At 41.3% G+C, this 246918-nt stretch overlaps 1 protein-coding gene across 1 annotated transcript; it reads left to right on the top strand.

The window, feature by feature from the left end:
* The first annotated feature begins 4930 nt into the window (after window positions 1-4930).
* Window positions 4931-155591, top strand: LHFPL3 (LHFPL tetraspan subfamily member 3). Its single transcript, XM_030468826.1, has 4 exons — window positions 4931-5399; window positions 155108-155170; window positions 155294-155344; window positions 155578-155591. Exons 1-4 carry the CDS (start codon window positions 4931-4933, stop codon window positions 155589-155591), a joined length of 597 nt encoding a protein of 198 aa, XP_030324686.1.
* The last annotated feature ends 91327 nt before the right edge of the window (window positions 155592-246918 follow it).

Genomic DNA, 246918 nt, shown 5'->3' on the forward strand with positions numbered 1-246918 from the left:
GGATGATCTTAAAGACATTTTCCAATCAGAACAGTTCTGTGATTATGTTTAAATAGGCTCAGAGTGAAATTGTCAGTTGTTGATAGGCACCGAGTGAACATAATAGCCAGTGAGAGACAACACAGAAAGCCTGGAAGGAAGTCCCAGAAAAGTGAAGTTCATGTACACTTACATGCAAATACAGATATGAAAAGCTACCTGGCAGCCAGACTCCTCTGTAAAGTGAGGGACAAAAAGCCTCTGAGGCAGAGCTGCAAATTAAGAGGACTGGATGCAGGAAACTGCTTGGAGGGGTAGGCAAGATGCAATTGTGTTCCTGAAATAGGACATCTCACTTTCATGGAAATTCACTTGTATCTGTGTGAGCATGCACTCAACAGTTTTTCCCAGTTCCATTGACTGTCAGCCTAGCAGAATCCAGCCTCACAAAATTGATCATTCATTATCAGACACCTCTATTGCTGTTTACTAATTAACACGTAACTTCCTACTACCCTCTTTCCTCCTCACAGGTTCTTTCATTTCCATGTGAGTTTTCTCTCTTGGCAACTCTTCTCTAACCATGCATTCACTCCTCCCCTTTATCTTTCTCCTAGTCTCACACCATGAATATCAGTGAACTCCCAGATGGGCATTTCTTGCCAGACAGGCCCAGCAGCTGCATTCATCTCTTGCACCTACCCACTGTGTGTAAGGGTTTCTCCAGAACAACATGCAGTCCTTCTACACAGAGCTCCAAACAAAATGTTCAAGTAGTTCACCACTGCTGCTCCACCACTGCAAATAATTGATTAATTCCAAAGAGAGGAGCTGTAATGATTAGAAACACAAACCAAATAACAAAGGGTTTTTTGTGTTTCATATAACGATCTATAAATTAAAAAAATGAGCACATTTGGGGCTACATAAAATGATCAATAGTATGGTCCAGGCCAAAGGAGATCTGAAGAGATACTTCACTTGAGACACTTGAGATCTGATGCATAGTTTTACAGATTTTCTTTAGACTTGCCTATTTTATAACCACACATGCACACAAAAATGTTTTAAAAGACAATAATACAGTTGTAAAATCCAGTACTCAGCAGGATGTGCAAAAAAAAAAAAAAAAAAAAAAGAGCTGTCAGAACCACTTGATTTACATCCCCTTTGTTCCGTGTTTTGTGCTCACATGCTAATTGGTAAACAGGATCATGCCTTATCAGATTCATGAGACATCTGCTGTCCAGAAAGATCAGGATGATAAGAATCCTGTTTCACCTGTTGAAGAAGCTTTTGGTGAAAAACCAACCTAACCCGGTACTCTGACTTTTTTAGATGAGTCTAGATGGAAACCACAGGGCTGGGACCCAGTTAATTCCCGGGGAGAAAAAAAGTGCAAGAGCAACAAGCTGCTGGACAGAAAGGATAAACTTCTGAGGATAACGGTGATGAAAGCTGTCCTGACAGCTGGAGACTCCCCTTGCTTCAGCAACAGAACTCTTCTGTGATGCCAGGCAAGGTGCTTAAGAATTGTTATACAAGAGTTCAGTATGTCTCCTTCTGGTGCCTCATTTGCAGAACTGCTGCAACAAAATTCACAGGAGCTCTGCTTAGAGAGTCAAGGTCCCAGCTGCCTTTTTACTGTTCCGTCCAGGAACCTCTGCCTTCTACCTAAAGACATGGTATTTTCTAAGACTCTGAAGCACACATACTCGTGGTAATTACCATAAAAACCTCCCCCAAACTTGTTTTCAGGTATGCTGAAGTAATCTGTGATACCAGAGTGAGACTAGGAGGATTCAAAGGTCTAGAGACAGACACAACCAAAATGTTTCAGGTGCTCCAAAAACCAGACATCTAGTACCACTTTCCCATTTTCCATGCATTTAACTGAAGGACTAGTAGGCATCACTTAGAATCCACATGAAATCTTACAGTGTTGGAAAGACATCTTAGGACAATCAAACCACTTGCTGCCTAAACACAGGCAAACATGTCTCCATTACAATATTCTTTTACTCAGCTTACCAGGAAAATCATAGAATCATAGAATCATAGAATTGGCTGGGTTGGAAGGGACCTCAGAGATCATCGAGTCCAACCCTTTTACCACCGTTACGGTTGCTAGACCATGGCACTGAGTGCCACATCCAGTCTCTTTTTAAATATCTCCAGGGATGGAGAATCCGCTACTTCCCTGGGCAGCCCATTCCAATGCCGGATCACTCTCTCCGTAAAGAAATTCTTTCTAATATCTAACCTAAATTTCCCCTGGCACAACTTAAGACCATGCCCTCTTGTCTTGTTGAAAGTCGTCTGGCAAAAGAGACCAACGTCCACCCGGTTACAACCTCCTTTCAGGTAGTTGTAGACAGCGATGAGGTCTCCCCTGAGCCTCCTCTTCTCCAGGCTGAACAGCCCCAGCTCCCTCAGCCTCTCCTCATAGGGTCTGTGCTCGAGTCCCTTCACCAGCCTGGTTGCCCTCCTTTGGACTTGCTCCAGGACCTCGATATCCTTCCTGAACTGGGGGGAAAATCCTACTTTCTTCACTGCTTCTGACCTTTTCCATTCTTGCCCAGACTATCTACCATGTTGCCTTACCCCAGTCTGACTTTCTTCCCTGCATCTCATCCTCCATCTCAGTATTTCTGGCCCCCCTGTTCCCTTGATCCATCTCTTCTGCTGAGTACCATTTCTCCTCTCCTGGATCTTTCCCAAGTCCAAACCTCTTCCTCCTGCCATACTGATTCCAGGTTTCATCTTCTTTGTGTACACATTTCCATGCTCATTATCCTTAAACCTCTCCACTTTCCAGAAGTCCAAACCCTTTTTACACTTTCTTTTTGAGCTCCCAGAACTTTTGGCCCAACCCTCACTCCAGCCTCTGTCCCTAAATTGTTTGTCCTGGCCTAATTCAGGTCTCCTCCTTATGCCTTCTAGCTCTGGCTCACATTGTCTTCACCTCTATACCCAATGGCCCCTTAAAGCACAGCAAGCAGGTGAGACAGCACTGAGCCCTGAGCACTGAAGGGAAAGACCACCACTCCTCCTGTCCCTTGAGACTGCAACAAGTTCAGTTACTCTCTGAAGGCAGCATATGAGCAGTCTGGTCACATGCAGCAACTGCAGTAGGAGCAAGATGAGGCAGTGGAGCAAAGCACACTTGGTAGGAACTGAATCTCCAGGAAATTTAACTGTAGTTTGTATGCTTGGACCCACATTCCTAAAAAAAATGAGGCAAGTGTGTGTATTTGGGTTCCACACTGCCCACATTGCCTGTGTCTGAGCGAGCCCATGCAACGTGTGCCACCCCACTGACCTCCAAGAGGGGAGTGAAGCCATGTGCAGGGTAGTAACAGCACAACAGCACTGAGGTGGCTCCTCTTGAGCTTCCACCCTGTGGCAACAGCTTTTAAAACTCTGAATCTGACCCTGACATGAGCACAGGGGCCTGGAAACCTGTTAGCAAGTGCTGCCCCTTTTGAGCCCCTCTGCAGCAAATTTGGGAAGAGCTGGCACGCTCTCTCCATTGCGCTGCACCTGTTCTTTGGCACTCACCAGGCAGGAACCAAACCTTGTCTGAAGCGAATGAAATTTTTTTAATGCATGCCAGGAGTAATTTCCACACGAGCCTCCCTCCTCCCGGGCGCCGATGAGCACTAATACTTAATTGAGTGCGGCCCTCTGCCGGCACCGAGTGACAGCCTGTGAAGCTACTCGAGCATCCGAGCGTCCCTCCGCTCCAGCAGAGAGCACGTCCCGGGAGACGACAGCCCCCGAAGCGCTTAATGTACGTGCCATCAATTGCTGTTATTAACTCAGGCTCAATGCATAGGTCAGAGACTGCAAATCCAAGTGTCACTGTCATAGGAATGATTATTGCCAGATGCTAATTGCTCCTTAATATATGCTAATCATTGCTGCACACCAACATGCTCAGCGTACGGACTGCCAGGCCATAGGCATTCGGCTGGAGCGGAGATGCTCTTCATCACTGGTGCCACCTCACACACCCACACAGAAAGCAGCCGCCACCGTGGCCCCATGGCTGCTCTATGTTCCACAGCCACCATCCCACCTCCTGAGGTGAGAAGCAGCCCCACATCCCCGCGTAGCCCAGACCCAAGACCTCGCCTCGGGGGAGACTCGATTCGAACAGGAGACATGCGTCGGGGGGGCTCCACCTGCGTCCGGGCAGGAGGCTGCTGCTCACCCCACCACAGGGGATTTCGCAGTTATGGCCCCGGGCTGGAGACGGACTGATGTTTTGTGAGGGAACGGATCACAGAGGCTTTCAAAAGAAACCCTCCCCCAGCTTTTAAACTTTAAAATCCCGTGCCTGGACACATCAGCACATCACCCAGCACGGGCAGCATGAGCGGAGCCGGGAGCAGCCCAACCAGCCATTGCCCCGGACGAGAGAGACGTCCCGGGAGCCGCTGGCGCAGGGGCTGAGCGGAGGCCGCGGCTGCAGCGGCCCATGAGCGGGGCTCGCCCTTCCCGCACGGCTAAAGGGCGCCCGCAGCCCCTCGCCCCCCTCCCCCGCCGCCGCCTCTTCTCAGAGACGGCGCCTCAGCCGTGTCCCCCTCTTCCCCAGAGCAGCAGGCGGCGCTGGCGTGGGGCGGCCCCGGCCCCACGGCGGGCGCTGTGGCGATCGGTCCCGGCGCAGCGAGGAGCCGCGGGCGGCGGCGGGAGGGCGTGCTGCGGGGCGGGCGGTGCCCGGCGGCCGGCAGCACCGAGCCCCGATAGGCGGCGGTGGGCCATGTTGGTGCTGCCGCCGCTGCTGCTGCTGCTGTCGCGGAGCCGCTGAAGCCCGGCGGAGGGGCTCGTCGGCTCTCGCACGCAGCGGCGGCGGCGAAGCGCGTCGCGTCGAGCCAAAGCGAGCAGGGAGGAGGAGAAGAGGCGAGGAGGAGGAGGAGGAAGGGGAGGGGGGATCTTGTCGGCGAGGATGCCCGGAGCGGCTGCAGGGACGGCGGCGACAGGAGCAGGCTCGTCAGGAGCGGCAGCAGCGGGGATGCTCCCAGCTCAGGAGGCGGCCAAGATCTATCACACCAACTACGTGCGGAACTCGCGGGCCATCGGCGTGCTCTGGGCCATCTTTACCATCTGCTTTGCCATCGTCAACGTGGTGTGTTTCATCCAGCCCTACTGGATCGGGGACGGCGTGGACACCCCGCAGGCGGGCTACTTCGGGCTCTTCCACTACTGCATCGGCAACGGCTTCAGCCGGGAACTCACCTGCCGGGGCAGCTTCACGGACTTCTCCAGCCTGCCCTCGGGAGCCTTCAAAGCTGCTTCCTTCTTCATCGGGCTCTCGATGATGCTCATCATCGCTTGTATCGTCTGCTTCATCCTCTTCTTCTTCTGCAACACAGCTACCGTCTACAAGATCTGTGCCTGGATGCAGCTGACCTCGGGTGAGTGTGGGCAGCTGCCCGGCCCTGGGGTGGGGGGTGCTCCGCGCCACTCGGCTCCCCTCAGGCCAGCGGGGGTGGCACGGAGAAACTTGTGGCGCCGGCAGCCGCCCGGACCGGGAGGAGATATGGGGAGCGGCGGGGGCGAGCGGCGCGGGCCCGGGGAGCCCGGCGGGGCAGGTGGTGCTCGGGAGGCCGGGAAGCGTTCACAGCGCTGCGGAGCAGTGCCGGTGTCAGCGCTGGGCCACCCCGCCGCCCACCGGGGTCTTGGCCGTGGCCCGAGGTCAGGCTCAGTTCGCAGCCCCTCGCACCCCTCCGAGGAGCAGAGCTGCCGCGGCAGCTGTCCGGTTTCGCCCTGTGAGCTGACCCGTGAGCATCAAACAAGCCCAGGGAGGACTGGCGGGCAGCGGCAGACCCAGGCTGTCCTCCCGCGCGTGGTCTGTCGCTAAAGGTCAGGAGAAAATGGCAGTGGTGGCCGTGGGGACGTCTCGAGCAGGCGAGAATGGGTGAAGGCAATTGCCAGCCTGTTGAGGGTTAGTCCTGAGCCCAGGTATCCACCTGGTCAGGGCAGAGCCCGCTTCAGTTCCGCGGGAAGGGGTGAGGATGTCTTCTGCTGGCCATCTGGAAGGGCAGCTGAGGTCATTGGATGTTACATGCATGTGTTTTGGTTGGGGTCAGTGCCTTCTGTTAGCAAGGTTTATTTTCCTCTGTATGTTAGGAGTGTGAAAAAAAAAAACCAAAAATCGTTCCAGTTGCTGGGTTTGACTCAGAAGATCTCCTGACTTCATTTGACTTTCCCCATCACATCCAGTGTCTCCCTGGGGGAAGCGCGTGATAAGAAAGAGGGAGAACACCAGGACATCCCTTTTTGTATTTCCAACACAGCTTTCCCTCTAAGCTAGCAGGGAACTGGTGATTTGTGTGCAGCTGGGAGGCAGAGGAGGAGAAAAGAATGGTCTGTAGAGTTGAGATAGCAATAAAACCAGTTTTAGCAAAACAGAAAAGGTAGAAAAGGTAGATTCTTCAATAATTTGGAAAAAATAATAAATCTAAAATCAAAGCATACCTTCTACTTGTCCTCCCAATAAAACCCCCAAATTGAGAAGTTTTCGCTTTACAGGGATAAGCTATTAGGTAAGCAAAGCAGAATATCTCCAAAATAGGCTCATGATCACTTTTTCAGTCCCTTTAATTGACCTATATTCCTTTTCCGAGCAATAATTCTACTGGGTTGTTTACTGAGCAGCTTCAGCATTATTCAGTTCACCGCCTAGTCCATGAGGCTTCGTGGAAATTTCTGGTTTGTCATGAAACTGCTTTAACCATTTATCTCTGTGATGATGTTTTTATGTGAGTTAGGTATCTTTTTATGCTGTTACTGGCACTTCAGTTTCTGTGTGGGTTTTTTTTGTTATCACTTGGGAATTGATCTGCAGTCACCTGAGCCTGGTGGGGTTTTCCCTGATTCCAGTAAAACTATGTTTTGGTTCATTATCTCTGCATTAGGAATCCTCTTTGACGGTGGTGTCTACTTTGTCTGTTCACTGACACACATTCTGATATGGTCTTATTAATTGTACACAGTCATGTCACTTGTCTCCAAGCAAAGCAAACTCTTTCATCTTTGCACCACAGAGGTCTCCTCTGCTCCATTAAGGACTTTTGCTTTCAGATTTCTCCTCTCTGCTGGTAAAAGGTAGCATGAATATTCACTGGCTTGGTGCACCCTCAGCCTCTTTTGTTCATGTCTGGTATGCAGTAGGAAAGCAGAATTTCCAAATCCCTAGCACTTTGCATCATCAGAGATAGTGGTGCTTTATTTATATGGTTCCACTTCTTCATGCCAGCAGAAGCTAGTGCAAGGTAGATAAAAATTAATCTAATTTCTTTACTGCATTTCTGCACAGGTGAATAATAACGTTTAGAAACCACTGATGTCCAGGAGCCCAGGCAGTCTATACCATGCTATATGTTTGCAGGTGTGACACTGAAGATACGCTTTCAAACAAAACAACACAGAATTTTTGTCATCTCCAAAGCTGGTAGATAAACTGTTCGGCATTAAAAGTCAACACCATTAGTTTTGCATCAGCAGTAGACTGACTTTACAGCCTGCCTACCACCTTCAAAATTAAAATACTAGAAATTATAGGGGAGTACATATATAGCCAAGTGGTTATTTGCCATCTTTCCTGGTTTGTATGTGAATGCCCTGGAATAACTGGAACAATGTTGGTGTTGGGAGGGCCTGACTTTGTTGTTTGCTAAATGTTATGCCTCAATTCAGCTTTTACCTGAATAATTCCTGTATTACCTCAAGTCGTCCCAAATCTGAACATCCATATTGGTTTGGGTTGCATCCTTTGAAGAAGCATGCAATGGTGATGGGACAGAAAGCTGACTTAGAATAAAATGTGCAGGACAAGAGAGTTATAATTAGTTCTGATAGGTTTTCTATGAGATATATAGCCTACTTCTGTTACTATTTTACTGTTTTGAGATTATAAGTAATAGGCAAAAATAAGCTTAAGGTGCTGTTCTTGCAAGTAACAATATAGCAAAGTCATCTACATATGCATTACATTTCTCTGTAGTACAGGAACAAAATTGAAACTGAAGGAGTAAACTGAACAAGTATGTGAGTATACCTTTGATTTTGCTTGCTGTTACATACCTTAGTAGTGTTAGCATTCAGTCAGATAATATAATTATAAAACTGATATAATTAATGTAATAATTAAAACAGATATAATTTAAAACTCTGTAGAAGCAGTTTTTCAGCATGGGATCATACTTGATTTAGGACTGCAAATAAAATTAGGAACTAATTTCTTTAAAAGAAGGATTTTTATTACATTCTGTCCTGCATGAGTCATTAGAAATTGTCAGCATGATTTAGCTCTTATTTTCGAGAGGTGGTTTTTAAATAAGAAAACGATAAACAATGTCTTTGGACTTGCACATTTTCAATCCTTGTTGCTGTTTACTCATGTCTGTGACATGATTAACCAAAAAATCCTAGGAAAAGCTATTCCCTTTGTGTACACGAAACACCATACTTTAGACTCCCTTATGAGTTTGCCATGGCTTAGACTGTTCCTTTTGTTCATGTGCATAATGCTGTCAGGGTACACTTGATATCTTGAGAGCCTGTGTTGGCAGACTCATTCTCCAGCCTCTAGCCTCCTCCTCTGCAATTTCAAAATTATATGTACAAGCTCTTGCCTGTACCCTTACATGATTTGAGCAGCTGCATGAACACAAACAGTGAAAGTGTTAGAAATGAGGTATTATTTACTACTCTGCATCTAAAATTTTCAAGCAACCTCACAAATAAAGACACTTCTTGAGATTTATTCCCTTATAAGTTAAATATGTCAAACACTTCAGTTCTGGCGTGATTTTCTTCATGATAATAGGCATTTGTAATTTTGTTTTTTCTTTATTAGGATGTGGCAAGTTATAGGTAAGAGAGAAGTACAGAAAGCAAAAGAAAGGCATAGAAATGTCCCCTGGAAAAGCAGGATGAAACAAATCTATGTGTTTTTCAGGAGAAACCCCATGCCAACAATAAGAGGACAATTGAACAAAATAACATAAAACCTCTGTACTTTGTCAGACTGTGGGCCAATCTGGTCCAGTGGTCTCCAACAGTGGTCTGTAACATGAACCCACAGAAGCATCAGAAACCATTTTGCCCTCAAATACTCATTTTGCCCTCATACTCTGTCCTCCAGCACTTGTGTGCCAGGATTTCCTGAGATAAGGGTTGGCATTTAAAAGCTTTTGCTAGAAATTCTTCTTTATGACTTTAGTAACTTTTTGAGCCTGTGTAAACTTTTAGTGTTTAGAGTACCCACGAGCAAGGAGTTCCACCGCTTCATATGTGTTGTGTGAAGATTCAGTAGGAGTTTTTTATGTTTTATAGCTGCATCTCCTAATTTCATTTGATCCCCCTAGTTTATGTATTGGAATAGGCTGTGAAAAAGGGACTCCCAGACACCTTTCCTGTGCTGCTCCTGTTTACACCATTGCTGTATCCTCCCCATTACCTGTTTCTGAGACTTGATGAGTCTTTGCCTTCTTCATCATTCCATAGTCCTGAGGTTGTACCATGCCTGTGGTGATCCCTGCTGCCCCACCCACAGACATTTCTGGTCTTCTTTATCTTTTCAGAGACAGTGGGACCAGGATTATGCACAATATTCAAGTCAGACAAACCAGCCACGTATGTAGTAGAAAAATAATCTCTCTTTCATTCTTTTTTCCATTCCTAGTAATTCCTAATACATTTTCAGTGTTAATGAGCAGTGGGCTAATGTGTTCACAGAAGTGCCTATTATAACCCTAAGATCTCAGTCCTCAGCAATAAGTCACCTTGGATCATGTAATTGTGTGTAGTTATGTTCTCTCCCCTCAGAGAAACAGCTTCATATTTGTTTATCTACACTGACTTTAGTTTGCCTTTGTATTGCCCAGCCACTCAGTAGTGTAAAATCTTTCATTGTAGTCAGCTCTTACCTACCCTGGATAAATATCAGCAGCAAACTTTGTCACCTCACCAATTACCCTGTTTTCCAGCTCATTTATAAATAAACGAGCAGATCTCAAGTTCCAGCACAGATCCCTGCAGGACTCCACCATTGACCTCTCTCTGCTTGGAAAATTGACAGTATCCTCCTACCATCTGTTTCTAATTATTTATCCTTGCAAGGACATTTATTTTTATCCTCCGGGAGTTTAGATTTTTTTAAGACTTCTGAATGACAGATTTATCACATGTATTTCGGAAATCCAAGTGGACTTTCTTAAACAAGGTACACATTTTTTACTCCATTGGAGAATTCTAGTAGTTTTGTGAAAGATGACTTAAGATAGGTGTGTTGGTCCCACCTCACTCACTTCCTTTCATTGAACAAATATGCCATGGTGTTGCATGGGCTGACTTCTGTGTTGTCTTTCATAGTTCTTACCAATTCACATGGTGCAGACATCAGTGGTTCCCCAGGTCCCTGGATGCTTTTTAAACCAGTTTTAAAAACTGGTTTCATGTTACTCAATTGACACTTCTTTGGAGCCAAAGCAACCCTAAGAGAGAAGTTATCACATGCCCCAGTTAAAAGATCACTTAAACCAGGGAATTGTTTCAGAATTAAAAGGTGTAATTCTTGATTGCAACTATGTTTGCCTTTATACTTCAGATCAAGTCTGCGGGACCAGGTGACTTTTATATAAGAGTCTTAAAAGGCTTGACCTTGATGCTCTTGGAACATTCGTTACTGCTGTTTGTCACATCTTGATATAGGGGTGAATTCCAGAAGGCTAAAAACAAGGAAAGGAAGGAAAAAAGAAGTCTTTCCTTTTCCTTCCTTTTCCAGAAGGAAAAAAAACAAGTCTTGCTCCACTGTTGATCAGAGTGCCTGGTGGAGTCAGACAAGGATCTTGTTTGTAGTCTCAGTATCCTTAACAATCAGTTGGGAAAGCACTATACTTTTATGGCTACTGAAATTTGCAATTGGCATGAAAATTATTTGTTTAATACATTATAGTAAGGATAGCTAATTCCATAGAATGATTTCGGTGTTGTAATAGCCTGGGCTTGCTTTGACAAACTGTATTTTAATACATCAAATGCAGTGAAGACTTCTGGGGATAAAAATGTAGCAGGATCAAAATGTCACCATCCTACTGATGGGAGAATCGTGGAAATAATGTATTATGGAAAAAGTTATCTAGAAGGAAAAACAGAGGCTGTGTAGATGGGCATCTGCATGTGAATTCTCACTGCAGTGCTGCACTTAGGAAGTCCAATGTGGTCCCTAAATGTGTATGCCAAAAACTGCATTGCTGCCCTTGCCTACTGTGGTTCCCCTGCCTGCTCTATCAAGGTCAAACATCTGTCAAGTCTCCCTTTCAGGTGTGAAGTAGAAAGGATTTCAGAAGTGACTTAAATAAGTGCAAGAGTAAGAGCTAAAAGGATGGATTTTCTTGCTACTCAAAAGAAGATTAAAAATTGATAGATTGTGGTATATGATGACCTACAGAGGGAGATTTCAAGTTGTGCAGTGCTCCTTAGCTTGACAAATTCTGTGTTTGGAAGCTGAAGTTACACAAATTTACATTAGCCAGGAGGTATATACATTTGTAACTTGTTAAGTTTAATTAATTAATTATCTTTACAGAGGTTTCTTCTTCATTAAAAGTCTTTACATAAAGATTGGGTGCCTCTTTCTAAGAGGCATGGCCTAACTCACCAGAAGGAAAGGACCTTAACCAACACTTCTGCCAGCTTTTTGTCCCACCATGTACCCCAGTTGTAACATAAGAGGCACATGAGAAGCCAAAGGCAGAGCAAGGCAAGCCCAGGAACACCAAGTATGTTTTTAAGCTGAGTTTCAGTATTGATGCTGACTTCAGTAAGAGCATTAACACCCTGCACTCTATCTGCAGGATTAAGTGACTGAAGTTATTTAGTGGTCTGTGGATGCTGGATCTTCATAGAAAAATCAGGGTTACTGAAGGCTCTGTTCATGGTAAAATGAGTCTTGCCTCTGCTCCTTGGGGAAATAGGGTGTGGAAGCTGTGTGGGCAGGCCAGGAGAAGGGAAAGAGCTGAGTACCCTGCTTTCCAACAAGTAGACTGTCTACTCAAGCCTATAAGGGCATCTCCTAAGTGAGCCTGGTGCATGTGCTTCTTTTTCCCAGAAGGGAGATCAAGCTGCCAATATGATTTTCTGTCCATTCAGCTCCAGAGGAAGGGTTTCCATAAGGTTTACTAGAGATCTCAGTACCTCCCTCATCCCTGGACAGGGAGTACCCTATGGAAGCCCTTGCTCTGCTGCTGTCACACAGGCTGTGGTGAGTATTGCCATACTGGTTTGGCAGGTGCTTGTGTCCCACTGTGAGATGGAAACCTGGGCAGGTTTTGGAAAGGAAAGTAAAACTGAATGTTTTACTGAGAAGGTCTGAGTGAAATGAATGATGGGGCTGTGCAGCCTTTTGAAGTGAATGTTTTCACTTATTTCATGCCTTGGCTATTAAAGGGAGGGTAAAAAGTATATCCTGTGAACAGTGGAAATGAGGGAAGAATGCTGTGCCTCAATGTCCCCTCTCCAAGTAATTTCTTTCCCCAAATACCCTGTGTCCATCAAATCACAAGATTTTTCCTGTATCTTATCATCCCTTGCCTTCAATAGCTGAACTCTGATCTCTCACAGGCTCTAAATCTGTGTTATTGTTAAGGACACAGCATGTGTTATAGCTGGCAGAAAGCTTTTTGTATGGTGGAATCTTCAAGTCTCAATATCCAAGTCTTTCCACTGGTGGGAATTTGGAATCTCTTCTGCTCTTCCCAGGAACTAGCTTTTCCACAAAACTTCTGTAAGTTTTGTATCTTGGAGGCTTGTCATATCAGTCAAATTTGGTTGAAATTGTTCATCAAACTCAAAATCACACAGCCACATCAGTTGTGATCCCAGAGGGAGCCTGGCTAAAAAGTATTGTGTAACAAGTGTATATCATTTATTTGTATGAGTGACTTGAGATTTGATATCAGAACTTGTTTTTGAAGGATAAAGGTGTTTTGGGAATGGAAAAGAGAGATTTTCTTTTGGCTTAGAGTGTAATAAAATTTTCAGCATCTTAATAACTCCCAATTGCCTTTTATGAACATCCAGGGGGCCATGGTCCACTGTTTAAGGAGCACTAAGATAACAGAATAGTAATATCTAAAAGGACATGCATGAAGTTATTCAGGCAATTTTTCAAAAAATTGTATGAGGGGGATAGAAAAGAAGTGAGGAAGAAACTGTGAGAGAATTTAAAAGAGGAGAATATCACTTACTGAAATGTGGGCAACTGTGAACTTGAATACAAGTTGGGAAAGAAATGGGAGTGAGGCAGCTGTGGGGCTTCACTGGCATAGGATACAGCTACTGCTGAGTTATTTAAAAAATTTCTTCTGAAAAATTAATGAAGAAAATTGCTACATGGAAAAATGAAGCCACGAGGAGGAGAACAACATGGAGATTATCAGCAGTAGAAGGTACAGAATAGAAGAAACCTATATTTCAAACACTAAGGTTATTTTACGTTTTGAGAAAGGAACCTTTTTAGCACTGTGGTATAAACTAGTGCTTTGATCTTGCAAACATAAAGACAGCAAACATATCAGAACAGAAAATCTATGGTGTGATCAGACAATGTGGACTCAGTATTTGAAAACTAACAAGATCCAGCTGTGAGGAATGGCAGGGTTACAGTAGCAAGGCATCTCAAAGATAAAAATAAAAACATTTTTGCTCAGAAATGGTGAAATGAAAAGAAGACACGAGCAAGCCTAGAGCCTGAAAAGTCTGCAGGACTGGATACTGTCAGTTGCTATCAGCATTGTTAAAAATGCAGTGGTAGCACAACTGAGTGAATAGCTAGAGTAGGCATTACTGTGTGGAACAGTGTGCAAATCCCAATTACGAAGAGAGGATTATAGGCAGAATCCTTAAGAAGGGGAATATAACAGACTTCTAGATCTATCTGTTCGAAGAAAGATATTATCCATTTTCACGTTTCCATTCAGAGATGCAAAAGACTTGAAACAAGCTTGCCTTAGAATGAGAAAGTCAAATGTACCAAGGAAAAAAAGGTTCCTTTATTTTCTCCTTGAGAAGCCAGATGCAAATTTATGAATTTCATTGATTTTAAAAGGTAGCTGATGGCCTCTGTGGAGAGCCTCTTTGACACAAGCACATCATGTGCTATTTCAGAGAATATTATTCAATCAAGTAATTGAGACTGCATCAGAAGGAGAGAGTTACCAAATAAATGGTTTGAAATAAATTATTACAAGCAGCTGATGAGTTGTTACATATTCCACTTTCTTTATTTTTTTGGTTACCTTTCAGAGAGGAAAATTTTATAGAGAAGACAGCTAGACATATTGTAGTTGCAAGGTGAAAGAAAGGCAAATATGAGTTGAAAGGTTTAGAAAACACTACTTGTAGAGCCTTGGGAGTTTCTTTTGTTTACTGCTAAAAGTCAAAAGTGGTGGGTCTTGCTTGTAGAAGTTCACTGAATAAGGTGAGTGATGTCATGAAATGAACATGGCCAGAATGAGTTTTGTATTGCTGTGCTACACCCTACCTCTGCAGCCTCCTCCCTACACTACTGTATTTGTTATGAACTTCGTGTGGAGCAAAATAGTGAATAAAGTAGGAGAAAATCTCTTAAGATCAGGGAAAATTTTAGCAGGGAAGAGAGGAGGACAGTCTAGCAGAAACATTTTTTCCTCTTGTCCAACTTCCTTCTGTAGTGAAATAAGGCAACCAGGTGCCACTAATTGCCAGGGAGTGGGCATGAGCTTGTGCTTCATGTCTCACCTTTTATTGGCCCCCTAATCCTGCTCATGCGCAGTTAGGACCCACCTTAATCAGGCACAGGTGGGCTTAACACAAGCTCATGCTCACTCCCTGGCAATTAGTGGCACCTGGTTGCCTCATTTCACTACATCCTTCCTCCTCCTCTGCAATACTTCTGGAGTGGCTGCAGAAAAGCAGCCTCAGCTCTTTGTAGCATGGAGTCTCTTGGAGTGGGCAACAGAAGACCTGGAGAGGGTTGTTTTCCAGCAGCACAGACAGCATGTAAGTGTGAAGTACCACATAAATAACCCTTTGCTTTTCAGAGCTTAACAGTCTTTGAGGATAGGTTCAGACATTTCTGTCTCTGGTCATCTCCTCAGCTTGACAGGACCCAAGAGAAGGGTGCAGTGGCTGTGCCTCTAGCTGCAAATCAAGCATATCCAGAAGCACCTTCTGGTGCAGTCAGCTGGCACACTATCAATGTCCATACTATTACATTTTTTTACCTTCTAAAAGTGGGTCAGCAGGCTCATATTGCTTGTTGGGAATCATTCCTGGCATGTCCGCACTTTTAAACTGTGCCCTGGCAGTACTGTGGAAAACTGTTAGTTGGAACAGACTAAAAGCACTCCTGTGACACATGCTGTGGGACAATTCTAACAATTTAATAGCATAAACAGTTGAGTTTCAATGCCTGGGAATGCTCCCTGGAACTGTTTGATTTATCTATGCATATATAACCACTACATAGCAAAGTCTCAAAATGAGGAGGTCAGGAATTACCTGTGCCCAGAAGTTAGGTGGCATGGGATTTTGTGTTTTAATTTAAACCTCATTATAACCACAACTCAGTGCCATAGTATTAATTTCTGATTTTCTTTGTTTAAATTAACAATTTAAAAAAAAAAAACCTGTGGATGAAAGATTTTTATGAAGTGTAGTTAACTTTGAAGCTAGACTTAGTAGTGACCTTGAAAAGGAAAGATGTTTGTAAGCTTTGGCAAAAGAAAGCTGCAATAAAAAATATAGAATCATCCATAGTGAAGTTTTTAACCTAGAGATAGTCAGAGAATGTTACCCATTCTGTCTGTGATGAAGACTGTATGTTTCAAAATCAGATTTTCCCCAGGTATATTCAGCTTTGCTAATACACCATTGAACACTACAACACCATTATACATTCAGTCTTTGCTTGAGAGACATCCAGTTCAACTTCACAAAGAGTTAATTCAGAGTTTCAAGATTAATTCCATAAGACAAGTATTAGACTTGCCATGTGAATAAAATTATTCATCCTTGTAGCTTTATGGTCATCTAAAGAAAGTTAATTATTACTTAGTTGCTGTGTCTTAGTATTTAGCCTTTCTATTATTGGTGCAGTTATATTAGAACATCAGTAAAATAAAAAGCTTGAAATTAGAATTCATAGTCACTATACTAGAAGAATATAGTCCAAAATAGTCCAAACATGCTGATGGCTTACCAGCCACAATCACTTGCATTTAGTTCATGTCAGGCATTTGTGTTTGTTTGGGTTCATCAGTTAGTGTGGCATCATCAGCTGGGTCACCAGCAGTCATTTCCAGGCTGACACTTCACCATTTGTACACCTTGAGCCAGGTGTAGTGGTGTTATGGACTCAGTGTTGCAGAATGGAAGGCTGTGCAGCTCAGGATGTCTGACAGTGAGTGAAGCCCCGAGTGTATCTGTTCACCAAACGATGGCAATGAGATGTCAACATAATGCAGCTGTGAAGAGGGCATACCAGATCCTGGCATATATTTAGTGAAGTATTTCCAGATGATTAAGGGCAATTGTGACATCATTACATAATGCACTATGATATTTAATGTGGAATTCTGGACACTGATGCCCTAATATGACTGAGATTAGCTGCAAAAAGGAAACTGACTGACCAGTGATATTTCTTGCATGGAGAAAACTAGGAAAGCTTGGCTGGTTTAATGCACAAATAAGAAAGTAGAACAGAGTTCCATGTCTGCTATCCAAAAACACATGTAAGGACCAGAAATGAACTGTTTAAGCCAGTGATTTTCACTTTGATTTGATTTCCTAAATTTTTTCCAAAGGTGATGCTTCATGCCCTGTAGCATTGTTAGAGGAAATTACAGCCTGTTAGGCCTGCTTCACTTCATGCCAATTTAAAAATCTCAGTAGTTTATGAACCCCTCCTGAGACCTCGGACCACAGAGTGAAACTTAACAATTTCAAACTTGGACTAATGGTGGAACAAGAACAAATGGCTATTATCTGGATATAAATCACTTCAGTCTGAAAATTAAAATAAAGTTTCTGACTATTAAAACAGCAAGGTCCTGGAACAACTTTCTAAAGGGAGAAATTTTGGCAAAATACTGAGCTGCACACTGGAAACAGATGACTGTCTAAAAGACTACAGAATATGATGTTTTTAACAGCATGCCATGTTCCTCTGCTCTTTCTCAGAATTGATTCATCTAGGTGAATGCTTTTTTCTATTCTATTTGTTCTGTCTTTTAAACGGTATCAGTCCTATTTTGGTGCCTTCTAGGATTAAAAATAGGAACTAAGATCTGTAGATCTGTTGAGTGATGATTCTTCCTGACATTCTGACCAAACTAGCCAGAATTTTCCTTAAAATCCCAGGAAAACTGTAAAACACTGTCAACAACAGCTGCAATAATGTGTTTCATTTTTTTCCTTTGCATTCAGCATTTTCATGTTTAGTTTCCTTTAAGAAAATAGAATTTTTTTCATCTAGATATTGATGTTTAAAACTGTAGGTAGTTCAAAAACAGCTATTTAAACTATTCTAAAATACCAAGTTTTCAGGAAAAACAATTTAAAAATTATCAGTTCTATAACTAATATGAGGTCTGGTTTTGCTAAGGATGTTTCCTTAAGAAGTTGTCCATTGTTATCTCTCCGTGCATGTAATTATTTTGTGATGGCGTGATGCAATTGCAATTTTCTTAAATGGCTAAGAAACATGTAAAATCTCTTAATCTTTTTGGTATGCTTCTGAATCATTATTTTTTTGTGTGAATTGATTTTTGTCAGGTGCATTGGATGTTGTAGAAAGAATGGGCTGATTAAGTTGTCTGTGCTCATGAAGGATGGGAAGCAGAGCAATGTGGAGTTCCCTGTGCCATCCTTGCTGACTCCTTTTCTGCCTCCTATGGCCATTTGAGATGGAGGGAGAACTTAGTTAATGGGATAAACAAATGCTCAGTGCATCAAACATCTGTGTATAAGGCACATACTGAGCTTCAATGAAACCTTTTCAGCCCTGTATGTTTCTATGAAGGCTATGGCATGCAGTATGCATACTTAAAAATGTCTCTTTGGGATTTTACGCCCTCATGGACAGATTTACAGATACAAGTATCTGGATTTAAATTTAGCCTCACTGAATTCAGGGAGTTTCTATGTGAACCTGAGATGGTGCATTTAATACCTGTATGTTAAACATACAACACAAAATTTAAATGTAAGATATTTTGGAGGAATTGTGCCAAGGCAAAAGTGAGGTCATCTGGGAAATTCCAACTCCATTTTTTTCTCTTCTTGAGGATCATAATATCTTTTTATTCATTGGGGCTGCTTTTTCTCAAATCATATCTGAACCAATTGCAAAGCACACTTCTACAAACAGCTCTTTATTACTTTGTTGTACATCTGTTGATGGGTGAGCATAGATGCAAGAGCAGGGATGTGCCAGAAAAGGTGCAGTGAGGTACCTGACTGCACACATCTGGCTTAGCCTGTCAGACTGCAGCAGAGTGGCATCACCTTCAGCCTTGGCAGACCTAACCTGGCTCTGGCAAGGCCAGTCATAGGTTTCTGCAGGGAAACCTGGAGTGCTCAGGGTCTTAGGATATGAAGCTAAGCCATCAGGTGGTTGCCTACATCCAGGCATTAATGAATTAAATATGCAATAGAATGCATTAATACTTCTAACACTGATGTTTGTATCATCCACAGGACCAGACTAGGGCTGGTCCAAAGCAAAACCCTGGAGCACACACAGTGTGAATATTAGGTCCTAAGCACTCTTTTGCTCTTTAGATCTGCTCTGTTGCAATACTCAGTGCTAATGTCGACATTGGCTATGCTTTCATACATTGGATTTTATTAAATTAGGCTTGTAAGTGACTTGGATTTATAATGTTGAGTTTAGGGATGATTAAACAAGTATTTAGTCTGAATTAGCAACATACTTTCAATCATATTTCCTTTTTAATGTGTCATTGCCTGGGATTAAAACAAAGCCATGATGGCATAGATGCAGGGATCAGAAATATGATAAAGGAACTTGAATTACCTGATGCTGAAGGAGATTAGTGGTAGTGTATGAAGAGCTGCAAAATAGGTATTGACAGTTGCTAAACAAAGTTGTTGTTATTTATTGCTTCCATTTGTCATGGTACTAAAGTCATGTTCTGATCATTTAAGTAAATACCTCAGCTCTGCTGAGCTTCAGTGGTACCTGCAGAGAAGAAAAAATGTGGATAGTAATTCATACAAAACATCATTTTTCCAAAAAGTTTTAGTAATCTAAAATGAAATGGCATTAATATTTTAAATGTAATTTCTGCAATGCCTTCATTTTTGAAGCTACATCCTCAGCACACATTGTGATAGGTCATTAACTTGTATGTGGATTTAGCCACTTGAGAACAGGAATAAGGAAAGTTACTGTAAATGAATGTTCATTCCTTTCTTCTGTGTATTTAAATTGTGATTTCTCAAGCTCTTCTATAGTACATTATGGCATTGTACTGATCTAGAATTTGTTAGTGTCAGTGAAAAGCTGCTTGTTTGTTTCAGCAGTCTCCATCATCTGGGCAAAGGATTCAAGCATATGCTTTGAGGTATTAGAAACATATTTTAAATGCTTGGTTTAATTGAAATCCAGAAAAAAATACCCACCCATATGAGGTTATGGATGGTGATCAAGTATTTCCTGTATATCCTTTTTCATTTTTTTTACTAATACATGCATCATAATAAATAATGGTAGCAGATCCATATAAGAAAACTAAGGACTTAACTTCTAAGAACCATTGAGCAATCCTGACTTGGTACTAAGTAACCTTGCTCTTGCAAGTAATGCCATTATGTCTGTGACATTCAATATTAGAGGAGCTATTAATTCCTATATTGTATGACATTATGTTGAAATCTCACTGCACACTTTTAATGTTCAGTGCCCCGCTGTACCATCAGATGAAACACAGTGTGACTCCACAAGAAGAGAGAATTTGTCTTTATGATGTAAACATAAAGTGAGCCTTGCACAATCAATTTTATACCCAGTTAAGTCTTCTAAAGAGGAATGACTGTGGTCATTTGGTATGTAACATACGGCTAGCACAGAGCCCCATCAGGGTGCAGTGACAGATGGTAAAGTGGGAGTTAATATATATTAAACTACTGCAGAGCTTAGTAGAAGGTAACATGAGTCGAATTGTTTCATTAATTTATAGCTAGTATACCAGATTGTCATGTGCTGTAAAATGTATAAGCACATATTGTATAAAAGGTATACAGCAAGAATTGCCCCAGCAGAAGATTAGAGAGAGAGATGTAAAATGTGCTTTTTAGAAAGTACAGCGTAGTGCAAGTGTGGAGTTAGTGCAGTGTGAGTCAGTCCCCCAAAGAACAAATAGCAGGATCCAGTTACTCTCTGGCAATGTAGTCAAAGAGCATAGGCGTGACAGTGTTTGTGCAATTAAGATTATGGAGATAAAGTGCTCCTAAGTAACTAGCAGGTGGCTGTCAGTAACTTGCTTGTATTTCTTACCCAGTAAAATAATTTAAGTAATAATAAGCTTCCAAACTTCACAGTTACCCAAAACAATACAAAACGTTACCTTCACGTTACTGCCTTCTGTCTCTCCCCCTTTCCTTCCCTCTTTCCATCGTGCTTTTTGTCCCCCCTGGAGCAGGGACTGGGATTGGTTTGATGTATGAACAGAGCCCAGCGTAAGCTGAATCCTAACTGGGGCCTCCAGCTTTTACTGCCATGCAAACTGCTGTAAAAATAATTATTGTTTGAATATTATTCGAGTGGTGTTAGTAGCGTGAGTTTGATGAGCTGCCTGATTTGCAACAATAGTAACTATGCACTGAACAGACCCTGCTGTGCAACCTTGAGCGAGTCATTTCACCTCTCTGAGTTTTGCCAGCTGTAAAATGAGAGTCAGATAACTCCTTCAGAAATGCTCTATGGGCATGGGCTGCTGTTACTGCAAAATACTGATTGCGTGCAGATTCTGAATCTGCTTTGTGCAGCATGACCCCTCACCCTTAGAAAAATTCTTTAGGTTGTCTTGGTTGTAGTCAGTGAAAACAAGGAAAAAGGGTAATTATGTAGAATAGAAAAAAGCAAAATTAAATGTATTTGTGGATATACATCACTGTGAGAAACCATCTGTAGATGATAAATAGTGGCATACATGTAAAAACATGCTGGGTTGTCATTCCAAACAACATACTCTGTGTGTTTATCTCTGCATTAATGAGGTACTCTGCTTGGTTTTGACTTCTGTCACTTTGCAGTCATGGCAGTGGAGTTCTGAATTTGAGAACAGAAGTAATGGGGATTATTTTAACCTTTCAGCACTTGAAGTACGTGTGGCCAGCAGATTTGGCCAAACCATTTTTTCCCCTTTGATGACAAGACCATAATGGCTGGATAAAGTAAGCAGATGGCATAGTTTGAAATGCATAGGTTCAGGAACCCAAGAAAGTACTGAGGCTGTGATCATCATGGATAGGCTTGAGAAGAATGCTTTGATACAGGGAGGAATGACTGTCAGATAAGCAAGGTGTAGCTGATCGTATTTATTTGGTGACTTCAGCTTTCAGCAGAGTGTTACAATTTGGTTTTTCTTTCAGAAAAGATCTTCAGCATATCCAGATATATAGCTCACAGCTCATTTACTCACAGTGGCTGTGAGTGCCACCACAGTGATTCTCTTTTGAACTTACATGAGTGACAGATTGTTCACACCACTGGTTTTCAGCATCCCCAGCATACTGGCATGCAGTTGGGGTTTCTGTTGGCAAGAATTGCTGCAGGGAACAGAAGTACAGTTGAAACCCAAGGAATTATCAAAGATATTCAAGCCACATCCTGGGGCCATGCAGATGACTGCACTTGCTTTCAGTTCCCACAAGATTTAGCATTTCACTTTCTCTTCCTCCTATACGTGTTCTGTTTTTTCAAGGATAACTGCTTTGAGGGGATAGATGGTACGATGCAGGAAAGATGGCATACATAGAGAAGAGCATCTGTTTACAGAGTGACTTAGAGGAACAGCATCCAGCAATGATTTTTTGCAGCTGGGTGGGGAGGGCAACCTCACCTTGATCAGAAGGACCAAATACTGGAGACTTGTAGTGCTTTCCACTGTAAAGTGGAATTTAGTTTAAGGCTCTGTAAAGAAAGAGGACTTTCTCCTTCTTCACTGTTGGCTTTGCTTACTGAAGTACTTTTCTTAGAAATACGTTTGTCTTTTTTTTAAATAGTCTATGCAACTGAGCTAATTCTCACATAGGGCATGAACATGAGAAAATGCAGGCAGTACAGAAGTACAGGAATGGGTAATTAAGCAGCCATGGTTGATGGCTGCCTAAGTGGGTTCCACTGTAACATTTTAAAAGCAAATGAGTAGTCATTTATGGTGCATGGCTGCATGCTAGATTCCTGGTGTCTGAAGAATAGAGAGAAGCCTGAAAATTGTCACTTGGAAATTCCCAAAGGCTGTTCATTGGATGTATGTTCTGGTTGTCACTTTATTTGTGGTTCTGACAGAAAAACTAATGTGAGTCTATAAGTAAAGGATAATAATGAAACTCCAAGTAAATATACTTTTCTGTTGTGCTACAGGTATATCTATTTCTTCTCTAATGCTAACACCCACCTGGGAAGAGCTTCCTTCCAAAAAGCATGAAAGTGCTAAGAAGGTAGAAGTTTTCATCCAAGGGTAGTAATTTGACAAAGATCTGGTTACTATTCCTAAGCTGTAGTTTTGGGGTTACCTGCAGAGATGGTGCCTGGTTAATTTCAATGACAAACACTTAAAAAAATCTGAGGTTGGGCACCATTCCAGGAAAGCAGTGCCAAGAAGGATAATCGCATTCTTCAATGAGTTTTTGGGTGGTACTTACCTTATACACTGAGAACCCTTTGTAGGATATTTCTTGAGCCACATTTTGCTGATGAAACTTCTGTTCTGCAGCCGGCGAATGCTTCTGGCTAGGGGGAAAAAAATCTATAGTGTTGGCAGCAAATTTTATGACATATTGGGTGATGTCATTAAGGGAGCTGTTAGCAATCTGTCATTTAAGGAACAGCTTCCACAAGTCCAACATAAGGGAGGTGATTTAATTCCATGTCTGCTTGGATTTCTCCTATATAATCAGTGGAGGCCCAGGAGAATTATGAGGCACAGCATGACATTCTCCTGATTACTTTGCTGTCATCTCCAATTTATGGCCTAAAATGCATGAAAATAAAGTGTTCATGCCCAGAGGAGCTCATGAGCATTTGTTACAGGATACTCCCCTGATGCATGTGGCTTTGGTGGCCATACAGGGTAAGCACACTTGTGCAAGGAGTAAGCAGGTTGACTGTAGCATCTAGCTCAGGTTATGCAGTCATTGTGGCTGAGAAATGGTGGGGGGAAGACAATGCTGCAGAAGTGTCCACAAAGAGATGCATGAGCAAGTGCTTTGCTTGGTGGAGGGCTGCACATTAACCCAGCCTGTACCCATCCCCTGAAGTTGATTGTAATTGTTAGAGGTTTCTATCAACCTGCATGTCACCTCCAGCTGACTGTCTCATCTTTTGAGTTTTTCTATGAGACAGGGAGGTGAAGGTATAGATGTCACACAGGACATCTTACTAGAAATGGAAGGAAGGCATGTTCTTATGTTGTCCCTTGGAAAGCTCCTCAGCTCTTTAGTGCAACGGTCTGTTTCTGTTGGTTATTTGTGTCAGAACAGAACAGCAGAACAGCAGAAAATTGTTCCAAATTGTGGTTTGGACATGGTTCATAGCAATTTCAGTCTCTTGTGCTTTTACAGAAAGCTGTTTTGGGAGACCACCATTGGGAAGTGACCTGGTCTTTCTCCCCATCTCTGCAGGGTGCAGAGCACTAAGCCGTGATTCTGATGTGGGGGTACAGGCTGCTACCTCCAGTTTGTTGCTAAAGGATGTTGAAAGCAGAAGCACTGGTTATTTCAAAAAAAGATGAGACAATTAAAAGAGAAGAGATCCAGTGATGGCTCTTGAAGTTACTGGTCTGCATGTTATTCACTGATTTACCTTCTGGGGAGCAGACTGGTGGAAGTAAGGACAGTGATTGGGGAAGAATGTGTCATGTTTGTCTTGCTTCTAAGTGTCTGATAACATCTGCTGTCAGGAATGTCATTCCAGGCTAGACAAACTTCTAGCCCACCAAGTATAACCATTGCGTATTAATTGCTTCTTTACTGGTAGGTTTTAAGAGATTATTTGTTATATCTGTGAGCCAGGACATATTCCTAAATAAAGTCTGAGGATTGCCAGACCATCAACAGCCTGGTTTGAATCTTAGAAGCACTTTGATAGACTTTTTCTCTTCATAAAATTAATTCACAGAGCTGCAGACTTTAAGGCTGGACAGGTCCATTAGTCAGCTCTATCAGATGACACACGCCATAGAGTTTTACCAAGCTTTTGCTGTCCAGAGCCCAAGTATGCTAATATTTGTTCCTTGCTCCTGCTGGAACCTGTAATGAGGTGCAGTGAGTGTTTGCTGCCAGAGTTCAGATCATTCTTTTCCGTGCCCCAGAGATGGCTCCTGAGTTTATCTTCTCCAGATATCCTATGATTTTAAAAATACAGCTATGTCTGATTTAGTAAATGGTTTGTGCATAACATCTGTGAATGAAAAGTACCCTAAAGTAGGTGCAGTATCTAATATTCCATACTTGGCATTTATATAGTGGCTTTTAACCAACTGTTTCAAAATATTTTGACGTAAGAGTAGGCATTGCTATCACTCTCCCACTTTTTTGAGTCTCAGCAAAGAATGAGCCAAGGACAAAATGCTTTGTGTTCTGCCCATTCTTGTGTTGTACATTAGTACAGAGCCAGAATACAAGCTAGCCTCTTCCTCTGCTCTGATTTAATTTGGGTCTAATTAAAGTGGTATGATTCAGACACAGGCTTTTATGGGGCCAGTGGTTCTGCAAGTGGTGGAGCTTGAAAGGAGTGGAGGACCACATCCACAGTCACTCTGCTTCTGAAATGCAGCTGTTGTCCTCCCAGTCCCTAGGAGGTCCTGGCAATGATGTGGTGAGGATGAGAAGTCAGAGGTGGGAGTGGAGCATGCGGCTGCTGTGGGAACTGAAGATGTATAACATAGTGAGAAGCAGAGTTGGCAACAGTGTGAACTCAGATGCAACCATTGGTGATAGTCAAATTCTTAAATATTACTGTAAACTAACAAGGAGTCACCTAACCATTAGTAGTCATGAGTCAAGACCCTATAGAATCAACAGTCTGCATAAAAATACAATATCACAACATGCAAATATACTTGGTAAGGACTAATTGCCATTTAGAGTCATGTCCTTTCAGATTCTCATTTCCAGAGTTAGGTCTGCAGCTCCGAACGTTATCATGACATCCTTGTATACTCAGAGATCTCCAAGAACCAGCTCTTTGATATACCCCAAGATATCTGGGATACTTGGTGAAATTACAAGGGTGATCAACCAGGGGGGCAAGATGATAGTTACCCTAGAAACTGCAGCCTGAGCTTCAGTGGTAAACAATTCCAAATGTATTTTTTTAGAGGAGAAGAGTAGTTTTCAACCTAAGCAGGAGTACAAGTTAGTGGGAGAAAAGTTTGGAAATCTAGGTAAAATGACAAGGCTGGATGATGATCCTATTAAAAAAAAATTCTGTGGGAGACAGAAAAATGGCAGAAAGAGTATGTCTACAAGAAAATTTATGATAACCAAGTGCTGGCCTGTAGGGGCTGTTAGAAATCAGAAAAATACCCGCCTAAGAGATTAAATTGGCTATGCAATGCTTGTCTGTAAAAGCAAGGTTTAATATAAAAAAACCCAACTCTTGTAGGTTTTAAAAAGAAGTCCTAATTGTATAATTTCTAATAAGCTACAGGTCTTACATCCTTATCATAAAATTCCTCTAAGCAGGAATTTAAAAAAAAAGACAAAATGAGTTTTTTTGTTTCTGGAAATAGTTTGCCAAGAGTGGAGGTTTTTTCCTACCCCTGATTGCAAGAGAGACCACTCAGCAGTGTTTTATTGAAGAACAAGTGGTATTGAGTAAAAGAATAATTGATAAGTGATTTTGCTCCCTTTCTGTTCTCTATGATGGATTTTGTTGTGCTGTCTAGATAAAATATTCACAATGGCACTGACCCCTTTCTTGTGCAGTTTGTCCAATATTTGCTTGGAGATGTTCAGAGGTAGTGGAGCAGAAAATCCCTTGCTACACCCAGCATTTGCTGAGGATTACTCCTCACATTGGTATATGTCGAAGGAGACTCACTGGATGAAGTGGTGAAACAGCTTTATGGTTCAAGACTAGAAATCTGTTGTGAGCGTGATCCAGCCAAACACCCTGCTCAAAGGTGGAAAGATGTGTTCTATTTTTATGAAAGGGGTAAAAATACAGATGGTGTTGAGGAGTTCTTTAAAGCATGCATGTTTCAGCTTCAGGTTTACGAGGTGAAGATAGTGCTAGTGCTTTCTTTTTGATTCTTTTTGATTCCTAGGAAGAGTATTTTTTACGTCAATGGGGCTTCCTATTTCCCGAAGCAGTCCCAAGCATTTGCAGATGCATTGTTTTTGACTGTACTGCCTTTGCTGCATTGCCACTGTGAAGGGCATTCTTAAGCATGGGGCTTAAGTCTCAGTTAATTGAACTATCAAGATAATACATAGAAATACTTACGTCTTGCAGAGACGCCAAGGGATTCGTGTTCTTTCTTTTGGTAATTGGCCTATTTTGCTAGAACTTGGATGTGGGAGCTCCTCAGAGCAGTGACAACTCCTGGTTTCTGAGAAGCACATGCTTCTCTTTGTGTGCTCTGTCATACTGCAAGGGACACTGCAATCAGAATGCTTAATTACTTATTAACTTCTCCTACCTCCATAGCCTCTCTCCATTATTGTATTGTCACCTTTTGCTCATTACAAACTGCTAACGATGTCTGACAGCAGAGCAGGTGCAACCTGCAGCAGGTTTGAGCCAAGCTGCTCCGTTCTGTCTGATGTGTTGCAGTGGCCACCTGGCTCCAGAAGTAGCATTTTGGGAGCAGGAAACAGCAGTGTTATCCCACCCAGCCTAAGCAGCTGTGTCAGAGAGGACAGCATCTCAAGTCCTGCTTTTTCCATGACCTTCTCTTGTCTTCCCTTGATCTCTCATGCAATTTTTATTTCTCTGTACAATCCTATGCAAAAAGTCTCCTCTCTCTTTTGACTCCGCTCTGCCAATTGGCCAAAAGGATTTGTGGTAAATGCCTGAGAGAGCACCACTTACAGGGACTTTCTGCTTGTCAGGATAAAGAATATTTCCTGAGAGGAAGGGTTCCCCCTGGTAGTGGTGGAGGTCATGGAAGCTTTCAGTCATAGGCTTGCATCTGCCATGTGATCCTCCTAGGACTGTAGACAAGTAATGTTCTGAATTTTATTTCTTACAGTTAGCTGAGCAGAAGAGGATATTATTCTGTCAAACTGTCGGTTGTGCTAGGTAGTGGGGAAGTTGTTGAGATACCCTGCATGAAGCAGAAATACAAATGATATCATACATGCAGATAAAGCAGGCCTGTGATGTTGGTTGCATGGTGGAGCAGTCTCCAGGTGATCTTGGGGTAAGTGGTGCTGTGTGAACACAGCTGTGCTGTTCCCTGTGTGGAACACCCATAGTGTGCAGCACAGGTGTCCAGCTGGGATCCCAGCCCTGTTGTGCTGAGCCCTGCCCAGAAGGAGGTACAAAGAGACCACTGTATCCCAAAAGTTGCACGTTCGGAACAGGAAAAGCAGAAAGGGAAATAGTGACAGAGAGAAGAGAGGCAGCTTCAGCGTGGTGTCCCAGAGAGCCAGGAGCGCAGTCTTCATTTCTTGACTTGTGGCCTGGTTCTGGCCAAGCTCTACTGCCCAAAAGCAGTCATGGGAGGGCTTTTTGGCCTAAAGTCTGTAGACTAAGCTGGGGTGTTTTTAAAGAATGTTGTATCAAACTTGGCTGAGAAATATTAGTGGTGATTACATATAATCTTACTTTGCTGTCATCATGTCTAATTGCTTGGTCTCTTTCTTTCTGTCACTCTAGCAGTTTGGCTCTGCATCCAGTCCATCTCTGCTCCACTGCGCTTATGCCCACTAGAATTTTTTATACAGAGAATAGCTGCTGTAAGTGTACAGTATCAGCTTTCCTGACCTAGTTAACTCAGTATTTTTTTCATTATTTGCTTACTATAATATCAAAATGTCTGGATGCCTTTGTGGACAGATGTCTCAAGAACATATTTTTGTGAGAAAAAAAAAATCTCTTTTTTATTTTAGTTAGGAAGCAATTCTAAAAATGCCTGAAAAATCCGTAATGATATTTATTCTACTCATCTGACCTAGAAATAGCTGGAGGAATTTGAGTAGGAATGAAAAATTGCTTGCTCATGGAGTTTCAGCTCTAAATGAAAGGCAACCTGCTCTCAGATCAAACAGTGAGGTAAAAGTCAGGATTTCCCAGTTTAGAATCACAATTTTGATACTTTGCGAAAGTACACGTTGCTGCTTTGAGCACATCATACAGGTTGTCCTTCTTTAAGTCAGCTATGCTGATTACTTACTACCTAGGTCTGCTGTAGAAATGTGGTAGTTAACATTTCTAAAAGTGCTTAGTAAATCATGTCATGGTACTTTGTAGTTGGGATGCATTTGGCTATAACCCATAGCTTCACCTCATGTAAATCATGCCATGCTGGTTGGATTTCCTTAGGAATTATTGTTGGAGAACAAGAGGTTATTATTTAGTGTACTAAAAGTCTGTTTGGGCCTTAGGACGAAAAACTTTTCTCATCTCTGCTTTGCTCTCTGTTCTGAGAGTGTTGGAGCACTTTGCAAGCATCCATGAGCTGAGCCTCTTAACTCCAGGAGAAGGGCAGCTCTGCTGCTACTCAGTGAGGAGAAAATTACATCAACAGTTTAGGTTCAAGAGTCTAAGTCTGAAGATGCTGGGTTTTTTGAGGTCAAGGTTGGTTGGGAAAGATGTGACATGTCCAAGTCTGTAGCCTATAGCTCTAGTCTCCAAATAACCAGATTACCCCTGCTATGACTGACCAACATTCCTCTAACAGGAGGATTTATAACTGCTTGAACTCCAGAAGATTGACACTGTATTAGCTAGCACACAGCCAGTTACCCTGATATGAAAATATGGCCTAGATTAACAAAAAATCCACTGCTGTATTTTCAACGAGATATTACTTATGACCTTTTCTATAACTTTCTTTCCATGACTTGTAAGTGGAGATGAATCCAGTTTTGTCTAAGGTCACAGGGCAGCTGACGATAACCTTGCAGTAAAACTTCATAACGAAAAATCCTGTTACTGTGAAATCTCTCAAGTGACAGTCCCCTCGTGTGCATGCAGGAAGTCAGGGACCTCAGTGTGGTGTGGTCTGTAGGAATGTGATGCATGGGGTTAACAAAGCAGTGCACTGTCTATCTGCAGTGCCAGAAGGACCTCACCTTGTAGTGAAATGAGGCAACCAGGTGCCACTAATTGCCAGGGAGTGAGCATGAGCTTGTGTCAAGCCCACCTGTGCCTAATTAGGGTGGGCCCCCACTGCGCATGAGCAGGACCAGGGGGCCAATAAAAGGTAAGGCCTAAGACACAAACTCATGCTCACTCCCTGGCAATTAGTGGCACCTGGTTGCCTCATTTCACTACATCACCTTAGCTCAGTGTAAGAGCGTGAATAGTGCAAGATTGCAGTAAGAAGGGAAAAGTGCCTTTTTTGTGGCTAAGATACACTGGGCACCAGTGTACTGGTCTGTGTACTAGAATCTGGTCCAGAGAATGACATTCCTTTCATCAGGGAATTGATTTTCACAGAGTATCAGGACAAAGGGAACTGCTTTGAACACCTAGTCTGACCTTTTGGTTAATGTGGCTCACATGTAGTCTGATTTATTCAGGTTTGAATTAAAGGGAAAAAACAAAACAAAAGCAAACAAACAACGAAAAAATCAAAGAGAAACAAAGAAAACAAAAAACAAACCAACCAAAAAAACCCAACTCAGACCAAAACAGAACAAAAAAAACAACCCCAAAACAGAAATCTGAGAAATCTGGATTCTCCTGCCAGTCCATCAGATTCCTAACCAACTTGTATTTCAAATCTTTTAGTTATATTGCAGTTACTGTTTCTTTCTAGTTCAGATACAGATGGGAGAACACTGTGAGTGTGTGGTTTTCCATTACCTATGAAAGGTTTTGTGTAGGCAGGGAGCTGTAATGAATAAGTTGTTGCAGAAACACCAGAGGATTGATTGAGTGGATGACAGGATGAATGGAGTTCACTTTTCTTCCTTGTAAACTAAGAGGGTGAAAAGGGAGCAAAGACATCCTGCACAACAGCCTGGGAGCAAAGGGCTATGAGGAAACAGAGGGGAGGTGTGCTTACAAAGATGCACTGTAGCTCCCATCTCTAAGACCTGGAGGTGAAGAAGGAAGCTATGTAAGCAGCTTGTTGGTTTAATATTATTTTGATAAGCTTTGAAGCTAGTCAACAGATGAGCTGTGTTAGGAAAAAGATGTACCTAGCACTTGCTAGGCTTCTGAGCAGAACCCAAAGCTCATGGATCTCGGAACCTACCTATGGGTTCTGCACTCTCACTTTGTAGGAAGAATGAGCCAACAGCAGCTGGCTGTCTGCAAAGTCTGAATTCTGTTTCCCATTTCTGCACTTCTCCAGCCCTTCTTAGCAGAGCAGGACTTGGCAACCCCTTAGGGACACAGCTGCACTCAAGCCTGAAGGTTGAAGTCAAGATGTCTGGATTAGCTTGGCTTGGCTGCTGAAAGCAGTACATTCCTCTTGACAAGAAGCAGCAAAGATCAGGCTGCACAAAAATCAGTGTAGTCCAGGCACGGGTAAGCATCTCAATATCTGACTGTTGTTTGCAGTATGAACCTACTTTAACTGATGTATGTAGGATGGTTTTTTTCCACTGATGTGTGATTCCCAGCAGAAAAGGGGAATGCAAATCAAAATTTTCATAGATGGAAGGATGCTGGGAGCTCTTGTTCTGCCATATCAATTGTAAAAAACTTTCTTCCTCTTATAGTTCAACATAGCTTGAAAACACAGCCCTTTTCTGCAGCTTATTTGGATACCAAAATTTTCCAGTCATCACCCTGGTGCTAAGCCAGTCACTCATCCTGCCCATGTATCTGATTCACCCAGCTGTCAGCAATGATGATCATGTCCTCAGTCCTCTGTCCACCGTGGTCAGTGAGCTACCTGGCTGTCAGGTCAAGTCTGTCTAAGCTAAGATATCAAAGAATGAGTCCAGCATTAGTTTCTGGTATTTTCTAAAAATATCTTGCTGTTTAGTGAGTAAGAGCTTTTCTGAAGTTAACAGCGTTTAAAAGCAGTGCAGAAAATGCTGGCTTCTAAGGAAGACTTGATGTCCAAACCAAAAATTGATTGTTTTTCCTGGTGATGCTTCCAATATACTAATTTCTTACAAATCCCTAAAGTGATGAAAGGTCATGTAAAAAAGTCTACAGAATATTTACACAATTATTTACACTGGGACATGCAAATGATTTTCTTACTCTTAAATTTTACGAGTCTGTTTAAAGAAAAAGACAACTTTATTTAAAAAACCACAGAGGCTCATGGTTTCCCAACTTCACTGCAGCAGATAATAGAGCACTTCTAATGGTGCTGACTCCTCAGAGCAGGTTGATGGGGGCTAGAAGTGTTTTGACAAAGCCCATCTCACCTCAGAACTGACTATGCTCTGGAGTCTCCAGTCCTCCTAATTACCATGTAGCACAACTAAATAACCTATGCTGCATTCCTCTATATGCATAAATAGGCAAGTGTTACACAGTAATACAGATCTTCCCATTAATGGTGCTCTTTAGTGTCCTATCTGCTTGAGCAGACAATTTCTTAGGGCATCTGTCCTGCTGCTTGGTGAGGGACTCAGTAAGAGTTGATGCTTTTCAGCTTTTCTGCATTTTCAAGATGCTTGCTAGTAATTCAGTGTCTCACATCCCTAATCCATAATGATATGGCTGGGAGCTGTTGATTTACATGAATCACTCACATTGTGGCTTTGGCCACTATCAGTTTGCATTGTAAAATGTTTGCAATTGCTTTATTCAGTGATGAACAGCAATAAGGAGACTTTTCCAGTGTCTCTTCATAGGACTTAGTGCCAAGATTGGTTCAGAAGTAATGTATGCAAAGGCATTTCTAACTCCATCAGAGGAAACATTCTGGGAAAAAGTGGTTGTTTTCTGAGATAACCTCATGGTATAATTCCAAGAAAATCCATATAGCTGCTTGGAAACGTTAACAAAAATATTTTTCATTAGCAAATACTGATTTGCTATAATCAAAGCTACATGCAGTGTTGTGCCAGGTCCAGCAAAAGTGAAGGTAAGGGGAAAGGTGTCTTCTGTCTAGGGCAGGAATTACTAAGGGGGACACTTTGGTGCAGCCCATTTTCTGAGGTGCTAAACACCCAATATCAAATCTTTCCCTTTACTCAGAAAGCCTAAATGCTTGAATCTCAGAAATTCCTCCCTGCCCAGGAGTGTGCCCTGACAGTCACCCTGTTGGCTGCTCTTGGATGTCTCTCCCTTTTACAGGCAACCTCAGTAAGGTTTTGGTGGCATTGCAATGAGGAGTGGGTGGTTTAGGTTTTGCAGGAAAGCCACCCCCTCTCTGGGGTAACAATACGCACCCAGGACCATCCTGTGGTACTAAAATCCAGCACAGACCATTGCTTCCCCCTTCACCTGCAAAACAGAGTCACTCGTGGTAGTGCACAGGAGACTCTGAGATGTCCTTTGCTGAGCTCTCTCATGTGCCATGCCCCTGGGGTGGCTGAGCCTGGGTAGGTCCCTGCCCCTTGGTTGAGTAATGTCCAGCTCTGCTGCTGCCCCTGCACTGCAGGGACCAGTCCTGCCTGGCATTAGCTCCTAACTTGGACAAAGATGTTCTTGAATGCACTTCCCTGCAGTGCAGCTCAACAGAACCAGATCTTAAGGCTATTGTTGAGTTTCTCCCTTATGGAGGGAATAAATAGGCCAAATAAATAAATGAAAAAGGCCAAAGGCTTTTTGTCAATAGTTGTTCTTTAACTGTGTTTGAATCCTTCTCCTTCCTGCCTTGGAATTTAGAGGAAGTCCTTTAGTACCATTCTCATCAATAAATGAACAAGCCCTTATTAAAGACCATGCATTCCCATGTGCTTTTCCCAAATTTAATATCTGTCCTCAGAGTCTCTGTAAGAATAGAAAATATTTCTTGGGGTGTTACTATGTTGTATTTCACTGCTTTTTTTTCTTTATGAGAATAATAACGAAAGCCTGCTATAACCCATATTTTGTCTGTCTAAAATCTCATTACTGTTGCCTTCTGAAGGAAAAAAAAATTGTAATGTAGGTGCTTTCCTCAGTGAAAATTAATTTCCTTGATCATGGAGAGAGAGTAACGTTACCTGTAATTTTATGACTAAGAGTGGTGGCCTTTAGCCATTTTGGGAAGCTCTTCCCTTTCATAGCATAGATGGCAATGTAGTCTGAGTAACTGCACAGAGGAAGGCTTTCTTCTTTATCTTTCTGTAGCTGTGGATGTGTCATAAGGTCACATTTGGTCTGCGTTTCTCAGTAATTAATTCAGTCCTAACTTGTTGAGATAGTATTTTTGGTTTCAGTCTGTGCTTTTCCATTTATATCAGTAGCAGTTATATTCCAGATAAAAATACTATGATGAGTTTGCTGATACAATAAATGCATTAAGGGACTCCAAAATGACAGCTACCCATTGGTGCATGAGTGATTATGTTTGCTTTTAGGAATTATTTTAATTTGTTTATTTGTTATTACTGCATATGCTTGATAAATAGACCAGATGGAAAGCTTTAAAAGATGCACAGGAGCCTAACAGACTTAGCAGTTCAGACCAGTCTGTTTGGCTGAATACTAATATAGGAAATGTAATTGGAACACTCTTCCATTTCCCAGGCCATTTGGAAATGTGATGAATTTGGTATTCCTATGAATGCTATCCTGGTTATGTGGCCTGCATATCAAGCTGACTTTGATGCCACTGAACTTGTAACAGCAGCACATCATCTTCTGTCTTTTGATGGCAGGTCCTGAAGTTCTTGATGCAGTTCATAAATTCATCTGACCAGTGACCAGCCTGTGGGGTTGGACCCTGCAGACCTGGCAAAGTTTGACCCGATGCAGTGTTATAAAACCCAGCCTGGCTGGCAAATTTCTTCTGTTTCAGTAATGCCAACTGTATTGGCAGTACCTATCCCAAATAGTTTGATTTCTTCTGTCAGCACATGACAGATAAGGGAGAGGGACAGAATATATTTTCAAGGTAGTCTCCTTTAGAAGTATTTTAATAGTTTCTTTATTTCATCATCATCAGTTGACTACATTTCTTGTATGTGCCAGTGTAGAAATGAGTCTAAAAGGGGTTTCAAAGAGGAGATTGTACCTTGACAAAGCAGGTAGATAATCTGCTATATAGGCAAAGGATGGAGGTTTAATCACAGACATTATGCATAGGATTATTTTTAACTTTCTGTGAAAGCTTACAGCAGCAGACTTCAAAGCCATTTGTACTGACTAAAAGGGCTAAGTGCAACAGCAATAATGTAATGCAGAAATGAATCACTAAAGTTTGCCTTTGCAAGTTTCTTCACTGTGGCTGATCTAGATCTAACAATCTGTCTGTGGGCCTCTGTGAGCAGGATGGAATTCTCTTTGCAAGTTAGGCAAGTTTATGAAGTGTGTCCTCAGGGATGCCTGGGCTGATGTCCTCTTTATCTCACTCCTATTCAACGTTTATCAAGGGAAATAGTGATTGCAGTGGAAAGCCATGAGATCTGACTTGTTCAGTGTGTAAGGAACCCTAAATCCATTGTGAATCTTGGATTTGTGAGAGAATTATCACATTGAAAAGACCTCACTGACTGCAAAACTGCTAATGCTTAACTTAGCTCAGCTTTCTTGTGTCCTGCATTTACTCTTGGCCACAGTCTGTTGCAAAACTTTTACCATTGGGTTGAAATCTTTGACCAGTGGTGGATCTGCCTGTCTTAGAGACTGTTTCTGGCTTGAGCCTGCAGTGTCTCTGCTTCAGTGGGCTGTTGAGAGCATGCAGATGAAGGTGCTTGTCCTGGCTTTACTCATCAGCAGCTGCTGATGGCTGATAAGGAGTGCTGCCTCCCCAAGCCTTCTCTCTTGCCCTTTTCTCTCTTTTCCAGACTGTGTATCCATTTGCTCTTTGGCTAAGTGACATCTGAGTCTATGAGGCTGAAGTCTGAACAGGGACTTTAGAGTGTCACATATGTGACCATAAAAAAACCAAAATACAACAGTTTATTAATGTATACATTTCTGTTGTAAATGCCACAACTTTGAGCTTCCTTTCTTGTAACTGTTCTTTTTTCCTTTTAATTATTTGTATCTTTTTATATCAAAACAATTTGAATCTATTTCTGTTGCAGGATGGTGTAGGGTAATGATAGGCATTTGTGGTTTCCTTTGTTGAGCTGCAGAAAGTGTTTTAAATGCCTTGTAGCTTTATTTTTCTCTTGGAATGTCATGCTACTTACAAACTAACATCTTCATCAAGGCTCACTTATGAAAGGACAATACAACTTCCTCTGCTCATTGGCAGCCCTTGGAGCTTATTTCACTCTCTGTTTTTTTTCCAGAGACTGCATTTGAAGTAGGTAAGATCACTGAAACCATGGTGAGATGTGAGAAGCTCCAGATAAATTAGATGACTAAAATAACAATGATTGCTTTTAACTTGATTTCTCTTTTCTCTGTTTGCAGGCAGATGGGAAAAGAGGTCTGTACTGAAGTAATTTACATGATTGCCTACTTTATCCCTTGATAACATAACTTGTGATAACATCCTGCCTGATCCCTGATAACATAAGTAGTTGTAGGTAACATGAGTTCTAGTAAGGCAATGAGAGGCCAAAGTTAACAAGATGCTTCTTTGTTTGACCCTTCCCTATTGCATTTACCAAATACAGCTAATTTCTGTTACTTCCCTACAAAGACATTTTTAAATTGAATAGTGGTTAGAGGACATTGAAGTCTATCCAGCTTTCTGTGTGTGAAAGATCTTCATTAACAGTTGATTTTATTAACAATTCAAATGTAACTGATGAGTTTTCTATATGATTTGTCAATCTCTGGCAAATGAATGTTTCTGTAAACACTAAAGAGCTCAGAAGGTATATGTGGTCTATGTTTATTATTCATCTGAATTCATAATTTCTACATGTAAATGGAGGTGGGTGGGAATCTTAGAATTGAAAACAAAAGTATTTACCAAACATAGAGTCACAGAATCATCACAACTGGAAAAGGTCTCTAAGATCCCTGAGTTCAACCATCAACCCAGAAAAAAACACCATGCCCACTATAGGATGACCTAAAGTGCCCTGTCTACACATTTTTTTAATACCTCCAGAGATGGTGCCTCTACCACCTCCCTGGGTAGCCCATTCCAGTGCCTGACTACTATTTCAGTAAAAAACATTGTTCCTAATATCTAGTCTAAACCTCCCATGGCACAGCTTCAGGATATTTCCTCTAGTCCTATCATTGTTTACTTGGGAGGGGAGGCCAACACCCATCTTACTACAACCACATCTCAGGTAGTTTTAGAAAGCAATAAGGTCTCCTTTCAGTCTTCTCTTCTCCAAACAGAATGATCCCCATTCCCTCAGCCTCTCCTCATATGACTTGTTCTCTGGACCCTTCACCAGGTTGGTTGCTCTTCTCTGAACACATTCCAGTAACTCAATGTCCTCCTTGTAGTGAGGGCCCCAAAACTGAACATGGTATTTGAGGTACCAGTGCTGAGTAGATGGGCACGATCACAATCACTGCCCTGCTCCTGCTGGTCACACTATTTCTGATACAGACCAGGATTCTGTTAGCCTTCTTGGCCACCTGGGCCAACAAGATACACTTGAGATAACAACAGCAAATTAAAAAAAAAAAAAAAAAAGAGAGAGATACAGAAGCAGAAAAAAAAACAGTGAAGAAAACTTGGAACAGACTGTTCAGGAGCAAGGAAGCTGGAAGGGAATTGCACAGGAAATTATTCACCAGTTATTTTGCACAGGTGAGGAAGTTACTTGTGCAAACAGGTATGTTTGATTTTATACCTAATGCATATACAGAGCAAGAAATGATGGAAGCAGTGCTGTTCAAAGCTGCTGATGACTACAGAGATCAAGCCAATGGAACAAGGAGGCTGCTGGTGGGAAGGGAGCCCTCCTGAAGGTAGTCACACAGACATACAGGCCATGGAGGGAGAAGTGCACTGACTTATTTGTATAAACCATAATCTTGTTACAATCTTTTCAGAGTTCAGGTAAAGGTATGAATCTTTGCTTTCATATCCAAGTAATGTGTAACAATTTTTTGGTAACTTGTAGAGATCTTAAGTATTTTTCTTAGATACAATTTTCTGAAAGCACATAAAAGGCATTCAGAATTTACCACCTCTGAATGCACAAACACTCTGATACGTGAGCAGAGCATTTGGAAGCTTATGTTAAGAGCTCTTAAAGCTTATGTTATTTTGCTTATCAGAGTGGTCCATGAAGACATTGTGCAGTTTGCCCCATTGCTAATTCCATTTATACAGCTGTCAAACACAATTTATTTCTAAAGATTTTGAAATACCCTGCAACTGAACATTCTTTTGCTGTAGATCTGAAGCCTGGAGGAGCAGAATTTATACAATGGGTGAAGTAAGTAAAACAAGAGTCAGCCACCCACCAGCAAACACCAGACATGTCCATGTTGAGGAGTCAGCTTCAGTGTCAGGCAAGGAAGTTTGTGAGCGAGGGCTGGCAGAGCACATGGCCAGGCACTTCCATCCCTATGGTATAGCCCAGCAAGGGCCAAGAGGAGAGGTCTAAATCCAAACAGCTCCTTCTTCTCAGCTTCTTGACATGCCCCTTCTCCACAGTGAATATGTTTTCACAGGAGTCATACACAGGGCCACGTTGCTGGGTTGTGCCAGAGTCAGCCTCAAACAGAGCAGCTGAACCCCTGGAGCAGGAAGCTCTCCTGGCAGGTGGCATCCAGTCTTGGGAGCCTCCAGGGTTATGGTGGGGTGCTAGGATCAGGTTATTCTGCTTTCCTGTCTCCAAACATGCACCAGTTTCCCTCTTGCCCCCAGTAGAGAAGAGCAGAAGCTCTACCACCTGTTCTGCTATTTAAAAAAAAAAAAAAAAAAAAAAAAAGGCAATTGATGTTTGCCATCACTGCTGTTTTCCATTGACAAGACTTCTGTAACCTTCAAATTCTTGATGGTGTTTTCTGGGAAACTGTAATAATTTCCAAAGTGTTCTGTGTGCTGGTTATTATTCATACCAAATCACCATCTGGAGAGCTTTTAGTTGCTTCCTCTCTGGAGCACATTCACTGAAATTCATCTGAGCTGATGCCTATCTCAAGGTACATGCTGGTCAGGGAGATAAAACTGCTCGCTTTGTGGATACGTATTTCACAGTGGATTTGATAATGATTGTGAACACAGTTTCCATCCTTTTAGTAAAAAGATCTAGTGGTCTGAGTAGGCAGAAACTAGAAATGCTAACCCAAAAACTATATCCTCAGAAAATAACCTTGAATGTTGTGGCTGGAAACTTACCTTTAGGGAGCTGATGAATTCAATTGATGAGGACTTCTTTAAAGAGTGTCTACGCAGAACAGGGATTTTGTTCATTTCATTCCGGAGCATTGCAGTGGTAAAAGGGGAACTTTCTCAAAAAATTACAGACCAACTCAGGTTTCAGCAGAGCCAAGTGAATAAGCAGAAATAATTCCTTCCCACTGCTTTTATATGATGCTCTTTATTAATATGAAGGGAATCCAGGAACAAGGCCTGAACACAGATATGCCAAGGAAAGACCAGATCCTTGTATTTTTCTGAAGTTTAACCTTTTTTCTTTCTTTTTTCCCCCAAACAGACATTTTGTTTAAAAAATAATATTTAAAATATTAATACATTTTAAAATATAAATAAAAATAAATTGCTTTGACTTTTAACAAGTCTTGGTTTAATAGGGCAAGATGTAATGAGATTTGAACATTGTAAAAATAACAGAACAAAATTTTGTGTCCTGCAGCAGTTCTTGTGAACTGGGAAAGAATACTAAGGAAATTACTGATATAAAACACCCTTCATATCTGAGTACACTGGAAAAATCCATGATCCGTGAGGTAATATTCTGCAGTCTGGGATGTCTCACTCTTTCTCCACCTGAGCTCTCACCTTCTTATACCCTTATCTCACACATCCCAGTACAGAGCAGTGTTCAGCTTTTCTGCCCAGATCACCCAAATCCCTGTGTGCACCACATCTGGACCAGTGGCAGCCAATCTCTGCCCTCTGAAAGGCAGAACAGTGGCTAATGCTGCCACTTTCTGCAATGTTTAATTCAGATGTTGAAATTAAGACTCTTCCTTTACATTCCACTCTTGCCCATTGGGACTGCAAGTGTGATACCATGCACAATTGTGGAACAGAAAACAGAGAAATAGTTCAAAACCCAAACAGCCCAAATCACTAAAACCTCTGTAGGTACTTTCACTCACTGCTTATTTCTCTTCCAACATCCAGAGAAGTGAAAGGGTTTTTTTCTGGGTCTGCCTGCAAGGCCAGGGGACAGTATGGTTGTCACACAGACCATGGTACTTCACTGTAAAAACTGAATCTAGACAATACAGGTAATGGTGGGCATGGAGACGAAGAGTTGGTTTCATCTTAGGGGCTTTGTCCTTTGCAAAACCCTCTTGAAACACCATCTGAGGGACAGTTATTTGGCTTAGTTCATCAGAGGCTGTCCTCTCATAAAATTCCACATGGAAATCCACAAATTTTCAGTGGGTTTAAAATTGTGAAATATGTTCACAGTTTTGTGAGAAGAGAGGAAGGGGTTGCACTTGTGTATTTTCTACTTCATATGCACTCCTGAAATTGAAACCTGTATGCATAAGAAGCATCTAGCTGCTCTCACATCTGTTCTTGCAGTCACACTTCATCACCAGTGGATAAATAAGCAACATTTCCCTTTCTGCAGGCTACAGGATGAAAGAAGACAGTAATTTTTTTACTGAGTATGCTTGCTCCTTTGAGAAATCAGGTTTTGGCTTTCTACTTAGGGCAGCGTTTGCAATCTATCACTTCAACAAGGATATCTTGACAAGGCATCAACATGGCTTGCTGGTGCCTGTGTGAGGCTGCCCAATCAAAGGAGTATAATTTAATCTCTTTCAGGCATTGTTGAGGTGGATGCTCTATCTTGGTCAAAAACTGACTTGTCTACAGGTCAAGCTGCAAACAGTCTGTAACTATCACCACCCTCAGGAGTTTGTTGCAGGTTGTGCAGTGATTTTCCCCCATAGAATTACTTGTTTGCTGTAATCAGTTGCCATCCATTTCAACTCAGCATGTTCCTGGGTCAATACTTTTCCGAATTGTTGCTAGTTTCCAAACTAATGATAGTTTATTCTATGCAGTGTGTGAAGAATAGGAAGTATATGTAAGCCACAACAGGGACAATCACAGGAGTTTTTGTAACTCTGAAAGTGACAAATTGCAGTCTTCTGATGCAGAATCTGTTTCTCACCCAAGCCACAGAGAGTTTCACAATAATGACTATTTATTTTACAAAAAAAAAAACCCCAAACCTATAATAAGAAGAAAGTTCTATAAAACTCTACATATCTGTGAATGTTTGGAGAGCTGGGCAGCTCAGTGCACAGCTTCCTTCCTTTACATCGGTGGAAATTTTTGTTTTTCTGATAACATTCCTCCAATCAAATTCCAGGCTTTAGAACAACTCTCGGACCTTTGGCTTTGGGTTCAGATTATTTTGATTCTTGCAGAAACCATTTTTAGCTGGCCTTAGGATATCATATGCAGATGTGAGCTGAGAGAGGTAGGCTATGTAACACTCCCTCTGTAGGACTGCCTGATGTGGCAGGTATCCTGCCTAAGCCAGGAGTTCAGCTGTGGTCAGCTGTGGCTGTGAAAATACTCTTTGCTTCCTCCTTTCTCCCCACTTCACCTTACCAAGACCCACTTTTATATTTCACTGGGCTGAACCTGCTATGGAGTTAGGTTATCATCTATCTGTAATAATGGATAAGAATAATTTCAAATTACTTCAGTTTTTGTAGACTTATAGAATAACCCATGTTGGAAGGGACCTTGAAAAATCATCTGTCCAACCTTCTGTAAAGTATTTTTTATCCAATTCTGATCTGATTTTTCCATAATTTTTCTTAACCAAACTCTAGATGAGCCCAGAGGTGATTAAACTCAGTTACACATTGCCTCACTTACTAGCACTGCTTTTCCCTCTTGGATATTGCTGTATAGGGAAGGGAGATGGGTTGATGTCCTCTGGTGTCATACCCTTTTTGTCCCCCTGCAGCCAAACTGAATGCAATTGGGTGAATGATTCCTGCTTATTAACCATAGGCATCTTAGACCTCTGTACTGGAAGAAGCCCTGTAGATGATGTCTGAAATTACATGGAGAAGGAGCTCTTAGCTCTATCCTGCATATCCTGTCTAGTTTTTAAATTTTATCAGTTGCATTTGAAATGTAGCAAAACACAGAATACTAGTGATTGTACCTTGGGCATCCAGGAAAACAGGAAGTTACTTAGACATTGTGTAGTTACTAAGTAGAAAATGTAAATAAAATAGATTTTGAATGTCAACAAAATAATAATACATTGGATGGCTCATACATTGTTACTGTGCATGCTTCTTATGATGTAATGACTAGAGCAGCAAAGAACCCTTAGATGATTGAATATCTTGCAAATGTGCTATTTTCCTTGTAAGGTGGTACGTACTGCATCCACAGATAGTCAAGAATATTGTGCGTACAGCCAAGAGAAGATAAACCTAGAGAATTAATAAAATTACCTAATGGAGTTTGTTGGCATTTATAGTAGACCTTTCACTGCTGAAGCTTTACCAGAAGCAGGATAAAATTTCTGTTCAAAGCAAGGAGAAATAAAAAAAAAAGAGAAATAAAGAAAATAAGCTTACATTTTGCTTTCTTTTCATCAATGGAGATCAATAAAATGCTTCGCTGGATGAATTTACACTCTCCCTCTCCCTTTCCTTCCATAATTGCAGAAAATAAGGCAAATTTTATTTTGATTGTTCTTAATTCTCCTTAATTCTATAGCACAATAGAAACCAGAAATGTTTATAAACCATCTGGATCCTTCCTGGACAAAAGGCTGCGTGTTGTTTGAATTGGTAATAGTCATATCCCAGGATACCTTTTATCTTTCTAGAGCACAAACATCTATAAGGAAAGTAATAATAGTACTTCATTGTATTATATTGATGTTGACTTTTTTGCAAGTCACAAGGGAAAAAAAATCAAGAAAATAGTAGATTTTTAATGGTGCTATACTTCTGAAAACAGAAATTCTCAAGAGAAGGGTCCAAAGGAGTAATTTAAGGTAACTACCTCACGATACCTTTGATAATCTAGGAATGAGGAAAAATCACATGGAAATAATTATTTGCCTTTAAAAAGACAGATAAAGGTAGAATTCTTCACAAGAATACAGGAATCAGAATCAGTTCAAGTCACATAAAATGTAAAGATAAAACTTCCTATATGCTGACTGAAAAGTGCAGCAAATAAAATTAGCTGAACTGCATTTTTTGAAGAGAGTATCCAGGCTAATAAAATTCTAGCTTATCTACTGGGAAGGAAAAACCATGAGGAAGAAATTTGTTAAATTATAACTGAAAGGAATGTGATAAGACATGCTACACCTCCTTAAATCTGCCTTTCAGGGTTTCTCACAAATGTCTATGTATCATGAAGCAAAAAATCTGCTGGAGGATTTTAAAAGTAAAAGTTTTGAGTCCTTTTAACCTCAAGAAAGTTGCAGTTGCATTAGAGAAGTCAGTAGCTTGAACAGAGGCTGAAATTGCTATAAAGAATTTGAAACTGAAAGGCCCAGGACAGTACTTCTATGCAGTAGCAGTCTATACAATTACAGACACCCCATCTTCGTAAAGGTTCTGACAAAGATGCTCATGGAGAAGTCATACACTGACTTTCTACCAAATGTTTAACAGGAAAATAACATAATGGATAGGAATGCTTTTTTTATTACCAATGTCTGAAAAGAACAATAATTAAAAAAGAATAATAATTATGCTGTATACCAGAGAGAATGGCCACTGGCCTTGTGACCACAATGAGGCAACCTGGGTCTTAAGACATCTACACCTGATGCTTTCTTTATAGCAAAGTCTGAGAGAGAAGTTGCTTTGTCCTTTTTTTTGGGGGTAAGTATCGACTCAGGTATCTCAGAAGTGTCTTCTTTCCATTTCCTCCTTTTGTTCTTGCCTTTAAACAAAGTCTAAACAGCAAATTCAGATGTACCTATTCACTACCTTGAAGTCTACATTTGAGCAGGTAAATGTTCCAAATGCTTTGGACTCTAAACACACTGATTTCTTGGAGCTACTTTTCAGATAACATATAGTACATATCGACCTTTATAACCAGATCAGAAGAAAACAGATCAGACTTTGCTTTATTCTCCTGATACAATGTGGGCCTCAACTTAGCTGAGAGGGAGATTTTAAATATTTCTGTCTGTGGCCCCTGGTGTAACAGTAACTAAATGTTTTATACTCCATCTGAGATTATTTTCCATCAAAAGGCTGCTAAAGGGAGAGAGAGTAAAGGTGATCTTTTAAAAACGTTTATTTGCCTAGTTAATAGAACAGCTAGTGGAGAAAAAAGAGATCTTGTGTTTCTGCTAAATGATCTGAAACCGAAGTGTAACACAAAATGACCTTATACCTAGATGACATTTTAATTCATTTTACCTAAGTTGTATCTTCTATATCATCTCCTTTCTGGGACAATTTTAGTTTTATACAAGTATTGAGCTGTAATAGTTAGAACTGTTACTGCTTATACTGATTAAATATAAAAAATTAAAGTTCAGAAGTTTTATCTTATACTACATAAATCACTGCAAAAAATATTTTTAAAGTATATATATATATAATTTTAAAACTATTTACTGAATATTCGTTATTTTCTGAAGTGATCACAGCAGGGAAACCTGCTGTCTAGAGCAAACCATGTGTTTGCATTGGTTAGGCAGATAACATGCTTTACATATGAATTATTTGCCTCATGTCTTACACTTTTCCATGGGGTTTTGACAGGTCTAAGGTTTCCACCTGGAAAGTAGAACAGGAGATTGTGGGAAGACTTCAAACTGAATTTAGGATGACTGCCTTCTGTTTCAAGAGTCATATTTTTTGAAGCAGAGTTTGAAGAATATTTGTCTGTTTCCAAGAAAATAGTTCTCCTTTGGAAAGCATTTAATCAGTATTAAGTCAGATAATTATTTAAGGATAGAGAAAATGCTGTACCTGGGGAGGAGGGAGCAGGCAGTTATGTGGTGAAACATCTCCAGTCTCCTCACTGTGTCACCTCAGTTTTCATAAAGCATCTTTCTGAGTCCATGTGTTTCTACAATAATTGGCTTGCAAAATTACTAGATAGATGGCAGGATGATAGGTGTAATTTACATGCCAGAGCCTTAGTTAGAAGTAAATGGACATATAAATTATGGCATCTGTATTCATCTCAGGTTAAAGGAGATAATGGTGCTGTTTGTTGAGCTCATTATATTTTCTGTGTTGCTTTAATACAGGCATATGCTACAACAATCTGCTTAGACACTGCTTCTGAGTAGGCAGGAGCCCAAGTAGAGCTTTTTCTGTATTAAGAGCCAAAATGGATGTGCTTATGCAGAGGCTTGAGATAGTTGGGTGCAGGAGCTGAAGGGAAGCTGAGGTGCTCTCTGTTACTGAGTTAATAAAGCCACTCAATGCTGTGTGAGGTTTCCAGTTCTGCTCTGCTGTTGCCAGCTTCCTGTGCATAATTTTGGTCAAAATCCAGAAAAAGTGGGATTTATTTGTAATTAAGCTTGAAATTTTATCCTGAAATAAATAAAAGAATCCCCCTCACAAAGCTTCTTCACTGAGTTTTCTCCTGGTGTTTCTTCTGCATTGGTGTTTGTTCACACCTTGGAGCACGGGTTTAACAGAGGAGCCTTGGGGTTTCACACAACTGCATGGTTTATTCCCAGATAGGTCCTTCCAAGTTTCTAAATGTGTTTGTTACAGCCATTACAGCTGCTTAAGCACTCTGCTAAAAACATCAGCTTGGTTACCGATGAGAAACATCCAGCCATGAAGTGTGGTGTGAGCACTTCCTTTCAGTATTTTTTCCCACACCTGAGATTGGCCACAGAGAAAAAAAAAAAAAAAAAAAAAAGCAAAGAATTCAGGTTCTTTCTACAACTGCAAATAGTTCTCCTGTTCTGATTAACACAGTACAACATTTAGGCCTGTACTCAGCTTAGTAAAACTTGCTATATACTTTTGATTATGTCTCTGAAGCTTCTGGATGAAGATACTCAGACCCTCAGACCACTGATTTCACTCTTCAAGGACTGATATTTGTAATGAGTTGAGCTGAGTTAGTCCCTCTTGACTTCTGCAGGAACGGAGGGTGCTGGGTTCTCCCCAGCTTCCATTCTCTGTTCAGGGCTGGGCACCCCCCAGCAGGCAGCAGGCAGGGTGAGGCTCTGGGGACTTCAGAGGCAAGGCTGTGAACAGCAAATTTAGGTGAGAGTAATTACTGTCTTCATAAGGAATACACAGTAGCATCCTAATCAGTACAACTAGATGCAGGACTGTTGCTGAATATATTCTACTGTTGCTGGATGTTTAATATATCATTATGTTTAAAGGCTGCCCTTAATTGTGCCAAGAAGCTCAAACTGGGCACTAATGCCCAACATAGTTTTGGCATTTCCTAGTTATGGTATGCTTGACTTTGCAAATCTAAACTTCTTATAACTTGGTATAAATAGCATTAAACTTCATAAGCAAATATGCTAGAATAAAGGATTCAACAGAAGCTATTATCTTTAATTAAAATAATAATTTAACTAATTGATACTTTTTCTGTATCTCTGCACTAATAACACTGGCAGGCATGGTTAAAAACATAATAATACATGCATTGAAAATGCTAAACAAAAATAGATGCGTAAGTTTCAGTTAATTCTAGTAAAATAATTAGCATTTGTTGAAGGAAAAAAAGGGCAAAAATCAATATGGAAGAAAAATATTTACACCACCCAGAGGGCTTTGAAAAATGAAAGAAAAAAAAAGTCGTTTAAAAAAATGCACTTTCAAGTGTCTTTGAGAAATGAATAAGAAACAAACAGCCATCGAATGTTTAGAAATTCAATGTAGTGAAAGTGAAAATCTTTAGGAATAATTAAACTGGATAAAATCTCCTTGCATTGCAAACAATAGAAACAAAACCTTATTCACAGTAGGAGTCAAGATTGGTAAGACAAAGACATCACTAATGATGTCACAAATAAATTATTACTGGTCTGTGATCTTAGTGTTATACCATAAAACAAATTCTTAATTTTTTTTGCTGGAAAATCTGTTTGCAGGGGGATTGCCCAGTTCTTCTGAATCTCTTTTGAGTGTTTTTACTCATGCAGAGAAAGGAACATCTTGGAACCTGGATGTAAAATAAAACCAATGTAAATTACAGTGGCATAAATGAAAATAGATATTCATCAGCTATACCTTAATAGGAATTTACTTTCATCCTCACAATGAACATTTTGATAAATTTTGATATGCTGAGCCTTAGGGATGGTCTTGAAAAAATTATCTAAAAATTTTGTGAGTTCATTGGGTTTTTTTAAGATAATATCTTGGGAAAGAAATATTTCATAGCAAATGTAATGCATACAGCTCAGGGAATATGTTCCAAAGAAAATCTATTCAAGTGAGAAGCATCAAAGCATTCAAGCAAGACCTTGAATGAGTTATTAAAGAGTAAATAGTCTGGGAATGAAGGTAGAAAAATAGTTACGAAAGGGAAGGCAGTGGATGTGATGAGCCTTCTGCAGAAGCTGTTTTTTCCCCTGGCCCATAATTTAGATGTGAATTTATTCTGCACTACACATGTTATTTATATCTTTTCTCACCACTTTTTTATCTCATAGTTTTGAGTTTGGAGTGATTTTAATGGGAGCAAGGAGCAAGACTAAGCATAAAATAAAGATGTGATCCTGAGAGTCAGACGAGGGTTTGACCCCTGTGAGGAGCAAGTCCTGAAATGTTAAGAGTCATAACAGTTGCTGATTACCTGTTGGATTTTCCTTTAACTTATTGTCTTAAAATACTCCAAGTTGAAATGGGAAGTGTAATTTTCCCCCAAGTAAGCTCTTTCTCTTTAGCTATTAATTGGAGAAAGAATACTGTGAGCCATCTGTTATTCTACTCAATTTCTGCCTGTTACATAGCAGATTTTCCTGGTTTGTTTTTTTGTCTAGTGATACAATGTTTTGGGGTAATTATTTCAGCTGCTAAAGATCATTCAAAGCATAGGTTTGCTATAGCAATAAACAAAAAGCAAAAAAATATACACATAAACAAAAAGAATAGCTTGCTTAAAGGGTAAGTAGAAGGATAAAACACATTTCATCCTGAGTTATCACTATCAATCCAGCCAACCCCTGTAATAACTCAAAGCTTTAAGATGGGCATTTATCAGCCCATCCACCCTAGTTTAGGAAAACAGTCTATTTTTTCAAAAACCTGGGAGCAGGCATCAGTACTGAGGTATCTTGTGCACAGCATCCCTTTCTGTCCTTTATGAATCTTGCAGGTTTTGTTCCTGGTAGCCCATGTGCATCAAGACTTTTCAGTCTTGTGGATGCTGGGATTCACAATCATTTGTCTACCACTGGTATCTCAAAGGAGGTGAAAAAGAAGGGAAATCCATTTCAACCAGAAAAAGAAATTTTCCAGAAGGAAAACAAAAGAAAATGATTCTTTCTAAAAGAAAATTTGTATAACTATTAACATTTTTGCCTGTTAAATACACATTTGTAGAGTGGTAATTTTCATGTTCCAAGAACAGCCAGTCTAAACCCCTGGATAACACAGGCAGTGTGTTTTTCTGCAATGAGGTTAGGTTGAAACAGTGAATTGATCTGAAGTGAAAAGCTATTCCAGTGGTAAATAATCCTTCCTACGTAAATAGTCCACCCTATATCTGAACGAATGGTGCTGAGTCTATTTCCAGTTCTTGGGTCTACTTGCCAGACAGAGGAATCCCCTATATCCAATTTGTGTTCAACGTGATGCATTGGGCTGTGATCAGATACTTCTTGTTCCTAAGTATTTTGAATACCTTGAACCTTTTCACATGAACCAGATTTTCTACCTCTTTCATAATTCTTTTGGCTCTTTTCTGAGCTTCCTATAACTGACTACTTCACATCTGTCTTGAACAGGGCATCAAAGCTGGATACACTATTTCAGAATTAAACACTAACATAAAGCTTGTTACCCCATTCAGCATTTTCACATACAAGGATCACATTTATTCCTTTAGCAGAACTTCTTATTAAAACACCTGTTCAGCTGGAAACCCCTCAGTACCACCCAGCTCTTCAGATTTGGTTTTTGTTTTGCTGTTTTTCTCTGATAGCCTCCTGTGTTAGCAGCATGGTCTCTGTCTGGCTCTGCTGGAGTTCATGTTGGTTGTTCATGCTGGTTCCCAAAGCAGTTCAATCCCTCTGTACCACTGGTTCTGTCACCTCCAAATTCAGCCACTCCTCAATCTCTGTCCCAACCGCCAGCTTTATTAGTAAGGATTTTATGTTTTCTTGGAGATCAGTAATAAAACATTAAGAGGAGTATGGCTAAAAACAGCTTTAGGATCCCACTGGAAACACATGTTCAAGAGCAATTCCCTAATGAATGATCAATTAGGCAGACTTTAATCCTTTCAATGTATGTCATGTTGATTTTTCTCTCATGCAGGTTAGTCAAAACACCACGTAGCAAGCACCATCTAAAGCAGCTTTACAAGTCTATTATACCATCATGGTTATTTTTAGCAACTTGAAACACTATGAAAAATCAAATTAGTTTGACAAAATCTGCTTGCTATAAGCTCCTGTTGATTTGCAGTAATTATATTAGCCATCGTTATTTCCTTATTATTCAAGTCCCACGCAGCCATTTCATTGTTTTCCCTGGGATCACTGTCAGGCTCACAAGCCTTTAATTACCTGGGCTGCCAGAATACTGCCTACTGAAAATAGTGGTGCAACACAAGTTTTCCTCTAGTTTTCTGAAACCTCACGTCCCCATGTATGAAGAACAGTAATAATGGCACAAACGCTTTTTAAAAAATTCTTGTTCATGTGTGGAGCATTTTATTTAAAATGTTGAAAAAATATGGAGAACATACAGCCTTGCTGCTTACAAGGTATATCCAACAAATAACAAGAAAGTATCAAAAGTTCATATTGGATGAGCAAGCAAAAATAATTAATAGATGTTAGCAATCAGGGCATGGTACAGGCAGGAAGAAAGACAGCATGTGTTTTATAAGGAAAACAATTTTCTGATTGCAGAGAGCTTTAACATTCCCTCATTTCTTTGGAAATATGAGAGTCTTGGTAAGTGGGAAAATGTTACATGAAAGTAGCATTTGTAAGTTATTACTTTCTAGGCACTTCTTCATGTATCTTGGGCATGTCTATCAATATTTTTTTCTCAGCCAGTCATCAAAAATATAAACAAATTGGAAAATCACTGAAGTTTTCTGCCAGAGAAACTCTGCTAGAAGTCCTTTTTATATACTCAGTTTTCCAAATGTCAAAGTCTGGATCCAGAACAGAAGCTCTTTTTGCTCTCTGATAGAAGTAAAAGACTTTTATCAACATCCCACTGGATGGCCCATCTTTGTGCTGGTTACCTCTGGCAGGGGTGTTGGGCAGGAGGCAGGTCCCAGACCAGCACTGAGTGGCAGCTGGTTCCTCTGAATGGGTGCAAATGCCAGCTCAAAGCAAGGAGCTGTCCTGCTTTGCTGGGAGTTTCAAGCCTGGAGGGAAAGGAGATGAATAAGCTCCTAACTTCAGGGAATGAGTGTAGGTCTTTGTGCAGACCCACAGTAATAATGTTAGAAAGATTAAAAGCTCTGCTGTTCTTCCCTCTAGCTGTCTAGCTCTTTGCTGAGGACCTTCAGCATGGAATTTCTCCTGCTGGAGCTGTTGTCACCTGGTTGCCCAGTGCCCCAGCCAGAGACAGGACTGCAGCTGTCTTCTATCTGCAGGCATAGTACAAAGGTGAGGCTGGAGCAGAGCCAAAGTAGGAAAGTGAGGGGTTTTTTGATAGTCTTCATTGCATTGTGTCCACTTGTGAGATGTGTGTGCAGCCGTGAGACAGGAGAGCAAACCCTGCTCCTCTGCTGATAGGGAGGAGATGCAGAAGCAAACTCCTGTGAGGGTATCATTTCTGCTTTTGGTGTGCTTTGCAGATAGAGGGATTTATCTTGGTCTTGATTAATTTCCAAACCTGGTTCCATTTTACATGGCCAGGGAGACACCACTGTTGCTGCTGCATCTGGAAGCCCCTCTCCTGCCAGAAGACATCAGTGCAGCTGAATTGTGTGACCCCACAGTGCCCTGGGAGTGCCCAGCATTTGGAAACAGGTGGTGGAAAGGAAACTGGTTTTCTGAGGCTGCTCCAGCTTTTGCAATAGTAACTGCTGCAATTAATGGAGTGTTTTCAGAGCAATTCTCATGAAGTTCTAGGATGTTTGAGCTGGAGGAAGGTTCTGATGTTGCACCTCTGGTTGTTGTTTTCCTTAACTAATAGTAGTTTTTTTCTTGTGCACTGATCTACTGAGCCACATTTTAATTCATGGAATATCAGAACAGAATCATAGCATGGTTTAGGGTGGAAAGCACCTTAGAGGTTGTCTACTCCAACCTCTTTTCCATGGACAGGGATGCCTCTCAACTAAACTAAGTTGCTCAAAGCTTCAAGTACTTAGAGATTCATTGGGCCATTCTCTTCCATGGTTAGACTGCGATCTCCCAGCAGAATAAAAAATTACTCAGCCAACACATGGGAGCAAACTAGACTTAATTCTAATCAATTATAATCTATACAATAAACGTGCCTCAATACTCTGGCCCTTATAAATGTGAAACTATTCATAAAGACAGTGATTTTTAAAAATCAAAAACAAAGTAGCTTTTTTTACTCTCAGGTTACTAAAGTTGTAGTTTTATAGTAGCCTTACTATGTAATTTTAATACTTCAGTTCTTGATTTTAACCTTACAGGTGATGTAAGCGGACTGCTGTGAGCCCCTGGAATATCACCCTGCCCTGTGCTGGCTATTGTGGGATCAGTTGATCAAAACCAGAAGGGAAAAATCATATATTGAAAGTCATATCTTGGCATCAGGATATGGTGTTATCTTTTTGGTGGGGCTCTTACTGCTGCTTCCTGGGCTGTGCTATTGACTTGCAGCAGCTATGACTAAACCATGACATTGAAGAATCCTTCTTGCTTCAGAAAGGGATTTTGTCTTGATTTACAGTGCAACATTGTTGTTCTTTTCCTTGTACTAAACACAGATGTATGTGTATTTTTAGATGCTTTTATTTTAAAATGTTAATTCCTGTATACAACCAAGTTTTAATCTCTATTTCTTAGGTTTCATGCCCATTATTTTCATCTTATAAATAAACTGTGCTCAGGCACAGACGTTTGCACAGATGGTATATCTTAATGGGCTTTGTACCAACTTGGTATTAGATGCTATTGCTCATAATAGTTAACTTTCAGCTTTGAAATTCAGAGGTAGAAGCATTTTACCATGACTGGTCAGCTACAGTGACATTGGAATCCTTTAAATTTTATTATTCTTCTCACTGCTCTTTAGATTAATTGGTTATGTCATTCAGGGTTTTAGGTTACCTGCTTGACATTTCTTTGTGTATGGCACAAAATGTGGTAATTTTTGTTTTCGTAAAGTAAAATGTGCTGAAAAGGTGCCAGGTTCTGTTCAGGTACCTGAACATGGCATTTTTCTTTGCGTTTCAAGCGAAGACAGTGCTCATGCAAAACATTATGTTAAGATCCCAGTCCAACAGTGTTTGAAATCCATCTTGGTTTGAATTTCTAGCACTGTTCCATGTATCCTCTGTTCTCCTCTGGCTCACAGGATGATACAGCTGGAGGAGCATGTCCTGCACATCTAGAGTTTGTCCAAGACTAAAGGAAGAGGTAAAGATGCTGCTGCATTCATATTCTGATTCCCTGTTAAGTGTCAAGCAAGTATTTCTTCCACTCCATAAATATTCAAAAGCAGAGGGAAATTCCTTATCTTTGAAATTATCTGTCAAGCTATCAAAATTAAAGTGCGTATGAAGGATTCTTAACAGAAATTGTCTTCGGCATAATTCACACAATAATAATTTCATATTGAATCAGTCTTACCAGATCCTTCTCCTGACTGACTCTGTGGTTATTGTGTAATCCTATGTAATCCTATGTGGTTTATAAAACCCACAGTTTCAGTTTGTTGCAGGGAAACATACAGAGTATATTATGTTTGATACAGAGATGGATCACTGTTTTAATAAAAGGAAATAAGATGTTGACTGCTTTGTCTTAAATGCCTATGGAAATGGTTTATCTGGTTTGATCAACTAATCTCTGGAAACAAATCCAGCCCAATTCTACTGAGTGCTGATTGCAAACAACTCCGTTGAGGTTACCTATGTAAATGATAGGACAGGAAGGACTTGGCTCTAGTTACAAGGAAGACCCAGTGTAATCCAGTAGCTCTGGGTCATTTCCATCTGCCTCTTCCTTTTTATTTCTTATACTCTAGGGCAAATGTACCTGCTTGTGTTTTGTGCTGATGGGCACACAAGCTATCCCTTCTTGGCCACACATGGCAGCGTTTGCTGTGTTTGGGCAGTGGTTGGCTCTGTGTGGAGAGCTTCCAGGAGGCCATGGAATTGCCTCTTTGGCAGGTCCTGACAGCAGCCTTCAGGGACACAAGGCCAGGATGTGATTTCTCCTGTTCATGTATGCGGTGAAGTCAAACCAATTACTCCAGTATCCTCACATTCACTGGTGTGGAAATTACAGCTGTCTCCGAATGACAATTCTCCAAGAGCCCTGCTATTTTACCCAGATAGCCAATAAAGTGAGATCAAATTGTAATAATTTTTGCTTTCTTATTAGTATCTGTGGGAACCAGTAAAATATTGTCTTGCAGGCCACATCTTGAAAAGCTGTCTTTGATTTTATTAGGAAAGGTTTTGGAGTTTAGAGACTGCAAATGAGCATATTTCTAATGGTGTTGTACTGGATAATTGCGTCTAGGAAAAGAAAAGGCTACAAAAGGAAGCAGGGTAGTGTTAGGTCTATCAGGACCATGAACCTTCTCACATGAGGAAGAATGGTACAGTTGGAAAAATATATTTGACTGCAAAGGCTTCTTCAGAAAATAGAAAAAGTAAAGTGAGAAAATGAACACCCTCTTATTACCGTAGTGCAGTGTAGCACCACACCAGGCTTTTTAAGTTTATGCCACTTAATTATTTTGGGAAAATAGGCTTTCACAGACTGGAATTACTGTGGCCAGCATCTGCAGGTGCAAACTTCTCTCTCTCTCCCCATCATCACTGCAGAGCAGGCATCTGCTGGTGATGACTTGCCTAGGGCAGTACACCAGTACCGTGAGGGACCGGGTGTGCAAGTGGAGGCACATGGCAGGTGCTGTTCCCACTTCTGTTTGTCAGTGCACTAATGGAATGTGCAACATTATGGCTGGCAGAGCAAATACTGTGATATGTATTTTCAGTGGAATATATGTATGAGAAATTATGGCAAAAATTTGTCACCTCTTGTTGTGGCATTTCTCAGGCATAGTTCAGGCTGTCACTGATGATGAGTTTGTGTCCAGTCTGAGTTTTGTTACTGCTTTGGATGTAGGATAGGGGGAGTCTGCATTTGTATTTTTAAGTATTTGGAGGGGTTTGGCCAGAGGGTAAAGTCCTGTTAGTTTTCTCAGCTGGTAAAATTCAGACTGATGGGCTGCATGAGGATGAGCAGCAGGGTTTCACTGAGAGCTTGCATTTTGTATCAGAAATAACAAGAGTCCATCAGAGAAATGAGTCATACATTCTGGAAAACACCATTTAAAATTCAGGGACACCCTTGCTCAAATCATGTGAATACAGCCTCATGCTGCAGCATCTATCTACATTTGGATTGGTTTATGACAGCAAGAAGCCCAATATGATGAGTCCTGGTTGCATTAAGGAGAACCTAGTCTGTCATTTGAAAAACTGTTGTCAATCCATTGTGTGGAGAAGGCATTTCTATAGTGAACCTTGTATTCCCAGCAAAGAAAAACTTTTGTGCTACAGAGGTGGTTACCACATTTCAGATCCTGAGGCCTCAAAGAGCATGGAAAAGAGGAGACTTGCAGACAGATCATTCTTCCCTCCAAGTCCTGGCAGTAAATAACCCTGCATGTTGGTTGCTTTAATTTATTAAGAAGTTTTATTTCTGTGGTTGCCTGTCACGGTTTAACACTGGCCCGGCAATTAAACCGAATAACAGACGCTCTCTATTAATGTCTCTGTCCTCCTTGATAAAGAAAGGAGAGAGTAAGGGAGAGAGACTTATGGGTTGGAAACTAAACTACACAACTTTAATGAAACAGTAATGATAAATAGGAAAAACTACTAAATATAGACAAATATACAGGAAAATGGATACCACATTCCTCCCCCCTTTTCCCAGTAACTCTCACGTCACCACCGAGGCTGCAGGGCAGCCCTGGGAAAATCCAGGCTGGACTCCTGGAGTCGGCAGCAGTCGGGAACTGGAGGCAGGAACACACAGATATGGGCTGGCACGGATCAGGACCACAGGCAGACGAACGGACGGAATCCTTCCAGATGCCGGGTGAAGGAAGGGAAGCAGGAAATCAGGAAATCTGGAAATCCGGCTGGGCCCTCGTGATGCCTCAAATTTATACTGAGTATGACATGTATGGGATGGAATACTCTGTTTGGTCAATTCTGGCATCTATCTTGTCTGTTCCTCCCCAAAGGAGGGCTCAGGTGGGACCTCTTTACCCTCCTGGACGGTAAAATCAGAGCTGAGCAGTGTCCTTGGCTCTGTATACCAGTCTCTAGCAGTAACTATAAACATCGAGTGTTATCAGTTCTAGCAGCACACACTGTCTGAGAAACTTGCTGTTAATTTCAGCAAGTGCAGCTACTTAAAGAGACTTAGCTAAAAGCAAAAGTACAAGACAGAAAATCACCTTTATCCTGGCCCAAACCAGGACATTGCCATTACAAATCAGAGGATGCAGGTGTTCCTGTGGACTGCTCTGGGGGAGATTGGAGGAGAAAGGGATGGATCTCAGCTTTGTGACCAGAGTCCTCAGACATCTTCAGGTAGGCTGGTGGCACTTCACATCAGCTTCACTTCATGACAGACCCTAGAAGACAGAGCAGCCCACCTCATGGCATTTTGTATTGATGACAGCGTGGCACACTGGAGTGATTCCTACCTTTGCTGCTGCTCATGGTATCGGCCAGAGTTGCATCTGAACTATTTATAAAAGTAATAAAGGACTGGTTTATTAAAACTGTCTGTTTTATTAACGTTTTATGGGAGATGGGTGTAGATGTGTCAGTTCTGAAAACACTGCACAGGCAATTAGCTTTTTTTTTTTTAACCTCTGGTTCACCTTCATCCTTCTTAGCATTTAAGTCTTGCTGCCAATAGATTTAATTGAATAGAAACCTGGGATGGAAATTAAACATTCAAAACACATGCTGGTCACAGCAAAATAACCATTATCCTTAATGGGAATTGTGTGTGCATATTGAGTGAGGGATTCGCTGCTCTGCTTTTAATTCCATGTCATTTAGAATTACCGAATGGATAGGATTGTGTGTAACTTGGCTTGTTTTCATCCCCCTAACGTACAAAAGATCAAATCCTAATTAAGGAGAAATAATTATCAATGCATCATCTTGCAGTACTACTTTCTGTGTTCCACTGATATGGTTCTGAGTATGTAGAGATGGAGTCAAAGATTAGCAGTGGATTATTGCTAAATTCTTATTTTTAGTCTTGCAGCAGGTCTGTCTTGTTCATGTTTCTGTCAGGGTCATAAACCAGTAAATATGATGGCTCCATAATTAGTCTGATTTGTGAACAAGTACTACTATTTAGCTGAGAGAGCAAAATGCTCTTCAGCAGTGTTTATCAAATAAACACTTTTTTAGGAATATCTTTTCAAAAATATGGATTATTTATCTAGTAATCTAAGATTTCTCATCAGACCACAGATAGAGCTATTTTGCTGTCATCCAGTTAGCTCAGGCTTTCAAACCACTGCTGGTGGTGAGGAGAAAATAAGGGGCCTGAGGGACACCAGTTTGTTGAAGGGTGCACCTGCAAGTACCACATCCTCCTTAGGACACCTCATTTGCACAGAGCAATGCTCTTGCCCATCCTGGAGCTTATCAGGCTGTCTGTTCTACAGTCTTTCCATCTTCCAGTCCTCTTGCTTCTTGTCACCATATGCTAGTGCCAGATTGAACCAAAGCTAAGACGTGTGCCTCTCTCTCCTTCAGGCACCTACTTGCCCGGTGGCAATCATGAAAGCAGCCATGGCATCTCATCCTGCCCTTGTCTGTGTCTGCACTGTGGCACTGACATCAGCTGTACCACAGTGAGTGCTGGAAATAACAATGATTTACAGCAACTGCTCCATCTCACAGCTTGGGGAAGACCATAACACCAGCTACAGAGCATGAAGTGTCTCTTGTCACGTAGTCATTGTACTGGAAGAGTACAAATTGTTCTGAAAAATAGCGTTAAAAATTGGATCCTCTCTGACAATCATATATGGCAGTTCTAAAAAAAGTTGCTAGAGAGCTGGAAAGGATTTGGAAGGAGAGGTGTGCAGCATGGGCACATTGAAAGCAACATCAGCAGGAGTGCAGATGCCCCCTGATGCAGTCAGGATGACCATGATTTTTTCTAGCTTGGACTGTGGCAGTGGCATTTCTTTTACAAGGTTCAAGTCATTTATTGCTTTAAAAGAAAGGATTGGGTCAGTTTGCCTGGAGGAAGAGAGAAGTCAGAGCCATGGAGATGTTCTCACAGAGTACTGGCAATTCAATGTTTCAGACATGCTCTTTCAAGCATATTTAGCACTGATTGAGACTGTACTGTAGAAAAAGAGGGAGCCCACAGTGACCTGAAACGAGGCAAATCTAAGAGAGGCATAGGGAGAGAAAAGTTCTCCTAGCCCCTTAGAATGTTGTAAATGGCAGTTCATGAAACAGAGGTCCCAGCTCTGTTCTCAGGTTGCAGTGAGAGGTGACGGATTATGAAGGGAAGTTTGCTTTTGTACTTTATGAACTAAGCATATTTAAAATGTAAAGAATAACCCGAAATGCCACAGACCATGAAATTAAAATTTCAAATTGTATTTCAGGACAGAATTATGTGTCAGCTGCTGTGCCATCTGAGGATGGTGCTGCAGTCCAAGGTCCCCCAGCTGGATACCTAGGGGGGTTGCAGGCATTTCTGGGCCTCCCCAGCTAGCAAAGACATTTCTGCTTCTGACCAAGCCAAAGAAATCTATGAATGTATCACCATGAAAGCAGGGGATCATTACAATGCTTTTGAGTTGTGATTATTTAGGAAACACTGAGCAGGCTGTAAATATGACAGTTGTGGGCACGGAAGGGCAGGGTTTGGAGTCAGCAGGTTAATGTGGGGCTGTCCAGGGCACTGGCTGACATGGAGAGGTGAGCAGTGTGGGTCCCAGCAGGATTTTGGTCCTCATACCTACTGACAGGTGTCTCTAGCTGTAGGTACATGGTTTAGTGTTCAGTTAGCTAACTAGGGTGAAGAGAGCATTTTACACCCAATGAACTTCAGCTGCCTTTAACTCATCTGCTGTTGGAATGAGAGCAACTAAACAAGGTTTTAATAAAAAAGGACTGTTGTCTGAAGGTTATTCTCTTCTTGTGGGATCCTTTCAGCTGGAGTTATATTGTGCATTGTAATTAAAAGAGCCCTCTGCAAAAATTAGAAAGAGGTGAGATCAAAATCTCTCCTAGAGCACATTGAAAGCAAGTGCATTTATTTCCAGTAAGAGTCATGCAAAGACCAACCCATAATGTCACAGAGCAGAGTATACATTTGCCACTGTGCTGAAAACTATTGCTGAAACTTTTTTTAATAGATTAATTTCCATAGTATACAACTTCCTCAAGATCTTCACCCCCAGTTACTGAAGAACAGAGCAGAACAGAGTCTGAGTAGACACACAGAAAGACATAGAAATCTAGAAGGCAACTGTAGACCAAATGTAGATTGCTGCAGGTGTCAAAGTACAACATTTTCTTTGGCCTAAGAGACCTCTCTTAGGTCTCCTGAGATGAATGGGCCACAGCAGGGACTCAAATTCAGGTGCACTTGAGTCCTCAGTTAATGCCTGGATAATCATGCTGCCAAAGCAAGGCAGTTTAGAATGCACAGATGAACAGATGCCTGTGTGATCCTTATCCCAGTTTGATACACTGCGTTCAGAAAATATGGAATTTGGGTGCAGTCTTTGATTTCATAATTTTGTGATCAGCATATGCTTCTGATCCATGCTGGTAACACAGGAGTAGTATTCCAGAGATGGGGAATGGCAGGCATTTTCTTACTTTCAAACTATGTTTTATTCTTAATCAAAGCAAGGACAGATAGTCCATCAGTATTCCTGCCTTGCATCATTTGAGCAGAGAAACTGGAGTGAATGATATGCCAATGATGAATAGGCCCATTACCTTGTAAATTGTACTGTATAGTGCCTCTCATAACAACCTAAGATGCTGATGCATTTTTTTATTTGATGATTTAGTGCTTATTATGTTATTTTAGTTCTCATTCTGAAGGCAATATGGACAGGAAGAAATGGATCTAATATATATCATAGTTAAAGTTGAAAAGTTTGTTTCATGTAACCATGTGAAAAAGAATCATGCTTTATATTAATAATAATACAACAACGGCAAGAGTAAGAATAAGAATGTACAGTCTGTAAGTTACACTTTCCTGGTACCAAGTTTGGAAAATTTAAAATAAAGATACTTGCCTTTGTCACTGTGGGATAGTGCCTCATTATAGATAGTGGAGAAGCTTCAGCAGAATGAAGTCAGAAGAACAATCTACACTAAAGTTTTGATTATCCCTATGATGTTTGCATACCCTCAGTTTTGAGTTTCCATTGTTTCAAATAATGGAATGTTGCAGAAAGGAATGCTAAATAATCCTTTCTGTAGATAAATGAGTGACATTTCAGTCTACTTAGGTCATCTAGGTGGATGGTGGAACCAGCTGATTTTCTCCATTTGGCACAGGGAAGAAATTAGACAGTTGGCTCAAACAACAAAATCTTTATAATGCTGGAGTCTCTGCTCCTACAGGAGAAAAAAGAACCACAAAAATAACTTGTTTACATGATGGTTGCAGGCATCTTCCATATCTATATCACCTTCTGCCATAGGAGTCACCTTAGTAGCCTCACTGCTTGGTTCTTAGGTTGATTAGAAATGCAATTCTCCTTTTGGTATAAAAATGTTAGCAATACACCTATACCTGTTTGCTTTCTTAGTGTCTTTTAGCTTTATCATCTCTTTTTCCACCCTGATAATAAATAGTCAAATTCTTACCCCACTACTGTATTTACATTGAATGATCATAATCTGCTCTGCACTGCACTTAGCTATCCAAACTGTGTTCTTCTCCCACTTTAAGATCCCCTTAGTTAAACATATAAGCATGTTTTCATATACAGTACTGTGGGGGAGGTCTCACCATTTCCTTGTGCAGTGCTGTTAATGCTTTCCCATCTCTCTGTGGAAATACTTCTGATACTTTCTAGGATCCTTATTTGCCATTTTTGCCTCACATCAGTGGTTTGCAGAAATTCTGTGATCAGCCAGTGCTTCAGAATATCTAGAAGTGTCTATCTAGACACTAGGTTTCTGTGCTGCCGTTTCCAGATGATGAGCTCTCTGCTTATACCAGGAATGCTCATTATTAGTCCCTAGGTGTATGGCCTTGCACTTTGCACAATTGATTTCCATCAGTTTATATTAGTTCAGACCTCAAGGTCATCTGGTTATTACTGTGTGCAATCTCAGTTCTCTTCTGAATTGACAGAACTCCTCCTAACTAGGTATCATCAGCAAATTATTACCGCCCTCTTGCTTTTGGTTACAGATTTAATGAGATTGATTCCCAAAATGAATCTTTGAGGAAATCCCGTGGTAACCTAGAGGTTTGCTCTCAGGTCTCATTGTGAAGGCACAACTGGTATCTACCACAAATTATCTGCATCTTTTCAGGTGTTGGTTTGTGGTAGTGTCTGCTGAGTTCCCCTGCTCAGCTCCCCTCTCCTCTGTGCTGGCAGTACACAAAGCAATTTGTGAGGAGGCAATAGGTTGCTCCACCCCAACCTGTCCATCCCCGCCAGGGTTTGGAGGCATTTCCTTCCCTCTTTTCCTCTGGAAACAATTTGTCCTTAGCATAAATACTTACACTCTATGGTAACTTTTAATTCACTGTAAATATCAAGTCAACACATTTTGCCATAAATAGAGTGCATTTCATGACAAGTACATAATTAACTTTTTATAATTAGTCATTGGCTGCTTTCCAAATTAATTCAGTCACTATATGTATTATTATTTAGGATGATACCAAGCAAATTACTAGTGTGTCAACTAATTGAAAACACTCAAATGTCAAAACTTCATCTGCCTGCAGTTTCCATTTGGAGGCAGTTTAGAGTGGTGCTGCAGTCAATTTATACAGTTTTTTTCCATAGCTTTTATGGAAGCACCATTTATTTGCTAGGATTGATGCCATCCTCAGAAGTTGGGACCTAAGTTTGTTACTGGGTAAAGCTGGATGCTGGAGTGGCTGGTTTAGATGAAGTTAGCAAGCAGAAGAGTTTAGCCTTCTGCTTACGTACGTAGGGTGCTTCCAACATGACCTGGTAAGCCACCTGCCTTTGTGCTGGGATGAATGCTGTTACCAGGTGACAAACAACTGACTTTTAGTTAATAAAAAATGTAAATCAAATTGGCATATCATAATTTCATTATTTGAAAATGTTAGATTAGGCTTGGAACAAGCTCCATTCCTTTTCCCAGGCTTTTCTTTCCCTGGTTTGCTCCTGTGCTTTGAACTCTGGCCCTGGCATTCCTGGCTCATGGCACCATTCCACAAGGGAAGTGAGGACACTGATGAGGCATCCAGCAGCACTGTCTTGTGTTGAGTGACTGGTGACCTTCAGCTACTGGAGGGATCCCACCCTGCTGAGTTTTCCAGGCACTCACATCAGCATCAAGGTGGGTGCCTGGTACCCTGCAGGTTCCCTCTGCAGCAAGACTCAGTGCTGTCTCTCATGATGCTCAGGCAGGGAAATGTGAACTTGGAGAAAAGGTTTGTTTCTATGAACCCTTGGACTCAGGATCTGCTGGCACCATGCTGCCCCACCACAACCTGCTTTCAGTGCAGTGCCAGCAATGATTTCACTTTTTAATGCTTAGACCTTTCTGTGGGGCTTGCAGTAATCACTGTCCTTTAGTGCTTTTCCCATCATTCTGGAGCATTTAAAAGAAAGAGAAAGATGAAAAAGGAGTAGTGTAGGTAACACCCTGTTGATGTTGATGGGGCAGTTATGGTGATTTTTTTTTTTTTTTTTTTACTTTTGCAACAGACAAGAATTGCAGTGCACCAGGTGCAGACCTCTATATTCTTCCATGTCCCTCCTTTGCACTTCACCAGCCTGGGCTGTGTTGACATGGCCACAGTAAGATCCAGTAGATGAAACACCTTTTCTTCTCTTTCAGGTTCTGATTCCTAGTTCTCTGTGTGCAGAGCACCTGTAGCACCTGGTCTGTCTTCATGCGGGCTCACTCCATGCAGGCTGAGCACTCTGACAACCACATCTCTACTGGGCTGGAAGGGAAAAAGGTGCTCTAGGCCATAAAACAAATAAATGTCCCACTGTCCCCTAGCCCAGCTGCTACCTGCCTGGGAGCTGAAGGAAGTCAAGATGGTAGACAGCCATTAAGTCCAGCAGGAAGCAAGAAATTCAGGTTCACAGATACAACTTACCTAATTTGCCAGTATTTGTCATTTGAGTGAGCACCAGTGAATCAGCCAGAGAGCTCATGTCGTTTTCTTAGGAGCTTTACTGTGTAGTGAGGAAGTTAGTAATGGCAGGAGGTAGCAGAAATAGTCTGAAAGATCTTAGAAAATGGGCAAAACCCAGGCGGGAGGAGTCTTAATAGAGTTATGTTGAGTTTAATGTGACTTACAAACCCACACATTTAATTTCCAATTAACGTAAAAGGGTGGTAAAATCTGAGGAAAGATATGGCACCACAAGGTATCTAGATGAATCAGAAATTGTTTAGAAACAGTAATCTGAGCCTGAGAGGGAGACTGTCTCCCTGCAGTGCAGGAGATGTCCCTGCAGGTGTCAGCTGGCTCTGGAGTAGAGGACCTGGCATGCACTGGGGCTTGAGTTTTTCCTTGATCAGGAGGTGTTTTCATGTGACATACTGTCTAATTTTGTATTTTAGTTGTAAAACCACATAGGCATTTTTTTGGTTGAGTTAATCTAAATCTGAATAAACAGTCTAAGCCACTGAGACCATTATTTGTCTGCAGTAATCTTTGCATGCAGAAGCCACTCATCAGAGTTGAGGTGTTGAACCTGGAGGCTTTGTGCTATTCTGTAAGTAGATCTATTGCAAAGATGAATATCACATCAGTCTAGATGAAGCAAAAGGGCATCTCAGAGGGCTGGATTCTGGTCTCTGTTGCCTCAGTGTGATTTCACGTTGACTCACTGCTAAACATTCCTGATGTGTCTCTGGGCTCTGGTTTTCACCCCAGAGGGAACCCATTGATTTCCACTGTCACCAATGAGACCCATGTCTGTCTGAGGAGAGCAACCACGGTTGTGAGCAGAGCCTGTGCACTTGGAAGACAACATTCACCTCACCTTGCACACACTCCCCTGCATGGTGGGTTGTGCACCTCTGGGAAGACAGGAGGTCTGGCTGTTAGGGTTGACAAAGTAGGGGACTTAGTATTGTCTACTAATGAAGATGGTTTTCTGCAAAATGGAGATCAGATGAACTGCATCCTTATGGCCTATTTCTCTTTGTTGTCTGTATGGAGCCCCAGTGTGATTTGATGGAGAGGTAAGGTGAAAATATCCTTGTTTGATATGACATTGTGGCTAATGATAGAAACACCGTATCTGTCTTATGTCTCTCTTTTAAAGTATAGATTACTGGCTTTTCAGGATAGGGTCAATCTCTCAGGCCCCCATGTACAGCACCTCGCACAGCGGGTCACTGAGCTTATCTGAGGTATCAAAAGGTCAGTGTACTGCATAGCATCACCTATTCTATCACTTCTCTAGGAAGACTGGTGTTACTGTGCTATGATTAGTAGAAGAAGTGATAGATTACACAATTGCATTCTGTGAATGAATGTGGCAGGTTTTAGTCATAAGGAGATTAGGTTTAAAATATTTAGCAACTGCTTCTTAAGCTTATGTACTGCAGTGGTCCCTTTTAAACTACCCACCACAACATACATTAAATGTCAAAGTGCTCTGGACTGAGCAAAACAATATGTCAACATTATGCAGCAGCTGAATGCTAGATGCATTTTAGATGCCCAGCTGAATGCTAGATGCATTTTTGATCCCCAGTGAAGGAAGAGAGATGCTACATCACTGGGAATTCTTCTTGACTTTCAATCAAATAGCTGATCTGAAATGCCAAACACAAACTGCATTTCATTTAAAAATGCTGCTAGGTAGTCCTTGATTGAACACTTTGAACCTGATCAGAATCTAATTTGTTTTTGTGTTACAAAAGACACTTACATTAGCACCTCTAGGAGATCAATAACAGTTTTTAATGCATACTAATAAAAAAGGTCCTAATTCCAAATACAGTTTTAAGTTTCACAAAAGCAACATAGTTCTTGCTAATCAAATATCTTTGTTGAACAGGAAGCAGTGAAATGGAGTACCGTTTTCAGACAAATGGCTCAGAATTATGCTAACAAATGCTGCAAAAGGAAACCACAATAATCTATTTTTCACAGCTGTGAGTGCAAGTAAATGGTGCATTTTAGGGAGAAATGCTTCCTCATGGGGGAATCCTGACTTCTTCCTGATGGTTTGTGTTGCTGCTCAGTGCATGCTGCAGTAACAAGTTTCTCTTTGTGACAATAAAAACTGTCATCATCTGTAGAGTTAAGCAAATGTGTAAGATATTATGTCCACAAATGATTGTTCATACTTAGCAAGTAGGGTATTGAGGCAGAATAATTTTGCTCAAAAGATTTGTGATGGTTGTATAAACTCCATATTTAACTAATTGCTAATGAAAACAACCCTTCATCTTTCTCTTCTGTCATACCCCAGCCAATGTTTCCTTAGCAGACTGGAGCCCTAGGAGTGCTGCTGCAATAGTAACTGTATGTCAGTTCTAATATGTTCATTCAAAATTCTATATAGGTAGGATGCAATTTGATTTTTTTTTGATTTTTTCTTATTTTCTCCATTCCTCAGTTAATTACATTAGTAGACTTGGTGGGCAACAATGCAGTGTGTCTTCCAGGTTTCAGCAACTGATACAAAAGTTAAGAAATTGATCTTGGCAGGGTTGTGCAGCACTGCAGGCAATTCACTGTGAAGGAGGTGGAGGAAGATTTTATTGATCCTGTAATGTTATTCCCCATACTTCTCCCTCAGAACTGACCATTCCCTCTCTGCTGCAATCATCCATGTATTGCAGAGCCAGTGCTTTGGCACGCTCCTCCCTCTGGTGTAGCATCAGCCTCCCAAAGAAGGATGCTCGTGACCCCCCCTCTGCTTTACTGACACACATCTATTCCGTGGAACTTTTGCTCTGACTCCATGTTGTGGCTGGTTGAGGTTTGGAGGAAATTTTTTGTGTGCGTATGGTAATACCCATTCCAAATATCTGAGATAATTTTGCTGGGCCTGCAGGAAAAATTAGACCTATGTAACATGTCATTAAAAAAATCAGACATGCAAATCTGTATCTGTTCACCAAAGCAAACAAAATATCCTGAATATCCAGGAGTCATAATATTACAAGGAGGAGGCATACTGTGTGAATATAAATCAGTATTTATACGGCAGAGCTCCTACTTATATAGTTTGGGCTTTTTCATTCCAGAGGAAGCTATTGTGATTTTCAATTAACAAGGCAAAATTATTTCTGCAGTTACATGATGGAAGCTCAGAGCATGGATGTGTTTCCACAGACAGGGACCATGGTGAGTGAAGCTTTTGTCTGAGTTCTGCTGAGGCCCTGCGGAGGGGTGGTCTAGAACTTTTCTCCCAAGACACTGTCCTACCACACAAAAGCTGCTTCTGTGAACAAGGAAATGTGGTGTGGTGTGGAGTGCAGGGGGTTTAAAATACCCAACCTTTTCGAATCAGAAGTGCAATCGGAATGCAAAATGCCCTTCCTAATGTTGTACCCAGAAAGCAGGTGTCTAGCACTGTCCTAACATAGTGCTTCTGTGAGCACTCTCCTAACTAGACAATAGCTTTCCCCCCTCAGCTGGCAGTGGAGGAAGTAGTGCTAGCACCATTTTGGGAGGAAAAGTTTCTCTTAGCAAGCTTTTGCATGCCAGCATCATCAGCTGGCCTGGACTGCACAGGAGGTGATGGCCCTGATACTGCCAGCAATGGTCTTTGCAGCTGATGGTGCCAAAATCAGCTTCCCAAGGGCCTTAGGCAAGGAAGCTGCTACAACTTGAAAAGAGAAAGAAAGGGTTCCTGGAGAGCTTGCTTCTCAGGTCTGCTTTGGTTTCTTTCCCTTCCACCTCTCTGTGTCCCTGATGGAGTGATATGTTACTCTATGGCCATATTTGCTTTGATTTCATAGTTGTGGATTTCTCAACAATTATTTAATTATTTTCAATTTAATTTATTATTATTTAATATTATTTTCCTGCTAATTTTTTTGTGGCTGTTCAGAAATGCAGTGTCTTTTTTGCATTCATAGGTCATAGGAATGGAGATTTATCACTGATACTTTTTTTTCTTTACTGCTATTTACTATACTAGAAACTCTCTTCTTTCAGAAAAATAGATTTTGGTTATTGTTTATTCTGTAATAGCAGGATTGCTAATGCAGAAAGAAATTTAGATACAGTCGTGAAGGTTTTTCTAACATTTTATTTGCTGATGACTTAAATATAGAAAGGTTATATCAAGTTTAAACTACATTAGCATTTGTATTGAGTGCTAACTATTCCCTAATGACTTTAGAATTACAGTTTACTGCTGTGAATACTTAATCTTGCTTACTAGCTTTTGAATTAGTAGAATAAATGCTGCTAAAAAGAAAAAAAATCAAGTTATGCATATGGTGGAGGTTGCAAAACTACTTTATGATTAAATCTGCCATAGTATTTGAAGCTGATTTAGCACTCCATGGGACATACTTATTTTTCCTGGGGAACTATACATGGGACATAAATAATTCTAAATACAACTCAGCCAAATATAAATCAGTAAGACAGAGAAGAGGGGGGACATAAACTACATCTCATTGCTTTTTGCTGCCTTCTATATATAAAAATAAGCACAAAATCCTTAGTTTTTATTATTAAAGGCAACTGTGTAGGCTTAGTGCCCTGATACTTGTGCTGTCCATGCCTGTCTGCTGCTTGGGAGCCCGAATTAATGGAACACAATGCTTAATTTCCTTGAGAGAGCAGAGTTGTGGGGTTAGAGGTGCATGTTTCATTCTGCTAGCAGAGTATCCTGAGGACAACTGTTACCAGTGTGCTGCATCCAGGATACAGGGTAAGTTGCTTAAAATCCTGTCAGCTGGTAAAACTCAAAAACATGCTAGGTGCAAAAGGAACCCACAGCGGATGTAAAGCCAGAACTTTAGTCTAATGAAAGTGTGAAGAGCCCAATGAAAGAATTATTATTACTCCAGTTACAATGATGACAATGAGCACAGACTTTAAAATTACATACACACAAAACTTTCCAGTAGCCATCTGTTTCTCTGGTGCTATGCTCATCCCTCCACTGCTCTGCTGGGTCCCACTGTTGGTGACATCAGTCTTGCAGTACTGAGCATCATCAGCATCCTGAGTCTCATGATGTTGATGATTTCCTGGGAGGATCCTCGTGGGGTCATTTTTGTCTTTGCTAAAATAGGCTTCAACTTGTTCTTTCTTCACTGACTTTCAAACCCATGCTACACCCAAATTAACTTTGTCTCCCCCATAAGGTCAATGTGTGGCCTTTCTTCTTGTTACTCCTAAAGTTGGTTTTACTCAGCTGCTTGATTTGCAATCTGTTGATGACCAGTCATGTTCCACTGGTGAGCTGCTTACAGCCCTGGGGCTACTGGTATCATTGCTGTTACAAATTTGTGACCATGTAGAGGGAATGTTAAAGAGTGTTGCTACTTGTAAGTAATCTTTCTGAGGGGCTGCTGAGAAAACTGATGGACTCCATAGTTAGGCTCAGAGGGAGAAGTCCTAGAACCTGGAAAATTTTGAAACTTATAGTTTCAAGGAACTGGTTTTGCAATGCTTATTAGGTGAATTGTACAGATTACATAATGCAAAAGACTGCTCTAATCATAATCTCACCTGGCTATTATGCAAAGCCTTTTTCCATGGTAGGTGTCAAAATGCCCTAAGGTCACAGCGGGGAAACACTGGGGTGCATTTTGACACTTCCCTCACATTTCACACCATCCCATACCAATCATTTGTTAATGAAGAAAACTGACAATTAATCTGAAACACCTGGAATGTTCTTTGTCATCATTTGTTCTTGAAATTGTACTTTACCTCTGAAGTAGGCACTGAAGGCACAGATGTTGCTCTACTTTCAATCAACCTTTGTAGATCAGATACAAAAAGAAGGTGACAGTGAAATGCAATGACCTTCCTGGTGCTGCAATCTTAAATCAACATACAGAGAAGAAAATAATTAGGAACTCTTTTTCAGTACCATCATGCTGTAGCATTCAGTTTATATATTTCCCAGAGAAGATATTGATGGCTATGACACAATGATGCTCACCCAGAAAAAAACAAGAGTAAGAAAGTGCAGGACTATAACACCATTGCCTCCTGTGACTAAAGTGGTGTCTAGGCTTCACAGAAATTGGATTATTCCACGGCACTGTCAGTCTAAGTGAACTGTCACCCTGAACCAGAAAGCTCCATCATGCTGGTGTGCAGTGAAACCCAGCACTGGTCACTATAGCCAGGCTGCCACCCAGGACAATGCAGGTTCTGCTTTCAGTTGCCTCCTGGTACCCAGGAAGGCACCAATTTTTGTCCTCCACTCTCAGTTACAGGCATTTTGTCTCTGGTTACCTCATGCCAAGTAACGTTGTTTTCCATGAGGCAGAGCAGGTCCTGCCTATGGTCAGAGCAGCCCACTGGTGAGGGAAGAGCTGAGGACTTGGTTGCCATCTCTAACACAGGTGGGTCTTCCAGATCCTCTGGCTCTCACCATAACCCCTGAGGTTCCACTAACCCCTGTGAGAAGGCAGGCTGCCCAGGCTGGCATTAGGAACCTGAATACTGCTGTGGTTTGTGTACCCTACTGGTAAAACAGCCCCAGTTGTCTTCCCCTTTCTAGGCATGTGCTCACACTGGTTGATTTCTGGATCATAAGGATCCATCTTCCTAATTGTAGGTAGGGAAAAAAATCTGCTCAAACATTTAAAGCCTAAGTAAGCAAGTTTACCAGCAAGACCGTGGGCATGTCTCTCTTCCTTTCTCATAATGGAAAATGTCTTTTAGGTTCCTCAATTCATACTTGGTATTTTTTAGTAGGTCAGGATTCTCCTTTTGTTTTAATGTGGACATTTATTGCTCTGTTTCGTTAGCTGTGCATGGAGGGATGCTGTGGGATGGTAACCATAGTAACTGCAGAGCATGGCAGACGTAATTTCACCCCCAAAATGCATATTACTAGGTTTGTGCTTGCTGGAAATGAATTGAGTCGTTCCCTGAACAATAGGGAGAAGTGAAAAAAACTTGTTTATTTCACAGTGATTACAGAAGAAACTCAGCAGGTTTGCATACGGTGAGAGAAATATGCACTGGGCTCTGCTATGTCCAAGAAACCAGTATAGACGGGTCAGAAATCTAAGTGCTATTTTCATTCAATATTTAGTAACAACGAAATAATGTCATTTGAGGCTCTCTTATCCACATTGGGCATTTTCTCTTTTTTGTGGATGTTGTCAGGAGATCTCAGGGGTCTGGTGCAGGGGATTGCACTGACATAATGACAAAACCATGGGTCTGTGTTACAGATAATGTGCAGCTCGCCCCATAGTCCAAAGCAGTGCACCAAATACAGCAAATAATGCAGTGTGGGACTCAGCCCCTCATCTTCAGTGTCCAGCTTCGAATGGTCACCTACAGCAGGAGAGCAGGGGTCTCCCAGGGATTGCCCCCAGGTGACAGAGCTGGGCATCTCAGGAAATCATCACCCTGAGCACTGAGGCCTCGGGAAGGGGAAGTTGAGGAGTTAGAGCTGCAGCTTGTTTCATGTGATTTAAAAGTGCTTGGGAAGACATAAAAGTATGAAATAACACTGGAAAAGCCAAGAAGTGTTTCTGCTGTAATGAAATCTGCAGCCTGATGTAATTGCCCTGTTTGACGGGTCAGAAATGTTTTTCTGTGCACAACCAAAACCTTTTTTACTTATTTGACCCAAAATGTTACATGATATTGCTGCAGAATGCTTTTTGCAAGAAGTCTAGTGCTTTTGCTACAAGTCTAGACATTAAGAAAAGAGGGCATGGTCTTAAGCTCTGCTGGGGAAGGTTTAGGTTAGATATTAAGAAGAAATTCTTTACAGAGAGCATAATCAGGCATTGGAATGGGCTGCCCAGGGAGGTGGTGGATTCTCCATCCCTGGAGGTTTTTAAGAAGAGGCTGAATGTGGCACTCAGTGCCATGGTCTGGTAACCACAACAGTAGTGGATCAAGGGTTGGACTTGATGATCTCAGAGGTCCTTTCCAACCTGGCTGATTCTATATTCTATACCCTGTATTCTCTCCCAACCCCTTTCTCCTTATAAATAATCCTATTTCCCTTGTGCATGAGTGTCCCAGAAGAGGCAATACAGGCCCTATAACTGCAGTGGCTTCTGCTTCCAGTTACACAACACACGTGTATTTTAGGGACCAACCCCAAATCATAAAAGGATGTAGTAAGGTGAGTTGTTGCCTTCTGTCTTCCCCTTGATAGCACTTAGACAGAAAGCTGTATTTCTCATTGAAGAAAATCACTTATTATAAACAAACTTCACTACTGAATAGTTCTAGGGACTTATTTTTTATGTGCATTTGAGAAATTAATGCCTTGATGAATCACAGACCAATAAATAGTTGCTTTTCCTAGAGATACCTTTTTCAGGGGATTGCTAAGCCCAACCCCAAACAACTTAAAAAGTTACTACACTGCTTAGAATAATGAGATCATATTTAGAATAGCAAGTTTGTAATAACTTAAACAACACATTAACCTTTGCTTTTGAACTGATATTTACTTTCTTTCCTCTCAGATGGAAACAAAATTTAAAATGAGAGAAGCTGAGTTTTACAGAATAATGGGAGTCCACAAGTCAGATATTAATGAAAACAATAGTGGTGAAAACAGCTGGCTGAATAAGAAAAGAAAAATGAGGCAACTTAGCTGGTCTGATGCTGAAACTGGATTCACATTTTTATCTTTTTAGGAACCTCCTCTCATTATGACTTTCCACAGACTTGACTTTGGTATTTTCATCATGTGCAAAGGCTTGTTTCACTTCATTATGACCAAAAAATGTTACTTCAGGACAAAATAGCATTTTTGCAACCATGGAGAAGAACAAGCAAAGCAACAGACATGTAACAGTAGGCACCTTTCATGGCCATACATTTTTATGCTTCCACATGGATAAGCAAGAGCACCTACATCTCCCCAGTGGATGTTTCAGGGGTTTGCGTGCTGCATTTCTTCCCTGTGTAGATATCTGGTACACATTACTCATGAAAATGTTGGTATTTCCCTGGGTTTTGCTCATGAAAACAATGAGATAATTCTGTTAATCCACAGAGAAAGTGGGAGGATACTGCAACAGCTGCTGCAGAGTCACTACTACCACTGACAACAAGAACAATAATATGAATGGTTATTCGTTTTATAAAACAACTACAATGAAAGTGCTAAAACAAACCTTTTGTCTTAAAGAAAAAAGAAACCATCCCTTGGAAGACTTCCAGTGTACAGTAGAGAGTGAACAATGCAACAAACATACTTAAGAAACACAGCAATAGTTAATGAATAAATGGATTACAAGAAAAAAATACTTTAAAGATTCATTAATAAATGCAGTTAACTGAATCACTCACCATCACAATTAGAAAACTATGTCTGCATGGAAAATGTATTGACAATTAATGTTTTGCAAGTAAAACCAAGAAAGGAGGCTGGTTTTTGTACAATTAGGGAAGAAGATTAATTGGTTTTTTAACTGAATTGAAGAATATACTTTCCAAGAATCTGATTTCCTACTTTAAGCTTCCGAGCTGTTCCCTTTCAAAAGATTGTGAAAATATTTTTTCCCAACATTCAAAGGCTGTGTTTCCATGACCCTTTCTCAAAGTTAAAAAATAACAAAACAATCTAAGGTTTAGGTGTTTAGAAAAATATTGCCTCAAGGTCTGAAAACAAATACAAGAAATTTCCTGCTGAAAGCATTTATTCTTGCAAGATAGAGGTAGTGACAGGTGTGTTTGTTTTAAAGGGAAGGTGCCCTAGCTTGTTTGCAACACAGCTTGGAAGAAAACTCTGGTAAATCCAACATGAGTATCTGTGGAGAGGGAGACTTGTCAGTTAAAGTGGTTTCTGTGAAGAAAGTAGTATCACACGAGTAACATCACAGGAACCAGCCCTGTGTGGACCAGCAGGAGTGGAGCAGATTGGATGTCAGATCTACTGCTGGATTATTTGCTCCTCTTTCTCAGTGTCTGGCAGTGAGGAAGCAGGACCAAACCTGGCTTTGAAATCTGCAAGGAATCTACTAAATAACCTGCTAATCCACCTGATGAGGAATTAGTTTCTAAGGCGTTTGTCTCTTCATAGATGGCATTGACCCAGCAGGACAAAAATGGGAGCTGGCAGCTAGTCTGTATTTTTGTTGAGTACCTTGACTGCCTACCATAAGCACCTGCTGAGAACAGTCTGAAGTATGGATGAGCTCCTAACATGTAATTTCTCATATATATTAAAAATATCCCAAAAGCTCCTTGGATTTTGTGAGTTCTCCAAGCTCACTCTCCTTGTTGGTTTAAGACTTGGTGTCCAATTTATTTTGGTTTGCAGTGTATCATTCCTGCTGACATGGTTTGACTTGGTTTTGACACTGTATTGTCTTCCCAGTCTTGCAGTGCTGTCTTTATGAGTGTCTGATGATCCTCAGTGGCATGCAAATAAACAGACAATTGCAGTTGGTATAAACATCCATTGTGTTTCACAATGTGCAGACTCTGTAGTTGATTTTCAAACCCAAACATGCATTTCAATAAGCTCTTTTTTGAAAATACTCATTACTGTCAATCCAGGCTATCCCACAGAACATTTCCTTTTTAAATGTCTATGTTCTGTAGTTAGTGCTTGATTGGCCCAAAGAAGAGTCCTGCTTACCTGCTGAGGTGTTACATTGCTCTTTTGTCATCTTTCTTGTTTGAGTGCTTGCTCACAGCTCTATCTCCCATCCCAACAGATGGAAAGCTCAAACGCCTCTCCATGTTATGGTTCATTTACATTAGAAAGCTTACAACACTTCAGTGTGTTTCAACCCACTTATACTGGAAGAATAATCCCAGGTATCACTCCTCATATGTCCAAACTCTGTATTAAATGATAAGGAATGGAGTTTTTTCAGAGTTTCAATATTCAGACCAACATTCCAACATGCTTTTGTGTTTTATTGACTCTGAAGATGTGATTCATGCCATGATAATCTCCATACTAAACAGCTGATGGATTGGTTGTCAGGATCTATTTCTCTGTGTCTTCAGGCTTAATGAAGGCTCTCCAGAAAAGGCTAATCTAGCCCAAACATTAGCCAGGAAACCTTATTCTACATGCTACTTTTAGTTCATCCAAGAATCTTTAATTTGTTTGGGGATTTCCAATACAATGTTGAAAAAAAAGCAAGCAGTGATAGCAGAGCTAAGAGCAGTGGGGAGTCAAGCCTGAGTGACCACCAACACCAGTGAGCTTCCTCTGCCCACTGCATGTAGTTCTCACTCCCACAGCTACTTTCATCCATGCTAAAGTATGTTGTGTAGATCAAAGGAGAGTCACTTTATTTCACTTTATTTCGTCTGTGTCATTGGGTCAGATTGTCACCTGTTTATAAATTACAGGCATCTCAAAACAGGAGACTTCAGTGCTTTCCAGTCCCTCTTAGAATGGCCAGGTTCTCAGTTACATCCAAAGAGGGGCACCTTTGCAGCCTCAGTACAAGCTGGATTTAAGTGAAAGGAACTGTGAAAGCACAGTGCAATGCTGATAAAATGAAGGATAGTTATGTACCAGCACACCATGGTCTTTCCCACATCATTTGTGTTTCTTTGATATTGACCTCAGCTGCAAAGAGGAGAGGTAGGATTCACCTCCACCAGCTGTTTGTGTGGTCTTCAGTGCAGGTTGTCAGAGGATGCTGGCAGGATCATATCTTGGGATATGAAACAATATGCTGTATTGGTGTTGTTTTCTGGTAAATCCCAGGACTTTTTCCCAGGCAAAAAAAGTGTAGAGGAGAATCTGACTCTTCTCTGTGGAGGTTCAAGTTGTTTTAGAGAGCATGGACAGAAAATTGTAGTGTTTGGTGGTAAGATTCAGGAAGAAACCTGTATGAAATGTTTGTGCTATCCACCAAAGCTAGATGGTACAAGCCATATTTACAGCAGTTTTATTCCTGGGCCTAGTGGCATTCAGTCAAATCTGCTGATAAAACTTGATGGATCAAATTATCTATTCCACATTAAAAAGCTATACATGCTCAGAGAGCTAAAACTCAGCAGCTGAAAAAGACAGTTGACTGAAACGTGGAGTCAAGTGACTAAAGCACTTTACAAACACTGAAGTTTCATTTTTCCGGAACACATCGTGACACAGCTCATCATACTGGCCCTCTGCCCTGCACATCCTGCTGCACTCCCTCTTCTCTATTCTGAGTATCTTTTTCATCATCTATAAGTAGGATTTTGGCCCATGAAGCTCAGTGTATTAAACAATTTCTCCCCTATCTATCCGTCCCACCCTGCTTAAGTACAGGAGCTGATCTGCTGAGCAGTGATCAGTACAAAGGAAATGAGGCAGCAGACTGAGATGTGTGGCACTGATCAGCTACCAATGTTCTGTCATCCAGTAAACCAAGGTGGGGAGAATATATGGAGATGGGACAAAGATTTTATATAGAGGCAAAATTCACCTTGAGGAATCAGTGGAAGAAAACTGAAAAAGACTGAGGTGCAGTTAGAGAGAAAGTAGTCAACTCAGAGAAGAACAGTCACAAGGAAAAATGAAAGCTGGCAGGGGCAACTGAAAGAATGATGAAAAATGGAATTGAAGTTTTGAATCTAGAGATGGTAGTGGGAAGAAAAAAAAAAAAAAAAAGCAGAACCACTGCCAGGTAGGCAAAGTCACAGTGGAGGACAGAAACAGAAAAAAACAATTCTGGTTGCACTGAAGAAAACTGTAGCCTGGTTGAAAGCCTAAGCTACACTTAATTGATGTCCTAAATTGCTTCATATGTCAAATACACCGATAAGAATCAGGATAACAAAGCCCAATACAGGAATTTGCATCAGTTTGAGTGAACTAATTTAAATATACCTCCAGTTAGGTTGTCTGAACAATTCAAGCATTGAAGAGTCCCAAGAGACAAGGGAGCAACAGATGAAATTATTGTTAAACCTTCCTCACAGTTCTGGACATGATAATGAATCCACTTGTAGTGTCCAGAATTACAGTGGGACTGACAGCTTGTAGTGTGAAATACTGCAGAAGTGTCTTTCACCAAACTAGTTAATTTTAATATTTGTGGTTTGAAGTAATATGTTAAAATCTCCACTGTGCTTCATTTTAAATTTCCATCTGTCTGACAGAGTAACAGAAAAGGAGAAAACTGTTCAGCAGAAATCCACAGGAGCTGAATTCAAGCACAATATTTCCATGTTCCTGCAGTCTATTCTCTCCCCTTCCTGGTTTTCCAACCCCTAGGAGAAAATTCCGATAGTAATGACTGTCCCTTTACCACCCATTAACCATATCAAAGAAATAAGGTTTAATAATCATCAGAGAAATACAGTTTAATACTAAATAGGTGTTAGTCATAGAAAGGTCAACTTGAATAATGAGATCCCAAGCACAGTGGTAGTAATGATGATCTTTGTTTTGCAAATACTCCCCAAGGCCTTTTATCAGGAAGGAGCTAAATGCTCTCCTGCAAACATTGGGTCTTTTTAAATTTGTTTCTTCATCTTCCCTTCTGTTTCTATAGCCACTATCTTTTTCTTTTGTTTTCCCCCCAACTATGTGCTTAATCTAGTGGTGTTGGTTTGAAGTCTTTCTGGTGGGCTTGCATGGTTGAATTAGCAACCCCAGTATCTATTTGGCTATGTGAGTGTACATTTATGTTTCTTTATGCTGAAAAGGTTAATTTTTAAGGAAGGAACATCACTGATAGCCCAGCAGCTCATTGATTCACTGAGAAACAAAAATCATCTGATTTGTCCATCTGTGGTTTCAACTCTGGCCCTGCTTCTTGGGGAGGTGTTCAGCAGGGATCTTGGACGAAGCAGGATCATATCCCCATCTCATTCCCCATCCCATTCCCAACCTGGGACAATATCCAAAGCTTAAAATCCTTTTGAATACATTCATAGTCAGGAGCAATATAAAAAATGTAATATGAGGTTGCAGCGTCTGTTGATAGCTCGGTTTTAAATCCTGTAATCTCAAAAAGTAGGCATAATGATTTTGGTATTTCAATTAGTATTCATATTGGATGGACGTCCTTACTCAATTATAAATTCACAAATCAAAGCTTATCCATAGTTGCCTTTTGGGATATTGATCCATGTCCATGCAGGCAGCCTGGCAAAGCTTCTGTTAAAATAATTCAGCTCTCAAGAGTGATTGTGCAAAGGATTAATGTAGAAGACTGTTAATCAAATTAAGTGTTTCCTACAATTCTGTAATACATTTTATGCACAAAAGAAACTTTAGTAAGAACTCATTATTACAACAGAAATTATTTATTCTATTGTATTTCATAATACCAAATGGAAATTTGTTCTCCAATGAAATCTGGTAGTCAAACATTGTGGCATGAAACCTTGAAAGAAACACCTGTAGAATAATGATTTCCACCAAGAAAAGAGGAAATGATATGGAAAAAAATATGTAAAAAAGGTTCATACTTTTTAGTCACTTGTATGTCAAAGGGAGAAATTTATGGGCATGTGTCTTTCATCTTGTAAAAAATCTTATAAATATGTCTTTCATCTGAATTTCCCAGCATGTTGAACAATTTTGGTGGTTGCTTTGTGCAAGGCAAGCAGGTTCTGGGCCACAAAACTGTAGACTCTGGTACATTTGAGAGTTTGTCCATGGACCACAGGTTCAGCTGCCACCAAGCCCTACTAGTGGTCTGCTATCTCCTGCTTGTGCATCATTGGGGTGCCCTTGTGACATCAGTGACAGCAGTCCTGTCCTGTGTTAATATAAGCAAAAGGATCTCATTGTTATCCTATATTCAGCATTCATGACTCCTTAGCTGTTACGCTAAGGTGGCCAAGGTGGAGATCTGCAGTGTAAGAAAGAGACATTGGAGTTTGCAAATTGGAGTAAGTTTGGTGAAGGGCTGGCAAGGTGGTTATAGGGCTGGAGCACATGAGATGTGAGGAGCTATGTTTGTTGAGACTGGAGAAGAAAAGGCTAAAGGTTGTTATAATTCCTGTCTTCAGCTGCCTTCAGGAGGTTGTACACTGGGACTGATTTTTCTGAGGCACACAGAAACGATGAACAGCAGTGGACACAAGGGAAAATCCAAGAAGATGTAAGGAAATAATTCCTGACAGTCAGAGACATTGGAGCAGGAGACCAGAATAGTTATGGATTCTCCATCTAGGGAGATGTGTAAGATTTGTCTGTTCAGGGCCCTGAAGAGTTAAACTTCCAACTGATGCTGCTTTGAAAAGGTGACCACAGCAGATGACTTCCTGAGGTCCACCCCAACCTAAATCAGTCTGGGATTCTACATTCCTGTTCCTGTTAAACTTTCCTGCCAGTCTAGATGGAGAGCTCTGTTGAACAGAGGCATGGGCCAGCTTCTGTCTTTTCTGCTGCCTAAAAAAATTATTTTGTATATTCACAAAGGGCTGCATTTTCCACCTAATTTGTAGGGTTGTGGAACAGAGGCAGAGGTCCCTGTTGGTAGCATTTATCTCTAAGTGAGTAACAATGTTATTGGCCACTGTTCTCCTCAAGTCTTCTGCCAAAAATACACTCTTTCTGAACCCAAGGTATTGGCAAATAGTATCTTTTTAAGCCACTGGTCAACATTAAAAGGGCAAACTACTTCTCATGTAAACTGAACTTAATTGTGTCGTCTTAAGACACACTTAGAAATCCTTTCTGTGATAGAGGCAAGGTATGGTGACACTGCCCTGTGGGCAAGGCGTGATCCATGGGGAGATTTACATCTGTTTTTTACAGCAGACACACACCTGCTTCCCACTGTCATGCCCACCTCACACCCATCCTGAATGCAGACTGCCAAGGGCTTTGGCACCATCCCATCTCTTGCTGACAGCAGAGTCACCCTCAACCTGAAACATAGCTCTCCAGAGTTGCCCTCTGGCAATCTGACACCCTTACACATTCTTGAAAGCACTCAGGATCACCTGGATCTGAATGAGATTTTCCAGTTCTGCCTCTCACCTCTTCTATACTGTTAATGGACTATTGCTGATAATTACATCCGGATTAACAGAGCTAATAATGGTCATCTGGTCTGGTGGGTGGATTAATGAAGTAGTGCACGTAAATAAACACAAACATGAAAATACTCATCAAGTTCAAAATAGCTGTTTCTGTGTTAGCAAAACCCCAGGAGTAGTGCAGTGTTGCAGTATGTCTGTGTGGGCAGCACAACCTGTGCTGGCCAAAGGGTTGACTCAGATTTATCACCACTTCTGACTTCACTGGGAGTTCTGGGTGTTCCCTGAATACATGAGTGAGCTTTGAGTGAGCTTTTCATGTGTGGCTTGATGTGTCACAACAAGTTCATCTGTTTCTTTTCTTTCTTCCCTCCTAATTTACATCATTACTACAAGTCCTGTTTAGATAACTCGTGTTCCTAGACTGTATGAAAATGTGTTTGTATTCCCTGCATATAGGAAACCACTTATTAACTTTAAAAAGAAAGCTAATTGATATATGAAGAGTTTATAATATACATGAAGTTTACATAATTTAACAATTTCATGTATCTGTGTCTGTGGTCAACAAGCCTGACTTACTTGGTTTGATGAATTACAGGCTGCATTAAGTAATTGGAATGATTTAAGACTATTCTGCAGAAATGCAGCTGAGGGACATTATAGTGAATCTTTTTCTTTTCAAAGAGTATAGTTTAAGAGCTTAAATTGCTATCATAAAAATTGTTTCAAACTTTAACCATACAAGGAGATCCATTTTCAGAGAGGGTCATTTATTTGTCTAGCAATAAACAATTTATGATACTCTGTGCTGGTTTTCATTGACTCCCTAGCTCTTTGGTTGTGATATAATCATCTTTAGTTGCTTTTACTAAAAGGACTTCATTGTTGTAATTTGTTTTGTTATGTGAGACAGAAATACTTCCTCTGTTTAAGAAAATATTTCTTTGGAAACAAGCCTGGGATTTATTTTAGTTTGAAAGCCCATGTCCATGGCAGAAGCTGGGAGGCTTTCCCCTTCCTACGGGCTCTCAGTGGTGATGTGGAGAGGTGGGGAATGGATCCTCCTGCTCTACGGAGGATCTCTGGGGATCTCAGCTCTTGGGCCAGGTCTTCTGCTGTCCCACACAAGGGCCATCCAGGGAGCAGTGTATGTCTGGATGTGGTTTCTGAGCACTATTTTAATGTCTGAGTTCTATCATGAGATTTTTTTCTTTCATACATAAACCACTTAATAAATTGCATCTTGAATGTTTGCAGTATTTATTAAGGTCAAGTTATGCCACTCCCTAATAAAATACAATCAATAACCATTGCAAGAAGCCTGTAGGGTAGGGTATCATTTATCATGAAACCTTCTGCTCTGAATGAGAATTCTGACTTCACTTTTCAATATAAATCATGGTATCTCCAAGCTTCTGCCAGGAATAACATAAAATATGTCATTATATTAATCAAAGTCTCATCATCCAAGCATCCAAACTATGAATTGTTGGTGTAGCACAAATGCTCAGGAGTGACTACTGCATCTTATCTTAGCCTTGCTGAGTGGTGCCACATTTACAATGTGATAGCAGAGAGGGCAAACAGCAGACTTTGTAGAAATTACAATTAAACCCTCTTTTTGGAGATTAGATTGATTTGATAAATACACTTTAACACTTATTTGTCTTTTATTACATGCCCATAAACTACCTGTGACCCTTTTTAGTGCTTTAGAAATAAATTAATGGATTAATTAAATATTTCCTATGAACTTTCCAAACAGACTCATGAAACTCTTGGAAGTTCACTAGGAAGATTTATACACCTTGCTGCACAATGCAGTACTTCATGTTATTATTAAAAAACAATAATAATTCAACATTTGAATCTCTTTTCAAAGGATCTTTTTGGAGACAAAGCCTCTTCAGCCTTTGGAAAAGACTGCTCCAGGGTTTTTTGCAAGTGTCTGGCCTCACAAATTGAATCTGAGATTTTTACTTCACATGTGGGGAATTATCATATTTTATTTGTGCAAGGAGCAGCTATGTTAAACATTTACATGGAAATGGTTAAGAAAAACACATTAATGTGTCTCTGAATAGACATTTTTATGAACTGTGCATAGACTGCATTGAAGATTAGGTAGAAAATATTTGGTTAGTTCATTTATGTATTTATAAAGTTCTTTTATGTGTTTGGACTGGATTATAGAAGGGTAATACAGTGTCAGGAAAAAGCTGGAATCAATTTGTCTAGAACAAATTACGTCTAAACAAAATAATTCCTTCCTAAGAGAGAAACATTGTGGACAGAGGGCAAGCAGAGGATGACATGTAAGGCTTTCAGTGCCATCTAACATGGGGATCAGAAGCAGGCCAGAGAAGGAATTCTTATCAAGGTGAAACTGTGGTAGGGAAGGTGAGCACCTTCATAGCCTTGTTCACAGAATGAAGCCCGGGGTTTAATTTCCAAGGAGCTCCACATGTCTGTCCTGAGCCTAAAATTGCCCAGTGCTTACATCAATTATAAATGAACTAAGGAGGGTTCTTATTAAATCTACATGTGACAAAGACTAAGTGAACCTGCAGGGGAAGTTTAAAAGTGAAAACTGTCTTCCAGATTAGGAAAAAAAAATTAAATACATAGCCTGTAACTGGCTAAGTTTTGGTTACTTGTTTCCAAACCTCCCTCTCCCTCTGGCCACCAGGTCTGACACTCACCATTGGCACATTGTCCACCCTCCAGGCACCTCCTGGTGCCTCTTCCAGTTTCTCTTTCTAATTCAGTTCTTCCAGGTAGGGAACCTGTCTGCTCAGAAAAAACCTGACTTGGCACTGGACCTGTCTCTTGGCTTTTTGCGTTCAGACAGCATGGCAAGTGGTAAGCTTGACTTTCTACAGGAGACTGACCAGAACATGCTGAGCCCAAATGTTCAGCAGTCTGAAAGAAAGCCAACCCCAGCCACAGCTTCTCTTTGTGTCCATCGAATGAGTGCCACATGGGTTGTATCATCCATTTCTCTCACTTTTTAACTGGGTAACTGTCATTTTTTTCAACTTTGTATTATTTTTCATGGGTCTTAACCATGTTTTGCAGTGCTCAGTGTTGGTAGACTGGTAATCTGATACCTCACATGGACATGAAATCCCTGGTCTCATTGAAAATTAGGGAAAATATCACTGAGTAAGAACTGCTTGTGTGACTTGGGGCTTTGCAGAGTTAAACCCTTCTTTGGAAATTCATATGAACTGTTATCTGAGGACCCCAAAGCAATTTAGAACACTATTTAATGTTAAAAATCAACTTGGCTCAGGCCATAACTGTTCAAGCAGCTTTGTGGAGCTGGCTGCTTTTCAGTGAAGAAAAATAATCCCTTTGGAAAGCAATTGGGCCTGAGTGTTTGTAATATTTGGAGTGCTAAAAAAAATTTAGGGCAGATATTCTTAGATCCCCACTGGCAACCATGTAAGCCAATTCACTGATTCCATGAACCCAGGGTAACCTTATTCCTCCAATGAGAAGGGAAGGATGGGGACAAACAAACTATAGCTAGTGTAAATTTTTCACTGACTTTTCTGCCTGTCACAGTCCTGACAAATTGAGAACTAACATGCTTCCCCTTGTTTCCACCTTCCTGTTCCGACCCAAGTATTTGTATCTGAATTTTTCCACTCACATAATAAGGACTCATATCTTCAGATGTGGACATACTATGTTCAGTAGCAATGCATCCCAGAGGATGGATGATAGGATCATTCAGGCTGGAAGGGACCTCTGGAGGTGTTCAGGCCAACATCCTCCTCCAAGCAGGAGCAGCTGTAGGGTCAGAGAAGATTGATCAGGGCTCTGTAAGTCAGGTCTTGAAAGCCTCCCACAGACTGTGCAATGTCCATGAGCAGCCTGCCCCACTGCTTGACATCCTCATGGGGAAAAGGTTTCTTTTTATTTCCAATCTGAACTTCTAATGTTTCAGCTTATGACCACTGTCTCTTGTCCTTGCACTGTGCCCCACTGTGCAGTGGCTCTATTTCTTCAGTGATTGCAAAAGCTTGGGCATTTTGATTTCTGTATTATAGCCATCAGTGTTACAAACTATCAGAAAATAAGGGAAGTCATAATGGCTTCATGGCAGCACTTTCTGAAGTAAATTTGTAGTGATGCTTTTGTAACTCCATTTTGTAAGGTTTTTTGAGGCATAAATCTTGGTATTCCACTCTTGGTCCAGAGTTCAGTTGCCAGAAAGGCAGCACAGCTGTTCATGAGTGTTGTGCAGGTGTTGACATAGGCTTGACCCATGCTGGGGTTGACAGGTATTTACACCATAGATTAGTAAGGCCCTGTCACACTGGCACCTCTTTGTATGTCAGGACTTAGCTTTTCCTAGAAAAAATATCTGTTTCCTGAAACCTTGTCTCAACTGTAGTTAAATGGTAAAAACCCCTCTGACAGATACTCATAATTGCACCCTCCAGCCTTTCCAAACTGGGTGACTGTCTGCCACACTGAAAATTTGCCTCAAAATGTCCATCCCAGGCTGCCTTTTTTAGATCTCTTAAGCGACTGCAAAAGTTCTCTGCCTTTCCTGACGTTTCTTCTGGCATTGAGTTGGTGTGGACCATTATACTCAGCATGCAGAAGTTGGAGTTTGTTCTTGCCTCAAAGACAAATTTCTGCTTCAAGATCTGAAAAAAAACCAAAAAACCCAAACATCTCCATGTCACAGAGCTGTCACAGTTAACATGTTGCAGTCCTCCCGCTAGAAACTCCTATGAGTCCAGGATTAAACTCACCAGAAGCCTGACTTTCCCTTACCTTTGTTCTTCAAAAAGCTGCTTCCTCACTGGGTTTAACCTTCTGGTAGCTTTGCCAACTATGCCCTCAGATCTATTAAGAGTGAAAGAGTATTTCATGCTGTACTGAAATAGTAAATTTTGTTTGTTTATCATTTAGCAGCAAGGAAATGCTGCAGAGAGTAATCCTACCAGGGATTACAGTCTTTTGACAAGTAGTAAGTGCTCAGGTTCAACTAAATCCTATTCCTTCCCAGGCTTCTCTAATCCTGGTTTAGACCAGCATAGTAATTAAGATGTTGCAGGAAAACAAAACGGTCCTCAAAAGGAAAAATATAGAAGAATTTGTAAAGTTTGAGAGCATCTGAGCCATGAGAGTCAGCAGAAAATGCAGAGAAGCATGCGAGGCTTGAATAAGTACCATTTGAGATGGGCATTCCAAATGATTTATTTTGAAAGAATTCAGAAATCCTAAAGTTTTTATTACAGTTACTAAACCTCCGTTAACCCAACACTAAAATTCCAGGTGTTATATATGATAGGTATTTAAGTACAAACTACAGTTTATTTTTACAAAATTCAAGTTGTGTAATGGCTGGAGAAAAAAACAGGTACCAAAGTAATTCTGAGAAAGTAATTTTGTTCTTATGTAGAAATTTGCCAAAAGAAAACAGGTGTTTGAAGCTTTTTATCCCCAAATTCTGGTTATGGTATTCAACCATCTTGACACGTTTTGTGGCAGTTATTGTCAAGTGAAAAGATTTGTTACTGATTGCAGCAATAAATTGTGTAGAGTATAATTACTGGTCTTACAGGAATTTAAATAGTTATTGCTTGTGAGGCTAAAATTTTATCTGACTTATAAACACAATATCCTCAGTCATCTTTTTTCCTCCCCTTCTCTATTCTCCAAAGAATAAGTTTAGCACATCATTATTGCTGTTGGGAATAAAAATTATGAAAATGGTAAAAAAGATTTTAAAAAATGTATTTGTCTCATTTAAAATTTTAAAAAGCCCAACAAACCAACTGAAAGCAACAGGTAACATGTAAAAGCTACCAATAGCTTCCACTGACTTTCATTTAAGGAAAAATCTTTTCTTACTTTTTTCATTACTGCCTATTCATAATATTCAATAACCAAGTGCCACTCATCACTGATGGTACAGAACATAATGAAAAGCAGCCTACTACCAAGCCTACTCTATTATGGTCAAGGTTCAAATGGTCTGTTTTTTTGGAGGACAAACCATGTGAAAGAGACAGTGGCACATGTTAAGAAATCACTGGGTGGTCACTGAATGACCCCAGTGCAAGTGCCTCTACTAGAAATTGTTCTTGGCAACCTTTAGATGTACTTATCAAAGGCAGTTGGAGGAAAACCTCATATGATGACATGAAAAATGATAAGCATTATTTATTTGACAATAGGAGTCACAATTAGAAGGCATAAAATAGGAAAAATATCAAGGAGGTGAAATGCCAAGTAAAAGGGCAAAGTCAGTGAACCTGAAAGAAGAGAACTTGAAAGAGAAACAAAGAAATATGTTTTGGCAGTGTATGTACTGAGAACTGATATTCCCATGCCATTAAAAACTGTTGAAGCCAGGAGTCCCAATTGTCACTTCCATTCTTTTCCTGCAATAAGAAATGATGCTGCCATCCCTGAATCCAAACACTCAAGAATTTGCCAGAATTTCCAAATTTCCAGCACAGATGACTTAGTTCCAGATTTCTTATCATCAAGAGGGCATGAGTAAGCCACCAACCACATCCAATGCTGAGACTACATTGCTTTGAAGCAGTGAAATGAGAACTGATTTGATTCAAGGGAAGAAGGGGATGCCTGCAGTGCTCTCCACAGGTTGCTGCCATGAAGCAGTCCCTGGATGAAAGACAGATTTTTGATGTAGTCTGCCACCCAGTTCATATCACTGTCTGAGAGCTCCTTGTGCTTGTCATTTTAAAGGTGCATTTAAAGCCTTCACCTCCCTGCTCCTCAACAGAAGAAGTGTACAGAGCAAGTCTTCTAGGCCTTTGAAATAGCATCAGCAGTGACCTGTGGGCAGGCCTAACACTTGTTTAAAAATCTTTTATTTTAAGCTTTTAACTGGGTATTTTTGGCACAGTGAAGACATATTCTTTATGGGACTGATGACAGAAAATTCAGTTTCTCACCTTTTGCACGTGAACATAATTCACCTTTGAAATGTCTAGATTGGATTGGATGCCAAAACTTAGAAGCCTGACACTCAGTAATTACTCTTGCAACACGAAAAAATCACACAGCATTAGAGTGATGCACATCACCACTCTTTAAAGCTGAACTTGTGCAAGTGATGAATTTTAATCTCAGAAGAAACTTTTCCAATACTGAAAGAAGCAACTGTAATGAAGGATTTGGACCAGACCCAGAAAAGAGAAAATGGGGTATCTACTAGTTAAGTGCTGCAGTGCCTACCATTTAGGGTGCCTGATCCTGGCAGCTGGGTTCAATACCCAGAGTCACATATGTCCCATTCCTCTGCAATACCTTGCAAAACACAGGAGACACAAGGACATAAACACAGTATAGATTCAAAACATATTTCGTATGTCCCAAAGAGCTACTTCTCTCTGGAAACTGTCTTTGCTCTGAAGAGAAGAGGATGAGAGAGAGCTGTAACGTGCAGGTTGAAATCAGGAAATCCAGTGTTTCATTCCCTCTACTTCAGCCACATTTATGGAGTATCCAGTTTTTCATTGTGTCAGATACTGCCATAAAATTTCCATGTAATGTCCTTGTCATTTGTCAGCTTCTTTGTGGGGACTTTTTCTATTACGTCCCTATACAAAGAATTGCCCTGAATTCATATCCAATTTAGCAAGTGAAAGCAACTCTGTGGAAGAGGTTTATTCTCATGGCAGGTATAATTTGTGCTCACAGGGCAGAGGATCATAGCTGGTACCTACTTCCTCTATTTTGTTAGAAACCTTTTTGCTTTTATGAGGTTTTCCACAAGTCTCAATCAATCCAGAATTTATCCCATCAAAACCAGTCTGAAATGTATACTTCTTCAAAGTGAATAGAAACCTAAGTTCCTGTGGGACTATGACAAGAGGTAGAAAGAAGTCAGGAAGAAAATGAAAGGGTGAAAAAAGGACATAGCAGCAAATGGAAAATGTTAAGAAAATAAGAGGAACTGGGTAAATTGAAGAAAAGCCATGCAAAGGCAAAGGTACAAAGTCAATTTTGTAGGCACACTTAAGTTCCACATCACTGAATTACAATGAGACTTAGATGAAACTTTGCTCTCAATTTCCATCTTGCTGAGTGCCTGTAATGAAATGGTGTTCAAGCTTCAGGGACCATTTGATTCTTGCAGAGAATTTCTGGCTGTTTCCTATAGCCACTCCACTGGCTGTAGCATTACTGCCTGGAAACAGCCTGGGCTGGCTTTACTGGAGAAGTAGGAAAACCTGTAACTTTGCAGGTAACTTTTGAATGTAGGCAGAGCATCCCAACAGTAAATGCACAATCCCTGCACAACTTTGGAGACATTTAGCTTTTTATCTTCAACAGTGACTATATCACCATATTCCATCAGTATTTAAGCTGCCTGTCTGGGTTGTACCTCAAAGCACAGGTCTTCCACAGGAAGACAGAAATATGGTGGTGTAGCACTAAAGTCTGAAGCTGGGGAAGACTCAACTGGCAGGGCCCTCCTAGAAAGAAAAACAAGCAAGGCTTCTCCTCAAATAGTGATGGTATTTATGTTGGAGTATGCAGTTGGTGTTAAGGGCTAGGTGAAGGAAGCCCATGATTTAGGATTATTCCTGAATCTTGTTTCTTAAGGTTTGCCTGGTATTTCTGCAGTCTCAAAAATCCTTCTGAATCTGTCACACAGGAGTGTGAAAAGAAAAAGGTGAAATTGGCAGCCCAGCAGGGTCAGAAATGGTCCAGGGCAAATCTAACGTGAACAACCCAGCTGCAATAAATTGATTTGTGCAGGGTAGGGATGGAAGGAAAACACTGTCTTTTTCAAGGCTTTTGGTAGGCTTTGTTTTCTATCTATTCACTCATTCCTGTGACTTAGGCTTGTAGTTTAAGTTATTTTCCCTTCCTAGAAACCTGTTATTCACTTTTCCATGGGTTTCATTTTAGTCTATACTTTACTCTGTATTTTACTTTGATCAGACTTTACCTCTAACCACATACTTCAATACTGAAGCATTTTTCTGAGAATAAAGCACTTTACAGGGCTGCTCCAAGGCTCAGATAATGTTCAGATTTCTGATAACACGCAGCTTACTAACCCTGAGAAGTAAAAAAATTAAGTTTATCCCTGTAGAACAATGAGTAATACAGATATGGCTAACTGATAAATTCTGCACTAACAAAAAGTAGACTTGAAAGCATACATAATTTCTCTTTAATACAAATGGATATGGCATACTTTGTAAGATGTTAGAATCATAGAATCATAGAATCCTTGGGGTTGGAAGGGACCTCGAAAGATCATCTAGTCCAACCCCCCCTGCCAGAGCAGGGCCACCTAGAGTACATCGTGCAGGAACGTGTCCAAGCGGGTTTTGAATGTCTCCAGTGAAGGAGACTCCACGACCCCCTCCTAGTTGACTTTGGAAGTGTGACGATCAGTTGCATAACTTCAGAGATGCATTTAAGCCCGAAGGATGGTAAGTATATTACAGCATTTTCTCTCATGAAAAAAGCTCTAGGATGGCCTGAGACTCCTGAGTGCTTAGACAGAAATTAAAGCTGTAAAATGAAGCATCCAAATCCTCCTGTGCTCTGCAGGGATCTTCTTTGCTCTCACACTGCCATCCAGCCCAGGCAGAAGGGCTCCCAACAGTGGGAGTGGTGAAGAGCCCCATGGGTGTCCTTTAAAAGCAAAATCTATCCCTTTGTACCTAGCAAAGTAATGGCAAGAGTAAACATGCCTCTTGCTGTCCTGTCCCTTGGAGCTTTTGAAAGATGATTTTAAAGCCTCTAAGTTGTCTGCAGAGAATTAACCATGCTGTACTTCTAGGGAGAGCAAAAGTTAGTGACAGTGAGGTTGGTGCTTAATGTTGGTTCACACACAGAGCCTGCAGAGAGCTCAGCTCTATAACATACCTAAAAATATGCCCCACTGACCAGTGTGTTGCTGCCACAGCCTGTTATTTTTCTGTTATTAGCCTCTTACTGTGATTCTGTGTGATTCTGTGATGCTGTGATTCTGTTCCAAGGAGCCTGGCGGGTTAGGGTTAGGCTTAAGCTTAGGGCTAGGTTAGGGTTACTGGACAAACACAGAGCATAAAGGCAGCCAGGTATAATACAAGACAAGTCAGTGGATGTGCAGAGAAGTACAAAAAGCAGTGAGATAGTGTAGTTCATTCAGTGCCTTACTGCTGTCTAGTTAGATTTTTTTTTAAGACATCCCTATAAAAGGAAATATTTGTCTTGCCTGGCTTGGGCTGCACTAGGTGTAGTTGTCTAAGTCATGTAATCCATAGGAAAAGATAGGTCAAATTGTAATAATCTCTTTCTGTCTGATGTCTGGGAAGATCAGAACCTGCCTTGGCCAGGACAGATCCTTGCCAAGGACTTCATCTTGCAATCTAAGACAGCATTCACCAAGCTGAATTCTCAGCTGGTCTTAAAAGGTGATCTCATCACCAGTGGGAGAAAAGCAGAGCATCAGCATAGCCCTGAGCATTGCTGGTATTAACATCTCCACTATTCATTGACTGTCATGCTCTGCAGTCCTCTTCAGTCCTTTTGGTCTGTGATACCCTTTTCGAGCTGCCCACAGAAAACTTTGCAGCAATCCTGCCTTCACACCTTCTGTCTGAAGCAGATCTCTTCACTGAAGTACCTCACACTCCATGTTTTTGTGCTCTGGATAAGAGGATGACAACATGCTCCAGATCAACATTCGAACCATGCTCACTCACCTGAGTTGGTTTTTCTGGTCACAGTGGTTCAATCTGGCACCCTTCCCATCTGTGGGGCATTTTGGTATCAAGCCAGGGTACAGAAATCTCAGGGTATTTGCCCTGAAGTTTCCCATTGTGTGGGATTCTCTGAGATATGATGATAGACTCCCAACTGACACAGCAGAAACTACTCCAACTCATTTTTTAATTAAATACATGGCAAAGGCACCCTTGCAGAGGGAAGAGGGGATAATTAGCTCAGAGCTGAAAGCAAAGAAAAATTGCAGCATTTTTCTTCTGAACACAGGCACTTTATGCAGAAAAAATGATGGTTCTTGGCTTTTATCCCTCAAAAGCGGTTGAAAAGCCAGAAGCTTCTTTCCTTATCGCTTCCTCAGCTTTGTCTCAGGCAGTGTAATTGCATGTCCCTGCAGACTGCCTGGCAGCCTTTGCTGGCGGGATGCTCCTGGCACCGGGGAGCAGACCTGGCATCCCCTCCCTGTGCAAGGAGGTAACAGTGCCCTGGGTACCAGAGCCTCGAGTTGCAGTGAGCTCCACCAGCCAGCTCCAGCTCTCTTACTGCTAATGTGGTAAGAAACCAAATGTCACCAGATCCATGTGGGCTCCTGTTAAGTTCTCTCTTAAACTGGGATTTTTTTGCTCTCTGCAGCTATCCGTCCTCCAGCCCTGGTGCTTGCTGAAGCAGATGGACTTGAAGTTTGCTGGAGGCACCCACCCAGCTTTTTCTCCTTGCAGCTGAATACAGAAACTTGTTCCTTTGCCATCAGGAAACAGTGGGTAAAATAATTTCTTGACCTCTCCTGAGCTGGTGAGAGGCTTTCCTCAGCCCTGTACCTCTTCCTGGTGGTGCCCTGGGAACAGGGCAAGTTGCTTTTAAAAGCCTGAAAAATGCTGGAGTGCCATCTGGGCTTCTTTAGCTTATTAATGAAAACTGTTTAGGAGATTGGCCAGGAAGAAAATTCAGATTACAGTCAGTCTTTCTGGATAGGTAATATTCAGAGTATAAAGAAATACTTGAACCCCATCAAAATGCCACTCCGATGAAGATCCCATGATTGATATATAGTGTTTGTAGCATTTTTACATTAAAAGATAAAGTCTACCCTTAGTGCACTCTACAACAGAACTGTTGTATTGAGGAGGCAGCCAAAGACATGGAGTACATCAGGAGTAGGAAAGGCATTGACACCCTCTTCAGGTTTTCCACTGTTCTCTGAGGATGGATTGCATGGAGCAAGATTGAGTAAGCAAGGGGGAAACCCACTAGAAGCCAGGTGGGCACTGCCACTAGGCTGTGTCTGGGCAAGGAGAGCTGGGTACCACCCTGCATCTACCTGACAACTTTCATGTTGCTGGCACTAAAGTTTTCCAGTCAGAACCCATATTCAAGGGACAGCATGTCCCAGGGATGAAGTCATGTCCCTGCCCCGTGCTGGCTGGTGTTGGCTGAGTGCCTGGGCAGGACAGTTTCAGCAGAGCTTTTGTGCCTTTCCTTTTGTGCCTTTCCCTTTCTCTGGTTCAGAGAGGAAACCACATGCAGGTCAGACAGGCTGCACTGCCCCTCCAGCAGCCTCAAATGTCCATGGAGATGTGTTTAGTGCCTCTGCACAGGGCTGGAGTGTGGATGGAGAGCAGAAGGGACACAGATGGGGCAGTGTCTTTTGCTCTGTCAGTAGACTAGGACAGATTTTCAGAGCTGTAGAAAGCCAGTTTGTTTTTTCTGTGTTATTTTCTGTAACGGAGATGCTGATGGTCCCCTGTGAGTGAACAAGATGTCTGTATCAGCAACTGTGTGGCACAAGATTGTTCTAGGAGCAGTTTCACACTAAGGCAAACTTTGCTATTTATCTGCACTCAAAACTCACCAGTTTCAGTGAATGGCTCTCTCACATAAAACTGCTGAATATCCACGCTGGCTTCTGGGGTTTCTAACTTTGATTCACTCTCGTGAGGCTGGGATTCTATTTTTTATGCTCAGCACCAATTTCACTTTGGTATCTGAAGTGTGAAAACGTTAATGTGAGAAATGTTTTGCTGGGCAGTAAGAGGCTCTGTGTTGCCCTGTCCTCTGAGCTCTGTGGTGGCAGAGACAGAGTATAGCCACTTTTTCCCACCATTGCCTTGCACTCCTCCAGCATCTCCTGTTTATCCCACTTCCCCATCTGCTGGTGGCCCTGTCGAACCTGTTTTAAAACTTGCTGATGCTGCCCACTCCCACATCCTTCTCTGCATGAACAGTACTTGCTCTTCCCTCCCACTGGCCATACTGAGTGCCTTCACCTGCTCTGGTGGACTGCAATAAACAGCAACTTTACTTTTGCCTTCCCCAACAGTGTCCCAGTGCTCTGCCACCAGCCCCAACATTTTCCATCCTTTTCTCACTTGGTCCTTCCCCAAACAGATTGTCATGGGCCGGACTTACCTCGTTCCAGCACCTGCCTTAATGGCAACTGAGAATGCCCTCAATGGGAGCCCCATCCAAGGACTTTCCAGGTTGGGCTTATTTTCAGAAGGTATGGTGATAAATTTCTCTATCTAACTTTGTGCTTAAATACCTAAGATACCTGCAACAGGTATCTGTGCCAGCCTCTGTCTTTACAATAGGTTGATCCTGCAGCAAGAATATTCAGTGGCAACCACCACTGACTACAGGGCTGTAAGTTTTAGCTACAGTGCAAAACCCAGCTATTTTCCCATTGAATGATCTTCAAATAAGGTCATATTTAAAATTCTGCTTCTCTTGCAAAATCACCAGATAACAAAGATTACATGACTTCTAACGCAAGCTGCTTAGGTTCCATATCTGATCCAAGGTATCCATTTGATCTTTAGCTTTGTCAAACTCTGCCAGGCAAGAAAACATTTATGAGCAATCTGAAATAATATACTGACTGGAGGACAGAGCTATTTGCTGTGTTGTTTCCTGTCTTTCAAGCCCTTTCATGGAGCAGCTCACCTGTGCAAGGTTTATAGCAGAAATAAAAGAAGAATCCTATTAACTAATCAGGAAGCCTTTAAAATTATTGAAATTTCAATTAACTTCTTAAAATGATTTAAAAGCTGCAGAAGATATAAATTAGGAATGCATTTAAATTCAGGCATTATTTTTTTATTTCTGGATTCATTCACAAAATCCATGATATTGAAGCTTACGATATTTCTTAGGATCTTGAATTATTTTTCAATGTTATAAACATTTGGTTGTGTTAGTAATAGATACTTATTTATATACTGGGAATTCACCTGTGTATTTAAATGCTGTCATAAAGGTGCAGCTAATAAAAATATGATTTTCATGCTTTCCTTTTTTGTCAGGAGGCTTGCAAGCTGTTGTGTTTTCTTAGTGCTGAATACTGATTTCCATCCTGGCAAAGACTTTGTTAAGGAAAAGAAGTTTGGTGCCAGTGCACTGAAAATGCTGGCAAAATGCTGACAAAGAAGAATGCATTTATCTTTGAAAAGCTACAGATTTTTGATTACTGCCATTAGCCTCTGAGGCCCAAAGATTTGGAATCAGAAAACTGTACCTTTGCTATTCTGACCCTAAGTATCAAGGGACAACAATTATTAGATTTAGCCATTAGATTAAGAAACAGCAATACACAACTTGTAACCACAACAGAAGATGACAAAATGCAGAACAAAATTAAAGGCAGTCCTTTGTTGATCAAGAAAATGCCCTATTTGGTAAAGCATAATGACATTCAAGACAACAAAAATGTGAGGAGATATGCAGATATCTACAGTCATGTCTTCTCCATCACCTTTACTCCCTCTTTTTTCACTATTTGGGTTATGTTTGAAACAAACTTTCTCCATGGTCATCATCTTTTCTTCAATATCCTTGCATTTTTACCAATTTGTGTATGTACTAAATGTTCAGAAAATACAGGTTAAGCTTTGCATTTTTTATTATGGTATAGATTAAGAGCTTTTAGTGGTTGGAGCAGTTTGTAACCCATCAAAATCTCCCTCTGCAGGTAAGATGAAAAAAGCTTCCTAGCATTCCAGTGGAATGTAGGGAATTGGCCATCCTGACAGAGGCAAATGGAGCCACTTACCTGTTATTTTACATGATGTCTAAACCCAGGCATCCCCTCGTGTACTCAAATCTTTATCCTAGGGAACTTACTGAATCCATTTCAATAGGGCTTGTGTGTGATTTAGCTCAGGGATAAATTTTGGGGTGCTGTGAGTCCCAGTGTCTTATACAGATGACAGCTCTTGCTTTCTGAACTCCTAATGCTGAAGGCATTTTTATCCTTACCTTACTTTCACAGGGCCTAGTAGTGAAGTGCAACAAGCATCTACTTGTCTTTTACAGTAGAAGAGCTTTTAAAACCAACAGGATGAAAAATGGATCTCAGCAAGCAGCATATTGTGAATATTTCAGTTATTTGTAAATAATCTCAAAAATTTTAAAGTGTTGGCCGTGGATGAAGATGTTTTGCTGATTAAGACCTGTGGTTGTTTTGCAGCACAGCGCAGCTGCTGCATGAACACATTGCTACCAACATTTATTTTGCTTATTTTTCTGCTCAGCAGATGCATTTGTCTTCTTTGTATCCAAACCTGCTTAAAAATTCCTAGGTACCTTAGATGAGATTGCTTACATTCTAAGGGAGATTAGGATCATACCCTAGGTACCTATTTATTTTCCTCTCCCATCTGAACACAAATTTTTGAAAGGAATTTCTAGTGTCAATTTTTCACCCACTAAATGTCTGTTAGCTTGGATTTTGGTGTTGTCTGCAAACTGATCACAAAATAAAATAAAAAACATTATGGGTTGTGTGATATTACCATTTCCCAGTCCTTCCCCTGAATATATTCAACACATAATATTAAAATCAGGTCTTGCTCATTTATCTTCCATTACAAGAAAGCTATCTGTTGTGAATTCCACAAGCAAATGTTTCAAAGTTGTATAAATACAGTACTACAATGCCCATGACACAGAGTACAACATCAAAAAAGGAAAAAAAACTAAACATAAACTAGAAGAGATTTTAAGGGAAGGATTAATCGCTAGCCAGCTGATGCCAAGGCTGTGGAGACAATTATAAACTGCTTTTTCAACCCATGCCATATGGTGACTATGGGGAAAGTGGCACATGGTTATTTATGTTATGAGCATTATGGTAACCCAGTGAGTAGTAAGGGCTTTCCAAATGCAGATAGTAATAACTAGTGAATAGAAAAGCCTCTGTTCTGATTTACTGGAAAGGAAAGAGATGAAGGGGTCAAGAGAAGAGAGAAGGCATATGCTGTGGGAGGTGAGTAGCCACGGAGTGGGTGCAGTCATGTCACTATGGGTCCCACCAGCCCTTTGATGGCAGGATGGTCACTGCTGCAGCATCTTCTGCAGGCTGCCTTTCTTCTCTCTCCTCCTGCCATCGTGCTCCAGCCCACTAGTAATACAAACACTTAGGAAATGTATATTGGAAGCATCATTCTGCTGTTTCATTTTGAAGTTCTTTCATTTTCTTCCCTTTCATGTTCAAGGGAAATCATTGTTTCACTGTAATTTGAATCATATTGCAGCTGAAGCTTGTGAAAAGAAGAATATATGTGTATATGCAGTTGAATTGGCAAAAAAAAGGAAACTGATAGACACTGGCAATAAGAGCTTATTGTTTCCTCTCGTGAATGTATTTACCAGTAAATCAGATTTTATGAATATCATCCAGAGTTTTTCAGAAGAACAGAAAAGCACCATGTTTCTCTATATATCCTGCAGGAATGCTATATAGCTCACAGTGTATATATTTTTAAAAATTAGGTATTTCAAAAACATTGATGTTTAATTGAAATAGTGATGTTCTACTTGAGTAAATTTGCTGTAGATATTTTTATCTGTAAATGTCTGTCAGGTTGCTATTTCCCAGACTTGGTTGATACAGGAATATATTAGAGAAGAATAGAAATGCAGGCCTGGAAAAAGACCTGTGTCCATTTCACTGCACAGACACAGAAAATTACTTACCTAAAACTTATTAATTAAAATCATATTTGGCAAACAAATCAGTATTATTTATTTTAAAATTGTCTTTGAAGCTTTTTGTCTTTTATCTATTGTTTCACTCTTTAAACTGGTCAGGTCAGTAAGCAAAAATAACACCATGTAGCTTAGTAAGTGAGGAACACACAAGAAAAGAAGTATGATTATCCATTTGAATACACTGACGTGTTGATACATAAAAGTGAACATTGAGCACAGTTTGAAGCAGGAATGACTCTTTTTTTGGATTAGGAAAGAACAAATGCTGAGAAGAAAGCTAGGCTGACCACTGAGGAATCCTGACTTGTTTCTGTAGATCAATCTGTCTGCATTGATCTAACAATAGGGCTCATTAGCAGATGTTAAATTAGCTCTACAACTTGTAGAGATAGCAACTACAACAGCAATTTGAATGTACACAGACAGTAACTAAGGGTGGAGTTGAAGCTGTTCCTGGTGGGCAGCTAGCAAGTGCACAGAAAGCTCTGAACATCATCAAACTTGCACCATTGAAGCTTCTTCTGTGGGTTGTATTTGCTGGACTGGGAACTTCACATTGCAGACCCACAGGGCAAGCACCCCAGGATTTCATTGGCCCCATTACTTTGTGCTCCAGCTGGTGTTCAGCACTTACTCCCACAGACTTTTTCCCAGACAAACTGCAGTAGTAGACCATATAATACACAAATGTGCTACTTTTAGAGGAACACTTACTCCAGACAGCTACAGTGATAAATTGTGTCCACAAATCCCTGTTATACTGAATAACTGTTCAACATAAAGATGACTACCAGATTTTGGTCTGACTTTCCACTTATGGTTCTGCAGGGGAAAAAAATTGTACAAAACCAGAATAGAGTAGAATCGAGTCGAATAGAATAGAATAGAATAGAATAGAATAGAATAGAATAGAATAGAATAGAATAGAAAGTGACTTACAGCTAACATCTAAGCAAAATGCCTGGAATAAGGGTGTGAATTTACTTTTTCCTCTGAAAATTTGTCTAGCCCCTTTTCTAATTCATATATTTATTTTTCACAGTGATGTTGCCTTCACAGTACTATTACTCATTTTGTAGGAGGAAAAAAATCTCTCTTTTGATTTGCTATAAACCTCCTGCCTGACAATTTCACTCTATTCTTCATAGCTGTTGTCTTACTAGAAACAGCAAAAATGCATTCCTCATGCATGTTTTTCATGCCTTTCAGGACTGGATTGTCATCAGTCTCAGCAGCACAGGAACATTCCCACTGTTGTTCCACTGTTGTGAAACCAGAAGCTGGCTTTTCTGCAGCATAGGTTGGACAGAGACTAAGGGTGAGAGCCTCAGCTTAAATGTGGCTCTTGAGCAAAGTGGAGGGACCTGTGCTAAGGCTTCCTGCAGCTCTGTTTGAGGCTGGGCACCTACAGGTCATCTGAGCTGGCCCTGAGCCCTAAGAAACCAAAACCTAGGGAGAAGAGTCCTCAGGACCCTGCCGTGGAAAGAGAAGGAGACCATTCCTCAGCTACAGCCCTATAAAAACTCAGTGTCTCATGTGTTTAACATTACCACAACACTTGGTAGTATCATGATCCCATTCTGTTAACTGCTGTGAAAGACTCAAACACATACCTATTACTAGACCTACAACAAACCACTTAATTTTTCCAGTTCTTTTGTTTTTCTCGTGTTTTCTCTGCAGGCCTAGTTAGGGTCTTCAGTGTGTAGTTCAAATGCAACTACAGATGTGATATTTAGAGCTGCCAAGTAGCTTTTTCCTATGTTTTCAATTCCATGAAGTATACTGCAATTTACTGGCAAAACCACAGACTCTCCTAGGCCAAAGGAGCAAGCTTTGGGAAGAACAAAAGTAGGACAGCCCAATATAAAAATTCATGTGGGATAACAGACTACAAAAACATGAAGCAGAGACTGGGAAGAACTTCCTGATTTTGTCCCTTCAAATGTGATCACTTTTTCCTTTTATTGCATCCTCCAATCATTGCATCTCTTATGGTAACTAAAAGGAGCCAAGGACCATTCTGTGGCTGTGCAGCCAACTGGCTGGACTTGACTCACAAGCACAGAGCTGATCCACCAGACCAGGTCTCACAGCCAACTTGAACTGGCCTTGACATGCTAAGCCCTGAGTCATTTCTAAGCATTGTAGGGCAGAAAAACAGATGGTCATGCTAAAAACATCCCAGAAACTGAGCTAACAGTGAAAAAAGATGGGTCAATGACAGGCCAGTGAGTGGCCATGTCCGAGCAGTTGATTTACTTGTATTGATGTAGCTTAAAGTATTGTTTCCTTGACTCACATTAACAAGATGTTTCTGTTTAAAAAGGTCATTGAATGTTATTGCAATTAATAGCCAGAGACCTTATATGAAATAAATATGACAATAGCAAGCTCCTCAGAGAGTTGTTTTCCAGCCTGCTGGCCATGTGCCAGCTGCCTGACACGCTGAAGAGTATATTTGTACTTGGGAGATCTGCAGCCTTAAAAAAAAACCCTCAAATTTTGAAGAAAACAAAACAAAATAAAACAAAACAAAAAAACCCAAAACAAACCACATTTCCTCTGTAATCAGAAGCATGAAAGAAAGATTCACCAGTCTAGTCAGTGCCACCGCACTGGAAGAGCAGGTGATGGCAGAGGGATGGGAGCGTGGCAAGGGAGCACCTTCCAGCCCTTGCAGCAGTTATTTTATGTATGCACAGTGAGGGAGATTTTTCTGGGTGCTGTCCAGACACTTGTGCCCCTGCAGTGACCTCTGCCACTGCCCAGCACCAGCTTACCCTGTTTGTAAGTCTCCTTGTTAGCCTCTGTCACAGTAGTGAGGGGGTTCATGGAAATGTGAAATGGAAACTGGGATAATTGTGCTCTTCCCCTGTGGAGCAGCCATCCTTTCTACTCATGCTTTCTCCAGCAGCTCTGCCTCACTGGATTAGCAGTTTGTCTTTGGAGCTGATGGGCATGGGTTAGAAGGATGGTTTCTACAGATGCTGCCTTTTCTTTAATGCCTGTTCCTAGGAGCATTTCTGGTTTCACTGCCCTTCAATATATGCCACAGGAGGAAGCATGTAGCTCTAACCCTCTACACTAATTTGTAATTTGAGCCTTTATTAACATTTATGAAATTTTAATGACTATTGCTTTCTGCTACGCTTGAAGTAATACAATCAGAAAAGAAAAAACCCTGTTGCCAGTACAGCCATCAGGCATGCCTACGGAAAAGAGTTTGGAAATCTCTGCTAGAGAATTATTATCTTCAACTCCTTACACTGGGTCATTAATGCAACACACTGCTGCTCAGTAAGATTATGCACCATCTTTTACAGCATTACCATCTCCAGCACTATTATTTAAAGTACTAGCATCAGCTATAGGTGACACAAGTCACAGGAACTGCATTGGCATGCCTCTTTGGTCTCCAAGAAGTTTTGAAGTGAGGTGAAGTCTTTACATGTGGACTATTTTGGCAGGCTTTATTGTTCTACAATTTATCAGTTGATAACTTTTGCTGCCTCACAGTCATTGTGTTTTCCCAAGTGAAGAACCTTTGGCTGAGCTCTGGAAATATATGCATTTCACAGAAATGAAAAGTTATTAAATCAGTACTGCAGGGGAATGCAGAGGAATGATCTGTTTGTAATTCTGGGAAAAACAATTTAGAACACTGTTTTTAAAGCTTAACAAAATTACTTAAAATCTTTCACAAAAACAACCAACCTTTTTCATCTGGTCTCCAAGGATTTTGTTTATCTTTCGGATCTAGTTGCTGCAAAATACAGATAATGCAGGAATTCCATGAGGCGTTAAATCTCCATCTACCAGTGACTTGCAGAATTAATCAAATTACCTTTTAAAGTTAATGCAGTTGGTGAGAAGAGTTTAATGATATTCAAAACCTTCATGGTAATAATTACAGATGAAGAGGGTCAGTCAGTTGAGAATTAATGCAAAAAGTGCACAGAATGATAATCTGAATTAATGTATCAGACCATGCAGAAGGCATTGGAAGAGTGAGCCATGAAAATAAAATTAATTTACTTCATTCAGAAGAGTGAAATAAACTCACATGTATGAGAATTTGAAGTAAAGGGTGAATTTGAGGCTTCAGCTGTGCTAGAGAGGAGATGGTGGGTTTAGAGAGGTGAAGGAAGGGACCAAAACGAAGAGAGAAGATGAACAGAGATTAATCTGGATTATCTCACGAAGTTTAAAACTGCCAGTCTTCCTGACTCAAAGACAGAAGCTTTTCCACAAATTTCTCTCACCCTGAGGCTCTCTCACCTTTTTTATTTTCTCTAGTCTGCATGCATATTTTCTCCACAGTTTTTGAAATTACCAAATACTCAGTGGGGGGAGGGTTTTTGCTGTCCTTTCTCCTGCTGTTCATAGTTCTTTCTTGAATGAACAAATGAAAAAATATTGAAAGGACTTTCTTTAAAATTAATGCAGTGTGCCCTTACTTAGATGGTAACTTAGATGGTAACTTGAGTAAGCTCAGGCTCCACTCAGGTCTCACAGAAATATGCAGAAGAGCAGTCTGTGTCCCAGCAAACCTGGATTTGAGAATGTGAGCAGACAACATTGTCTCCACACACCTCACCTTCCAGGTGACTGGTATCAAAAACTGCTGTCATCAAGTCTGTCGTGGTCCCTGGGTGCCTGATTTGAGATACCTCACAGTGTCAGAGGAAGGCTACTTAGCATATTCTGAAAAACAGGCCTCTATTACAGCTTCACTATCCACAATATCTTCAAAATTGTAGTCAGTTTTCAAAAACCTTGACCATTTTGATCATGTTTCTTACTTGCTATTTTTGTCACATGCCTGTGACTTTAATATACTTGTGTTTGTTCTTTTCCTCTGAGAGATGTTGTTAGTTGCAGTCTTTTCTATGTTATTAACTCAGCTCAGGTCTCATCTTGTACATGTTCCCCAAAACTGAAGCAGTGTTACTTTTATGGTTAATTGCATACTGAACTTTCTGTGTGCTTTTTTCACATTTCAAACTTCACTGCATGTTGGCAGTTCAGGTCCTTATTTTGCATGTATGAAGGAATTATCAGGTGTACCCAAGTTCCCTCAAGAGAGCCTCAGGAGCAATGTGATTATGCAGTGGGACTATGAAGTTATAAATGATGTTTCTGCATATCTATGTACAAGGATCTTCAGTTTAGCAGCCAGAGAACTGTATTGACATTGGAGATCTCCAGAGATCAAAGCTGACCATGGATGGATTCTTCATGGCAATCATGAAGCCAGATCAATTTATAGTGATATGGAACTCTTGCAACTCAGGTTCTCCAGATACTGTATTGTCCTCCAAGTGTATTCCCAAGAGAAAATTCAGGAACTTCTCCCAACTCTTCATGAATCTTATGGTGTGACTGTGCCTTTCTGGGGCTATTTTTGCTGCTTTATGAAGCAAGCAAAGGACAAATGGAGTGCATGGTACTCTGGCTTTGTGCTGCAGTAGTCCCAAGTAGTGACATATTGACATACATTGCTGCAAAATCTGAGGCTGGAAATGGTTCAGCTTCATTCAGCAGAGCTGATCTTGCAATAATACCTGACATACTGTCCCACTGAGAGTTACAGCTTTTAATCAAAGCACTTAAAAATACTGCAACCCTTGTTTTTGTTTCAGTACAAAGAAACTTGGCACTTTCCTTGCTTTGCTGCAAATATTTTTGTTTGCATCTTTATCATTTGAGAACTGCAGATAATTGGTTTGGCTGTGTTCTATCTCACAATCTGGCAAAAAAAAATTCTGTGGTGTAGGGAGTTTTTTTATTAACTGCTAAGAAGCAAAAATGATGCAATTATAAAATGTTATTGTTAATCCCTTACTGATGTTGAGATTTTCAAAAGGAAAAAATGTGAAAATACTCTTGAAAGTATTGTGATTAGAGAGCATACTCAGCATAGGTAGATAGCTGTTTTTTTAAAAAAAGGTATAGGTGTTTTGTGTGACATACATTTTATATAGGTACAGGTTAACTCCCACTTCTTTATGGATTTTGCCTGAAAGCCAAAATAATTTGTTGTTGCATCTGTAAAATCTAAGGATTTGCTTTGAAGGACTCTCTGTAAGACTGGTCAAGATCTTCCTTCAAACCATTTTGCAATAGCTTTTTCTTAGGCTGAGACTGTGGTGAGAAGTGGCTGTAGGCAATGTAATGTTTTCTTTAAAAAACTGAGCATGGCAATAGTTTTACCCAAAAATGAAAATCAAATCCACAATGGTGATTCTTCATCTCTAGGTATGCTTCAAGACAGTTAAAAATATTCTTTTCCCCTGCTTCCATCACCTCTCTTCCAGCACTGTTTTTCAGCAGTTAAGCCATGAAGGAGATTAATGAAGTGTAGGTGCAGGCTGGTTTGGTGTTCTGGTCCAGATGTTACTATGGGGTGTGGGGTGTCTGAATACAAGCATCTCCCCTTGTGTCAATGGCAAAACAAGAATTGATCTAAATAAATTATGTCTGGTTAGATAGTGACCACCTTTTATTTACTGCCACCCAGGCAGTGCTCTTCCTGGAGCATAACATTTTGGTGGTGGCAGTGAAGTATCCTGCATGGAGAAGTCACAGAAGCTGCCAAGCAGCTGACAGGCTTTCCCCATTTCATATCTGTGTCATAGAACCAAAGATCAGATTTACCAGCTTTAAAGTAGTTTTCAGAGTTCAGCATTCTTCTAAGCATGTCCTCAAAATAATACCTTTCATTCCTCACTGCTTATGATAGCAATACATTAAAGTCAGCCTTAAGTCTTTGTTGAGGAAGTTCATCAGCCCGCACACAAATTCTCAACAGCCCTTTGTTCTGATTATGGGGAGGAAGAAAACTAACAGTAATTTGCTTCCTCATTTCAAAAAGATGTAACAGATTTGGGTGATAAATGAGCAAAACTTTCTGAGATGGCTTTAACTGCTGACATTAAATGAATTTTTTTCAAAAATGCCAACAGTAAAGATGCCTTTGGCTGCATTTCTCACTCATGCCATCTCCAAGGGGAGAGTTGCTGTGCATCCCAGATCTGTTACAGGGTGGTATATACCAGTCCTGGCTGTCCAGGCAGGTCCATGCAGGCAGCATACCCCAGGAGCTCCCAAGTCTCGGGGTACTCAACTAATTGCCACCTTGAGCTGGGACTGGAAAAGGACAATTAGCATCTGTCCTGAGAAAACCTATCCAGCTCCAGCCTTAGTGGAGTTTAATGGTTAGCTTGGAGATTTCTATCACGGTAGAAAGTTGCTGCCAGAGCTGGCAGCCTCTGCTCAGCAGAACATCTCAGGGTTAGGGTGAGATGTAGGTGAAATTCAGGTGTGCTGATAGGACTTCAAAGGGGTTTTTCCATGCAGACACAGAGCAGGTACACTTGGATTTATGAGTTTCTCAGTTTCATTTCTGACTTGTGGATGGCTGTGACAGCATGTACACTTGGTATAAGACGATGCAGGTTCTTTTAACACTTAGCAACATGTGTTTGCCTTGCCCGGGGTTGCACCCATAATGAAAGCAAACCTCATAAGCTCTCAACCTTCCCATTTCTCATTCTAAGTGGGTGTTTGATCCCAGTCCAGTGCTTTTTCAGTGCCATCTGAAGTCCATGAGCAGCTGCTCATGACATCAATCAATAAAGTATCATTGAATACTCTGGGTTTGAAGGGACCTTTAAAGGTCATCTAGTCCAAACCCCTGCAGTGAGCAGGGACATCTTCAACTAGATCAGCTTGCTCAGAGCCCCTTCCAAACAGACCTTCAATGTTTCCAAGTATGTGGTTTCAGATACTACCTCTCTGAGCAACCTGTACCGGTTTTCAACCATCCTCAGTGTAAAAAGTTGTGGTGGTTTTTTTTTTTTTATATCTTGTCAGAATCTACTCTCTTTAGTTTAAAACTGTGACCCCTTGTCCAGTTGCTATGGGCCCTACCAAAAGGTCTGCCCCTATCTTTCTTATAAGCTCTCTTTAAGTACTGGAAGACTGTGATAAGGTCTCCCTGGAGCCTTCTTTTCTCCAAGCTGAACATGGCCAACTCTCTCAAACTTTCTTCATAGAAGAAGTGTCCCATCCCTGTGACCATTTTTGCGGCTGTCCACTGGACTTGCTTCAGCAGTTCCATGTCTTTCCTGTGCTGAGCACTCCAGAACTAGATGCAGTACTTCAGGTTGAGTGTCTTGCATAGTAGAGGGACAGAATCACCTCCCTCGACCTACTGGCCACATTTGTCTTGATGCAGCCCAGGATACTGTTGGCTTTCTGGGCTGTGAGTGTACATTACTGACTTGTGTCCAGCTTTTCATCCACCAGAACTCCCAAGTACTTGTCAGCAGAGCTGTTCTCAATCCCTTCACTGCCAAGCCTGTATTGATACAAGGAGTTGGTGACCATCAGGTCCAATATTGTACCCCCTCTGGTAGAACCATCTGTCACATGACATAAGAAGTTATCCTCAATTCACTCCAGAAGTGTCCTGGATTGCCTGCAGCTCACCATGCTACTTTTCCAGCAAATGTCAGTGTGGTTGAACTTCTCCAGCAGGACAAGAGCCTGCAAGCTCAATGTCTCCTTTAGCTGGGGCAGAAAGGCTTCATCAACAGATGCTTCTTGCTTGGGCAGACTGTAGCAGACACAAACTACAAGGTTCCCTTTGTTGCTTTGGTCTCTTATTCCTACCTATAAGCTTTCAACCTGCTCATGGCTATTCTTCAAGGATAGCTCCACACACTCTATCCATTTCTTGATGTAGACTGCAACCCCCATATCCCCTCCCTCCTTTCACACCTGTCTCTTCTTTCTTAAAAAAAATCCAATTGGAAACATCAGCTTTCCTATGCTCCTCAGTTTTTCATGCCATCTGAGGCTGCAATCCAAAACTATGGCCAAGTATATTTGGGGCCTGAGGCTTAAGCTTCGAAGAATCTTAAGTAGAATAGTTAAGAATTAAGTAGAATAGTTGCCATATGTAAAGTAATACTAAAACCACTTATTAACACACACAACTAAAGTTGAGTAGTTTTTAGCTGCCAGTTAACAAGCAAATAGTCCAAGCCTGCTAAAGAAATTGTCATTATAGAATCACAGAATGGTTTGGGCTGGAAGGGACTTTAACAATTATCTGTGGGTATGATCTTTAGGGAAGGGATTCTCCCCCTCTGCTCCACTCTGGTGAGACCCCACCTGGAGTGCTGTGTCCAGTTCTGGAACTTCTAACATAAGGACATTGAACTCCTTGAGTGAGCCCAGAGGAGGGCCACAGAGATGATTGGAGGGCTGGAGCACCTCCCCTGTGAAGACAGGGAGTTGGCCACGTTCAGCCTGGAGAAGTGAAGGCTCTGGGGATACCTTATAAAAGCCTTCCAGTACCTAAAGGGGTTGATAAGAAAGCGGTGGAGGGACTTCTTATAAGAGCATGTAGTGATGTGACAAGGGGTTGTGGCTTTAAGCTGGAGGACAGTAAATTTAGATTAGACATTAGGCAGAAATTCTTCACCATAAGGGTAGTGAGACACTGGCACAGGTTGCCTAGGAAAACTGTGTATGCTATCTCCATGAAAGTCAGGATGAATGGGGCTTTGAGAAACCTGGTCTAGTGGGGAGTGTCCCTGCCCATGCAAGGGTGTTGGAACTAGATCTTTAAGGACCCTTCCAACTCAAACCATTCTGTGATTCTGTGATTCTGTGATTCAAATCCCTTTTTATTGACTGGAAGCTGAAGCCCAACCCACCATCCTGGCAACTGAAGTAGCAATAGCTACACTATGGTGAAGTTAAGTGGTAAGGGCAAAGAAAAATAATTAATTTAATCAAGATAACCACAGGTCCTATGCAAGGATGAACACTCAGACCTCAGTGCTGTTGAGGTGCTCATTTTTCTTTCCCTGTGTGTTACCTTTTGACATAGGCACCCTGCACCCTAGGTAACCAACATGCCTCTGAAGGATTTCTCCCCTCAGATTTGTGAGGGAGCAGAAAACAAGCAGGGGAGATGTTGATGAAAAGCTCACAGAATACCCTCCCTTGTGAGACTACGAGTATAACCCCTTTTTTCTGTGAAACTATAGAGAATCAGTTTTCTCTGCAGATCACTTGTGGTTTGTATGCATGAAAATGCAATATTTCTGCTGAAGTGAAGAGCTTTCCCACTTAGTTTTACAAATTGCTTTGTGGTATTCATGCTGGTTTTATCACTTTATTCTCATCTAAGAAAGGAAAATAAGACAAGTATGACTCCTTATAATCTGCCCACAGATCACAACATGCAATCCATAGAATTATGAACCTTCAGGTCCATCATGAATCTCAGTAACTTTGGACTCACAAAGCAGATCTTTGGAATGCAACCCAGTTATAAAAATGTTGTGATCATCTACCACACCCATCAATCTTGTGTTCTTGTGTTCCTCGGCTATGCTACTCTCCCCATTACAAACGCATGAGTTATTTCTAGTTAGTTCTGTTTTCACAAAAGATTCATTTTTAGTAGTGGAGAGCATTTTTTTGAGAAAAACTCTAGAACTAAAGTACTTGTCTAAAAAAAAAAAAAAAAAAAAAAAAAAAAAAAGTGGGATAAATAGCTACCCTATTTGCATGTGCCTAGTTGTTTGGATCAGAAAATTCCTGTGATCCAGGAGGCCCAAAAGGTTCAGTCAGTGCACCCATCTGCCCCACTCCAGAGGAACGTGCTTTAATACATCATGAAAAGCATTTCTCCTTTGGGGTCTCTTCATGGGCATGTTTTCTGAGGCTTATCAGCTCCCAGTGGCAGGTACCCAACTTTTGGGGTAGGATTTGAATTTTGCTGTAAATACGTAACTAATATCCAGGCCCTTGAAAACATCACCTTTCAAGCCCTTGTTATCTATACTTAAATCTATGTTTATTGGAATCCGCAGATATTTAAAGACATAAGTTTATCCAAAATTCCTCACATCCCAGAAACATACATTGAAATGCATGAACACAGCCGTTATTTGGCTAGACTGACAAATTGTTCATAAGCTACCTGACAACCTCCCCTGCCTGCTGACTTCAGGGAAACACATTATGTAGTGTAACAAAAATAGATCAAATAAATTCATACTGTCTCTGTTCAACTGTCCCAGTCTCTCTATGGCCTGCAGGAGGTTGAGTCGTTCTGTGCTGGTAAATGAGGTATTGATTTCCTATTTCTGCTGGCTGACATCCTGTCATATGAAAGACTTTAATCGATAGATCATATGTCAACTATAGTTATTTCACGTATCACATTATTATTAAGATCATCATCATTTTTATTAGTTTATGTTTCTGCCTGGGCTGCTCCAGAGTATTAGTTGCTCCTTTCTCTGGTTCCTTTTCAGCGTAGGAGATCTTGCAACATAAACTGCCAGATAATAAACTTGTGCCTCTTTATGCCAAAAGCAGGCAGTAAGATGAGGGACTGAAGAAAACACTGAAAATTCCTTCCCCAGAAACCCAGTACAACCCTACCCTTTCTTTATCATCCTGAGTGAGATGTTCCAACTTTCCTGGCCTGATTTTTGTTGTGCCAGAGAAGAAAGGAACTACTTTCCTTCACATTTGTGATCACAGAACTTCTCGTGGCTGGGTAAAAGCCACTCAGTGGGAAATAAGTTGGGTTCCCCACTACTCTCAGTGGCTGGTACCTGCTCTCCCTTTGCCCGTCTCTGCTGGCCATGGACAAGCTGAAACCCTAGATCTCCATTCACTATTCAGCATCATTTTTCCTGGAGTAACCACTGATGTGGGTTGTCTCTAGCCTACTCAAAGTGCAGTAATTAACGAAAGGACATCTGATGTTTAATTCTGTTCTTATTCCCTCTAGGTTTTTTACACAATATTGGCCTCAGCAAGACATTCCTTTACATAAAAATGGTTGAGAGCTGGAACGACTTTTCATTTCTAGAGAGAGACGTTCTGCTGCTGCATTGTCAATCCATATGCCTCATTTTTCATAGGATCCGCTGGGACTCCAGGCTGCTCAGAATGAGCCCATGTAATTTGTCACATCTCCTCTTCTCCTTTTCCCAGGCTTTTCTGTAATGATGCGTTTCTGTTGGATCTAACGCATTTCTGTCAACTTACAGGTCCATTACTGGCAAAAGGCACAGCTGGGATCTCTAAAGAAATAGCACACAAAAACATAATTTCTGGAGTTCTGTCCTTTTTTAGCCATGGTGTTTCTTTGCAGTAACACACAACTGATAGCAAACTATTAATTTAGAAAGAAAGTAATGGCTAGTTTTGATCATTTTCAGAAGATACAGATATTCACTGAAATTTATTCACCTTGTTCATGAATTTATCTTTTTCACGCACAGATACATAATCTTCGTTTTGTTCAAGAAAACCGCAGTCTTATGTTAGGGAAATAATTTATGAATTAAAATTCACTTGAATAATTAAGAATATCTTACAAAAACCTGCATTTGTGTTTTAAACATTTTTTGTGTCTTGCGTTCAAAACAAACTATCTGCATAATGAATAGATTTTAGGACACCTACCTAATGAGTTTTATAATCCTTTTTCTTATAGTCATAGATGTTTCAGCTTCCAATACCAATTTCTCCTTCTTATGCTTCTAACAGGGCAAAGCACAGTTCTCTGAAATATAAAGATGTACTGTACAATATCTGACCTTCAGGTTTTGAGAGACACAGTTATCAAAACATAAAGCTTTGCCCTAGAACCCAGAATGAGTCTTGTGATGCAGAAGCAAATCCTTCCATTCCACTGTCTGCAGTTGATAGTGTAAGGATGAAATATTTTGGTTTCAGGCTGCTTAAAATTCTCATTTAAATGACAGATAATGTGAGGAGTTGGAATTCTTTGACTTAGGCGGAAACCGGGAGCTAGCAAGATCCTAAGCTATATCCTAAGAAACTTTAATTGTATATGTGCATAATTTACATTTTACTTTGTATGTGAAACATACACCATGTGCTCATCCTACACTTTCACAATTTGTTTTCAAGTTACCACACTGGATTTTTATTTCAATGCAATAATGAAAAAACCTCTGTAATTTGATGTAATTAGGCTTTGATGGGAGCTACTGGGCATATAAAATACTTTTTGACAGCTTTTTAAAATTTGTAGGGAAGGGAAAATACCTGTAAAAAGACATAAATTCATCTATGACTAACAATTGTGATTATGTTGCTGTTAACTGGGGGAAACACTACCCTATAGCAGGATTACTTCTACTGAGTTGAATGAGGCTACACAAGGAATTAGTCTCCTCAGTCTTAAAAAGGGGCTATCTGACATTTTTACTTTCCTGCTTTCACTTGACTTTAACAATCATACCCCTGTGGTTTTTCTTTCTGACTTTGCAATGAAACTCTCCTACTTTCCCTTAAATTCTTCCTTTCTCTCCACAAGCTGTTCATTTGTGAACCTTTAATTTCTGACCTTTCAGAAAGCATCAGTTGTCAGCCAGTGATAAACAGTAAAATCATTGAATATTGATATGAAGCAGTTAAACCTTGATTTTTTGAAGTCAGTCTGCATTACTATTTTAGGATTTGTCCTCAAATAAGTTATGTGCTGTCACAGGGAAGCAAAGTTTTTTCAGAGAAATCCAAGTCCAATGGCAAGGAGTATATTTATTTGTAGAGTTTGGTCCAAATTCCTGTTAATTCAGCCAATACTCCAAATAACCTGAGTAAATCTGGAATTTTTAAAGAACCATTTCAGTAGCAACTTCTTAAGGTTGTGATTCTGCATTGTAACCTACTTCAACAAAATTCTTCAAGAGACATAGAAGAGCATGTTAATAACTTAATATCCCTCCTAAAGAGCCCTGCAGAGTTGCAGAACTACTGATGCTTTCTCTGGCAATTAATATTAACTCTTCATAAATTAACCTCCCATTTGAGACAGTATGGGAAGAAAACCCAGTCAGGGTGCCCTGACTGAAGAATTTAGTCTTCCACACAGCATTAGGAGCAACATGAAAAGCTGCTGTTGTCACTTTATCCGGTGCATTTTCAGCTACTCTTTTGGTCTGTAGATTCAGGCAGAAAATAAATATTCACTTGGAGATTATTAACAACACATAGAGAATGTCTAGAAGACACAATTTGCTAACAAGCAGTTTCGCAAGCACCTGTCCTAACAACATCTATTTTCCTACAGATTTATGTCTCTTGCTTGATTGGCTTTATGACTGAGTTACAGTGAGTTTTTCTATTGGCATAGATATATAATCTCCTCCTGCAGGGTAATTTACAGCAATGAGCATGCAGCCATTTGACTGAATTTATCAGTCAAGACTCAAGAGTGACTTGGATAAGCTCGTGGGTACCTGAGCCACAGTGTCTCCTCTGTGTGGTTTGCAGTCTTCTGTGGAGTCTGTAGGATCTCAAGTAGCTTTGAGATCTTATCTCTTTTGTCCAATGTGGCTGAAATTGGCCAGTGGATTGGGAAGTAATGGGCAGCAGATGGAAGATGAGGGCCCATGTAAGGATGCTTTCCAGCACAGTCTAGAGTGATGTGAGGATAAGCAGGAACCAGTCTCCAGGAATATTTCTAAGGTCTGCTGGAAGGTGGAACTATATAACTGAGATACTCAGGATCACTCAAGATGTAGAAAACCATGGGATGTTTTACTGGAACTCCCAGGGCAGAACTATACAGCTCCAGCTGAACCCAAGCCTGCCTCCTAATCTCAGCAGACATCTAGAGGCTGCTGCTGACCTGGGCAGTGATGCTCATGGAGCTGGCGGAGACTCATCTTACTTTCCTAAGGGTTTCACAGACAGACCCTTTGGAAACTGTCCCTCTAGATACTTTCTTAGCAACAAATCATAGGAGTGACAAGAGATAGTGTATCACTCATTCTTTTGTTTTTATCTCTAAATGTTTTCTATCCCCATCACCCTTTTCCAGGCCAGGACTTTGAAGGTGTCTCTCCCTCCCGTGATTCTGCTGATGTCTTGTACAATTAGTACCTCAGCTCACCTGTCAGACATGTTCTCTCTCCTGCTTTTATTCCTCAATGTCAGGGAAGATGAAGCTGCAGCTGGTAAGCTTTACCTTAAGATTACCCATCCTTGCTGCATAGTGGTTTTTTCCTAGTCTGAGCATGACTGCCCCGATAGTCCGACATCTGAAGGTTTCTCTCCCTTAATGTGTCAAGGTCTTTCTTCCACTCAGTCACATGGGAGAAGGAATGTAATATTCCATTCACTTTAAAAAATAAATATAGGTATTTAAAATCATTACTTAAGAGAATGCTCAGTGCAAGCTTTGGATTTTCTTCACGAGCCTGCTTGCAGTAAACCAAGAATTTTATTACCAGCTTATATTTTAATTTATTTCTCTCTCCTGGACATCCATCACTTCACAGGTTTCACAGTTAAAGTGGATTTTAGAATTATGTCTGCTATTATTTCAGTGTTGTCTCTGACACTGAATCATAAGGTGTATGCCAGATAGTAACAGAACTGTGTGTTGCTTTTTAAATTTTTCTTTATGATGGTGCTGTCAGGAGGCAAAAATCTTTCCCAGTTAAGATTATAAGGGTTTCTTTAGTTGTCATGCCAGTTAGGACAAATCTACCTGAGTATACATCAAAATCAAATGAATTTGTTGTACATTTTTCTTCTAATCAGGGAAGCTTGTGGAGGCTTGTGAAACTACACAACATCATTTTTCATCATTTATAATCCCTCACACATGCCTGAGGTTTTCACCTTTGGAAAAAGCATTGCAAATCTTAATATTTCTATTTTGATACTTATAGCTGGAAGAAAGACAACAGAATTGTTATCTTAAAGACAACTACATCTAAATAACTATGGTTTGTTATGTTAGCTCAGACTGGAGACTTTTGCTATTTTTGAGTGGGATTGGTGGGCTAATTTCAGTTAGGTACTCTGATAGGAAGTCCTTTGTACCTACTGACTGATGTAAATCTATTTCCTATGCAAAAAAAAAGGTTGGAAGAATTGCAAATTCCTTGGTCTGTGTCTCAGGCATTTCAAGTTTCTGAACGATTTCAGTGCTCCTCACTCCCTGGCTGGCACTCCTGCAAAGCCTGTGAATGCTGCAGTACCAGGAACATTCTCTTCCATGTAGCTTATAAAGCTTATAAATTTTACAGTAACAGGGAGAAGTGGTGGAGGCAAAAGTCTCTCTAATACTCCAGCTTCAAAAGTGCCACAGATGTCATTAAGCTGTTGGATATTCATGATCATAAGATCATAGTGGGATACTTTCTGATACTTCATTGAATACTCTGGGCTTGAAGGGACCTAAAAAGGTCATCTAGTGCAATCCCCGTGCAGTAAGCAGGGACATCTTCAACTAGATCAGGTTTCTCAGAGCCCCTTCTACCCTGGACCTCAATGTTTCCAGGGATGGGGCATCTTCCACCTCTCTGAGCAAACTGTGCCAGTGTTTCACCATCCTCAGCATAAAAAGTTTCTTTTTGATATCTAGTCAGAATCTATCTACCCTCTTTTAGTTTAAAACCATTGCCCTTGTTCAGTTACTATAGGCTCTCCCAAAAAGTCTGTCCCCATCTTTCTTATAAACCCCTTGTAAAAACTTGGAAGGCCACAATAAGATCTTCCTGGACCCTTCTCTTCTCCAGGCTGAACATCTCCAACTCTCTCAACCTTTCTTCACAGTATGGGTGCACCATTCCTCTGATCATTTTTGTGTCTCTCTTCTGGACTTGCTTCATCAGTGTGCTTCTCCTGTGCTGAGGGCTCAAGAGCTGGATGCAATACTTGGGGTGGGGTCTCACCAGAGCAGAGTAAAGGGTCAGAATCAGCTCCCTCAACCTGCTGTGCATGCTTCTTCTGATGCAGCTCAGGATACTGTTGGATTTTTGGGATGTGAGCACATATTGTGGCTCATGTCCAGCTTTTCATCCACCAGTATGCCCATGTCCTTCTTGGCAGAGCTGTTCTCAATACCTTAATCTACCTCCCAGCCTGTAATGATATTGGGGTTGCTTGAACCCAGGTGCAGGACCTTGCACTTGGCCTTGTTGATCCTTATGAGTTCCACACAGACCCATTTCTTGAGCTTGTCCAGATCCCTCTGGATGGCATCCTGGCCTTCAGGGCATGTCAGCCACATCACTCAGCTTGGTTCATCTGTAAGCTGGCTAAGTGTGCATTTGATACTACTGTCTGAGTCATTGGTGAAGATATAATATAGCACTGGTCCCAAGACATTCTCCTGGCATCTGTGTCCTGACACCACTTGTCACTGATCTCCATCTGGACATTGAGCTGTTGAATCTCTCTGGATGCAACCATCCAACCATTAACAGTCCACCTAACAAATCCATATCTTTCCAATTTAGAGAGAAAAGTGTTGTGAGGACCATGTCAGAAGTCCAGATGGATGACTTCTGACTTCTGTAGCTCTTTCCTTGTCCTCACTTGTGTTCTCTCCATCATACTAGGCCTCTATGTTGGTCAGGCAAATTCTGCCCTTGGTGAAGCCATGCTGGCTGTCTCAAATTAACTCCCTGTCCTCTATGCACCTTAGTGTAGCTTCTGGGATGAGACTGACAGGTTTGTAGTTGTATATGAATACATTTTATTCTCTTTTTGGTTTCTCATCCCTGAACTGTAAAAGCCCTGTAAAATAAGTGTTAGCTACACTGGAGAAAATTCTGCTTTTCTGATTCTCTACAGAACAAGAAAAGATATCTTGTGAAATCAAAGTAACCCATGAAGAAACCATCCATTTTTGTAAGAGAATGGTTGCACACTGGATGTGAATATAGATGTGTGTGTTCATAAAGATGCTAAGCAAAGTGCTATGTTTCTCTTTTAAGAAGAAAAGAGACAAAAATAAATAAACAGTACAAGATATTCCCCCAAACTGCTAGACTTGTGCAGTGCATTTCATTCCTAATAGCTCAGAGATTCTTCTACGACATCCTTTTTCTTCAGGTACATTGATGCCGTTGTCTCAGCTGCAGATGGGGCCACTGGGACAACCTACCCCTGGGGTACTGATGGCAGGGTAGCTACAGGAGCACACAGGGTAGTGCAGGCTTGAATATTTTGAGGAAGTTTTGCTCATTTTTCAATTGAATATTTGTATCAGTCAGTAAAGCTACCTTGGGTATGCCTCTGGTAGAGCAGATGGATCCCACCTCACAACTGCAGGGTGAGGTTCAGTTTGATATGGGGAGGTATGTGAGGAGCAGGCACCTGTAGCTGAAACAAATGAGAGCATCAGAGACTGTGGCAGGGGAATGATTGAGGTGGATACTCTTAATTTTACATACATTAATTTCTTGAAAATTAATCAACCAAAACAAATTCAAATTTTACAGAATTGGTTCAAATGGATGTTATATGAATTTTGAAACCTTGCAAGCATTTCATTAGTGGTGTTTAGACAGCAGGATACTGTGCTATATAATTTATCAGTTTAAAAGGAATTTGTGCTTTCTGCAGTGATCCAAGAAAATTTATTGGCTTCAATAAGGCTGTTAAGAGTAGGGAGCAAAGAGATTTTGGCTAAACCAACTGTAACAGCAATCATGATTTTTAGTGAGATATATCCCAATTTAAAAATGCTCCTGGAGATCAGTTGACATTTGCCTTGTGTGGTGCCATCACCTTTATCTTTCAGACTTCACCTTACATTCTGTTCATATTATACCTCTCCTGACCATGGTGCTTCCTTATCAGTCACACACTGGGTTTACTTACTCTCACTACTGCATTCCTCTCTTTTGCCTTACCTGTCTGTTTTCAAGCATATAAGTAAAATTTCAGGTGATTTTTACTGCAATGTAGCTGCTGAAACTCCTAAAAACCCCAATGATTTTCTGGAAACTTCAATTAGAGATTCATAACCAATTTTTAGCCCCATATTTAACTAAGGTCCAGCACCACTGGAGCTGATTTGTTACTGATGTTAATGTGTAACTGATATGCTATTGTACAAAAAGAATATTAATCACATCCTGCATGAACAGTCTCAGAGCAAAGTCTTGGATCTGCCTATATCTGAGCACTGTGTTTGCTCTAGGAGGTGATGATTTTCTCATCAGTTTTGCTCCCCTGGTGTGTATTGCAACACAAGGAACCAAGCAAAGCCCAAAGTAGGGCTCTTGTTTCACCCACATGTGATGTGCCCTTCTGGAGAACTCACAGGAATATGTTTCCCTCTTACACAGTCCATCATTCCTGGAAACAGGTCCTCTCTTGTCTCCACAGCACAGTAGATGTCAAGTGCACTCATGCCTGGGACCCATGCCAGAGCAGGAAAATTATGTGATTCTGGCATCTGCCACTCATCATCTGTCAAGGGCTCTGGGAAACTCACCACCAGAGAGGGTGGCCAGGGACCCTTAGACCACCTGTATTTCACACCACCACTTGGGACCTTCAATGAAGAGACATACACCTCCAGCTTCTGTAGCTTCTCAAGAAACCTCTGGCCATGTCCCTGCATTCTTTGCTAACAGGGGGTTTCAGGTTGACTCCCCATGGCACCTGTCCCTCTCCAGGGAATGCCATGGGAGCACAGGCTAACAAACCAGCTCACATTTTAATCCCCATTAGGTGGCTGAGCTCTGCTGCAGGCTTAGCCACCAGCTGAAGGTTATCCCACAGGTTAAACAGGAGCACAAGAGCAGACTCCTGCAGGGAAGCATCCAGGTGCTGAGAGGGTCAGTGCTATTCCCTGGATACAATTCATCTGCTGCATAAGTAGGTAGACACCACTTCATCTCTTTGCTATGGCCAGAGACAGACTCAGACAGTTTCAACCCCATAATATGCAATGAATCAGATCAAATGGTTGGACTTGATGATCTTAAACGTCTTTCTAAAGTGATTCTGTGAAATAAATAATGAGACTAAAAAATGTTTCATCACGTCCTCCAATGCTTTCACAAACAATATTGTCAGATCCCACTCGAGCTACAGATACCACAGCTGAGGGGGCATCTGCCAGGTAGAAAGAGAAACACAATAATTTCTGGCAGACACTTTGTGGGTGGTATCATGTGCTCAGTTATATCAGGGATGTGTTATGGGAAGCTGTGCTTTTGTACCTGCTAAACATACAGAAAATGAGTGTATAAGCCTATCAGACAAGCAGTTTCTCATTCTAGCTCTTGTGTGCCTCTGATATGAGCAACTGCAGACTCTGTTTTTTAACTGCTGGCACTAAAAGGTGGAGGCAAGGTGAGGCGGTACATCTGGGAGAAATTGTACAACTTGCAACTCATTTCTTTCTGCTAGGAGATGGCTTCATAGGTTTGTTTGGAGAACAAAATCCCTATCTGATCTTGTACAAAAATTGCAGGCAAGGTTTCTGGTCACAGGAAGCTCAGGGAGCATATGATTATGGTCCCATACTGTCTCCTTCAGATCAAAGAAATATAACCTGTTCCCCATCCCCATGGAGTCAGGATCAAAGGGATCAAGCCTTCACTTGAGGCCTCTAATAGGTTTCCTAATGGGCATCACCAGCAGACTGAACTCAATAAAAAAGGTTCTTCATTAAACTGAAAAGCAGACGTGAACCCTTCTGGGAGATAATGTATTTTTCAAGGGGAAAGGTTCTGTATTCCTGTGTTCTCCACAGGTCCAAAAATGGCATGTTTTGGGCTTAAACACTTGACACTGTCTCATGCACTAGCAAAAATACCTGATTGTAGGAGGGAGAGGCCAGGATGAGCTGTAGCCTAGTTCTGAATCATTCTGCTGGGGGCCAATGACTGTGGGAGCACCACTTCTTGCTGTCCTCAGGCAAGGTCAGAAAGGAGCTACCAAGAGAGGAAAATGAGCTGCAGGCACATGATAACTGAGGAAAGGGGCTAAAAATATCAACATAGTTCTTTGCAGTTCTTGCTGGGATTCAGGTGGCAGAGCTGGTGGTCCCCAGCTGGGACAGGTGGGACTCCAGCACCAGCCCTGACCTTCCTTTGGCTGTGTGAAAGTAGGTTTCTTGTGCTGCAAGTACTTTTGATCCATCTCCAGCCACGACCACATCTCTCTGGGGTTCTTCACAAACTTGCCTTGTTACAAGGCTGCAAACACAGACTTGCTCCATTTTTCTCCCCAAAGCCTTTCTGTCTTTTTCAAGCTTCTTTGCATCAAGGACTTCGCTATGCACAGAGGAGATTCTGGGTCAGCTTTATCCAATAGTCCTGGTACTGAAGGCACATTTATACCAGTAAGATAACTTACATCACTTTCCCAAATGAAATAAGTTTTAGTGGCAAAGGATTATTTTTTGGTATACTATTTCTGACATTATTTTTTTAATCTTGGGAATAATGTTCTTTTGCACTACCATTTGGGTCATGGTAATAATCCTTTGATCGCAAGTGAGGTAAATAGTCTTCCTGTGGTGTTTTTGTGTATGTGTATGTTTTGGTTTGGGTTGGTTTGGGTGTTTTGTTTTGCTTTGGTTATAAAGATCTACCCTTTGGATATTTGTCAGCAATTAGCACCTATGTGTGAAAAGAGAAAATACAAACCATATTTCAGAACATGTGTTTCCAAAAGCCAGGCTCAGTTATCACAAGGTAATTACACAGTTTGAGCATCATGATCTTTATAAATTTTCCACAAACACAGCTTTTGAATGCACTTGTTTGGTCTGGGTGTATTCTGGAAGCAGGGGATTTTTTTCCTTTTTGCTCCCACCCTTAGGAGTGGATACTTCCAGGCATATCCCACTTCCACTGCATGTAGCAGCTGTGGCAGCACAGAACCCTCAGAACTTCCAGACTGGTTAATGGCTAAAGGGGTCTGTGGGTGTCTGTGGGGCACTGAGGGGTTGTTGTGCCACTGAAGTCCTAAGGATAAAGCTTTTGAGAAGCCTCTCAGAAAATTTGGCTCATTTCTCTAAACTCGTTTAACAGCTGAGCAGCTGCTAGCTTAGATATTAAGAAGAAATTCTTTACAGAGAGGGTGATCAAGCATTGGAATGGGCTGCCCAGGGAGGTAGTGGATTCTCCATCCCTCTAGCTTTTTAAGAAGAGATTGAATGTGGCACTTAGTGCCATGGTCTGGCCATGGTGGTTGTGGATCAAGGGTTGGACTTGATGATCTCAGAGGTCCTTTCCAACCTGGGTGATTCTGTGATCCTGTGTTAGCAATATGATTTCAGTGTTACAGGTGCACTTAGTGTGCTGTGAAAGCACTGGGAGCCTTTTCCATACCCAGGCAGCTTTTTTAGATTGCCCCAATAATTGTGTAAGAGTGGGAATTTAGATAATTTCCCCATCTGACAGGGAAGTGGTACCTGAAGGCTCGTTTTGCAGGCATAGTTTTTAGACAGCAAAATCTAAAATATTTGCTTCCAAAAGCAAGGGGGTAACATTCATGTGGATGTGGGTTCAGCCAGAAATTTAGGCTTGGTTTCTGAATCACAGATGTTCTTCAAAATTCATTTTGGCTCCAAATGAATCCGTATCTCCAGCTTAATACATTTTTTGTGGCAAGCTCAACCATCCATCTTGAAAGTTGAATACTCTTAATTCAGAGCATTTGAGATTTACTAATGTAGCTCTCAAATTGTAATGCAGATAACAGTGCCTCTCTGAGAAAGCATTCAATTTAGAGATAACATAGAATAGGATTCTATTCTGCATTTCAGTATTGATGTAATTTACATGCCACAACAGTGCAATTCATTCTTGCATGCCTTTGGCTAACTGCCAGCACAAAAATAGTGTGCGTGGGGAGAAAGACAAGAGAAGACATTACAGAAAAATAAAGTATACTAAGGGAAGAGTGATTTTTATGGCAGGAACTGTACCTATGATGTTATTTTTGTTGTATAACTCCGGTAAAACTCTGCCCGTAAATTGCCCATGGACAGGCTTGACCCATAAAATGCATCACTTTTAAAGATCTGCCATTTATTTTCCTATTAGCAAGTTTAGTAATTACTGCATTTGCAAACAAAACCCAATAGAACTGAGAATTAAGAGCAAGACTCAGAGATTTCCGAGGTTCAAACAGGCTACCTTCAACAGACAGCTTAAATTTTCTTATGGGAGCTTTCACCAATCTGTGCTGCATGGCTGGGAGTGTGGATGGACCAGGTATTTAAACAGGAGCAGCTGGGTTATTTTCTACTGAGATTTCCCTGCCTGGGTTGTTGTAGAATAGTTTGCTCACATTAGACTTAGTGTGAATAAATAATTTTTAACTAACTCTAAATATTCTGACTCAAGCAATAAAAAGAGCTGTGTACTTGCACTTTGGCAAACCTGGGAACAGCCTCATAAATATTAGAGTGGTACACTTTGTGCAAAATTCCTTTAAGTGAGCCTGCCCATTTCCATAGGGCAACTGTGTCTCAAATCTGTTTAAATAAAAATTGGCCATTGTGTTTCTTTTAAAATAAAAGATGGATTAAAAGCTTTTGTAAGAACTCCTTTCCAATGTAACTCTCTCATTCTCAAGCCAATACTACGATCCAAAAAAAGTGTTCAGGTCATCCAGTAGGTATTTTTACTTAACAACAAAACAGCTGTCAGTCTTCACCATCTCTTTCTTTACAGTAACTCTTTTCACTTGAATTCCCATCTATTGAGTCTTTTACGTTGTCCAGAGACAAGCTGGTTTCTGCAGTCTGCAAATCCTGCTTGGTTCACTTAGAGGAAGCCCACACGTGATCACTTGAGGTCAGTGAATTTTTAGAAAACAATTAAAGTGCAAGATATTTTGGCTGCATTAGAGTGAGGATTATAACAATGAGCAGTGTTGTTTATTTTTTATTAGGAAAAGAAACAGTTAAGTGGCAAAATAGAAGAATGGAGTTGAGGAGCTGGTCTTGTTCTGATTGTCTTCTTAGTAGAGTCTGACTGCTGTGTGTGTCCAGCAGTAGGATTACTATCAACAGTGTTGATTTGCACTTGGAATCATGGGAAGCATCCTGTGAAATAAGGGTAGATGACAACCCAGGTCTTCAAGGCTGGCAACCACATTCAGTGTGGCTGTGAGAAGCCAGCATTAGCACTTTTTCATGGGCAAAGCTCTGCACTGGTGTGGTTGGATGGCACTTATGTCAAAGGCAGTGAAGTCCCCAAGTGCTGTGCTGCAGAAGCACGAGTCTCTGCTACTAGTTCTATAATTGTTTGATCCTCTTAAGGTGGTTGGTTTACTTGATACCTTGAAATAAGGACATCCACCACCTTATTTAGCCATTTTATTTTCTAATTAAAAAAAAGACATTTCCTTGGATCTAGACAAATGACGCCTTCCAAATACTTGAAAGGTTACTTGGCATTTGATTTCTGAGAGGACACAGAACAATACTCTTTGATGTATCCAATTTTGTTCACTTACCCTCTAAACATGCACAGTTTCTCTTTGTTACAGGAACTATTTTCTGCCTTTATTGCCCAATGTACATTAGCATTTGCACTGTCCTTTTCTGAACTCTTTCTATTTAAACTCTTTTTTTCAAGATATGAAGCTCAGAACGGATGCACTGTTAGAGGCAAGGGTGAACATTTTGTTTCCCTTGGAGCCTTATGTCCTGTTCCTTTTGCATCCCAGCATTTTGACTGTTTCTGTAAGCAGGAGTACTTACTGAGCATGAACACAAGACTTTTTCCTTTGTGGCTGCATTAAATTTCCAAACTAATAATGCAGAGGAGTCATTCAGACCATTCCCTTCACATTTTTCTAATCTAGCTGTCACTTCACTTTGTCAGGAGTCTCCTGAGGAGTTTCACCCGTTTTTTTCTAGTTTTGATTAATCTAAGGATTTTTTTCCTATTTGTCCATTCTCTTATGCACTCAAGCGTTACCTTCTGTCCTACTGCAGAGCGATCCTTTATTGATGCATCTGTTCCTGCAGTGTTTGCAGGCCATGTCACTGCTTATCTTTCACACCATGATTTACTTGTCTTCTTATACAGAAGTCTGCCAATGGCTTTTTGAAAGTGCTGCTGAACCTCATCAGCTGCTTCAATTTCCATCCTCTGTCTTGTAGGGTTGTGAAAAATTAAATGATCCCTCCAAGTCCTTCCATCTGAGCAGCAGTGCAAGGAGTGCAAGAGTGATGGCTGTGACTGATCATTCTGCCTTTTGTTCCCCTTACTCAAGAAAATGACAGCTGAAAAAAAAATCTTTCCTGCTACACCATTTGACTTACGCCTCATTTTTAGAGCCTTGTCTTTCTCTATCTTAAATTAAATCAAATCAACTTTAGATATCATTGAAGCCATACATCCTTTGAAACTTCATGCTGATAGGCAGAGGCAGATCCTGGCTAAGCAGCAGGTACTAAAATACCAGGATCAACTTTAGGAAAGGAAGATAAAACTACTTTTCCAATGCATTTCTTTTTCTTTTTTTGTTCTGTTTCTTCCCTCTGCTTCTTAAAGGAATGCAGCAGCATCCTAAAAGGAAAGCAGCAGCACTTCCTGGTCTAAGATTGCAGCACATTGAGCAGCATAAAAAAAATTGTTTTCTTGCTTATTATAAGAGATAAAATGTTTTATTATTTCCTATCATTTTAGTATTAGATTGCCTTGCAAATTGCAGAACAAAGCAGCTGTTATTAAAAGAAAGAATTCATCTCTGGTTATTACATGGCTCAAAAAGGGACTGGAGAAATGTGTGGCATGAAAAAACCTTTGAAACCATTAAACACTGCCTCTGGCTCAACAAGTTCCTGACCTCAAACATGCTGCAGAGTGGGGCAATATCCCTATATATTTTCCCTGTTTATGTAGTCTCTTTTTCTGTGCTGTCTGCTATGGGCAGCTGGACAGGTAGAGACCTGTAGGGTAGAGACCTCTGTAGGGTCTCACTCTCCTGGGAGATGGAGGAAGGACAGTTGAAGAGTGCTGGCACATATTTGGGTGTACATGGAAAGTCAGGTTTGTCTGGGAGTGACCAGGGTGAGTCAGTACACCTTGTTGTAAGGTCTTCTCTCTTACCTTATGTGGAGCATGGAAACTGGAGCTACCGGACAATTATCTGGTCATTTCTTCCTGAGCAAAAGCAAGAGCTTCCCTAAGGTGGCAGGCACTTCAGTACAAGCAGAGGGTATTGTTGCTTTGTGAAATTCTTTAACAAAGATTATAGAGATTGTATTCAGCATCTTTGAAACATGACGTCTTTGATCAGCTGCATGTGCGAAGATGGGCTGAGGCAAAAGATCAGGGGAGAATGTACAGTTCCTTTTAATTAAAATGATTGATTACTACAACATGTGATAGTTCAAACCTGATTAATGTTCTTAATGAATTACTTTAATCTATTTTTACGATTCTTCTTAAGTCTCCTGTGGGTATATGTTATCAATACCTTCCTTTGCTAAAGCAAATTATTTTTCTCTCTTCTTTTTAGGATGGTTTATCCTGAGAGCCACATTCATAACTGCAGACATTAGAAATCTGAGGTTACTTATTCATAGGCAGGAGATTTAACTAATTATTATTAAAAAAATATGACCTTCTAATAACCTTCCCCAGAAAGGAATGATGCAGAATGAGACAGTAGCAATCAGAGAAGTCACGAATGTCAAATTACAGCTTCTGAGTAACAGTTTAATCACTGCTTAATTAATGCTGGTCAGTGTCTTGCTCTTTAAGAGGATGAGGCATAGATTCCAGTTGATGACTGACCATACCATCCTCCTGCATGGGTGGCTGGGGCTCCTTGCCACAGCTTGGTTGATCCAGAGCATCCCCTGCCTCCCATGGTACTGCCCAGGAGGTGACAGCCCTGTGTACCCCCAGGATGCAGCAGCCCGACTCAGTGATGGGATGCTCAGACACCAGGAACTTTAGAGAGATTGCTACTCTCAGCTGAATCAAGAAGAGGAGGTACATACACACACCTGGGATTTGTCAGGGGTGATGGCAAACTGGTCACTTGATCGATATTGTTTCTGTCTAGTTTGCAAAGCTTGAAAACAGCAGAATCCAGTCCCATTGTGCATCTCATGCACAGCGCTGTGCTGCCAGACCAAAAGTCCCTGGTCTCATCATTTCTGGCTCTTCTCTGTGATGAAGGTTACTGGAAGAAAATATCTCCTAACCTTCAAATTTAGCAACACTGGAACAAGATCTTTGAATCACCCGGCTGCTTAACACCTGGTTAAAGCCCACTGAGCTACTTGGCAATCATTAAATTCACCTTCATTAGTCAGACTTGATGCCAGTGCCACTCTCCCTAAGCCACAGTTGTCATCAGTCTTTATTATTTCCTTCAAAAGATTCCAGGACATGTCTTGCAAAAGGGGCTGCCTTAGATCAGTCATTCCCAGGGATGACAGAGGATCCTATAATTTTTCTTTTGTCACTTATCCTTCCTTCTAAAGCCAAAGCATCTCCTCCAGTGTGTTGCAAAAGCTCATTTGCTTCCTCTAATTCTTCTCTCTTGCCTCTTTTTAAACATGCCCCTGTGCTTGCAGGAGCCTTTCACAGTAAAGATGTGTGATCTCTGCACTGCCAGGGTAACTCTGGGGTGCTGTGGAGGCTTGGCTATGGAAAAAAATAACTCCTTCTTCCCAGTGCAGGGTGTCTGCTGCTTCCCTCTGCTGGCTGATTGGGCAGTGGGAGTTGTTAGATCCAGCTACTGCTGTTAAAGCTGCTCATGGCTTTGGGCGTCTGCATCCAGCTCTGGAGTCCTCAGCACAGAAAAGAGAAGAACCTGTTGGAGCAGGTCCAGAGGAGGACCAAGAAAATGATCAAAGTGCTGAAACACCTGGAGAAGGCTCCAGGGAGACCTTATTGCAGCCTTTCAATTCTAAAAAGAGGGATTAAAATAAAGATGGAGACAGAGTTAGCAAGGCCTGTAGGAATAGGACAAGGGGTCATGGTTTTAAACTAAAATAGGTTAGATTCTGACTAGATTTAAGGAAAAAGATTGCCCAGAGAGGCAATGCCTGCATTGGCAGAGCCTGCAGAAGGTAATGGGGGGTTTTGTTGGCTTCAGGAGGAACTAGATCAGCACCGTGTATCCAGAAGCCTTCAGAGTTAGATGTTGATTTATGCTTTAAATTCAGCCTATGAAGGCAGTACCCCTGCCTACTAGGGTAGTACCCTTGGCGTGATGAGTGCTCATGTCTGAGGCTGGCACATCCCCACCACAGTCACCCATGCTGTGGGGAGGTTAAGGAATATTACATGGTGAGGAAGCAGGCTTCTGTGGTGTTTTTTTTCACCCCTAAGTTCTCCATGCTCATCAAATTTAAAAGCCTAGGGCAAGATTAATTAAAATCAATGGAGCAAGGCAAATTAAGCACTTAAAAGTGCTCTTTGGGGGCTATCAAAACCAGATTTATTCAAAATAAATATTAAAATGTCTGGGGCTTGTTATGAGACCATTTTATAGTTCATCCCATTCATGCCCTCTGTCTCTCTCTTATTTCTTTATCTGTTTTTTTACAAGGCTCAGTGAATGCTCTTTCCTCAGCTTTTTGCATCAGCATCTCTCTATGCAAATTCAGGACTCAGCTCCCACGCACCTAAAATACACTCCAAACACACAGCCTAATCCAGTGACTCTTAGTCACACTACTAAGCCTTGCAGACACATAAATAGCGCTGTTCAGGTTAGTGGGATGGTTTGTAAGAAAAAAGAGTAGGCTCACAATTCTAAGTAGCAGTGATGGGATGAAAATCTTCATTTTGCTTTGACTAGAAGCAGCACAATTTTGTACTATGTATATACAATTATCAGGAAAAATCCATATCATCATCCATACCTCCCAATGCCTTAAGATGTCTCCCCACTTGTCCTCCAGATTGAAGTCCAGACCAGACTCAGCATCCTTCACACAGGAGGAGCTGTAAGGGTAGATATTCACCCTAGAAAGTCTCAGCTTTGATTAGTTTTGTTTCTTAATTCAGTCTGTGCTTCTGTGCCACCTGACTTGTCCTTTATCACCGTCTGGTAGGAAAATCTTGTCACTAGTATATGCCTGCTTTTGCTTGAGGTTTTAGTGTCTCTTGTGATTCCAGCCATAGAGTCCATCACTGACTGCTGCACGTACAGGATATTTCTGAGAAAAATTCTAGGTGTTATGGGGTGACTATGAAGGTGATCATTGAAATGTCTAGCAAAATAGTGCTTCTCTACTTAAGCTGTTTTCAGCCTGAGTGCACAGGTAGCATTTAGAATTCCACTACATATTTAGCAAACTTTGTATCAAACTTTTCACTTTAAGGTATAGGAATCTGGACATAAATCCTCCAGACTGCACTGCGTCTTTGGCCCCATGTGGTAGGAGGAAGGCTCTGATTCCCCAGGGTCCTGGCTGCTTACTGTAAACCATGTGCTGCACAGGGCTGTGTACATTCAGAGTCACCAGGCTTCTTCTGGGTTTTGTGGTGTCAGAAAACAGAGAAAGGCACATTTCAAGCCACCATAGAGTTTTTACTTCAGATGAGTTTTTTTTTTTTCTCCCTCATAAATAATTTTCTGTGTTCCCTGCATTTTGCTGGGTGATGGGAGTGACCACGAAGAGTGCTGTAGTTTGGCCAGCCAGAATCAAAACTTATTTGTGTAAGGTTCCTTTGCTTTCTGATCATGAGAGGTATTGCTATCCAGGACATCTACTGGTCCTATGAATCCTGTAATAGTCTTGTAACACCTGAATTAAATTTTTATTTTGGAAAAAAATGGGGTTTTGTTTGTTTTTCTCTGTCCTTCTTTTCTAATTCCTTCTCCCTGCACCGATTCCACATTTATAACAGATCACAGATTTAAAAAAAAAATAAAAAATCTAAACTTCTTTCTTCCTATACCTCGTCCAAAACTTGTTTTAGCTGTTTGTCTCTTTCACTCTTTTTAATGTTGACACAAACATTTTATTTTTGGAAAGTTCTAATTCTACAAATTTCAATGTTCAGGTGTTTCTGAAGGAAAGTCTATTTTATTTTGGGGTAGAATTTGCTCTTCTGCTGTCCTCTGAGATGATATAAATATTATGATCATATACTGAGAGGTAGACATACAGCTGCTGTTCTTCCTTCTAATAAAGAGGAATATGAAACAGAAAAGATGCACCACATACATTTTATTCTTTAGGAAGGTTTCTGAAATATGCACTGGTGGCTTCCTCAAACCAGCAAGCTGGCCAGCCTTGCTTAAATAGCAGCTTTTAGCACAGAGATGTCTGAAAAGGGCAAACGTAATGCAAAAGCTTGAGAGTCCCTAGAGTCTTGTAAATGCTGCGTATTTTCAGTGTGAATTAAATAGCTGATATTTTTGCCCAGTGGAAAGCTAAGCCCTTAAGCCATCCCACCGGGCTTTACTTTGAGTTGATCTAGTACAAGTTGGTTACGTAGACTTCCTCAACAGGAGGAGGGAAGGTACCGCAGGGTTTGTACCTCCAAGCAGTGAACCTTGCTGTGCTGAGATTAGTGCCTTAGCTTCACAGGATGAGTCACACACAAGATTCGCTTCTTTCTTTTCATGGAATTGCAGACAACAGGCATAGATGAGAAGCTCTGCTACTGGGTGTTTCGTGTGAGGCAGGATGGATGCTGCTGAAGAGGTGAATCCTTGCTGGAGTTCTCTGTAGTATCAGTACTCATAAGAAGCTCTGGTCTCTGCCAACACCATGAGTTACTGGCAAAAGGCTACTGCTGAGCTCCAGCAGCATATGGGGTCATGGTGTCCAGGTCCAGGTGCCCTCCATAAGCTGATGACTGGGAAGTGTGAAGTGGTTGAGAGACAGCCCATGGTGGGAGGAAAGCAGACATGAACTCCTGGGTCACCCCTCAGAGAGGCAGAAGCTGCTTGGAGAGGCACATCTCCCCATCCCAACAGCACCAGACTGCTGGGTGAGAGCCTGCTTTGTTCAGCACAAGAAGGCTGAAATAATATACAAACATTACTTGCTATTTCTCGCAGTCTTGCCTTTCTGGCTGTCAAGCTACTGCCAGCATTGCTGCCTGTGTGCACGTCTGTCCCAGGAGAGCACTGCTAGATAGGGACAATGATCTGGAAACTGCTGTCAGAGCAGGGCTTCTGTCCTTCCTTGCGCTACTGGATGTAAAAGGGGCTGCCAAGAAATTTAAATATATTCTCAAGATTTACAGTTGAGGGTTGCAGAGAGGAAGGAAAATGGCTTGTGGTGGTAATCCTGCCTGCAGCTCCTGTATCTGTAGCAGGGAACCCTCCTATAAGCATCATCCCTGCATGCTTGCCAGACAAGACTATCATCCCTCACAGTCTGTGACAAAGGTGTTTTCACCTCTAGCAAATCTGATTCATTTGGAAATTTGGTATATCCTTTGCTAAAATACTTGCCTTTGAATACTTCTCCCTAAACACAGAATTCACCCACCCCACAAAAATAAAAATAATGATGAAGTCACAATGAACTGCTGTTGTCCAAAAGGCAGTAGCCTGTAATAATTGTATTCATTCTCCTCCAATCCACACAGAGAAGAAAACCTGTCCATGCCACTGTTTGGTTTCCCTGGTTACAGTGACTTTCTGTTATTCAGGTGCGAATTTCTGATGTTAAACATGGTGTCTTATTGCTTTTGTGCTGTGGTAAAGGTTAGAGGGCATGGGCAAGCTTTTGTCAGAGTAAAAATAACATATTCTTATTAACTTACATTAAAATGTAATTGTATGTAATTAAAATGTAAAATGTACATTTACACTATGTACATCTTTGTACTTTTTAAACAATTAGAGGATGTTGTGGTTTAACCCCAGCAGGCAGCTGAGCCCTTCACAGCCACTCACTCCCACTTGCTGGGATGGACAAGCAAATCAGAAGAGTAAAAGTGAGAAAACTCATTGGTTGAGATAAACCTAGCTTAATAAGTAAAGTAGAAGGTGTGCAGACAAGCAAAACAAAACAAGGAATTTTTTCACTGCTTCACATCAGCAGGCAGGTGTTCAGCCATCTCCAGGACAGCAGGACTCCATCATGCTTAAGGTTTACTTGTAAAGACAAATGTCATGAATCAAATGTCCCCTCTTCCTTCTTCTTCTCCCACCATTTTATTGCTGAGCACAATGCCATACATTTCAGGATATCCTTCTGGTGAGTTGTCCCAGCTCTGTCCCCTCCCAGCTTTTTGTGCACCCACCTCCAGCCCACTCTCTGGTGGGATGGGGTGAAAAGTAAAAGCAGCCTTGACTCCTTCTGAGCACTGCTCAGATGCAATGAAAACATCCCTGTGCTACCAACACTGTTTTTAGCACCAACCCAAAACATGGCACCATACTAGCTAATATGGAAAAAATTAACTTTGTCCTATCCAAAACCAGCACTGAGGAGTATGTGATAAACAGAGGAGTGGAACTAGGAAAACAATATCGTGCTTGGTTACCAAAGATGCAGGTTTTGTATAAGATTTGATTAATATTTGATTTACATCTTTGTAATTTATTCAAAGCTATTGGATATTCTGAATAAATAGGAAAATTTTACTTTTGGTGATCATAGGGTACATTCAGTATTGCTGCTTCAGCTTCAGCAAGAATGAATGGTTGCAGCTTTCTTAACTGTAGTACCACAGGTTGGGATGTTTAGGGATCAGTTTCAGAATCGCTTTTCCAATCACTTGGAAGCAATGTGGGCAGCTTGTATGATTAAACACTCTCTCACATCCATATTTCCACCCACCACCTTTTCCAGTGCTGGTGTGGATGCAATGATAGCTTTTGCCCAGAGGCTGCATTTAAACCATCCCATTTTAGATGTTAGATGTGCTACATAAAGCAGGAGATACAGAGAGCTTTCAGTTTAGCTTTGTGTGATATTTAACAAAAAAACCCTATGGACTTTTCTGTGTAACAAGATTTTTAGCCTCGTTTCCCCTTGAAATGAGGCGTATGTGATCATGCTGTCTTACTGTCTGTCACATCCTTCTCAGAAATGTTATTATCAATGGGTGTTCTTCAGACAGATCTAACAGAAGAGACCCAGATGTCATTATTTCATGAGAGGTCTGACACTGACCAGTTTGACAAAGAAGTCCCAAATTAGTATATTGACTGGATGAAAAACTGCAACAAGAGCTCAGTGGTTATCAGTTTGACCTCGTGGTTGGCTGGTGACAGCCTATGTGCTGACAAGTCAATATGCATGCACAGAGCTGAAAACCAGTTGCAGCACCTGCTGCTTTTTATCTGGTCAGCAGTTAGAGGATAAGTGAGTAAGGAGTTAGCTTTATGCTTGGGGGATTTGAAGAGGAGGAGTGAGAGACTTGGAGAAACTGAAGTATTGCATCTGAGAACTAGTGATACAGGGCACGCTATAAAAATGGTGCCCAGTTCTGCTGCTCCTAAAAAAACTTTTTAAACTGTGTTTTTAATGTCACCATCTTAAATACTAACCAACATTTTCACGTCACAGCACTTGCCTTAGACTGGCATACAAAATAATAGTGAACCCACACAGCTGTTTGTAGAGTATTCTCAAATTATCGTCTCATCTATCTGTGTGTACAATGTTCATGTTGAATTATTTGGATTCAGCATCCCTCCAGGACATAATTACTTAAAGCCAATTAATACCAATTTCTCGGTATAACCCGAGTGTTAATATTTTGCAAGTTTGAAATGGTTGAATGTCAACATGATTTACAGAGTTTATTTTAATTATCTTGAACAGTTACCATTTCAATTCTATAACTGTGGAAATGAAAATAGTAAGACAGGATGGAAAAATAAAGACAGAATCCCCTGTGCAGAAATTATAATACATGGGTTAAATACAGAGAGCAGAACAGTAGAAAGAGCAAAGTGGCGACCCAGCTTCCAGAAAAATTAAAAGTAAGGGCCATTGTTCACTGTTCAGTTTGAAATGGGATTCCCCTTTGACTTAAAAATTGATCCATGGTATTCCCATTACTGTTTTACTTATCTTTTGGTGGTCTTGAGGTGTACCCTCTTGTTAGCATAATATTTTTTACCGTTTTTCTTTTCTTTCCTCCAATATACAACCTCCTGATTACATTTTCTGAGTTATTTTACCAGTCTCCTTTCCATCTCTCCAGACAAACATCCCTTGTCAACAGCCTCTCATTCCTCCTCCTTCCTTCCCACTCCACCCAGCCCAGTCTTTTTCTAGCAGCCCCACTCACTCTTTGTACTCTCAAAGGCCAAAGGGTTTGTCAACAGTTCAGCTTTTCTCTTCCTCACTCAGCACTCTCATGAGCATTTGTTACAGTCATCTTCCCTCTGTAAAGTGAGAGAAGTTTAAGGAAGCAAATGTTGTAATACCTTTGTGCCCCACTAAAGTATCCCATCATCTTGTTGCCACCCTTATCTTTATGAGCTTTCCCTTCCACCATCTATCCGCCTTGTCTTGGGTACTGAACCACATGCAGTCCTAAGCAGCAAACTCTGAATCAGCAGAAGTATCTTACAATTTCAGTGCCCTATGACACATAATGGAAGTGAGAGTATATTCCATACTGCTAACTGCTGCATATTTCACAAGCTCTGAATTTGATGAATCAACACCAGAGAAACCCACTATTTTTCTCTTCCCTGCCCAGTGCATTTGGATTTCTACTGTTTAATCAAGTGGTGCTTTGCTCATTTGAACTGACTTTCGTACAACTCTCGGTCCTCAGTTCCAGCAGTCTAATCAACAACTTAATAACACACAGTAAACAGTCATCACACTCCATCCTAGCAGCACCCTGCATGTGGAGGCAGCGATCTTGAGTTCAAGGACAAAAATTCTGGATGCACCCATGTTGGCCCAGAGACTGATTTTCATGTTCCTTGGCAACCAGGAGGAAAACTAGTCATGTGGTGCAGTAGATATGTAAATTTGGGTTTGGTTATTGTTTTTTAGTCAAAGAGAAAATTTGTCACAGGTTTGTACTTTCTGTACAGAAGAATAGTGCCTGGAGGTAGTTAAATGAATGCTACAGAAAGTGGCCATAGCTCAGTAGGCTTTATGAGTTCTAGAATATTTGGACAAAAGCCTGTTTGAAACGTGCCAGTGGAAGTAAATTTAGGAGTGATTTCTGAGTTCAGCAATTATTCCCATTGGAGGTCACAATTTCAAAATATATACAGCCCCCCCTGAAAATACACTGGGTAGGTGTTTTTTTCCATTACAACATTAACTGAAGCATCTATATGAAAATATTTCAAGTTAATTGTAAGGAATACACAGCTCTCTAATTTGTTGAGACTTCTGATAATCTCACATTATTAGACCAGATGTCTTGAAAAATGAATTGACCAGAAGGATATACTCATGACATGAGAATGTGCTTTTATGTGTTAAGTTGTAATGATATCATTATGCTGTGGTGACATCAGTGCCAGTAATATTCCACTAAACAACATTTTTAGTTAAGGAACACGAAATCCATAAATCTACAGCTTAAATTTACCATTTCGGTAATTATACATCACACATAGAACAGCCAGAGGTGTGTGTGTGTGTGTGTGTGTGTGTGTGTGCAGGAACAACGCTGCCTGTAGTAGCTCAGAATCTCTCTGTGTTATGGTTAGTGAGTTAGAAATGTTGTTTGAATTTCATCTTTAATTTTCTTGTTCTGAATTACAGTCAAAATCATAATGTTGTGGTTAATAACTAGCAACAGTCTGACAGTTCAGATGACACAATTTGTTGCTGAGATAAATAATTTCTTCTAGCTGGAAAACAGAACATCACTCATAATCTGAAAGAACTGTGTACAGACAAATGTATCTTTTAATGGGAAAGTGGCACTGATGTAATGAGTGTACAATTATATTTTAAGAAATTATTTCCCCAGCTACTCTCAGCAGGGGTATTTCTGTTCGGATTGGCATTTATATGCTTTTATTGTTTAGGTCTCGCTCCTGGGGTTACCTTTGCATTGCTTACAGGCAAAAATCACTTTCTATTCATGGTTTTCAATTCAAAGAAAAAAAATACGTATCAGGGGAAAGTTATGCTTTTTGAGTCTGTAAACTCAAACAGTGTTAGGAATTTTGGCTATGGTCCCCTTACCTCCCTTACCGTTTCAGTGTGTTGTGCTTTATTGTTTAAATTTGCTTCAGTGTTTGCATGTGATGTGGCTGAGATACCATGAATGGCTTGCTACTTGGTAATTAAAGAGCAAATTCAGTTACATGAATTACTCTAGGGCAGGGGAGGTAGATCAAAAGAAGGAAAATCCAAAGTTCACAAAAATTTTTACACCTATTTTAATAATGCTTCTGAATTATCAGACAGGGTGGCATTTGCATTTTCAATTTTGGACAGAACATACACAAGAGCAAATAGTTGTTTGGGGGTCATACTGAGCATTTTACCAAGGCTGAAAGATAGTAAAATAAATCTTGCACTAATATACATCCTGCTTCACTCCATCAGAGACAAATGGGGCTAATGGCTGCAGTAACATTTTTCCTTTCAGACACACTGTTAAAAAGCAATGTTTCTATTTTAAAATATTGGTTTAACCAATTCAAATATTAAAATCTGCTTAAATTGATACCACTTCCCATGAGCACAACGTGTAAAGCTATGTAACTCAAGAGTCTGAGCACTCCATTTATTACATGGCAGATGATTGCACAGTTCCTGATGGAAAGCTGTGGGTTGCCTAAATCCCTCTGAGGTATCTATCTGTAGCTGAAGAGGACCTTGACCTGAAAGAGAAAAACAATTTTTGAGTAAATGTATCTGAAATATCCCTTGGCTGAATAAGATGAACTGCCACCCTCTATCTCTAAAGCTATTTGTCTTGTAATTCCTTCCAGCCTGAACATTTTTCTGTAGCCCAGTTTCTGTTAACATTATATTAAATTTATTGCACATTCATTATTCTGGTTAAAATATGAGGCTAACTCCAGTGTGACTGTCCTGTATGAGATCAGAATTTCTCTGTGGCTGGTGTATAAATGGAAACTCGTGTACTTTGGAACTACATATGCTGAGGGAACTGAAAACTCTAAAGATATGAAGAAAGTTGTATTTTAGAAGGCTTAAGTAGGCTTTACTTTTAATCCTTAAAAGAAAATAGACATGCTGAGCAGTTATTTATTCAGAAATAGTAAACCATCAGAAAAGGCAAGACTATAAAATAAGAACTACAAATGAAATAAGGCCAGAATCCCTTCTAATACCATTCTAGTTACACATTAGGATATTCATGATCTTCAAGAGCGTGAAAGCATCCAAGCCCTTGCTCATCTACACACGGTTTATTTAACAGAGCAGAGCTAACATATTTAACAGAGCTGAAGCCAAAGTATTTATTTTCTTTTGTAGCAGTAAATGTCTAGCTTTACTGTCTGGCTTATTGTTTCTGGAGCAAAGGAAAATAAATACCTAGACTGTGGAGTGGGAGACAGAAAAGAAGCATGACAAAACCTCTTAGGGTGATGAATAAACTTCTAATTAAAGACAGAGCTGTTGGTAGTACATGGGTAGTCAGGCCTCCTTCACCTACAGCTAACACCTTCATGGCTTTCTTCATGGCACTTCATGCAGTTTGGATTTACACTGCAGAAACATTATGTTAGACAGTCCAGAATAAAAAAACCTTAGAAACACTAGTTAAAAAACAATCATAATACACTCTAGAGGAAAATCAAAGTATCTCCCAATTCACTGGCATACATGTAGTACTTCAAAAAGTCCCTTTAATTAAAAATTACTTGTTACTTGCTTCAGATAGCATTCAGGAATGTATCTCAGTTTACAGTCTTTTTCTTGGCCAAAATTTAATTATGTACCAGACATATTTGGAGCTGTGTTATTCCCTCATTTGCTCAAATGCTAGAATTAATGAAATGAGGGCAGATGCAGAGGGCAGGATTCAGCTTGCAAATTCATATTTCAATTTAGCTGTCTACATGTGCAGGGCTTCATGCACACTCAGTGTCCAGTAACTCCAAGTATCGCTCCTGGCAATGTAGTCACTGCAGTCAGTGGAACTGGTGAGATATTCATCTCACGTGGAAGCAGGCACGTACTACTGATGAGTGAATTGCCATCCAGGCTCCTCTGATAGTACTGACCACATCTTCATGGACTACCGTTGGAGTATAAACAGTTCAATTTTGCTGTCTTGATCTCTGTACACATTGCCAACCTGAGTGTTGGTTGTTCTTGCTCATGTCAGAATAAATTACTGAATGGAGGTAAAAAATCCTGACTTATGTTGATGATATTTGGTAATATTATGAGCAAGAACCAGAATGTAGCTACAGAGTTTGCCTGCTTAACCAGACCTGCCTGAGTGTTTGAAGCATCCAAAACTGATGAGCTTAAAATCACCAAATGCAGTTTTATATCTTCCCACACCCAATTTCCCATGAATTTTTAAAGAGCTAAAGGATTGTAGTGGTAATCTTGATTGAGCCTCTTGTGAATACATATAATCACTGTGTCAATAGATCAAGGATAAGGTTTTACAGGCATTGCACATTATAGTTTCTTCCCTTAATGCCACTAGATATAGACCCCCTCCTGGTCATGGAGTAAAGAGCATTCACACTGCTGCATGGCCATGTACTTGCCACCATAGGCTATGGCTGTAGTCAGCCCTCCCCCTATAGAACAAATACATCTCAAAAGTTTCTTATCTCTCTGCACTGGTTTGGAGAGAGCACAAGGGGAGGAATAGGTATGCTCATTTTAGAGGCTTTTAAGCCCTAGTGTTTGAGAGAAGTATTTCTGTAGCTTGAACCAGAAAGCAGAAATGCCAAAAATGTCCCACATGTCCCCATGAATATCTATTAACTTTGAATATTTTTGAGTGAAGGGCCCTAAAAAAATTTGTATCTTGTAGCAATTTTTATATGAAGTTGATGAGACAGACTCCCTGTTTCTTGTGTGTAGAGACTGACCCTGGTGCCATTTAATTGATTTTGTGCTTGACTTTTGTAGAAGCAAACATGGGCCCATGGTGAATGCACAACAAGGGGAAATGATACCCAGGTGCTTTTCAATGAAATGTTTACTCAATTTAAAAATAAAATCCTCATTTCTTTATTTTGACAGTCTCAGTAATTCAGGTAGGCTTATTCTTGTTACCTTTCTTAGCTACATATTTAAGTAGAAAAATCTAAGCTTAGATGCAGTTTTTGATGTTAAAGGAAGTTTTTATACACAGATTTACTTAGTAAATTCCTTCCCAGCCAAATGTACCAATGTGCTAGAATATCACACTGTGAAGCACAGCCTGAGTAGTTAACATTATCTGGAGTGCACAGGGGAAAGAATGTTTTGAGGATATTTGTGCTTGCAGCTTTCCAGGTTTTGTGTATATATATTTACAGACCTTAGAAATCTTGCATGTATTTCATGCAAGAGTGTCAACCATAATACAAATTTTCCCTGAGCAAATTATGCAGTATTATCTACATAGTAAGTAAAATGTACTGATACATCTGGAAGTGTTAGCTGGAGTTTGAAGCTGTTACACGCATTATGATCCTAGGCACTACTATTAACCCATCAGGGTGTTTAAATATGTCAAATTAGAAGTCTGACAGCAGAAGGCTGGTTAACATTGCAGAGAGGAAAAAGGCATGTATTCAAACATTTCCCCTTACATGAAAGATTTAGAAACAGTCTTATGTATGGAGCCTGAAATTAGTCTTCTCAGGTCTGGTGTGTTTTAAGTTTGGTGTGAGTGAGTTTCTTGTGTTTGAAAGTGAAGCTCTGATAACTCTGTTCTTCATTCCTCTCCTTCAAACCAGCCCTGGGTGTGGAGGTGCCAGCACACTTGCTCCAGGAGGTCACCGTGGCCATGCAGAGCAAGTCTGCCCACCCTGGGAAGAGGTGATGCCTCCAAGGGCTGTTTTTCCCAGAACAGGGCTGAAGTGCAGTCTTTAGATGATGTGCCTGTGCTGGATCCAGGAAGTTTCTTACCATTAATGTCAGGGTCTGGGGTGCAAACATATGGCGGCCTGAAGGTTCCCATTTCTACACAATACTGGGAGCAAGGAACAAGACAAAGTACGTAGAGAAGATCCTACAATGTGGCTGCCAGGTCCATCTGCCTGGAGAAGAAAGGATGTGTCAGAAGTGCTCTTCGCCTTGTGAGCAGCATCTGGGTTGAACATCTAGTGCATGGGTCTCTGAGGCTGTGGGAGAGACACAAGGCTGGGCACAGGCTCCTGTGTGCATTGGCCCTGGCACAGGTCCCAGCAGAAAGCTGAAGTGTTAGATTTGGTTTAATTTACTTTTAATTATTTTGTCTGCATATCACCCTTCTGGTGTAATTCCTGTACCTCTTTTTAAGAAAAAATCTTTCAAAACCTTTCGCATTGAGGTAACTGTTTAAAAACACTGTGAGATTCACAGTGAAATTGTGAGAGCTGACACCATTGACACACAGGGTGGGTGAAAGGAAGGCTGCTGTCAGGCACTCAAGTGCTATCACTCAACTTTCCAATGCCTTAGGGGCAGTCAGCCAGAGGCAAGGCTTGATGACACTGTGATTTTTCTCCAGCAGGAGCAAATACATAGTTTCTGTCATGCTTTAAGATAAACATTTCACTTATGAACGTGTCTCACAGAATTTACGACTGCTGAACAGTAGAGATAAAATACAGCAATTACAGACTAAAATATTGCATCTCGTGGAAAGGGGTTTGAGATAGCAAATTTGCTAATTTTTCTTTTCTATGCATCTTGAGAGATTCAAATACTCAACAGCACCCTGAGTTTGCAGACCTTTATTATGACTGTTCATAAGAGCAAACAAAATACTAGGCTCTGAGTTCGAATATTTCCTTCAGAATTAGGCCTACAGCTGTAATATGCGAACACTGGAGCTTGAGAAAAAAAGAGAACTTTAAGCCCTGCCAAATTGACTTGGAATTTAAGCATAATGCAGCAGGAAAAAAGCAAAAAACAAACAAAAAACCCAACCAAACAAAAAACAATAAACCCACCCAACCAGATTTGAGGAACAGCTAGTAAAAGATATAAAGACTACTAATCCTTCTGGAAGAAACATCAGAAGGAAGAAATCTGCCAAAAGTCCAGAAAGATGATCAAAGTATAAAGTCTCTGAGAAGTCACTGTTAAAAGTCTCAGAGAAGATAGGGATATTCTAGGAGAGGGACCTGAATTAAATCTTCTGTAGAAAGAGTTACTGTGGAGAAGTTTGGGGAGATTCCCACACTAGAAATCTTTCCAAGGGACTTATAGGATGCTCTTCTTTCAAACTGAAATGGAGATACCAAAGTTCATGGAATAAGTAGACAAAATGAATTATATAGTATCAGAAGGATGGGCAGGAGGAACAGATACAGTTTTAAAGGAATTCAAGGATGAAGTATTTGACATTTCAACAGCACTGTCTAATCTCTTAAAATTGCCTTAGTACCAGAGGCTGGGAGGTGGTTAGTTTGATACCAGTTTTCAAATAGGTCAGAGTGGAAAGTAGGAACAACAAATCAACCAACAACAGTTGGTGGCTGTTCTGGGCTAAGTGGTAGAAGTATTGAATTAGCAGCCACGTTGGAAAACATGCCATAATGGGAGCAGTCAGCATGGATTTTAGAAGTAGAAATTATACTCCAATAGAGTAGCTCTGAAAATGCTCAAACAGGGGCAGCAGAGATGAACTAAATCTGCAAAACTCTCCCATACCAGGACAGACTGCAGAAGCCAGGATTCTCCATCCTCACAAACACACTTGATTCACCAGAGAGAGAAGGGCCTGTAGGAGGTATATGGACAAGTCTGGTAGAAGAATATTGTACACAGGATATTTGAATATAGGATATTTGGAAAAAAAAAAAAGGTTATTTTCTTTTGGGTCATATAATGGACCAAAGCTGTGGTCCATTTTTTTACCGCAGGACATTGTGGAAACTGACAGTCAGTGTCAGCTGGACAAATTAATTGACAAAGTAAGAAATAAAGAATTCTCCCTAGGTATAAAGATAACTCCACTTTGCTGTAGATTGTTTGGGACTGGCAGAATGCCCTGGAGCTATGCTGCTGTGTGTTTGTGCTGTGCTTGCTCCCATGCTGCCTGCTGCTGGGGACAGGGTGTGGGCAGATGGGAATGAGAACAGTGACAGGGAGACAAGCAGCTGACTCAGTACACCTGGATTTATACTGTTAGGTTCTTCAGAGCTTTTTGATTACACTGTCTTCCTCAATTGTTCATACACAGCTATGTGAAGGGCCAAATCAGTAACGATATCTGAGTTACCCATTCCAGGTGGTTTTCAAAGGAGCTAAAGCAGTCAGTGGCAGGCACTTAAATAATATGTACTCATTTGCTGTCAAAAGAAATTCCTTTCCTTTAAAAAGTAGCATCAGCAGTGGCATTTATTCAAATGGAAGCTTACAGACCTTATCTCCAAGTGATATAAAGTCTATTACTAAGAAGTTACATATGAGCAAAGGGCTATTGCAGAGGTTCAATGCACCATTGCAAGTGACAGGGCTGTGACAATGCTGTGCTCCTGCCTGCAGGTGCAGGAAGAGGGATGGATGTCCCTGCAGGACCCCTTCTCACCATCCAGCTGAGTGAGCCAGTGAGGTGCCTCTTGGTTCGTGCACTAACAGTTGGAAACAAAAGGAATTAAAATGCAATGTTAGAAACTTTTAGAAAAACCTTTGGCAGTGCTATTTGTTACTGGTTTGTGAAGATATTGGTGCATTAATGGCACAAACCAGGGACAGTTAGGGGTGCTGGGGCCCCAAATATACAGGCACGTTAAGCATTCACATGCAGGTAGAGCCCTGCAAACCCTAAATAAAGCCAACTGAACCCAGGTCCCAATGGAAAGATTAGAGTTTTTTAAAAAATATGCATCTGAGCTCACTAGAAAGGGAGAATAAGTTTTTTAAAAAATATGCATCTGAGCTCACTAGAAAGGGAGAATAGGAATGTGTCTGAGTTACTGACAGGAGCAAAGGAACAGTCAGGCTACAAATGTTGCTGACCTGTTCAAGGAGGAAGACGACAGGAAAAGACAGAGAAATATGTGCATGAAGCACGTGGAAGCATTTGACTGAGAAGTGGGGCAGTTGATCTCATAGAGGTTAGAGAAATAACATTTAAACAAAAAACCTAGAGAAGATGGAAGATGGGAAGATGGGAAAGGAAGAGGGATCAGGAGCACTTCCCGAAGTTGGGACAACCATCAGATGCCACTTCTTATCCCCCCATCCTGTATTCTAGACTTGTTCACTGTAGTACCTCTTAAATCTCTTGCATCTTTGGTCCTCACCAGTGTATAGGGGTTCACACCAGAACCACAGCAAACGGTTCATTTTTATGTCCCAATTCAGCTCCTTCAGGGAGATCTCACTGCAATACTTGTGGAAGCTGTGAAGCTGCACCCAGCAGTGCTCCACCTGTCCAATTCAATATAAGGGCACATGACAATTATACTTACTGTTTTACAGGGTAGTTTTTGATTAAAATCAAGGTACTCTTCCAATGCTCTGTGGGATACAAGCACTCCTCCCAGGAAATCTCTGGAGGAGTTTCCACCACAGAGATGGGAACAGTCATCTTCTGTCATCTGGACAGCAGTCAGGTAAAGGCTCATCTTGTGATTCAATTCACAGTTATTCACAGACACGACCATTTTGGTACCAAGGTGCCTGTGCAGGGAAGGGACATGAAAGGATCCTGATTTGTTTGGTTTAAATCACAGTGGTTTATCTGGGTGGCATCCATGAGACACAAATTAATTGAGTTTTCAGCAGCTATTCATTCACACTGGAGGCTGCATGGATGTCTTCATAAGAAACAGGTAGTCGAAATATTTAATAGTGGCACACATCTCTGAGAGGTTTTCCCCCTTCTCCAATTCAAGCAAATATGTTGGAAAATGTTGAATCTTGGTTATAATCTGACTGTTGTACTGTAGACAATGTGTAAAACCTGTCCATTGTGTGCTGTGTGGAAAGAGGAATGGCAGGCAGAAAAAAATACCCTGAGCAACAGATGGTATGTGACGTGGTAACTGTGTGAACAGTAATAACCTTAATCTAATTAGTTTTCTAATCAAGATTAAGAAGACATCAAAGGTGTGAGAGAGGGTGAAGAAGAAGCCTGTAATCTATAAAACAAATATAAGAGGATGAAAGACATGCTGATGGAGGAGATACAGGAGAGGAGGGAAATCCCAAGAAAAACTACTGAGTATTTTATCAATATGAAAACAAAGATGTGAGACCTTGCATTAGCAAACATGCACAGAACAGGAATAAGCAGCTATATGACAGAATTATAAACCATTATGTGGATAACTGAGTTACCAAAAGGGTCACCAAATAAAACAAAAGTGGTAAGAATAATTTTAAAAACATAGGCATTTGATAAGAATTAGTAGTGTTACCATTCAAACACAGTTGGAGGTCACCAACTCTCTGTTGGGGCTATGAGAAAGGGAAAGATAAGTAAAATGAGAAGCTGAGGGATATCTAAATTAAATTTTTGACCCATGTCTTCAGTAGAACCTTTGAAGAGGACCATTTCCAGCCTTGCTCTTCCCCTAGCAGCTAGGTGCCTTAAGCTCCCTTTGCCCTGCTGGGTTTTGTGCACAGAAAGCTGTCCCAGCAAAACTCTTGCTGCTCCACCTGAACCCAGTGAAACCAGTGCTACTGGTTTGATGAGCTTAAATCACTACAGTTGCATCAGCTGGGCTTTTCTGTCTTTTATATATGGGACAGATGGTCTGGTTTATGCAGCACTGGGAAGGGGTACACACAGAATGCACAGTGCATGGACATTGCCAGCTTGCTCCAGGCATTTGCTTCCCAGCTGCAAGTGCCTGAGTGTAGCACATGTTGATGAAAGAAGCCTCTGCTGTGGGAATACATCTGGAAGACTCAGCAGAGTCTGTAGAGCATTTGTGTGTGAAAAGTGACATTTCTTTCTTGAGCCATGTACTGGCAAACTTGCCAAGAAAAATCAGTTGCAGTTAAACCTCAAATTACACCTTTTCTACCTCTGATGAAAATGCCCTTTATTTTTGTGGGGTTCTTAATAAATACAGAGCACTTACAGTTTTTCTCAGAAATGCTTTTTGTTGTGTTTAGTGGTTAGAGTTCACGATGATCAACCTGAATGATTTGCTGCACTCTTTTTTGTCAAAAAAATTTCAGACAAAATGTTTCAATGAAAGATACTTTGATGCTGGTAAGACAGAAGGCATTATTTGGCAGCCATCTCTGGCAAAGGATGTAGGAGCAACAAATCTATATTGAGAGAAGGTGAAATCCAGGTGACTGAGGCCATTATTATGTCTTTCTGCATAAAACTATATGGATTTGCATAGGATCCACAAAGATCTGCTCACTGTCAGAACAGGCTGCTTAGATTCAGTAGGAATTATTACATTTATTAGGATTGTTTCTGGCTGGCCAGTAGAATATTATTAGAGAAAGAATGGCTATCTTAAGCAGAACGAAAAAGACACCTTTTTTATTAATAAAATAAGGGTAATTATTTGCCCTACTTACCACAGCCCTGCTAGGCAGAGGCAAGGTGGTCCAGGGACATCACACATGTCCTAGTGTCACACAATGGAAAGCTACAAAGAACCAGTCCTTTATTATGCCTTTTAACAAATTTGTGAATATAATAAGTTAACACATGACAATATATTTTTGGATACACAAATTATTTCCACGAAATATATATCAGCACTTTATTATTTTATTCCCATGGTCACACTTTTAGTACACTTTAACTCTTGCTAACAAAAAATATTCTAGCAGTTAACCCAAATAAAAATACTTTGCTGTTATTGTCCAGTTTAACCACTGGATAAGGTCAGTATAGCTTCTCTGGTCAGTGTCCCATGACCTCTCAGGCATGGGGTTCCCTTGGAGGGTACCCAAACAATGAAGGCACTCTCAGACTGTTCATACCTCTAAATCAGATTAAGGTGAAATAACATTCAAGGTCTACATCTGAACACAAGATTTAGTTAGAACTATAGAAAGAATAAAAGCACAAAAGCTGCTGCTTCGACCTCAGGCTATGCAATCATAACGGTTGACTATTTAAATCACAAAAGCCACAATACCAGAGTTAAAGCTGTGTAAGCTGGGAAATTTGTGATTACTTAATGATTTTAGGAAACCAAGAGCATAGGAGAAGAAAAGTTGAAAGATATACATAACAGGGAATCACTGGTCCTGGATCCAGTCTTGGGCCCAGCCAGCAGGTGTTAAGAAATTCCCCAGGCAGGCCCTTGGTTTTTTATGCCTGTTTTGCTTAGTAAGCAGGGTTGAGACACACACAGGCTGAATCATAGAATCATAGAATCATCTGGGTTGGAAGGGACCTCAGAGATCATCGAGTCCAACCCTTGATCCACTACCACTGCAGTTACCAGACCATGGCACTGAGTGCCACATCCAGTCTCTTTTTAAATATCTCTAGGGATGGAGAATCCACTACTTCTCTGAGCAGCCCATTCCAATGTCTGATCACCCTCTCCTTAAAGAAATTCTTTCTAATATCCAACCTAAACCTCCCCTGGCACAACTTGAAACCATGCCCTCTTGTCTTGCTGAGAGTTGCCTGGGAAAAGAGGCCAACCCCCCCTGGCTCCAACCTCCTTTCAGGGAGTTTTAGAGAGTGATGAGGTCTCCCCTGAGCCTCCTCTTCTCCAGGCTGAACACCCCCAGCTCCCTCAGCCTCTCCTCATAGGATCTGTGCTCGAGTCCCTTCACCAGCCTGGTTGCCCTCCTTTGGACCTGCTCCAGGACCTCAATCTCCTTCCTGAACTGAGGGGCCCAAAACTGGACACAACCAGAACCAGAACAACCAGAGCAGACCTCCACCCATTTCCATTTCTATCCCTAATCCTTATCTCTATTGTATGCAGGCCCAGGGCCATATGCAGACCCTTCAGGAGACCTTGTCGTCTTCCTTCCTCTTCAGGAATCCCTTTTGAAATGCTAATGAGGATTTGTCCCGGGATTTGCAAAGGTGGCTTGGTGCTTCTATTGAAGTGCTAAGAGGGTCCCATGAAGGGATTACAATGGTTATTCTATCCCATAGAATCATAGAATTGGCTGGGTTGGAAGGGACCTCTGAGATCATCAAGTCCAACCCTTGCTCCACTACACCTGACACCATGAAAATTTTTAAGTGCAAAGTGCTGGCTGCTATTCCTGAATTAATTACAGGCAGTCTCTGCAATCTTTTTTTTTTTTCCTTACTATATTATTTTTTTTACCATACTGGTAAACTTTGCTGTATACTGCAAATCTCAGGGTTAATCAGCAATACTGTAAAAGAAAGATAAAGGCATGGAAATGTAGTTCTGTGGAAGTGAAAAGAAATGCAAAACTTAACCCTTCCAGTTTGGAACCAGTAAAACAATTAAGATTACCAAAGCACCAAGGCAAAGACTGTTGCAGTTGTACTGAACAAACTAGGGCACATTATTGATTTGACAGACTTGATAGCAAATGGAAGATGAGATGTCCTTGTCCATATAGTATATTATAATAAGATGTTCACAAAATTAATGCAGATGTCTTCCACATTTTTTCAAATATTTTATGTATCCTCAACTCTGGCATGTCAGAAGCAATGAGTTTAGGACACTTAAGAATCTCATACAATTGACCCTGGGTAAAAGGTAGTAATCTTCTCTTTAATAGCAAAAAGGCAAGAGAAAAGCTTCACCAGTGTTACTGGGCTCATGCTCCAGGGTTCTCTCACACCATCCAAAATTCAGATGCTCAGTGGGAGAGACTCCCCTGATACCTTTGCTGCTGTTAGCATCAATGAGACATCGGCTCCTGAAAGGCAGTAAAGTCTCACTGCCAAATGTCAGCTTTAATGAAGAAGCAATGCAGCTAAGCAGTCTCCAGGCCTATTGTCCATTTCTCTTCCAAGCAAAGCTGTTAGGAGATCAGGAAGAGCTGTAGCAGAGATAAATGCAGAATAGCACATGACAAGCTCTGCAGGCATAAAGATGTATGCGTGCGCCTCAGGGGCCTTGAAAGGAACTATGCAAAAGTCATTGCCTTTATCATTCATTTAGAACTTTTCTTGCCTCTGTGCCAGTCCATTTGCAACATTGGCTAGCACTGCTTTGGAAGTCAGATTTAAATGATTGTAGTCACTTTAGTTAAACATTACCATTTCCAGCTCAAGAATAAGGCTGCTTCCTCCTGGTTCCACCTCTCTTTTCAGAGGAAACTGCCCCATGTTGTTGTCTCCCAGGTCCCTTCTCCTCCATATATTGAGGTCCTCCCCTCTGCAGGCCTTTAGCTTTGCATAAAGTGTTTCAAACCCTGTCTCACTTTTTTCCTGTCCCACAAACGAGTCTGAGGAGCAAACATGGGTCCTCTCATTCAGAGGAGAAGGGAATGCAGACTGGCTTTGGGAAAGCACCTGATTTTTAAAAGGGGAATGAAACCAGTCTGGAACCTAGATCTTCCCTTACAGAGCTAGCTGGAGCCCTGTGGCAGAGTACTTTGAGGGATCCACAAGCCTGAAGAAATTGATTTTAATAATTGGAGGTCAGTGGCTCAGAGAGGGTGAGTAGAGTTCCCACTTGTCAAGGAAAGCATAGCATTTAATAAACTGCAGGTAATTTCTAGCAAACATTAATGCTTTACAAAAGACAAGAGGGACAACAGCCTTCCCCTTTGTCTCCCAGTGCACTCAGTTATTTCTTTTTTCCTCACTCACAACAGAATTCTTCCTTGTCCATCACATCATCTTTCATCTTGACTTCAGTCACGTCCTCTGAAACATCACTTTCCCTGTTAAAGTACATTAAAGGGCACCCCAAAGCTCCAAGTGATGGCAAAGAAAATGTGACTGTCATGACCACAAACAGGCAGTTGAACGCCTGTAAATTGTGGATCTAAAAAAAAATTTCTCATTTCAACATTAAGTCATGTATCTTTATCATTTTGCATTATGAAATGGTAATCGTAGCCATGCTTTTGAAGAGAACATAGCAGTGACCACTAACCTGCATCTCAGCTTACAGTAGAGAAATTTTGCCAGTGGCTGTTTATCTTACCCACTGCCAAACAGCTTCTTGAATCTCTCAGTCAGCTTCTGTAGGAAAGCTTTCTTTTGCTAGCCAGTGACCAAGAGCACACATAGGCATCTGCCTGGCAGCTGTTTGTGCTGCAAGTGTTTTGCTGCTCCCAAGTCAGGGCTCTGCACCAGCACCACGAGGGCCATAAAGGTAGAGGAGAGGCTCAGCACATTTAAGAAAACTTTTTCTCTCCCTCTTCTTTGGTTTAATTTGCTCCTGTGAGTGTTTTTATCATTTGGGGGTTTTGCTGCACAACAGCCAGGGAAGTGGGTGTCAGGCAACAATTGGTTGAGTTCTTGGTGGCTAGTTTGAAATTGCTCACTCAGCTGTTGGCCACTGACCCATGCTGTTTTGTGTACTGGATGGGTGTGTTGCACCATTTTCTAATAATTTCCAGCCATGACTGTCAAATAGTTTACATGACCCTAAGTGGTCATGTAAACAAAAACGTGAACATGACTGTGACATCATACCAAATGTTTTTCTGAAGCAGTAGTCTGGGGGGCAGATTCTTTTATTAAAAGTTAATATACTAGTACTGTTAGCATGCTCCATGGCAGGTAGCAGGTGAGACACTGACAAACCCCCACATTGGAGGGTTGCAGTAATGTGAATTGAGTTTCACAGTGAGAAGAAGCCTTGCTGGGTGTGAACCCAAAGAATCAGCAAGAAGCTTTGCTGACAACAATATGGGGCAGGTAGAGAGGTTTGCTGAATTTATGGTCAAAGGAAATTAAATCTGAAGCTTTTCAGCTAAATGCCCATGGTGTATAAGACTGGAGTTTGCCTTCAGTCCTGCTGCTGCTGCCCTAAGGATGAAGCTGGTGATGTTTGCATTGTCCTTGTGTCCAAATGAGAAAAGTGACAATCCCTGGTTTCTAACATCTCAAGAGTATCAGTGCAAGAACTTTAAGTTCTTTCAGTTTATCTTAATGGTCCAAAGTAGTTGAATTTAGCTTCACAGAGAAAAACATACTAATATTTTTTTAATACACTGATCACAAACTCCATATTTAATACCTATTTAACAGCATCAACTTGGACAATTTAAAACTTTCTGGCCTCGCTACAGCTGCTGACTTTATGCCAGAGTCTCTCCCCTGACAATTCAAAGCTGCCTTCTACTTTAGAACCTAATGTATTCTTGGATGGTTTATGTCCATTTGTTCAAGTGCCAAGACTGCCCTTCCAGTTAAATAGCTATTCTCCCTCTCTGGGATCAATTTTCTTGTGTTTATACAGAGTAATCAGAAAATTCTTCAGTACACCAGCACCATAAGGCATGCAGATCTGTTCTCTAGGCAATGCTACATGATCTTTTTAGAGGTTTTCACCTCCTTTTTTTGCTAGTGAGTACTTACCATTAGTTTTCAGGAGCAAAAGACTGAAGCAATAGTATTTATTATGGACTTTGTTTTAGAAATTCCCTTTTTGTACGAATATCTCTTGCTTCTTCATTTTGCTTTCACCTCACTAGCCGGTAGAACGTCTCCATATTTATCCTAAGAGTGGTGGCTGCAGCATTCCCAGACTTCCCTACTCACCAGCATGTTTAGAGCTACTTAGCTGCTTAAAATTGCAGTAGCATCAGGAACACACTGGAGGCATGCACGGCCCAAGTGCAAAACAAGGGTGTTGTAGTTGGCTGATGTTTGGCAGGGAAGTCAGGACAGCTTGCATGAGGACTGGAAAAAAAAAAAAGAAATCATGTCTCTCCTCATTCTTTGCCACCACATTTTGAAACCTTTAATGAACAAAGGAAGGAGCAAATTTGTGTAAAGACTACAGTGAGAGAGCCCAACAGTGAACTCCTTCTTGGCCTCTCACACTTGTTCTGCTGTATTGTCTTTTTGCTTTGATACAGACAATACTATTTTTGATCATAGGTTTCTGTAGTTACATCTAGCTCCTCATTCTTTCTCTGCTATACTCCTTCTATCCTTCTTTATTAATTCCAAAGATGTTAATCTCTCAGCCTCCTCATAAGAACACAAGCCTAGAAAAGACTTACTAAATCATAAACTCTTTTCCCCTTATCATGGGCAGTTACAACATCATGCAATACCTTTTCTGAAGTACCATATTACTTTTGTAAACAATCTTGCTCTGATTAACTGGCTGTTCCAAACATCACTCTTCTGAAGTGAAAACCACCAGCACTGGGTGGCTCTAGTGCTTACATTATGCTGAAAAAAATTTCTGTGATACCACCAATTCTGTTTACCTTTTTCTTGAGTGCATTTTACTGGTGACTCATGGTCCTCCAAGGCTGATCAACATGTTCATATGTTGATCACCACTTGTCTCAATAGTCTTCTACATTGATTGTGCCTCTCATCTGTAGATTTTGCTACCAGAACTCTACTCTTGCCACAGCTTCTGAGGAAAACACTGGATGATGCTTGAGTTGCCCACCAGGCAACACCCAGGCTGATGCTTGAGTTGCCCAACAGCTCAAGACTTTCCCTTCAAGCAAAAAAAGTGTCAGCACCTTAAATTCTGATGCTGCTCTATTCTCCAGGTTAATAAATATTTCAATATGACATAGTACTAAATCTTTTCTGAAGAATATGTTACTTAGCTTTCTTTCATACAGTCACTGCTTCCTGGCTGTCAGGTAGAACTATGATAACATCACCCCATTTCTTACTTCTTTCCATGTCTTCAATTATTTTTTCCTACAATAGTTATTCAAGGAACTGGGGAAAAATTGATGGGTATTTGCTCCAATTAATTTTCATTCTCAATTTAGTTTTTCCTAAAAATTAGGTAGCATATGTGCTGTTCTCAAATATCTCAACAATACATTTGTTTAAAAAGCCCGCCTGCCAGCTTTGCAGTCTAGTGTGTTGGTTATTTCAGTATTTGGGGTTGAAGGGCCCATTCCTCCAGCATGAGCATATTATGATCATTTCAGGTGTCCTGTGGGCTTGGAGGGAGGAGTTCTTATTTCCAAATGCTCATGCCCAGCTGTGAGGGCACTGTCCTCTTGTTCTCTTTCTCCTTCAGAAACAACGCAAAGAATTAGGCCCTAGCCCAGGCTCACTCCATATCTGCTTTTCTTCTTCTTTCTTTTCTTTCTTTGTTAACCTACTTAAAGATTATTTAACCTTGTGTTTCAATTTCTCCTGAAAGATTTAGCACACCTTGATTTTTAGCTGTCTTTTAGACCTGCACTATCCAACTTTCAAAAAAGTGTATTTCTTTGCTAACTAGTCCCTTTTCCTATAATTTCCAAGATCTCTGCTCACATCTTGTTTATTCTTTCTGAGGCTTTCTGGGGGGACAGTTAGTGAAGGTAGAGGCAAACAGAGTTTGCTTGACAGAGCTTAAAGTACCCCTGGAATTTCTTTAAAGAATTTTTTAAACCCAGCTTCAGGATAGTTTTTAGGTGTATTCTTTTGCTGAATTGAATTGACTCATGACCACTGAAAGCAAAACTAATTTTAGCTCTTCTTTCTTTTTACCAAAACCATGTTTAAAATAGCTTTACTACTTGGAATCATAACTTGTGATGAAACATCAGCTGTGCAAATCTCAAGTGATGTCTAGCCTGTGTCATTCATAATAACACCTATTCTCCAGCCTGTCTGCTGCAGCCTACACTATATTTATATTGGTTTTATTCATTAATTAAATACAGTGTCTTTCAGCATGTCAGGTTTGATATGGTTTGGCTAAACACCAGAATTTCTTGTGCTTTGGTTCTGCAAAGAGAAGCTAACATTAAATTAGAAAGCTGTAACACTCCTCTGTGACAGCATTCAAAATAAACACTTTCAATAGTAGGATTTGGTGCCAAGCAAAGCCAAGCCAAGATTCCAATAGACAGCTGTGATCTGCTGAAAAAAAAATAAAAGAAAAAGAAAAAAACCACCAAAAACAAACAAAAAACCCAATATAAACACATAGTTCCTTCCTTACTTATACAGTCCAGGAGACTCTAGCATGAGAGAAAATTGGCTTTTGCCTATCCCCACATTATCAAACCATCTGTCCCCATGACTTTTGACCCTCAGGTTGTGGCCCTCTAAGCACATGCATTTGCAAGGACCTTTGTCAGGCTCCTGTGATCTCTGGGCATAAACCTTCAGGTGACACAGAGACCTCCTAACACACATTCTGTGGCACAAAGACACATTAGAAAAACTCTGATGGGTGGTGACACAGTTTTCATGTTATTTTAGACACTTCAAACAGAAAAAATCAAAAGGAAAAAATTACTAGATCCCAAGGCCAGTGGACACTACAGGAGGTGAAACAGTGTAAATGTAACTTTTGACACATACCTTGCTGTGAGTTACTGGCTATACCATCTCCCATACCTGCTTCATTGTTAAGAAGTGGTCTTATCTCTTGTCCTATATAATTCCAGTTTACCCATTTTTCATCAGTTACTCATCTACCTCTGCTGTAGGTGTTAGCATTCATTGCCGTGACATTTTTCAGGATTCTTTGCCCGTGTGGTGATTAGGCCTGCTTCTATTAACAGTCCCCAGTTTCCATATTTTTCTGGACAAGGGACTACAAATATCTATGGCAGAGAACTGTGGTTGGAACACCAGAAGTTGTTATCTTTTGCAAGGAGTCATTGAGATACACCTTGGGAGTCACCTGCCACACACTCCTAAAGATCTGTGATACTCTAACATTATTTTTATGCTCAAACTAAGGTAGTTGTTGTACTAACTAAATTATTCATGGAACTGCGTTAATCTCAAAGTTTAATTATCGTGTCTAATGATCAAAACTTGGAAGTTAAATGCTCCCATGATGATACAACCCCTCACAGAATTTCTGTCCCTATCATATCAAAGAAATCTCTATCCATACATGAATCCAACTCCTCAGGTTTAAAACAGGTCTTCTCAGTACAGTAAAATTTTTCTTACAGTTCTTCCCCCAAGTGATTTCCACTGAAGCTGATTGCACCATCTTTGTGATTCTTTCCTACATATTTAGAGTTTAACATTGCTTACACACAATTCACCTTCCCAGTTGTTTCCATCTTTCTGAACAACTCATGCTCTTTAGTGCTTGGGTTTGGGTATTACTGTAGGTCAACCATATTTCTGTTATCCAGCTTGACATATAGCAACAGCTGATCAAATACTTCCATTTTGCTGTCTAAGCATAACTAGCAGGCATCAAAATACCTGTTATCTGTCAACACAGCCAGGTTATGGTGAGTGTCACCTCCCTGACTGTGGCACCTACCTCACTACTTCTTTCCATAATATTCACTGATCCATTGTGCCACATGGGATCCCAGGGCACAAAAGTCCAGATATGATTTTATCATTCCAACTCTCCAAGAACACTGCCCTTGAATCTTGAATTTCATGCCACTTTTCTCGTGGACTGTCTCAAAGCCAACAACAGCCATGTGGTTAGCATCCCTGTATGAGTACCAGCAAGATGTTGTGCTGCCAGAGGAACTTTTGGTCTGCTTATGGAACAAATAAACAGGCTGTGTCGTCTCTTTGGGGAGCCAAATGGCACCTCTCTGGAGAGCTTCTCCAAAACAGAAGTCTGGATCTGGCAGTCTTCAATCAAAACAGCAAATAAGACTTATATTGTATTTCCCTCTTTGTATTGCACAAGAACCACTTCAGGTCTCAAGGAAACTCTGCATGATTCAAAAGCCTTCTTCTAAGCAAAGGTTTTGTGGTAATGAAGCTCACCCACTGAGTCACAATTTTAAGTTTATCATCCAGTATTGAATAAATTTTGGAAAGGCATTTCTAAACTTCTCCAAAAATAATCTGGTTTACATGGACCAGAACTGTTTCTGTGAATGGAATCAGTAAATTGAGAGAATCAGGGGATTTGCTTCAAAATTGCACATTTGCTTCAAGCCAGAACACAAATGTAAACACAGGGAATAATTGTCCCACTCATTAGTACAGTCCATATCACTCAAGGCATTCTCAGCTGAATGGCTGTGCAGGCTGTGTTCACTCAGGACTGTAACCGTGTGTCTTTGGCCACCACCTTCACCCTTTCTTTCTTTCCCAAGTACAGGTTCCTGAAAGCCTGTAGTCCTTCTGAATGTCCCCTGCCAGAGTCTTCACCTTTCATTTAGTTCTGTCCTAGAAACTCACTTCACCAATAAAGCTCAGCTAAACCTCTGGAGTTTAATTATTGGAGTTTAATGCATCACTGGTTTGGTAAATACCATTTAGAAAAAAATACTGAAAACAAAGAAACTCTCAGTTTTGGAGCCATTGGGGCTTGAGGGCTCTTGCATATGTGGATATGGAAATAAAATAGCTAGTCAGTGTAATTCCCATTCCATTTTTTTTTTACTCTTATCAGGAAGCTTGCCATCATCATACTCTACAGGCAAGCAAATGAGGTATGTTGTCAGGAAAGAATGAAGATGAGAGAGGAGTCCTGGCAGCAGGAATTTCTCTGCACTGGTTTCCTGTATACAGGCAGCCTTTTCATAAATAAGAACCTCATTCCATGCAATGATACAGTATTAGTCTGTCACCATATTTGGCACAGCCATAGCATCATGAGCTACTTGCCCGCTAATTACCATTTGAGCTCAGGCACAGAGCACAGCCTGGGATAATATTAACTCAGTCAGAGACAGAAGGATGTCAGTGCCAGCAACAATTCAGTGTCCATTTCCAATCTGGATGTCTCATAACTGCATCCTTTCATCCCAGGAGGTAAAATCCTGGAGTCCCTCTCTTAGTATGAATAATTTGTCTTGTCACTTGGATCCCTGAAAGAAAAACGCATAAATGTTTCTGTTAGCTGTTCATATGAGAAAAAGGCTTTTAAGGAGAAGTAAATGACTTTCATATATATTTAACCACAATTTATGAATTATTTTTTAAATCTTTAAAAGATTCACCACACTCCAATATGCAGGAGAAACCTTTGTTACCTTACATCTTATTACCCTACATTCCTGGAGAAAGCCCAGAGCCAACAGCACATCAACACTCTTCCTGCCGGGAGCTACTCAAGCAGCCAAAGGGAGAACGATGTGAAAATGATTCCTCTAAATTTTACAGATGCCCAAATAGTCCTGAATGATGTCAGTGACACTAATCAGTCATTTATCAATTTCCCCCTGCTACTTCTCATGAAAGCTCTTGATCAGCTGCAGAAGTCCTAGCCTGGACTGTCTGCAGGATCAGGAAGATGGTGCTAATCAGATGTATTCAGTTCACACACAGAAGACTGCCTTCAACCAGTATAGATAAAACATTTTCCTTACTTGAATCAAATAAGCCTGTGGGAACTGATTTAAGTCTTTCAATATGTGTGTTTTCCAAATCCAAAATTTCTGAATTTATATAGTAGAAAATCTGAACTGAATAGCAGTAAACCAGTAGTAGCCTTTGTTACGTTTCCATTTCAGTCACATTGCCATTAAAGACAGTAGAAGTTTAGACAAATATATGGGACCCTTGTCTGTGTTGTAAAATAATTTCTTAGCAGCTTCACTGAAATTGCATAAAATGGTTTCCATTTTTAAAATTTGTATAAAACTGAAAGCAGTTTCCTTCTAGAGAAAAATTTTCTAATCCTCTTTAGAAGGATTAAATGTAAAAAAATCTAGCAATACAAAGTAGATTTGTAGGTGGATTTTATACCTGTCTGTTTGGTCTTGAGCTGATAAATGAGTCATTACCTGTTTCATATTATTGAGCCAGTCTGTATTCTTGGAGGCATTCAAGTGCAAAATATTCCCTCTGCAAGTGAAGACTTGAGGTTGACAAATATTACTGTTAATCACTACAGGTGAAGTATGATTCCTGCATCTGAAAATGTTGACCAAGCAGTTATCTAGTAAGAAGCACGGAAACTTTATAGGCAAAGGAGATAATAATAATATCCTCTCTTTGATACCTACCCTTATGCAAAGTCCAACTGTTTGCCTGTGCATTGTATTATCAAGAGAAGTCCAACTGCAAACAGCACAATGACTCCAGAAAGTTAAGCAAGTATATCACAGCATGCAGGAACAGAATGCAGAAAAGATGAGTTAATTGGAAACCTGAGGAACTCGGCTGGGAAGCTGTGTACTGAGTTTCTGAGATAAGGGCACATATTTTTAATTACCAAAGTGGAAAAGAACGAAGTTACATTATTTTTAGGAAGTTCTAAGAATGTATGTCTGATCTTTTATGTAATGAAAAAAACATAGAGATTTGCTAATTATTTTTGCACTTAGGCAGAAAAGTCCTATGTCTATTGATTATTAACTAAGCATTAAGTTTCCTCTGATTTTGAGGCCTATTAATTGAGGTCTTTGGTATTCACTGTTATATAGTAAACATTTTTCAACATTTATCTGGGTAAAAGCAGACATTTTCACCAACACCAGAAATATGGAAATTTGATTCATTGTTTCAGTGAAATCCCTCACAACTGTGAGAGCAATGCTTATACATTAACTGCAAGTAATAATCTTTCTGGAAGCATGTGTAACCAGCTCAAGAAAGAAAAGTATTGTAGAGCTTGTTTCTAAAATCTATGGAAGATCTTATGAAATTGTGTAAATGAGTTAAGGCAGTCAATAGGCAACTACAATTTGTCCAATCTGCATGTTCTGAGTAAATCAGTCCTTATGTAATTGTCCTTGTTTCTAAGCCTAATTGTCCTTGAAACTATTATAGACTGTTATATTTTCACACAAATTACCTGTTCAGGAAGAATTTATCAAATGCCTTAGGTGCAGGATTTATTCTGCATCAGATGCTTCCTGCAGACACGTTTTCATGGCTTTGTCTACAACAACTGTGTAACTGTCAAAAGGCAAACACCATTCCTGAGCTGTTTTCACATCTCTTTTCCAATATTTCATCATATTGATTCTGTGCAGGTACGGTTTTATTTTGTGGGTTTTAGAAGTATATAAAATCACAGTGCTTATGCTTGTACAGAAAAGACAAGAACTTGTTGCAATTCCCAAAGCAATGGCAGCTCTTGGTTGCACAAGCTACTCTGTGTATAAATTATGTTTTCCAGAGGTTTGGTTCAGCAGCCATTGAAAAGGCTGAAAGCCACACAGTATATTCTTTCCCAATAGCACATATACTTGCAATTTAGAGCACAGTGCACCAATATAATATTAAGACATTGTCTCATCATCATTCATACTAAGAAAGAAGAGCTAATGCTGGAAATGTGCTTGTTTCCAAGTCTGAAAAGACAGAACTGACAATTACTGACAGCATATGGATTTTCTGATTCTCGTAAATGTAATAAGAACTGAGGTATGACCCTATTTAACATAATGTTCATTTTTAGATTTTTCTTATTTTATTTACTTTTTATTTCTTATCCTCCCCTACTGAAGATGCTCATATGATGTTGCCCTAGCTAGTGGTGTGCTCACATTGAAGCCAATCAGTCAGCCAGCATGCCCAAGGGCCACAGCTCAGCCTCTCTGTGCACTATTCTCATTGCTCTGATAAGAAATGTGCCATGAGCACCCAACTGCTCTGTCCCCTGTTACCAGCATGCTGTGTCCCTGACAGAAATCAGTTCAGGTTGGACTGGACCTCTGGAGACAACCTGGTCCATTGTGTCACTCACAGCAGTGCCAACCTCCGTGGTGCTTCCCAGACAAAGACAGTGTCCAAAAGCTACCAGCAAGGTTCAAGTCATGTCTTGGCTGAACTTCTTCAGCTGTGCCCATAGAGTCCCTGCAAGCAATGAGAAGCCAGGTCCTATGCAGAAGTACATTCAGTCCAATCCTATGAGCTCAGCATATTGACGTGTTTTCTGAGCCCATGGATTTTTTCAGCTAGTGACTCAGTGGGGAGAGACTGTGTTAGTGAAGACTCAGGATATGTTTTTTTCTTTTTTGTGTGTGTATTTATGTAATGATGCATCATCATCATCACCTCAGGACACATCATACCCTCTCAGGGGCAGAGGCTGCTGCATCTCTGCCATCGTACCCTGCACTGTAAGGCACACACCCCAGTGGGAAGGGGGGCAACCAACCCCTAAGGAGGCTGCTCCCCAGTGACCACAGGACATGAGCCTGAAAACCAAGTCTTGTGCCAGGTCAAGGCCAAGCCTGAGCTAGTTTAGGGGATGCTGGGCTGTGACCATGCAGCAGAGCCCAATAGGAGCATGCTTGAGGTCTCCTTGCCCAGGAGCATCCATGTCCCATCTAAGGTGTGGGTAGCCAGGCCCAGGGAACTATGCGTGTGCTCAGCACTCACCCTGATGCTGTCCAAGAAGGGGATGTCACAGTAGCTGCTGGCCAGTGGGCAAGATTGACTCTGCTTCAGGTAACAGAGGACATTGCTTTTGAAAGAACAAACTTGTCACCTCATTTCGCCTGCTCCACAAGAGCTCCAATGGCTGATTACAATACCTGCTCTCCCTCAGCAAGGCAGTTTACCTGGGAACCAAAGGTCACAAAAAATTTAGGTTGCTTCAAAATTTGCGTTCAGCATTGTAGCTGATGGATCTTGTCTGATGGATGAGAACCCAAACACCCACCCTTTTCCTCTGACCCCCATGGTACGGCTGCCCCTACCTGGAGCAGCTGATGGTTGATGTCAGGTATCTCCCCACGCTTGGAGAGGCTTTTTATTTTTCTTGATGTTAAGAGAATCAGTGCTTTTTTGTATTTGAGATGTCACGTGGTGATCTCTCAAATAAACCAGATCACAAGTTGACAGCAATATTGACAGCTTATTTTTCCTCACAGAACAATGTCATTACTTGTGTTTTTGAGGAGTACAAACCTGATGCATAAAACATACTTTTGTTAAAGAGGTAACTCCAACTGATAGGAAAACCCCCTTGCTATTATCTATGTGTGTTACAAGCACTTAGATTACTAGAAATGATAGGTAGGTTTTTTCCTCTATTTTTCTTTGGTTTGTTTGCCTGACCATTTGACAGTAATACAGTGTTTCCTTTGAACATACAAGCTATTAATAATTTTCCTCTTTTGTGTGAGCCTTTCATATTACAATGAAGCATCAGTCTCATCAGGAAAATGTGATTATACTGGTACAAAACCTGGCCAGGGATTCAGGATGTAATTATTTTTTTTTTTCTAAGCAAGGTGCTCAAGTGATGCTTTATTTTAAATTTTAATATTTAATATTTAATCATAGCATATAATTCTGTGACTTGTTTTTAAGTAACCTAGCTTTGAAGCTTGGGATGGAAAAGTGTGTTGCTTTAATGATAACTATGTAGGTTCTCATCAAAACAAAATTTTGGTCTCATTTTCCCATTGTTCTCCTTTTCTTTTTTCTCCAAGCTGCCTGTCTCGTCCTGGGTTGTATGATTTTTCCTGATGGCTGGGATTCAGATGAGGTAAAACGGATGTGTGGTGAAAAGACAGACAAGTACACGCTGGGGGCTTGTTCAGTCCGCTGGGCATATATCCTGGCAATTATTGGAATCTTGGATGCCCTGATCCTCTCATTTCTGGCATTTGTGCTTGGCAACAGACAAGACAGCTTGATAGCAGAGGAGCTCAAGTTGGAAAACAAAGGTAGGACTGCTTTAGAAACATATTATTGGGTGGCCTAGAGGGCAATTGCTTAAAAACAATGATTGGCTTAATTTTGTTGTATACTTAAAAGCTGACAGACTGGTTTACTGCCTAAGTTGCTGGGAAAGAGGAAATGCAAGGGGCAGAGCAAATTTTGACACTTGGACTTGATGATCCTAGAGGTCTTTTCCAATCTTAATGATTCTATAATTCTATGTTTTTATCCTTTTCAGCCTCCAAAAGATAAGAAAGCTCAAAATTGCCATAATTGCTTCACTATGCACGACTTCTTAACAGTTTTTAGAGCTGTAGTTGGGATGGTTTTGTTACCCACTTGTACGTTATTTCACAAGAATTGAAGTTTCACTGTCTCTGTCTTTTTCTGTACCCCATGGAATGTTTGTTCATTTGGTTTTGTATTGTAGCATGAATGGATGGAATATCACGTTCTGCTCTGGATGGAATATCACGTTAGCACAGGACACAGTAAGGAGGGAGTGTTGGCTTAGGTGATTGGTAATGACAAGAATGAAGAAGAATCCTTGTCCTTGTTTCACTGTGTGGCTTTGAGCTCATTAATCAGCTCACAGGACTCTAGGATGCTGTAGCAACTGAATATTCCTTCAGGGGATTGGGGACAAAACACGTTTCTAGATTACAAACATGAAACTGTCACAGAGCTGTAGTTTGTCATGCAGTTGCAAGAGGAAAGATGCTGTTTGGCGACCATATGCAAGCCTGGCTGATTTCTGCTGTCCCTTCCAGCATCCCCCAGCTGTGTATCTGATGTGGCAGGTACCACAGTGGGCGCATCCCTGCCCTGTCTTTATAATAGGTCTGTTGTCCCTGGATTTGTCTAATCCCTTCTGAACCTCCTGATACCATCAACTTCTACAGCACCACATGGCAGTGAGTTCCTGAAGCTTGCTGCTGATTGCTTAAGTACTTTCTTTTATCTGCTTCACATTGATCCCCTACTATTTTCACCCAGTGTCCACTGGGGCAGGATTCTGCATTCAGCTCATCCACCTCCTTTGTGATTTTGTAGATTGCTTCTAATAATAGCAAAGATATCAGGACCCCTTCAGCACTGCATTGGAAATCAAAAGCTGTTTGGCAGCCTGCATTGTACAAAAATAGCTGCTCTGAGTCCTGCTCCAGAGGGCCTTGTCCATACATCTGCATTGCAGACCGTCAGCAAGCTTAGCTCAAAGATAAATGGACTTGAAGATTGAACTTCACATGTGATTCCAGACCTAGTTAGAGCCTACTAATATTGTACATTAAGGAAAGTGTATGTTGCTTGCAGTGTACATCTGTTCTGTAGTTAAACGGAGGGCATCAGTTTCAAGGACTGGCCCTGTGGTTCTTTTCTGTAAGGATAATGTTCAACTGCATTTGAAAATTAAAATACTTGTCAAAATAACATTCACAGTAATGCCACAAGTGCTTTTGGCATCAGTACTGGTCAGATTTGTCTATACCATACAGAGCTCATGAACCCTACAACTACTTGTATCAAAGAACTTCATCTGTTCTGGCACCTTATGTGCAAAAATTGGCTTCTGGAGGCTCATCACCTCTCACATCTCTGGCACAAGCTCATGCCAGAACAGTTGGTCCTCAGCATGTCAGACAAAATCAGTCAGCAGCTCATTTTTCTTGGATTAAGCACAGAAATGTATCATACCAGCAGCTATAAAGCAAATCAGAACTCAACAAAAAGGGACTCACCCCATTTTGTCCTTCACAGTCAAGCCTCATATTCACCACTTTTTAAAAAGACACCTCATCTTCTAAAAAGGACATCCTCTCCCCCCTTGTCACAAAAAGTTTCTGCTAAGCAACAACACGGTGAGTCTAAATCCCCCTGCAGTCCCCCAGCATTTCTCCACCTGCATGTGGGGACAGACACAGCCCTGAATGAGTCCCAGGAGACCCCAGCAGAAGCATGGGGGCCACTGTCACCCCTGTCAGTGGTGGCGACATGGCAGGTGCCAGTGTCAGCAGAGCACCAGCTCTCCACTTTGCTGTCCAGAGATCAGTCCTTATTCTGGCCTTTTGGATGCCCAAAAACCTGACTGCATCCCAGTGAGCAAATATCCTACTGCAACAACAAGGTACCCTTAATTCCCTCCAGTGGTCTCTGATCTCTGTACAAGATGGGCTGCAGCTTGTCAACCTCAATACTGTTCTGAGGGATCTGGATTCTGGGGCATGGTCCCACTGACTAAGGAGAAGTTTCTATCAAGTCTGCACTCCAAAACATGCACTGCCATGTGTAGGTAGATCTCATGCATTTTTGCAGCTAGAAGTAATTTACCAGTGTTTAGGATGAAGATGTTGGGTTCATATGGCCAGGATTGTGAGGCAGTTTTTGTAATCCTGGCAGTCTCTGGTTGCATGCTCCAGTGACTGATCTGTGGCAAGAGCCTGTGGTTAAGGGGGTTGTTGATTACTTACACCATCATGATGAAGAAGATGGTAGAACATTAAGGCCAACACTTGTCCTTGAGTTGGCAGCAAACAACCTCCTGTCTGTACCCATGGTACATGCTGCACATGTGTGAGGACTTTGATAATTACCCCATAAACTACATTCCCTTGTTCCTTTTTGTGTTAAGAGATACTGGAGAACTACTCATCAATGTCTGTCCACATGTAAAGTATCAATGTGTCTCTTGGAAGAGAGATTTCTTGTCACATAGACAAGAAATTAAGACTAAGGATATAAGCAATTCCACGCTCAGCCTCCCAAGCTACTCTTACAATGTGAAGTCAAAGCCCTGGTAACATGCAGCTTGACTATTAAACACCTCCTTATCCCTTCTGCCTCCTCATGAACACAGGGTCTGCCTCCAGGCTTATGCTGGCATCTAGACTAGCAGGTACAGTTGATGAGCATCCCTTTGTTAGGGACAAGTCCCTGAACTGATGCTTCTTCTAAGAGGCAAAAACTGTGGCTGAATGGTCAGGACTGCCCATTGGGTGGAACCCTTGTGACTGCTTCCTCTTGGTGATGGTGATGTCCTCTGGTCACAGACCTGGACATCCCATAGCCTGTGATAAGCAAGGTAGCCCCTTCAGGGACAGTTATGTCTTTTCAGAAGCATGCACCTGGAGAGCAACCACCACTGTACCTAAGAGGAACCTCTATTTACCCTATCAGCTCTTCTCTACTTCTGGAGCTTTGCCCCATGCATGTAGATGTCATTATTAAGTTGCTCAGCAGAGGGTAAGAGCCAGTAAATAAAGTATAATAATCGCAGTAGTGCTAATTCATGTAGGAAAACCTTCAAGGACAAGAAATTATTAGGCAATGATCAGACAGCTGGGCAGCTATTTTCTTAATCAGGTAATAGATCTGTCTGGAGGCTTCTTTGAGATCAGCTCCTGCAGGCTCATTAATGAGTGTGGTGGTTTTGTGGGTACCTGGCACCACAGCTGTTCCTGAGCATTGGTGACAAAGAAACAGTTGAAACAGTAAAGAAACAGTATGTGAAACACAACAAGGTGGTAAAAAGGTTAAAGCCAGAAAAATTGTACTTCTCTGTAGACTTACCGTGCTGAATTGTCCACCTGCTCCATGCTTTTGGTGACTACAGTTTTGCATATTTACATAAATTAGTGAGTGTTTGCAAGGAAGGAATTTGACTGTTAAAATTATTCATGAGAGAAGATGGCTGTGTTTTTGCCATACGAGAAAATTTTCTTTTTATAAAAATAGTGATTATTCATTTCTTATTTGCTTAGGTGTGAGAGTAAATTACCACGTGTGTTTCACATCTGAGAAGTATAACTCAAGTTTAGCAGGCTGTCTTCAGGTCATAGTGTATTTAATACACTTCCATAATCATGCAGATTTTATACAACAATAATACCTTTTCAATTTATAAAATTGCCTTTTGAAGGAAAAAGGTTATTTCTAAAAAGACTTTCATATTAAGTTTATGCCATTAACAAAAGGAGGGGAGAAAACAGTATTACATGATTTAATTTATGGGAACTAGTGATAATGATATTATTAAACTCATGGCATGTAGAGTTATTACAAAAATAGTCAGAATTCACCTTAACTCTAAGCTTCACTGACAACATTTTGAGTGAGCCATCAACAACACACATAAACCTTGATGTGTTGTGTAATGACATAATTTTGCATTTTGAACTATAAGTCTTAATGACATAAAATAAAAAGTTCTGGCCAAAGGGTGAAGAGACCAAACGAGAAGTTTCCAGAAGAAATTGGAAGTTCAAGGCAATTAATTTTTTGGTAAAAGGTGGTAATATGTTCTTCATTATGAGTGGTAAATACAATAGCCTTAAGAACAGGGTGACTTGTTAAATGATGCTGCTCAGAGCAGGTGGATGATGCACTTTGTGGACAGCTGTGACTTTTCTGGTGGATAGAACTGCTTCACAAGGTGCTTGTGTTTAGCATCTTACTCATCTTTGTGACCCATATGGTCACAGGTAAGCAATTTACACTAAAGATTTCCCAGAGTTAGAAGCCCAGGTCTGAAATAGATAAAAGGAGCCAGGAGCTAGACAGGAGATTTGAAGGATTCATCTACCCTGCAGTGACTGAAACTGGCAGGGTCTCAAGGTACCTCACATCATTCCCAAGAGCCACGTTGCAGAGAGCTCATCACAGAGCTCAGTGCAGATTGCCCAACCCAGGACTTGCCTGCTGGTTGGCACAACCTCATTATTGTCTATACCAGCCCTGATCTAGGTTCCTGATCTGTGCATCTGTCTGAGCTGCAGTCACTGCAGAGTGAACATCCTTAAAGACAGAAGCTAAGGGGAAGTTGTTACTTGGTGTCAAAGCAGTTTTATGTAAAAGAAAAAAAAATAGTCTTGTGTGGAGCTTTGCACACCTTTGGCAAGAGAATCTTCTTCTGTAAACAGGAGTAGCCTCCACACATGATCGCTGCTGCAACAGAAAACCATCAGCAAAAGGCTGAGTGAGTATTTGAAGCTGAGTGACAGGAGGCTAGTGGTGCATTTGTTCTGTCAAGGCACTACATGACAGAGTGAGCATCAGCTGTCATGCTCCAAAACATAAAATAGCTCAGGTCACAATGCACATGCAGACTGCTGTGAAACTCCAAAGCCCTGCTTATGAACATGTAGTTCTTGTGGCACACACTAACATTCAGGTGAACATATTCAAAATGAGGTGAATAAATGTAGGAATATCGATACCTACTTCCCTTGGTGATGCTGATGTCCTCTGGTCACAGGTCTGGACATCTCATGCTTATCATAACTAGTAATAAGCAAGGTGTCCCCTTCAGGGACAGTTGTAGCATGTAGTTCTCACGGCATACACTCACATTCATGATGACTCACTCAAAATGAGGTGAATAAATGTATGAACAGATACCTGCTCTCCCTCAGTGATGATTTTCATATATACAACAAATAAAAGAACTGCCAATAGCTCAGGTACTAATGAGGAATACAGATTCAGCCAGAACACCAGATATATCCCTGTATACTCATGTTTTCTATCCAATAAAATAATATAGCCTCTTTTTTGTAAAGCTGTGTACCCAACTCCTGATACACTATAAAGTCAGTGTATCCCCCTTTTCCGTAACTGTATACTTTTCAAAAATAAAAACTACTTTCAAAAATAAACTACAGGATTTCTGCTACTCTCTCCTCTTCTTTTTAGACTGGTATTTCTTTTCATGTCTGCTAGTCTCCTTCCATTCTAAAGGGTTCAAGAGAGATCCACTTAGCCTTTTGCTGCTTTGGTGTGTGGCGCTGTGTTCAAAGCACTTGAGGTGACTTTGAACTCAGAACCAACTTGACCACTTGAATTTCCATTTCAGAAGGGAAACGTGGAAGAAACTCATTGAAGAGTGGTCTGTGATGGATGACTACAGACAGTCCACCACATGCACTTACCAATATGCAGCTGGCCAGTGGAATCTGGAACTGCAGCAAAAGGTTTATACTCTTGTCTCAGAGGAGAAGTGTTTGGGTACACTGCTATTCAAAATAAAAATCAGGCTCTTCTTCGAAGCCCTCACCCATAAGTTCCAGGCTGGAAATTTATGGCCCTCATTTCTATCTTCAAAACATGATTCTCTGCCATGTCAGCCAAGAACAAAGTCATGTCACAGCTGTGAAGTGCTCACATGTTCTCTTTCAGCTTCAGCTGAGAAGTGGCTCATCTGTCACGGCATCACTGCAATTAGGTCCAGTTGTTAAGTTCTTTGTTTAATTACAAATTTTTGTCTTCCGGTATCACCTCCACAAAGAGCTACAAGGAGCTCTGCATACAAGAACAGTAGGCAAGTAGTACAAGACACATTTCATCTAGAAACCTGCAACTAGAAGCCAAAATAACAGGGGTTTTTTTTAGAAATTTTTTCCCAAAATTCCCTTCTTCAGATAATGGTAATCACTTTCCTGTGAATTTAACTATATAAATAATATTTTTAAAAGATTAAATATTAAGGTGAACATGGAGATTTCATTGTGTTTGGCAGCAGACAGAACTTAATCTCTCCAGAATGAAGATTGTCATAGTGCTGCTGTAGGATTTATGTCCAAGGTATTAAGTTTTATCCAAGGACTGTATGAACAGTAGGTGCATGCATATCTGGGGCTTTCCTTTGCAGTGCCTTAGTGCAATCTCCTGCTCATTGTATGTTGAATTCTGTCACACAAAACAGAACAGCTTCAGCCAGAGGGTCTTTGGACTCCCTCCTCTACAGCTGTCTGCACTATGTTGTTTAGGACACTTTTGTTAGAGATCAACGTTGGAAGTCTGAGAACTTCCAGTGTCAGGAGAGAATATTCTCAAACTAAGGCAGGCAAAAGAATCAAATTATTTTGGAGGTGGTAGGAGAAACTGAAGGGAAGAAACAGGGGAGTGAGACCACAAGTCAAGTTTCATCAATACAGACTTAGAAGACACTTCCAGGTCTTCCTTTTGAAAATGTCTACAAGTATGAGAAGCACCAGAATAGACATGGGAGAAACTACTTGGATTTTCCTACTGGTACTTAGTGGCAGTAAGGCAAAAGCCCTGAAGCAGTGCTAAGAAAGGCTGAGTTGGATTCCTGGTTCTCTTACTGAGTCTGCATCTATAATTTGATTTCTCCATTTCTCTATCTTTTAAACGGGGAGGAATGAGATGGTGGAATAATTATTAACGTATGTATTTCAAGACTAAGATAAAATACTTCTATCAGGGAATTACTTCACCAATGTGCTAACTGATGGTACACTTAAGGGAAGGCAAATGAGGCATCAAAACTAAAAGCAGAACGCTGATTAAAATACCTTATTAAATAAAGGTCAATCTTGCCATAGTGCTGATTGATACATCAGCTGATCCTACAGTTCCTTTCCAGCTCTACTTTCTATAATGAGAAAATAAAATTAGTCCTAAACATATGCACTAATTACTTAACTGAAGAAGCTGGAGACCATGAAAAAGGAGTCCTAATTCTGTGATGATTAATGAAGGAAATACATTGTGAACTGCTTTCTGTCTCATAGAAAGATGGATCCCACTTGCTGTTACACTCCATAAGGTCTCATACAATAGCTAAGTTAAATAAATTATCATTCCATTTAATGAGCTCATGATATGAAGGACCAAGTAGGGGGACTTCAAGGTAGCAAAAAGCTCAAAAAAATGCTTTTAAAAATTATAGAGAATTTAATGCATTGTATAGGCTCTATGCTCAGTGGAAAAATTCTGTAGGGCAGCAAGGCACGAGGGGGGTTGAGCATTACAAAATGGAGTGAAATGAGGCCTGGGAATAGGAGATGAAGTCAAAGTTGGAAGCTAAAGAAAACTCCAAGCTGGTGAATATGAGTCCACACAAAGCCTGAACAGATTTGGAGAATTTTTTTTTTTTTTTTTTTTTTTTACCAGAAAGGAAGCATATGGCCTGTTACAAGAAAGACCATATTTACTGAGCTAGAAAGTGAAAAGTCTGACTGTGCTATCACTAGCTGTTGCATCAGAAATGTCTTTTTGAAACTTGGACAAAAAATCAGAGCTATTTCACAAACCACAGATAGATAAAGAAAAGCAGCTGGCACATATTTCATTCTGGGCAGGGATAATCACACACAAAGATTATCATACTCCACCATTCACACTTTCTTCTCTACTCATGGAAACCATGTTTTTAGGAGGAACAGCAGAGAACAAGAGAGTTCATGACTCTGCTGTTACTGTGTGAGTGGTTTTGGGCTAAGTGTTAATGCATATTTAAAAAGTCAAGGCAGGTTTGTGCCAAGAATCTGGACCACGACTGGGAACAGCTGATGTTTGAGAACTTTGACGCTGCCCAGTCCATCTATTTCAGAGAGCTCTCTGGGCTGTCAGCTATGCTCACACCAACCCTAATATCTTGTCCTTGCACACAGAGGAAGCCTGTAGAACTGAGCTGTAATTATTCCTTCTTGAAGCAAGTCCAATAATTTTCTTGGAAATCTTTCTCACTATTTATAAGTCATTCATTTCTTTATATAATTTTCACTGTGAATTTGTTTTGACTCATCTTCAACAGTTTCATAAAGCCAGAATAATTTTTATCTCCAAACAAAACATCTGAAAAAAATGTAGGTAACATGACCCTTACTGGCCATAGTGTCAACAGAAACAAAGGATGTTGTCAACAGCTTTAGAATAAAGAAGCTATCAAACAATCCAAATGAAAGCAAAACAAACAGGCCTGTTTCCCAAAGTTATATTCAATGAGACATTTAGGTAATACCTAATGAGATTTTTTAGCTATCTGCCTTTTCCTGGTTTCTGTTGCAGGTATCCAAAACTGCTTACTACAGTAACAAGTTGTTGTCAGTGTAGTTTTTGTCTCTTTAGCCAATTCTTATTATACTGCTTTATTATTGAACCTTAAACTTGTTATTTCTGGACCACTTCAAGAGTTGATCTAAACTTTCTGTTGAATACCACATCTTCTTCTAAGTGACAAGCTTATGGACTCCAGTTTGTCATTCCCACTGACCTCTGCCTGGATGCCTGAGACCCTGGCCCTGGGACAGGTCCAGACTAGAACACCCTCATATTTTAGTACTTTGGCTCTGGGATGACCCTACCAGGGCCAAGTGTGCTGTGACCTAAAAGTTAGGGTTCTTCTCTTGACTGCCAAGATCTTTGTCTGTTAACTTTGATATATCTGGACAGTTTTACTTGATACGATACCAGACAACAGCAACAGAAGAGTAAACAAAGACGTGATATTCATGAATAATACTGCATTCAATATTGCTATAGGAGTAGGCTAACTTCATTTGCTAGAAAGCTACAGAGTAGATAACAAGTGAAATCATAATCCAAAGGTGTTTTATCAAGGTTTTACCTATCTCTTTTATCTGGAGAATATTTTTTTCCTTAATTCATATTTTTAAATTAAACTAATGATTTTGTTCATAGCACATGGTCTGTTTTGTTATGTTTAATCTTTCAGTCATTTGGCATGCAAGCACTCCAGCTGTCAGGAATATTTTCATGCACCTACTTCAAGAGCATTTAGCATGAAACGTACTCTACATCTTGGTAAAACTGGAAATAGTGGTTTAGTTGCAATCACATTTGACTAAATGTATTTACAATGCCGCAGCACATTGATTTTATGAACAACCTGCACCTTAGTTTTGTAAATCTAAACATTTTCAGGATCCTAATAAGCTGGCATGAGGATGCCAGTGCACAAAGTTGCTCATCTCAAAATGCTCTTTTATGTCAAAGCACTTACACATTAATAGATGGCAGCATTTGACACAAGACTGACCATTGTTCTGGTCCTGTATGATCTTTCTCTCAGAATCTGCCCTCTGATGTTCCAAACTGACTCTCTCCTCATCACTGAGTGTATTGTTCCTCTTTTACATGCACACTGAAACTAAAACTCATTACTCTTTGTGTAATTCCCTGTCCAATTGGCATGGTCATTTAAACTAGACTACAATACCACACAGCCTGTAGTATGTCCTGGATTCCTTCCAGTTTGTCAGCACTGCAGAAACTGTGGAATCAGAGGTGGACACTGTTCCCAGAGTGGTTCTGACTATGACATACCTAGAGGTGTTGCAGCCCCTCTGCTTCTGCTCAGAATTTCATCTGGGCATGTTTATGCATGATTATGCATGATTATAACATAATTCTGCAGGAGATTTTTTTTCATCCTGTGAAATCAGTAAGAATTTTATAGGGTGGGAGTGAATTGAATCCATTAGAGCAATTCATAGGCTCTCTAGATACCATGAATCTTACACTAATCCTTGACCACAGGGTTTCAAACATTTTTTGGGTAGCTTACTGTTTCATGTGTATCAAATGCATTCACATTTCCTTTGAAGAACTATTGTAACACTCTGACGATAACAACTCACTGACCCCTTGCAAATAAAACTCTGATAAAGCAATAAAGATCAAACATCAAATATCCTACAGAGACAAATATTGGTCTACTAGAGAAAGTGGAAGCATACTAGGAATCATTCAATGTGTTTCAAATGTTAAGGAGTGTCAAAAAGTTTATTGGGAATTCAGTGCAGAAGCCATGCTGGCAAAGTATGAAAGTGTTGTTATGTGGGAGAACAGCCATAGAGACACAATATTTGCATCTTTAATGGAAATGCTGGATTTGGAGACATGGAAAGAAGTGGTGCCAAATGGCTAAGGAGCAACTCTGCTTGAGAGAATACAAATTTGTATCAGCATTAAGGCTGAATTTCTGTGCCCTTTCAGAACTACCCTACAGCATATAATTGTTGAAAACTCTGAGCATTCCCTGTCACATGGCCTCAGCACTTTCAAGCAAAGGTGGTGGCTTTCTAAAGAGCAAAACTACCCTCCATTGCTCTGCCTCAGTTTTATGTGTGCTTCCTACTTCTCTGTAGATGTTGATTCTTAGCTTACATGGGCAAAGATGACGTTATTAAATACGATAAATATTCCCGGATAGCCGTCAGCTCAACTGTTTTCCTGAAGAGGACTGACAAGCTTAGCTTAAATAAATCCCTAAAAGGGCTCTGTGAAATTATTAGAAGTTGCATGTTTACAATGATGGCAGTAGATCAGCAGGTTTATACACTGATCAATCATTTATAAGTCATTGAGCAGCTGCCACCCAAGGCTGCGTCTGCTCATCTATCAAGCAGTTCTCACAAAGGCTGTAGGTAGTAAAGTTGTACTCAGACACAAATATAGGTATAAAAATGTTCTAAAAATGCTAAATATTGAGGATTATGGCATGAGCTGATAAGATTTCATATTTCGCAATAATTTCTGTGTAGGATCCTGATCACAAACAATTGCCAAGATGTTACCTTCCCTAAATCCAGCTGAAGCCTGCCCATTGCTTTTCAGTAAACTTAATGTCCCTGCAGATAGATACAAAGTATTTGCTCATTTAAAATTAGCCTCAAAAGACTTAGAGATAGTAAGTCTTTGCCCTCTGTACTGTGGAAAGTGTTTTTGAAAGAACAGTCTGGAAACCTCTGGAGAAGTTAGACCTGGGTGCAAAGAAAAAGTTCAAAGGCCACGGCTTGAGTCTTGGGTCACTTTGAAAGGGACCAGTTCTTCCTGTTTCTAGAAGACTAGATTTGACTTAGTGAAGAAATTCAAAGAGAAGTCCAAGAAGGGATGTTCATGGTGTTGTGAGGTTCAGCAGGAAAAGAACAGCCAAAGGTATGGGTCCTCTTGGTTCACCTGCAAGTGTTAGTGGCATCGTTGTATTCTTTACCTTTCCACCCAAATCCTTACTTTATGCCTAGGGACCTGAGTGCAAATGCTTTCACTTTTGCCATCCTCTCAGCTTCTGTGCTTACCAGTTTACAGAGTGCCTTCTTTAGTGTGGTCTCACAAGCCTTGAAGCATGTGTGCTTGTACATGCATGAGTATCAGGACCCTCCAGAGCTCTGAAAGCATCATGAGAGTTACCATGGCAAGGAGGTGGGGTAAGTGCTGTGAGTGGTCCTAGTGGCTGGTGGCATTGGTCCCTACCATGGCACACTCTAAACTACTTAGATAATTATAAAGCTAAACCTAAAACTCATCAGGTTAGTTCAGCACCCACTAAACCTTTAGTTCAGCACCTGCTAAACCTGAGTTACATTTTGTCAGGTTATTCTTCAGAACATTCTCTAAAACTCTGCATATAATTGAAATCACAGCCATCGGGTATGTTTGTCTAGACCTACAGTTACGTGGTCTTCTGGCATATATTAAGGACCTCATTGAAAAACTTGCAGAAAGAGAAAATATAATATCTTTCAAACAAAGCATTTATAATAAATAACAACAAATGTTCCATTTGCTTTTTTGGTCAGGTGTGCTGGGCTGTGCCTCAGTTCTACCTTGGTTCACCTTTCTTACTTATTTTCCCCTGTCGTTCTTGCCTCTCTTTTCATATAGTATGCATTTGTGTCCCATATGCTTAGAAAAATCTCTTTATTTCACTTTTATTTCAGACCTTCAATTTCCATAATTCCAGGACTAGGTATTTTCTCAATTTGTATTGCCTAATTACATAAAAAAGGTATCATCATTTAAAATGGAAGTGAAAGAGATTTTTTCTACTTATTTTTATGTTTGTAAAGTATTAATTTTTAAACTCTTAACAGTGAAAGCATTATAAATGGTATTGTCACTCTTAGACTGCTTGAGAAAAAGAAGTGAATGTTATCATATAATAAGTATCCATGGGCTGTTATAGCTGTCACTCAGATTGAAGCCCACTGCATTGACCACTTCCAAAAAATGTGGCAATTCATAACTTGTCCAGTTCAGTTTAATGTTTTGTGCCTTTTTTCTGAGAGTGGAATTTGTGAACTGGTTAGCTTTGAGAATTTGAGGTACTTGGTACTTCTCATGTCTAGATCATTGACTCAAGTGCAGCACATATTTGTTGAATATTGAATCTGGAGGATGACCGATGGCTGAAGTATATAAGAGCAGGTTGATTTCTGCTCAGCTAATAGTAGACAGCTGTCAATGACAAAAAAGCCCACCCACATATATCTTAGCCCTGTACTAACAAACATGCTGACTAGGAAGACACAAAGAAATGGATAACATACCTAGCTTTGAAAGCCTTCACCACTCGACTCCTAACTTTAGCTGTCTAATAACTCTTTCCAGATTTGGAATTTAACTAGATGTGCCTCTCAGATCTCTGAAAAATTATTGTCATTATGGAATAGCATGCACTCAAAAGAGTGAGGTCTCTTCCAAAGAATGCTAACTGCATGCTCCTGACGGTTCTTGCAGATGATGGAGATGTGTAGAGAAACAAGATAAACCAGGTGCCTCGAGTTGCCAAAGAGTGGGTGTGAGTCCACCTGTGCCTGGTTAGGGCAGGCCCCCTATTACCAGGGGGCCAATAAAGGTGGGACACACACCCACAAGGAGGAAGCTCACTCTGGTGTGAGGTGATGGAGAGGTCAGCAGCTCGTTGAGCCTCAGGAGCAAGAAAGGCTCCTCCCGCTACATTTGGTGGAGAATGTGGGCAACATACTGACGTCTAAAGAAGCAGCAGTGTGAGGAGCTGGCAACAGAAACATTCTTCCTGATTTGAAAAAGTGCCTGGGCTAACACTCTCCCTGAAAGGTATGACCAGCAAGCTCTTTGGATTGAAACCCCTGAGCAGAGGGAAGCCAAGATAAGGATTCTCTCTTTGGAAACCCCTGAGCAGAGGGAAGCAAGGAGGATGGAATCCCATGAGGAAGGGTTAAATCCCGTAATCCCATGAGGAACCAGAAGCCCATGAGGAACCAGCAAGCTCTTTGGAAACCCCTGAGCAGAGGGAAGCCAAGAGAAGAGCAGGTACAGGATCAATATAGTCAGAAATTTTACTTGAGTTTTAACAATGTTGCTATGATTCCTTGTGGCATGGTGTGTACCAGCTAGATTGCAGACCAACACAAGCCCAGTTGTGGAGACTTCTTCTTTAAGAAACTGCAATTTCACTGAGCAGTAATATTTCGAGAAGAAATGCCTTCTAATGGATGACTGTTGAATTTAGTCGTTTGCTTTACTTGGATTTTTTTCTAATGCTAGTACATTCCGTTTTTATATCTGAAAGCAAACATTTCTTATTTTCCCATCAAAATTCTTCTCTTATAAAATAACACTGCTTATCTACCCACCTGCCAGTCCTCCTCTCTAATAACTAATTAATAACTCTAATCCATTGTCCAATTTCAACAAATTTCAATGAAAGGCTGACATCTTAAAAATATCATACTCCCAGACCTGTTCTGAAGAACAGTGTCTGGATTTAAAAAGAGAGCATTATCTAGTGATTCCACTGAGGGAAAGCCAGGATATTCAGTGCTGACCAACACTTAGCTGGCCAAGTCCACACCCATCTCATTTTGGATATGCTGCACTTCCTGATGTTTTTTAATCATATGTCATGCTAAATGAAGTTAGGTAGAGCACGTGGGAAACACTGCAGTGTTTCTGTATGTTTGTGTGTGTGTATATATATATATATGAAAACACAGGGACAGTAGAAAGAAGCCAAAAGTCCTGTAGGGGAAAGGCTGTAAGGGACACTTGGGGCATGTGGGAAGCATGGGAGTTTGTAAAGGTCTGGGTGTGAAAGGAGCTGGAAGTACTCGTGAAGGATCTGAGGGCATGAGAAGAACAGGTATCACAGACAGAAGATGAATGGGTATAAGAGGAAACAGGATATTGCCATGGAAGAGCAGTGAGGCCATGGCAGAGGAGCTGTGTTTGTACTGTGGCCATGTAGGAGAAGGAGTGCACATGCTGTACACAGAGAGCCAGGTTTCACTTACTCCTTATACTGCTCATGCAACATCAGGCTCATTTAAAAGTGACCACTAAAAAGGTTATTCATGTATCTAAACTCACAAAACATTTCATTTGATGAAACAGTTTAAAGAACACAATATAATAGGAAGTGGTGGGATCTGCATTTTTCAAAAGAAACTGTAAAAATATTTCGGGGTTCAGCCCCAAACTATATTTTCCGCTTCTTGCTTTAGCCACTGAACTGAAAAACTGGTTATTTACCCAACAGTTATACTTTAAAATATTTGCAAAACAGACATGGGCAGTACTTTTCTCTCAGAGGTTTGCTGAAGGATCAGCTCACAAAACGTGCCAGGGAACCAGCACTGCCTATTAAATTCTGGCTGATAAGATCTCAGGCTGTGCTTTGGAGAATTTGTTCCCTTGTTCAGCTGAAGATAAACAAGGTAGAACGAACCAACCTGCCTCTGCTGATGATAGTCTTCCTGGGAGATACTGTCATTTCAGCAGCTGCTGTAAGAAAGTTTTCTGAAGGTTGGAGCTTACAAAAATATCATCTACAGATCACAATTCAAATGTGCCAGATGCTACCAGGGCTTATGCTACCAGCTTTGTGAGATGAAGTCCACAGCTGATGCCATGATGTTTGTTGCAGATGACAAACTAAACAGGCCATGGGCCATGCCTGGGGAACTTCTTTTAGCTTCCAGAAAACAGATATTAACTGTTTCTAATGACTGGTAGGCAAGCAGTGCCCACAGTATAAATGGTTTGTAGATAAGCAAAAAGCTATATTCACAAATACTGTCAATCAACACTGCAGCAATTTCCATTAAAGAGCAAAAGATAGAGAAGAGCTGGTCTAGGGAATTCAGTATTTTGAAGATGCAGCTTTTCTCTTGCTGTGACTGAAGAAAATATGAGATAAAAACAAGTTCTGATAGCTTGCAGCCTGGCTGGCTCTGGGGTGTGCTGTGTCTGGCAGCTCAGGCTTCAGTCACCTTTTAGGCAGAACCCACACCCAGCACCTTCAAGAGACAGCGTGGCACATGAGTGGGTTTCACCAGTGGACTTAGTGTCCAGCATAAACCTCCATCACCTGATTCCTAATGCAGCTGCAGCAAAATATGTCAAGGCATTCTTAGAAGAAAGATTACAAGCTTGATTCATATCCTGCTTACTTTTGATCCAACAAAGCTGGGAAAACACTTTTCCAGAAACAGAAACCTCATTATCCTCTGTCCAGCTGACAATAGCAAGAAAGCAACCTGGGATTGGATTATAATTCTTTGTTCAAAGCATCTAAACAAACAAACAAAAAAACCCCAACAAATATATATGTATGTATATATATGGGAAAATGAAAAGTTGTTGGTACCCAGTGGAAAAAATCTTCTTACTTCACTTACTTTGCATGCTTAGACAGTTTTAGGAGAGTGTTAGGTATGTCTGAACAGCCTGCAGCAGCACATTTTTCCATGCCACTGCCTCCCTGAGCTCGGGAGGGAAGGATGTCGTGTCAGCACTGGGGTGATGTGGTGTGGTTTGGAGATGCTGGCCCTTAAGGACCGCTGGTTGCTCTGGGTCTGGAGGCACTGCAGCAACAATAGCTCCGAACCAGCACCGAACCCGGGGACACAGCGCCTCAGCACGGCGTTGTGCTGACACAGCCGGATTGGGCTCAGGGCTCAGCTAATACCCGCACAGCACTTTGTGCCAAGTGAATGTGCTTTGAGCTGCTGGTTTGGTCTCTGCATTTCAATTTCTGCATGTTGTTTCCCTCCTCCGGATGTTACTCAAATGCTGTTTCCAGCTGAAAAAGCTTTTTGGGTATTTTTGTCTTTGGCCATGTGTATGCCACCTAACAGAGCGCAGTGGAGTCATCCCCACAGCAGCCCACACAGACACAGGACAGAGCCCGGCTCAGGTCTTCACAGCTTTGTTGCTGCCTTATTGCAGCACTGGCTGAGCTAAGAAATGCTGTTGATGTGTAGGATTTATGGGCTTGAGAGAAGAATTAAGCCCCTGTCATGGTTGTGTACCCCCTTCCAGATGCAGGCAGCTGGGCAGGGTCCTCTGAGTTGTGTGATGAACAAACAGCAAGTTTCCCCGACTATGACTGCTCAGTCTGCCTCATCAAGGGCTTGTCTACCCCCTTGCAATCTGTTAGTGCTGGAAAGGGAGAAGTAATTTTGTGCTGGAATAACTATAGTTGCCTGGATTCAAAATGAACATTGTATTTTTGCTCAAAAGCACCCAAAAAGCAGAACTGGAGGCTGGAATCAATCCTCACCTTGAGGCCAGAGCAGATGAGTGGACAGTTGAAAGGCTATTTCCAATTCTATATGACTTTATGACTTTGGTCAAAGTACGTAACTGCTCTATGCCTTGGTTTCCCCTGAGGCTCCAAAACTGTTTTCTTCCTTCCAGCATCTTCTGTAAGGATATTTCAGTTAATGCTTCTGAATTGGTTGGCATTCCTCACGAGAAAGATGCAATAAAAGTACACACTACTGTACAATACTATTTGCTAAAAATAGCTCTCATGAAACACTTGTCAAACTGAGAAGGTTGAAAGGAGGTGCTGTTTGGTTCAATCAGTGCAAGGGAGAGCTGAAGAGGGATCAGCACAAGTCTGGTCCTGCTCAGAGGAGGTGCTGCATCTGCATGGTGCTACATCCCAAGGGCACCTGCATTCCTCCAGCAAGTTTGGGGGGTGAAGTGTGTCTGTCTGTCTGTCTATATATCTATATATCTATCTATATTGGACATGATGGGAAGACAGCAGTGGTGGAGGGGCTAAAGTGGCACCCGCTCTTGGTGGTGCTGAGCAGCTTGGCAGGCAGCTGCCACAGTCCTGGCTCCCACATAGGATCCAGCAGGGTTGAGCACTGCTCTTTTTAATGCTGTGCTCTCATTAATGCTATGCCAGGCTCCTCTGTGCTCTGCTCAGCTCAGGCCTTTTGCTTTTTCACTTATGCAAGCAGCAGCCCCCAAATCTGTAAGATACAGAGAAAAAAGCTCGTCTCATTGATCAGCAAGTTCAGCAGGACCTGTGTGTGCTGAGTGATTGCCACAAGAAACTTCAGCTGCTGTAGAACTGCTCTGGATGAGCTGCTGGAGGTCAGCAGTAAGAAACATTCACCAAGACACATACAAATAAAGCTCATGCAGTTGTTTTGATATCTCAGTCTTTGTTGCTACAAGCATTCATAGCAGTGATCACCTAACTAACAGCAAATTCCAGAAAAGATATAAAGGCCAATGAAAAAAGCTGCAAGCAGTGCAGTTTTTCTTCTGTGTGGCTTTGCCTCATTAGAAATCTTTTTTTTTCTTGTTTCTCCAAAAGTTTTCGGATATTTGATCATGAAGAATAAAAACATACCACATGAAGTTAGAACCATCCTCCCAGAACAAAAAAGACTTGTGAGCAGAAGATGGAGCAGCTCAAAATAGCACAAGCAAAACAAGCTGTGAACAGCAAACATGCAAAAATCAAACCCTGTTACAACAGGAATCACCAGCAGAAATCATGGAGTTAAATTCAGTTAGTAAAACATATACTTAAAGAAGTTGTCTCCACTTTCCCAATTGAATTTAGAGTGGTTTCCATGCAGTTTTCCTGCAGTTGTCTGGTCCAAGGCAACAAGAGGTCAGTTTGTTAAGTAAAGAAATGAATGGGTTTTTCCACAAGCATCTTTCTGCCCCCAGATCAGTTAGGAATGGAGCTGCAATGCCCTGTTGTGCACCAACATCTGCCTTCACCATGGTACTGCCCAAACTACTTTGGCCAGAAGCTGGGAAAGCCAGCTTTCAGCAGATAAGTGTTTCCATGATTATGAGCTGTCACAATGAAGGAGCTGAAGGGACAGTTTTAGGGCACATTCTAAACAAAAGGCTGCCATGTCCATCAGGACACGTCCTCCAGCTCTGGTAGTTCTCTTGCTGTGTTAGTGGATGGACATGTGGCTCTTGCCAAGAGAGTTTCCTCCAAAGGAGGAGTTTACCTGAATTTTACTGCAGATTGTCTGCTTGGATAACATTTTAGTAGCATTGGGAAACTCAAGTTTTAAGAGACTGAAAGAGCATTATAATGAGTGTCATTCTATCTACATCTTCTTATGCACTATTAATTGCTTATAAACCAATCAATTTCAATGTGTGTCAGAGTGGCTTTTCTTCAGAACCAATATTATTTTCACTTTGAGGAGAGGAGAAGCAGTTTTTTCCTAGCACAGTAGCAGCACAAAAGTAAGATTTTTATTCTAGTAAGTAAACTAAAATGAGAGTATCAGTTTGTAAGTGTGTTTATATTTTGTATTAGAATCCATTAGAATATAGAGTCTCCATTAGCAATGAGTGTTTGGCAGAGGAGGGTGCTTTGGCTGCTCTCCTGGATGCTCCTACTAATGTGCATTGCCTATGCCCCCAAGTGCAGGCTCTGTCCTTCTGCATCATGGCTGCTGGGCTGCTGGGCAAATAATGTGCATATATTGCTGTTGGTTATTAGATCAGCTGACAGAAACACCCACAATCCCCAGCAGTACATGGGCTGTTTGTTGTTGCACAACACATGGTCTGTGGGTTCAGGAGGGAGAGAAGAGAGAGAAACTTTCTCTTGGTGGCAACAAGCTGTTAGGTTGACGTGGCTGCTTGCTGGCTTTAAAAGTGTCTCAGACCCTTTGGAAAGACTGTCACATCCTGAAGTGATCTTTACGTATTTCAGAGGAGGTATTACCCAGATGAGGGAGTTCATCTGAGGCACTGATAGGCGGCAGTTTCCACTCAAGTGACCGCAGAGTCCTTCCAGCATTGGCAACCGTTTGCATTAAACATTGTAGTTAACTACAATGCCAGTGTGTGAATGAAACTGGGTCGTGCTTCTGCAAAATCCCAATCAGGCATTATTAACATGTCCATCAGCTATCGAGGATGTGATGCATTTTGCAAACTGCTCATTAATTCTGTACAAAACCAGTAACAGATACTGTATTGTTTCTACAGCTGGAGTGAAGGATGTCTCATATGCAAACCTTAAACATCTGCCTGGTTTGGGGATTTATTATCCTTTTCTTAAAATGAGTAAAATGCAGATGAACATCAGAGACATTCACCCGAACTCCTCAAAGCGAGACAGTAATTACTGACTGTTAATCCCATTGTACTTTAATTTTGTGAATTATAAAACAATTTTCAGCATGATGGAATACAGTGGCTGATCCACTTGGGAGCTGATGAAACTTAACAACAGTGAACTCTTTCTTTTCAAGACCCATTGCCCTGTCTCAGAAAACTAGGTGAATCCAGGTACCTTACACCACTGAAACCAATTCTGAGTTTGTCAGCATGGGGATCAGAATAAGGAACCAATTTCCCACAGGTGCAGAGCCTTAAAGCATTTCAAAGAGTAGGATTGGGCTTGCAGGGAGTTTGAGGCTGCCTTGCTGAGGCCACTGGGGGATTTTTCACTGACCTCAAGGGGAGATGGATTAGGCCAGCATCCATTTCCACCACAAGAAAATGAGTTAAGCCACTTGATAACAGCACCATTATCCTTTACAGCTAGGACAGCCAGCAGGAATTAAGCATGCTGTATAATCACATCAACAGATAAATTCCATCATCTTTCATCATCATCTGCCTTTAGATGTGCTCTATATGAGCACAATCATTTCATGTTGGCATCACACAATCAAATGGAGTTGAGTTCCAAAAATATTCAGTGTATAAAATATTCAGCAGCCTTACAATAGCATATATTCCTGTATTTAAACTTCCATAGTTGCACAAAGAAAATCAGATTATATGTAAGGAAATATTAACAGACACTCTGGAACTCACAGCTAGGGTTTTGGAGTTATATGCATATTTTTTTTTCTTCTGTGATTAAAAAGGATGTCTGTAGCAGAACTACAATATTATTACACATTGTAATTACACAGCCTAAATACATGATTATATGTATTTTACACTAATTACACAATTAAAAGCCATTACAGAGTTGTGTATGTACTCAAGTCAATTAAAATATTTTTAAACCCACTGAGACAACCAACTAGCAAAAAAAAAATGTATGGAGGAGAAGCAGGCAAACCTGCTAAATAGATGGTATGATATTCAGTCCTATGAGAAACCCTTGGGTTCAATTTTACTCTCAGGTAGACAGGAATGTGACTCAGATTGTCACAGGTAAATGTTTAAAAGAACCATTTTGTTCTCCATGTAGCCAGAGCAGAATTTTGCAAGGCCATCTAGTGTGGCTGCTTTATAGTAAAAAAATTATGGCCAAGATCTGGTGCCAGCATCTTGAGAACCTGAAAAAGGGATGCTGCTAGTGGAATATCAAGCTGCTGATTCACTCAATTGAATTCACCCCTGTCTCTCATGGGCTGGGACCAAGCAGGATGGCTGTGAACTTGTATGGGGAACAGAGAAATTATAGAGCAGGGCAAGAGATCTGGACAGAAAAGTGTGTGGTTTGGTGCCACCAGGGTAGATGACAAGGACAGAGACAAGGCTGGGCTGGGGTGCTGGTGGCACCTCCAGTGCAATCAGGTTTATTGGGGGAGATGCTGGAGGTGCAGAGCATGAACACAGGGGTTCACTGATGCCCTCTGCCATGCAGGGTCTGGGTTCCCTGTGGTGAGGAGCACGGCTGCCACCTTGCTCCCTTGAGGAGGCTGTGCAGAAGATACAAGGATTTCCCTTCTGTTGTTAACTAGAGGAAAAGGAGTGGAGTCTTACACAGAAAATCCCATTTTCCAGAGAACATCTGGCAGCCTGTTTGTGGGAAGTTGTGGATAAATCTTCTTCCACCAGGCATGCTTCTACCCTTTGGAAACAAAGACTTCGTTTTTCAGGGCTGTCAATGTAATATATTCTGTAAGCACTGAACTACCTAAGAATCTTCTAAGTCCTGGGAGGTTTTCAGAGTGAAAGGGAATATGAACAGCTAATTTATCCCAAACCTTGCCAAGGAACAGCCTCGTGATCACTAGCGTAGGTGATGCACAAAAACAATAATTTCTTGGGTTTGTCTATATCTTGCTTTATTTCTGTCTACGCTCTAAGGGATATTAATGCATTTGCAAGATTCACATACAGATTATCAGTGGACTGACAGCCTAATTGATGCAGAATTGGTAATAGGCTCACAGCCCTAAAAGCAGTGAATGAGTAGGTATGTTTGCAGCATGAGCCTAATCTGGGAAATCCCACTCCCAGACTTTACAGTTCCTCTTTATATTAGAAACCAAGAACATTATTTAGGCTTTGATAAGAAATGTCTTCTACCTGCAGCACAATCATTAGAAGCTCAGCGCGTGTGTTTCATGAGATATGTTATTCTTTCAAGCTCCTTTTTATCCTGAAGGCACAACAAAACCTTCACACAAGACAAAGATAGTGAGTCTAACTTCCCTGATTTTGTTCAGCTTCATGCAAATTTGTTCTGTTTACAGTTAATTTTGCAGTTTCATTCTCCATTCATTCCATATGGTTGTTTTAAAATACCTCTACTGGCTTCTCCCTATATAGATCTCCTGCTGCATTCTGGGCTTTACTTTCACATTGCTGAGCAGCAGAGCTGCTCTGTTCAGGAAGCTGTTTCTTTTTCCAATTCATTTCTCACAATTCAATCACATTTTAATAAACTTCAGAATAAACTCCTGATTTTTCTGGCAGTAACTTAGGTACAGTCAGGCAAGGCTCAGGCAGCAGTATCCAACACAATACAGCTATGAAGCCCATATGCTGGTTTCAAGCACATCACACCAGTGAGCTGATCACAGCTGTATCTCTCAGCCAACGCTTCACACATTCAGTGGGGCCAGCTCTGCTTCTCTCCCTGAGAGCCATACCAAGCTACACAGTCACAAGATCTGCCCTATGGTTGGAGCCCAGGTCTTCTGCACAGTCTGTGGACTTCATTTCCACTGCAATTCAGAGATGCAAGCAAACTCCAGACAGGAGGGCCAGAGCTTCCACCAGGCTTGTTTGTGCAGGCACAGCAATGGAGAAGGAAGTAGAACAGGCTCAATGGATCTATGAATAAATACATCTAAATGCTGGGCAATACACTTACGCTATTGGACACTGCTGTCTCACAAGGTAGAGGATAGCCCGTAGCTGTCCTCATTTGTCCTTGGTTGCAAGCTGCTATCACATTATCAGAAAGCTGCAACTTAGAGACAACTTCATTTGGTTTAGCCTTGTATCCCCAGTCCCTTCTGCAATAGCATGGGAAATGGCAACACAGCCACCAGCACAGTTCAGGTGGGATTCAGATCTGGAAGAAGACACCTATATCTAAATGTCTACAGGTGTGAGATACCTAAGCTTATATGTCAAGGAAGATCTAGTCAGTAGTTGTCAATGGAGAGCAGAGATCAGAGTCACCTCATCTCTCATGGGATGCACATCATGTTCCCATGTTTAAGTGCCAATTGCCATTTGAGATTCCCAAGTGGATATGAAATATCCACAGAAGTCTGGGGATGGACAACCATTTGGATATATCGGTTTTCATCCACTGGCTTTTAAAGGGGTCTGGAGGATTGATTTTGATTAGGTTACTGTTTTTTAAACAGCTAATGAAAACTGCAATCTTCCTCCTGGTGTAAAGGAAACCAAAATACAAAAACACATCATCCCATTCATTCATCAGGGAAGGGCGAATACATCTTCCACAGCTAGTTTGGGCTCCCTGGCTACAACTGCTTGAATAAACTGTACATGAACAAGAGCAGAAGCACTGTCCCCAGTTATCCAGGCTGTTAGCCTATGGTTATGGTAGCCTATTTCCTGGCCCGGTTTTGACTTATTCCAGACGGTAATGTCTGGGACATGGTTTGGGAGATAACATGGCCCAGAGCCACTGGGTGTTAGGGAAGCAGTCATTTTGGGTGGAGAGGATTGGAGGTGTACAGGACTGGGGAGGCAAGGACAGATGTCATGCTGTGCCACATGGCCTCAGGATTAGAGAGCAGGACATGGCCTGTTTTCATCTGCTGATTTACATGGAACCCCAGGGCCCAGCATGAAGCCCTGCTCTGGCAGGTTGTGTGGATGCTCCATGTGCTGCTGCAATTGCTGCTACTGGGGCTTTTCCTGCTCTCTCTGCTGTTTCTTTACTCAGCCCAGCACCCTCTGGTAAATCTTCCTTCGTATCTTCTTGTATCAAAGATGTTCAGTCCCTCCTGAAAATGGGAACAGAAGATTTCCATTCCAGCTCTGTCTCACCACAGTAAATACACATTGCATGTGGTCTAAATTCATTCCCCCTGCTGCACTTTACCTTTGTTTACTCAAATAACAGCACAACATAAACTTTAATCTGAAAATCCTCTTGACCTTGGCAGTTTTCAGAGACTTTTTCTCCACAGGGCTCCCAAAGAGACAAAAAAAATATTTAGCCTTTTAGGTAAGGGCAACAGGCTTTGAAAACCTGAAACCAGAAAGTATTAAGTATGTTTAGTAGACTGGTTGGGATTTAGAAAAACAAATGTGATGAGTAGTTGGAAGTTAAGCCAAAGAGCAAGATTTTGTGGTTGCATCAGTGATAGACAAAGACATTTCATGTGGAAATCAAGTTAAATTAGGCATCAAGTGCATCTGATAATATAGTATTACAAAGAAAATTGAAAAATGAAATATTTTAAATGTCTTAAAATGCAGGGCTTTGTTTGGGGATCCCTGTTTTCTGCAATGTTCTTCTTGGGGGCAGGAGAGGGAGCATGGGAGCCTGTAGCACCTTGCAGCCATAACCAATGGCTCAGTCCTTCATCCTTCATGCAAACTAAATTCCCAGAGCCAATTTTTTAAGCAAACAGAACAAGACCTTTCCTTAAATATCTGCCCTCCGCTGAGTCATCAGTGCTGGAGGATGAGATCTTCTCTCAGCTGGGATGCAGCAATAGGATTAACACCCTGCTCTTGGCCCCTCCTGCAGCCTGTTCATCCATCAGTGTCAGTTCTGCTTTTTGCCCAAAATTAGATTAATCTGTCATCCTGGAAGTGATAGCTCAAGCTATTTTCATACAGTATTGCTGCAAAGAAAATGTCTGAAGAACTCCTTTCTCCACTGAATTACTGTACTCCTTTGCTCCATTGGGGTGGCAGCCACTACACCAGCCTGAGACCAGACCAGATCCATCCATGTGATTGAACTGTGTTCATTAAAACCTGATTCTTGCTCCTGAGCTCCCCAATACAGCTTCTTCAAGGGTTAGATTGTTCCATTTACAAAACGGTCAGACCAGGTAGCAAGGTGAACACTTAAGCCTATTGTACCTCTACAATTACTTTACAAAGCAAGCTTCCCCCCTGGCATCACATCAAATTCCAGAGAAATTACCCCTGCAATATATCTGACCTTCTAACTAAGGTGATTTAATACAGCCCTAATTGATTTAACCTGTGTCAGTAGGCAAATAATTTGTAAAGTTCCAGCATCTGAATAACTGGTGGATGAATTTTGTGCACTTGGTTGTGTAACAATTTGGAAAATAAGTTCCTCAAACCACATATCTGTCTCTATGGTTCCCAACTTTGTTTTCTATAAGTTACAAAGTTTGCAGCCACTCTACTGCAAGTGATGCTCTTTCTCAGTATGCAGCTCTTGTAGAAAGGTAACAAATGGTTGCATGCTCCCCAGAAAATCTGGCACTTGAGGAAGCAGATGATTAAATCACACAGCAGACACCAGTGAAACTGGTTGACATAGGACACAGCCCATCACTGAGCTTTCTGCTTTTCACTGGGTTTTGTGGTTCAACAAGTGTGTCCTATGCACAGATCATAGATAGCAATGTTTCTAAACAGAATTAAAAATGCAGAAGAAATGAAAATATGATAAGTGGAAACATTATGTCCCTGTTGGGACTCCTGCCAACCATGATATAAGCATCGTTGCTTTTCTCTTTTCCCCAAATACATATTTTTTTCAAAAGAAAAAAAAATTTCATTTCCTTTCAGTTCTCTTTCTAAATAAACATAATATCAAGAGGATGCTACTGTGTGGGCACAGGAAAATAAAATCAAGCTTTATTTTCTATTAGAAAAACAAATAGTTTATGACTTGAAGAAGAAAGTCTTGCTAAGCTCTAACTAATTTCAATGGTATCAACTATTTAATGTTAGAAATTCCTTGCAGATAGAAATATTATTTTTGATGGTGGAAAACAAAGGCTGCTGACAATTCACTATCAACTTATTGATACAAATTATTTTTCTTGTTAAAACAAAAATATTTATATTTAATTTTAGTTCACGATATTTCTCTTGGTTTTAATCCATTCACAGACACAAGCTAACAGCAATTTATATACATAAACAATATGCATTAGGTTTAGACACCTTCAGGTTATCTTAATATGTGTATTCTATTATTAATGTATGTAATAATTTTAATTTGCCTCTAATCTGTCAACATTCAGATGAAAAATTTGCTGGAACATAAAGTTCTGCACAATTTGCAGGCAACAAAAAGCAAGATTTTCTTGACATTAATTTGGGAAGGAGGAAACATCTCTAAATAAATTTTTAATGACCAAAGGGACAAGGCTTAGTTTGATCCTCTGTCATTCCTCACCCTGAAGTGGAGTACAAGCAGCCCCAAGTATTCTTAAGCAGCACTTTGTGTTCCAGAAAAAGATAAGAATACTTTGTGCTTTCTCCAACTCAAAATTTAAAACCAAAAACAAACAAACAAACAAAAAAACCCACAACCCCCACCAACAATAACAAAAAAACCCATTAAAACATTTTCTTCATCGAGGTCAAACTGGGCAGATCCCAATCCACAGCAGTTAATTTACAGCATTTGGGAGCTGGGGGATCACAGCCACTGACAGCCTGTCCTCAAAGGCTGCTTCCCCATCAGTCTAAAAAGAGCATCCAGGATGTCAGCCTTGCCCCTGAGAGGCAGAACATACCCATCTCTCCTCCAAAAAAATAATAATCAGTATGCTTAAAAGAATAAAAGAAACATCCACTCCAAAAAGAAAATTGAATGAGGCATTATTTAAGGTGAGAAGTTCTTAAAATGCAAATGCTTTGCATTGGTTAGATAGAGAAATCTTATTGCTGGTTGAAGTTGTGCTGGCAAAGAAACGGGAGGAAGCAAGCTAGAGGAGGACTTGGCTGTGAGAAGTGACATTTCCATGGCTGCCATCTCCAGATTTTGCTTCTTAACTGACTTCCACCCATCTGTGTATGGGACCATCCACTTAGGGGGCTGCAGTAACACTGAAATCTATTTGAGCTTGCTTGGGATACCACACTGCCACCCCACTGCAGAAGAAGGTGCTGTGTCAGGGGGGAGGCTGAGGCATTGGTTTTGTGACCTGGTCCTGTAAGACTCTGGTTTCCTTGTGCCTCAGGCTTGCCAGCTCAGCTGCACAGCTATGGCTGAAATGCATATTCCTGAATCACAGCAACCCACTGCTCTCCCTGGGAAGCCTCTTTCACTCTCTTGCTCTTGCCAGGTGAGTGAGCAAGCTCTGCATTTCATCTCACAAAAAGAGATCAGTAACACTGTAGGGGAGAGGAGAAGTCACTGCCCCACTGGGAAGCCCTGGGGAGATGAAGGGGCAGGGAGCAGAGGGAAACAATGGGCTGATGCTCAGATGCTCATGGGACCAGGGATCTGTCAGTAGCATAAACAACAGGGAGGGCAAAAATAAAATTGCGCTACAACTTGCTGATTGGCAGCAGGATGAACACGGGGTCTCTTACAAGACAGCACTTTATTGTTGCTTTGGTGTATGCCAGATGAAGGGTGATTTTCAGCAACCTGACCTAGTGAAGGATGACCCTGCCCTCAGCAGATGATCTTTAAAGGTGCCTTTCAACCAAAAACCTTACAACTCCAGGGTTCAGGATTCCTTTGCTGACCATGGGCTAGGACATTCCTTCACACAAAGAATTATGGTGTTATGGTTGCATCCCACTTGTTTCACCAGACTGGGTGGAACATGTCAGGGAAGCAGACATCATTGCTCCTGCTGCAGACACTGTAGCATTGTACTCCTGGCCAGGGCTCCAGGAGTCCCTCCCACTTCTTCCTCAATTGATCCCTTCCACTGCTCCATAAATGAACTGATGGTGTTGCAGTGAACAGAACTCACATCAGAAGTAACCTCACCCAGGTTCCCCAGCCACCTTTTGTTTGCAAATCCAGATTTTATGAAGCCTGATCACTTTAGTGAACAACCTTTTGACCCAGTGTCCATCTATCACACAAAGCAATGTGTTTGCCAGCAGAAATATCCAGTTGGACAGTCAATCATTTAACAAGCTTTTCTTCCTACACAGAGTTTATTGATTTTTTCTTTTATCAAGAGCAACAGACTATATTGTCAGAGTAGGTATTCTGGAGCTCTTGCATCCATCCCTCATGTATCCTTCACTTTATTTCCCTCTGTATGATTTTCATCATCCTTTATTGCCACAGATATTCTTCCTGTCATCTCTGTACCCTGAAGCATCTCATTTTCTTTTCACTTGTACCTTGATTAATGTATTCATAAGTTTTGCTTTCCTCTACATTACCATGGAGTAGTTCCCCTAGCAGTCTCTTTTCTGTGAAAGCCATTGGCTTGGGGATTTGGTTTTTTTGTAATTGACATTAATTTCGACTTCTCCATTTCTCTTTGACTATTCAAGGTATTTTATACCAATCTTTCTACTAATTTCTTGATTTGTACAAGTTAGCAAGGTTTTGTTTAATTTTCGCTAAATCAGCTGATTTAAATGTTTATCTCTACTGGCCAGAATGCTATGCTTATAACTGCTGTGGTCTTTGGGTCTACTTTTCCCCTTACTTATGATTACTTAATTAGAAGCACTATAATATCATAGAATCATAGAATTTTCAGGGTTGGAAGGGACCTTCAAGATCATCTAGTTCCAACCCCCTGCCATGGGAAGGGACACCTCCCACTAGATCAGGTTGCTCAGAGCCCCATCCAGCCTGGTCTTAAAAACTTCCAGGGATGGGGCTTCCACCACCTCTCTGGGCAACCAGTTCCACTGTCTCACCACCCTCAAGGTGAAGAACTTCTTCCTAACTTCCCATCTAAATCTACCCTTCTCTAGTTTAAAATCCACACCCCTAGTCCTATCACTATATGACATCCTCAAAAGTCCTTCCCCAGCTTTCTTGTAGCCCCCTTCAGATACTGAAAGGCTACGATAAGGTCTCCTCAGAACCTTCTCCTCTCCAGACTGAACAACCCCAACTCTCTCAGTCTGTCTTCATAGGAAAGGTGTTCCAGTCTTCTGATCATTCTCCTGGTCCTTCTCTGAACATGCTCCAGTATTTCCATGTCCCTCCTGTAAAAAGGGGCTCCAGAACTGGATGCAGTACTCCAGGTGGGGTCTTACACGAGCAGAGTAGAGGGGGAGAATCACTTCCCTCGGCCTGCTGGCCTCACTTCTCTTGATGCAGCCAAGGATCTGGTTGGTTTTCTGGGCTGCAAGTATACACTGATGGCTCATGTTGAACTTCTCACCCACCAGCACTTCCAAGTCTTTTTCCTCAGAAAAGTCAATGGATTACACCACAGCCAAACTGGTAGAGGATCACAAGAGAGACTGCAATTAAGCCTTCCAATTTTCCATCAAATATCTCATTCTCCATTCTTTTGAAAACATAAAACTGACTCATTAGCTTTGCCATTCATTACCCCTCTCTGCCTCCTTATAAGAAAGAATATTTGTGCTTGACCACACATTAATGAGTGATATTGGTCAAGGAAGAACTTTTTCCCTTGTAACTCATCTAGAATCATAGAATTGTTAAGGTTGGAAAAGACCTTTAAGATCATTAAGTCCAACTGTCAACCCAGTACCACTGTGCCAACTATACCATGTCCTGAAGTGCCATGTCTACATGTTTTTTAACACCTCCAGCTGCCTGCACTCTTGCATCCCAGGAGCAGCTACAGCAGCTGCCTGCCATGGGAAGTCATAGGAAGAAAATGGAAGGAGTCCTAGAGGAAGAAGTATGGACAGAGAAGAGAGAGCAAGATCTTAAATTTCTTACCATATCATCATGAGACCAGGCAATTGCCTGCTGAGTATCCGTGGGTGATGTGCAGGTTGTCAGTGGAGATTACTCTTAGGGAATCATTCACGAGCTGTAGGGAAGTTACTCTCTCCAAGGGCTGAATCATCAAGAGTCCCACATGTGCAGTCTGGGATAACACAAGGCACTGCAAATTTAACCACAGTCCTCACATCTTTATTCTCCAAGGGCTGCTCCACCATTGCTCTACTGGCCAGGATTTTGGTCTTCTATAGTAAGCATATGGAGATTTTGGTAATTTCTTTAAATCCTGAGTAAAGGACTCTCCATCCTGAAAAGGTCTAGAAGTGGCATGATAACAGAATCATAGAATGGTTTGAGTTGGATGAGACCTTTTAAGGTCCCTGCAATGAGCAGGAACATCCTCAACTATATCAGGTTTCCCAGAGTCCCATCCAACCTGACCTTGAGTGTTTCCAGGCATGGGGCATCTACCACCTCTCTGAGCAACCTGTACCTGTGTGTCACCATCCTCATCATAAACAATTTCTTCCTTATATCTAGTCTGATAAGGTGTTAGCATTCCCTCCTTATTTCCAGCCTAGTTCTCCTCTCACCAAAGCGATGCATTTTGTCAAAGATAAACAAATGAAAGCCTGAAACATCATTCCATGATGCAGTCACATTGCTGTTACAGAGACAAGTGTGGGAGTTAAATTTTGCCAGCATCTTGCCATGAGACTGACAATTTAAAGGAATAAAACCCAGTTTCAGCCAGCTCCAAAGAAGAGGGGGGGGATTATTGTTTTGCTGCAGGTGACATCATACCCATCTTATTTTGAGTCTTTTATCCCTGTTGCGTTCAGTCCTGACACAGGTTGAAAAATATCGTAATTATATTAGAAACCATTTGCTAGATGCAGAGGCACAATTGCAGCACAGTGTGGCTGGTCCAGGCTGCAGGGACTGACTGGCAGGCAGCGTGGACAGCTGAGCTCTCCAACTAAGTGACAGTGAAGCTCTTTAATGGGTATTTGAAGGATGTTGTTGCGCCACTGGGGAAAAAAATAATTGCTTGTCTCTGTGGAAGATGGGGAGATGAAGAAAGAAGGGGGAGGAAATGTATTTCAGTTAAGAAAAGTATTGAGTTTCAGAACACTCTCTCAGAATGAGGAGACAGGCTTTGTTCCCGAATAATTCCCCCCTCAAGGGAGGCATCTCCCACAGGAGTTGTGCCACTCCGGCTCAGCATCCTGAGCTGCCTGCACTGCTGGGATGGGTTAGAGCTGGCATGATCACCCCTGCAGTGCCCTGCTGTCCCTGTGCTCCTTGGGAAGAGGTTCTGTGAGGATGGACAAGCAGTTTGTTGTGCTGCAAGGCATGTTGGATACAGCCAGACAGGCTTTTAGGAGTAAATCCCAGCACTGGATCATGGTGTGACCATCCTGCAGGAAGAGGAGAGAGAGAAAAGAGGGACCTCTTCTGCCTGCACAGACCCCCAGTTGGCAGGCACACCCCTGCCCTACCTCCAGACAGCTTTTAGAGGGTCTTAGAGGTTGAAGTTGGAAGCAACAAGCAGATTTTATCATTGCTCTTAAAAGCTATATTGGGATGGACTGAAGCACTACATGTGTAGCAGAAAATTGTTTCTCTCTGAAAAGCATCCTGATGTCTTCATCAGGCACTGAGGTCTCCTGCCCCTCCCTCAGCAGTTTGTTTCAAACCCTCACTATTAACATGTTTTGCCTAATTTCCTCTTCAGATATATCTGGTTTAAGCTTTCAGCCATTCAAGCTTTTCCACAAGATTAAAGAACTCTTTTCTCCCTGTTGAAGATAGTTATTTACTGTAATCAAGACCTTTCAAGCTTCTTTTTGATATGTTAGACAAATAGTTCTTTTTAAATCTCTCCCCATTGTCTTCTCTAGTCTTCAGCCCACTTTTTCAGTTCTTCTCAGTGTCTTTCCCAGTTTTCCAGCATCCTCAGTGATACATGGTTACTAAGACTAGAGATAGCACACAACATGTCAGCCTCAGATCCTGCTTCCATCTCAGCATCCTCTCTTTAGCCATCCGAGGTCTTACTAGCCTTCTCGCTATGAGAAGACCTGACGTCTCATCTTCTACTTGTTTGGTGTCTAAATTCTTTAAAGGGAAAATAGCACTTAACTAGAGCAGCTATTAATTCTTCATTCATGGAGTTTAACTCTGTATTTGGCTGTATTAAAAAGACTAGATCCAGGTCTCGTATGGCTGCCTTCATCATTTAAACATCAGTTCTTGTGCAAGCTAGAGCTTTTATCAGCCATGATCTAATATAGCATCTGCACTGCTGATGATTAGTTTTAGGTCTAGGAGCAATCTCTACACGTATCTACTAGGGACACCCCTGTTTAATGATGATGCCTCCTTGTCAGAAGCTGCTCAGAGAAAGCTTTGTCTTTGTTTCATATGTGCTTTATTAAACTTACATAGCACTAATGTTATACCCTGCAATATCAAGTCAAACATCTTGGAAAGTATTTTATATTGCATAGATCCACGTTTTTTATAAACTAACTGGAAAGCTGGGAGAGTTGGAAAACTTTTGTCTATGCTGTGGGCTTCACTGTCACTGTTGTGTTAGTTTGGCAGCTGGAGGCAGTCTCCAGACACCACAGCCCAGGCTGTGTGTGCTCATTCACCATGGTACCCTACCCACCCTGTTAGCAGTGCAGTTAAAGAGTCAATTCAAAAGAGAAAGTCCTCCACATCAATTCATTGAGAAAGTTATGACAGTATTAAACAAATGTAATTTGTTAATAAGCATTTTTCTGGGCAAATACAGGCATTTACTCAATGATGATTCCCATACCCACACAAGCCAAGACCTTACCTGCAGAAGATTTTTATTTAGGCAAGGTAGGGAGACTTAATGATATCAAGGGAACATTCCCTCCTACACAAAATCCCAGACAACACTCTATGAATGTGAAAATCCACATGGCCAAAGGAGGAAGCCTTGGCTAGGAATGAATACCACAGCCAGGGACCAAAGCCTGGTCCCCTCCTGGCCCTGCAGATGTCACCAGAGAAGCAATGAGCTGTCCAAGCAGACTTTAAATTGTGATAACCACTTGGGAAGACTTAAACAAAGGGGAGACAAACAATGACTGCCTTCCTGGAATATGAGGGTCAGAAACAGCAGGCATCCATAGAAATGCTCTTGAGCATTACAATCTCCCCAGCTGCCAGAAAAAGCTGAGCATTTCCTCTGCATTTTGTGCAGAGCTCAGCAGACTTGCATTTCAAATGCATCCTGGTCTTTACATTTTCCTCTCTCTAGCACAGATGGTTCTGCAGCATTGTGTTGGCTTTCCCACCTCTGCCCTCACACTGCAAGCTGCCTATGTATTACATCCTGCTTTGGGAAGGCATGGGGAGGGGTGGATCGCTGAAAGGTGCCTGTTAACAGTGTCATGGCATGACACTATGACTATTTTGTGAATCTAACTGATAGAGTGTAGATAATGGTAGGCTAGGTCTACACTGACGTTTAGTTGTCAAGGTCTTTATGATGGATTTTCGCAAATAAAATTCAGAAAAATTTCATCCAAATACAACTTATTTAATATTTGAGTACTACCGTGACAGTCACATGAAAGCTGATGAATTTTGTCTCCTCTCAAAGTCAGGAACTCCTTAAGGAGTGATACAGGTCCTCAAACACTGCTGAACTGCCATGCTGAAACTTTAAAGAAAAAAGATGCAACCTGAGGCAGAAATAAATCACAGAAGATTCCAGCCCAAATTCTTAACACTGTGGGTATTTGTTAACACCAGCAAATAGGAGTGTGCAAAACAGTGGGCAAAGAGCACAGCAGGCAGCAGGCACTGGGTCCTGATGCCTCCCCTCCCTAGCAGGGCTGTAGCTGTCGTGGGGCTGTGCCAGGGGGCTCCTCCACCACCCCACTGCTTCCTGGCTGCCAGCTGTCACCTCTGATGATAAAGCAAATTTTAGAAGTACCTTTGTTTAAAGCAGTTGTTAAGGTTGCAGCACTAACTGGCTTTCTGCAAAAAATAGGTGAAGTCTAGACCTAAGGCATTCCCACTGAGCTGGATGCAGGTTTTCTTTGGATTTCTTTGAAATCTTCCTCCTTCATTGCAGAATTTCAGACCAACAGTTCTTACTTTTCAGCCTTTCCTGCTGGAATCAGGACTTTCCTCCCTTTGCATGTGTCAGCAATGCAGCTGCTGTGGGGCTATGAGGAAGAAATTGATGCAGGAGGCTGGCAGTGGTTAACCTTTTTGACAAGGCTTTTGGGGAACCTGATTGAACTGATTTTTAGAAAAAGAATGTCCAACAAAATACATTCTTGTTCTGAGAAGCTTAATGCACTCACCATCAGTAGTGAGTTTTGAGAAACCTGGTCCCAGAATTCAGCAAAAGAGAAGGGCAAGGCACAGCTCTTCCATCCTGTGTGACCCCTGGCCTGTGTGTCAGTGTCTCTCCCCACAGACAGGGTTTCTCCCCACATGTTTTTGGCTTTGACTGTGACACCCTGGCTGGTTACCTGCCCAGCTGTGCTGGGGTGACCTTTATCACCTTGCACCATGGAAGCTGTTCCACTTTATATAAGTATCTCAAAATTCACTGTATGGGGGAACTGAACCTCAGGATTTATCTCTCTGATGTGAGGAGTAGGAACAGCTGCTTTGAGTTAGACCCTTTGGTCTTCAGGCACCTGCTGTTACAAAAGAATGATATTTTCCTTCCCCCTTCTGCACAAAGGTGATACTTGGCTTGTAGTTCCTCTGAATGCTTTATGTTTCAATTTTGCTTGTGAAATACACACCTTTTAGAAGGTGTCTAAATTCTGGTTATGTCTCTGTTTCTCCTGAGGAAATGATGGAATGCATTAATTGTGCCTACATTTACAGAGTTAGCTGCCCACGTGCCAGACACAAAGCAAGTGGGATGAATAGTGGGAAGAGGAGCGTGGCAGCAGTTTGCAGCCATTGCTGTAAATTTTACTCCTTGTACTGTTAGAATATTAAATTGCCACTTACAGAGAGAGGAGGAATGCCCCTGGAAAAAATGCAGACACAAGGATGCCAGGAGGGATCAGGAGGAGCTGTGACAGGCCAGCTGGCTGTCAGCTCATTAGGCTCAGCACTCATTCCTGTCTGTGCCAGCCTGCAGCTTCAGGGGAGCTGTAGCTGCTTATCCAAGGGTTGAATTTGAGTCAGCACACCTCTTTGAACCTTTTTTGTTATTGCCTACCATGTTTACTCAAGGCAGGGAAATTTATAGGCACAATGTTGCAGCAAATGGAGAAGAGCTTGGCTGTGACCACACGGGGGTGGTCCACATGGGTTCTCGGTCCTCTGGACCTGTGCAGTGAGAGGCTGGTGCTGAGCTGTGCTGGGAGAAAGCAGAAGGAAGCCAGTGGTGTTCTGAAACATGAAGAGTCCTGGATGGGCCTCCTTGGATGGTACAAGGGAGTTACTTGATCTGTGCAGAGATGACCTTCTTTAGCCATTCCATCCAGTGAAGGACCACAACAGTAATTGCAGCTGGAACACATCTGTTCACATGGGGTAGAAACTCTCTTGGAATTAATTACAGTGGCCCCAGTAGTACAGTTACACATGGCATTTATCCAGTATACATCTGAATGAGTTTATTCTGGCCCTGCGTAACTGTGATTCCTAATTTATACTAGTTTGAGGTCAGAATCTGAGCCCTTATCTAGTGTGCTGCATAGTGATGGTTAGAGAACTGAATTTGTGCTGGAATAGCCTTGTTTTGCAAGAGGATGTTGTACACAGAGCCTTTCCTTTTATAGTAATTTTTCTTCATAAACTTGTTACTCACAATTCCTATCAGCTCTGAATTGCAGATATCTGGAGAAGTGTAGCACTGCGATATTTTAGACTGAAATTACTCTCCAAATGCAGTTCTCTTCTGAAGTAGACTTTATGGTATAAATTGTGTTATTGATTTGTAAAGACTGACATAGAAACATTATATACCCTGTAAGTGCTTTAGAATTAATTTGTTCTTGAACGTGTCATGTATGAAAGAAATTGACATAAGCTTTTCAATGTTATGCTTCACTACAGAAAGTGTACAAAGTACAAACTGTAAATCAACTGCCACACTTGCTGAAATGACTGCTCATGTATGAAAAGAGTCAGCCCAATATTTTAAGAAGATTTAGTTACAAAAATAAGAATGTGTACAAGAGAGATGCAGCCTTGGGACTTTCTAACCTAAAATGGTTGATGGTTGAGATTAGTGAAGAAGAATTGATGTGCAGATCCTTCAGGCTGGGGCTGGCTTGCAGACTGGGCAGGAGAGTGCAGCTGAGATCATGATGCTGTCTTGACAGCCACATTGGTGAAGCTGAAGGATTCACCAGCATCCCTCCTGCATGTGCAGGTAGAGCTCACAGGTATGGGCTGTCACAGAAAGTGGTGGCTTCAATTGGCATGACTGATCTTCAGAGATGGTGATCAGCAACACTTTTGGTTGTTTCATTAATTAAAAGTGTGATTGGAGGTCATAACAATGGTTGTGTTTTTTCCCTTTATTTTTATACCATGTCCTTGAAACTCTGTATTTTGTCTATCTGAAAATATTTTTTTCAGGATTGCATTTCAGAGGTTGATAGAATTTTTTTTTATGGTTGTGCTTCTGAACCAAAAAGAAAGTCAATGATTGTTATAGCTGCATGGTGAAAACCATCCACTCACATTGCCATAAGTGATGCTGGGTGTCTAGGAAAACCCAAAACAAAAGCAGCAACTTAAAAAGGAAGGAAACTAAAAGGGAACTCATCAAACTGCCATAGAGATAAATATTGAAATTCCTATTGATTCAGCAAAGTGATCTTTGTCCTTAATACCACAGGTGAATTTACTATGTCTGACATACATCTGAGAAGCAAAATCAAATTTTGATGGGGACAATAACTTCAAGAATAAATCTCTTAAAACTCATGCCTTGTTGATCATAACACAAAGGGATGAAAACTGAAGATGCGATTAAACAGATCAAGTCCAAATTTGTTGCTTCTTTGAGAAGAGAGGAAGCTTCAGTCAGGAGAAGATGTAAGAAGTATAGTTTTTCTTCTCAATAGGGTGTTGAAAGCTCTGTTCTTATAATAACAGGCACAATGTGATGCTTTTATTCCACAGTTTAAAAGCTGTTTAATAGCTTAGGTAATGGAGGTTCCAGCACCACTGTGTTGCACAACTTAGATACCATCCCTAACAGGTTTTGCACACAAAAGAGCTACTTAAATGAAAGTATTATAAATATTAATTCCCAGTTCTTGCTAAAAACCCAACAATGCTTTTATGCAGGCATTTAGGATTGTTATTACTACTAGTTATCCTCAATAAAACTACTATGACCACTGCTGCCTGGATAAAAAAATGTTGTTGAGCTTTTGGGTGGGCTTTTTTATTCCAACATCAGTAGGGAAACCTTTTCTCCAAATGTTTTTATTTTAAAATATGGCAGAACTATGAAGATGTGGTACACCTCTCAGCTTGGTCTGGCTATTAGGGTGCTCCAGAATCAAGTCAGTGCTCTCTGTTTCTCTTGCCCACCCCTTTCCCATCCAGCATGGGAGAAGGAGAAAAATACCTTGTCCTCCTTCTTGCAGGCTCCAGCCATGAAGGTAGGTCTGGCTCTAGGGTGTGGGTCTCCATCCAGCAAAGCTTTTAAGCATGCAATTAATCCATTCCCATTTAGAAAAGTGCAGGCACGGCTACAATTTTTTTCAAGCAAGACCTGGGAGAATACATCAGTGAAGGCACTTCGGTAAGTGCTCTGGTGAGCATGGATGGGCAGCTGATAGGGGACCCCAGAAGTGCAGCGGGGAACAGGAGAAAGGGAGGGCAGCTGCAGTGGCACTAGGGAGGTGGGAACAAGAAGGTCTGAGAGTCAGATCATAGAAAAGCCCACTTCTATTTCAGTGCCTTTGTTGGCTCCAGTGTCACCTTTGCCAAGTCACTTCACTGTGCCATTAGAGTTCATAACAGTGACCTCCTTGTCAATATCCCTCTGAGATTTCCAGATGCAAAGATCACATTATGAAAGTCAAGTATTAGTGATGACATCTTTGATGGGATTACCTGGCTTCGGTGATAATTTATATTATCACTCCAGAAGTTGCTTGAAGTCCTTGACTCTGACCTTGGGGACACAGCTGGGATCTCACAGATGTCTTCCACTACTTCACACATTGATGGTCAGAATCTGCCCCCTCAGCTCAGGGACACGGAAGGAGCCATGAGTCAGGATGAAATGTTCAGCTCATGGGCTAAGGCTAAACTTTCAGAGACCAGATGTTAAGGCAGCTAAGAGAAAGGCACATCTCTGCTAGCATCAGATTGTGCATGTCACATTCATGTGATCCAACAACAACACCCTCAGGGAAAACAGCAGCTTTCAGGCAAGCTATTTTCAAGATTGAGAAACAACTGAGTGTATGGAAAGGAGGGAGAGATTTCCATTCCTGAAAGGAAAAAAGAGTACCATGAATTGAAAAAAAACAGATCAGCTGAACGTCGTGGCCTCTTTCAAGGGTCACTCAGTGCTGCCCGGGGCTGAACTCCAATGTAGCAGAAAAGAGCAAGGCATAGGTCCAGATGTCCATGGTGTCATCAATGAAGTATTCAGAGTACTCCCCCATACCCAAGAAGATTGTCACTCTGACTGCTACTCACCTTTGCTGTGTGGGCTGTTAAATCACTGGTACATTTGAAGCACCTGATGAAAACCTCTCTGATGATCTCAGTTTGGAAGCCCTTCTCATACAAAATGTTTCACAGGGAAGCATTTTAGGAGACATACATACCCAAAAAGCACTAAAGATTGTACTCTTCAAGACAAATGTATGAATTGATGTAATCTAAAATAAGCAGCTAGGGCAGTTTGATGTACAGCAGAAACGTTCTGGATGTTACAGAAATAGCCCCTTGTATTAATCTGAGAGGTCTAGGACCCTCAGATGTGTACAAAGCCTTAGCACTGGTGAATTCCTTCTGATGATGCCTTGCTGAGTCACCACATCACCAGCTCCTGACAGAAAGCCTTCATCTAAATATATAGAGTATGCTTCACTAATTGCCATGATTTGTAAAATAAGGCATGTGAGGATGATACAGGTCACAAGGGCTGGGCTGTGTTGTTGAACTGTAAACTACAAAATCTGAGCATCATAAAGATTGTTTCCATTAGTGATCTGACAAGGCTTCTTACATCTTACTGCAAGATGTCTTTGGCTTTAACTCAGAAAGTGCTTTCCTTTTCCCTCAAGAATAGGAGAATTTCATTTTAAGAAACAAATTAAACAAATACTTTTTATACTAAATATGCTTAACCTAAAGCTTTCTCCCTATTATTTCACAAATGCCCTGAGATTATAGAGGCTCAGCTAGTTTAGTAAAGATGAATTGCATGTGATCCTGGGAATAAAGCCAGTGCATTAGTTATTCTTCCTTTCCATTATGTTAGGCTTCTTGTAAATAATCTGCATGTTTAATCAATGCAAACTAATTAGGAAGACTGGGTATGTTTTTTTGTTGTGTTAAAACCTGTTAATTGCCATAGGCAAGGTGTCATCAATATTTCTAGATGAAATTTACTACTTGTGATATGCATCATGGACAATTTTACTGTAGCCATTAAAAAAGCTAAAACAATATTTTGTCACTTTGAACAAACAGCAATATTCAAATTTATACTTTGTAACCAAATGCATAATTCACCCACGTATATGATAATTTTGGGAGAAAGAGACTTGATTACTTCTTCCTATAGCCCTAAGCTCAAAGATGCCAGAAGACAATAATCTCTTTAAACTATCTCCAGAGAAAGGCTGCTCTACACATCTAAATAAAACCCGTCAAGTGCTAATATCAGTTATTCCACTGTAACTATGCACTCTCTTTAATAGATTTTTTTCCTGAAGTGTCAGTGGTAACAAAATGGTTACTGCTGCCCCAAAGAGCTGATTTATGTGCCAAATTATATGGTCGAGTAAATGTCACTTAGGGCCAGATCTATCAAACATTTCTCGTACAAACAATTGCATTGATTTAAACAGGATCAATCCTGTCAGCAGGATTCACTCAGGCAATGTCTACATTAGCAGTACGAGTAGTGCTTAAGGATGAAAAAACTTTTGTGCTGGGGCTGATGTCCATGCCAGCAACATGATGGAGAGAAGATGTTATTCCAGCTGAGCTCCTGCTTGGCCCCACAGTCACCCATTACCAGTTGGAACAAGCACAGTGAAAGGGAAATTCACCTGAGAAACATTCTCCTAAACCAACTGAAACATGGATGTGGATACATCCCCAGATGACCCCAGGTCTGAAAGTATCTCGTGCATGTCATTCCCATGACTGGAGTTGTTCAGCAGACAGTCAACAGCTAAAAAAAATTTAGTCTGTTTAGAAACCTATATTGTACATGTTTATAGGGGTAAGGTCAGTGAAAGGTATTTCCATTGATGGAAAATGCCAAAGATGGACAAGAATTCTACCTCTGCCCAAAAGAAAACATTGTTTACTAACCAGTTAATGTCCAGATATTATTCCTGCTATGGCTACATAATACTTAAATTTTGGATGGGAAACAGTCCTTGACCTAAGAGGGTGGCAGGAGACTCCTGGGGAGACAAAGTTTTGCCCAGAGCAATAAACCTGTGCAGATCCCCCTGGAGACTGGAGCAGTGAGGTTGGCTCCACTTACCTATGTTTTATACTAACTGGATGAAAACTCAGCTCCACAGGGATTGCAAGCCTAAGCCAAGGCACATAGAATCAGACCAGGGCTCCCCTGGCCCCTCTCCGTGGCATCCCAAAGATGGGACTGCACACCCCACATCCTTTGGGTGTTGCACAGTCAGTGTATCCGGTGGGACAGGGACATCCTTGGTCAATCCTTGGGAAAGCTCATATGTTTGTGGAACAGCAGAGTATTGGGAGGGTGGGAGCCTTTGGCAGTGCTTGAATAGGGTCTTGGTTTCCATAGGGTATTTCCCCTTGTATCCAGTTGGTGTAAAGCTGCTGAATCATAACGACTGCTGCCTGATCTGCATGGAACAGCATCCCTTCCACTTCACCAGGAAGCACAGGAGGGAGGCAGGGAGCCAAGCACGGTAACATTGCTACAGTTTCCTGATCCTTGGCTTTCGCAATGCAGAAGCAGCAAAATCAAATAGAGAAAAAAGTAAAATTATGTCCATATCACTTGTTTAATAAGCCATTTTACCTGATATTTTTTCCAGCATTATAACCAAGACAGCTGCTTAGCTTTGTATCTCAGTATTCAATCAGTGTGTACCCTTCAGCATCTATTGCTGTTCCTTGTTTTGCTGCCAAAATAATGGTAGGAGACAAGCCAATGGAGACACTCTAGTACCAGTATAGAAACAGTCACAGCTTCCAAGAAAGACAGAAATCCAGCAAATTCTTCGATGAAAAACCACACACACATACACAGACTCTTGTTGTTGTTGTTGTTGTTTTTTCTGCCCACTGTTTATCTTTAGAAATGGCAATATATAGATTATTTTCACCAGGCACATATCAGTAATTTAATGGTTGCATTTAGATATATCTAGCTACTGTGTCTAATTTCTTTGCTGTATTTTACACTTCTTCTGGATTATAATCAGCTAGAAAATGCATCTGTGAGGGTATTTTGGCTATTTGTGGTGTATATGTCAAATCCACTTTAAAGTTCCTAAATTCTTTTCAAAACACTTTTCAAGTGATTAGTGGAACCATTAGTCTATATTCTTAGTTAAGAAGTGATTGCTTTAAGATAGTCTCTCAAATTTTATCTATTTTAGCATCTCCTTTGAGGCTCTGCTCTAAGTTCAGGCCAATTGATTACTCTGCTACTCCCTCAGGAGGGATTCTTGATTCTTCTGTGCTTGCTATGGATTTCTAGCTGTTCAGAAGTATAATGTACGGGTGCACAAGTACACATTTTTACTTAATACAATTCCTTCAGCTTGAAAGTCACTTTTATTGTCTATCCTCATCAGATACCAAAGTTTTATACACTTATGCAAAGTACTATAAGTTTACAATAAATTATAGGAGTAGATGGCTGAAGATACAATCCTTGGCTATCCAAAGTATCTTATTTTTCTCCTGGGCTTTCTCAGGACATCAAAGCTGCAGGATCTCACAGGAACAGTCTTCTGTGCACAGTTAAAAGCACAAAACATGGCAGCCCTTAAAATCTAAGACATTAGGAGACTTTATGCATGTAAGAATTTCATAGGCTGGGTCTTTCAAATGGTACCTATGATTTTGGAAGTATAATAAAAAATATGAGCAATGTATCAACAAGCTCTAGAGGTATTATTTTTGTTATAATACTCTAATTTCTCATCTAGAAGAAAAATTTCTGTAGACCCATACATATTGTAATGACAACTGATGTGGTTTTACCTTTGATCAAATAATTGCTCTGATTTGTGGTTGTTTTTTAAATTTTGCATCTTTATTCAAGTATTTTTGAAGTAGTCGGATTAAGACAGTATTTAAAATTACACACTGATGAAAAGATGTTACTGGGAGTTTTGATTTTGTCATGACAGCAAAAAAAAATGCAATAAGACATAAAAATTCTTCACATTTTTATGTGTTTGTTTGTGTTCTGTCACCATTTCTCCTCTGTTAATCCTACTGTTTTCATCTGTCTCCTTAGTAACACATTGAATCACTCACCTGGCTCTCAAAAAATTCCCTGTCTGGATAGATGGAGACAGAAGCCTGAACCATTCACACTCTTCACAATACACCCCATAATGAGATTGTTTACAAATTATACTACAATGTGCAAGATCTCATTTGATTATACCTTAACTATTCTGTTTTTCCCTCCTTACCTCACAGATGATGGAAATGCTTAAAACAAGTTAAGGTAGTATGACACAGACTAATGTAAGTGTGAGCATGGCATCCAGGGGACAAGCTGTGGACATGTTTGCGTGCTTCTGCCAGAATATGTTGCATGGCTTTCTGCTGTTGTCTCGTGTTTCTGATGTTAGGCAGCATGTTAAGCAACATGTAAGCATTTCATTTGGTATTTATATTCGCAGCTTTGGTTTTGTATAGTCTTAGTACCTGCCTTTTTCAGTAGCTTGTGGCAGCTGCTAGTGGCAAATCTGCAAGCTGTGTATCTTATTCTTAAGTGATAAACAGAAGTATCTGTGAGGATCAGGGTACCATTGGATATGGCTGTTGAGAAACCTGCTGTAGAAATGTTGAAGTGTGCTTTTCAGATGGGTAAGAAACAATAGCCACACTTCTTCCCTGCTTGCTGATAGAAAGCAGCAGCTCCCAATGTGCCTTTCCTAGAAGCCAAGCGGGGTACTCGTGCAGGGGGCTGCTGCTTACAGCTCTGCTACCCACAGCTGTGGCTTTGCTATGTGAACGCTTCATGGTGGCTCTCCTGTTGTCAAGCTTCTTATTTTGTGTGATAGGTGCCATGTTGGAATCAAAAATGTCATGTTTTCACAGTACTCTGTTTAAAAAAAAAAGACTACTGTCTACTATCCCGTGCTTATATACTTCTCTTAATCTTAGTGTATGTAGTGATTATGATGGTGAAATTGCCTATTGGTGATACCAATCACAGTATCCTGAAACGTACTTACCCACACAGGTGGTGTGGTTCTGCCTGGTGTGAAGAGGCAGAACTCACTCATTCTCTGCCTGTGTTTCTGCTCACCTGGAATTGTCGTGTGTATTTAAATGTCCCTGTGGTTTTTTTGTCATGAGGATGATCAAGTATTGTGAGTGGTAGTGGCATCTCCTTTCTTGGAGAAACTCAGGACTTGACTGTACATGACTCTGAGCAACCAGCTCTATTTGAACCTGCTTTGAGCAGGGAGCATGACCTCTGGAAGTCCCTTTCTGCTTACATTTATCAATGATTTTGCAATTTCATGATTATACAGGTGAGAAGTTGAATGAAACCACCAAAATAACTGTTGCTATGCCATTAGTTATCATTTGAAACCAGATCACCAGAGGTCAGTGCACTGGTCACTGTTCCACTTTTATGGATAATGAAATGGAGATTATCAAATGATGGTTCTTACTCTCATACCCAGCTCAGCCAGTTGCAACTGAGCTACACATATATGTATTTGTTGTATTTTTTTATCATGCAACCAAATTATCAATTCACTCTATTGCACCCCATATATATAATACATGTGGATTTACATCATAGGTTGTGTGAGAACAGGATGACTTATAAGAAATATATCTACTTTTGAGTTATTGGAGCTATGCCAGCTGACACTGACAGCTGTCTGCGTGATATTTTTATAGCTCTTCTTATGTTTCCCACATAAAATCCCTACTTCTGTTTGAAAGTCATTAATGATTAGATTGTCAGAGCTGAGAAAATCCACCTGGTGAGCAAGGTCACCTTCACTGTTCTCAGTAACAAGGGAAAACACCAAGCTAGCAGGGCTGAGGAAGTCCTAATTAATGTCAATGGTGAGTTCAAAGATAGGGGAAAATAGGGCTGGCAAAATATTTCTCTGTAGAGGCAAGATTATTTTTTAAACCATTGCAAAAGAAGACTGGAAGCTGTATTTTCAAATATGGTTAGCACTTGGGAAGGGTTACAGAAAAGAAAGGGAATCAACAATGGATCTGTGATTTCCCCAGCCCCTTCTCCTTGGTGAGTTCCTACCAGCATTGAGAGCATCTAAGACTCAATTGAGGCCCTGAGGCAGGAACCCTGAAGATATAATCCTAAACTGTTTGGGTTGGAAGGGACACTAAAGATCGTCTAATTCCAACCCCCTGCGATGGGCAGGGACACACCTTCTACAAGACTGGGTTGCTCTAAGTCTCATCCAACCTGAGCTTGAAAACTTCCAGGTATGGGGCATCCTCAACCTCTCTGGACAACCTGTTCCAGTGTTTCACCATGCTCATTGTAAAAAATTTCTTCCTAATGTCTAATCAGCCTTAATCTTTCTGTTTAAAACCATTCCCCTTTGTTCTATCACTGCACACCCCTGTAAAAAGTTCCTTCCCAGCTTTTCTGTAGGCCCCTTCAGGTACTGGAAGGCTGCTATAAGATGTCCTCGGAGACTTCTCTTCTCCAGATCTCTGTTCTCACCTGCCTGACCAGAGCCACCATGCTCCTTCTCCAGCTTGGCCCCTTTGCTCCCAAGAAATGAGCCTTCTTGGGGAAGCTGGGACCACAACACCTATGCAAGGCTGGGCTGCCCCACAGCTTCCCACCTCCTCCCCTCACTGAACACCCACCTTCTGCTATCCTACACAGCAAAACAAAACAAAGGCCAGGAGTTACCCATAGCTGGTAAGTGGATGTCCCACAGACCATTTTGGTAGAAGCCAACTCATACATCTGTCTCTAATACCACTTAAGAAGCCTGAATTTGCCTTTGAGTCTGCTGCACTGTGCCACTGTGCCAATATCCATCCTCACAAATCATCCAATTAAGTATTTTTGCTTCCATTTTCTTCTCCTGAAGTACACTTAGTCCAAAGTTCATATTCCCTGGATTGGACTAATTCCCCTGGCTGCTACCTCCTTCCTCTCATCTCTCTGCCCCCTATTACAGGGCTGCTGACACCAGCTGTCTCTCAGACTCCTATATCTGGCAGGGCTCAGCTGCAGCTCCTGCAGCGCTTCATTTCATTTGTATAACCTGTAACCTGCCTGCTCCACACTGAGCTCCTTGCTCAGCCATCTCTGCTTTCAGTGGCAGCCCACCACTGCTGGAAGAAGCCAGGTTCCCCCACTGACTCCCCTTGCATAGCAGGGATGTCTACAACTCAGTTCTCTTATTTGACAAGTGTGAGGGAGGAGTCCATAAATCTCAAAAAGAAATATTCTGATTAGCTATGTTGAACAAAACAGTTTGCCTTTTCAGCAGTGGGGAGAGTGAAGTGAAGAAGACAATTCCCTAAAGGATAATATGGGCCTCCAGTGCTGGAGCACCTTAGGGACAAATTATTCAAATACAGCAGGAGTAACATTGGTGCCATTAGCCTGCCTTGGGACAAGGAGTGTTCTGCATGACCTCCTGAAGCCCTCTCCTGCTGTGCTTCTGTATGATTCTGTTATTTTAAAGGATGCTTACAGTCTCAGCCATGAAATTTAATCACTGTTCTAAATTGCACCTATGTGTAAGTGGCTGACACCAAGACGTAGATTTGCCAGCAAGAGGAGACAGAGCTGAAGAACAGCCACTGTCTGCTGAATGTTATCTTCCTCTTGCACAGAAGCATTTAAGTCCACCACATGCTGCTCCTGCCTGTTATTGTAAGAAAAGATCAATATTATATACTCAGCCAGCTCCAGTGTCCATAGAGCCCACCATCATGTCCCACTGGCTCATGCTCTCCTATGTTCCTCTACAAACCCTGTTTTCTTGCCTGGATTCTTCTTCAAGCCTCAGAGCATTATTCTTCACCAACTCCTGCAGCAGTTACTTTCTCCAGTTACGTCATTCTGAGCAAATGATGGGAACATTTTTTCTAATTATCTACAGTACAGTTTAATCCTTCATATGGGGGTTAAATCTTCAGAAAATTATTCACAGAATTTTCATCATTGATCAAAATGGTCTCTTGCAATTTTGTACAAACTTCAGCCACACATATCTCTCACAATGCCAGATTGGGAGACTAGTTTCCAGTGGCATCTCTCCCAGCTGGCTCCTCTCCACAGTCTTTCAGTAACAGAAACATTTGCCTTGGGATTTACCATGACGATCTCTGCACCTCCAATGCCAGGACACAGCTCCTTTCAGTGGCCCCGGTGTGGCCATGAATCTGTCAACACTGCTGCTGACTGCCTCTTCCTGTGCCCAACAGAAGCAGTGAAAAAGAGCTGATTCTCTCTGAAATGGTCACTGTCTGGCTCATTTGCCTACTGTTTGTTTTCCTCTCTTCCCTGGGTTCAGATATTCTCTGTACCACAGAGCTAGGCATACCCTGAGCAGGACATTTTTTGTCTCATGCCCTAATCCCTGGCAATCCATTGCTGCTATCTACTTATGCTGACTCCTGTCATCTCCAGTAAGTCTTCTGTCCTGACATTTCCATGTGACCCATACTGTCATGCTCACTCAAGCTGCTGTTGCAGTGCCTCCCCTGGGGCTCTGGGATCCATCAGAAATGAGAAGGGTCCCACACCACATCCTTCTCTACCCCCATCCACTCCAGCATTGCCAACTTGGAGTTCAAAGTCTTATTATTGAGGGACTAAGAGTACTTGCGCTCATCACCAGAACAATGCATAGACACAGCTCTCCTTTTCCTGTTGCTCATAACAGGCCTTTTTAACTTTAAGAAAAGTCTACTCATTCATTTTTGTAAGTGTGGTTATGACTCAAGCAAGCAATGCAGTCCTGGGCAGTGTCCACAGCCCATCCAGCATATTAATATGGATTTCAGGAATTTGAAAGAGCCTTACCCAAATGGAGACATGAGGGAGACGCTGGACCGAGCTCAGCAAAGCACATTGTTTCCAGGAAGTGCATAAGGAGCTGTAACAAGTTCAGCAGGATGATCCATGGACATGATACTGTGTGCTCCCATCTAAGTGGTTTGCTGGCTGAGGTCCACAGACCAACTTGCTTCCAAAAGCCCATGGGACAGCAGGGAAAGTGAAATCTACCCCATGGAATACCAGTGCCTCCTGTGACCTAAGATAATCCAAATTTCTTGATGTGTGAAAATTGCAGGATTTTTATCAATGATAGTGAAAAGCTCAGCTGACCTCAAGTCTGCCTTCCTTCACCAGAGCAGAGTTATAAGACTTCGTTAAGGCTGGCCACACTTTCTGTGTCATGAGTCCCCAAAAGCCAGACTTTTTCTATGGCCAACAGCAACCAGACAGATCATGAAGACCAGAAACAGGTTGTTCATAGACTAGAGCAGAGTCCTCTCCCATGACTTCTATGGAGGACAGCTTAGATGGGCTGGTGCCTGAGCCCCACATGTTCTGGCTGTGCTAATGTCTGCAAGCCCAAAGCCTACCCTACCATGGGGACTCTTGTAGCAGGTGGATGCTGTCAGTCCTGTCGGGAACACTGCTTGGGAACAAGGGCTGAACCACTCTCCACACAAGGCCAAAAAAAATCAGAAGTTATCCACTGTAATAAGGGTTGTAGTGAGACAGGACCAGGTGCCCTGAGTTATTGATGAGTGGGTGTGGGTTCACCTGTGTCTGGCCTCCCTCCTGAGCATATGCAGGAGCAGGGGGCCAATAAGAGAGCAGCTGACACCCACGGAGGGGGCTCTCACTCTTCAGTGAGGATGGAGAAGCCCACAGCTCGAGGAGCCCCAGGAGCAGGCAAGAAGGGGTAGATCCCGAGGCCTCAGGAACAGCCCTAGGACATCGTCCATGAATGGGCTAAACCCCGAGGCCTCAGGATCAGCCCTAGGAGCAAGAAGGGCTCCTCCCGCTACAAAGGGTTGCATTTGGTGCTTATCGTTGGCATTAAAACCCTTCCATTCTAATGGCAGAATGTGGTATTCCTTCTCTGCATTCAGACTACTCAAAGAATTTAATGGGCAAAAGGGACAGAAACCTAGACAGACCAGTGGCATCTTATTCACCTGGCAAGGTATTGTCCTGGCAAGTTATTTTACATAACGTGAGCTAGAATTGGCTGGTGCACATGCTGCTTTTCCTGTCTTTCTAATGAGTGTCTACTTTGGATTTTCCAGTTGTTCAACACAGTCATCTTTAGGAGCATTTTTTAATTTCCCTTTTGTAGCCCTGTTTGCAATCATGCTAGCATCATGACCTCAAGTACTCATCTTATTAGTAACAGCATTTGCAGCAGAACATTATCCTTGGAAAGAGTAGAGTTAAAAAAGACTCTGTGCTGGTGGCTGTGAAACAATTCGTTTCCCATTCCAGATTTCTGTTTCCTATCAAAATCTGCACTGGAAACCATAATTCCTCCTGTAGAGATCCACCTTCAACAAACAATATTGATGAAACAATAGGTTATTCACATCTCTAACCTCTGTGATGCAATTCCAAAAATTACAAAATGCAAGAATCTTTCCCTGCTGGCAGATGAGATCTGTTGGTAATTTTTGTCCTCAGTAGAGACAGAAGGGTGGCTAAAGGCAAGGAGAGCATGTACCTCTCTAACTTCCTTTGTCAACCAGTAAGAAAAGGCAGCAGTTTTTTTTTTCATTTTGGTATTGGCTCAGGACTGAGAGCACCACCATCCAGATGCCAAGGAAATGCAGAAAAAAAGCAGTTTCACTGAAATGAAGCCATACAGCTATCTCCAGCCTGTTATACAGTAAGGAGAGGGCAGTCATTCTCCAGAATTCCTGAAATGAGCTCTGAAGGCAGAGCTTATGTATTCTCAGAGGTGCTTGAGCTCAGATCAGCTTTGAGGGGGGAAAAAATATTGCTTCATCCAGTTCATGCCAGAGGAGAGCTCGAGAAGTAAATCAAAGGACACTAGGGACAAATCTTTGATAAAAGCATATCAAAACTTTGTTTAATTTGTTTGCACTGCTGTTGTAAGCCAGACTCACTGGAGACAATATGATCTACAAATGGAATATTTTACTAAATCAGGACATGACTTACTGGAAGAATAAGTAATGATTTAATCTAAGTCATTACATCTCCCTATCAATAGTGTATCTCTGTGAAGAGCGGGTTCACCTCTAGCTGAATATCATATAATCCCTGTAGGACAGACTTCAGATGCCTGACTAAATGACATGGCAAACCAGCCAAAAAGCAGTGGGTCAGATAGATAGTCCCTGGTTGAGATCAGGTGTGTGTTGATCAATACAATAAATGGTCTGTGCAATATCCAGCAGCATAATCCCTTCAGTCTGTAAAATTTGCTTCTGCCCACATATGTGGGAAAAGGACACTTGTAAAGACACGAGGAAAGGAAATGTTTCTCCTGGATACAGGCACGTTCAGCAGCACTGCAGCTTCCAAGTCTGACACATCCCAGACCTGTACTCATGGGGATTGGTGTGTGATACACATCAGACCAAGTGAGCATGCATCACACAGTGGGTAGATCTGCTCATGTTCACCTCCAGCCTGGTAAACCTTTGGGGCAAATAACCAAAATCTTCAAATGGTGCCAAAGCAACATTTCAGAACAGACTAAGAGTACATGTACAGGGGAAGGGCTGCACCAGGTAAAAAATCAGACTGTTGAATAGCTTTTGAGACAGCTGTGCCTTCTCACTGTAGCCTTTATTTCTGTCTTTAACATTGACAAAGTCTGTGTTGTGCTCTCCTTCCCTTATCTGTTTCAGTGCGGCTGTTGTCCATGCTCTTCCTAAATCCTCCTCCTTAGCAGTGTCAGTTTCTGGAAACTTCCTTCATTTGCTTGGAGTCTTTGTCTTTGTCTTGTTTGGTTTTTAAAATAACTCCTTCCTATTTTGTAAGAAGGCTTCCACTCTCCAGAACAGTAATGCCAGTTTCACTGAACTATATAGCTGTAGCTAAAATTGACCCCCTTATCTTACCTCACATGCCTACCCTGTTTGATTGGAGCTGGGAAACCTATTCGCAGCAGAAACCCTCAGTGCTATTTACATTATCACTCTCTTCCCTCTACTTTCCAGACTGACACTGCCATTTAAGCCTTCTGACATTCCCTCAAGAGCATCCTACAAAAATATCTGTTATTATTTGTTCCCACAGCAAGGCTTTGATAGCTTCATCCTCAGACTCCGTGACCTTCTCCGTTCTGGACCTCTTGATGCTCACCTTGTCTTCCTTCAAAATGTCACAGCTAAAATCAATTCCTTGCTTCACTTCCCTAGCAAACCACACTAAATCCCTTCACTGTTTCACTTTCATCCTCTTTGCCACGTTCATGGTCCAACCTTTCAAAAGTTTCCATAAAACTACTCCTGTGGCTTTTCCTGCTTATCTCCTTTTCTGCAGACTACACATTTCCCTTTCCTCTTCATGGTGCCTCCTCCCATCTCAGGACTCCAGCAGCACAAATCTTCCTCCCACAGAGCCAACAAAGAGACTTTCAAACCATACCAATATTCACATTTTCCATCAGATTGAGACATTTTCAAGAAATATGGCTTGTCTGTGCTGTTTTCAAGCCATCATTTGGTCTCCTACCTATTCCTGCCTCTGGCATTGAGGAATTGCTTCCAATGAGACACATGCAATAACTCTTCTGTTCCACAGAGGTGAAGTTTCTGCTGGAATATGAAGAGGATCAATGCTGTGCTCCTGTCCAAATTTGCCTTTCTCGAATTAACCACAAACTAAACCAGAGTCAGTCTTCATTTTTCATTTGTTTCTGTAGTAGATGCCATACAGTTCATCCGGAGTTGTAAGGACCCTTTTCTGCAGGGAGATGCTGCAATTTTTCAGTCTCCATTCTAAATTATTACGAATGGAGAGTATCTTAAATGTCTGCAAAAGACCTGGCATTACATTAAAATTATACTGAGGAAAATATCCCTCTGGAAAGCGAAAAGGAATTTATAAATGGTATTTGGATGGGGAAAGTATCTCAGCATGCCTATGTCCAGAATTTTCTTCTATTCCCAGGGGAAAAAAATATAGGAAAGTGTGACCACAAGATACTATCTGAATAGACTCTACTGAGCAGAGTTTAGCATATCCACCATGCAGAGGACGCTCATTCACTTCTACTTTGTATATGGTGCTTGAACTGGATATGAGGCCTACAAATATTTAGTGTAACCCACACAATTTCCCTGAGGAGCTTATTTCAGCTCTGTGATTTACAAATTATTTGCCTGACAGCAGCCACCTCTGAAGTAGTTTGTAATTAATACATGCATTTTCAGATTCTTTAAAGACAATGTTCATAACAGATTAGAAAGATCAGAGATACAAAGAAAAGATTTCTAAATAACAGGAATTAGTTATGAATTAAGTAGTTCACCACAGAGTGGCAAATAGACTTCTAAATTACATATCAAAGTTAAACAAAAGAGACTATTGCTGTTTTATACTGATGATTCAAGAAAGCATGCTCAAGAGTAATTCATTCAAGTTTGTGATCCAGAGTACTTGTAGGTGGATGGTGATTTTGGGTGCCCTGCAGTAGACTCGAGGGGTTAGGTTTTTAGAGCCTGGATATTCAACTTTTTTTTTTTATTTAAAGATTAAATGCTACAGAATTACATCCAAAATTGGAGGGTTTGAAAGCCCTAATCCCATTTTGCTAGTGTCAGCCATGGTGGACTTTATGTCCTGCAGCAAAGATTGTCACATCGTTTGTAATTGGCTTCCAATAGCATCACAAAATATGGGCAAGTCATAAATTAACTGCAATGCTTGTACATTTTATGTCTAATTAATTATAGCTTGTGTAAAATATTAAGATGCTCCATTCACATGCTTAGGGTTTAATGAAATTGTAGTTTACCTACTCCTAATAATAAATGTCTCTCTCTGATCTTGGTCCAGAGACTTATAAAAGGGCACAGCTTTTCATCACTTTATAGGCAACTCCCTACTGGCAGTGGTAAATTTTACCATGACCTTCAAAAACTGCCTCCTGCACATAACCTTTGATGTGCATGTTATGTGAAAGACCATGCATAGTATTTGCAGACTGCTCATGTGAACAAAGGCACAAGTTGCTCCCATGTTCCCTTAAAAAGCCTGTGAACCAGGTAGTAACTTGCCAGTGCTGGCCTGAGGATTCATATCAGTGCAGTGAACAGCCAGTGTCACTTTCTAGATAGAGAATTTAACAAAAAACAATTCAGGTTGGCAGAACACACTTCATCCTACTGATGTGCAGGGTATGACAGTGTCCTCTTGCTACCTGGACAGGAGCTGCTTTTGTAATTAGAGCATCCTGAAGACTTATCCCAGCATCTTTTCAGGAACAGTGAACTCAGTCGGTCAGTCAAATATTGTCTGGTAGAAACATCTTGGAAAAAGCATGAATATTTTCTTCAGAGAAATAAAAAAACCAGGGACCATATATTCCCTTGCCAGGGTTTCCTAAGCACTGTTCCATCAAAGAATAATTCAGTCATGTTTCTTGCTAAGGATAGCAGCTGTCTGGAGTAACCTAATTAAGTAACCTGGCCATGTTACCCGGCATTACCTGAGTAATCCAGCTAATCAGAAATCCTCATGACCTAATTTTCCTCATGTTCACGAATACTACCAGAAGATGCAGAAAACAGTTTCCATGGTCCACAGAAAGTCTCCCTCTCTGCTTTAGCATGGGGCATACACCAGAACAACTGCAAGCCATCCTGTTGGGCTTGAGGGACCAGTCTTTTTTGTCTTTCCTTTTAAAGCTGAACCCACACATGGTGCCTGAAGAATTAATGACTGACTAGGTGAATGTTGTCTGCTGGGAAGTTTGAAAGGAAGTCAATGCTGATTTACCCTTGACAGACAAAGTGCCTTGGGCTGCAGATTCAGGCCAGGCAGGCAGCAGCATCCTGTGTGACCTGGACTTCACTTGTCCATAGTTCTCCCCCGGAGACTGTATGTACTAAAAGGGTACACAAAAGAGCTGAATATTTTCAGGGAAGACTTACAGTGTCCTTACATGCAACAATGCCTGTTGGGCTCCTGAAGTCCTTGTGCTGCAAGTTACTGGAGGATGGTACAATCTTTTGGGGAAATATCTCTACAGCTTTCCTTCTGCTGCTGCTGCCGTAGGTATCCACTGTTGGCCACTGCCAGAAAGAAGTTATGGACTGAGTGGGTCTTTGGTCTGACCTTACACATAAAATGGAGAATTGTGTTTTCCCACTGCATGTTCCTCAGAAATGCCTGTGCCCAGGGGAGCACTGACTCCCTTGGACCTCCTGGATGTCATGGGCCTGGCCCTTCCTGTGCCCACGTGCTCCCAAACACCCTGTATTTATCTCATTACATTATTTATAGCATTACAGTAATGCCCTGTCAGGCCACACCACCATGAAGAAGCTCCCAGGAATGCTGGCTCAGCAGAACATCCTTAGTTCAAAAGCTCAGTGCAGGTCACTCCGCTCCCAGCCCCTTGTCACTCCTCTCTAGTGCAGTATAGATTTCCATATCACTAACATGCACAACAAGATTTATTTGTCAGAGTTACCAAATATATGAGCTAACAACCAGTTTTCACCAAGACTGCAGGATTACAACTTCCTATCAGAGCCACAGCTCCAACAGGAAACGGGGTTTCACATGAAGGAAGCACAACACATAACCACTTAATAAAAAAAAAACCAAGTGCACTGGGGAGCCAGCAGAATTTACAGGTGCTGTGCTGGGAATGGCAATCCAGCCCTCACAGTCAGGACAGAACCACTGGCAAATACATGAAACTGTTACTATTTTGGGGTTGGTTTAGTTTCCTTTGTATATCTTAATAGGTGGTATTTCCAAGACACTACAAGTCTCTCCTGAGTCAGATGTCATTGTGAACATGCTGCTGAACTTTAAAAAATCCCTATATGACAGAGAAATAAAGAAGCAAAGTGCCCTGAGTTATTTGTGAAGGGAAGGCTATTTCCCAAGGTTTTTTATTGGCCTCCCAGTCCCAATGAAGCAGACACAATTGCCTTGTGCTGGTACTACAAAATGTGATCTGGAAATCTACCTCTGCCTTGACCAGTGATCAGCTTGCTGTCCTTTGCCCAAGACCATTTTCTCATTCATTTCTGTTATTGCAGCTAAATGTGGGTGAGATGTTTCTCCTGGGTGATGTTCCTGGCAGGCATAACCTCTCATGGGGTTTTGTTCTTTGCTGGCTCCCTGGCTGCCCAGTTCTCAGCCATGGGGATGCCCATATGGTCTCTTCCCATATGGTGGTGCTCCAGCAAGGAAAGCCAGGATCCTCCAGGGCATTTGGCAATGTCCCCACACCCAGGCACCCTGGAGATGGTCATGGGTGAGATACTAGCCAGATTCAGGCTTGCAAAGGAACAGACACAGGACTGTCATTTGAAAAACTGATGTAAGGTAAGAGCTGGACAATGGGTTTCACCAGAATCACATCTGGAGCTACTGCTGATTCAGGTGGACATGCCAGCATCAGCTACAAGGGGCAGCTGAAAGAACTCTTTGTGGATAAGCATGTCTGAGTCTCCTGCAGACAGCTTAACATAGGGAACTTCCTGATGGCCAGATATGGAGACAAACTTTGCAATTGGAACCCTCCTGCAAAAGCTACTCGTCTCCAACATTGATCTTGTCCAGACTTTCACTACAAGGAGCATAGGGAAAGCTCTGCAAAGCTTAAAACTGTTTTTACTCAGAATGAGACAAGTGGGGGGAAAAAAAAACATACTAAATAGTTGTTTTGGCTGCTCTCCTGGTTTCCTAGCAACTGTGGGACAAGAAACTGTTTTGAGATCTGAGCTGTCTGGTGAAATCCAGCAGGCATCCCCTCAATGGAGGACTGCTTCTCTCCTTCTGCTCATCAGCACAGGGAAACCACATAGCTGGTGGGAAGCCCTCCCTGCACAAGGACAGCAACAAGCCCACCTCTCTCCACTGAGGGACAAGGTGACAAGCTGCCAGTCAGTCTTCATGTGTGGTTCCTCCGATGTGGAAAGGTTGCTTGGGCTTAAACTGCTTTTCATTTTAGTGAGCATGGGGAAGACAAGGAAATTCTGTACTAACAGCTGCAACCAGTGACATTCCCATGTTGTGTCTGAAATAGGAACCACGAGAAGGAGAAGTCAGGCTGAGGCTCTTCTGTGCCTCAGTGACAGGGAAGGGCTGGAGGGGAACAGGAGGACACTTCTGCAGCTCTGCCATCAGCAAAGTGAAAATGGGCCTGGCAGCTTTATGGGGTGGGAGCCCCAAGTCCTGTGCCAGGAACTCACCTCCTCTCCTGTCAGTGCAGGTGGCTCAGTTACTGCATCCTTCAGAGCCTGCTCTTTTGTGATCACTGCTTTTGAGCGCACAAGAAGCTGTTTATGGATGTTTTCTCAGTGATCAGCAGTGTCAGTCTCTCACAATTCCCTTGAGCAAACCCATGGAGAGAAAGGGCTGATTTTTACTGAAGGGTTTCAGATCTCAGGGAGCGTCTGTGCTGGAGGAGGTTTCAGCACTGGTGCAGGGTCTGTGTGGGTCTCTGTACCGGAGGAGCCATTTCGCTGTTTTGTGCTCACAGGAACAGTGCTTAAATTGTTTAAATTTATGCTTGTTACTGACATACTGGTCATGCTCATTGCTAATAGCTTATTTCCCTCCATACTAATACAATCTCGTTCATTCAGATGTAAGTACGACGATGCTGACCCGTAGTTAATCCTACACATCCCTGACTTTTAATTTAATGACTATTAAATATTAATGGGAGCAGAGAGTGGAAGTCAGATCACCTTTTCAACAGCTTAGTGCCCCTGTCACCAGTTACAGTGTCATCCTTGATCTTGTATTTTTATTCCCTTTCTCCTAGTTTCACTTACAGGACAAAGAAAGCTGCATTTTATACAAGACACTGCAGTCAAGTAGCTAGTGCAAGGATTAGAGCTGAACCAGGATCTCCCAGCTCCTGGGTGGATGTTCAAACCACTACACTGCTGGATAAGAAGGGTTGTTTTGTCCAGGTCATGGGAGAGGGCCCTACACAGGCCATGCTAAAGAAGAGGGGAACACACACAGACACCCATGGCCTGGATCTCCTTGCTGATGCTGTGCAGAAAATAATTTGGTATTCAAGGAGAGGTGTGGACAGTGTCTAGTGCTTACAGCCCTTCCCTAGGGCATGGGAATGCTGTCTGTGAGCCTACTAGGGCCTACCTGTGCTTAGTTCATTAAATGAACATCACTCAAGGTGTAGTGTGGACCCTGAAGCTCTGGTGCAAACTGGTGGGAAAATCTTCATACTGCAGTGCCATGTACCCTGCTAGATTCCTAGCTTAGTGATGGGAAGGCTTTCCCAGATGGCCTGGGATGTGAAGCAAATCCTTCCTTCCAGAAAAGAGAGATGAACATAATGCTTTCCATTTCCTGATGAGCATTACAAGTCTTTATTTTCACAGGAAGCACCATCAATTCTTTTGGTCATTCTTCAACAGAAGAAAGACATGTCTCCCACATGACTATCCAGCCATCTCACTTTCAAGCCTCTAAGTCTTGGGGTTTGGGGGGACAGCAGTGATGGTAGCATAGGGATCTTTTTCTTCACATCTTCCCATGTCTTTTATTCTCATGGTCTTTTCTTTTGCATCAGGCAGTTGTGACTGCACCCTCACAACAGCCAAATCTAACTTCTGTAGGCATTTGTCTTTGCTGAAATCTATGTATCTTCAGATGATGATATTTTCCTGATTATGAAGCTAATGAGGTAAAGCAGAATGCAATCAAAGCAGTTGAGCTGAAAGTGCATTAACACTTAATACTATCTTTTACCATTGTAATTATGACTTATTTACTTTTTTAATTGCTATCTGCTTTACCTGTCTCTATGAGAGACATTTCTCAAGAGTATCTTTCTGACTATAGTGCTTTATTTTTACAGAAAAATGCAGGCATTTAGTGAGACGGAAATTACTTCCTTATTATTTAAAATTAATTCAGCCTGTCAAAATGAGCTCATTGCCATGCATAGTGCTTCCATTTAAATTCAGTCTCAGCCTTTCCAGCAATTGAAATTCTGTGCTGAGGTGATGTATGTAGCAGGCTTTTTATACATATTAAACCCTAAATATCAGGAGGATTAAGAATGCATATACATTTTAGAATAGGGCCCATAATTATGAAACAAGTTTTGCAGAAGGGATGAAAGAATGTCAGTTTTCCATTGGTCTCATACACTGCTTTGCTAGCCAGGACAGAAGCTGTGAGGATGCCTGATGGAAATAAAAGGGAGTCTGTTGCCTGCTCCTGCAGGACTCAAATTTTGCTAAATTAGCACAAAAGTAGAGAAAACATTTACATATAAATAATTGGAATGCCAGTGCTCCCTCCTTTTGTCTTCTTGGAATAAAAGAGAATGAAAGCAGAAGAGGACAGAGATTACCGCAGGGGGGGTTGACTAGATGATCTTTAGAGGTCCCTTCCAGCCCAAATTATGCTATGATTCTATGATTGAAATTTGTGATGGGTATAGGAAGAGAAAACCTTAATAATGGGAGAAAAGTACCTGTCACCTGCCCTAGGAGTAAAGAATCATGGTATCACTTAGGTTGGAAAAGATCATCAAGTCCAGCCATAAACCTAACTGCCAAATCCACCACTAAGCCACATCCCTAGACACCACATTTAAACATCTTCTACATACCTCCAGGGATGGTGGCTCCACCACTTCTCTGGGCATCCTGCTCCAGTGCCTGATAATCTTTCAGAGAATAAATTTTTCTTTATATCCAATCTAAACCTCCCCTGGCACAACTTGAGGTCACTTTCTCTTGTCCTATCTCTTGTTACTAGGGAGAAGAAACCAACCCCCACCTTGCTACGCCCTCCTTTCAGGTAGTTGGAGAGAGTGATCTGGCTCCCCTCAGCCTCCTTTTCTCCAGAATAAACAACCCCAGTTTTGTCAGCCTCTCCTCTTGTGCTATAGACCTTTCCCCATCTTTGTTGTCCTTTTTTGGACACACTCCAGCACCTCAATGTTCTTCCTGTAGTGAGGAGCCAAAACTGATCAGACTCACTAGTGCTGAGAACAGGGGACAATCACTGCCCTACCCCTGCTGGCCACACTATTTCTGATACAATCCATGATGCCATTGGCCAGCTGGAGGAAAGGGAAGAAGGAGAGGCTTCTGATTAGAGTGGTGACCCTGAGCTGAAAACAAGGGAAGAAGGAAGGAAATTAACTTTGCAACGGCAAATCCCATGTTCACAGGCTCCATGTTGGTGCCTTTGAGCCTGTGGTGCCTTGCACCTTGCACTGCAGCCCCCATGGGAGCTGCTCTCCCTGGGGCCACCATCAGCAGTCTCCCATCATTCAATAGGGCCCATAAGGGTTTCTAGAGGACTGAAAATCAATTATGAGGAGAGAGAGAAGAAGAAGCATCTTTAAAAGATCTTCACTTCCCATTCCATCCTCTGAGCCACTATCAGCTCCCACTGAACTCCCTCCTTGTAGCAGTTGAACAAACTTGTGGCAGAGGTTCAGTTCTCTGGAGTCAGCTCAGCATGTGAGGAAACATCACAATGATTCATGTGCCTGGGCTGGTGTCCTGGTCACACTCCCTGAAAAGGCAGCAGGAAAAGAAGAGTTGGGGGACAGAGGGAGCAATCAAGGAAAAAACCTGCTTGGGAGGGGACCTGAAAAGATTACTGTTCCTGCCATAAGAAGATTACCATGGAAATAGCTTTCTGTTCAGTGACTGAATGAAAAGTCATTGTAATTAAAATTCTTCATCATTTTTGGCATACAAGACACTAGGTGTCACTCCTATATCCAAGCAGGGGATATGGGGAACAGTATACATAGCAGTGTTACCCCAGATCCTGGAGAGGTGATGGAGTAAATAATCCTGGAAACCATTTCAAAGCACAAAGGATGAAAGGGTGATTGGAAGCAGTCAGCATGGGCTTGCAAAGGGAAAATCACACCTAACAAACCTTGGAAACAAATATGACTGGCTGAGTGGTCAAGGGGAAAGCAGTGGACATTGTCATATCTTTAGTGGAGTTTTTGGCACTGTTTGCCATAACCATTTCATAGATAAGTTAATGAAGTCCTAGTGGACATCAAACTGACCTTGAGCCAGCAATGTGTCCTTGTGACAAAGCATGTTCATAAGATTCTCTGCTCAGCACCGGTGAGGCCACACCTGGAGTGCTGTGTCCTGTGTTGGGCTCCTCAGTGCAAGAGAGATGGTATGCATGCTGCAGAGAGTCCAATGAAGAACAATTAACATGGTGAAGGGGCCAGAGCATCTCACCAGTGAGGAAAGGCTGAGAGAGCTGGAGCTGCTCAACATGGAACAGAAAAGGGTCAAGGAGGACCATATCAATATGCACAAATACATGATGGGAGGTCAGTAAAAAAGACAACCAGAATTTTCTTGGTGGTGCCCAAGACAGCATAAGACACAATTGGCACAAGCTGACATGCAGGAAATTCCAATAAAATATAAGAAAAAACATTTTTTGCTGTGAGCATGATAAAGAACTGCAGCATGGAGCATAATGCTGTCTTAAGGGGTTAGTGTGACTAAAGCTCTGTAGTTAAAGTATAGTGGCAGGACCAGCCAGCTTCAAACCTGAGTCTTGGACCTCTGTCCAAAACCAGCTCCCTCGACAGGGAGCACCTGTGCTAACACATTCCCCAACCCTGAAATCAGAAACCTCAATAACAGACCTCCTTTAGCTTGTGCTACTTCAGTGGATGTTTCCAGTGAAACGAGTGCCTAGGAACTGAAGTGCCCACACTGTACAGCTAAGATGCCCTGAGAAGAAATCAGAGGGGTTTTTTTCCTACTGTGTTCAGAGCTTTCTTTGTCCCACTACTATGGCATTCCCCCAGCAGCTTGTCCAAGATGGGAAGCACACCCAGACCCCCCCCTCTTCCCATTGTGTGTCAGGTGTTTGCAATTAGCCAAGGATCCTGCCACCAAAACTATTTTGGGACAGCAAAGTGTTGGCTTTTGCAGGTTTAATACAAATGTCTGTGAATCATCAGAAGTATTTTATAGATACAGTGTATGAATTTACAAAAACTGCATTTTAATTTAAGCTATTTCATATGCGCATTGCAAAACAATATAGGAAAAACCCCTCGTGTTTTTCATGTAAAATAGTAGATTTAGATTTTTTTAAACTATAATCTGGTAACTTCAAAGTACTATCTTCTGAAGCATCCTAAATTTACTTGATTTGGATTTTTTAACATTTAATAACAGTTTTCGGTATATTCCAGTTTTACATTGTTCTAAATTAAAAGTAACATTCATTCTTATTTTGAAATTACCAGTCTTGCTGTGATTAACTGGTAACTTTAGGTCCAGCACTCCCCTCTAGTGGGTGAAATCAGACTGGCTCGATTTTGCAGGACCTGCTGCATCCTGCTCGTTAGTACTGGCTGGAACTGAAAGCTTTACTTCCCCCAGATATCCTGAAGATTATAAGTTGGTTTTATCTTTGTATGGTTTGTTATTTAGTTATGGTATGTTACTTTTGTTCTGAATTATAACGGGAGGGAGAGAGGGGCATTCATGAGGGCACATGAAGCTCAGCTTCAAGTTGCTACTTCTGAACCTTGGTTCAGAGAAATAGTTCCCTACATGCCCCAGAAGTATTCCTGCTAAAAGTGCCATCGAAAATAGCAAGTTTTGTTTGAAATACTTTCCACAAAAATGTTTTGAAAGTGAGAATTATGTTTTAAAAATCAAAAGGAGATCAGGTGATTCATACTGTCCAGCTCCTTTCTCATTTAAATCCACTTTAAAATTCTTGTGAAGTGGCAGTTTCTGATTCAAAACTATGTCCTTGTAATATTTCCCTGTTCTTTGAGTAACAAACCGTGATGTTTAGGCTTTAGAAAGCATCTATGGTCAATAGAATATAGAAAACCTCCTCCCCAAAACCCATGTCTGCCCTTTTGTTACAGTTCCGCTACTCCAAAGCTATAGGAGAAAACTGTTTCCAACAGCCCCCATAGCTTTTTTTATTTTTGTCTTACATAACTGTGGTCATGCTTTTAATTACATTAGTATAGGTGTTGCAGTGAGCTCCTCAACAGCTTCCTGAATTTTGTGATCTGTCCCATCAATCAACTGAAACCAGAGCATCATCTCTACTAGTACCATGCACACTGAGTACAAGCCATGGATATTTGCATGAACCAATTTATCTCTTAAAAACATTTCTTCTTGACTGAAGCATAAATTGCCTTTTCCCTAATGTGCTATGTAATGAATTGCATTTAAAGTATGTTTATTTTTAGCAAGCAAATGCTAATGACAGCGTGGTAAAAATAGACAGTACAATTGGAACAGAAATAAGGGCTAGGAAATCTTTCTTTCCCTGATTAGTGGAAGTGCCTTCTGTGTAAGTCATCTGGGGAGAAAGTATGATATCCCTATAGAATTTAGTCCCTTTTAAAAATATCAGACCTAAGAGAGATTCCCATGAAACTCTAATAAATGCAGTCCTTCAGCTGGACAGTGAACCACTGATCACAACCCCAAGAATATTTCTTTCCAACAAGTTTTATATTTATTTTCATAGCAGTTATCTAAGTAGTGCTTTTGGATTGTAGCCCCAGTAGTGAATACCAGAGACAAGACTTGAAGGGATGGTTCAGATGTTTTAGCAGACTGGCTTACAGAAGTGAAAAATAGATAACCTTCCAAGTTGCTCTGAGAGCATCATGGAAGAGCCTGCCCACCCCTTCCAAGCAACACAGAGGATATGTCCTTCAGTTTCCAATAGAAAAAGCATGAAGCATACCTGCACTATTCATCCCACATGGAGCAGGACCCCAGTTCAGTACCCGTGGGCCAGTGGGTTTCCCAGGCATGGGAGTTATGAAAAGCAAGGATCTCCCCCTAAATAATAGCAAAATCATGGCAGACTCCAAGGACTTCTACTCTCAGTGCTAAACATCTGCCAGTATCCAATGGGTCCTTTGCACTGGGGTTCTTCTGGACCAATTCTGGATAATTTTGCACTGAAAGCACACAGTTACACCATTAGAAAGGGTGCTCACCACATTAGAAAGGGCTACTTTTAGGAGGGAAGATTTTAACTTTCCTGGAAGAAGTTTTCAGTTACAGATGGAGAATTACTTTAGAAGTGAAGAAGTGACATGGGTCTGCTCATACCGGCTCAAGTCAGGAGACTGGCATATGCCACCATTTCCTTGCAGAAATACTGCATTTTTTCCCTGGACCTTAAATTTGTATGATACACAACCCCTGCTCAAAAGAAATTACAGATTTAATTTTGAAATTTTTTTTTTTCATAATTTTGCTTGAAAGAGAGGTTCAAGTAAAGCAGCATCTTCTTGCTGCCAAAAGATCTTAAACACTCAGCTCTAGCCAACAAATAATGCCTGCAATCAGGGAAAAGAACACAGGCAAAAAAGACTGGTCTGAGTCTTTTCTAGGTGAAAATTACCTAGAACACCTGAAAATTTCCTTCAACAAGGAAATAAAAAAAATACTGAAAAATAATCTAGTAAATATGATTGATTTATTTCATACATAAATGAGAGAAGGTTAATACACTGAAAAAAATCCCAGTGAGAAGTCTTTGAGAGATCCACAGTGCTTCTCATTATTGTATGAATCATAGAACCATGAAATGGCTAAGGTTGGAAGGGACCTTAAAGATCATCTAGTTCCAACCCCTCTGTATGGGCAGAGGCACCCTCCACTAGACCAGGTTGCTCAAGGCCCCATCCAACCTGTCCTTTAACACTTCCATGGAGGAGGCAGCAACAACTTCCTTGGGCCAATCCATTCCAGTGTCTCACCACCATCAAATTAAATAATTTTTTCCTAATGTCTAACCTGAATCTCCCCTCAGGTTTTAAACCATTTCCCCTTGTCCTCTCACTACACACTTGTTTAAAAAGCCCTACCCTAGCTCTCTTGTAGCCCATGAACCTAGGAGTTGAGTTGGCTCTATTGAGTCAAAAAGGAACCAGAAATGTCCAAAATGGTGTCCAGCAGATGTATATTGTAACCAAATATATATGGCTGGGAGTCTAGATCAAAAGCACTAGTTAAAGAAAAGTAAAATTGATTCTTCATTTACAGGCTTTACATTTCCTGGGACCAAACCCATTCCTTTGTAATTCTAGACTGCAACCTAAACTGAGGTCATCACAATCAGAAGTCAGGAATCCAAATTAAAGATTTATCCACAGTGGCATGTGTTTCATTAGCAGGTAACATGAAGAATCAGTATTTTATGACCTGTCACATACTTGAGACATCTGTCATGTTTTATCCTTAGATGTTGAAGTCATTTGACAGCTCTAAAGTAAAAGGAAATAGAAATAGAAAAGAAGTTTTTTGCTGGTGTCACACTTTCAGTCAATTTTAACAGGTTATAATAGTCTACAAGAAACAATTAAAACACATTGGTCTCTTATTACAGAACAAATTCTATTCCATGGGGCCTGAGGGAAATGCATCTCATTAAATTTGTTGCTTTTATATAAGAAGACAGCACTAAGTATACTTTCCCTGCATTAAAAAAAAAAAAAAAAAAAAAAAAAAGCAGAAATGCTGCTACTTAGCAATGCGCAGATGAATACTGATTTTGGCACCTTACATAACAGGGAAGCAGCAAGATATCTGCAAAGCCTCAACCCTTGTTCTCTGCTGGGATCCAGCTGCTGAGTCCTCAGATACCTGAGTCAGTGGAACCACAGACTTATATAGGAATACACCAGCATGGAAGACACTGTATATCTCTTGTCCAGCTAAAAAGTACAGCACTGATAAAGGTTAGACTGTATAAAGAGGGAGGATGAATATGAAAGGTCTGTTCAATTACCTACAAGAAGGTTTAGAAATTGGTCTTGACTACTCATACTATTTTTTTTTCCAAGTTCCAACTCTAACTTGAATGTTGCACTTGAATCTTGGCTTCCCAGAAAAAAGAAAACAAAAGAAAAAATAACCAAGAACCCCCCCACTCCTCATAATCGCAAAGAAAACTTAGCTCTCAGAAAATCAAGGTAAAAAAGAAAGAAGTCAGGCTTTTCAGAGGCTCATTATTTATATATCTCCCTGGTTTGCAAAGGCTTGTGGTTCATTAAGACTTTCTGGAAAATAAAATCTTGCTTTCTTGAGAAGTGTTGACAAGATGGGTCTTCTTTTTCTTCTGGTGTAGAACAAAATAGGAGACATTTTCATTTGATTTGGTTCTATAGGTACTTAGTGTAAAAGAAAATGTTTCTAAAGCACCAAGACCTTCTTTATCAGAGTATTTTCTTTCATTTTTTTTAATTTGAAATTGTAAAAACAAGAAGCACCCAAGAAAACTTCAGTCTCAACACACTGGCATTTTGCACTGAAAATCCCTTCAATATAAAGTTCCTACAGGCAATACCAGGCCTGGAGAATAAAGAAATCTGAATGAATGCATTTCTTCCTATATCCAAGTAATCAAAACTGTGAAACTTTGCTAGCAGTGGGTTTTGAGAAACACCTTAGAGAAGAAGGAGGAGGCACACATGATGCTGCAGGAGTTGTATGAACAACCACCAAGTTTATCGCCAGCGTTTGGTCACCTACTACTTTGGGAACACCATGAAACAACCACGTTTGCTTAACTACACCCATGGCAGATGCTTTCCACAGTGCTACATGTAGTGTGCATTCTGCACCCTGCTGCACATGCGGGGTCCATGGCAGCAGGTGTTGAGCTATGTGTCCCAGAGACTGCCCAAGATGGGTGGTGGGCCACCTGTCAGGCATGCAGAAATAAAATAAGGAGGTTTTTCTTTTTCCTCAATATTCTGCTCATTTGTTAATTTGCAGGGACTGAAGCAGCAGCTTGGCTCACCCTGGCTGCAGGGACTTTGTCACCAGTGGTCCCCTGCCTCACAGTCTCAGAAACCCAGGGCTGGGGTGATCTGAGAGAATGTGACCACTATAAAAGGACTCCAAATGAGGACATGCTTCAATGTCTGAACCAATGAAATATTTAATCCCTGCTCTCTCCAGGACATTCATCATCACAGGTTTACTTATCTGCTGCTCGCTGACAGGAACAGCTGACAGGGCTGATGACAGCTGGCATACATTAGCCCAGCCACACAACACAAGCTATCACTCTAGAGCAGAAATCCATCATTCTTATTTAAGCACTGAGAAGGTGTCTCAGTTGGTTCTGAATACCAAACCCAGGAGGCACCGACACTGAGAAGTTGACACCCTTGGGCCCTGTTGGAGGCGAGGGCCTCTGGCCACCACCCCAAGCCCTGGTAAACCCCGAGAATCCCAGCAGTGAGGGCACATGCAGGGCTCCCACCCCTGGCCCACAGTGCTGGCTGCAAGGCTGTACCCTGATGGAGCCAAATGAGAGGGAGGAATGGACAAAAATCTCTTGTTTAGGCTGGGAGGGTGGAAGCCTTTATCAGAACTTTGTTAGAGCTGTGAAGCAGGATAGTGATTAACCCCCATACTAATGGCCATAGGCAGAGTGTGAGGTGTTACTGCACAGCTCCTCAGGGAGCACTGCTGCAGGTGTAACCATGCAGAGCAGACTCATTCTCCCTTTGTCTAAGATCCCCCCCTTTTTTATTGATGAGCTTCATTTCTGAGCAAATCTACATCAGTGTCTTTGTCTCTCGGGCTGTTCTGAACTATTACTGCCTCTGAGGAGGTTGTGACTGAGTTTTGAGGAATCCTGGTGGAATAGGGTTTTGGTTTGAGATGGTGGGGTGGGGTTTTCACCCTTTCCTGTTACTGCTTTCTACAGGGCTGGTGGCATTTACACAAGAACTGTTTTATGGTCATTGGCAGGAATAGCCAAACTGGTGGAAAATGGTCTGTGGGGGTGGGAATCAGGTGTAGGGAGGAAAGAAGCTACCAAAGCTTCTAAGCCCTGGAGCTAATCTTATGCTCTATAAGTTATGGTCCTTCCACAGGAGGGAATGAAGTGGGCTATTTACAGCACTACATGGATGTCAGACCTGAGTGTTAGAGAAAGCTCTGCTGGAGAGAAGGAGCTTGTGAAAGGAGCTGTCCTTTGGACCACTGATGGTCTTCTCACTCCTGCAAGAGCACCACAGATTACAACTGGAGTTCATATGGTTAAAGTTTCTGTATTCCTGCCTTCATATAAATAGGCCTCAAGGACAGGGCTAGAAAGCACCGCATGTACTGAGATGCTTACAGATCGATTACCTGGGGAGTTATATAATCAGTCTTCATCAGGAAGGCATCGCATACCAGAGCCTTTGCCAGGACTGTGTGTGTGAAGCACAGCAGCGTGTGGAAATGGGACAGTGGGAAGAGCAGGAAACGGCTGCGAGGTGGCATTAGGGAGATGAAGCAGTGCTGGCTGCAGGGAAAACCATATGGGGAACATCTGTGCCTGCATTTCCCTGTGGGAAATGGAAAGAGGTGAGAACCAACAGTTTCCCTCCAATGATGGGCTCCCACAGACAGGAGGAAGGCAGTGATGTTCTTTTCATTCAAGAGAGTGATGCTCTTTTCATTGCCATCAACATTTCATGTGTGCAGCGGTTGCTGAGCCTCATATGCCTAAAACTACAGGGCTTGCTGGATGTGCCAGATTGTCACCTTCCTGTTTTGACTCAAAGGAAAAGGTACACAACCAGGAAATTGTACCACAGCCATCCTTGAGGGCTACTGCAAACCAACCTGCCTTTCTGTATTCTTTTCAGCTGGCAATTTTTTAACCCACCCCTTCCTTATCTGTGAAGTCATTTTTCTTTGCACTGCTCATCACAGCCTGACTTCTGTTCTCTTCCCTGAAAGCTCTTCAGGAAAGGAATCTCCTCTTCGTCTTCTGCACTTAATGCTTCTACAGCAACTCAGGACAATGTTTAAGAGAATAATGTAAATTAATAGAAATAATAAATCCTTAGATATTGTCCAAAGCCTGTGTAAATCAGTTTTGCAGCAATCCTGCTGGACAGCTGGTAAGGGAAGATGACTGAAATGATGCCCTCAGGACCATGAGCAACCAACACACTCCTTGCTGACCATCAGACAGGTTTCCATGAGGGATAGTGGTCACCAAAAACCACACATTCTCCTTAGACCGGGGCTTTGCAATCTGTTCTAGATGAATATCACCTAACCCCTCAGAGATATTTTAGTAATTTTGTGTGTAATCTCATAGTTTTGGAAATTATCATGGGCCTTAGGCACAGAACCAAACATTTGCCTAGAACATATACAGCCAGTTAATTAATATTGCTGTCTTCAGGTAAGCTAAACAATAGGTCAAGGTTTTGAAACCTCAGAGTAAAGCTTCCCAGATCCTTGTGTTTTAGTTTCCCATAAACATGCAGCTTGGCAACTGTACCTTTCACAGAGGCAGAAATGGGATCAATGTTTGCAGCTCATTAGCAGGTTTTGATTGAGACCCAACATTACAGAAGCCAATCACTCTGAGAAGAGTTTGTGCTCAGGATGAAGGATCTCACAGCCTTGCCTTGGCAAGCCTCTGCCCCAGAGGTGCTCTGGATGAAGCCCCTTTCCCTCCTTGGTGAGCCCGATCAGCCAGAGCTGCCAGGTTCCCAGACCTGGCCCACCCCTCTCATCAGATTTTCTCTTCCCCCCCAAACAGAAAGTTCAGAAAACTCTTGGAAACTCCCAGATGTGTCTTTGCACAGAACAGAAGCAGGTGGGGGTTCTGTCGTGCTCCCAGGTCATGCAGTTTTGGTGCTGGCTGAAGAACAGAGAAATTCATTTTACACAAAGAAAGGAAAGCTTTAAAGCTTTTATTATTCTGCAGCATTTAAGGATCACCAACATTGATATTTTTACTATGATTTCTGACACATTTAAACTGAACTTCTGGACAAAGTTTTAATTATTATAAGTAAAAATAGCAAATTATTTCCGGAAATTTAATTCACAGAAATGTCATTATAGCATTCCAGAACGGTCAGAGAACTGTCACGGCCCTCCTCCTTCTGTTAGGAAGAAAAACTCATTATCTAAATTGGGAATCATTTTAAGAAATCCCGTCTGTTGAGAAAAGAGCAGAGCTCTGCTTCTGGCACAGCACTAAAATAAGCCCCATCGTAGCAGTTTCCTTATGCAGAGATCCTGGCTGGCACCTTCAAAAATCTGCTTCGGTATCTTGGCTTTCTCCCAGGTCTGAACTCCTACTCTCTCTGCTGCACAGAATGCAAGCTCAAACCAACAGGTGCCTGAGCACCACACTCACGTCAGTGACTGGGGCTTCCTCACAGTCTCCCCACACCCCATGCTGGCCCTGGGCACTGCCTTCTGCCCTTCCTGATGCCCAAGCCTGGATAAGTACAGTTCTGCATCAATGTCTTTAATATTTGTTTTTCCAGACCAAAGAACTTCAACATCACCTAGCAGAGTACAAGAAAACTCCTGAAGATATAAAGCTATTAAAGCTAGATATAAACTGTTATTAACAAAATGAAAAAAAACCACATAAGAATTTGCAGTGACAATCCAAACATTTTCTGCCTGATCTTCCCAGGACCAGATACCTTCCCAGATACCTCCACTGACATGGCTTCATATCCTTAGAGGGGCTCTCAGCAAACAACTACACATCAAAGTTTTAAAATAAAGTTTTAAATAAAATCAGTGCATAGTTTTATGGCAGTCTGATAACACAGATTAAAGGCTGGTGAAACTAAAATGCCTATGGATCCTCTGGGTTCCAGGGGAGAAACTGACAAAATAACTCTGACAAGTGTGCAGATTATGAAGAAGTAAAATATTTTCTAATTAAACAGTTACAGAACAGGAAGAGTTTAGGAATCACTGTTCAGGGTGTCCTGTTTAGTGACAGCAATTTATTTTACCATCTGGGTAAAGAAAGACTCCAGCAAACCACATAGAGGAAATAAAAATAGATGAACAGCTAGTAACTGATTTCGCTTGACTTGAGCCTACAATTCTGCAGCACAGGAAGCTACTTCACATGAAAGACGTTATTGATGAAGACATCTCAGCCTCTCTCCAGTCCTTCCAACAACATACTAGACCTCCCATGCCAGCAAAGCTGTCTTGAGACGTGATTTCCATCCCAAACTCACCAGAAGCATCACCAAATACAAAAGACAAATTGATGAGCCTTCTGGAAAGGGACCACCAGAGGAAGAAGCGTCTCTGTGATGCTCCGCAGTAAAAGAAAACTCTTTAGGAGAAAGAACAGGAGGCTTTTTACTGTGTTTGTTCATTATGATTAAAAATTTCCTTTTCTCAAGAAGCACAGAGCAAATATTGAAATGGAGGAAAACACTGCCCACTGTTCAGCAGGATCTGATCACTACATCTCATTGTTTAAGTATACACCTCAAGCATACACTCTGCCTCCTCCTTTGTTCCAGGCACACTGCACTGTGTGTGATGGTAGGAGAGATGCTGCCATGCCTGCTCAGGAGGTACCACAGTGACAGAACCAAGCTGTCCAGCCATGGGAGCTGAAGGCAGTCGGTAGTGAGGGATGGGTAACAGACATCATCTGAGGGAGCCCTGTTCCCATCAGCCCAAACTGATGCTGGTAGTTGACAAGGATGACAGCTACAACTTGTTTCAGCCTCGAACAGGTCTCTTCCCTCTTCCCCTTGTTCTCCTTCTGTCTCTCATCAACACATAGGCATATGTTGTATTCTTGAGGCTGCATTCAAACCAGAGGAAAACCACCCAAGACAGGAATTAGGCAGCATGGCAGGGTAGCTTGAAGTCTACCCACATTCAGGGTTTCAGAGCCTGTCACTGCCACTGGGTTATATTTAGGTTTAGTTGAAGGAGAATCTTTTCAGAAGATGTGCCTTCTGTAAGCTCCTCTAACCCAGGTTCTCAGGATTTGCAGTCAAGGTTCACCTGCTCCCCCAGGCACAGTCTTGTTGACAAGAGCAGATAAGGTGACTGCCATATGTAGCTTGGCTATTGCCTTTTCATCAGGCTGGTCTGTTCCTTGCATCCCTACACCCAGGCTGCTCAGTCCTTAAGCTGTTGAATTTATCTTACTGAGTCCTCCTGGGCTGGAGGTTAAATCTTAGACCCACCTTCTGCAATGCCATTTGGTCCCCCAGTGAAGGCAGTTGTGGTACATAACTGCACACCCCAACAGGACTAAAAATACCCATCTTCAGGTTATGCTCAGATGAAACCTTTGACAGCCTGTTACAAACAACTAATCCATAAATACCTAATAATTTGATATTTCAGCTGAAGATTATCTTCTATGCATGGACAGTAGGTTCTCTCTTAATATCTCAGTGCATCCTGTTAATCTCTCTGTGCAGGATAGTTATAAGTGCAGGATTCACACATCTCACTTTGTCTATCTCAGACTTATTCCTCCAGTGTCCTCTGGGTCTATGGTCCCACAGGAGCCAAGAGAACTCATTCACCCCAGAAGCCATCCCAAGATGAAGTCATCCCAGGAGGTCCCACCCCTCTCCAAGCACTGCTCAGAGCTGCAAACCTGATGCCTGACCTGAGACACCTGATGTTATGTGAGGTGCATCTCCAATCCCACTCTCCATGTTTTCTCTCCTCCCCCAAAATCTCCTCACCTTCCTCAAAATTTCCATCTGAAAGAGAATAGGATCTTCAAGTAAAGACTACAAATGCATAGACTGTTGTGACACACTGGGCTCCAAACTTCATTTCCCAATCTCTCCTCTCATACTTTGGTACAAGGTGGTCAGATTTAATTGCTTGGGTTTTTTTGTTTTTTGGGGGGTTTTGTATTTTTTTTTAATTAATTTGTCTTGACAAATGCCATTTTCTCCAGAGACTTTTGCTTACTTTCATAGCAGCTTCGAAAATGCGCTTAGGTAGCTCTGGTGTGGATAGGTAATTTATTATGTTGGAAAGATACTGAACAGTCAAATGCTGTAAGACAACTGCTAGCAAAATAATTGGGCAATTTTTTCCCATTCTTCCATCCATCTCTGATCCTTTTTGCCTCCTTACTGTGTCTCAAGTGCAGTGCAGAGGTAGGCACTGGAGACCATAAGTCAGTCATGTCCTGACCCAGGACAATCTGTGGGCAGCATCTTCAAAATCCAAGCTAGAATTTCAGTTTCTTCTATTCTCTTATCATATGAAAACTAAAAAAATTCTCTCAGGCCACTCAAAAAGCACATTGTTATGTGCTTTAAAGGGGTTATCTTCAAGGAAAGATGGGTCACTGGATGCCCCCCCTGATGCAGGGCATCTTTGGTGTCTTTCATGCCTTTAATTACACACATCTGGATGTTGCCCAGGCCCTGGATGTACGTTGGTACTTGAATTTTGCTGTGCAGTAGCTACAAGTGGACTTCTAACATGTTTACCATTGGACCAACCCCAATGTGAACAACAAAACCACTTACCTGTGGCTGAGGAGATGACCCAAATCACAAGTGAAAGGCAGGAGCTCCAAGCACCTCATTAAAACTGAACTTGTCCAAATTTTTTTGGCCCAGGAAGCAGTATTATGCAAGGTGCCTCAGCACATCTCTTCAAATTTTCAGACCTTCAGCAACAGTGTTTCTTCACTCCTTCATCTCCTCCCCATGGCATTCAAGAGCTTCAGGTTGTGGGAATACTGTGGAGGCTCTGAGAAGAAATCTCTGGTGCTTCATTAGCCCAGGGGCTCTTGCCAGCTGATGTGGTTATAGAATAGCACCAATTCTGGTATGACTGTGAATGCCAGTTGCTCTTTAGCTCAGTATTCATGTGTGTTTGGAGACAGCAATAAAGGATTAACTCTTGGAAAGGTTTTGCTTTCTTGAGGTCAGTCAAATAAATGGCAAAGAAAATCATATAAATATGGCTGGTGGCAATTAATGATACAAAGTGTTAACATTGCTGGAGAGAATATATATTCAGACCTACAAGGTCTGCCTTACACTATATATTTCCTATCCATTTGACAGCTTTTATAGTAACTACAGGTAAGGGACTATCTGAAACTCAGTACATGCTTTATACCTTGGCAGGGACCAACCCAGAAATCTCCTCATGATTCATCTTCAAAACAAAAAAATATTGGTGTTCTCCACCTGAAAATATACACAAACACTAAAATGCTGTAAATCTCTCCCACAGTGACAGTACCCCAGCTCTGCAGTCAACTGAAGTGACTATTCTAATTGAGTGGGTCAAATATGAATAATAACCATGTTGTCAGGACGTCAGCCTAACAGACAGCCTTTCAATACTTTAAATAGAGACTTTAACAGCAGAGTGCTTAGGTGGTTTGGGTAATATGGCTTTCACAAAGACTGCTTTCATTAACCAATTTCTAGGCAACAGAAAAGGTTTGTATGTAGCTCTAAGAAAAGAAGCTTCAAGGAGTCAAAAGCCTATGATGTGACAGAAACTGGCCTGAGGGATGTTGGATGTGAATGACTTATTTCTGCCTAATCAACTAGGCACCTCTGGCATTTATTAAATTCCATTTCCATATGTATAACACGTGTTCAAAATTTGTTAAAAGAACTAATAGAGGTTTTAGTATGTTATGGCTGAAACACTGAATATTGCTGGAAAACCAATAAGCATTGTTGAGGCTTTGGATAACACTGGTAGATGAAATTATGAATTAAAATAATTTAAATAAGTTGTTCATTTAGCTCTGTCAGGTTCAGATTGTTCCTAGGAGTATCAGACCACATCCTCCTCATCATGCAGTTTTGGCTTTCCCTGGATTTCAGGTTTTTTTCAGTTTCACCAACCCACAAAACCACTATCCTTCACTTGGCAAACAGATGGAACACTCAAGCACTTTTTGTTTCTTTTCTTTTATTTAGTAGTGCTACTTACCTATATTAATAATTACCAGAATAGTTACAATACCACAATAGTTAAAATACACCAAAATTCCCAACTCAGATTACATTTATCACAAATATGTGCATTTCTCATTCATCCTTTATCCTTCATTTTTGCTAATTGTTAAAGGGAGAAAGGAAGATCATGGAGCTATCAACAGCAAGTTTTCTTTTACAATTGGAAACTACCATTCCCATTACATACTTGCATCTTAAAAATGTTTTTACCACTGCATACACTGTATTTCATACTCATTTTTTGACAAAAGCAAAATTGATCCATTTGTCTTATGCAGGACCCTCCTTGGCTCCCCTTGTACTTCTTGCATAGCTTGTTTGCTACTTTCTGCTGTCTGCAACATCAATGAAAAGTGTCTTTTTTGTAAAATACCTGTGGATGACAGATACGTGTTGAACACGTGGGCTATAATAAGAATTCCTCCAAAGCAAACTTTGCTTGGAAAATTTCTGTTCATTGGAATTTAGTGGGGGAATCAGGCACCCAAGGTCAACAGCAGAAGGGTCAGCTCAGGTAATGTCACCTCAAGCTCACAGGTCTGGCCATCCTGGTCCAGGGTGTCACTGTCCCCAGTGTCTGCAAGTGCATTAGCAGCAGGCTAAGGTTACCAGAAGATTCAAGGCATGTGAATAATTGCTGGGAATGTGAGAAGGTGGCTGCTTCATGGAATTTGAGGGGAAATGAAATATTTCATTCTTCTTACAGTAATATTTTCAAGAGTTTCTACTTCTGAAACTCTTAGTTCACTGTCATTTTCACAATTAAATCCTTTTTCTTTTCGTTTTCACAAAAAATTGTAATTTCTCCTTGAGTTCTGCATTCCACCACTCTCCTACAGAGGCTCCTGTGTTACAATGAGGGGAGTGGGGTTGTGGTGGAGGTGACTGTCCTCTGCCCCAGGCTGTGGGCTTGTAGGACCTCTGAGCAGTGACACTTTCACAGGAGGCAATGGGGAGCCTGCATGCCAAATGGCTTGACTGCTTGGTCTGAGTGACCCAGGGGAGTGTAGCTAATGTGAATTTGCAAAGTTTATTTGGTGCAAGAACTTTCTGTTCAGTGCTAAACACTGGAGCAGTCATGTTTTTATATTTGCTGGTATGTGAGTGCTTGTAAATAGACTTTCTCATTGAGTCCCTATTCCCATGTTCTGCCCCCTCTGGCACCAACACAGGGACAGTCCCGTCCATCAAGGAGTGGGAGCCTTGGTCACCCTGGCCACAGCTGCCACCACAGCCTGTGTCCCCTTCCCAGTGTAGGCAGCTCTGCAGTATATAGAAACTGGATGGGTGAGAATTCATTTTTAAAAGAGACTTTGGCTTGAAAACACCTCTGTTCTCACTGGCGTATGCTCCTTTGAAATTTAACACAAGGTATTACTTTATCTTGTTTACCAGTGTGATTTGTGTGCTCAGGGAAATGAAAGAAATAATTGCTACAGAACAGAAATGTCAGGATTTAAGCTTAATACATGATATTCATCTAGCAAATGTCATTCTCACCCAAAACACATTGTATCTTTATTTTCATACTGTTCAAACTTTAGATGAAACAATCTCATTACTTTGAATTCCTGAGTCAATTAGTTGATTACAATTTTTTTCATATCCAAAGATTAAATTTGTCATTTTCCATGGTAAATGGAAATGCAAATAATGAAGTGTATTAGAATATTGATCAGAGGCTTGCTCTGAGCCAAGCACAGTGTGAGCATCTTTCTTTCTGTTTGCTGGCAGTAAACCAGCTTCTCTCTTCTTTCTGTTTTGCACAGTCCTACTAAGCCAATCCTCACTAGAATGAGCACAAAACAAAACGATTAACAGCTTTTGTACATCAACATTAAAATGGGAAGAAGCTTGGGAAAGGGCCTCCGACAGAGAAGAACGCTGACAAGTGCAAAAATGCCTGATGGGTAAGCACCACCTTCTAAACATAGATCAGCCAGACGTGGAAGTGATTTGCAGAAGAGAAGTGCAATCATGGATTACACACCAGCTCATTAGAAACTGCTGCTGAATACAGCATCCAGAAGACATGCATGAAAAGTTACATTTGGGGAATAAATTAAAAGGGGTGTAGTTGTTGCTAGATAAACATATGTAATATATATGCATTGAAGAGGTTTGTAAATGTCATTTTTTTTTATTCAGACAGAAAGCAAAAAGCTTTAAAACCTTTCACAGTAGAGAGGCAGTTAACTCCAAACTATTCCTGTCACAGTAGCCAAGAAGCTGATAGGACATCACTCTTAAATTAGCATTTATAAATAGACTCTCTGAATGTTTCCATCACCTAGTGGAAAAAGCATAACTTTTACTGCTACATTGCTGCACTTCATTTACTTCACTGTATAATAAGTTGACTAAAACTGTAAAGCTTCTCAGTTTTTACTGCACATGTGTTCAAATTAATCTATGTCTGTAACAAACTTAAGACTGAAAAATTATTTCTGACCTATATTCTAGTTCTACGAAGCATATATAATATAAGGGATGTCTAACTATCATATTATTATCATTTCCCAAGACACATAGAACTGTTTGTATTTGAAGTGACAAAATAAAAGCACTTGATTTGTCTTTTAACAGGAGAAAGCAATTTACCCCTTAAATGTAACATACAGTTGCTCACTGCAAGGGCATTTCTGTTCTTTTCCTTGTTCTGCCACACAACGACTGAGTGACACTCTCTGGCCCATGCTAATGCCTGTCAGGTAAGGGGATCTAACGAACCCTTCTGGCCTTAAACTCTCTACATAAATTAAGAGCCAAGTAAGCAAAATACATGTTGCAACTCGCTATGTGAGGGCTGGGTGTGGGGTGTCAGCCCCAGGGCACTGGTGGGGCTGATGATTCCCTCTGCATGGGCTCAGCAGGTTGCTCCCCAAAGGGCACCCTCATTTCCAGAAGTGACCAAGCAGTAAAACTGGGAGGCACAGGGTGTCAAGAAAAATTTCACAGCAAAAGGCCTGGATGACAAATGCCAGTCACAGAGCAATGGAGGGAAGCAAGGATCCCCTGCCCCTCTCTAATACCTCCCAGCACTGCACACATCTCCTGGCTCAGGACCAGGCAGGACCATGCTGCTCCCCCCATTTCTTCAGCCCTCACCTGCATATTGCAGCTGAATCCAGCCCAGAATGAAGATTGCAATGATAGTTTTTTCAGATTTTTTTTGAAGCCTGTTGCTTCATTCTTTGCCTTTCGGAGGAAATGGCTAAAATAATAATTCATTGCTAATGCTGATCTCAAATAACAAAATACACTGAAGACTTGAGTAAAATATAAGTTAAAACTGTTTTCTAACTATTGGCTGCATATCATAAATTATTCCAGAATTTAGTGCCTGAATCTCAGAAAATTTATTTTATTTTTTAATTAAAAACTATCTTTAAGCAAACTGTCGATAAATACAGGGAAATAGATAACTCTTCTATCTAACTCCAAAGGTACCAGTGTACTGGTGCTTGTCTTAGAGACTGAACACTGATGTGGATGTCTGCCACATAAATTTATGTGTGAATCTGGATATAATTTTTTAAAATATATGTTGTTTTAATCCAAATCTGCTTTTGTAACTGCATGTAGGAGTCCCTACTTCTACGGAAGTCCCTGACTTCTAGAGGACCAGTGTTAGAGCTGGACAGAAAACCCAACATAAACATATTCCCAGTACCTGCTACTGAGCTGAAGGAGATGATGAAAGGTAAAAATCAAGTAGTTTACAAATGAGGCTGCATAAACTCATTAATGACCCACTTCAGACAGGTTTTTTTAATCTGTGATTAGTCCAGCCAGTGCCAGCTGGAAGACGCACATTCTTAAGGGCCGGATGCATTCAGGAGTCCCTGTTAAATGATGTCTCAGTGAAGCTCATCTTCATTCACTGCTTTGTTAGCTCACAGAGACACTCACCTCAAAAGCCTGTGAAGGGTTTGCTATCTGGATGTGCTGTCGTATCACTGTCATCATTGGCTCCTTAGGTTTACCTCTGTTCCACATTATTACAGTCACGGCACTTTTGCTGTGACAGAAATCATGAAAACAGGGTTTCTCTGTATTATATTACTTTGTTATGGGTTACTAAGTTTTACATCATGGTGACTGTGTAATGTAAGAGCCCTTTCTAAAAATACACACATGTTGCAAAAGGGTGTCATCACAAAACCTCACAACCGTGCCAGGGCAGCTCAGTGGATACCTACTACTTGTGCACAGTCAGAAGAGACATGCCAGGATGTACATCATTAAATGTTGACTCAGTATGATTAGTATGTTTTATCTTTTTTAATGTTACCACTTTCCCATCCCACTCCATTGTAACATGTCAATTGTAACTTTTTTTTTAAGTCAACAAACTGTAAAGAAAACTGTTGAAATACCTGATTTTCTGTAAAAAGTAATAACAACAATAAATTTTGTTACTTTAAAGTATGCTTGGTATTAAAGTACCTAATAAAGTTCAACAATGAATTTTGTAGCATACTAAAATAAAGTGTAATAGTGCTTTTCTCCAGCTTATTTCTGGTAATGGCTGATGTTGTTGGGAATGTGTCCCCCTCCTAAACACAAGCCTGGTCATATCCTACAGACCTGTACTTATACAGATCCCTAAGGTATGTAAAGTCCAAGCAAAATCTGATTCCTTAATGAGTATAGGGATTCATATGTGTGGGTCAACCTCACCATTTGAGAACCTTGATTATAATTGATCTCTACCCTCTAGTACCTGACTACGCATAAATGTGCAGTAATATAAAGTTCCTGATTATTTGGTATAAAATTTAGTTTATAGTAAGAGAAATGAAATTGTAAATTATTTAAGGGATAATTATATTTATAGAGAGAACTGGCAGATTTGTAGGAAGCTGAAGTCCTGTCCATTTTACAGGCAATGCATTTCAGTTATTCCTAAATAGACTGCAAAGCTCAGACAAGTGATTTGGAGGACATGGTAAAGCTCAGAAATCGATGCCGCCTGATTTCATTACATGAAGTTACACTGGAGGTGTCAGGGGCTCTCACAGATGTACATCATCCCAGAGTTTGCACCATCAAGAGGTAAGTACTGTCTTGTCAGACAGATACTGGACTTGCCTCCATGATGCTGGTGCAGCAGTATCTGCATTTGGGGATGTTCTAGTAATTATTGTGGCTGTAGTCTAATTATTCCCAAACTCTCAGGCTCTGCCATATTTCAGTTGGAGTAATGGGTCAGCTTCCCTCACACCATCAAGCTTCCCCTGCTCTAGGCATGGGGCCCAGCACCTTTCTGTCTGTTTTCACTCTGCTAGTCTGATGTCTGAGGGCTTGAAATGGAATAAGAATGAGAAAATTTAAAATGGACAGTTTTTTCCTTAGTAGTTTATACATTGAAAAGCCAGACATACACTGCGTAGGTTCTGAGATAGTGCCAGAAAGCAATATAGTTTTTTTCCCCATGTGCTCAAGTCTAGAGGTTCACACATTTCTCCTTTCCAAGGAGCTCTGCACAGAAAGGAACATCTTTCCTGCTATAGGAGTGGCTGCCAGCACCTGCACACATTAGCCATACTTGCAGTCAGTGATTCCACCTTGATCTGTGATCCTCATTGGCTTACACTAATATTTTAGAAGAGCTTTCATGGAAGACCCAAAATTCTGCAGAAAGTAGAACATGTAGTTTAAAAATTCATGCTTTTCCCTTTATATCAAAAAACATTAGTCCCATGCTGCCAAATATACAAAGCCAAGGCTTGCAGTGATCAGATACTGCTGTGACACTTTCTGTTACCCATCTGTCACTCTTAAATTTTTTTTCAGCATTACTTCATCCTACCTTCTGAAATACCTTTTGCATTTTAAAAAGTAAACTGGTATATTCTTCTCTTCTCACAGATAGTCTCTGTGGGCAGTTACAGAGCTTTTCCACTTCACAGGGTGAGGAGGGAAGCATTGCCTGTGCAGAAGACAAACTTCTGGGGAATAGAGTATAAGGAGGCACATTGTGCTCATCAAATGCCACGAGAAGTTGTGGCCCTTAATTGCCTAGGAGACACTAAAAAGCTCCTCTCCTTTTGGAGCAGTTCCAAAAGTTGCTGCAAAACACTTTGTGTGAGACCAGCTTCCAAGTTGGAACATCAACTTAGTCACCTGGGAAAAAAAAATGGAAGGAAAGATGCTCCAAAAAGCTAGGAGCTGGAGCTGAATTTACTTCCACATACCAGTCTTAAATTAGCATAACAATATGGATTATTATTCCTGATTTTTCCAAGTGCAATTTGGCTTTATAATAGCCTAATATAGTGAAAGAATATTTAATAAGAAAAATATTTATGCATTAAAATGTTAATAATAATTATTACTATATTACCTTGCTATTTCTTGGGGGGGGGAGTATGAAATAAAGACTTTCAAAATCCAATATGCTAAAGTGATATGCTTCTTTAATATTTAAAAGAATATTTTATATTTTTACAGTAGGACAACAGCATATGCTCTAGAATAATAGTTGGATTACCAGTTACACAGACTCAGGATTTCCCCAACAGGTCTTAGCAAAGAGTAGAAGTTTTGCTCTGCCAGTAATACCAGGCACCTCATTACTTCAACAATTCTCAAACATGTCCTTCTTGCAAGATACTAGGTGAAACCCTGGGAGTATGCAATCAGCATCTTTATTCTCCTTTTTCTGATATTATGGCAACACAGCGCAGAATTAGTAGTGAGTTAGGTGGGACGCGTGAGTTTGAAAAAGAAAATTAGCTCTCCGCTCCATTTACTTATTTTTTTCATTAACAAAAGTAAATTAGTTGCAGTACCACTGGAATATGCTGAGGCTCAATTAAGTGCCTGTTGTATTTGCTGAGTTTCTCAAATGGCAATTGAAAATAATGTATAATATTATGCTCCACAGACAATGAGCTGAGCTTGTTGGTGGCATCAAAATGAGTTTTAGGCTATAAGCTGCTAAATGCATCATCAAGAAAAGAACTGGTTTAGTCAGTGTAGCTGAATTCATGTGCTTCCAAAGGGTAAGTAATAAAAATCATTCTGAAAATCTGGAAGCGCTTCCAGCTTAATATATGCTAACACTGCTTGGTTTGTGGTTTGTTGGGTTTTTTTATCTGATGCAATATAAAATGAATTGCCTCATTTACAGGCTTTAATTATTTTTATATTAAATATGAAAAATCTTCAGCCACAAGAAACCTTGGGGATGCTGAGAGCAATGGAGGGGCTTTCCTAGAGCAGCACCTGGCAGCAGTGGATATTGAGTATATCTGTGCTGCCACCTAGTGGGCAGCCTCTGCCGGGGGTTTTAACTTGATTGCTTGAAGGCAGCTTTTGCGTTTCTGTTCACATTGATGGAGATAACAAAAACAGAGCACACATAATCCCCTGTGCTTTCCAGAAACGGGGCAAAAATCAAGAGGTAAAAAATCCAATGTGTTATCACACACTGAACAGCTACCAAGTTTGAGAACTTCTACGTTTTGATTTGAATTTTCTGAGACTGAAGAGAACAAGCTTCATCTCTGTAAATGTGGGTAAGAACTTTGTCTAACATTTTAATAGTGTTTTCCAGAGCTTTGCAGCCCAGTACTTCCTAGGGACAGGTTTCTGCATTTTCCAGACAGAACAGACTAATCATCTACTTACCCTCTCAAGTGGGTGATGATGGCACTGTCTTCATTCCTGGCATGTAACTTCATTTCAGGCTTTCACTGATGGTATATATGGCCTCTGTCTCAAATCACTGTAATCAAATCACTTTATTAGAGAATATTTGTCAGTCTTTCTACTTTTTCCAGTTTATGGATCCCTAAAAATTATCCATATACCTTTATGGAGATCATATACACACGTGACCCTATGGAATATAAAGAGTTGTCATCTTTTGTATATCTGCTAAAAGCCATCTGTGCATCCGCAGACTGAAAACTGGTGTTCCAGAAACTCACTGGGACTCAGTGCATACCCCCTCTCCCAAGAGTTGTGAAATCCCACTGTTTTATTCTCTATCCCTCCTTTCCTCTCAGTTTTGCCCTATTTGGATGTTCTGTCTAATCCATTACATCCGTTACCCAGAAAACATAATGCTTAAAGCTGGTTCAGGGGAAAGGAATGGTTTACACTGATCACACAGCTTAACATGAAGTAACTGGTGGGAGAACTCTGCATCACCTGACAAGGCTGGGGGATGCTCTCATCATGGCTAGCTAAGGAACAAATAATATGTTGTTCACATCTGAAAATCTAAATCCTGCAGAGCAGAATACTTTGGCTACACAGCCCCACTCCTCAAGGAAAATGATGACTCAGCAGGGTGAAGACCACCACCAAGAATCAGGCAGGACACCAAAGCTACAGAAATAGCTCAGGGGCAATGTGAATGACAGAGAGACACCGCAGAAGAGAGAAATCAGGACAGGGAGAGCCAAATAGGAGACCTGAAGACAGGAGTGAAGAAGGACTAGAGGGTCCTTCCTATATCCCACAGCCTCACAGACTCACTCTCAGCTCCAGTGTAAGATGGGCAGAAGGTCTGTTATCAAGGCTCTGACTGGTATTTAAGAGCATGAGATGGAGAGATGGAAGAGCAGAAATATCAGGCATCAGAAAGAATGGGAAAGTTAAGTAGCTTAAGTCAAACCCCTGTACCAGAAGATAACCATAACCAGTCAGCATTCCTCCAAATTGCTCTTACTGTAAGATCAAAAATTAACAGAGCTAAGGAATAATGACTCTGACACAATTAAAAATGTAGCACTCATGAGATATAGTCATGTAATAGAAGAGTCAAGAGCATCTTCAAAGGTGACAGAACATGGAAAAATGATGGTCCCTAGAAGAACAGGACATCAGATTTAGGGCATCCTTAGATTATATCTCCTCTGAGCATATTAAAATCTGATTAGACTATGGATTGAAAATTGATGGACCCCAAATCATGGAGGAAGAAAGCAGGGACTCTAAAAGCCATCAATACATTAACCATGAACAAAAGTGTGCTGTGACAGTGCAATGAGAGGATCAGGCTGCAGCAAGCATACCAGTAGCAATGAGACCTTCCTCAGCCTGCTATGCAGCCTCCCACTATCCCAAAATCATGTCCCCTACCACTCCCTGGTGACTCCAAGGGAATGTCTGGAGAAGAGGAGCTGGTAGCAGAGCAATCACACTGGGGCTTGAGGCACTTGAGGAAGGAAAAGGCTGACGTTGTGGCAAAGCCCAGAGAAGTGAATTGGAAAAGGTCCAAAGCCAACAGTGGATTGTGGACAGGGTTGTTAGAAGAGAAGCTCACAAAATTATAATAAAAGCATCACTACACACATATGTCCCAGGCGTTTCATACCAAAGAACCTGATACTCTTCTCAGAGGCCTTAGACAACAGGCCTCCAAAAGTGAGTTTGTAAAACAAAATTACATTGCATGTATTTAAACCAAATGCATGACTCTGCCTGCTGCGTTTGAAGGACAGGAGTCATTTCTCCCTGTCAAGATCTGAGAACTACCATGTCAGGCAATATTCTGGTTTGCCAGTCAATTGTTGTTGGATTGTGCTTCTGTTCCAGCAGGGAGACCACACTTCCAGCTGTCATCTTAACAGATAAAACACGTACTTATATTTCTTCCTCTTTTTGTCCCTTCTCCACATTCACAGGCTCCTTCAAAGTAGAAGTGCGAAATACTAATATCTGTACTTGGCATTCATGAAAAACTCACAAACACAGCATGTTTCACTGCTTTTGAGTGGCATGGGTTTTTGTTTTTTTTTTCATTTTAGAAGTATTATGGAGAGATGAACAGGCTGGAATAAAATTTTACAGACTTAGAAGGCAGGGAAAAATCTCAAGCTCCATGCCTGAGGGTCACAGCATCTCAGGAACACCCATGTTGGAGGGACCTTGTCCTCCTATCCAACCTCCTGCTTCTTGGGGTCAGGGCTTTATCCAGTCTGGTCTTATAAACATCAGTGGTGAAGAGTACACGGTGGTTTTGGGCAACCTGCTCCAGTGCTTAATTATCCTCCTAAATGAGTCACTAATTAAGTAAATATCCAGCCAGGAGATACTGATACGTGATATCAGAGCAGCTGCTATTTGTGTGGCTCTGTTCTCAAAGGAAACCATTCCAATCTTCTAACAGTACTTTTTTAACTCTTAGGCATGTGCACAGAGGTCAAATTTTAATATATTTATAGTGCTAACTTGTCACTGGTACTGAATTATACTCTTGCTATAGCTGGAAGGAACATATTTCACATAAGCTTGTCCATCCGACCAGTTACAGACAGCTAAACCCAGAAAGCTTTACTACTGTGGTGAGAAGTAATAAACGTACAGAGACTGAAAGACACATCATTGGTCTATACCCTCACACTTGTAGCTGGGCTTTCTGCAGATTTCTCCAGCCAGGAAAAGTCAGGTTGAACCAACATGTGACTATCAGACCCCATCAGCAGCCTGGGCAGTAAATTAACCAACTGTACCAGCACCCAGTACCTCAGCTTCGTGTTGTGTGTTAACATTGGGTGTTGTGAAATGTGTTCTGTTTTGCAGGGTAGATTGGAAGATATCAATAGTTTATCAGTAAAAATTAGAACCCATTGTTATGGAAAGCTGCTGTTGAAATCCACAATGATGTGAAAGAAGCCAAGCATAAGTTCCTTATGCTTTGATGCAACTTGGATGCAGGAGCACAGACACTGGTTTGGTGATGTAGATCAGTGTAATGATCAGTGGTGTCTATTTCCAGATCATGAATTCTGTTTATCTAGGACCTCTTCTCTGCTGGTAGAGGAAATCTTTCCAGACACAGGGAAAGTACCCAAAATCTGGAGACAGTTCTGGGGGTGCTATGCCATCACATCCCATTTATCCCAGAAGAACTCTCTTGAAGATAGTAAGTCTTTCCTATTTCTCAAAATTTCTTGTTCCACCACCTCTTTTCTACATTCTTAGCAAGAATATTGCCAATTACCTTGGTTTTTTCTTTCTTTATTGAGAGTGTCTGATAACTGGTATTATTCTGAAATCTCAAAAAATTTATTCTGGACTTCTCAATAGAAAGGTAAGAATATATTATATTTGTTTTGTTGCTTTTGTTGCAGTGGGGTTTTTTCCCCCATTTTTAAAGTGATTTTTGAGTGCTCACAGTCATAATGAAAAGCAGGAAAATACATTAATCACATAATTGAAAGTTTCTAAGCCAGAAGGCAAACAAAACTATCTCAAAGCTCAATTGTACCTAAGCCCCATTATTTTATAGGCAATCTCATGCTACTTTTTATTCTGATTCATTACATTTTAATGCCAAGTACTGTAATAACCAGATCAAAGGAGCATCCCTCCCAGCATGTGAAAAAGACCATGCCAGCCAGATGTCATCCTAGGCCAGAAAATGAAGTAGCACACAGCAGTGGAAAACAGCTCCTGGTCTGAGCTGCCTGATGCAGTGCCTGCTGGGCACTCTGCCAGGGAACAACAGCCCAAAGCAGAAGTTTTCCCAGTTCTCACTCCTATTTCCTCATTTTTCAGCTTGTTTCTACATAAGGATTATACAGATGAGGCTTTTGATCCACAATCCAGCACTCAACTTTTCTTTCCTTTGTATTCTCTTCTTTCCCCAGATGGCAGATGGTTAGTATCAACAAAAGACTTTTTAAGCAAAGGAATTTATTGAACACAACAGGAAGTGAAGGGAAACTTTACAGGCTCATCATTCCAAAAAGTCAAGGAAGGAGTATTTATGAAGGCAGAGTAGACCAGAGCCCCTGTACAGTCCAGACCAACATTAATTGTTCAGATTGTGGTGGATAGATGAGAAACCCAGTGATACCTCCAAGCCCCCAAAGCCAGCCAAAGTCAAGCACAGGCCCATCCAGAGGCACTGATATACTCCAGTATATCATAATCCTGTAAAGATTTGTGGCTCATCACAGAAGGAAGGGACAGAGAATCAATAGGACTCAAGCACCAACACCCAGGACTTCGCTGCCTGAGTTAAGGAGGACGCATGTCACTAAAAAAAATACTTGGTATGCTACAGCTGTGAAAGATCAACATGATCCTTTTCTTAGAACTGGTCAGTAATTTTAACTAGCAGAACATAAGAAAATGCAGTACTCAAACCAGGTGCATACCCCCAGCCATGTGGTCTTGGTGGTCCTCATTATTTCTTGTACTATGCAAGGATTAATCCACCCTGTGGCCATCTCCATCAGAACAACCAGTTCAGCTGTCTCAGTATCCCAGTTATGTTCTCTTTACCAGGCAGAATCAGAGGAATCTCTCCATTGGTCTCAGGTCTTCAGCACCTTCATCAAAGCGTGATACTCTAAAATCCCAGACAAATCACAGAGAAAACAGTGTCATGGTTGGTTTATATCAATCTAAGCATGTGCTATTGTCAAAAGGAGCAGTCCTGCCTGCTCCCATCACCTCTCACAAGTACTAGTGCTTGTGTACTGAGTCACTGAGCTCGTTCAGCCCACTTGAAGGCCCCATAATTACCGGTGACAAAATACATTGGAAAGCACAAACGTGGGAACTGAAGTGGAATCCCACAGTAGATTGACATACTTTGTTCAAGAAACCTGCATCATGACTTTGTATACACAGTAAATTTGGTGTATCCTGATCCCATGATGGCACTTACTTACTGTGCATAGTCTGAACAACCCACTCAGAAGTTTCACTGGAGTTCCAAAGCACCCCAGGTGTATCAGAGTTGGAGGACACATGCAGTGAAGTCCATGTCTGTGTGACCACTTAAGACTACCTAAAATGCACAGACTGCACTGGAGAACTCTGGTCCCTTACAGGGAACATGCTGATGTGCCTAATACTCCCTGAACACAGCAGGGAGTATTAATTATTAATCCTCATTTATTAATAGGAAGGCAGTTCTGCTTAGGACACCATCTGCTTCCATAGTTTTGCCTTCAGCTTCCCAAATTTCATGCCTTTATTGGCTGTACTCAGGACTGTCCTGAAAGCAATGCACTGTTGCATCAAGCGAGTGAGAAGCAGGTGAGTCAGCTGTAAATGCTGCCTGTGAAAGGGAAGAGAGATAACTTAAACTTCAGAGGTTTATTAATCTGACAGCAAAGCCCTCCATATACTTGGAAGTTGAAGCTATTCAGATAGAGAAATATTACCAGGTAGGAATGTATTGTTAATACATGGCGAGCTACCCCCATTTTAATTTTTGAATCAAGATCTTCAGCAAAGCAATGTTTGGCCTTGACCAAGGCATTTCTGAGTACAATTGTATGTGTACAGAGACTGTGCATCACTGCACATAAAACCCAGGCAGCCCTGACAGAGGCTTTAGCACGTCTTGCTGTTGAAGGAAGGCTTGCCTCTAGCTCTTTCCTCAACATCACTGCCAGAGGTTGCTGAGCCCATCACGATGCTCACAGAAGGGAGTATGCCACTTGCATATAAAAAGTGGGGTGACTGTCAGAAATTGGCAATTAGGATGAGTATACATGCAGGACCTGGTCTAGGGGAGGTCTAATGATTCCTCTAAAAGCATTAATATTATCAGAGGAGTTAGGTTGGAAGGGAAGAGTTACAGATGGACTTAGGAGGGAGGAGTCACAGCTTGGGGAAAGCAACTTAAACTGAAGGAAGAGGAAAAATTGGAGTTAATTTAGCAGCACCATCCAAACAACTCGCAAAGCAGTTTGGCTTCCAGCTGACATAAGATATGTTCCATGAATGTAGGATAATTAACATTATATGACTGGGAAAACAAACAAACAAACAAACAAAAAAGTATTTCAAAGTTTAATTAGGTCTATATGAAAATAAGTCCAGTTTCAGCAGAATCTTCCTCAAAAAAGAAAGAGTTGCAGATTCAAGGCTGACATTGTTTACCATGGGAAGATATTATGTATAGATGCAAGTAAAATTACTTAAAAGCTAATGAGGTAGCAGAAGCAGAGAAACTTTGGCTTAGTGTGAAGCACATGCACTGCACCAAGCACCATCTTTCCCTCAGTGTCTTCTGCATTCCTTCAGTTTCCATTTTATCAGTGCTTGATTGAACTCCAGGTTCAAGAGAAACATGGGAGTTAGTCCCGGCAAACAGATATTTTCCCCTTGTTTTCCTGCGTGGCATATGAGCAGGAGCAGTGAAAACAATGAAAAGCCAAGCTGCACCCTTTCTCTCTGCACGACTTCCTGAAATTTCTCCTGAGCAAGATAAGCCAGGCTACACAGAAGCAGAGGTCATGGCTAAAATGGCATCTGTTAGCTGTGCTGCTGAACTTGCAAACAACCACCGTTTCATCCCAGCTGCTTCTTTAGGATAATTTACATTGTTACCCAGGTGTATAATGAAGTGTAAAGGGGAAATTTAAGATAAAAAAAATAGCCTCCTGGCTTTTACTAATCTCACCAGGGAAAAAAAACATATGTCCTTTTTTAAATTGAAGAAGGACAAAAAGCACTAAAAACTGCATGGGAAAGGGCCCAGAACTGTACAGGATCTGGAGGAAAGGCCTTCAGGACTCCAGGCAGAGGAGGTCTAGCTGGGGAGAGGCAGAACCAGCCGCTCCTCGTCACTACCCCAGAGCAACATCCGACCTTCACCCACCGCAGCGCATGTGTCAGTGCCCCGCCAGACAGACCGACCCGCTCGGATTAACCAGTTTAAACTGGGTTTTCAAAATAAGCCGCAGGAACTTTCCTGCAGGGGATTAGCGAGTCCCCACAGCGCCTGCCCTGATCTGACAGCAGATCTGAGGGCATCCCTGGCATTGCAGCCATGGCCAACAGCTGAGGGGAGGTCACGCCTTCCTTGGGCACCAACCAAAAAAGTGGCAGACAGGGCGGCACTCCATGGGGAGCGGTGTCAGCTGAAGGTTTCCATTCCTGCCCCAGCTGCCACTGCCCGGCTGGAGGTCACTGCACTCCGACCCAGCTGCTGCTGCTCCTGCTTGCTGTTCCTCACCCGGACACCGAATGAACAAAATCGGGGAGCTGCGGAAGGAAGCGGGTTGCTCTGTTGAGGCCCAGAGGAGCTGCAGCATCCTGGAGCTGATGTCAGGCCCAAAGAAGTGCCCGAATCTGTTTTCACTCAAGCCAGTTTTACAGTCTGGACTGTATGTATTTCATGTGGCCTACACCACCCACAGTTTCTCACAGGAGATGACAGCTCTGCAATAAGCGGCTGCAGCCTCAGAGCAACTGCAGATGCCCAAAGACTGGGGGGAAGCCTGCTCGCCTCTTTCTTTCCATGGCTCTTCCCATGGCTGGCCAGATCACTTGATGGTTTCTATGTCCCTTCCCTGCCCTGAGGCAACATCAGCTTCTCCATACAGGCTAAACAGGCTTTACATGCTTCCTCTAGAGCCTGAAGCAGCTCAAGTTGTGCAAAAGGTAAAGGTAACGTCCTGCTGACTGCTCTCACCACCCAGGATGAGGGGTGACTATATGTGAAGCTGACCAATTGGGAGGTGGTGGCAGCAACATCAAGAAGTAAGCCTGGAGAAAGGGGAAAACCTACTGGCTACCAAATCTTGCGATATCTCTGCTGAGTTTTCACAAGTTTCCTGTTTGTGTCCTGCTGTCACTGGTCTAAACAATTCCACAAATTAAAGGTTGGGAATTTTTTTCAGGTGAAACTAAGGGATTTAAGAACACAGCTCCCAAGGGCATCATTTCCCCAGCCCAGGATCCTACCTGCAGACTGATGACCACTCTCAGTGTGCATGGAGGCACACTTGCTCCTCTGTAGCTGCCATAGACAGGAGTACATTAGTGCATACCAGAAAAAAACAACATTAAAGAAAAGGCATGTAATAGAGGAATGTGGAAAGCAAAATAATTTTGGGGTCATCCAAGGAAGACAGACAGGATGCAGAATGTATGGTACATTCCTTATTACCCTTTTGTGATGTTCAGCAAAGATACCAAACCAACACTGGGTTCAGACTAAGTCTCACCAGGAACTGACACGTTACAAACCACAGGTTAAAAAATCAAAACCAACAGCCTCGCCTTTCTGATAAAAACAAGGAGAGTGGTTTCTTTGCATCTAAATCCACCAATAAGGAGGGAGCTAGCTGGAAACTTTTCCCTAGGAAATAATGTAATCCAAAATTCTATATATTCCTAATCTTTTCCGCCCCGCCTTGTCATACAGCAGGCATTTCAGCACATGGTGCTTCTGCTAATTGAATGCCTTCTGAAATGCAAATGAAGAAAGCCACATGAAAGTCTCTGGAGACTCCAGATAAGATTTGCAGCTGGAACAAATAAGTGAAATGTCACTAAGGACAGAGGAATTCATCTGCTCCTCCCTCTCCTGCTGCTGCAATCTCTCAACTTGATCCTATATTTCCACACTCCCAGGAGGAGCTGAGGGCAGTGAGGAGTACATTGATGCCATCCCTCCTCCCGCCAGCCCTGGACCTTCCCCAGGGACACTGGCCTGTCCAGCAAGCTGCAGGGAAAAGATCCAGGGAGTGCCTGGCCTGGGTGGGAAGGAAGGTCTTAGTTCCTCTCATTTCCCTTGTGATTATTTCAAGACTTTTTTGGTGTAAGTCTTTCCAGGATGGGTTGGGCTGTCTAATTAGAGCCAGATTTTGGCAGCCCAGTTTTCACCGAGGTCTGAGCCTGCAGACCTTACCTCCCCAAACCCCGCACAGCCTCATCTGCCTGATGGGCAGATTTAGTGCTGCTGCAGGAGGCAGGAGGGACTGCCAGCCCTCCCTGCAGCAGGACAGGCTTTTGCTCTCAATTAAGAAATAATACTCAGACCTTGGCTGGTGACAGACAGTCCTGACAGTCCAAACATAAATCTCCAGGTCAGTTGCTTGACAAGGGCATGCTTATTCCTTCATAAACAACAAGAACATGAAGGCAGTTGAAGCTTCCCAATCAGACTTTTGTTTTCCCAATCTCTTTTCAGCCTTCACATTTTGAGCAGAACAACAGTCTGCAAAATGAGCAGGAAAAAACAGCTCCTTCCTGCTGCACAGCCCCAGCCCTGGCCCCAGGCCCAGAAGCCTGCCTGCTCCAGGCTGGGTTTGGGTATCAGCCAGCACTGACCAGCATCCCTGTCTGAGCTACAGTCACTCTCCTGGCACCACTAAAGTTAAGCAAAAGACTTGAAGACATGTTAATCCCAGATGAACCCCCATAAACAGCAGCAGACTAGCAGCTCTGTGGCAGCTGAGATAGATAATGGTTTTTTTGCTCAATCTTTTCTGAATCTTCTACATTTGACATGCCTGCTCAGATTTTTTTGACATTTTCTATGACACACAACAGAATAGAGTAGAAAGAATTATCTCAGGTTGGGATACTTTTAAATACAGTCTTCTCAGGAAGAACTATAGCTTTTAAGGATGACATTACTATTACCTTGAAAGGCCAGACATCAAATATTCTGTATTTATCCTATCTTATTGATGGTGCCCTCTACACATTTGGGAAAAAAAACCTGAAGATAACATTCAGAAAAGAAGTTAAGTGATTTGGTAAGGTATGTGAATTTTGCTGATGTACAATGGTATTTTCTTGATAGGCAGGCATGAATGAGATGGACACAAAGTTTTTAACTGCATTAGATTTCATGTGGGCTCCAATACCTGAGCAGATATGCACAAATAAGAGGTTGATCCTATAGGGAGACAGAATCTGTCAGGGGAAGGGAATGTGCTGTGCCAAAGACTGGCTCTATCAGAAAGCATTTGTTTGAAGAGAAATATAATAATAATAAAGCGAAGGAATCATAAGGGTTCCAACTATATTCAAGAAGAAAAAAAATTTCAAAGAGGAGGACTCAAACTGCAGAGGATTAGAGGATTAGTCAGCATAAGGGAAGGAGGACACAGGGATGACACAGAATAGCAGGACTCTGGGGCAAACGAATTTTTAATCTCTGCACTGGTTTTACTGTGCACATGCATCAACAATTCCTGCTTTCTGCTCCTATATGAGATATGTAAAACAGATATATGAGATATCTGTCACAGGGGAAGAGAGCTGAGCTGAGCCACATTGCTTCTCCCTCCCCATGGCCTGGCTCTTGCATTCCCATGGCTATGTTCTGCCTCCTCACTGGGTGCTCCTTATCTTGATTATTACAAAGCCCATGTGGGAGACTAGCACTGGGCACTTTGGTATTTTCAGAGCTTTCCTCTGCCCAAGGATGTCCTGTTTGTGAGGATGCCAGAACTCCTCCTGGTCTGACCAAAACCAGCCACCCAAAGGGTCTGGCTTTCTGCCTGGGCAGCTACAAAGGATTAACCCAGCTGAAGTGCAGCCACACACAGGAGAAGTGAAGAAAGGGGTTTTTTTTGCCACTCAGGCCATT

Source organism: Calypte anna, chromosome 1 (assembly GCF_003957555.1).
Source record: "Calypte anna isolate BGI_N300 chromosome 1, bCalAnn1_v1.p, whole genome shotgun sequence".
NCBI classification, from domain to species: Eukaryota; Metazoa; Chordata; class Aves; order Apodiformes; family Trochilidae; genus Calypte; species Calypte anna.

Coding starts and splice junctions, on each gene's coding strand:
- LHFPL3 (XM_030468826.1), top strand. CDS start 4,931: ATGCCCGGAGCGGCTGCAGGGACGGCGGCGACAGGAGCAGGCTCGTCA. Junction 5,400..155,107: donor CTGGATGCAGCTGACCTCGG/GTGAGTGTGGGC, acceptor TTTTTCTCCAAG/CTGCCTGTCTCGTCCTGGGT. Junction 155,171..155,293: donor GGATTCAGATGAGGTAAAAC/GGATGTGTGGTG, acceptor CATTTGTGCTTG/GCAACAGACAAGACAGCTTG.